The 247,500-nt window shown below is 43.6% G+C and overlaps 10 protein-coding genes, 2 long non-coding RNA genes and 2 pseudogenes across 25 annotated transcripts; 7 read left to right on the top strand and 7 right to left on the bottom strand.

Annotated features, from left to right (window-relative positions):
• LOC116353914 (tripartite motif-containing protein 2-like) overlaps window positions 1-15,913 on the top strand; it is a 36,696-nt pseudogene extending 20,783 nt beyond the window's left edge.
• A 24,075-nt stretch (window positions 15,914-39,988) lies between these two features.
• LOC109884249 (ladderlectin-like) lies at window positions 39,989-44,041 on the top strand. The gene is made up of 6 exons (XM_020476241.2): window positions 39,989-40,100; window positions 41,125-41,190; window positions 41,329-41,429; window positions 42,884-43,060; window positions 43,614-43,722; window positions 43,820-44,041. The coding sequence occupies exons 2-6, from the start codon at window positions 41,133-41,135 to the stop codon at window positions 43,909-43,911; spliced, it is 537 nt and encodes a 178-aa protein (XP_020331830.1). The 5' UTR covers window positions 39,989-40,100; window positions 41,125-41,132; the 3' UTR covers window positions 43,912-44,041.
• A 19,911-nt stretch (window positions 44,042-63,952) lies between these two features.
• LOC109885567 (ladderlectin-like) lies at window positions 63,953-67,710 on the top strand. Of its 2 annotated transcripts, none has more exons than XM_031791651.1 (6): window positions 63,953-64,071; window positions 65,668-65,733; window positions 65,874-65,974; window positions 66,398-66,574; window positions 67,283-67,391; window positions 67,489-67,710. In XM_031791651.1, the coding sequence occupies exons 2-6, from the start codon at window positions 65,676-65,678 to the stop codon at window positions 67,578-67,580; spliced, it is 537 nt and encodes a 178-aa protein (XP_031647511.1). In that variant the 5' UTR covers window positions 63,953-64,071; window positions 65,668-65,675; the 3' UTR covers window positions 67,581-67,710. The 2 variants fall into 2 exon arrangements, with proteins under 2 accessions (XP_031647511.1, XP_031647512.1); XM_031791652.1 differs by lacking the exon at window positions 63,953-64,071 and adding an exon at window positions 65,461-65,573.
• A 13,857-nt stretch (window positions 67,711-81,567) lies between these two features.
• Window positions 81,568-192,529, top strand: LOC109884535 (equistatin-like; annotated as a pseudogene).
• On the bottom strand, window positions 98,607-120,774 carry LOC109886222 (saxiphilin-like). Its single transcript, XM_031791655.1, has 6 exons — window positions 120,675-120,774; window positions 119,218-119,296; window positions 101,614-101,745; window positions 100,378-100,467; window positions 99,230-99,364; window positions 98,607-99,114 (listed from the first exon to the last, which is right to left on the bottom strand). The coding sequence occupies exons 2-6, from the start codon at window positions 119,285-119,287 to the stop codon at window positions 99,017-99,019; spliced, it is 525 nt and encodes a 174-aa protein (XP_031647515.1). The 5' UTR covers window positions 119,288-119,296; window positions 120,675-120,774; the 3' UTR covers window positions 98,607-99,016.
• LOC109884531 (ladderlectin-like) lies at window positions 114,033-146,657 on the top strand. Of its 3 annotated transcripts, XM_031791654.1 has the most exons (7): window positions 114,074-114,151; window positions 115,331-115,443; window positions 115,538-115,603; window positions 115,744-115,844; window positions 145,427-145,603; window positions 146,202-146,310; window positions 146,450-146,657. In XM_031791654.1, the coding sequence occupies exons 3-7, from the start codon at window positions 115,546-115,548 to the stop codon at window positions 146,539-146,541; spliced, it is 537 nt and encodes a 178-aa protein (XP_031647514.1). In that variant the 5' UTR covers window positions 114,074-114,151; window positions 115,331-115,443; window positions 115,538-115,545; the 3' UTR covers window positions 146,542-146,657. The 3 variants fall into 3 exon arrangements, 2 of the variants coding, with proteins under 2 accessions (XP_031647513.1, XP_031647514.1); XR_004203322.1 differs by lacking the exons at window positions 115,331-115,443; window positions 145,427-145,603; window positions 146,202-146,310; window positions 146,450-146,657 and adding exons at window positions 116,268-116,442; window positions 117,152-117,260; window positions 117,358-117,579 and having other exon boundaries at window positions 114,033-114,151; XM_031791653.1 differs by lacking the exon at window positions 115,331-115,443 and having other exon boundaries at window positions 114,033-114,151.
• Window positions 136,397-140,124, bottom strand: LOC109884533 (equistatin-like). Of its 2 annotated transcripts, none has more exons than XM_020476497.2 (7): window positions 139,845-140,124; window positions 139,524-139,587; window positions 137,572-137,706; window positions 137,365-137,454; window positions 136,824-136,955; window positions 136,596-136,681; window positions 136,397-136,524 (listed from the first exon to the last, which is right to left on the bottom strand). In XM_020476497.2, the coding sequence occupies exons 2-7, from the start codon at window positions 139,573-139,575 to the stop codon at window positions 136,498-136,500; spliced, it is 522 nt and encodes a 173-aa protein (XP_020332086.1). In that variant the 5' UTR covers window positions 139,576-139,587; window positions 139,845-140,124; the 3' UTR covers window positions 136,397-136,497. The 2 variants fall into 2 exon arrangements, with proteins under 2 accessions (XP_020332086.1, XP_020332087.1); XM_020476498.2 differs by having other exon boundaries at window positions 137,413-137,454.
• LOC109884530 (ladderlectin-like) lies at window positions 143,535-179,552 on the top strand. 4 transcript variants are annotated; one of them, XM_031791648.1, is made up of 6 exons: window positions 143,535-143,569; window positions 177,529-177,594; window positions 177,735-177,835; window positions 178,258-178,434; window positions 179,133-179,241; window positions 179,314-179,552. In XM_031791648.1, exons 2-6 carry the CDS (start codon window positions 177,537-177,539, stop codon window positions 179,415-179,417), a joined length of 549 nt encoding a protein of 182 aa, XP_031647508.1. In that variant the 5' UTR covers window positions 143,535-143,569; window positions 177,529-177,536; the 3' UTR covers window positions 179,418-179,552. The 4 variants fall into 4 exon arrangements, with proteins under 4 accessions (XP_031647508.1, XP_031647510.1, XP_031647507.1 ...); XM_031791650.1 differs by lacking the exon at window positions 143,535-143,569 and adding an exon at window positions 176,222-176,309 and having other exon boundaries at window positions 179,326-179,552; XM_031791647.1 differs by lacking the exon at window positions 143,535-143,569 and adding an exon at window positions 176,222-176,309.
• On the bottom strand, window positions 147,910-173,606 carry LOC116353916 (uncharacterized). 2 transcript variants are annotated; one of them, XR_004203324.1, is made up of 3 exons: window positions 173,547-173,606; window positions 151,923-152,001; window positions 147,910-148,035 (listed from the first exon to the last, which is right to left on the bottom strand). It is a non-coding gene; the product is annotated as an uncharacterized LOC116353916 (long non-coding RNA). The 2 variants fall into 2 exon arrangements; XR_004203325.1 differs by lacking the exon at window positions 173,547-173,606 and adding an exon at window positions 152,925-152,996.
• Window positions 167,454-171,572, bottom strand: LOC116353915 (uncharacterized). The gene is made up of 6 exons (XR_004203323.1): window positions 171,454-171,572; window positions 169,434-169,499; window positions 169,193-169,293; window positions 168,593-168,769; window positions 167,775-167,883; window positions 167,454-167,675 (listed from the first exon to the last, which is right to left on the bottom strand). It is a non-coding gene; the product is annotated as an uncharacterized LOC116353915 (long non-coding RNA).
• Window positions 188,335-192,783, bottom strand: LOC109884534 (equistatin-like). The gene is made up of 6 exons (XM_020476502.2): window positions 192,630-192,783; window positions 190,913-190,976; window positions 190,262-190,393; window positions 190,055-190,144; window positions 188,973-189,107; window positions 188,335-188,853 (listed from the first exon to the last, which is right to left on the bottom strand). The coding sequence occupies exons 2-6, from the start codon at window positions 190,962-190,964 to the stop codon at window positions 188,756-188,758; spliced, it is 507 nt and encodes a 168-aa protein (XP_020332091.1). The 5' UTR covers window positions 190,965-190,976; window positions 192,630-192,783; the 3' UTR covers window positions 188,335-188,755.
• Window positions 192,784-205,137: 12,354 nt separating this feature from the next.
• On the top strand, window positions 205,138-209,794 carry LOC109884537 (saxiphilin-like). Its single transcript, XM_031791644.1, has 5 exons — window positions 205,138-205,171; window positions 206,317-206,380; window positions 209,248-209,379; window positions 209,507-209,592; window positions 209,675-209,794. The coding sequence occupies exons 2-5, from the start codon at window positions 206,329-206,331 to the stop codon at window positions 209,699-209,701; spliced, it is 297 nt and encodes a 98-aa protein (XP_031647504.1). The 5' UTR covers window positions 205,138-205,171; window positions 206,317-206,328; the 3' UTR covers window positions 209,702-209,794.
• Window positions 209,795-218,258: 8,464 nt separating this feature from the next.
• Window positions 218,259-222,493, bottom strand: LOC109884532 (ladderlectin-like). 3 transcript variants are annotated; one of them, XM_031791643.1, is made up of 6 exons: window positions 222,382-222,493; window positions 220,240-220,305; window positions 219,999-220,099; window positions 219,400-219,576; window positions 218,583-218,691; window positions 218,259-218,510 (listed from the first exon to the last, which is right to left on the bottom strand). In XM_031791643.1, exons 2-6 carry the CDS (start codon window positions 220,295-220,297, stop codon window positions 218,455-218,457), a joined length of 501 nt encoding a protein of 166 aa, XP_031647503.1. In that variant the 5' UTR covers window positions 220,298-220,305; window positions 222,382-222,493; the 3' UTR covers window positions 218,259-218,454. The 3 variants fall into 3 exon arrangements, with proteins under 3 accessions (XP_031647503.1, XP_020332083.1, XP_020332084.1); XM_020476494.2 differs by having other exon boundaries at window positions 218,259-218,485; window positions 222,382-222,490; XM_020476495.2 differs by lacking the exon at window positions 222,382-222,493 and adding an exon at window positions 220,396-220,511 and having other exon boundaries at window positions 218,259-218,485.
• A 16,714-nt stretch (window positions 222,494-239,207) lies between these two features.
• On the bottom strand, window positions 239,208-242,534 carry LOC109885566 (ladderlectin-like). Of its 4 annotated transcripts, none has more exons than XM_031791639.1 (7): window positions 242,408-242,514; window positions 241,249-241,361; window positions 241,089-241,154; window positions 240,848-240,948; window positions 240,261-240,437; window positions 239,576-239,713; window positions 239,208-239,436 (listed from the first exon to the last, which is right to left on the bottom strand). In XM_031791639.1, exons 3-7 carry the CDS (start codon window positions 241,144-241,146, stop codon window positions 239,401-239,403), a joined length of 510 nt encoding a protein of 169 aa, XP_031647499.1. In that variant the 5' UTR covers window positions 241,147-241,154; window positions 241,249-241,361; window positions 242,408-242,514; the 3' UTR covers window positions 239,208-239,400. The 4 variants fall into 4 exon arrangements, with proteins under 4 accessions (XP_031647499.1, XP_031647500.1, XP_031647501.1 ...); XM_031791640.1 differs by having other exon boundaries at window positions 242,273-242,458; XM_031791641.1 differs by lacking the exon at window positions 241,249-241,361 and having other exon boundaries at window positions 242,408-242,534.
• Between the last annotated feature and the right edge of the window lie 4,966 nt (window positions 242,535-247,500).

The raw sequence follows: 247,500 nt of genomic DNA, 5'->3' as shown, positions 1-247,500 counted from the left end.
ACAGGTGACATACAGGCGACATACAGGCGACATACAGGAGACATACAGGCATATAGGCGACATACAGGCGACATACAGGAGACATACAGGAGACATACAGGCGACATACAGGAGACATACAGGCGACACACAGGCGACACACAGGCGACACACAGGCGACACACAGGCGACATACAGGCGACACACAGGCGACATACAGGCGACATACAGGCGACATACAGGCGACATACAGAGACATACAGGCGACATATAGGCGACATACAGGCGACATACAGGCGACATACAGGCATATAGGCGACATACAGGCGACATACAGGCGACATACAGGCGACATACAGGCGACATACAGGAGACATACAGGCGACATACAGGAGACATACAGGAGACATACAGGAGACATACAGGCATATAGGCGACATACAGGAGACATACAGGCGACATACAGGCGACATATAGGCGACATACAGGAGGCATACAGGCGACATACAGGAGACATACAGGCATATAGGCGACATATAGGCGACATACAGGCGACATACAGGCGACATACAGGCGACATACAGGTGACATACAGGCGACATACAGGAGACATACAGGCGACATACAGGCAGGCACGTGCACAGATAGAGGTCTAAGGGTACATACAGGCGACATACAGGCGACATACAGGCGACATACAGGCGACATACAGGCGACATACAGGCGACATACAGGCGACATACAGGCAGGCACGTGCACAGATAGAGGTCTAAGGGTACATACAGGAGACATACAGGCGACATACAGGCGACATACTGGCGACATACAGGCAGGCACGTGCACAGATAGAGGTCTAAGGGTACATACAGGAGACATACAGGCGACATACAGGCGACATACAGGCAGGCACGTGCACAGATAGAGGTCTAAGGGTACATACAGGAGACATACAGGCGACATACAGGCGACATACAGGCGACATACAGGCAGGCACGTGCACAGATAGAGGTCTAAGGGTACATACAGGCGACATACAGGCGACATACAGGCGACATACAGGCGACATACAGGCGACATACAGGCGACATACAGGCAGGCACGTGCACAGATAGAGGTCTAAGGGTACATACAGGCGACATACAGGCGACATACAGGAGACATACAGGCAGGCACGTGCACAGATAGAGGTCTAAGGGTACATACAGGCGACACACAGGCGACATACAGGCAGGCACGTGCACAGATAGAGGTCTAAGGGTACATACAGGAGACATACAGGCGACATACAGGCGACATACAGGCGACATACAGGCGACATACAGGCGACATACGGGCGACATACAGGCAGGCACGTGCACAGATAGAGGTCTAAGGGTACATACAGGCGACATACAGGCGACATACAGGCGACATACAGGCGACATACAGGCGACATACAGGCGACATACAGGCGACATACGGGCGACATACGGGCAGGCACGTGCACAGATAGAGGTCTAAGGGTACATACAGGCAGGCACGTGCACAGATAGAGGTCTAAGGGTACATACAGGCAGGCACGTGCACAGATAGAGGTCTAAGGGTACCTACAGGGTACCTACAGGCAGGCACGTGCACAGATAGAGGTCTAAGGGTACCTACAGGCAGGCACGTGCACAGATAGAGGTCTAAGGGTACCTACAGGCAGGCACGTGCACAGATAGAGGTCTAAGGGTACCTACAGGCAGGCACGTGCACAGATAGAGGTCTAAGGGTACCTACAGGCAGGCACGTGCACAGATAGAGGTCTAAGGGTACCTACAGGCAGGCACGTGCACAGATAGAGGTCTAAGGGTACCTACAGGCAGGCACGTGCACAGATAGAGGTCTAAGGGTACCTACAGGCAGGCACGTGCACAGATAGAGGTCTAAGGGTACCTACAGGCAGGCACGTGCACAGATAGAGGTCTAAGGGTACCTACAGGAGACATACAGGCGGGCACGTGCACAGATAGAGGTCTAAGGGTACCTACAGGCGGGCACGTGCACAGATAGAGGTCTAAGGGTACATACAGGCAGGCACGTGCACAGATAGAGGTCTAAGGGTACATACAGGCAGGCACGTGCACAGATAGAGGTCTAAGGGTACATACAGGCAGGCACGTGCACAGATAGAGGTCTAAGGGTACATACAGGGTACATACAGGCAGGCACGTGCACAGATAGAGGTCTAAGGGTACCTACAGGCAGGCACGTGCACAGATAGAGGTCTAAGGGTACCTACAGGCAGGCACGTGCACAGATAGAGGTCTAAGGGTACCTACAGGCAGGCACGTGCACAGATAGAGGTCTAAGGGGTCTAAGGGGACCTACAGGGTACCTGCAGGCAGGCACGTGCACAGATAGAGGTCTAAGGGTACATACAGGCAGGCACGTGCACAGATAGAGGTCTAAGGGTACCTACAGGAGACATACAGGCAGGCACGTGCACAGATAGAGGTCTAAGGGTACCTACAGGAGACATACAGGCAGGCACGTGCACAGATAGAGGTCTAAGGGTACATACAGGCAGGCACGTGCACAGATAGAGGTCTAAGGGTACCTACAGGAGACATACAGCACAGATAGAGGTCTAAGGGTACCTACAGGAGACATACAGCACAGATAGAGGTCTAAGGGTACCTACAGGAGACATACAGCACAGATAGAGGTCTAAGGGGACCTGAGCAGAAAAGCAAACTTTCAGATTGGTTTTTTAATAACATTTTAATGTCACTTTAAGTTGAACTTTCTTATGTTCTTTGGTCGCCCTCATAACGTCACATGGCGATCTTATTATAATGGGCAAACGATCTTTTATTCATCTGGTACGTCCATATGTAACCTCCTACATTAGAACAAGAGAGGGGGCTTCTTGTGTCAAAACACAGAAGTTAACTAGCTAACGTTACCGTGGGGACACTTGAATATTGACAGGTCTTTGGAGGAATCACATTTTCGAAAACATTTAATGCAACGTTACACAGCTTTTACCCTGAATTCATATGGCGCCATCGACGACACAGCGCTCAGTCAAGAAAGTCAGAGAAAGAAAGTTAATGCCGAGTGAGAATGATGTTTCGTTTTCAGTCTTCTGCCGTGAATGATTCATCCCATACACAGAGACTAATGTAATTGTCACAGTGGCTTTGATACATGTTCTCCTGTGTTCCAACACCGGAGGAGGTCGGTGCCGTTCAAGATGAGGGAGGACCATCATTATTTTCATCAGCATGACCTTATTTCTATTACAGCATACTGGATGATTCATATTCCATTCACCTCAATGTAACAGTGATGGGTTTAGGTTTAGGTTACTACAAATGTTCCCCATCATGAGGTTGCTACAACCTAAAGCTTAGGAATGAATGTTTACGACGTAGGTCGAGAGGATCTTGAGTAATCAAGGTGACAGAAAGTGTATACCGCCTTTAACCGCCAATACCGCCTTTAACATTATTGCCTGCATCTACCTGACATAGGTTGTAATCATTAGTCTAACAGTTTCAAGCGAGAGTTTCTATTGGACAAATTCAGGTATGTTTATTCTTTGCTTCCATTTAAGAAATATATTTTTTTAAGAATTGGCGCAATGAATACACCCCTGATCACACGCAAACACAGTTCACTGTCATAGCAGCCACATACAAACTGCATGATCCCTTTTATTGTTTTATAATTCCTTCTCCCATCATCCTCCACTCACATTTTCCCTTCGCTTGTGGACTTCACTGCACAACACATCAGCTCTCTGTGACCAGGCGAAAAAAAAAAACTTTTCCAAGCCAAACCTTCATACCGTAACCGCTAACCGCTACACACCGCCTACATCATTGTCACCATTATTAGCTAACGTCATAGTGAAAATAGCTACTGGAACCAACGCATTTAAGCACCAACTGTCAGAGCAGCTCACAGATTACTGCACCTGTACATAGCCCACCTATAATTTAGCCCAAACAACTACCTCTTTCCCAACTGTATTTAATTTTAATTTATTTATTTATTTTGCTCCTTTGCACCCCATTATTTTTTATTTCTACTTTGCACATTCTTCCATTGCAAAACTACCATTCTTGTATTTTACTTGCTATATTGTATTTACTTTGCCATCATGGCCTTTTTTGCCTTTACCTCCCTTCTCACCTCATTTGCTCACATTGTATATAGACTTGTTTATACTGCATTATTGACTGTATGTTTGTTTTTACTCCATGTGTAACTCTGTGTCGTTTTATCTGTCGAACTGCTTTGCTTTATCTTGGCCAGGTCGCAATTGTAAATGAGAACTTGTTCTCAACTTGCCTACCTGGTTAAATAAAGGTGTTCTCAACTAGTCTACCTGGTTAAATAAAGGTGTTCTCAACTAGTCTACCTGGTTAAATAAAGGTGTTCTCAACTAGTCTACCTGGTTAAATAAAGGTGTTCTCAACTTGCCTACCTGGTTAAATAAAGGTGTTCTCAACTAGTCTACCTGGTTAAATAAAGGTGTTCTCAACTAGCCTACCTGGTTAAATAAAGGTGTTCTCAACTAGCCTACCTGGTTAAATAAAGGTGTTCTCAACTAGTCTACCTGGTTAAATAAAGGTGTTCTCAACTAGTCTACCTGGTTAAATAAAGGTGTTCTCAACTAGCCTACCTGGTTAAATAAAGGTGTTCTCAACTAGCCTACCTGGTTAAATAAAGGTGTTCTCAACTAGCCTACCTGGTTAAATAAAGGTGTTCTCAACTAGCCTACCTGGTTAAATAAAGGTGTTCTCAACTAGCCTACCTGGTTAAATAAAGGTGTTCTCAACTAGCCTACCTGGTTAAATAAATGTGTTCTCAACTAGCCTACCTGGTTAAATAAAGGTGTTCTCAACTAGCCTACCTGGTTAAATAAAGGTGTTCTCAACTAGCCTACCTGGTTAAATAAAGGTGTTCTCAACTAGCCTACCTGGTTAAATAAAGGTGTTCTCAACTAGCCTACCTGGTTAAATAAAGGTGTTCTCTACTAGCCTACCTGGTTAAATAAAGGTGTTCTCAACTAGTCTACCTGGTTAAATAAAGGTGTTCTCAACTAGCCTACCTGGTTAAATAAAGGTAAAATAAAAAATAAAATAAATTAGAAAACCCGCTACGATCATGCAGTACAGCAAACAGTTTAGCAGTTACACGTGCAGGACCCGGTGGCAATACATTAATCAAACCAAAAGCTTACCTTGACTTAAAAGAGTTCCAGTGTTGGATAGCCATAGTCAGATAGCTAACGTAGCATCTCTCTCTGTTTGAGCCGGGTGTTTGAGCAGGCTAAATTAGCTAGCTGCATTTGCTAGCTAAGTAAGTGAATTTGAAAAAAAAAATACAACAACTACCGTTCAAAAGTTTGGGGTCACTTATAAATGTCCTTGTTTTTGAAAAGAAAAGCACATTTTTTTTGTCCGTTAAAATAACCTCAAAATGATCAGAAATCCAGTGTAGACATTGTTAATGTTGTAAATGACTATTGTAGCTGGAGACGGCAGATTTTTTAAAATGGAATATTTAGACAGGCGTACAGAGGCCCATTATCAGCAACCATCACTCCTGTGTTCCAATGGCACGTTGTGTTAGCTAATCCAAGTTTATCGTTTTAAAAGGCTAATTGATCATTAGAAAACCCTTTTGAAATTATGTTAGCACAGCTGAAAACTGTTGTTCTGATTAAAGAAGCAGTAAAACTGGGCTTCTTTAGACTAGTTGAATACTTGGAGCGTCAGCATTTGTGGGTTTGATTATAGGCTCAAAATGGCCAGAAACAAAGACCTTTCTTCTGAAACTCATCAGTCTATTCTTGTTCTGAGAAATGAAGGCTAGCAGGAAGAAATTGCGAGAAATTGCGAGACATTACTAGCTAGCTGACCAGAAGCTACATAACATTACTAGGTAGCTGACCAGAAGCTACATAACATTACTAGCTAGCTGACTGGATGCTGCATAATGTTACTAGCTGTTACTGACCTGTGGAGAATAACGGTATTCTGCCTGTAGTCTGACCTGTGGAGAATAACGGTATTCTGCCTGTAGTCTGCCCTGTGGAGAATAACGGTATTCTGCCTGTAGTCTGCCCTGTGGAGAATAACGGTATTCTGCCTGTAGTCTGCCCTGTGGAGAATAACGGTATTCTGCCTGTAGTCTGCCCTGTGGAGAATAACGGTATTCTGCCTGTAGTCTGCCCTGTGGAGAATAACGGTATTCTGCCTGTAGTCTGCCCTGTGGAGAATAACGGTATTCTGCCTGTAGTCTGCCCTGTGGAGAATAACGGTATTCTGCCTGTAGTCTGCCCTGTGGAGAATAACGGTATTCTGCCTGTAGTCTGCCCTGTGGAGAATAACGGTATTCTGCCTGTAGTCTGCCCTGTGGAGAATAACGGTGATCAGACCCCTTGACTTTTCCCACATTTTGTTACTTTACAGCCTTATCCCAAAATGGATGAAATAATTTTTTCCCCTCATCAAGCTACAATATCCTATAATGACAAAGCATAAACAGTAAAATATATATAAGGACATTCAAAGAATTTTCCGGAAGCCACTCCTGCATTGTCTTGGCAGTGTGCTTAGGGTTGTTGTCCTGATGGAAGGTGAACCTTCACCCCAGTCTGAGGTCCTGAGAGCTCTGTAGCAGGTTTTCTTTAAGGATCTCTCTGTACTTTGCTCTGTTCATTTCTCCCTTGATCCTGACTAGTCTCCCAGTCCCTGCCGCTGAAAAACATCCCCCCCGCATCATGCTGCCACCACCATGCTTCACCTTAGGGATGGTGCCAGGTTTCCTCCAGATGTTCAATATCGGTTGTCCTTCTGGAAGGTTCTCCCATCTCCACAGAGGAACACTAGAGCTCTGTTAGAGTGACCATCGGGTTCTTGGTCACCTCCCTGACAAAGGCCCGTCTCCCCCGATTGCTCAGTTTTGCCAGCGGCCATTTTAGAATAAGGAACATAACAAAATGGCACTTCTGTTCAGGCAATTTTTTTTTGGGGGGGGGATACTTTGAGCACAACAATCTACAGGTGACATATAAGTGACATAAAAGTGACATACAGGTAACTTTATTCTATTTTCAGACCAAGCTGTCCTCTGATTGGTTGTGTTAGCTGTATGTCAGGCCTACCTGTCCTCTGATTGGTTGTGTCATCTGTCTGTCTGTCAGGCCAAGCTGGGCTCTGGTAGGCTAATGGGACCAAAGGGCGTGTCAGTGGATCAGAACGGCCATGTGATCGTCGTTGACAACAAGGCATGCACCGTCTTCATCTTCCAGCCAACCGGCAAGCTCGTTTCTAAATTCGGTAGCCGCGGCAACGGAGACAAACAGTTTGCAGGTGTGTTGATGATGATGCTGAGGGTCATGATAGTGAAGATGATGGGAATGATAATGATGGTGATGATCATGATCCATCTCTCCACCTCCTCTCCTCCTCTCTCCATTTCCTCTTCATCTCTCCTCCTCTCTCCACCTCCTCTCTCCACCTCCTCTTCATTTGTCCTCTCCTCTCTCCACTTACTCCTTTCCTTCTCTCTCCACCTTGTTTCCTTCTCTCTCCACCTCGTTTCCTTCTCTCTCCACCTCCTTGCTTCCTCTCTCCTCTCTTCCGACCAGGTCCTCATTTTGCAGCCGTCAACAACAACAATGAGATCATAGTGACAGACTTTCACAACCACTCAGTCAAGGTAAGCAACTAACTTATCAGGACACTTCCACCCAATATTTACTAGGTCTGGTGGATCAACTAAACATTACCTTTGTTAATTAAACCAACAGAATGAATGGGAACAAGTCCTGGTTCAATTAAAAAAAGTCCCCATTTCCCTCCCTCCCTCCCAGGTGTTCACCCCAGAGGGAGAGCTGCTGTTGAAGTTTGGATCTAACGGAGAGGGCAACGGTCAGTTTAATGCTCCTACAGGTGTGGCCGTCGATGTGAATGGGAACATCATTGTAGCTGACTGGGGCAACAGCCGCATACAGGTATAGTTTAATATATATATACAGTGCCTTGCGAAAGTATTCGGCCCCCTTGAACTTTGCGACCTTTTGCCACATTTCAGGCTTCAAACATAAAGATATAAAACTGTATTTTTTTGTGAAGAATCAACAACAAGTGGGACACAATCATGAAGTGGAACGACATTTATTGGATATTTCAAACTTTTTTAACAAAACAAAAACTGAAAAATTGGGCGTGCAAAATTATTCAGCCCCCTTAAGTTAATACTTTGTAGCGCCACCATTTGCTGCGATTACAGCTGTAAGTCGCTTGGGGTATGTCTCTATCAGTTTTGCACATCGAGAGACTGACATTTTTTACCATTCCTCCTTGCAAAACAGCTCGAGCTCAGTGAGGTTGGATGGAGAGCATTTGTGAACAGCAGTTTTCAGTTCTTTCCACAGATTCTCGATTGGATTCAGGTCTGGACTTTGACTTGGCCATTCTAACACCTGGATATGTTTATTTTTGAACCATTCCATTGTAGATTTTGCTTTATGTTTTGGATCATTGTCTTGTTGGAAGACAAATCTCCGTCCCAGTCTCAGGTCTTTTGCAGACTCCATCAGGTTTTCTTCCAGAATGGTCCTGTATTTGGCTCCATCCATCTTCCCATCAATTTTAACCATCTTCCCTGTCTCTGCTGAAGAAAAGCAGGCCCAAACCATGATGCTGCCACCACCATGTTTGACAGTGGGGATGGTGTGGTCAGGGTGATGAGCTGTGTTGCTTTTACGCCAAACATAATGTTTTGCATTGTTGCCAAAAAGTTCAATTTTGGTTTCATCTGACCAGAGCACCTTCTTCCACATGTTTGGTGAGTCTCCCAGGTGGCTTGTGGTAAACTTTAAATGACACTTTTTATGGATATCTTTAAGAAATGGCTTTCTTCTTGCCACTCTTCCATAAAGGCCAGATTTGTGCAATATACGACTGATTGTTGTCCTATGGACAGAGTCTCCCACCTCAGCTGTAGATCTCTGCAGTTCATCCAGAGTGATCATGGGCCTCTTGGCTGCATCTCTGATCAGTCTTCTCCTTGTATGAGCTGAAAGTTTAGAGGGACGGCCAGGTCTTGGTAGATTTGCAGTGGTCTGATACTCCTTCCATTTCAATATTATCGCTTGCACAGTGCTCCTTGGGATGTTTAAAGCTTGGGAAATCCGGCTTTAAACTTCTTCACAACAGTATCTCGGACCTGCCTGGTGTGTTCCTTGTTCTTCATGATGCTCTCTGCGCTTTTAACGGACCTCTGAGACTATCACAGTGCAGGTGCATTTATACGGAGACTTGATTACACACAGGTGGATTGTATTTATCATCATTAGTCATTTAGGTCAACATTGGATCATTCAGAGATCCTCACTGAACTTCTGGAGAGAGTTTGCTGCACTGAAAGTAAAGGGGATGAATAATTTTGCACGCCCAATTTTTCAGTTTTCGATTTGTTAAAAAAGTTTGAAATATCCAGTAAATGTTGTTCCACTTCATGATTGTGTCCCACTTGTTGTTGATTCTTCACAAAAAAATACAGTTTTATATCTTTATGTTTGAAGCCTGAAATGTGGCAAAAGGTCGCAAAGTTCAAGGGGGCCGAATACTTTCGCAAGGCACTGTATATATATATACAGTACCAGTCATACAGGTATAGTTATATATATATATATATAGATATAGATATACAGCACCAGTCATACAGGTATAGTTTAATATATAGATATATATATATCTATATACAGTACCAGTCATACAGGTATAGTTTTATATATAGATATATATATATAGATATACAGTACCAGTCAAAGGTTTGGACACACCCACTCATTCAAGGGTTTTTCTTTTTACTGTTTTCTACATTGTAGAATAATAGCGAAGACATCAAAACTATGAAATAACACATACGGAATCATGTAGTAACCAAAAAAAAAGTGTTAAACAAATCAGTATATTGTTTAGATTTTAGATTCCTCAAAGTAGCCACCCTTTGCCTTGATGACAGCTTTGCACACTCTTTGCATTCTCTCAACCAGCTTCATGAGGTAAACACCTGGAAAGCATTTAAATTAACAGGTGTGCCTTTGCTGCAAAGAAACCACTACTAAAGGACACCAATAAGAAGAAGAGACTTGCTTGGGCCAAGAAACACGAGCAATGGACATTAGACCGGTGGCAATCTGTCCTTTGGTCTTGATGAGTCCAAATTTGAGATTTTTGATTCCAAACCCGCTGTGGCTTTGTGAGACCCAGAGTAGGTGACCGGATGATCTCCGCATGTCTGGTGTTCCCACCGTGAAGCATGGAGGAGGAGGTGTGATTGTGTGGCGGTGCTTTGCTGGTGACACTGTCAGTGATTTTTTTTTTAAACAGCATTTTTTTTTACCACAGCATTCTGGAGCGATATGCCATCCCATCTGGTTTGCACTTAGTGGGACTATCATTTGTTTTTCAACAGGACCCAACACACCCCCAGGCTGTGTAAGGGCTATTTGCCCAAAAAGGAGAGTGATGGAGTGCTGCAACAGATGACCTGGCCTCCACAATCACCGAACCTCAACACTCAACCCAATTGAGATGGTTTGGGATGAGTTGGACCGCAGAGTGAAGGAAAAACAGCCAACAAGTGCTCAGAATATGTGGGAACTTCTTCAAGACTGTTGGAAAAGCATTCCAGGTGAAGCTGGCTGAGAGAATGCCACATCCACAACAGCCACATATATAATATAGGTAATGTATTTAACCAGGCAAGTTAGTTATGAACAAATTCTAATTTACAATGACAGCCTACCCCGGACAATTGTGCTCTGCCCTATTGGACTCCCAATCACAGCTGGATGTGATACAGCCTGGATTTGAACCACTGTAGTGACTTCTCTTGCACTGAGATGCAGTGCCTTAGACCGCTGCGCCACTCAGTGCATTCAGAAAATGTTCATATCCTTTAAATGAATCCATAAATATATGTTTTTCCTCACCCATCTATACACAATACCCCATAATGACATCACAATACCCCATAATGACAAAGTGAAAACATAGTTTTAGAAATGTTTGCAAATTTACTGAAAATTAAGTACAGAAATAATTTATTGACATAATTATTCACACCCAGGAGTCAATACAGCGGTTACAGCTGTGAGTGTTTCTGGGTAATTCTCTAAGAGCTGTGAGTGTTTCTGGGTAATTCTCTAAGAGCTGTGAGTGTTTCTGGGTAAGTCTCTAAGAGCTGTGAGTGTTTCTGGGTAATTCTCAAAGAGCTGTGAGTGTTTCTGGGTAAGTCTCTAAGAGCTGTGAGTGTTTCTGGGTAAGTCTCTAAGAGCTGTGAGTCTTTCTGGGTAAGTCTCTAAGAGCTGTCTACAGCAATTTGTTGTGTTGGATTTGCCCCAAACATAACACTTTGTATTCAGGACAAAAAGTTAATTTCTTTATCACATTTTATGCCGTATTTACAGCCTTGTTGCAAACAGGATGAATGTTTGGGAATATTTATTATTCTGTACAGACTTCCTTCTTTTCACTCTGTCATTTGGGTTAGTATTGTGGAGTAACTACAATGCTGTTGATCCATCCTCAGTGTTCTCCTATCAAACTAATTAAACTATGTGACTGTTTTAAAGTCATCATTGGCCTCATGGTGAAATCCCTGAGCGGTTTCCTTCCTTTCCACCAACTGAGTTAAGAAGGAGGCCTGTATCTTTGTAGTGACTGGGTGTATTGATACATCATCCAAAGTGTAATGAATAACTTCACCCTGCTCAAAGGGGTATTCAATTTCTGCTTTGTATATATCTACCCATTGGTGCCCTTCTTTGCGAGGCATTGGAAAACCTCCATGTTTTTTTGTGGTTTAATCTGTGTTTGAAATGCACTGCTCGACTGAGGGACCTTACCATTATCTGTATGTGTGGGGTACAGAGATGACGTAGTCATTCAAAAATCATGTTAAATATGATTATTGCACACAGAGTGAGTCCATATAACATATTATGTCACCCCCCCCCCCCCCAAAAAAAAATGGGTTGACTCATTTCAGCTTTTCATTGTTAATGAATTTGTAAAAAAATAAAAATAAAAAGTGAAAAACATCCACTTTGACATTATGGGGTATTGTGTGATAAACATGTCATCCATTTTAAATTCAGGCTGTAACACAACAAAATGTGGGAAAAGTCAAACGTGTGAATACTTTCTGAAGACAGGTACACAAGTATTCAAATACAGGTACAACAGTATTGTTTTCAGTTACTTTAGAAAAAAGATAATTCATTCAGAATACTTTTTAAAAAATACTTTGAGAATACTTTATCTTCATAATTCTTACACAGATATCAACATTCAAAAAGTATTTTCATAATTCTATCCTCCCCCTCTCCTCTTCAGGTGTTAATTTACATAAGTATCCTCCCCCTCTCCTCTTCAGGTGTTTGACGGTAGTGGCTCCTTCCTGTCCTATATCAACACATCAGCTGACCCTCTCTACGGACCTCAGGGTCTGGCTCTCACCTCTGATGGACACGTGGTGGTGGCCGACTCTGGGAACCACTGTTTCAAGGTCTACAGATACCTACAGTAATAGAGGGAGGGAGGTATGGGAGAATGGATGGAGGGAGAAGAGAGATGGAGAGATGGATGGACAGAACCACTGTTTCAAGGTCTACAGATACCTACAGTAATAGAGGGAGTGAGAAGAGAGATGGAGAGATGGATGGACAGAACCACTGTTTCAAGGTCTACAGATACCTACAGTAATAGAGGGAGTGAGAAGAGAGATGGAGAGATGGATGGACAGAACCACTGTTTCAAGGTCTACAGATACCTACAGTAATAGAGGGAGGGAGGTATGGGAGAATGGATGGAGGGAGAAGAGAGATGGAGAGATTGATGGACAGAATCACCGTTTCATGGTCTACCACTTCCTGGTGTGAACTTAAATGACGACCAATCAAATCTGCTCCTCTCTGACGACACGTCACTCATCTGCCTTACTATTGGCCAGAGCTGCACAGTGAGAGCATTGGTCCTGAGACCTAGCTCTCGGCTTGCCAAAATGATGTCACAGCTCCCCATCCCACCGTGGAAACCTGTTAATCTGACTCAATATCAAACTAATCTCAACCTGTTTATCTGACTCAATATCAAACCAATCTCAACCTGTTTATCTGACTCAATATCAAACTAATCTCAACCTGTTAATCTGACTCAATATCAAACAAATCTCAACCTGTTTATCTGACTCAATATCAAACCAATCTCAACCTGTTAATCTGACTCAATATCAAACAAATCTCAACCTGTTTATCTGACTCAATATCAAACAAATCTCAACCTGTTTCTGACTTAATATCAAACAAATCTCGACCTGTTTATCTGTTCTTAAACCTATGGAGTCTACAGAACAATATATAAATTGTACGTATGGGTTCTAGAGAACGATACAACTTGTTCATATGGGTTCTAGAGAACGATACAACTTGTTCATATGGGTTCTAGAGAACGATACAAATTGTTCGTATGGGTTCTGGAGAACGATACAAATTGTTCGTATGGGTTCTAGAGAACGATACAAATTGTTCGTATGGGTTCTAGAGAACGATACAAATTGTTCGTATGGGTTCTAGAGAACGATACAAATTGTTCGTATGGGTTCTAGAGAACGATACAAATTGTTCGTATGGGTTCTAGAGAACGATACAAATTGTTCGTATGGGTTCTAGAGAACGATACAAATTGTTCGTATGGGTTCTAGAGAACGATACAAATTGTTCGTATGGGTTCTAGAGAACGATACAAATTGTTCGTATGGGTTCTAGAGAACGATACAAATTGTTCGTATGGGTTCTAGAGAACGATACAAATTGTTCGTATGGGTTCTAGAGAACGATACAAATTGTTCGTATGGGTTCTAGAGAACGATACAAATTGTTCGTATGGGTTCTAGAGAACGATACAAATTGTTCGTATGGGTTCTAGAGAACGATACAAATTGTTCGTATGGGTTCTAGAGAACGATACAAATTGTTCGTATGGGTTCTAGAGAACGATACAAATTGTTCGTATGGGTTCTAGAGAACGATACAAATTGTTCGTATGGGTTCTAGAGAACGATACAAATTGTTCGTATGGGTTCTAGAGAACGATACAAATTGTTCGTATGGGTTCTAGAGAACGATACAAATTGTTCGTATGGGTTCTAGAGAACGATACAAATTGTTCGTATGGGTTCTAGAGAACGATACAAATTGTTCGTATGGGTTCTAGAGAACGATACAAATTGTTCATATGGGTTCCAGAGAACGATACTGATAAATGTATGTTCTATAGAATAATAATATTTATGGTTCGTTCGAGGATCGTTGTCTGCAAAATCAATAAGGAATGCTCAGTAATGTTCAAGAACGTGGCTATGGTTATTCTAACACTCCACAGATATATTAATAAATCAATCAATTGATGATTGGTTGATTTGATTGATTGAGCTAAAAGGCAACTTGCGACTTTACACTTGGATGAGGTATTTATTCAACCATACAATTTTTCAGAAGAAAATAAAATACTGGGTGCTTTCCAAATTGCTTCCCTACGTAGTGCACTACTTAGGGAACAAAGTGCTATTTGGGAGACGGACACAGTTGAAAGATAACATGGAAGAGTATATATATATTTGGGAATTATCCTTATTATTAATACTGATCAATAACCATTTGCAAACTAACTCTCATCAATGCTGTTTTCACCCCCTCATTAGAAAAAAAACAAAAAAATATAAAATTTTAGAAGTAGGGCTCAGCACGATTTAAATTCAAAGGTCATTTCCGATTGAACCGTGAATGCAGTCTCCAGGAACGCGGGAACATTGCCTTTTTGAATTTCTATTACGCTATAGCGTAGATCTTCATGAATTGAGCCCTTAATATTTGATGAATAGTTTTCTTGCTAAGGATTCTAAATGACTTTCTTTATGATTACGTTTGCTGTTGATTGTCAGTACAGTAATATATCACTCATAACGGAATACCAGAGTATTCTAGAACAATTTCAGTGTTTTCTAGAAGAAGAAAAAACCTTGTATTCTAGAAGCATGCTTTTTGTTTTTAGTCACTGTATCAATAGATCTCAACGGAACTCAACCGAAACAATGGAATTGCCATGGAAACGGCCATGGGGGAAAGATCCTCTTCATTGCCCCCTAGCAAAATTAGCCTACATTTAGGCTATTGTTAACATTTGTATTTCACGGTATGTTGAGGTAAAAATCAGAGTATAATGCTTGTATGGATGTCAACCCCAACACGTCATCATTACCAATCAACCGCATTACGGTTAAAAAAAAACTTCCACCACCAATTTCTGTATGCTAACGATGCTAACCAGCTTATACGAACGGGAGTTCACATTTAGCAGTCATTTCTTAAATCTAAAAAGGGACTACTGCCATTATATCATGCAGCGAAAACAGACAAATATATCCAATTTGGACTTCAGTAACCACATTGTGGGCCTCTTACAATACATACATCATGATGGATTTGACAAATATCCTCTCGGTTACATCAGATTTGTTGAATGTGCGCCAATCTGGTTAACGGAACATCTGCGTTCCATTGACTGCTTTACCGCATCTATCTGTTATGATCCAACAGTGTTCTGTTAGAATCATATTCAGAGTTCCAAAATTCCGGGAAGTTCCCTAAAAATGCAATGCAGGTTTTCCAGAAATCTTGGTTGTAAGATTCCCGGAATCAGGAAGGAATATGCAGGAAATCCTAGAATTGTATAACTTAGATTTCTGGAAAGTCTGCATGGAAATATGGGAAAATTAAAAGCACTTTTCAAACCTGTATCCATACCATGGGGTAGCCTAGTGGTTAGAGCGTTGGACTAGTCATCGAAAGGTTGCAAAATCGAATCCCTGCGCTGACAAGGTAAAAATGTGTATGTTCTGCCCCTGAACAAGGCAGTTAACCCCAATGTTCCTAGGCCGTCATTGAAAATAAGAATTGGTTAAGAAATTAACTGACTTGCCTCGTTAAATAATGGTAAATAAATATAGAATACTGTAACATCTGTAGGCTAATGGGAAGGATTGGATGAGGAATCAGGGGGTTGTGTGCCAAATGGAACCCTGTTTCCCAGAGCCCTATGGACCTTGGTCGAAGTTAGGCACGACATTGGGTGCTATGTAGGATACTGACTATCAAACCAATGTCTACCCTACATTTCCAACACTTATAGGAAGTGACCCCAACAATACTGAAGAACATTTCGGTTCACATTCTGAATGTATTTATGTTATTATTTATTATTTGGGGTTATTTATTCCTGGGGCGCAGTACTACTATGGGCTGACCCTGTAAAACAACACATTACACTGCACCTATCATACTACTATGGGCTGACCCTGTAAAACAACACATTACACTGCACCTATCATACTACTATGGGCTGACCCTGTAAAACAACACATTACACTGCACCTATCATACTACTATGGGCTGACCCTGTAAAACAACACATTACACTGCACCTATCATACTACTATGGGCTGACCCTGTAAAACAACACATTACACTGCACCTATCATACTACTATGGGCTGACCCTGTAAAACAACACATTACACTGCACCTATCATACTACTATGGGCTGACCCTGTAAAACAACACATTACACTGCACCTATCATACTACTATGGGCTGACCCTGTAAAACAACACATTACACTGCACCTATCATACTACTATGGGCTGACCCTGTAAAACAACACATTACACTGCACCTATCATACTACTATGGGCTGACCCTGTAAAACAACACATTACACTGCACCTATCATACTACTATGGGCTGACCCTGTAAAACAACACATTACACTGCACCTATCATACTACTATGGGCTGACCCTGTAAAACAACACATTACACTGCACCTATCATACTACTATGGGCTGACCCTGTAAAACAACACATTACACTGCACCTATCATACTACTATGGGCTGACCCTGTAAAACAACACATTACACTGCACCTATCATACTACTATGGGCTGACCCTGTAAAACAACACATTACACTGCACCTATCATACTACTATGGGCTGACCCTGTAAAACAACACATTACACTGCACCTATCATACTACTATGGGCTGACCCTGTAAAACAACACATTACACTGCACCTATCATACTACTATGGGCTGACCCTGTAAAACAACACATTACACTGCACCTATCATACTACTATGGGCTGACCCTGTAAAACAACACATTACACTGCACCTATCATACTACTATGGGCTGACCCTGTAAAACAACACATTACACTGCACCTATCATACTACTATGGGCTGACCCTGTAAAACAACACATTACACTGCACCTATCATACTACTATGGGCTGACCCTGTAAAACAACACATTACACTGCACCTATCATACTACTATGGGCTGACCCTGTAAAACAACACATTACACTGCACCTATCATACTACTATGGGCTGACCCTGTAAAACAACACATTACACTGCACCTATCATACTACTATGGGCTGACCCTGTAAACAACACATTACACTGCACCTATCATACTACTATGGGCTGACCCTGTAAAACAACACATTACACTGCACCTATCATACTACTATGGGCTGACCCTGTAAAACAACACATTACACTGCACCTATCATACTACTATGGGCTGACCCTGTAAAACAACACATTACACTGCACCTATCATACTACTATGGGCTGACCCTGTAAAACAACACATTACACTGCACCTATCATACTACTATGGGCTGACCCTGTAAAACAACACATTACACTGCACCTATCATACTACTATGGGCTGACCCTGTAAAACAACACATTACACTGCACCTATCATACTACTATGGGCTGACCCTGTAAAACAACACATTACACTGCACCTATCATACTACTATGGGCTGACCCTGTAAAACAACACATTACACTGCACCTATCATACTACTATGGGCTGACCCTGTAAAACAACACATTACACTGCACCTATCATACTACTATGGGCTGACCCTGTAAAACAACACATTACACTGCACCTATCATACTACTATGGGCTGACCCTGTAAAACAACACATTACACTGCACCTATCATACTACTATGGGCTGACCCTGTAAAACAACACATTACACTGCACCTATCATACTACTATGGGCTGACCCTGTAAAAACAACACATTACACTGCACCTATCATACTACTATGGGCTGACCCTGTAAAACAACACATTACACTGCACCTATCATACTACTATGGGCTGACCCTGTAAAACAACACATTACACTGCACCTATCATACTACTATGGGCTGACCCTGTAAAACAACACATTACACTGCACCTATCATACTACTATGGGCTGACCCTGTAAAACAACACATTACACTGCACCTATCATACTACTATGGGCTGACCCTGTAAAACAACACATTACACTGCACCTATCATACTACTATGGGCTGACCCTGTAAAACAACACATTACACTGCACCTATCATACTACTATGGGCTGACCCTGTAAAACAACACATTACACTGCACCTATCATACTACTATGGGCTGACCCTGTAAAACAACACATTACACTGCACCTATCATACTACTATGGGCTGACCCTGTAAAACAACACATTACACTGCACCTATCATACTACTATGGGCTGACCCTGTAAAACAACACATTACACTGCACCTATCATACTACTATGGGCTGACCCTGTAAAACAACACATTACACTGCACCTATCATACTACTATGGGCTGACCCTGTAAAACAACACATTACACTGCACCTATCATACTACTATGGGCTGACCCTGTAAAACAACACATTACACTGCACCTATCATACTACTATGGGCTGACCCTGTAAAACAACACATTACACTGCACCTATCATACTACTATGGGCTGACCCTGTAAAACAACACATTACACTGCACCTATCATACTACTATGGGCTGACCCTGTAAAACAACACATTACACTGCACCTATCATACTACTATGGGCTGACCCTGTAAAACAACACATTACACTGCACCTATCATACTACTATGGGCTGACCCTGTAAAACAACACATTACACTGCACCTATCATACTACTATGGGCTGACCCTGTAAAACAACACATTACACTGCACCTATCATACTACTATGGGCTGACCCTGTAAAACAACACATTACACTGCACCTATCATACTACTATGGGCTGACCCTGTAAAACAACACATTACACTGCACCTATCATACTACTATGGGCTGACCCTGTAAAACAACACATTACACTGCACCTATCATACTACTATGGGCTGACCCTGTAAAACAACACATTACACTGCACCTATCATACTATGGGCTGACCCTGTAAAACAACACATTACACTGCACCTATCATACTACTATGGGCTGACCCTGTAAACAACACATTACACTGCACCTATCATACTACTATGGGCTGACCCTGTAAAACAACACATTACACTGCACCTATCATACTACTATGGGCTGACCCTGTAAAACAACACATTACACTGCACCTATCATACTACTATGGGCTGACCCTGTAAAACAACACATTACACTGCACCTATCATACTACTATGGGCTGACCCTGTAAAACAACGCATTACACTGCACCTATCATACTACTATGGGCTGACCCTGTAAAACAACACATTACACTGCACCTATCACTACTATGGGCTGACCCTGTAAAACAACACCTATCATACTACTATGGGCTGACCCTGTAAAACAACGCATTACACTGCACCTATCATACTACTATGGGCTGACCCTGTAAAACAACACATTACACTGCACCTATCATACTACTATGGGCTGACCCTGTAAAACAACACATTACACTGCACCTATCATACTACTATGGGCTGACCCTGTAAAACAACACATTACACTGCACCTATCATACTACTATGGGCTGACCCTGTAAAACAACGCATTACACTGCACCTATCATACTACTATGGGCTGACCCTGTAAAACAACACATTACACTGCACCTATCATACTACTATGGGCTGACCCTGTAAAACAACACATTACACTGCACCTATCATACTACTATGGGCTGACCCTGTAAAACAACACATTACACTGCACCTATCATACTACTATGGGCTGACCCTGTAAATCAACACATTACACTGCACCTATCATACTACTATGGGCTGACCCTGTAAAACAACACATTACACTGCACCTATCATACTACTATGGGCTGACCCTGTAAAACAACACATTACACTGCACCTATCATACTACTATGGGCTGACCCTGTAAAACAACACATTACACTGCACCTATCATACTACTATGGGCTGACCCTGTAAAACAACACATTACACTGCACCTATCATACTACTATGGGCTGACCCTGTAAAACAACACATTACACTGCACCTATCATACTACTATGGGCTGACCCTGTAAAACAACACATTACACTGCACCTATCATACTACTATGGGCTGACCCTGTAAAACAACGCATTACACTGCACCTATCATACTACTATGGGCTGACCCTGTAAAACAACACATTACACTGCACCTATCACTACTATGGGCTGACCCTGTAAAACAACACCTATCATACTACTATGGGCTGACCCTGTAAAACAACGCATTACACTGCACCTATCATACTACTATGGGCTGACCCTGTAAAACAACACATTACACTGCACCTATCATACTACTATGGGCTGACCCTGTAAAACAACACATTACACTGCACCTATCATACTACTATGGGCTGACCCTGTAAAACAACACATTACACTGCACCTATCATACTACTATGGGCTGACCCTGTAAAACAACGCATTACACTGCACCTATCATACTACTATGGGCTGACCCTGTAAAACAACACATTACACTGCACCTATCATACTACTATGGGCTGACCCTGTAAAACAACACATTACACTGCACCTATCATACTACTATGGGCTGACCCTGTAAAACAACACATTACACTGCACCTATCATACTACTATGGGCTGACCCTGTAAATCAACACATTACACTGCACCTATCATACTACTATGGGCTGACCCTGTAAAACAACACATTACACTGCACCTATCATACTACTATGGGCTGACCCTGTAAAACAACACATTACACTGCACCTATCATACTACTATGGGCTGACCCTGTAAAACAACACATTACACTGCACCTATCATACTACTATGGGCTGACCCTGTAAAACAACACATTACACTGCACCTATCATACTACTATGGGCTGACCCTGTAAAACAACACATTACACTGCACCTATCATACTACTATGGGCTGACCCTGTAAAACAACACATTACACTGCACCTATCATACTACTATGGGCTGACCCTGTAAAACAACACATTACACTGCACCTATCATACTACTATGGGCTGACCCTGTAAAACAACACATTACACTGCACCTATCATACTACTATGGGCTGACCCTGTAAAACAACACATTACACTGCACCTATCATACTACTATGGGCTGACCCTGTAAAACAACACATTACACTGCACCTATCATACTACTATGGGCTGACCCTGTAAAACAACACATTACACTGCACCTATCATACTACTATGGGCTGACCCTGTAAAACAACACTTTACACTGCACCTATCATACTACTATGGGCTGACCCTGTAAAACAACACATTACACTGCACCTATCATACTACTATGGGCTGACCCTGTAAAACAACACATTACACTGCACCTATCATACTACTATGGGCTGACCCTGTAAAACAACACATTACACTGCACCTATCATACTACTATGGGCTGACCCTGTAAAACAACACATTACACTGCACCTATCATACTACTATGGGCTGACCCTGTAAAACAACACATTACACTGCACCTATCATACTACTATGGGCTGACCCTGTAAAACAACACATTACACTGCACCTATCATACTACTATGGGCTGACCCTGTAAAACAACACATTACACTGCACCTATCATACTACTATGGGCTGACCCTGTAAAACAACACATTACACTGCACCTATCATACTACTATGGGCTGACCCTGTAAAACAACACATTACACTGCACCTATCATACTACTATGGGCTGACCCTGTAAAACAACACATTACACTGCACCTATCATACTACTATGGGCTGACCCTGTAAAACAACACATTACACTGCACCTATCATACTACTATGGGCTGACCCTGTAAAACAACACATTACACTGCACCTATCATACTACTATGGGCTGACCCTGTAAAACAACACATTACACTGCACCTATCATACTACTATGGGCTGACCCTGTAAAACAACACATTACACTGCACCTATCATACTACTATGGGCTGACCCTGTAAAACAACACATTACACTGCACCTATCATACTACTATGGGCTGACCCTGTAAAACAACACATTACACTGCACCTATCATACTACTATGGGCTGACCCTGTAAAACAACACATTACACTGCACCTATCATACTACTATGGGCTGACCCTGTAAAACAACACATTACACTGCACCTATCATACTACTATGGGCTGACCCTGTAAAACAACACATTACACTGCACCTATCATACTACTATGGGCTGACCCTGTAAAACAACACATTACACTGCACCTATCATACTACTATGGGCTGACCCTGTAAAACAACACATTACACTGCACCTATCATACTACTATGGGCTGACCCTGTAAAACAACACATTACACTGCACCTATCATACTACTATGGGCTGACCCTGTAAAACAACACATTACACTGCACCTATCATACTACTATGGGCTGACCCTGTAAAACAACACATTACACTGCACCTATCATACTACTATGGGCTGACCCTGTAAAACAACACATTACACTGCACCTATCATACTACTATGGGCTGACCCTGTAAAACAACACATTACACTGCACCTATCATACTACTATGGGCTGATCCTGTAAAACAACACATTACACTGCACCTATCATACTACTATGGGCTGACCCTGTAAAACAACACATTACACTGCACCTATCATACTACTATGGGCTGACCCTGTAAAACAACACATTACACTGCACCTATCATACTACTATGGGCTGACCCTGTAAAACAACACATTACACTGCACCTATCATACTACTATGGGCTGACCCTGTAAACAACACATTACACTGCACCTATCATACTACTATGGGCTGACCCTGTAAAACAACACATTACACTGCACCTATCATACTACTATGGGCTGACCCTGTAAAACAACACATTACACTGCACCTATCATACTACTATGGGCTGACCCTGTAAAACAACACATTACACTGCACCTATCATACTACTATGGGCTGACCCTGTAAAACAACACTTTACACTGCCACCTATCATACTACTATGGGCTGACCCTGTAAAACAACACATTACACTGCACCTATCATACTACTATGGGCTGACCCTGTAAAACAACACATTACACTGCACCTATCATACTACTATGGGCTGACCCTGTAAAACAACACATTACACTGCACCTATCATACTACTATGGGCTGACCCTGTAAAACAACACATTACACTGCACCTATCATACTACTATGGGCTGACCCTGTAAAACAACACATTACACTGCACCTATCATACTACTATGGGCTGACCCTGTAAAACAACACATTACACTGCACCTATCATACTACTATGGGCTGACCCTGTAAAACAACACATTACACTGCACCTATCATACTACTATGGGCTGACCCTGTAAAACAACACATTACACTGCACCTATCATACTACTATGGGCTGACCCTGTAAAACAACACATTACACTGCACCTATCATACTACTATGGGCTGACCCTGTAAAACAACACATTACACTGCACCTATCATACTACTATGGGCTGACCCTGTAAAACAACACATTACACTGCACCTATCATACTACTATGGGCTGACCCTGTAAAACAACACATTACACTGCACCTATCATACTACTATGGGATGACCCTGTAAAACAACACATTACACTGCACCTATCATACTACTATGGGCTGACCCTGTAAAACAACACATTACACTGCACCTATCACTACTATGGGCTGACCCTGTAAAACAACACATTACACTGCACCTATCACTACTATGGGCTGACCCTGTAAAACAACACCTATCATACTACTATGGGCTGACCCTGTAAAACAACACATTACACTGCACCTATCATACTACTATGGGCTGACCCTGTAAAACAACACATTACACTGCACCTATCATACTACTATGGGCTGACCCTGTAAAACAACACATTACACTGCACCTATCATACTACTATGGGCTGACCCTGTAAAACAACGCATTACACTGCACCTATCATACTACTATGGGCTGACCCTGTAAAACAACACCTATCATACTACTATGGGCTGACCCTGTAAAACAACACCTATCATACTACTATGGGCTGACCCTGTAAAACAACACATTACACTGCACCTATCATACTACTATGGGCTGACCCTGTAAAACAACACCTATCATACTACTATGGGCTGACCCTGTAAAACAACACATTACACTGCACCTATCATACTACTATGACTGACCCTGTAAAACAACACATTACATTGGACCTATCATACTACTATGTCTGACCCTGTAAAACAGCACAATACACTGGACCTATAATACTACTATGGTGTATGTAACAATAAAACATAATTTAAAACTAATAATTTTGGGGTGTTTATAAATGCTATTTATTTATTATGGAATAATGTATGTATATATGTATTTATGATTTCATGTAAATCATCTGAATACTACTATAGTACCCGTTGTACATGTTGATTTCATGTAAATCATCTGAATACTACTATAGTACCCATTGTACATGTTGTTTTCATGTAAATCATCTGAATACCACTATAGTACCCATTGTACATGTTGATTTCATGTAAATCATCTGAATACTATTATGGTACCTATTGTACATGTTGATTTCATGTAAATCATCTGAATACCACTATTGCACTCATTGTAGATGTTGTTCTTCTATTTATAGCCTAAATGCATTATCAAGTTTTCTATTTAATTTATATTCATTATGGTGTCATGTTCAAATCAAATTTTGCTCATCTGCGATGGACGACGTTTGTACTGATTGTTTTACGATTGTCTTTCGTGACGATATTTTGTTTCAGAGAACAGAATGCAGAGACGAAGGAATGAACCGACTTCTTCATCTCATTATTTGACACACACAGCCTTACTTTCATTCATGTTTCCATTAGTTACACAGCCTTACATTCATTCATGTTTTCATTAGTTACACAGCCTTACTTTCATTCATGTTTCCATTAGTTACACAGCCTTACTTTCATTCATGTTTCCATTAGTTACACAGCCTTACATTCATTCATGTTTCCATTAGTTACACAGCCTTACATTCATTCATGTTTCCATTAGTTACACAGCCTTACTTTCATTCATGTTTCCATTAGTTACACAGCCTTACATTCATTCATGTTTCCATTAGTTACACAGCCTTACATTCATTCATGTTTCCATTAGTTACACAGCCTTACTTTCATTCATGTTTCCATTAGTTACACAGCCTTACATTCATTCATGTTTCCATTAGTTACACAGCCTTTCATCCATGTTTTCATTAGTTACACAGCCTTACATTCATGTTTTCATTAGTTACACAGCCTTACATTCATGTTTTCATTAGTTACACAGCCTTACATTAATTCATGTTTCCATTAGTTACACAGCCTTTCATTCATGTTTTCATTAGTTACACAGCCTTAATTCATGTTTTCATTAGTTACACAGCCTTACTTTCATTCATGTTTCCATTAGTTACACAGCCTTACATTCAATCATGTTTCCATTAGTTACACAGCCTTACATTCATTCATGTTTCCAATAGTTACACAGCCTTACATTTATTCATGTTTCCATTAGTTACACAGCCTTACATTCATTCATGTTTCCATTAGTTACACAGCCTTACTTTCATTCATGTTTCCATTAGTTACACAGCCTTACTTTCATTCATGTTTCCATTAGTTACACAGCCTTACATTCATTCATGTTTTCATTAGTTACACAGCCTTTCATTCATGTTTTCATTAGTTACACAGCCTTACATTCATGTTTCATTAGTTACACAGCCTTACATTCATTCATGTTTTCATTAGTTACACAGCCTTACATTCATTCATGTTTTCATTAGTTACACAGCCTTACGTTCATTCATGTTTCCATTAGTTACACAGCCTTACGTTTATTCATGTTTTCATTAGTTACACAGCCTTACATTCATTCATGTTTTCATTAGTTACACAGCCTTACATTCATTCATGTTTTCATTAGTTACACAGCCTTTCATTCATGTTTTCATTAGTTACACAGCCTTACATTCATGTTTCATTAGTTACACAGCCTTACATTCATGTTTCCATTAGTTACACAGCCTTACTTTCATTCATGTTTTCATTAGTTACACAGCCTTACATTCATTCATGTTTCCATTAGTTACACAGCCTTACATTCATTCATGTTTCCATTAGTTACACAGCCTTACTTTCATTCATGTTTTCCATTAGTTACACAGCCTTACATTCATTCATGTTTTCATTAGTTACACAGCCTTACATTCATTCATGTTTTCATTAGTTACACAGCCTTACGTTCATTCATGTTTCCATTAGTTACACAGCCTTACGTTTATTCATGTTTTCATTAGTTACACAGCCTTACATTCATTCATGTTTTCATTAGTTACACAGCCTTACATTCATTCATGTTTCCATTAGTTACACAGCCTTTCATGTTTTCATTAGTTACACAGCCTTACATTCATGTTTTCATTAGTTACACAGCCTTACGTTCATTCATGTTTCCATTAGTTACACAGCCTTACATTTATTCATGTTTTCATTAGTTACACAGCCTTACATTCATTCATGTTTCCATTAGTTACAGCCTTTCATTCATGTTTTCATTAGTTACACAGCCTTACATTCATGTTTTCATTAGTTACACAGCCTTACTTTCATTCATGTTTCCATTAGTTACACAGCCTTAAATTCATTCATTTTTCCATTAGTTACACAGCCTTACATTAATTCATGTTTCCATTAGTTACACAGCCTTACATTAATTCATGTTTCCATTAGTTACACAGCCTTACATTCGTTCATGTTTTCATTAGTTACACAGCCTTACATTCATTCACGTTTTCATTAGTTACACAGCCTTCCATTCATTCATGTTTCGATTAGATACACAGCCTCCATTCATTCATGCTGCCATTTAACAGGAATGTTCTTTTCCCATTGTTGTCATGTTATTTTCTAATTGTTTTAACGATATAGTAGGTCACCTTCTCAGTTTAGGTCTTTAAGTTCTACTCTGTATCTCACTCTGTCTGCCCCTTACATAGCACCCTGTCCCCTACGTAGTGCACTAGTGTTGACCAAAGCCCTATGTAGAGCACTAATGTTGACCTATCCCTTCAGGAGTGCACTAGTGTTGACCTATACCCTATGTAGTGCACTACTGTTGACCAGAGCCCTATGTTGAAAGTTGTGCACTATATAGGGAATAGGGTGCCCTTTGGGAGACAAGCCTGTGTAACATTATTTATATATTTATATATATATATATATATCACTGTTCTTAATCCTGGTCCATGGGACCCAAATGGGGTGCAGGGATTAGTTCCAACCCAGCACTAACACACCCGTTAACAGCTATAGTCAAGGTTTGATGATTAGTTGATCAGCTGTAGCCAGTCCTGTTAGTTAGTGCTGGGATGGCACTAAACTCTGCACAGGACCAGGGTCGTCCACCAGTGACGACATCACTTCCTTGTTGACCTTGACCTTCAACCCTTGTTTTCTCGGTACTAATGTGACACAGAAATAAAGCAGTGATTCAAGACATTGAGTTGCGAGTGTCTACGCGTGTGATTTGACTGTTCATTCACAAACCATGCTGTTCACAACAATCACTAGATGGAAGCAGAGATGATGCAAAGAACCCTGAAACCTTGACATGACTGGGAAAGGGACAGGGGGGGATACCTGGTCAGTTACCTAGCCCATAGACGCTGATCTGGGGTCAGTTTTGAATTTCCCCCACTAATGGTTAAGGTTAGGATTGGGGGAGGGGAAGCCGATTCTAGATCTGTACGTTGGGGGGGGGGGGGACTTCACCATGGATAAATGTATAAGAATTTAATCAGATTCCTATATGTTCTACCTGGAGCATATCAAATACAAATGGCATCAAGTACACAGTTCATGTATTATCTGACTTATATGGGTCGCATTCAGACTTAACAGAAGTGTTGCATGTACTGTATAAAAAAAACACAAGAGACTTATGAACTCGGCCTTCTAAGATGTCCGATACAGACCGTGCACAGACCTTTTCAGGTGGCAGGTGCTCTGACCCCCCCCCCCCCCCCGCATTTCGTCACAATTGTTTTAATGATATAGTAGGTCACTTTCTCAGTTTAGGTCTTTAGGTTCTACTCTGTATATCACTCTGTCTGCCCCCTCTGCAAGCCTTCTAAAGACGTGATTGACACGGGGAAAAGAGGGTGGGCTATCAAATCAAATTTGGTCACAAACATGTGTTTAGCAGATGGAGTGAAATGCTTTTGTTTCTTGCTCCGACATCGCAGTAATACCTATATCAGCTGATCATTGATAACCTTCATTTTACAGCGTTCTGAATTTTGGATGAAAAGCGTGTCAAAAGTAAACTGCCTGCTACTCAGGCCCAGAACCTAGGATATGCATATAATTGGTTAAATGGGATAGAAAACACTCTAAAGTTTCCAAAACTGTTTGAATGATGTCTGTGAGTATAACAGAACTCATATGGCAGGAAAAAACCTGAGGAAAATCCTAAATCCAACCAGGATGTGGGAAATCTGAGGTTTGTAGGTTTTCAAGTCTTTGCCTATCCAATATACAGTGTCTATGGGGTCATATTGCACTTCCTAAGGCTTCCACTAGATGTCAACAGTCTTTAGAACCTTGTTTGATGCTTCTACTGTGAGGTGGGGGAGAATGAGAGCTGTTTGAGTCAGGTGTCTGGCAGAATGCCATGAGCTAAAACATGCGAGTGGCCGTGAGAGGTAGCTGCATCCCATTTTATTTTATTTATTTTATTTATTTTACCTTTATTTAACCAGGTAGGCAAGTTGAGAACAAGTTCTCATTTACAATTGCGACCTGGCCAAGATAAAGCAAAGCAGTTCGACAGATAAAACGACACAGAGTTACACATGGAGTAAAAACAAACATACAGTCAATAATGCAGTATAAACAAGTCTATATACAATGTGAGGTGAGAAGGGAGGTAAAGGCAAAAAAGGCCATGATGGCAAAGTAAATACAATATAGCAAGTAAAATACTGGAATGGTAGTTTTGCAATGGAAGAATGTGCAAAGTAGAAATAAAAAATAATGGGGTGCAAAGGAGCAAAATAAATAAATTAATTAAAATTAAATACAGTTGGGAAAGAGGTAGTTGTTTGGGCTAAATTATAGGTGGGCTATTTACAGGTGCAGTAATCTGTGAGCTGCTCTGACAGTTGGTGCTTAAAGCTAGTGAGGGAGATAAGTGTTTCCAGTTTCAGAGATTTTTGTAGTTCGTTCCAGTCATTGGCAGCAGAGAACTGGAAGGAGAGGCGGCCAAAGAAAGAATTGGTTTTGGGGGTGACTAGAGAGATATACCTGCTGGAGCGTGTGCTACAGGTGGGAGATGCTATGGTGACCAGCGAGCTGAGATAAGGGGGGACTTTACCTAGCAGGGTCTTGTAGATGACATGGAGCCAGTGGGTTTGGCGACGAGTATGAAGCGAGGGCCAGCCAACGAGAGCGTACAGGTCGCAATGGTGGGTAGTATATGGGGCTTTGGTGATAAAACGGATTGCACTGTGATAGACTGCATCCAATTTGTTGAGTAGGGTATTGGAGGCTATTTTGTAAATGACATCGCCAAAGTCGAGGATTGGTAGGATGGTCAGTTTTACAAGGGTATGTTTGGCAGCATGAGTGAAGGATGCTTTGTTGCGAAATAGGAAGCCAATTCTAGATTTAACTTTGGATTGGAGATGTTTGATATGGGTCTGGAAGGAGAGTTTACAGTCTAACCAGACACCTAAGTATTTGTAGTTGTCCACGTATTCTAAGTCAGAGCCGTCCAGAGTAGTGATGTTGGACAGGCGGGTAGGTGCAGGTAGCGATCGGTTGAAGAGCATGCATTTAGTTTTACTTGTATTTAAGAGCAATTGGAGGCCACGGAAGGAGAGTTGTATGGCATTGAAGCTTGCCTGGAGGGTTGTTAACACAGTGTCCAAAGAAGGGCCGGAAGTATACAGAATGGTGTCGTCTGCGTAGAGGTGGATCAGGGACTCACCAGCAGCAAGAGCGACCTCATTGATGTATACAGAGAAGAGAGTCGGTCCAAGAATTGAACCCTGTGGCACCCCCATAGAGACTGCCAGAGGTCCGGACAGCAGACCCTCCGATTTGACACACTGAACTCTATCAGAGAAGTAGTTGGTGAACCAGGCGAGGCAATCATTTGAGAAACCAAGGCTGTCGAGTCTGCCGATGAGGATATGGTGATTGACAGAGTCGAAAGCCTTGGCCAGATCAATGAATACGGCTGCACAGTAATGTTTCTTATCGATGGCGGTTAAGATATCGTTTAGGACCTTGAGCGTGGCTGAGGTGCACCCATGACCAGCTCTGAAACCGGATTGCATAGCAGAGAAGGTATGGTGAGATTCGAAATGGTCGGTAATCTGTTTGTCGACTTGGCTTTCGAAGACCTTAGAAAGGCACGGTAGGATGGATATAGGTCTGTAGCAGTTTGGGTCAAGAGTGTCCCCCCCTTTGAAGAGGGGGATGACCGCAGCTGCTTTCCAATCTTTGGGAATCTCAGACGACACGAAAGAGAGGTTGAACAGGCTAGTAATAGGGGTGGCAACAATTTCGGCAGATAATTTTAGGAAGAAAGGGTCCAGATTGTCTAGCCCGGCTGATTTGTAGGGGTCCAGATTTTGCAGCTCTTTCAGAACATCAGCTGAATGGATTTGGGAGAAGGAGAAATGGGGAAGGCTTGGGCGAGTTGCTGTTGGGGGTGCAGTGCTGTTGTCCGGGGTAGGAGTAGCCAGGTGGAAAGCATGGCCAGCCGTAGAAAAATGCTTATTGAAATTCTCAATTATGGTGGATTTATCAGTGGTGACAGTGTTTCCTATCTTCAGTGCAGTGGGCAGCTGGGAGGAGGTGTTCTTATTCTCCATGGACTTTACAGTGTCCCAGAACTTTTTTGAGTTAGTGTTGCAGGAAGCAAATTTCTGCTTGAAAAAGCTAGCCTTGGCTTTTCTAACTGCCTGTGTATAATGATTTCTAGCTTCCCTGAACAGCTGCATATCACGGGGGCTGTTCGATGCTAATGCAGAACGCCATAGGATGTTTTTGTGTTGGTTAAGGGCAGTCAATTTAATTTCTAAAGACAAAGGAATTGTCCGGTTGAAACATTCATGAAGATTTATGATAAAAACATCCTAAAGATTGATTCTATACATCGTTTGACTTGTTTATACGAACTGTAATATAACTTTTTAAACTTTTCGTTGGAACTAAGCGATCACGCATTGAGCATTTGGATTACTGGGCTAAGCGTGTGGGAAAAAAGGAGGGATTTGGACATAAATAAATTATGGACTTTATCAAACAAAACAAACATTTATTGTGGAACTGGGATTCCTGGGAGTGCATTTCCGATCAAGATCATCAAAGGTAAGTGAATATTTATAACGCTATTTCTGACTTTTCTGACACCTCTCCTTCTCTGGAAAATGGCTGTATGTTTTTCAGTGGCTAGGTGCTGACCTAACATAATCACAAGGTGTGCTTTCGCCATAAAGCCTTTTTGAAATCTGACACAGTGGTTGCATTAAGGAGAAGTTTATCTATAATTCCATGCATAACACTTGTATCTTTTATCTTCTTGACGCAACCCATCCCGTTAGCGGGATCCTTTTCATCAACAACCACTGAATTGCAGAGCGCCACATTCAAAAACAATTACTAAAATGATTTATATTCATGAAATCACAAGTGCAATATAGCAAAACACAGCTTATGTTTTTGTTAACTTGTTCACGCTACCACGATCCCCTAGGGCACCCCCCCCTCCACGCTCAACTCAAAAGATGGTGCACAGAATGCAACAATATTCTTAGAAATATTTAACCTCCACATATTAATTAACCCTTTCATGCGTGAGTTCCAAATATCTCTAACGGTCACCCCAGCATGAGTTTTTTTATGCACGTGATGTTAGAACGTTCTCTCCATTCCAGAATGTGATTGTTCGGTAACAGTACATTTAATCGGCGCTGCCCTCAAACCAAAGCACGCAGCCTGTTTTTATTTGTCAATTTTAAATTATTTATTAAATTAAATTAAATTAAATTAATTATTTTATTTCTAACAGTTTGAAATGAGGTGTGTTCCGCCTCATTCATTCACATACAAGTAGTCATTTTTACTTTTGCGGACCAATTAATTTTTTTGACATTTCTGACCCGGACAAAATTCCCCAAACACTTCTCAATTGTTTGTGCAGTTCAAGTCTGCAGACATTTGCTCATCTGCCGTCCTGCACACACGTGTTCGTGTTTTCCACCTGTCACCTGCATCAAAATCAAAGTTGTTTTCGTTACCAATAATAACTTTGGAAATGTGTGCGTTTCTATCAAAGTACCTTATTACGTTATAATAGTTTCTGCATGTCGTTTCTACTGTAGCATAATATTTTGGGTATATTCCTTATAACCGTGGACACGCAATGTAACGTTACTCATTTCATAACATTTATGGTGTTATACTCAATGATTAGGTAGCTAGCTACATTCTTCTATTAGCTCTGGAAAACAATGCTAATTGCGTCAGGGAAGTATTAGCATGTGTTGTATTTTGAAGCTACCCTGGCTTTATGACTCCCAAGTGGCACAGCGTCTCCGAGGCGTCACTACAGACACACATCTTCAAATCCAGACTGCATTTCTATCAAAGTAAGTGCCTTATTACGTTATAATAGTTTATGTGTGTCGTGTTATACTGTGTCTACTGTAGCTAACTGTGTGTATGGAGCGTAATATATTTGTGTATATTCCTTATAACCGCGGACACGCTAGGTAACGTTACTCACCTTTTATGGTGTTATATTCAATTGTGCTTATGTAGCTAGTTACATTCTTCTATTAGCTCTGTAAAACAATGCTAAATGCATCAGAAGATGTTGTATTTTAACGCTACCCTGGAAAAATTAAAAAATATCTTATACCACTTGGTCGTTTTCTGAGTGCATTCCACAAAGCTATTTATCATGTCGGCCTTATCCACTGCCCCCATTTTGAGGTTATAGTCAAGCACGCAGTCTGGTTTGATGTTTCTCTGTCTGGTTTGTTTCTCTCTCCCGTCAGGTGGTCCAACTTCCCTGTGGCTGACATGGTTGCTGTATGGACAGAGGAGAGGACATGGACGTCTCGTTTGTCATGGAACTTTACTGCCAGCTGTTAACATTTTTTATTTTGTATAATGGGTCATTTAGGATGGCAGTAGCGTTGTTGATGAAATGCAGTCATAGCAGCAGAACTAGAAAGCAGTCTTGGGAAAAGAGGGTGGCAAAGAAGGGAGTTGCAAACATAGGATCTCTGCCCCAGTATTCTCTTATGGAGTTCCTCTTTACGGTCACCAGAAATGTATACATTTCACTAATTGTGGCTGCCCCCCCACTCCAGACTGGGACTCATCAACACAAACAGCAGGGCCAGGAGGGGTGAAATGGCTGGCAGCCTTCCAGCTACCACAGAACTCCTGTACTATCGGTCTGCCTCCGTCACCACCAGCATCTTCGAAGGGAACTGTGACTTTGTCAGTCGACAAGGGGTCCTCTGTCACTGTCAGAACCTGATTCCTGACATTCAGACTCATTGTCAGAATTTTTAAAAAATCTCAATTTCTGCATTTCTGAGTTGTCTCCTTTTGAAAGACATTGCTAATGCTACAGCTTAGCTCATTAGCTACGTACATAACAACACCGAATGGCTCAGAGCGGGAGTGAGAGGTTACGTGATTGACTGCCTGCACGCGTCCTTTGTATCAATAAATCACTATCAAATGTTTTGTGAAGTGTTCCTATATTTACTATTTTATTCACGTTTTTCAATTACCGGTGATAAATCATGCATTCCGATTTTTGCATAGATTGTAAAGGGCACATAGTATGTGTGTAAAATAATGTTTTGAAGGTTGTACTGATTATGAGCTAAGCTAATTCCAGCTATGTGTGTGGAGCCATGTTTGTTGACATACAATGCATTCTGGGTTTCACTTGATCGTCTGTCGGACCAAAGATGCTATAGCAAAATGAGGTAAGAGTTCAATTTTTTTTGGAGGACTTCCGGAAATTAATGGTGGGATGTGAACGACGGTAGATGACACACCCCTTCAACATGCATACTATAAACAGACCAAACACATCTCGTCTTCTCTTATTATCTTCGGTTTCTGTGAGGAAAAAAATGCACGGCTGCGCGTTGAAACTAATCGTCGGATTACTTTCGATTTCTATAAAGTGTTTTACGTAGTTATTTCGATCAATGGTGAGCTCACCCGTGATGTGATTAATTATACATAGTAATTGCTACTAGCAAATTCATAATGTAGTTTATGTCAGCCTAGAGCTAGAAAATATGACAGCTTGTGTGGGGTCAATCTTTCCTCAGTTAGCGCTAGGACAACTGTAGCCTACATTTTTCCGGTTAGGATGATTGTGTTATGCTATATATACTGTACTTCTGTGAATATCTTAACATTGCATCCCAAAATCAACTGCTCACATTCTGGACATAACTTTGTAAGGACTGTGTTTGTGTAAATAGTTTCTGAAAAAAGTGTGGCCAGCTCAAACGCTGATTGTTGCGTCATTCGAAACTGGCCGTTCTAAACGAGCATTCTAAATGAGTGTTCTAATCACACAGGTGTGATCGTACGCTTCAGGGACCACTGTAGAACGATCACACCCGTGTGATGGTACATGTGAAAGGGTTAAACCTCTTCATCCTACCCCCCACTTTTTCGAACATTCTGTTAAAAATCGCGCAACATTTCAGCGCCCTGCTACTCATGCCAGGAATATAGTATATGCATATGATTAGTATGTGTGGATAGAAAACACTCTGACGTTTCTAAAACTGGTTAAATCACGGCTGTGACTTTAACAGAGCGTGTGTTTCAGCGAAAAGCGCAAGAAAATCTGGTCACTGAAAACTGAAAAAAGTATCAATCCGCCACTTGCACGTATTGTTGAATGGAAACTAAATTACATGCGACAGAGATTGCAATTCCTACAGCTTCCACACGATGTCGCCAGTCTCGTCATTTCCGGGGTCTTTATTTCTTGGTCAAACCTACCTGAGACTTTCCATCCGGTCTCCGACTGGAAGGTTTGGAAGAGAGATTTTGGAAGATGATTTGAAATCATGGAGCTATTGAATACACATCGCCCCGTGATCATTTTGATAGATTATTAACGTTTACTGATACCTAAAGTTGGATTACAAAAGTATTTCGAAGTGTTTTGTGAAAGTTTATCGTCGACTTGTTTTTTTCTGAAGCCATAGATGGCTATTTTGGGTAAAAATGGACCGATTTAATCGAAAAAAAGACCCAATAGTGATGTTTATGGGGCATATAGGAGTGCCAACAAAGAAGATCGTCAAAGGTAATGAAAGTTTTATATTTTATTTCTGCTATTTGTGTAGCGCCGGCTACGCTAAATCTTTTGTTTACATCGCATTCAGGTATTTCGGGGTGTTGCATGCTATCTTATAATAGCTTCTCATGCTTTCGCTGAAAAGCATATAAAAAATCTGACTAGTTGCCTGGATTCACAACGAGTGTAGCTTTAATTCAATACCCTGCATGTGTATTTTAATGAACGTTTGAGTTTTAACGAGTGCTATTAGCATTTAGCGTAGCGCATTTGCATTTCCAGATGTCTAGATGGGACGTTTTCATCTCAGGTAGGAGCAAGAGGTTTTAACAAGTCCAATAGCTCAAATGAAATATAAACACCTTGTTCATCTACCCAGCAAGTCAGATTTCTAAAATGTTTTACGGCGAAAACATAGCACATATTTACGTCAAACCACCACCAAAGACACAGCTAATATATATAGCCATTTTGTCAAACAAAAGATGCAATCACAAACGCAGGATTAAAGGAAAATAATTCACAAACCTTTTGAAAATCTTCATCAGATGACAGTAATAGGACATGTTACACAGTACATTTATGTTTTTTTCAATAATATGCTATTTATATCCATAAATCTCTGTTTACATTGACGGCATGTTCAAAAAATGCTAAAAAAATGTCAGGAGAAATTATGATAACTCCGCCAGATAACAGCAATACACATCATAAACTTTGACTAAATATACATGTTCTACATATAGTTAGAAAGATACACTGCTTCTTAATGCAATCACTTTGTCACATTTCTTTTTAACGTTACAGAAATCGTTCATTTTTCAATCATCTGAGACGGCGCTCAGACATAAGCAATATTTCTCCGCTATGTTGGAGTCAACAGAAACACAAAATTACAACATAAATATTCCCTTACCTTTGATGGTCTTCGATCATAATGTATTGGAAGAAGTCATACTTACCCAAAACATTGTTTGGTTTCAATTCGTGTGTCTTTCTATTATCAAACGCGACAAATTCCGGCTGAAATGCAGCCAAAATTTGAGGGGTTGTGCATCAAAACTTCAAAATTACATATTATATGTCGACTAAACTGGTCAAACTAAGTGCAGAATCAAGCTTTAGGATGTTCTAAATGTACAAAACTATTATCTAATCCCTCAGACGAACGTGCTTCCTGGCAGGCGATTTTGGAAACTTTAGAGTGTTTTCTATCCTAATATGTCAATTATATGCATATTCTAGCATCTGGGCCTGAGAAATAGGCTGTTTACTTTGGGAACGTTATTTTTCCAAACATAAAAATAGTGCCCCATATCTGAAAGAGGTTATCAATGTTTATCATGAGTATTTCTGTAATTTAATGTGGCTCTCTGCACTTTCACCGGATGTTTGTTTGAGACAATGCATTTCTGAACATAACACATCAATCTAAAATGAGATTTTTGGACATAAAGTTGAACTTTATTGAACAAAACACACATTTATTGTGTAACATGAAGTCCTGTGAGTGCCATCTGATGAAGATCATCATCATCATCAAAGTCAGAAATAGCGATAAAATTAATCACTTACCTTTGATGATCTTCATATGGTTGCACTCACAAGACTCCATGTTACACAATAAATGTTTGCTTGAAGGTACCACTTTCATCTGTACAAACAATAGTACGCAAGTATAAACACCATGGGACCACGCAGCCGTCATACCGCTAAGGAAGGAGACGCGTTCTGTCTCCTAGAGATGAACGTACTTTGGTGTGAAAAGTGCAAATCAATCCCAGAACAACAGCAAAGGACCTTGTGAAGAAGCTGGAGGAAATGGGTACAAAAGTATCTATTTCCACAGTAAAACAAGTCCTAAATCGACATAACCTGAAAGGCTGCTCAGCAAGGAAGAAGCCACTGCACCAATACTGCTATAAAAAAGCCAGACTATGGTTTGCAACTGCACATGGGGAGAAATATCATACTTTTTGGAGAAATGTCCTCTGGTCTGATGAAACAAAAATAGAACTGTTTGGCCATAATGACCATTGTTATGTTTGGAGGAAAAGGGGGACGCTTGCAAGCTGAAAAACACCACCCCAACCGTGAAGCCCTGGGGTGGCAGCATCATGGGGCGGCAGGGTAGCCTAGTGGTTAGAGCGTTGGACTAGTAAACGGAAGGTTGCAAGTTCAAATCCCTGAGCTGACAAGGTACAAATCTGTTCTGCCCCTGAACAGGCAGTTAAGACACTGTTCCTAGACTGTCATTGAAAATAAGAATTTGTTCTTAAACTGACTTGCCTATTTAAATAAAGGTAAAATAATTACATGTTGTGGGGGTGCTTTGCTGCAATTGGGACTGGTGCACTTCACAAACTAGATGGCATCATGAGGAAAGAAAATTATGTGGATATATAAGCAAAATCTCCAGACATCAGTCAGGAAGTTAAAGCTTGTTTACAAATGCGTCGTCCAAATGGAAGAAAAAAAGCTTGTGGAAGAAAAGTTTGATCCAAGTAAACAATTTAAAGGCAATGCTACCAAATACTAATTGAGTAATGATGTAAACTTCTGACCACAGGGAATGTAATGAAAGGTGTAAAAGCTGAAATCATTCTACCTACTATTATTCTGACATTTCACATTCTTAACATAAAGTGGTCATCCTCACTGTTTTTACTAGAATTAAATGTCAGGAATTGTGAAAAACTGAGTGTAAATGAATTTGGCTAAGGCGTATGTAAACTTCCGACTTCAACTGTATGTGGACAATAACTTGTCCAATGATTTTTTTGTTGTTGTCGACATTTAGAATGTTTGCATAGAAAATAGATGTAACAATTGTCTGCTACAGTGAGATTCCGTTGAACTGTTCTGTCGATAAAAACAACTGGACGTCCTAACTTCACCCCCCCCCCAACAAAAACGAAATGTACCTAGAGTGTAGAATAAACTAATTGTCCATACCAAGGTATCACCATGGTCTGCACCAAGGTATCATCATGGTCCGTGCAAAGGTATCGCCATGGTCTGCACCAAGGTATCATCATGGTATGCACCAAGGTATCATCATGTTCCATGCCAAGGTATCATCATGGTCTGCACCAAGGTATAAAAAATGAAAACAACTGGACATAATAACTTCACCCCCCCCAACAAAAACAAAATGTACCTAGAGTGTCGAATTAACAAGTGGTCTGTGCCAACGTACAGCCGTAGTGTGTGCCAAGGTATCACCATGGTCTGCACCAAGGTATCATCATGGTCTGTGCCAAGGTATAGTCATGGTCTGCACCAAGGTATCATCATGGTCTGCGCCAAGGTATCACCAACGTTCTTGAAAGTCACGATCGTCCTTGTCCTGCAATTTGATTTTTTATAGTTGATTATTTAAAAAATTGCATGCAATGGGCATACTAAAAGTACAAATAAAACACTATGCTTTTAAAATTAAAGGATTGAACCTTTATAGTTACGTGATGACATCTCGTACCCCAACAAACAATGATTAATCAGACTCATTTTCCACAACAATTTTAACCCTTTTTTGTTTCATTCTTGGACTTCACTGTTCTCCACTCATCTTTCTCGCTAACTGTACTCAACCTGCTTTCAACTTCACATGACACTTTTGCTTCCGCCATCTCCACCAACCTCCTCACAAAACTCGAGAGTGAGGGGTCTGACTGGTTCTGTCCATAAAAAGGAGAAGAGGGAGAGGTAGAACTCAATCTCAGCCAAAGGGAGAGGTAGAACTCAATCTCAGTCAAAGGGAGAGGTAGAACTCAATCTCAGCCAAAGGGAGAGGTAGAACTCAATCTCATCCAAAGGGAGAGGTAGAACTCAATATCAGCCAAAGGGAGAGGTAGAACTCAACTCACAGGCAGGACTTCAGAAAGTGAGATTTCAACATCTGTTCATCTAATTCTGTATGTGAATGTATCCCAAATAGCCCTCTATTCCCTATGAAGTGCCCTACTTTTTACCAGAGCCCATAGTGAATATGTTGCCCTGGACACATGTAGTACACTTGTTTTGAAGGATAATGCTAATTCCACAAACTGTCAATTATACCCTGACACGCCCCTCTCCTGCTAACTCACCACACCTGAACTCACTCTGCTAATCACCAATTCCTCTTCCATTCTTCTGGTATATAAGCAGCTTGTTCGACTTGGGTTTGTTCAGCATTTGTGGTGTCCCAGTTCCTTTATTGTTCCTGTTGTTGATTGGCTAAAGTAAGTGCCTGCTATGGTAACTTTTCAGGGTTTTAACTTCCTGCATTGGGGTGTAATATCCTGTTCATCCTAGCATGTGTATTGTTATGGTGTAGCTGGCCCAGTATTAGACCTTTAATTTAACTGTAAGGGAAGTGTTACAGCTTGTGAGATGAGATATGGTATAATGATGGTTCTTGCTAGCAGAATGTGTCTTACATCTATAATCCTGTAGACTGTTCTGATTGGTTGCCTTTTGTACTGTCTCATTGAACAATAAACTATGAAATCCAGTAGTGTTACAAGCCACTAAGCCTTACCTACTGGTGTTACAAGCCACTAAGCCTTACCTACTGGTGTTACAAGCCACTAAGCCTTACCTGCTGGTGTTACAAGCCACTAAGCCTTACCTGCTGGTGTTACAAGCCACTAAGCCTTACCTGCTGGTGTTACAAGCCACTAAGCCTTACCTGCTGGTGTTACAAGCCACTGAGCCTTACCTGCTGGTGTTACAAGCCACTGAGCCTTACCTGCTGGTGTTACAAGCCACTGAGCCTTACCTGCTGGTGTTACAAGCCACTGAGCCTTACCTGCTGGTGTTACAAGCCACTAAGCCTTACCTGCTGGTGTTACAAGCCACTAAGCCTTACCTGCTGGTGTTACAAGCCACTAAGCCTTACCTGCTGGTGTTACAAGCCACTAAGCCTTACCTACTGGTGTTACAAGCCACTAAGCCTTACCTGCCAGCCTTTTGTACTGTGCTTTAATTTTTTGTTGGATAATAAAATTACCAGAAATGAATATGGTTCAACCATAATGCCTGATTTCTGACACCTTTGTCAATAGCCAAAGTTGCAGGGCATTTCTACATTTGGTAACTAGGCCTCTACTCCTGTCTGAGTGGAGAGAAATACCTGCCCAGAAATTATCCTCAGCCCTGCTTAGGGGATAGGTTGGCATTTAGGAAAGCAGACATAATCCTGTTCTAATCTAAATGTATGTGGAGATGACTGTCTTTGATGGCTTCACTCTTTGTTTCTCTCAGGAGACTCCATGACCATGTTGACCAGTCTTTTGCTTCTCAGTGCTGCCTTTGCTCTGGGAGATGCAAGTAAGAGTCCGTGTCTTGACTCGTTCTGTATTTTTCTTGTAGCAGAGATGACTGACTGAACAACACATAATATTGTAGCTGTGATTTGTACAACTGTCTCCATTTGCCTTAAAAGCCACATGTTACTTCTCCTTACAGATTCACTTGTAGAAGAAGACTTATGTCCTTCCGGTTGGACCAAATATGGATCACGCTGCTTAATGTTTGTAAAGACTATGAGGAGCTGGCCTGAAGCAGAGGTATCACCGTTACCATCTACTGTGACTTTAAAGGGGAAGTGTAGTTGATATTAGCTCTTTGACATTACCGTAAAGGTGCTACTTTCTTAAACGACAACACATGACTGATGTGAAAACACTGAACTTCCCTTTAAGATGTGGGTTTGGGAGTCAGAAGCATGCGGGAGCGTAATCTTCGCCTGAATCTAATTAGCATGACGCAACGGACATAAATATCCCTAGAAAATATTCCTATTCATGAAAATCACAAATGAAATGTATTGAGAGACAGTTTAGCCTTTTGTTAATCACCCTGTCATCTCAGATTTTCAAAATATGCTTTACAGCCAAAGCTAGACAAGCATTTGTAAGTTTTTCGATAGCCTAGCATAGCATTTTGTCCAGCTAGCAGCAGGTAACTTGGTCACGGAAATCAGAAAAGCAATCAAATTAAATCGTTTACCTTTGATGAGCTTCGGATGTTTTCACTCACGAGACGCCCAGGTAGATAGCCAAAGTTAATATTTTGGGAAAAAAATATTTTTGTAGGCGAAACAGCTCCGTTTGTTCTTCACGTTTGGCTAAGAAATCGCCTCGAAATTGAAGTCACAAACGGTGGAAAATATTCCAAATTAGCTCCATAATATCGACAAACATGGCAAACTTTGTTTATAATCAATCCTCAAGGGATTTATCTAATATCTATTTGATAATATATCTGTCGGGACAATTCGTTTTTCAGTAGGACCGATTGGAGTAATGGCTACCTCTGTATTTTACGCGAGAGTCACCCTGGGAGCCATGTGACCACTTACGCAATACAGCCGCCTACGGCTATTCTTCAACATAAATGCGTAGAACTACGTCACAGTGCTGTAGACGTCTTGGGGAATACGTAGAAAGCGTAAGCTCGTTAATAGGACATTCACAGCTCAATAGGGACTCATTGGAACGCAGCGCTTTCAAAATATGGGGCACTTCCGGATTGGCTTTTTCTCAGGTGTTCGCCTGCAACATCAGTTCTGTTATACTCAGACAATATCTTTACAGTTTAGGAAGCGTTAGTGTTTTCTATCCTAAGATGTCAATTATATGCATATTCTAGCATCTTCTCCTGACAAAATATCCCGTTTAAAACGGGAACGTTTTTTTCCAGAAAATGTAAATACTGCCCTTAGAGTCGCAACAGGTTTAAGATGTGAATTTTCTATATTAATTTTGAATATTTAATATGGAGTTGTGCCTCCTGTATATTGGAACAGGACATGGAGACTGAGATAAACTAGTATCTTTAAGAGTTTAAAAAAGGAATTAGTTGCGCTGGTCAATATTTGGTTGAGAGTCCAGAAGACAAATTCTCAGCAAGACTGACTAATACATGAAATGTCTTTGTTCCCATCTACTGCTTGGCTGTCATTGTAGATAATAATTTTCTTAACTGACTTGCCTAGATAAATAAATACTTTCTTCTCTAGCGGTACTGTGTGTCCCTTGGTGATCAACTGGTGTCTGTACCCAACGTTGTGAAGTACCTTGGCGCAAACCTGGCATCTGTGCACAGCTCTGAAGAGGACCAGTTTCTACAGGCGTTGGTCTTGGTCAAGACTGTTGGTTTCCCTCCTACTTGGATTGGTGGACTTTATTCTGTTAAGGTGGGACCATTAACCCTACAGTGTTAAATAGAGCCATTATTGCAAGGAACTCCGTTCCATCTCAACTTGCTCAAGTGAACAGCAAACCTGGTTAAAAAAAGTGTGTGGTGGCATTTAGGCTACCTATAATTAATGTAGGTCTGTCTGAGTTGTCATTTTGTGTGGACCCCAGGAAGCGTCGCTGCTGCTATTTAACAGCTACTGTAATACGTTCCTAATAAAATATCAAGATACCCAGGCGACAGGTAGCCTAGCCGTTGAGACCATGGGGCCAATAAAGGCAAGGCTGCTAGTTTGAATCCCAGAGCTCACTACGTGAAATCTGACGTGCCTTTGAGCAACGCCCTTAACCTAATTGATCCTGTAAGTCATTCTAGATGAATCTACTAAATTACTTCAAAGTATTTCTACTTCAGTAGGAGGCTTTTATACACATGTAAAAGCTGGTGGGTTTTGAAGTAGTGGAGTAGTGGCTTTAACGGTTTGGTTGCAGGTGGTAGAGGAAGGACTACATTTAGTTTATATTCTCAAACCCCACTTTTCCCCCCCTCAGGACAGGCGGTGGTTCTGGAGTGATGGCTCCAACTTTGATCACCAGAACTGGGCTAAAGGAAGGCCTGGTGCTGGTGCCAGAGAGTCTTGTGTTCATATCAACTTTGGAGGTACAGTAAACTCAGTATCAGTCATCAAATTAAACTTATTCCTAGTTAATTTAACTTTCCTACTGTGTACAGCTGAATATTCTGGTTTTGTCTTCAGGTCAACAGCGCTGGGACAATGCATTATGTGAAAGGAGCTTGCCCTCTGTGTGCTCCCTGAGGCTCCTGCCGCTTCGCCAGAGTATCCATTAAAAGCAGCAATGCTATTCCGTAGTGTCTTTGTCCTTAATACTTCATGGGAAGCTTTGTTGCTGTTAAATGAAGTCTCAGTTACTACACAAATGTTGAGGAATTGTTTGCAGCCAATAAAATGTGGACGCTATTTTTTTTGTCATGAGTTATTGACTATGAATCATACTGCTGAAATTGTCCCATGTTTTGAGAGCTTTCTAAAACGTACATTAGCATCCCAAAATGTATTTGTCAAACACATATTAAGTACAAAACCTGTGTCAAATTGGCACTAAGTACAACCTGTAACACTTCACCTGAAACTCTGCATCATAACACATGTAGTTGGTACTCTGTCTTCCCCTGTGGGACTCAAACCCACAACCGTTATGTTGAAGTGCCACCAGGCCATAACTGTCATTGTGCCTAACTTTGTAAATGTAGACCTGTGAAATGACACAGTATGTTGAGGATACTGAAGGTGCAAAAGACATGTTTAACTTATGGCTGCAGGGGGCAGTATTGAGTAGCTTGGATGAAAAGGTGCCCATTGTGAAAGGCCAGCTCCTCAGTCTCAGTTGCTAATATATGCATATTAGTATTGGATAGTAAACATTCAAGTTTCCAAAACTGTCAAAATAGTGTCTGTGTATAACACAACTGATATTGCAGGTGAAACCCTGAGTAATATCAAACCAGGAAGTGGCTTCTATTTTGACTCCATGTTCCATAGCCTCCCTTTGTGCCATTTTAAAGGGATATCAACCAGCTTCCTTTTTCCTATCGCTTCCTCAAGTTGTCAACAGTCTTAAACCAGTTCCAGGGTTTTATTTTGAAAAGTGAGCCAGAACAATAACACCCGTCAAGTGTTCGCATGAGTACTGCTCGCGCAACAGAGTTTGGGGAGCGTTTATTGTGTAACTGGGAGTCTCGTGAGTGAACATCTGATCGAAGGTAAACGATTAATTTGACAGGTTCATAGAAATTGTTCAGCATATCACACCAAGAAAAATCAAGTTTAATCTCTGGATATCTTTTATTTGTATGGAAAGTGAATTAGTTCCTGTAGTACAGCAAAGACAACTGTCAAGTCTTCGTTCCAACGCTTTTCATCTACGTCATCTACAATTACAGACAAAACAACATAAACATGAACAACATCCAGAACCAGCTGCAAAGAAATAAGAATTAGTGAGTGTTTTTGTGTGTGTATATACCTTGGTGGAACAGTTGCTAGCAGTTGCTAGCAGAGCCTGGTGGAGTCTCAGTACCCGGGATCTTCTGTCCAGTACTGGTCACACACCAACAGTAACCTACCAGAAAGACATGTTAATAACCTGTTAAATATATATTTACACATTTTACTGTAACACATTGAATTGGAGAATTTACTGTGTGCTTCTGTGTGTGTGCATGTTAACCTGTAGAGCCTGAACATTGCTCAGGGGTGTATTGTCCATCGTCGTCACAAGTGGGGATGAAGGATCCAATTGGGCCATGTGTCGCGGCATCTCTAGCACGCTCACAGCGGGTCTTGAGGTGGAAGATGCCATCTTGATAGACCGGTAACATACATTGTAATGTGGACATGACATAACATTGCTGGACAATGTATGGACATATGATACATTTCTGGACATACATTTTGGAAGCTTGGGCTGTCAATCTCAGTCTTATACATCAACATACATCTCTGGAATAAGAGGAGTCTCAGGTAGCCTAGCGGTTAGAGAGTTGGGCCAGTAACACAAAGGTTGCTAGTTTGAATCCCTGAGATGAGAAGTTGAAATATCTGTCTATGCCCTTGAGCCCTTGGGCACAACCTTAATTTATCTGGTGTCATGGCTGACCTTTTGAACCTGTCTCTTCTCTCTAGGGAGGTTCCCATTGCTTGGAAGACATCCACGGTTCGTCCTTTTTAATTCTTCTTCTTATTTTTTTTTTGCATTTTCCAATTAAGAACATTCAAAACAAAAGTGAAAAGATATTAGACAACGATAGGACAAAGTGACAGTAACAGACGAGCGTAACAAAAATAAAAAATAATTATAATTATATAAACAAACACACAATAAGAAAATAAAAAAATAAAAAAAATAACGAGACATTGGATCACCTGCCGTAGGCTACATATTATACGTTACGTGTGAAACATTATGTGAGGATTATATAGAGATTCAATCAATGAGATGTGGGGGGAGATTCTCCATATAGTCAATAAAAGGTTGCCATATTCTGTAAAATGTCTTTAACTTATTCCTCAAGCAGTAAGTGATTTTCTCCAAAGGGATACAACTATTAACTTCCGATAGCCACATTGCAACTGGCAGGGAGGAATCCAATTTCCATTTCAAGGCGATACATTTCTTGGCAATCGCTAGCAATATTTATGTTAGCTTTATAGTATGGCTTTGCCTAAGATTGGTGTTAGTAAAGTTACCCAGTAGACAGACCTCCGGGTCTAAAGGGAATGCAACCCCGTGAATTGAGGATATGGTATCTCATACCCCTTGCCAGAAACCGTGTAGTTTTGAACACTGCCAAGTGGAATGGAGGAATGTTCCTTCATCTGAGCCACATCTAAAACATAGGGAGGAGATATCTGGGTTGAACTTATGCAGTCTAGATGGGGTGATATAGAGCTGATGGAGGAAATTAAACTGGATCAGTCTGTATCTGGAGTTCAATGTGGATGTAACACCATCCCTGCATAGGTCACTCCATAGATCCTCATCAAGATCAATACCCAGATCTTTTTCCCATCTAAGTCGGGGTTTATCTAGCCCAGGCAGTGTTAGTCCTGACATAAGAGCATCGTATACACGGGAAATGGTCTTGAACAGTTGTTGGTCTGCGTGGCAGTGTTGTTCAATAGGTGACATCTTAGGTAGGTTCCATTGTCCATTGAGAGTCACCCTAATAAAGTTTCGTAGTTGTAGGTAGCTAAAGAAGTCCCTGTTAGGCAAGTGTTATTTCTGTTTCAGCTGATCAAAAGACATAAGAACTCCCTCCTCGTAACAATGTTCGAGAAGAGTGATCCCCTTATCAGACCATGGTCTAAAGTAACTATTCTGGAAAAACATAGGGATCAATCTATTGTTCCATAAAGGGGTTTTAGGGGAAAGGAATCCCCCTCGTCTGAACAGCTCATGCAGTTTGCACCATGTCAGGACAGAATGTATGATTAAAGGGTTGTCTGTGATGGTTTTTATAGATTTTCTGTCCCATTTGTAAAACAAATCTGCCCCAGTGTCATCATTTACCTAAAGCTTTTCAATGTTCAACCATGAGGGAGAGGGACCATTGTCAAACCTCTGAGCCAGAAACCTAGACTGTGCAGCCCAGTAGTACATTCTAAAATTGGGGAGGTTTAAGCCCCCTTGACTGTAATCAAGGGTCAGTTTATCCAGGCCAACCCTAGGGGTTTTGCCGTGCCAGATAAACCGTCTGGTCAGCTTGTCGAGAGAGGAAAAAAAAGCTGCGGGAACAGGGATAGGGAGAGATTGAAACAGATATAGAAACCTGGGCAGGACATTCATTTGAATTACATTGATTCTACCCAGTAGAGTGAGAGGTAAGTCCATCCATTTACAAAGGTCAACCTCCACCTTTTGCAACAAACTGGCCAGATTGAGTTTATAGAGGTTGTTCAGATTACCATCCACCATTATGCCCAAATATGTGAAGCCCATAGGCGACCATCTAAAAGGAAACTTGTGCTTGATGGTATGATGGTCAAAGACAGACAACGGTAAGATTTCGCTTTTATCAAAATTGACCTTATATCCAGAGAAAGAACTATAACACTGTAGTAGGATCTGCAAGTGAGAGAGGGAGTGTTCTGGGTTTGTTAGAAATAAGATAAGGTCGTCCGCAAAGAGTGATAATTTATGGGTATGGGGGCCCACCTCAAAGCCATGTATGTCAGGGCACGTTCCAATAGCCTCAGCCAACGGTTCGATGGCGAGGGCAAAGAGGTGGGGGCTAATTGGGCAACCTTTTCTGTTCCCCTTATAAAGAGGGAAAGAGGAGGAAGTAATCCCATTGGTAGCAATTCTAGCTTTAGGAGATTTGTAGAGTGATTTTATCAAATTTACAAACACGGTACCTAAACCAATCTTTTCCAAGACGCGAAAGAGGTATGACCATTCAACCCTATCAAAGGCCTTTTCAGCATCGAGGGAGACTGCGACACTAGGTATTTTGTTTTTGTTAGCAAGGTGAATTATATCAAAGAACCTTCTGAGATTATTGGAGGACAATCTATTAATTATGAAGCCAGTCTGATCTGGGTTGACCAACAGGGGAAGACATGACTCTAGTCTCTTAGATAGCATCTTGGTGACCAGTTTACAATCTGTGTTAAGGAGATTGGTCTATAGGAGGTGCACTTTAGCGGGTTTTTCCCTTTCTTGTGGATTACAGTAATCACTGCTTGAGAGAAGGACTCTGGAAAGCAGTTGTCTTCTCTGGCTTTTTTAAGTACCTCCATAAGGTAGGGGACCAACAGCTCCCTAAATTCTTCATAGAACTCTGGAGGGAAGCCATCCTCCCCAGGAGATTTATTAGAAGGTAAGGATTTAATGGCCTCCAACAATTCAGGAACTGAGAAGTGTTCACTCAGGCGCTCACTGTCTTCCCCTGACAGGCATGGGAGGTTGAGAGAGGAGAGAAAGGAGTTGATCTCTGATAGATCATCGCTTCATTGGGAAGTGTAGAGGTCTTCATAGTATTTCTTAAAAGTATCATTAATTTCAGTAGGGTCGAAAGATATCTCATTAGTAAGAGTTTCTATGGCATTAATTGTCCTCTTACTTTCCTCTGCTTTCAGTTGCCATGCCAATACTTTGTGAGCTTTCTCTCCAAGCTCATAATAACGCTGTTTTGATTTAGTGATGGCCCTCTCAGCTTGATATGTGTTCAGAATATTATATTGAAGTTTTTTATTTACCAAAAGCCTGTATAGATCTTTAGTCGGGCCTCTTTGGTAGGTTTTCTCTAGCTCGGAGATTTCAGATTCAAGGGCACTCAGTTCCGCACCGTGTTTTCTCTTCAGCCCTTTAGTATAGGAAATAATCTGTCCCCTCAGATAGGCCTTCAATGTGTCCCAAAGAATGAAGCTGTCAGGAGCAGAGGGTTTGTTTGTCAAAGTAAAAATATTGATCTGCTCAAAATTCAGGTTGCTTTAGGAGTGTAGAATTTAGTCTCCATCTATATGCTCCATTTACCTTGGTAGGAATGGAGATTGATAATACCAGAGGAGAACGGTCACTAAGAAATCTGGGGAGATACTCGACATCTAACACTCTATGAAACAGTTGTGTTGAAAGTAAAAAGTTATCTATGCGTGTGTGTGTCTTGTGTGGGTGTGAATAAAAAGAGTAGTCCCTATCCTGTGGGTGCAACTGTCTCCAGATGTATAGTAAATTGAGATCTTTCAAGACTGTCATGGTGAGCTTGCCGGCTTTGGTAAGAAGTGAGGGTTTATCAGAAGACCTATCAAGAACTGTATCTAAGCAAAAATTTAAATCTCCTCCAACCAGTAGCCATCCTGGTGGTGCTTGAGCAACCTGAAGGAAGACATTCTGAATAAACATATGGTCATCGAAGTTAGGAGCATAAATATTCAATAGGGTCCAAGACTCTGAAAACATATGCCCCTGCACCAAAACAAACCTGCCAGAGGGATCAGAGATGGTGTTGTTGACGCAGAAGGGGATGTGTCTACTTATCAAAACAAACCTGCCAGAGGGATCAGAGATGGTGTTGTTGACTCTGAAAACATATGCCCCTGCACCAAAACAAACCTGCCAGAGGGATCAGAGATGGTGTTGTTGACTCTGAAAACATATGCCCCTGCACCAAAACAAACCTGCCAGAGGGATCAGAGATGGTGTTGTTGATGCAGAAGGGGATGTGTCTACTTATCAAAATAAACCTGCCAGTGGGATCAGAGATGGTGTTGTTGACGCAGAAGGGGATGTGTCTACTTATCAAAACAAACCTGCCAGTGGGATCAGAGATGGTGTTGTTGATGCAGAAGGGGATGTGTCTACTTATCAAAACAAACCTGCCAGTGGGATCAGAGATGGTGTTGTTGACGCAGAAGGGGATGTGTCTACTTATCAAAACAAACCTGCCAGTGGGATCAGAGATGGTGTTGTTGACGCAGAAGGGGATGTGTCTACTTATCAAAACAAACCTGCCAGAGGGATCAGAGATGGTGTTGTTGACGCAGAAGGGGATGTGTCTACTTATCAAAACAAACCTGCCAGTGGGATCAGAGATGGTGTTGTTGATGCAGAAGGGGATGTGTCTACTTATCAAAACAAACCTGCCAGAGGGATCAGAGATGGTGTTGTTGACGCAGAAGGGGGATGTGTCTACTTATCAAAACAAACCTGCCAGAGGGATCAGAGATGGTGTTGTTGATGCAGAAGGGGATGTTTCTACTTATCAAAATTGCAGTTCCTCTTGCTTTGGAGTTAAAAGAGGATGCAAAAACTTCCCTCTTCAATTTCCTGTGTTCACTGGCTGTAAGATGTGTTTCTTGTAAAAACACAATGTCAGCCTTTAATTTCTTAAGGTATGTATAGACTCTTTTCCTTTTAATCGGGCTGTTAAGACCTTTTACGTTGAATGTGACATATTTTAGTGGATTAAGCATAGGTTGGGTTTCAAATATGTAACTGAATAGAAATCTCTCATATGCAGATAATTAGGAAATGTTTCAACTTTGGTTTGAGCACAAAAGTGACCTGTGTGTCTCTTTAGGAAGGAAACAATACACATAGAAAAAAGGATGAAAAAAATCATAAAAATCCCACCCACCCCGATAGACTAAAACCACAATCCCAACAATCAAACATGAATACACTTGTAGAGAAACGTTGCTGCTCGCTTTCCATCTTGCTCTTACTAGCTAAACCTTGGCGGAAACTAAAACCTGCGAGCTCTCTAAGTTGAAAACAAACGTTGTGAATAGATATTTATGGCTGAATATCTACTGCCCACGGTAAAGGGCTGCTTGAGTCTCTCAACATACATGAGGGGGAAAGCAGTGGGCCTAAGCCCACTTATTGCTTCGCCCAGTGGATATGGACTAAACCAAAATATACTCTCCTGTAAATGTAATAGAACTCACCCCGGAAAGATACGGTTAGTTGAAAATGTACAAATCAATTATAGTGACCGGGAGATACCAGCAGTTCAATCCGGATAAGAGAAAACAAACTAACTGCATTTTAACCCCCAGAGAGACCGTCGTGGCTCAGACGTTGCATCTTATCCCCCAGAGAGACCGTCCTGGCTCAGACGTTGCTCAGTTCTTTGAGAAAAGTGTGCACTTCTCCCGGTGTGTTGAAGAGATGGCTTCGGCCTTTGTACTGAACTTTCATCCGCGCAGGGTGGATGAGGTAGCCGGTGATGTTCTTCTCCTTCAGTGCTTTGGCGGCAGGTCTGAACTGCTTGCGGCGTCTGGCGAGATCCGCGCTCATATCTGGGAAAAGGCTGACCCTCTTTCCATCGATGGTGATGTCCCCTTTGGCTCTTGCGAGTTGCAGTATCTTCTCTCTGTCTTGGAAACGGAGGAACCTGATCAGGACAGGTCGTGGGGGCTCATCTGGCCGGGGTTCCGGCGCTGATGTTCTGTGGGCGCGTTAGATTTCCAGCGGCTTGGTGAAGTTGATTATGCCTAGGACCTCCGGGATCCATTGAGTGAAGAAACGGACCGGGTCACGGCCCTCGCTGTCCTCTTTCAATCCCACCACACGGATATTACTACGTCTACTCTACTCAGATGGTTCTCCATCTGATCTACCTTGTTTTTGAGGTAGGCATTGTCGTTTTGCAGTTGTATCAAGACCTGGTCGTGTCTAGCGATAGTATCTTCAACTATGCTAATGCGCAACTCTGCCTCAGTCGTTCTCAAAAGGAGATCATTCATGGAGGATTTCAGGTCGTCAATGGAAGAATGGAGTTCAGCCGATTTCTTATCAATTTTCAGAGAAAGACCTCTGTTACCATCCTGAATTTCCCGGAGGAGAGTAGCCAGCATGTCGGGCAGGCTCGCAATAGGCTGCTGAGAGCAACAGTCTGGAACTGTCGTCTGAGTTATGAGGGATAATGCTAATCTTGCTAGCTGTAGTGTTATCGTTTTCTTGGGAATAAACAACATTTTGGTCAGAGGTCCATGGCTCTTTGGGAAGGTAAGTACTTGACAATTTATCAGCCGATGTTAGAATATTGTTTCAACGTTGTTATTTAGGTAAAAATAGAATAACTTTGAAGAGCTCGGTTTGTCAACGTCTGCTCAGCTCCGCGGCATCACGTGCTCCCTTCTCGTCCTTTTTTTAAAGGGGGAGATCAAGCTGATCCTAACTGTTATAGGCCTATTTCTATTTTGCCCTGTTTATCAAAAGTTTTGAAAAACTTGTCAATAATCAACAGACTGGCTCTCTTGATGTCTATAGTGTTCTCTCTGGTATGCAGTCTGGTTTCCGCTCAGGTTATGCATGTGTCACTGCAACCTTAAAGGTCCTCAATAATGTCACCATTGCCCTTGATTCTAAGCAATACTGTGCTGATAGTTTTATTGACCTGGCCAAAGCTTTTGATACAGTACACCATTCCATTCTTGTGGGCCGGTGAAGGAGTATTGGTGTCTCTGAGGTGTCGTTGGCCTGGTTTGCTAACTACCTCTCTCAAAGAGTGCAGTGTATAATGTCAGAACATCTGCTGTGTCAGCCACTGCCTGTCACCAAGGGTGTACCCCAAGGCTCGATCCTAGGCCCCACACTCTTCTCAATTTACCTCAAACAACATAGCTCAGGCAGTAGGAAGCTCTCATCCATATATATGCAGATGATAGAGTCTTATACTCAGCTGGCCCCTCCCTGGATTTTGTGTTAAGTCACATTCTGTTAAAGGTCCCCAAAGCACACACATCCTTGGGTCGCTCGTCTTTTCAGTTTGTTGTCTCTCTTGTGTGTTTTGTCCTATATTGTTTATTTTGAATCCCTTTTGGTAGGAAATCATTGTAAATAAGAATTTGTTCTTCACTAAAGGTTAAACAGAGGCTGTCCTCTCTGAGGGTGTCCCAAGGAGAATGAGATGTACGAAGAAACATATTTCCTAATCACACCTGGGTATTAATACTTGTACTTGTGGGACAGATAAACACCCAGTAATGTTTATATTTATACAATTGTTGACTTAGTACAGTTGAAGTGGGAAGTTTACATACACCTTAGACAAATACATTTACACTCAGTTTTTCACAATTCCTGACATTTAATCAGAGTAAACATTCCCTGTTTTAGGTCAGTTAGGATCACCACTTTATTTTAAGAATGTAAAATGTCAGAATAATAGTAGAGAGAATGATTTATTTCAGCTTTTATTTCATCACATTCCCAGTGGGTCAGAAGTTTACATACACTCAATTAATATTTGGTAGCATTGCCTTTACATTGTTTAACTTGGGTCAAACGTTTCGGGTCGCCTTCTACAAGCTTCACACAATAAGTTGGGTGAATTTTGGCCCATTCCTCCTGACAGAGCTGTGGTAACTGAGTCAGGTTTGTAGGCCTCCTTGCTCGAACATGCTTTTTCAGTTCTGCCCACACATTTTCTATAGGATTGAGGTCAGGGCTTTGTGATGGCCACTCCAATACCTTGACTTTGTCCTTAAGCCATTTTGCCACAACTTTGGAAGTCTGCTTGGGGTCATTGTCCATTTGGAAGACCCATTTTCGACCAAGCTTTAACTTCCTGAATGATGTCTTGAGATGTTGCTTCAATATATGCACATCATTTTCCAACCTCATGCCATCTATTTTGTGAAGTACACCAGTCCTTCCTGCAGCAAAGCACCCCCACACATGATGCTGCCACCCCCGTGCTTCACGGTCGGGATGGTGTTCTCGGCTTGCAAGCCTCCCCCTTTTTCCTCCAAACATAACGATGGTCATTATGGCCAAACAGTTCTATTTTTGTTTCATCAGACCAGAGGACATTTCTCCAAAAAGTACAGTATTTGTCCCCATGCGCAGTTGCAAACCGTAGTCTGGCTTTTTAATGGTGGTTTTTGGAGCAGTGGCTTCTTCCTTGCTGAGCGGCCTTTCAGGTTATGTTGATAGAGGACTCGTTTTACTGTGGATATAGATACTTTTGTACCCGTTTCCTCCAGCATCTTCACAAGGTCCTTTGCTGTTGTTCTGGGATTGATTTGCACTTTTCGCACCAAAGTACTTTCATCTCTAGGAGACAGAACGTGTCTCCTTCCTGAGCATTATGATGGCTGCGTGGTCCCATGGTGTTTATACTTGCGTACTATTGTTTGTACAGATGAACCTGGTACCTTCAGGCATTTTGAAATTGCTCCCAAGGATGAACCAGACTTGTCTTGGCTGATTCATTTTGATTTTCCCATGATGTCAAGCAAAGAGGCACTGAGTTTGAAGGTAGGCATTGAAATACATCCACAGGTACACCTCCAATTGACTCAAATGATGCCAATGAGCCCATCAGAAGCTTCTAAAGCCATGACATCATTTTCTGGAATTTTCCAAGCTGTTTAAAGGCACAGTCAACGTAGTGTATGTAAATTTCTGACCCACTGGAATTGTGATACAGTGGATTATAAGTGAAATAATCTGTCTGTTAACAATTGTTGGAAAAATGACCTGTGTCATGCACAAAGTAGATGTCCTAACCGACCTGCCAAAACGCTAGTTTGTTAACAATACATTTGTGGAGTGGTTGAAAAACGTATGTAACTGTCTGTAAACTTCAGACTTCAACTGTCAGTGTGAGGTGTGTCACTCTTACCTATGGGAACAAAGGTGTCTCCCAGAGCAAAAGCAGTGCTGACAAGCAGAATGATGGTCAATGTCACCATGGTGATAGTCTGGAGAGAGAGAGATGAGCATTTTAATCAGCTGTGATTGTACTGGATTACTCCAAATCACTGGGATGGCTGGGGTACTAGAGGAGAGGATAGGAGACCCTGTGTTAAGTACATAACCTACTGTATAGCTGGGGGTACTAGAGGAGAGGAGACCCTGTGTTAAGTACATAACCAACTGTATAGCTGGGGGTACTAGAGGAGAGGAGACCCTGTGTTAAGTACATAACCTACTGTATAGCTGGGGGTACTACATAACCTACTGTATAGCTGGGGGTACTAGAGGAGAGGAGACCCTGTGTTAAGTACATAACCTACTGTATAGCTGGGGGTACTGGAGGAGAGGAGACCCTGTGTTAAGTACATAACCTACTGTATGGCTGGGGGTACTGGAGGAGAGGAGAGGAGACCCTGTGTTAAGTACATAACCTACTGTATAGCTGGGGGTACTGGAGGAGAGGAGACCCTGTGTTAAGTACATAACCTACTGTATAGCTGGGGGTACTGGAGGAGAGGAGACCCTGTGTTAAGTACATAACCTACTGTATAGCTGGGGGTACTGGAGGAGAGGAGAGGAGACCCTGTGTTAAGTACATAACCTACAGAATAGCTGGGGGTACTGGAGGAGAGGAGACCCTGTGTTAAGTACATAACCTACTGTATAGCTGGGGGTACTAGAGGATATGAAACCCTGTGTTAAGTACATAACCTACTGTATAGCTGGGGGTACTGGAGGATAGGAGACCCTGTGTTAAGTACATAACCTACTGTATAGCTGGGGGTACTGGAGGAGAGTGTCACATTGTTATAAAGGAGACAGGAATGCGTAATAGGGTTTTTTATTTTCCCAAATTACAGTGTGCCATGTAAAGGCACGGGGGGACGAAGACCAAGCAAACACATATACAAAACACAGGGCTGAAACCCATTCAAAAGAGCCAGGAGTACCTCGAATAAATGCACAGGACGAGACCCGAAAACACAAGCACACAATGATACAACACGGGACGAGACCCCTAATCATCTATGCACAATACAAGTGGCAAGAAAGCCAAAACAACAAGGCACAGGTACTCACACGACCAACGGACATTGGAACATGGATGCTTCCCAAATGGCTTCTTATCCCCTATGTAGTGCACTACTTTGGAACAGGGCCCACAGTGAACTAAATAGAGAATAGCTCATGGCCACAAAGGTAATATGGACCCTTGTCTAAAGTAGGTCACTACGTAGGGAATGGGAGGTCAGTTGGGACATAGACAGGTATTAGATGAACAGATGTTGAATTCTCACCTTCTGAAGTCTTCAGTTGTAGCTTCACTTCTTCAAAGGTCTTCACTGGGTCTCTCTCTGTCCTGCCTGTGAGTTGAGTTCTACCTCTCTATCAACTCCTTTTTAAGGACCCGTCCAGTCAGACCCCTCCCTCTATTTTGTCAAAATTTCTCTCCCTCGCTCTCTCTCTCTACCTCTCTCTCTCTCTCTCTCTCTCTCCCTCGCTCTCTCTCTCTACCTCTCTCTCTCTCTCTCTCTCTCTACCTCTCTCTCTCTCTCTCTCTCTCTCTCTCTCTCTACCTCTCTCTCCCTCTCGCTCTCTCTACCTCTCTCTACCTCTCTCTTTCTCTCTCTACCTCTCTCCCTCTCGCTCTCTCTACCTCTCTCTCTCTCTCTCTCGCTCTCTCTCTCTCTCTCTCTCTCTCTACCTCTCTCTACCTCTCTCTCTCTCTCTCTCTCTCTCTCTACCTCTCTCTCTCTCTCTCTCTCTCTATCTCTCTCTCTCTCTCTCTCTACCTCTCTCTACCTCTCTCTACCTCTCTCTCTCTCATCCTTCAACCCTCCACATACTTTCTGTCCAGCCCAAACCCTGCTGGACCTGTCTGACATCTACCTGTTTGACAGGGTTGGGGTCAATTCAAAGTGAAGGTATTCAACTTGGGTCACAATATTGTTATGAAGAGACTTAATTCTACCTAATTGAAGCTGATGAAGATGTAGTCTGAAGTGCATTACAATGTCTTGGAAACAAAATGCTATTTCAGAAGGACATAAATAATGAGCAGGAAAACCTTTTGTCATCGTTGTGATGTCACCAGATAGACTTTAGATGCAGCATCACTTTAACTATAAGTTCTGGAATGTTAAATTCATTTGAATTAACTGCTGTCTGTCTAATTGATATTTTGCCCCAGAATGTTGGGCAACTGATCGTAGCAACTGACGTAGCAACTGTCGTCAAGTCCAACACCTTGGACAAGCTCATGAAACATGAAATCCATTGAAAGGATTACAAAAAAGGTAGAGTTTTCATTAAAAAACGAATAGTTTAAATTGCTAAATATTTTAACAGTGCACCAGGGATACTTGCTACTGTGATTCCTGTGATTCCTTCCTGGAGTTTTTTCAAATACAAAATTATTATTTTGTTATATTGTTTGCTGGTTCAGCTGGTTAGCGAGCTCTGTCTCATTGACAAACCAATGTTGCTAATGGCCAGCTATCTATCCTGTTAATATAACTTGTTTTGTTAGCTAGGTAATGTTAGCTAGGTATGTTAGCCATGTTATGAGCACCAGCTAGTTAGCTCCAAAAGTGGTTGGTAACTTTTGGCTGCATGCCGACAGTGCATTCAGAGCCATTCATTTAAATAATCGACTTTTATTTTTTTCCAGAGTTTCCTGGTCTTTGCATTAACAAGATATTCATTTCCAGCATCTTTCAGACCATTGAAAATGCAAAAAAAAGATAGGAGGACAGGCACAGCCTGCCCCACCGCTACCAATGATTCTCAGCTAGCGGTGGCTAATGTTAGCAGAAGTTTGTAGTGGGTTTTTACATAATCGTAGTGCAAAAGTATTGCACAAAAAATACCATAAACCACATAATCTCAGTGTGAGTTAATTTAAAACAGTCTGCAAGATGAGAGGAGAGGTGATAGATCAATGTCTTAAGGCTAAAGTATTGGAAGAGAGATATGCCGTAGGACCAGCAGCATTCCTTTGTGAGGAGGGGAGAGGGTGGGAGAGGGTAAATAGCTAGCGTGCCTTTTCTTTGCGAGGGTCAAGCCTCTCTTTCACCAAACCTTGTCATCAAGGTGACTTTCTGTATTTCTGGAAGAACAGGACAATGGAATAGATGGATGGGGTATGTCCCAAATAGAACCCTGTTCCTTACATAGTGGACAAGTTGTGACCCAATAGGCCCTGGTCAAAAGCAGTGTACTATGTTGGGAATGTCTTGAAATAGGTTTATGTGTAAGATGGTTCTTATGGTACCCCTGTAGCAAAATATGTTGTCTTAAAAAGTGTGTGTATCTTGGTGAAACAGTTGATCTTGGTGGAGTATTAGTACCCCAGATCTTCTGTCCAGTACTGGCCATGGCAGAATACTGACATTCCTGTATTGCAGGAAATCACACTCGTTCTGTGCAGTATGGCTGGTGGCTTTGTCAAGCTGGAGGGTAGTTAGGATGAGCCTGCAGGAAGGGTACTACATGAGGGAGGAGGATGTTCTCCCTGTTCTTCCACTTTAAGATGACATATTATCACCATGGTCTGCACCAAGGTATCACTATGGTCTGCACCAAGGTATCATCATGGTCTGCACCAAGGTATCATCATGGTCTGCACCAAGTTATCATCATGGTCTGCACCAAGGTATCATCATGGTCTGCACCAAGGTATCATCATGGTCTGCACCAAGGTATCATCATGGTCTGCACCAAGTTATCATCATGGTCTGCACCAAGGTATCATCATGGTCTGCACCAAGGTATCATCATGGTCTGCACCAAGGTATAAACATGGTCTGCACCAAGGTATAATCATGGTCTGCACCAAGGTATCACCATGGTCTGCACCAAGGTATCACCATGTAAGGGAATACCCCCCTGAATTGGACAAAAATGAATGGAAAGTCATTGGCATCGGACAAACCATATACACATTGTCCAATAGCACCCAATTCGGCGTTGATTCATCCAAAGTGTATTGCAAATGCCATATGGCAATTGCCAGTTGTAACACTTTAAAAATCCAACAGGTGGCGAATCCGCTCCACCTTGGTTTTTCATATTGGAAATGTAACCCAAGTCAACATCCAAAAGCTTTTTTTTGTAAAAATCGTATCACCCCTTAAAAAAGTGCTTTCTGGACCGTTTTTCGAAATTCTTTCGAATTTTGTGTCAATTACACACGTATAAGAACTGTATCAACATACTTTAGTCGTATTTTATTATCATTTTTTTATTTTTTTATTATTTTACTTGTGCATAAGGCATATGTTTTGTCCATTTACAATATGATTTCATATGAGGTCAAAAGTCGAAAATGTGAACTTTAAAAAAAAAACTTATCACCCTCGTAAAAAAGTGCTTTCTGGACCGTTTTTCGAAATTGTTTTGATTTTATGTCAATTAATCATGTGTAAGAACTGTATGAATATGCTTTTGTAAAATTGTATTATCATAATTTTTTTTTCTTGTGCATAAGTAATATGATTTGTCCATTTGCAATATGATTTCATAGGAAGTCAAAAGTCAAAGTCAAAAGTCACTTTTTTGGGGGCCAAATGCCATAAGAAATTTGACATGCTCAAAAATCCTGCAGAAATGCAAAATTGACTGGCGGGCAGTGATAGTTGTTCCTTTCCATCACTCGTTGTGTTGATTTCATCATGTCCATTTGGTGATGTTTTTTTCACTATAGAATCATATTGCAAATGCACGTGCATTTGCAATATGTTTCAATGGGCATTTACCATCACGAATTTGGCATGCTCAAAAATCCTGCAGAAATGCAAAATTGACTGGCCAGATGAACTCGGGATGGCCGGGCAGTGATAGTTGTTCCTTTCCATCACTTGTTGTGTTGATTTCATCATGTCCATTTGGTGATGTTTTTTTCACTATAGAATCATATTGCAAATGCACGTGCATTTGCAATATGTTTCAATGGGCATTTACCATCACGAATTTGGCATGCTCAAAAATCCTGCAGAAATGCAAAATTGACTGGCCAGATGAACTCGGGATGGCCGGGCAGTGATAGTTGTTCCTTTCCATCACTCGTTGTGTTAACTTCATCATGTCCATTTGGTGATGTTGTTTCACTATAGAATCATATTGCAAATGCACGTGCATTTGCAATATGTTTCAATGGGCATTTACCATAAGAAATTTGACATGCTCAAAAATCCTGCAGAAATGCAAAATTGACTGGCCAGATGAACACAGGATGGCCTGGCAGTGATAGTTGTTCCTTTCCATCACTCGTTGTGTTGATTTCATCATGTCCATTTGTTTATGTTTTCTCACTTTAGCAAAGTCACTGTGCATTTGCAATATGGTTCAATGGGCATGTACCATCACGAATTTGTCATGCTATAAAATCCTGCAGGAATGCAAAATTGACTGGCCAGATGAACACAGGATGGCCTGGCAGTGATAGTTGTTCCTTTCCATCACTCGTTGTGTTGATTTCATCATGTCCATTTGGTGATGTTTTTTTCACTATAGAATCATATTGCAAATGCACGTGCATTGTTGTGCAACTGGTGATTGAAAATAGGCACCTGGTAACCCAAAAATAAAAAAATATGGTTGTAAATGCATTTACCGGGACTCCTATTGTCCGTGCCCGCTATGGGAGTACCCTACTACGGCCCTCTATCTATGGGGGCCGTCCTGAGTGCATTATGGACCGTTTAAAATATTCTGATGGATACGCATTGTTGTGCAACTGGTGATCGAAAATAGGCACCTGGTAACCCAAAAATAAAGATATGGTTGTAAATGCATTTACCTGTCATTCTGATATTAATGCCCGCTATTGGAACACAGGATGGCCGGGCAGTGACAGTTGTTCCTTTCCATCACTCGTTGTGTTGATTTCATCATGTCCATTTGGTGATGTTTTTTCACTATAGAATCATATTGCAAGTGCACGTGCATTTGCAATATGGTTCAATGGGCATTTACCTTAAGAAATTTGACATGCTCAAAAAACCTGCAGAAATGCAAAATTGACTGGCCAGATGAACTCGGGATGGCCTGGCAGTGATAGTTGCTCCTTTCCATCGCTCGTTGTGTTGACTTCATCATGCCCATTTTGTGATGTTTTTTCACTGTTGAATCATATTGCAAGTGCACATGCATTTGCAATATGGTTCAATGGGCATTTACCATAAGAAATTTGACATGCTCAAAAATCCTGCAGAAATGCAAAATTGACTGGCCAGATGAACTCGGGATGGCCGGGCATTGATAGTGGATCTTCTCCATCGCTCGTTGTGTTGATTTCATTATGTCCATTTGTTTACGTTTTCTCACTTTTGCAAAGTCACTGTGCATTTGCAATATGGTTCAATGGGCATTTACCATCACGATTTTGTCATGCTATAAAAATCCTGTAGGAATGCGAAATTGACTGGCCCGATGAACTCGGGATGGCTGGGCAGTGATTCTGGTTCATCTCAATCGCTCGTTAGGGTTGATTTCAGAATGTCACTTAGATATCATTCTGACACCAAACTGATACAAACTGACACCAAACCCACTTTTTCCAACTCGTTTAGTAGCCAACTATCACATACTTCAGAGCTGGCCCAAAATTCACAACGCCTTTGGTTCAAACCATAAAAAAAACATAAAACACGTAGTTACATTCTAGCTGCGGGTCCATTTCTTATGTTATGTATAGGCCTAGCTGAGGCGACCCCGAATCCCAAGTTTCGTCTCGATCGGTCATTTGGTGTCCGAGCAAAACCCTAATTGGTGCTGAAAATCCACTTTTTTCCATGACTTGCTATGGGGTCCTTAAATGAGCTATCGGACAGAAACGTTGGGGTCTGTATATATGGGCCGAGACGGTCGCAATGCACCTAGTCTTGCGACTCTGGAACATTTCTAAATGTCGTCATTTTCGTGATGCAAAAATGAATTGAAGTCATTGCAAATGTACGAGGCTGTTTCTCGGTCCGAGAACCTTGTAGAGCCACGTAACTCACCATGCACCATCGACCTGAGGTCTAGAACAGGTTTCTAAAGTTTCGGAACTCTAGGTCTGACGGTTCTTTTTTAGCTCGAACAAAGCTAACTATTGCAGGCACTGTCTGTCTCTACGCACCCCAATACGTCCCTCCTTCCAAGTTGTGTGTCTGTGTGATTTAGTTTTCCTTTGAAATTGTATGGGAAAAATGACTGATTTACAGTTCATGGGGGTTGCCTAATCACATATATGGAGTTTTGGAAAGATCTGACTTTTTTAACCCCTCGAAACAGCCATTGAGACACCAATTATGGCACTTCCGGTTGGCACAGGAAGCTATAAGTCAACACACATCCTCATTGGGGTATGCTTTTACAGAATCCTGAGTTTTAAGTCTTTACGTTAAGAACTGACTGATTTACACAGGGTTGAATGCACTATTTCTATCAAACTGCAGGCAGGGTATGGATATACACTTTTAGGGGGATTTTAACCACTTCCGGTTGGTCCAGGAAGCTTAGAATCAACACAGGTAGACCTCATAGTGGCCTGATGGACTGTTACCGAATACAGGATCATACGGCATTCATAACCCATATAGGCTTCAGGTTGAATTTAGGGGTGCAGGCAATGTATTCCTATGGGGAGAAAAGTCAATGCAAACTGTTTGATGTAAACACCTTATTTTAACTGTTAAGGGTTAATGCCACACGGTCAAGGTTAGGCTTGCACGGATCGGAAGGACCTTAGGAACGTACCTGAGGTCAAATTGTGCTTCTCACCCTAACGGTTCTCTCACTGTCACCCAAAAGCAAATGACATTGTGGGGCAGGCTTCATTTTGGGCCTACTTTTCTTATGGTCGCTGCACTTAGACCGAGCAAGCTACGGTCAAGCGGGATATCTCGTTGAACTCGGCACGGCATAGGGATTATGGTAATGCCATTGCCTGCTCTCTGTGTCTTTAAGCACCGCACTTTGTCACCCCATCCTTGCTGTGTGTGTGTGTGAGAGCTTTTCTTTGACATCTGTTGGGAGAAATGACTGACTTACAGTTTATGGGGGTTGCCTAATCACACATATGAAGTTTTGAAAAGATCTGACCTTTTTAACCCTTGGAAAATGCCACTGTGACACCATTTAAGGCACTTCCGGTTGGCACAGGAAGCTATAAATAAACTCATATCCTGATTGGGGTATGCCTTTACAGAATCCTGAGTTTTAAGACTTCACGTTAAGAACTGAGTTATTTACGGAGGGTTTAGTGAGTGTGTGTTATTTCAGAAAATCATAGAAAATCACAGAAATCTCGCAGAGCTCCGCAGCACACTTTAAAAAGATTTGTATGAACACCCTGCAACTGGATCTGTAACTGTTGAAAAAAAAATACTATATTTGAACATCATCAATCTGTCATTGTACGATTTCTCTTAAATGACGATAGATAAATGGCTGGTTCTTTTTTTATTGACACCGGAGGCTCCTTGACTTTGACGTAAAGTGGAAAAATAATTTCTCTATTTTCATTTTGGACCTTTAATCCCAAAGAAATGGCCATAACTCAAAAACCGTTGAGGCCTAGACGCCTGCTACCAAGGTATCACCATGGTCTGCACCAAGGTATCACCATGGTCTGCACCAAGGTATCATCATGGTCTGCACCAAGGTATCACCATGGTCTGCACCAAGGTATCACCATGGTCTGCACCAAGGTATCATCATGGTCTGCACCAAGGTATCATCATGGTCTGCACCAAGGTATCATCATGGTCTGCACCAAGGTATCATCATGGTCTGCCACCAAGGTATCATCATGGTCTGCACCAAGGCATCACCATGGTCTGCACCAAGGTATCATCATGGTCTGCACCAAGGTATCATCATGGTCTGCACCAAGGTATCATCATGGTCTGCACCAAGGTATCATCATGGTCCGTGCCATGGTGGAACTGCATTGTATGTCTGAAATAATTGGATGGTGAAACTTGCATCGAGCCTACCAGAAGAGCAAGGTGAAGCATTTCCGGCATTTTTGAAAGTCAAAATAAACCTTGTCCTGCAAAACAACTATTTGTATATGATTATTAAAAAAATGCATTCAGTGGGCATAATTGAACTCCCAATTACGTTCTGGACACGCCCCTTTCCTGCTAACTCACCACACCTGAACTCACTCTGCTAATCATCAATTCCTCTTCCATTCTTCTGGTATATAAGCACCTTGTTCTACTTGGGTTTGTTCAGCATTTGTGGTGTCCCAGTTCCTTTATTGTTCCTGTTGTTATTGGCTAAAGTAAGTGCCTGCTATTGTATCTTTTCTAGGGTTTTAACTTCCTGCACTGGGGTGTAATATCCTGTTCATCCTAGCATGTGTATTGTTATGGTGTAGCTGGCCCAGTATTAGACCTTTAATTTAACTGTAAGGGAAGTGTTACAGCTAGTGAGATGAGACATGGTATAATGATGGTTCCTGCCTGCAGAATGTGTCTTACTTCTATAATCCTGTAGACTGTTCTGATTGGTTGCACTGCGTCTCAGTGAACAAGAAACTATGAAATGCTGTTTTTACTTCCCCCACTCCCCATCAACTTTAAATGGATTCCATGTTGTGCTCAGCTGTTTAGCTAATCACCCTCTCAATATGGGCACCATGCTGGGCCAGACTGGAAGTAGGGGAAACATGGACGTGCAAGGCCAGAACAAAACATTGGCCGCCATATTTGGATGGGCCTTGTCTAAACTAGATTTAGTTATTGATCAGTGCTGTAAATGGTGCTTTATCAGAACCATCTAGTGTATTATGGCTGGATCTTCAGAGGTGGGACCCCATGCTGCTAGCAGGTACCTTATTGAACCATGTCATCTACTAGCAAGCTTTTGCTGTGGAATGTCCTTAGACCTTGCTTCATTAATTAATAGGTCTAATATTGGGCTGTGGTGTATTCCCTCCAGCACGACAACATCCTATCACAGCCTTTCCTGGTGGCCATTTAACCTTGTTACAAGCCACTACTCCTTACCTGCCGGTGTTACAAGCCACTGAGCCTTACCTGCTGGTGTTACAAGCCACTAAGCCTTACCTACTGGTGTTACAAGCCACTGAGCCTTACCTGCTGGTGTTACAAGCCACTGAGCCTTACCTACTGGTGTTACAAGCCACTGAGCCTTACCTGCTGGTGTTACAAGCCACTGAGCCTTACCTGCTGGTGTTACAAGCCACTGAGCCTTACCTGCTGGTGTTACAAGCCACTGAGCCTTACCTGCTGGTGTTACTAGCCACTGAGCCTTACCTGCTGGTGTTACAAGCCACTGAGCCTTACCTACTGGTGTTACAAGCCACTGAGCCTTACCTACTGGTGTTACAAGCCACTGAGCCTTACCTGCTGGTGTTACAAGCCACTGAGCCTTACCTGCTGGTGTTACAAGCCACTGAGCCTTACCTGCTGGTGTTACAAGCCACTGAGCCTTACCTACTGGTGTTACAAGCCACTGAGCCTTACCTGCTGGTGTTACAAGCCACTGAGCCTTACCTGCTGGTGTTACAAGCCACTGAGCCTTACCTGCTGGTGTTACAAGCCACTGAGCCTTACCTGCCAGCATTTATACTTTGCTTTTATTTTTGTTGGAAAGTAAAAGAAGCAGAATTGAACTTTGTTCAATCATAATGTTTGTTTTCTGACAGATTTGGCCATAACCAAACATGAGTGACACTTCTACATTTGGGAATTATTACTTCTGTCTGAGTGGAGAGAAATACCTGCCCAGAAATTCTCCTCAGCCCTGTTTAGGGAATAGGTTGGCATTTAGGAAAGCAGACATATTCCTGTTCTAATCTACTGTATGTGGAGTTGAATCTGTGGTTTTGATGGCTTCACTCTGTTTCTCTCAGGAGACTCCATGACCATGTTGACCAGTCTTCTGCTTCTCAGTGCTGCCTTTGCTCTGGGAGATGCACGTAAGAGTCCACTTTTCTTGACTCGTTCTGTATTTTTCTCGTAGCAGACATTACTGATTGACCTACAAACAATATTGTAGCTGTGATTTGTAGTTCTCTCTCCACTAGCCTTTAAAGCCACATGTAACTTCTCCTTACAGAGTCATTGATGGAAGAAGACTTATGTCCTTCCGGTTGGACCAAATATGGATCACGCTGCTTAATGTTTGTAAAGACTACAAGGAGCTGGCCTGAAGCAGAGGTATCACCCTTACCATCTACTGTGAATTTGAAGGGGGAAGTGTAGTTGAAATTAGCTCTTTGACATTACCTTAAAGGTGATACTTTCTTAAACTGTAACACATGACTGATGTGAAATACTGAACTTCCCTTTAAGATGGGAATTTTCTATACATTTTGAATATTTAATGTGGAGTCGTGCCTCCTGTATACTGGAACCCACAGGACATGGCTTAAGACTGAGATAAACTAGTATCTTTAAGAGTTTAAAAAGGAATTAGTTGCGCTGGTCAATATTTGGTTGAGAGTCCAGAAGACAAATTCTCAGCAAGGCTGACTGACTAATACATGAAATGTCTTTGTTCCCATCTACTGCTTGGCTGTTACTGTAGATAATAATTTTCTTAACTGACTTGCCTAGTTAAATTAATACTTTCTTCTCTAGCGGTACTGTGTGTCCCTTGGTGATCAACTGGTGTCTGTACCCAACGTTGTGAAGTACCTTGGCGCAAACCTGGCATCTGTGCACAGCTCCGAGGAGGACCAGTTTCTACAGGCGTTGGTCTTGGTCAAGACTGTTGATTTCCCTCCTACCTGGATTGGAGGATGTTATTCGGTTGAGGTGGGACCATTAAGCCTACAGTGATATATAGAGCCATTATTGCAAGGAACGCCGTTCCATCGCGTATTGCTCAAGTGAACAGCAAATCTGGTTAAAAACGGGAGATGTGGCATGTAGGCTACCTGTAATTTGTTCATGTAGTTCTGTCTAATGTTCTAATGTCATTTTGTGTGGACCCCAGGAAGAGGAGCTGCTGCTTTTTAACAGCTATTGTAATGGTTTCCATATAAAATATAAAGAGTTGCCAGGCAACGGGTAGCCTCGCAGTTGGCCAATAAAGGCTTGTTTGAATCCCAGAGCTCACTCCGTGAAATCTGATGTGCCCTTGAGCAACGCCCTTAATCCTAATTGACCCTGTAGGTCATTCTAGATGAATCTGCTAAATTATTTTACTGTCAACTTCCGGAGGCCTTTATACTCATGTAAAATGTTTCTAGGTAAGTATAAATTTGATCAAAGTAATCTCTTCCATTCAGTCTTGTAACCATGTGTATGGGGTTTCTAGCTTCAAAAGTTGTAGACTTACTATAGTCTTTGAAAGGCATCGGTATGACTGCAAATGTGAGGAGTAGACTGTAGGTTCTTTACACAAGCAACAGTCCCAGTCAGTGGGTTTTGAAGTAGTGGTAGCTTAAACTGTTTGGTTGCAGGTGGTAGAGGAAGGACTACATTTAGTCTATATTCTCAAACCCCACTTCCCCCCCTCAGGACAGGCGGTGGTTCTGGAGTGATGGCTCCGACTTTGATCACCAGAACTGGGCTAAAGGAAGGCCTGGTGCTGGTGCCAGAGAGTCTTGTGTTCATATCAACTTTGGAGGTACAGTAAACTCAGTATCAGTCATCAAATTAAACTTATTCCTAGTTAATTTAACTTTCCTGCTGTGTACAGCTGAATATTCTGGTTTTGTCTTCAGGTCAACAGCGCTGGGACAATGCATTATGTGAAAGGAGCTTGCCCTCTGTGTGCTCCCTGAGGCTCCTGCCGCTTCGCCAGAGTATCCATTAAAAGCAGCAATGCTATTCCGTAGTGTCTTTGTCCTTAATGCTTCATGGGAAGCTCTGTTGCTGTTAAATGAAGTCTCAGTTACTACACAAATGTTGAGGAATTGTTTGCAGCCAATAAAATGTGGACAATATTTTTTGTCTCATGAGTTATTGACTATGAATCATATTGCCAAAGTTGTCCCATGTTTTGAGATCTTTCTAAAAGGTATTTGTCAAATAGACATTTAAGTACAAAACCGGTGTTAACACTTCACCTGAAACTCTGCATCATAACACATGTTGTAGTTGGTACTCTTTCTTCCCCTGTGGGACTCAAACCCACAACCTTTATGTTGCAAGTGCCATGCTGGACTGTGCCACCAGGACATAACTGTCATTGTGCTATACTTTATGTAAATGTAGACCTGTGAAGTGACGCAGTATGTTTAGGATACTGAAGACATGTTTAACTTCTAATGCCTGCAGGGGCAGTATTGAGTAGCTTGGATGAAAAGGAGCCCATTGTAAACAGCCAGCTTCTCAGTCTCAGCTGCTAATATATGCATATTAGTATTGGATAGAAAACATTCAAGTTCCCAAAACTGTCAAAATATTGTCTGTGTATAACAACTGATATTGCAGGTGAAACCCTGAGGAATATCAAACCAGGAAGTGGCTTCTATTTTATCTGCATGTTCCATAGCCTCCCTTTGCGCCACTTAAAGGGATATCAACCAGATTCCTTTTCCTATCGCTTCCTCAAGTTGTCAAGTCTTCAACCAGTTTCAGGGTTTTATTTTGAGGAATGAGCCAGAACAATAACATCTGTCAAGTGTTCGCATGAGTTCTGCTCGCGCAACAGATTTTTGCGAAGCCATTGCCGTTCCTTCTCCTACTGAACAAGACCGTTGCGGTTGATATTATCGATTTATATATTTTATCCTGAGGAGTGATTATAAATGTTTCTATGGCCAAACAGTTCTATATCATCAGACCAGAGGACATTTCTCCAAAAAGTACAGTATTTGTCCCCATGTGCAGTTGCAAACCGTAGTCTGGCTTTTTTATGGCCGTTTTTGGAGCCGTGGCTTCTTCCTTGCTGAGCAGCCTTTCATGTTATGTCGATGTAGGACTCGTTTTACTGTGGATATAGATACTTTTGTACCCCGTTTCCTCCAGCATCTTCACAATGTCCTTTGCTGTTGTTCTGGGATTGATTTGCACTTTTCGCACCAAAGTACTTTCATCTCTAGGAGACAACGTGTCTCCTTCCTGAGCATTATGATGGCTGCGTGGTCCCATGGTGTTTATACTTGCGTACTATTGTTTGTACAGATGAACCTGGTACCTTCAGGCATTTTGAAATTGCTCCCAAGGATGAACCAGACTTGTCTTGGCTGATTTAATTTGATTTTCCCATGATGTCAAGCAAAGAGGCACTGAGTTTGAAGGTAGGCCTTGAAATACATCCACAGGTACACCTCCAATTGACTCAAATGATGCCAATGAGCCCATCAGAAGCTTCTAAAGCCATGACATCATTTTCTGGAATTTTCCAAGCTGTTTAAAGGCACTGGAATTGTGATACAGTGGATTATAAGTGAAATAATCTGTCTGTTAACAATTGTTGGAAAAATGACCTGTGTCATGCACAAAGTAGATGTCCTAACCGACTTGCCAAAACGATAGTTTGTTAACAATACATTTGTGGAGTGGTTGAAAAACGTATGTAACTGTCTGTAAACTTCATACTTCAACTGTCAGTGTGAGGTGTGTCACTCTTACCTATGGGAACAAAGGTGTCTCCCAGAGCAAAAGCTGTGCTGACAAGCAGAATGATGGTCAATGTCACCATGGTGATAGTCTGGAGAGAGAGAGATGAGCATTTTAATCAGCTGTGATTGTACTGGATTACTCCAAATCACTGGGATGGCTGGGGGTCCTAGAGGAGAGGAGACCCTGTGTTAAGTACATAACCTACTGTATAGCTGGGGGTACTAGAGGAGAGGAGACCCTGTGTTAAGTACATAACCTACTGTATAGCTGGGGGTACTGGAGGAGAGGAGACCCTGTGTTAAGTACATAACCTACTGTATAGCTGGAGGTACTAGAGGAGAGGAGACCCTGTGTTAAGTACATAACCTACTGTATAGCTGGGGGTACTGGAGGAGAGGAGACCCTGTTATAAAGGAGACAGGAATGTGTAATAGGGTTTTTTATTTTCCCAAATTACAGTGTGCCATGTAAAGGCACGGGGACGAAGACCAAGCAAACACATATACAAAACACAGGGCTGAAACCCATTCAAAAGAGCCAGGAGTACCTCGAATAAATACACAGGAGGAGACCCGAAAACACTAGCACACAATGATACAACACGGGACGAGACCCCTAATCATCTATGCACAATACAAGAGGCACGAAAGCCAAAACAACAAGGCACAGGTACTCACACGACCAACGGACATTGGAACATGGATGCTTCCCAAATGACTTCTTATCCCCTATGTAGTGCACTACTTTGGACCAGGGCCCACAGTGAACTAAATAGAGAATAGCTCATGTCCACAATGGTAATATGGACCATTGTCTAAAGTAGCTCACTACATAGGGAATGGGAGGTCAGTTCAGACATAGACAAGTATTAGATGAACAGATGTTGAAATCTCACCTTCTGATGTCTTCAGTTGTAGCTTCACTTCTTCAAAGGTCTTCACTGGGTCTCTCTCTGTCCTGCCTGTGAGTTGAGTTCTACCTCTCTCTCAACTCCTTTTTAAGGACCCGTCCAGTCAGACACCTCCCTCTATTTTGTCAAAAATCTCTGTGTCTCTGTCTCTCTGTCTCCCTCTCTCTCTCTCTCTCTGTGTCTCTCTCTCTCTCTGTGTCTCTCTGTCTCTCTATCTCTCTGTCTCTCTCTCTCTGTGTCTCTCTCTCTCTCCCCTCTCTCTCTCTCTCTCTCTCTCTCTAACTCTCTCTACCTCTCTCTCTCTCTCTACCTCTCTCTCTCTCGCTCTCTCTCTACCTCTCTCTCTCTCTCTCTCTCTCTCTCTCTACCGCTCTCTCTCTCTCTCTCTACCGCTCTCTCTCTCTCTCTCTCTCTCTCGCTATCATCCTTCAATTCTCCATACTTTCTGACATCTACCTGTTTGACAGGGTTGGGGTCAATTCAAAGTGAAGGTATTCAACTTCTGGCTCAGCTGGTTAGCGAGCTCTGTCTCATTGACAACCCAATGTTGCTAATGGCCAGCTAGTAAGAATTCCATTTGGGAGCACCAGCTAGTTAGCTAGGTAATGTTAGTCATGTTATGAGCACCAGCTCGTTAGCTAGGTAATGTTAGCCATGTTATGAGCACCAGCTAGTTAGCTAGGTAATGTTAGCCATGTTATGGGCACCAGCTAGTTAGCTAGGTAATGTTAGCCATGTTATGAGCACCAGCTAGTTAGCTAGGTAATGTTAGCCATGTTATGAGTACCAGCTAGTTAGTGAGGTAATGTTAGCCATGTTATGAGCACCAGCTCGTTAGCTAGGTAATGTTAGCCATGTTATGAGCACCAGCTAGTTAGCTAGGTATGTTAGCCATGTTATGAGCACCAGCTAGTTAGCTAGGTATGTTAGCCATGTTATGAGCACCAGCTAGTTAGCTAGGCAATGTTAGCCATGTTATGATCACCAGCTAGTTAGCTCCAAAAGTGGTTGATAACGTTTGGATGCATGCCGACAGTGCATTCAGAGCCATTCATTTAAATAATCGACTTGTATTTTTTTCCAGAGTTTCCTGGTCTTTGCATTAACAAGATATTCATTTCCAGCATCTTTCAGACCATTGAAAATGCAAAAAAAAGATAGGAGGACAGGCACAGCCTGCCCCACCGCTACCAATGATTCTCAGCTAGCGGTGGCCAATGTTAGCAGAAGTTTGTAGTGGGATTTACATAATAGTAGTGCAAAAGTATTTGCACAAAAAATACCATAAACCACATAATCTCAGTGTGATTTAATTTAAAACAGTCTGCAAGATGAGAGGAGAGGTGATAGATCAATGTCTTAAGGCTAAAGTATTGGAAGAGAGATATGCCGTAGGACCAGCAGCATTCCTTTGTGAGGAGGAGAGAAGGTGGGAGAGGGTAAATAGCTAGCGTGCCATTTCTTTGCGAGGGTCAAGCCTCTCTTTCACCAAACCTTGTCATCAAGGTGACTTTCTGTATTTCTGGAAGAACAGGACAATGGAATAGATGGATGAGGTATGTCCCAAATAGAACCTTATTCCTTACATAGTGGACTAGTTGTGACCCTATAGGCCCTGGTCAAAAGCAGTGTACTATGTTGGGAATGTCTTGAAATAGTTTTATTGTGTAAGATGTTTCTTATGGTACCCCTGTAGCAAAATATGTTGTCTTAAAAAGTTCATTTAACCCTCCCGTGGTCCTGGGGTCAGGGTGACTCAGGTCCTGTGTGTGGAGGGCTCCCCTTTCTGTGCTCTGCGCTCGCAGGTCAGAGCGACCCAGGCCCTGTATTTCCAGGGCTCCCGCTCTGCGCTGGCGGGGTCAGAGTGACCGTGCCAGCCACTGAGCGTAGTAGAGAGTCTGCGAGTGTGGCGAGTGTGGCGAGACTGTGCCCGGCTCCCCGCTCTGCGCTCTGGGCTCGCAGCTCTGCGCTCTTGGGTCAGAGCACCTCAGCCAGACGCTGCACAGGTCCGGACGTGCCTCACTGTGTGCTAGAGAGCAGCCGAGTGTTAGAGTCGCTCTCGTGGCTCAGAGCGACCCTGCCAGCCACTGGCGAGGCGTGTGCCCTGGAGCGTAGTAGAGAGTCTGCGAGTGTGGCGAGGTCGTGCGCTCGTGGGTCAGAGCGACCCTGCCAGCCGCTACACAGGTCCGGACATGCCCCGCTGTGTGCTAGAGAGCAGCCGAGTGTTCTTGTTGTGCTCTGCGCTCTGCGGGTCAGAGCGACCCAGCCAGCCGCTGCACAGAGACATAAACTGAACAAGTTCCACAGACATGTAACTAACAGAAATGGAATAATGTGTACCTGAACAAAGGGGGGGTGGGGTCAAAGTCAAAAGTAACAGTCAGTATCTGGTGTGGCCACCAGCTGCATTAAGTACTGCAGTGCATCTCCTCCTCATGGACTGCACCAGATTGGCCAGTTCTTGCTGTGAGATGTTACCCCACTCTTCCACCAAGGCACCTGCAAGATCCCAGAAATTTCTGGGAGGAATGGCCAGGCGTGCTCAATGGGATTGAGATCCGGGCTCCTCATTGGCCATGGCAGAATACTGACATTCCTGTATTGCAGGAAATCACACTCGTTCTGTGCAGTATTGGAGGTGGCTTTGTCAAGCTGGAGGGTAGTTAGGATGAGGCTGCAGGAAGGGTAATACATGAGGGAGGAGGATGTCTTCCCTGTTCTTCCACTTTAAGATGACATATTATCATCATTGACAAAAAGATCATTGACAAAAAAAATCTGTTATTCCATTCAGTTATTCCCCTCCTCCTCTCATACCCGAACCTCTCCCCTCCTCCTCTCATACCCTAACCTCTCCCCTCTCCCATATCCCTCTCCCCTCCTCCTCTCATACCCTAACCTCTCCTTTCTCCCATATCCCTCTCCCCTCCTCCTCTCATACCCTAACCTCTCCCCTCTCCCATATCCCTCTCCCCTCCTCCTCTCATACCCTAACCTCTCCCCTCCTCCTCTCATACCCTAACCTCTCCTTTCTCCCATACCTCTCTCCCCTCCTCCTCTCATACCCGAACCTCTCCCCTCTCCCATACCTCTCTCCCCCCCTCCTCTCAGACCCTATACCTCTCCTCTCTCCTATACCTCTACTCTCTCCTATACCTCTCTCCCCTACACCTCTCCTCCCCTAACCTCTCCTCTCAACTACCCCTCTTGTCCCCTAAACTCTCCAATGATGGTCTGCACCAAGGTATCATGATGATACCTTGGTGCAGACCATGATGATACCTTGGTACAGAACATGATGATACCTTGGTGCAGACCATGGTGATACCTTGGTACAGAACATGATGATACCTTGGTGCAGACCATGATGATACCTTGGTGCAGACCATGATGATACCTTGGTGCAGACCATGATGATACCTTGGTGCAGACCATGGTGATACCTTGGTGCAGACCATGGTGGTACCTTGGTGCAGACCATGGTGATACCTTGGTGCATACCATGGTGATATCTTGCTGCATACCATGATGATACCTTGGTGCAGACCATGGTGATACCTTGCTGCATACCATGATGATACCTTGGTGCAGACCATGATGATACCTTGGTACAGAACATGATGATACCTTGGTGCAGACCATGGTGATACCTTGGTACAGAACATGATGATACCTTGGTGCAGACCATGATGATACCTTGGTGCAGACCATGATGATACCTTGGTGCAGACCATGGTGGTACCTTGGTGCAGACCATGGTGATACCTTGGTGCATACCATGGTGATACCTTGCTGCATACCATGATGATACCTTGGTGCAGACCATGGTGATACCTTGGTGCAGACCATGATGATACCTTGGTGCAGACCATGGTGATACCTTGGTGCAGACCATTATAATACCTTGGTGCAGACCATGGTGATACCTTGGTGCAGACCATGATGATACCTTGGTGCAGACCATTATAATACCTTGGTGCAGACCATGGTGATACCTTGGTGCAGACCATTATAATACCTTGGTGCAGACCATGATGAGACCTTGGTGCAGATCATGGTGATACCTTGGTGCAGACCATGATGATACCTTGGTGCAGACCATGATGATACCTTGGTGCAGACCATGATGATACCTTGGTGCAGACCATGGTGATACCTTGGTGCAGACCATTATAATACCTTGGTGCAGACCATGGTGATACCTTGGTGCAGACCATGATGATACCTTGGTGCAGACCATGATGATACCTTGGTGCAGACCATTATAATACCTTGGTGCAGACCATGGTGATACCTTGGTGCATACCATTATAATACCTTGGTGCAGACCATGATGAGACCTTGGTGCAGATCATGGTGATACCTTGGTGCAGACCATGATGATACCTTGGTGCAGACCATGGTGATACCTTGGTGCAGACCATGATGATACCTTGGTGCAGACCATTATAATACCTTGGTGCAGACCATGATGAGACCTTGGTGCAGACCATGATGATACCTTGGTGCAGACCATGATGATACCTTGGTGCAGACCACGATGATACCTTAGTGCAGACCATGGTGAAACCTTGGTGCAGACCATGATGATACCTTGGTGCAGACCATGGTGATACCTTGGTGCAGACCATTATAATACCTTGGTGCAGACCATGGCAGTACGTTAGGTTTTTTTTGAGGGGTAAAGTTTTTTACCTCCAGTTGTTTTTGACCGACACACGACAGTTCAACGGAATCTCACTGGAGCAGACAATTGTTACATCTATTTCCATTGCAGACTTTCTAAATGGCGACAACAACAAGGAGAGAGGAGAGGTATAGGAGAGAGGAGAGGTTTAGGCGAGAGGAGAGGAGGAGGGGAGAGAGGAGAGGTATGGGAGAGAGGAGAGGTATGGAAGAGAGGAGAGGTATAGGAGAGGTATAGGAGAGGTATATGAGAGAGGAGAGGTATAGGAGAGATGAGAGGTATAGGAGAGAGGAGAGGTATAGGCGAGAGGAGAGGAGGAGGGGAGAGAGGTATAGGAGAGAGGAGAGGTATAGGAGAGAAGAGAGGAGAGGAGGAGGGGAGAGAGGAGAGGTATGGGAGAGAGGAGAGGTATAGGAGAGAGGTATAGGAGAGAGGAGAGGTGTAGGGAAGAGAGGAGAGTTATGGGAAAGAGGAGAGGTATAGGAGAGAGGAGAGGTATAGGAGAGAGGAGAGGAGGAGGGGAGAGAGGTATAGGAGAGAGGAGAGGAGGAGGGGAGAGAGGTATAGGCAGGAGGAGGGGAGAGAGTTATAGGAGAGAGGAGAGGTTTAGGCGAGAGGAGAGGATGAGGGGAGAGAGGAGAGGTATGGGAGAGAGGAGAGGTTTAGGCGAGAGGAGAGGAGGAGGGGAGAGAGGAGAGGTATGGGAGAGAGGAGAGGTATAGGAGAGGTATAGGAGAGGTATAGGAGAGGTATAGGAGAGGTATAGGAGAGAGGAGAGGTATAGGAGAGAGGAGAGGTATAGGAGAGAGGAAAGGTATAGGCGAGAGGAGAGGTATAGGAGGGGAGAGAGGTATAGGAGAGAGGAGAGGTGTAGGAGAGAGGAGAGGGTATAGGAGAGAGGAGAGGTAAAGGAGAGAGGAGAGGTAAAGGAGAGAGGAGAGGAGGAGGGGAGAGAGGAGAGGTATGGGAGAGAGGAGAGGTATGGGAGAGGTATAGGAGAGAGGAGAGGTGTAGTGAAGAGAGGAGAGTTATGGGAAAGAGGAGATGTATAGGAGAGAGGAGAGGTATAGGAGAGAGGAGAGGTATAGGAGAGAGGAGAGGAGGAGGGGAGAGAGGTAGAGGCGAGAGGAGAGGAGGAGGGGAGAGAGGTATAGGAGAGAGGAGAGGAGGAGGGGAGAGAGGTATAGGCAAGAGGAGGAGGGGAGAGAGGTATAGGAGAGAGGAGAGGTATAGGAGAGAGGAGAGGTATAGGAGAGAGGAGAGGAGGAGGGGAGAGAGGTATAGGAGAGAGGAGAGAGGTATAGGAGAGAGGAGAGGTATAGGAGAGAGGAGAGGTATATGTTATGAGAGGAGGAGGGGAGAGAAGTATGGGAGAGGGTGAGAGCTTAGGGTATGAGAGGAGGAGGGGAGAGGTTAGGGTATGAGAGGACGAGGGGAGAAAGGTATGGGAGAAGGGAGAGGTTAGGGTATGAGAGGAGGGGGAGAGGTTAGGGGAGGAGGGGAGAGTTAAGGGGACAAGAGGGATAGGAGAGAGGAGAGGTTAGGGGAGGAGAGGTGTAGGGGAGAGAGGTATAGGAGAGAGTAGAGGTATAGGGTATGAGAGGAGGGGTGGAGAGAGGTATGGGAGAGGGGAGAGGTTTGGGTATGAGAGGAGGAGGGGAGAGGGGTGTGAGAGGAGGAGGGGAGAGAGGTATGGGAGAGGGGAGAGGTTAGGGTATGAGAGGAGGAGGGGAGAGAGGTATGGGAGAAAGGAGAGGTTAGGGTATGAGAGGAGGAGGGGAGAGAGGTATGGGAGAAAGGAGAGGTTAGGGTATGAGAGGAGGAGGGGAGAGGGATATGGGAGAGGGGAGAGGTTCGGGTATGAGAGGAGGAGGGGAGAGAGGTATGGGAGAAAAGGAGAGGTTAGGGTATGAGAGGAGGAGGGGAGAGGTTAGGGTATGAGAGGAGGAGGGGAGAGGGATATGGGAGAGGGGAGAGGTTAGGGTATGAGAGGAGGAGGGGAGAGGTTAGGGTATGAGAGGAGGAGGGGAGAGGGATATGGGAGAGGGGAGAGGTTCGGGTATGAGAGGAGGAGGGGAATAACTGAATGGAATAACAGATTTTTTTGTCAATGATCTTTTTGTCAATGATGATATGTTATCTTAAAGTGGAAGAACAGGGAAGACATCCTCCTCCCTCATGTAGTACCCTTCCTGCAGGCTCATCCTAACTACCCTCCAGCTTGACAAAGCCACCTGCCATACTGCACAGAACAAGTGTGATTTCCTGCAATACAGGAATGTCAGTATTCTGCCATGGCCAACGAGGAGCCCGGATCTCAATCCCATTGAGCACGCCTGGGACCCGTTGGATCGGAGGGTAAGGGCTAGGGCCATTCCTCCCAGAAATTTCTGGGAACTTGCAGGTGCCTTGTGGAAGAGTGGGGTAACATCTCACAGCAAGAACGGGCAATCTGGTGCAGTCCATGAGGAGGAGATGCACTGCAGTACTAAATGCAGCTGGTGGCCACACCAGATACTGACTGTTACTTTTGACTTTGACTCCCCCCCCCCCCCCCTTTGTTCGAGGGCACGACCTCGCCACACTCGCAGACACTCTACTACGCTCCAGGGCACACGCCTCGCCAGTGGCTGACAGGGTCACTCTGACTCGCAGAGCGCGGAGCGCAGAGCGCCAGCCCTGGAAACACAGGGCCTGGGTCACACTGACCCACGAGCTCAGAGCGCGAGCCCTGGAAACACAGGGCCTGGGTCGCACTGACCCACGAGCTCAGAGCGTGAGCCCTGGAAACACAGGGCCTGGGTTGCACTGACCCACGAGCGCAGAGCTCAGAGCCCTGGAAACACAGGGCCTGGGTCGCACTGACCCACGAGCGCAGAGCGTGAGCCCTGAAAACACAGGGCCTGGGTTGCACTGACCCACGAGCGCAGAGCTCAGAGCCCTGGAAACACAGGGCCTGGGTCGCACTGACCCACAAGCTCAGAGCGCGAGCCCTGGAAACACAGGGCCTGGGTCGCACTGACCCACGAGCTCAGAGCGCGAGCCCTGGAAACACAGGGCCTGGGTTGCACTGACCCACGAGCGCAGAGCTCAGAGCCCTGGAAACACAGGGCCTGGGTCGCACTGACCCACGAGCGCAGAGCGCGAGCCCTGGAAACACAGGGCCTGGGTTGCACTGACCCACGAGCGCAGAGCTCAGAGCCCTGGAAACACAGGGCCTGGGTCGCACTGACCCACGAGCGCAGAGCGCAGAGCCCTGGAAACACAGGGCCTGGGTCGCTTTTACCCACGAGCGCAGAGGGCAGAGCCCTGGAAACACAGGGCCTGGGTCGCTCTGACCCACGAGCGCGAGCCCTGGAAACACAGGGCCTGGGTCGCACTGAACCACGAGCGCAGAGCACAACAAGAACACTCGGCTGATCTCTAGCCCACAGCGGGGCATGTCCGGGCCTGTGTAGCGGCTGGCAGGGTCGCTCTGACCCACGAGCGCTCGACCTCGCCACACTCGCAGACTCTCTACTACGCTCCAGGGCACACGCCTCGCCAGTGGCTGGCAGGGTCGCTCTGAGCCACGAGCGCGACTCTAACACTCGGCTGCTCTCTAGCACACAGCGAGGCACGTCCGGACCTGTGCAGCGTCTGGCTGAGGTGCTCTGACCCAAGAGCGCAGAGCTGCGAGCCCAGAGTGCAGAGCGGGGAGCCGGGCACAGCCTCGCCACACTCGCCACAGTCGCAGACTCTCTACTACGCTCCGTGGCACACGCCTCGCCAGTGGCTGACAGGGTCGCTCTGAGCGCAGAGCGAAGAGAGCAGAGCGCAGAGCGGGGCACACGCCTCGCCACACTCGCAGACTCTCTACTACGCTCAAAGGCACACACCTCGCCAGTGGCTGGCACGGTCACTCTGACCCCGCCAGCGCAGAGCGGGAGCCCTGGAAACACAGGGCCTGGGTCGCTCTGACCCGCGAGCACAGAACACAGAAAGGGGAGGACGGGACCTGGGTCACAATGACCCCAGGACCACGGGAGGGTTAAATGAACTTTTTAAGACAACATATTTTGCTACAGGGGTACCATAAGAACCATCTTACACAATAAAACTATTTCAAGACATTCCCAACATAGTACACTGCTTTTGACCAGGGCCTATAGGGTGACAACTAGTCCACTATGTAAGGAATAGGGTTCTATTTGGGACATACCTCATCCATCTATTCCATTGTCCTGTTCTTCCAGAAATACAGAAAGTCACCTTGATGACAAGGTTTGGTGAAAGAGAGGCTTGACCCTCGCAAAGAAAAGGCATGCTAGCTATTTACCCTCTCCCACCTTCTCTCCTCCTCACAAAGGAATGCTGCTGGTCCTACGGCATATCTCTCTTCCAATACTTTAGCCTTAAGACATTGATCTTTCACCTTTCCTCTCATCTTGCAGTATGTTTCAAATTAAATCACACTGAGATTATGTGGTTTATGGTATTTTTGATTATTTAAATGAATGGCTCTGAAAGCACTGTCGGCATGCAGCCAAACGTTACCAACCACTTTTGGAGCTAACTAGCTGGTGCTCATAACATGGCTAACATTACTTTAGCTAACTAGCTGGTGATCATAACATGGCTAACATTACCTAGCTAACATTACCTAGCTAACATTACCTGGCTAACATTACCTCGCTGACATTACCTAGCTAACATTACCTAGCTAACTAGCTGGTGCTCATAACATGGCTAACATACCTAGCTAACATTGCCTCGCTAACTAGCTGGTGCTCATAACATGGCTAACATACCTAGCGAACATTACCTAGCTAACTAGCTGGTGCTAATAACATGGCTAACATTACCTAGCTAACTAGCTGGTGCTCATAACATGGCTAACATTACCTAGCTAACTAGCTGGTGCTCATAACATGGCTAACATTACCTAGCTAACTAGCTGGTGCTCATAACATGGCTAATTACCTAGCAAACTATCTGGTGCTCATAACATGGCTAACATTACCTAGCTAACGAGCTGGTGCTCATAACATGGCTAACATTACCTAACTAACTAGCTGGTGCTCATAACATGGCTAACATTACCTAGCTAACGAGCTGGTGCTCATAACATGGCTAACATTACCTAGCTAACTAGCTGGTGCTCATAACATGGCTAACATTACCTAGCTAACTAGCTGGTGCTCATAACATGGCTAACATTACCTAGCTAACGAGCTGGTGCTCATAACTTGGCTAACATTACCTAGCTAACGAGCTGGTGCTCATAACATGGCTAACATTACCTAGCTAACTAGCTGTTGCTCATAACATGGCTAACATACCTAGCTAACATATCCTAGCTAACTAGCTGGTGCTCATAACATGGCTAACATACCTAGCTAACATTACCTAGCTAACTAGCTGGTGCTCATAACATGGCTAACACTACCTAGCTAACTAGCTGGTGCTCATAACATGGCTAACATTACCTAGCAAACTAGCTGGTGCTCATAACATGGCTAACATTACCTAGCTAACGAGCTGGTGCTCATAACATGGCTAACATTACCTAACTAACTAGCTGGTGCTCATAACATGGCTAACATTACCTAGCTAACGAGCTGGTGCTCATAACATGGCTAACATTACCTAGCTAACTAGCTGGTGCTCATAACATGGCTAACATTACCTAGCTAACGAGCTGGTGCTCATAACATGGCTAACATTACCTAGCTAACTAGCTGGTGCTCATAACATGGGTAACATTACCTAGCTAACGAGCTGGTGCTCATAACATGGCTAACATTACCTAGCTAACTAGCTGGTGCTCATAACATGGCTAACATTACCTAGCTAACTAGCTGGTGCTCCCAAATGGAATTCTTATGTCGACAACAGATGAGAGTTGTGATCATAACATTTCTAACATACCTAGCTAACATTACCTAGCTAACAAAACAAGTTATATTAACAGGATAGATAGCTGGCCATTAGCAACATTGGGTTGTCAATGAGACAGAGCTCGCTAACCAGCTGAGCCAGAAGTTGAATACCTTCACTTTGAATTGACCCCAACCCTGTCAAACAGGTAGATGTCAGAAAGTATGGAGAATTGAAGGATGAGAGCGAGAGAGAGAGAGAGAGAGAGAGAGCGGTAGAGAGAGAGAGAGAGAGAGGTAGAGAGAGGTAGAGAGAGAGCGAGAGGTAGAGAGAGAGCGAGAGGTAGAGAGAGAGCGAGAGAGAGAGAGAGAGAGAGAGAGAGAGCGGTAGAGAGAGAGCGAGAGAGAGCGGTAGAGAGAGGTAGAGAGAGAGAGAGAGAGAGAGAGGTAGAGAGGTAGAGAGAGGTAGAGAGAGAGCGAGAGGTAGAGAGAGAGCGAGAGAGAGAGAGAGAGAGAGAGAGAGAGAGAGCGGTAGAGAGAGAGCGAGAGAGAGAGCGAGAGAGAGCGGTAGAGAGAGGTAGAGAGAGAGAGAGAGAGAGAGAGAGAGAGAGAGAGAGGTAGAGAGAGAGCAAGAGGGAGAGAGAGGTAGAGAGAGAGCGAGAGAGAGGTAGAGAGAAAGAGAGAGAGAGAGAGAGAGAGAGAGAGAGAGAGAGAGAGCGAGGGAGAGAAATTTTGACAAAATAGAGGGAGGTGTCTGACTGGACGGGTCCTTAAAAAGGAGTTGAGAGAGAGGTAGAACTCAACTCACAGGCAGGAGAGACCCAGTGAAGACCTTTGAAGAAGTGAAGCTACAACTGAAGACATCAGAAGGTGAGATTTCAACATCTGTTCATCTAATACTTGTCTATGTCTGAACTGACCTCCCATTCCCTATGTAGTGAGCTACTTTAGACAAGGGTCCATATTACCTTTGTGGCCATGAGCTATTCTCTATTTAGTTCACTGTGGGCCCTGGTCCAAAGTAGTGCACTACATAGGGGATAAGAAGCCATTTGGGAAGCATCCATGTTCCAATGTCCGTTGGTCGTGTGAGTACCTGTGCCTGGTTGTTTTGGCTTTCGTGCCTCTTGTATTGTGCATAGATGATTAGGGGTCTCGTCCCGTGTTGTATCATTGTGTGCTAGTGTTTTCGGGTCTCCTCCTGTGTATTTATTCGAGGTACTCCTGGCTCTTTTGAATGGGTTTCAGCCCTGTGTTTTGTATATGTGTTTGCTTGGTCTTCGTCCCCGTGCCTTTACATGGCACACTGTAATTTGGGAAAATAAAAAACCCTATTACGCATTCCCGTCTCCTTTATAACAACATGACACTCTCCTCCAGTACCCCCAGCTATACAGTAGGTTATGTACTTAAAGGGATATTGCAATATTTTGGCAAATTAACTGCCAAATTGTGCAGTCAGCAAAACTCATAAAAAGCATTATAAATCTTCACTTACCTTTGCTGATCTTCGTCGGAATGCACTCCCAGGACTCCCACAAGAAATGTATGTTTTGTTCGGTAATGTCCATCATTTATGACCAAGTAGCTACTTTTGTTAGCGCGTTAGCATGAAGCGCGTTCACTAAATGCTGACGAAATGTCCAAAAGTTCCGTAACAGTCAGTAGAAACATGTCAAACGATGTATTGAATCAATCTTTAGAATGTTTTTAACATAAATCTCAAATGAATTTCCAATCGTGGGTATTACATGGACTTAAGGTGAGCGATGGAAGAGAGCTCCCTCTCATGTGAACGCACATGGTCAGTTCATGGCAGACCTGACTAATTCTCCTCTCATTTGCCCCCCCTTTACAGTAGAGGCATCAGACAAAGATCTACAGACTGTTGACATCTAGTGGAAGCCGTAGGAAGTGCAAACTCATCCATATCTCGCTGTGATTTCAATAGGATTTTGGTTGAAAATCTTCTCAGGTTTTTGCCTGCCATATGAGTTATGTTATTCTCACAGACATCATTCAAACGGTTTTAGAAACTTCAAAGTGTTTTCTATCCAATGTGAATAATCATATGCATATATTAGCAACTGGGACTGAGAAGCAGGCAGTTTAATATGGGCACCTCTGTGCACCTTTCATCCAAGCAACTCACTGCCCCTTAAGAAGTTAAGCACCTGCTACTGTCCTTTCAAATCTAAATGTTTGTTGGGCAGGTAGGTTCCTGCAAGAACCCCCACCAGCTAAGGAGGTTCCTTGATGACCCCCATCTTCTACGGGGTTCTTAGAAGAACCTTTTAAGGGCAATTTTCAGTTCCAAGAACTGTATGGTTTTATAGAACAGAACTTTAGAACTCCAGTTGAACCCCACATTTTTAGAGCGTACTTGGACTAGGATTCAAGAGGCACTCTCACATCTGAGCTATCTTTGTTGCAGGTGCATGGTTACAGTTGAGTAAGATGAAGAACACTGTTCTTGCTAGTCTCACTGCTCTAAAGCTGTACGTATCAGCCTCAAAGCCTTCGTCAGAGCTTTCAGTGTTCACAACCTGCACCTCTATGTAGACATTGCTCCACCCACATCCGTTCAATGCATCCAATGGGGTTGGAGTATGAGAGAAAAAGGTGTTACCAAAAATAACTGTGCATTTCATAAGTATTCTAATAAAGTGTGTAGGTGATGTGTCAAACAAGACACAAATCACACAGAGGACATCAACCTATCAAGTAAGTTCTCATAAATCATTGGGTTCCGTACAAGAATAAAACAAGAGGAGTCTGAAGTGGCAGCGTTAATTCATGTTCACATTTACAACATAAATAGGCATTTCATACCTTAAGGGAACATTTTGACATTCGCCATATGGTTAGTGAGAAAGTCCATATCGCAAATGTACAGTCCCTTACTAGACGTCCGAAAACATTTGTAAATTTTGAGGACGGCGTCGGGCCGTGCGGCAGGGCCGGATCTACCGGGAAGGCATCAAACTCTCTCTCTCTGACATTAATTTTCCGTTTTATAAAATAATCACATTTTGGTCATTTTCCGCTGTCCCGATAAATCCCACAACAGGGCGAATGGAATCATATTGCAAATGTACAAAACATCACGAATCACGACGTGGCTTTATATCCAAAACGTAAAAGACTTTGAAGACGAAACTTGGTGAGCGTAGGTTTGGCATAATGGGCAGTTGGCCCCGAACAAGATGGCGTCTAGGCCTTAACGGTTTTTGAGTTATTGCCATTTTTCTGCGATTAAAAGGTCAAAAATTTAAATAGAGCAATAATTTTTCCACTTCACGTCAAAGTCAAGGAGCCTCCGGTGTCAATAAAAAAAGAACCAGCCATTTATCTATCGTCATTTAAGAGAAATCATGCAATGTCAAATTGGTGATGTTCAAAAATAGTTTTTTTTTTAAACAGTTACAGATCCAGTTGAAGATCCAGATCCAGTTGACCGTAGCTTGCTCTGAATGCAGCGACCGTGAGCCTGGCCCTAAATGTCATTTGCTTTTGGGTGACAGTGAGAGAACCGTTAGGGTGAGAAGCACAATTCGACCTCAGGTACGTTCCTGAGGTTCTCCCGATCTGTGCAAGCCTAACCTTGACCGTGTGGCATTAACCCTTAACAGTAAAACAGGGTTTTTTGATCTCACAGATTACAATGACATCTCTCCCCATAGGAATACATTACCTGCTCCTCTAAAGTAAACCTGAAGCCTATGTGGGTTATGAATGCCTTATGAACCTGTCTTCAATGACAGTCCATCAGGACACTATGAGGTCTACCTGTGTCGATTAAGCTTCCTGAAGCAACCGGAAGTGGTTAAAAATCACCCTAAACGTGTTTTTCCATACCCAATCAGCAGTTTGATAGACATAGTGCATTCAACCCTGTGTAAATCGGTCAGTTCTTAACGTAAACACTTAAAACTCAGGATTCTGTAAAGGCATACCTCAATGAGGATATGTGTTTACCTATAGCTTTCTGTGCCAACCGGAAGTGCCATAATTGGTGTCTCAGGGGCTGTTTCGAGGGGTTAAAATAGTCAAATCTTTCCAAAACGTCATAAGTGTGATTACGCAACCACCATGAACTGTAAATCAGTCATTTTTCCCATAAAATTTCAAAGGAAAACTAAATCACACACTCACAGCTTGGAAGGAGGGACACATTGGGGTGCGTAGAGAAATATACTGCCTGCATTCGTTAACCTTGTTGGAACTTTTAAAGAAACTTTAGAATCCTGTTCTAGACCTCAGGTCGATAGTGCGTGGTGAGTTACGTGGCTCTAGAAGGTTCTCGGACCGAGAAACAGCCTCGTACATTTGCAATGACTTCAATTCATTTTTGCATCATGAAAATGACGACATTTAGAAATGTCCCAGAGTCACAAGACTAGGTGCATTGCGACCGTCTCGGCCCATAAAGACGGAACCCAACGTTTCTGTCCGATAGCACATTCAAGGACCCCGTAGCAAGTCTTGGAAAAAAATGGATTTTCAGCATCTATTAGGGTTTTGCCCGGACACCAAATTACCTATCAAGCCAAAACTTGGGATTCGGGGTCGCCTCAGCTAGGCCTACACATGACATCTGAACTGGACCCGCAGCTGGAATGTAACTACGTGTTTTACGTTTTTATTATGGTTTGAATAGAATGCGTTGTGAATTTTGGGCCATCTCTGTAGTATGTGATAGTTGGCTACTAAACGAGTTGGAAAAAGTGGGTTTGGTGTCAGTTTGTATCAGTTTGGTGTCAGAATGATATCTAATTGACTGATGGACGGTGACTTGCTGGTGACTCTTGTCCATTTGCAATATGTTTAAACAGTGAGGTACCATCACCAAAGTGACATTCTGAAATCAACCCTAACGAGCGATGGAGAGGTACCAGAATCACTGCCCAGCCATCCCAAGTTCATCGGGCCAGTCAATTTCGCATTCCTGCACAATTTTTATAGCATGACAAATGTGTGATGGTAAATGCCCATTGAACCATATTGCAAATGCACAGTGACTTTGCAAAAGTGAGAAAACATAAACAAATGGACATAATGAAATCAACACAACGAGCGATGGAAAGGAGCAACTATCACTGCCCGGCCATCCTGTGTTCGTCAGGCCATTCAATTTAGCATTTCTGCAGTATTTTTGAGCATGTCAACTTTCTTATGGCATTTGGCCCCAAAAAGAGTGACTTTTGACTTTGACTTTTGCCTTCCTATGAATTCATATTGCAAATGGACAAAACATATGCCTTATGCACAAGTAAAGAAATATATAAAAAATTATGATAATAAAATACGACTAAAGTATGTTGATACAGTTCTTATACATGTGTATTGACACAAAATTCGAAAGAATTTCGAAAAATGGTCCAGAAAGCACTTTTTTAAGGGTGTGGTGAAGTTTTTTATAAAATGTTGCTATTTTTGACTTTTGACTTCCTATGAAATCATATTGCAAATGGAGAAAACATATGCGTTATGCACAAGTAAAAAAAAATTATGATAATAATATATGACGAAAGTATGTTGATACAGTTCTTATACATGTGTAATTGACACAAAAATCGAAAGAATTTTGAAAAACAGTCCAGAAAGCACTTTTTTAAGGGTGTGGTGAAGTTTTTTATAAAATTTTGCTATTTTTGACTTTTGACTTCCTATGAAATCATATTGCAAATGGACAAAACATATGCCAAAACATATGCTTTTGGATTTTGCTTTTGGATGTTGACTTGTGTTGCATTTGCAATATGAAAAACCACGGTGGAGCACGCTCGCTGTTGGATTTTCAAAGTGTTACACCTGGCATTTGCCATATGCCATTTGCAATCAACTTTACACGAATTGGACACCGTGTATATAGTTTGTCCAATGCCAATGACTTCCCATTCATTTTTGTCCATTTCAGGGGGGTATTCCCTTACTGTAGTACAGTAAAGACAACTGTCAGTCTTCTACATCTTACTTCCAACGCCTTTCATATACAATTACAGACAACAACAAAATATACACATCAAGAATCAGCTGAAAAGTAGTAACATTTAGTGAATGAGTATGTATATACACACACCTTGATGGAACAGTTGATTCTAGCAGTGCCTGGTGGAGTCTCAGTACCCTGGATCTTCTGTCCAGAACTGTTCACACACCAACAGTAACCTTCCAGAAATAGACATGTTGCATGTACAATCAATACACATTGAATTGTCACATTCAACTGAATTGAGAATTTTGTGCGTCAGTGTTAACCTGTAGAGCCCCAACATTGCTCGGGGGTGTATTGTCCATTGTCGTCACACGTGGGGGATGTAGGCTCCAATTGAGCCATTTATAGTGGTGTCTCTAGCATCCTCACATGGGGTCTTGGGTCGTATCATAGTATCTGGACACAGGTAACATGCATTGTAATGTGGACATAACATTTCAGGACAATATACATTTCTGGACGCTGTTTGAGAGTTGGGCCAGTAGTTCAAATCAGAGCTTCCTGGCTAAATATTGAAGTTGTTTAAAAGCCCTGTGCAGTCAATTCTGGTTCTGTGTTTTGTAGAAGAGCTGATGAAACTAAGACTGGAAATTGTATCATTGTTATTTCCTGATAGTTGCTAGACAATCCAATCATACATCCAGTTGAATGATCAAACCATTCATATCAGAATACCTCAGTCCAGCATCTAGACACAAATATACATATCTGGTACTGTCTCCCAGTACCATTTTTGTGAAGTGGCCCCCTGATTTTAAGAGCGTAGACTAATAGTTACCTTTGCAGTAAATGGGTAGTCTCTGACTATCTATAATGCTTCCCATTCCCTATGTAGTGCATTGTAGGCCCTTGTCAAAGGTAGTTCACTACACAAGGAGTGAGGAGGCATTTGGTAAGGATACATATTCCTGTGTGCCAGGCTAATCTATTGTATGTGGTTGAAGAAGTGATACCTGAGTTACATCAGAAGACTAGTAGCACCGTGTTGCCCATAATTCTTCTTGGGGTCCTCAGGACTGGGTTTAGAAAATGCTGCTTTGGCTGTTATTTCAGTTTTGTACCTAATAGTGGGTTTCCTTAACCTCTTCTCTAGTACCCACAGCCATTCCAGATCCTTTAAAATGCTCAACTAATCTCTCTTTCTCTCTTTCAGGAGACTATCACCATGGCGATATTGACTATCATTCTGCTTGTCAGCACGGCTTTTGCTACGGGAGGTAAGCGGGACATACCTCACACCAACTCACCAACATCTTAATTAAACATACCACACCTACTTAACACACACTCGTAGGTGTTAATACACAGGTGTGATTTGGAAATGTGTTTCTATTCATTACCGGTTCTCCATGGGACACCCTCTGAGAGGTCTGCCATTATCAACCTTGACACTGGAGAAATGAAGGTTGCGCCTTGCTTAAGGGCACATAGATGGATATATCAACTTGTCAGCTCACTGATTTGAACTACTGGCCCAACTCTCTAACTGCAGGATACCTGCCACTCCTCTAGTACCAGAGATGTATATTGGTGTCTAGATGCTGGACTGAGGTATTCTGATATGAATGGTTTGATCATTCAACTGGATGTATCATTGGATTGTCTAGCAACTATCAGGAAATAACACAGATTAAATTTCCAGTCTTAGTTTCATCAGCTCTTCTACGAAACTGGAATTTGACTCCACAGGCGTTTTAAACAAGTAGCAGAATTTGACCAGGGCCCTTCGGGAACAGGGTCCTATATAGGATGCAGTCTCCTGACCAGGGCCCAAAGTGAAACAGGGTCCCATATAGGATGCAGTCTCCTGACCAGGGCCCTTCGGGAACAGGGTCCCATATAGGATGCAGGCTCCTTACAAGGGCCAATAGGGGAACATGGTCCAATATAGGATGCAGTCTCCTGACCAGGGCCCTTCGGGGAACAGGGTCCCATATAGGATGCAGTGTCCTGACCAGGGCCATTCGGGGAACAGGGTCCCATATAGGATGCAGTGTCCTGACCAGGGCCCTTCGGGAACAGGGTCCCATATAGGATGCAGTCTCCTGACCAGGGCCATTCGGGGAACAGGGTCCCATATAGGATGCAGTCTCCTGACCAGGGCCCAAAGGGGAAAAGGGTCCCTTATAAAACACAGTCCATGATTCCAGAATGTATATCCATCATTGTTATGTCCACATTACAATGTATGTTGCCTGTGTGTCCAGCTGGTGCGATACGACCCAAGACCCCATGTGAGGATGCTAGAGATGCCGTGCCACATGGCAAAGTTGGAGCCTACATCCCCACGTGTGACGCCGCTGGACAATACACCCCTGAGCAATGTTGGGGCTCTACAGGTTAAAACACACACACACACTATAAATGCTCCAATTTAGTTGAACGTGACAGTTCAATATGTCACAGTAAAATGTGTAAATATTATATATTTAACAGGTTATTAATATGGCTGCAGTCTTTGTACAGGGATCAATATCAGGGGAAATTTCAGAGTGACAAGTAATAGTACTCGATAATTCTCAAACTTTCATTAAAACACACATGCAGGGTACTCAATTAAAGCTACACTCGTTGTGAATCTAGCCAACATGTTAGATTTTTAAAATGCTTTTCGGCGAAAGCATGAGAAGCTATTATCTGATAGCATGCAACCCCCCGAAATACACTAAGGGGACGTAAACAAAATAATTTGCGTAGCCGGCACTACACAAAACGCAGAAATAAAATATAAAACATTCATTACCTTTGACAAGCTTCTTTGTTGGCACTCCTATATGTCCCATAAACATCACAATTGGGTCTTTTTTTTTTCGATTAAATCGGTCCATGTATACCCAAAATGTCCATTTATGAAGACCGTCAGATCCAGGAAAAAACTGTTTCAAAACGCAACGTAATTTTTTTTTATTAAAAAAGTTGCCTATAAACTTTGACAAATCACTTCAAACTACTTTTGTAATCCAACTTTAGGTATTAGTAAACGTTAATAATCGATCAAATTGATCACGGAGCGATCTGTATTCAATAGCAGCAAGTCAATAAATCATGGACGATTTTCTCTCTTCCATAACTTTCTGTTGTGTACTCGATGACAGGAAGTGCCTATTTCTCATTCAACCAAGGATGAACTTAAACTCAATTCCCAACACTGGCGGCATCGTGCGGAAGCTGTAGGAACTGTAAACTGGACCCTATCTATTTTCTCTTGCCATAGACAATACAGAGACTGGCGGAGTGATATTTTTTGTGTGTTTTTTGTGAACAGATTTCCTTGGGGTTTTGACTACAACAGACGTTCTGTTATAGTCACAGACATGATTTAACCAGTTTTAGAAACTTCAGAGTGTTTTCTATCCGCACATACTAATCATATGCATATACTATATTCCCGGCATGAGTAGCAGGACGTTGAAATTGTGCGCGATTTTTAACAAAAAGCGGAAAAAAGTCACACTCTCCTTAACTTAACATGTCTTTCTGGTAGGTTACTGTTGGTGTGTGACCAGTTCTGGACAGAATATCCCGGGTACTGCGACTCCACCAGGCATTGGTCCAATCATATGTTCCACCCAGAGTAAGTGAGGCCCTGTGGTCTCATCCAACACTATCACCACTTTAAACTCCAACCTATCACTACTCTTGCTTCCTAAATTGGACCTCTTTATGCTTTCTTGACAAGATGCTAAACTGATTTCTGTATCATGATCTCTCTTCTTCCTGTGTCATTATCTCTTTTCTTACGGTATTATTATCTCTTCTTCCTGTGTAATTATCTCTCTTCTTTCTGTGTCATGATCTCTCATCTTCCTGTGTTTTTCCACTTCCGACCATTAAGGTCATTAACCCTCATCCTCCCGCTACATACCATCAGAATTGACAGCCATATTGTTGTCATTCCAGCAAAGCTGTTGCTTCACCAACTAGTTCTGAATTTCCTGCATTTTTTTCTTTACTACTCGCCGCCATTTCGAACCTCCAACTCTCCGTGCGGGGTTCCAGAGGGAGGGTTCTGACTGGACGGGTCCTTAAAATGGAGAGGGAGAATTTAACTCACAGGGGGAGAGACCCAGTGAAGATCTCTGAAGGAGTGAAGCAACAACTGAATATTTCAGAAATGTACATCTGAAATAGCTTCCTATTCCGTATAGGGCACTTCTCCTGACCAGGGCCCTTCGGGGAACAGGGTCCCATATAGGATGCAGTCTACTGACCAGGGCCCTTCGGGGAACATGGTCCCATATAGGATGCAGTCTCCTGACCAGGGCCCTTCGGGGAACAGGGTCCCATATAGGATGCAGTCTCCTGACCAGGGCCCTTCGGGGAACAGGGTCCTATATAGGATGCAGTCTCCTGACCAGGGCCCATAGGTGAACAGGGTCCCATAGGTGAACAGGGTCCCATAGGTGAACAGGGGCCCATAGGGGAACAGGGGCCCATAGGTGAACAGGGGCCCATAGGTGAACAGGGGCCCATAGGGGACGCAACCCAAGATTCCAGATGCAGCCAGAGCTTCCAGGATGTTTGTCCAGCAATGTATGTTATACTATGTAATGTCATTGTTACAAAGAATGTTATCTATGTGTTTAGATGGTATGATACGACCCAAGACTCCCTGTGAGATTGCTAGAGAAAATGCTTTGAAAAAAGTCAGGCCTGGAGTCGACGTCCCCACGTGTGACAACGATGGACAATACAAACCTGAGCAATGTTCAGGCTCTACAGGTTACCACACACACCATAAGTTCTCCAATTGAGTTGAACGTGACAATTCAATATGTTACAGTAAAATGTGTAAATATTATATATTTAACAGGTTATTAACATGTCTTTCTGGTAGGTTACTGTTGGTGTGTGAATAGTTCTGGACAGAAGATCCCGGGTACTGAGACTCCACCAGGCACTGCTAGAATCAACTGTTCCACCAAGTGGAAATAAGGCCCTGTGGTCTCATCCAACACCATCACCACTTTAAACCCCAACACATCACTACTCTTGATTCCTACATTGGCACTGTTTATGCTTTCTTTACAAGAATCTCCAATGATTTCAGTGTCATGATCTATCTTCTTCCTGTGTCCCTCTGTCACGACATCTCTTCATCTCTTCTAATTTAATTCTAATTATGGCAGCTGTGGTCCTCCAAAGATATCAAAATGATATACAGGAGTTCAGCAGAGTCCAGAATCAGAACCATGCTACTCTGAGTCTGAAGAATTGTTCCAGACCACAGAGGGATGAAAGACCCCTTTACTGAGTCTACATCATCACATTTCACTAAATCATTCCCTTGTTTGCTTCATGCATTATATCATCCTTTAAAATAAAGTACATGCTCTTCATCTTTACATGAGTAAATGTTGTATTAGAACTTGTACACTATGCATTCGGGCAGGTCACATTCTCTAAACAGATGTCAAAGAAAAGCTCTCACACACACACACAGCAAGGATGGAGTGACACAGTGTGGTGCTTTAAAGACACAGAGCCGGTAATGGCATTACCATAATCTCTAGGCTGTGCCGAGTTCAACGAGATGCCATGCTAGACCGTAGCTCGCTCGGTGTGAGCGCAGCGACCGTGAATAAAAGTAGAGAGAGAACCGTTAGTGTTAGAAGCACAATTCGACCTCAGGTACGTTCCTGAGGTCCTCCCGATCTGTGCAAGCCTAGCCTTGACCATGTGGCATTAACCCTTAACCCTTTTTTTCATCTCCCAGTTTACATTGACATCTATCCCCATAGGAATACATTGCCTTTTCTTCTAAATTCAACCTGAAGCCTATGTGGGTTATGAATGCCTTATGAACCTGTCTTATTCTGATTATGCAACCATCATGAACTGTAAATCAGTCATTCATCCCATCAGATTTCCCAGAAAAGCTCTCACACACACACACACACACACACAGCAAGGATGGAGTGACACAGTGTGGGGCTCTGATACACACAGAGCCTGCAATAGTTACCTTTGTTCAAACTATCAAAGAACAGTCACACCTAGAGCTCTGAAAATTTAGAAACCTGTTATAGAGCTCAAGTCGATAGTGCATGATGAGTTATGTGGCTCTAGAACGTTCTCAGATTGAGAAACAGCCTCGTACATTTGCAATAACTTCAATTCATTTTGACCATTACAAAAAATGATGACATTTAGAAAAGTCCCAGAGTCACAAGACGAGGTGCATTAAGATTCCAGATGCAGCCAGCCAGAGCCCATAAAGACGGACCCCAACGTTTGCGTCCGATAGCTCATTCAGGGACCCCGTAGCAACTCCCGGAAAATGTGTATTATCAGCACCAATTAAGGTCGCTGCTCGGGCTCCAAATTACCTATTGAGCCGAAACTTGGGATTCGAGGTCGCCTCAGCTAGGCCTACACATAATGTCAGAACTGGACCCGCAGCTAGATAATAACTACGTGTTATATGCTTTTATTATGGTTTAATGTCTATGGATTTGGGTCCACTTCATGTTCATACCAGTATTTGGAGGCGGGGAGGAAACTTGCCAGAAGATGAACGTCGTCAGTAGAGTATTAGCTAGCTAGAATGTGTGGTTGATACACATCATTGCTCTGTGTGAACAGGACATCGAAGTTAAATTAATAACTTTATTGGGGTAAGTAAATGTTCAGCCTGTAATTTTAGAACTAAAACACACCACATGACAAAGTATGTGGTCACCTGCTCATTAAAAATACCTACTTTTCTTTTTTTAAACTGGTCTACCTTCAGATGAGGCTTGTTGGTGCAGCAAAACAACCGCCATATTGTCTATTGATGGTGGGGTCAAATTAGTGTATATTGATGGTGGGGTCATATTTGTGTATTGATGGTGGGGTCATATTAGTGTCTTATGGTGGGGTCATATTAGTGTATTGATGGTGTGGTCAAATTAGTGTCTTCTGATATATTTTTTAGATGTATCCACCTTCTATGTGGTTTTGGAAGAACCTTTTTGGGGGCCATTTTCAAGAACCTTAAGGTTCTGTATTTGATGTTTGAAGCGGCAGGAGTCTCAGGGAGAACACAGAGGGCTCCTTCCACATAATGCATTGTTCCAACGCTTTTGACCTGAAAACAAAACACACAACCAAAATATTCAGCAATACAGACAAAAGTAGGAAAGTCTACATGAGAGATTAAATAGTGAAATGTGTCGTATCAGAATTAGTTAGGTAATATAGATAAGATGGTTTATTTCATTTGCAGAATATCAGAAAGGGAGAAGGCCTCTGTCTGTACGCTAGTCACTCCCCTTTTTTCCATTTGGGGGAGGATTATGGCAGTGTCTGGAATCATTGTATTACCCCTCTGTGTTCAACGTATCTTTCACAGTATATGACCTAGAATATCACTCCCCTTAGTGAGCTTCTCCAGGAGTGGGGAGAAGAGGGTGTATTTGGGATGGGAGTATCTAGAATTGACAATGATATATGCCATTGGACGAGGTAAAGTTTTGGTCTTCAGTGGTACCAAGAATAAGATTAGAATCTCGTTTTAGGTGACCAAACTGAATTATGATTTATAGCTAATGCTATCTGGATGGGATACTCCTCTTTCAAGTAAAAGGTTATTTGTAATGTTCCTGAGATCTGTTTTTCGTCATGTAAGATGAGCGGTGTATCTTTTCTATAAAAGATACTAAGAATTGTTTTGTAAGGAGAATTCATTTATAGACACTGAATTGATCTGAGTGTCAAAGGGGCTATGGTGAAGCCATGGACTTTATAATACAACTCTGACTTGTGTGTGGTTTGCTCTCTCATCACATAGTAATACAGGAAATTACCACGACAAATGAACGAAGAATAAGTTTAATTTGATGACTGGATCAGTGAATGATACTGGGTTTACTGAACCTCAAGTTGATATGAATACGAGTCTCTGGCACCAGCACCAGGCCTTCCTTTAGCCCAGTTCTGGTGATCAAAGTCAGAGCCATCGCTCCAGAGCTACAGCCTGTCCTGAGGGGGGGACAGTGGGGTTTCAGAATACAAACTCAAATGTATAGTCCTTCCTCTACCACCTGAAACAGTTAAAGCTACCACAACTTCAAAACCCTCCGACTAGGAACTGTTGCTTGTGTAAAGAACATGGAGCCTAATCCTCACATTTGCAATGCATTTCAAAGACCATAACTAGTCTAAAACTGTTAAAGCTAAAAAACCCATACACATGTTTACAAGAAGACTGTCTGGAACAGATCACTTTGATCACATTTATACTCAACCTCTCTAGGGGACGTGAGACGTTAGCATCCCACCTCTTCAACAGCCAGTGAAACTGCAGGGCATCAAATTCAAAACAGAAATCCCATCATTAAAATTCCTCAAACATACATGTATTTTACACCATTTTAAAGATACCCTTGTTGTAAATCCAGCCACAGTGTCAGATTTCAAAAAGGCGTTACAACGAAAGCAAACCAAACAATTATGTTAGGTGAGTGGCTATTCACAGAATAACACAGCCATTTTTTTCAGCCAAAGAGAGGATTCACAAAAAGCAGAAATATAGATACAATTAACTTCTTGAGGGCAGGGGGCAGCATTTTCACTTTTGGATAATTAGCATGCCAAAATTCAACTGCCCGCTACTCATCCCCAGAATATAAGATCTGCATATGATTAGTATATTTGGGTAGGAAACACTCTGAAGTTTCTAAAACTGTTTGAATCATGTCTGTGAGAATAACAGAACTTATGTAGCAGGCAAAACCCCGAGGACAAACCATTCAGATTTCTTTTTTTTGATGTCACTGTCTTTTCAATGAGCTTAGAGACACCAGATTTCTAAGGGACTTGCTTGCAGTTCCTACCGCTTCCACTGGATGTCACCAGTCCTTGGAAATCGGTTGAGGTTATTCCTTTGTGTAATGAAGAAGTAGGGCTATCGTAAATGAGGGTCACATGAAGTAAATTTTTTGAGAGAGGCACGTTATGAAAAAAGTTGTTTTCTTTTTGTATTGAACACAGATCATCCCGTCTTCAAATTGATCGATTATTAACGTTTAAAAATACCTTACGTTGTATTACAAAAGTAGTTTGAAATGTTTTGGTAAAGTTGCGAAATTTGGAAGCTGTGTTTCTCTGGATGAAACGGTCCAAATAAATGTACATTTTGTATTTAGTAGTGTCGCGCCTTTTATTTATCTTACTGTAATAGCCGAGCCTACCTAATATTTAGTACCAACCTACGCCATGGCATTCAATACGAGGCCCACAAGACCAAGGTATTTTCCGACACTAAATAACTGATATAGCCTACCGCGTAATAACTGATATAGCCTACCGCGTAATAACTGATATAGCCTACCGCGTAATAACTGATATAGCCTACCGCGTAATAACTGATATAGCCTACCGCGTAATAACTGTTATAGCCTACCGCGTAATAACTGATAAAGCCTACCGCGTAATAACTGATATAGCCTACCGCGTAATAACTGTTATAGCCTACCGCGTAATAACTGTTATAGCCTACCGCGTAATAACTGTTACAGCCTACCGCGTAATAACTGATAAAGCCTACCACGTAATAACTGATATATATGAATATCGACGGAATTAACCGAACAAAAGGACCATTTGTGATGTTTATGGGACATATTGGAGTGCCAACAAAATAATTTTGTCAAAGGCATGATTTATATTTTATTTCTACGTTTTGTGTTGTGCCAGCAGTGTTGAAATATGCTACTCTCTTTGTTTACTGTTGTGCTATCATCAGATAATAGCATCTTATGCTTTCGCGGAAAAGCCTTTTTGATATCTGACATGTTGGCTGGATTCACAACGAGTGTAGCTTTAATTTGGTATCTTACATGTGTGATTTAATGAAAGTTTGATTTTTAAATCATTTTATTTGAATATGACTATTTTCTCTGGCTATTGGCTGGTGGGACGATTCAAATTATGCTTTACAGCCAAAGCTAGACAAACATTTGTAAGTTTATCGATAGCCTAGCATAGCATTTTGTCCAGGTAGCAGCAGGTAACTTGGTCACGGAAATCAGAAAAGCAATCAAAATAAATCGTTTACCTTTGATGAGCTTCGGATGTTTTCACTCACGAGACTCCCAGTTAGATAGCCGATGTTCTTTTTTTCCAAAAATATTATTTTTGTAGGCGAAATAGCTCCGTTTGTTCACGAAAATGCCGAAAAATATTCTAAATTAGCTCCATAATATCGACAGAAACATGGCAAACGTTTATAATCAATCCTCAAGGTGTTTTTCAAATATCTATTCGATAATATATCCACCGGGACAATTGGTTTTTCAGTAGGACCGATTGGAATAATGGCTACCTCTTACGCGAGAATCAGGTGACCACTTGCACAATGTAGCCGCTTACGGGTATTCTTCAACATAAATGCGTAATACTACGTCACAGTGCTGTAGACACCTTGGGGAATACAGAGAAAAAGTAATCTGGTTGATAGCCCATTCACTGCTCAATAGGGAACCATTGGAACGCAGAGCTTTCAAAAGATGAGTCACTTCCGGATTGGATTTTTCTCAGGCTTTCGCCTGCAATATCAGTTCTGTTATACTCACAGGCAATATTTTTACAGTTTTGGAAACTTTAGACTGTTTACTATCCTAAGCTGTCAATTATATGCATATTCTAGCATCTTGTCCTGACAAAATATCCCGTTTACTACGGGAACGTTATTTTTCCAAAAATGAAAATACTGCCACCTAGTCACAAAAGGTTAAACCATAATAAAAGCATATAACACGTAGTTATTATCTAGCTGCGGGTCCAGTTCTGACATTATGTGTAGGCCTAGCTGAGGCGATCTCGAATCCCAAGTTTCGGCTCAATAGGTCATTTGGAGCCCGGGCAGCGACCTTAATTGGTGCTGATAATACACATTTTCCGGGAGTTGCTACGGGGTCCCTGAATGAGCTATCGGACGCAAACGTTGGGGTCCGTCTTTATGGGCCGAGGCGGTTTTAATGCACCTCGTCTTGTGACTCTGGGACTTTTCTAAATGTCGTCATTTTTTGTAATGGTCTAAATTAATTGAAGTTATTGCAAATGTACGAGGCTGTTTCTCAATCTGAGAACGTTCTAGAGCCACATAACTCATCATGCACTATCGACTTCAGCTCTATAACAGGTTTCTAAATTTTCAGAGCTCTAGGTGTGACTGTTCTTTGATAGTTTGAACAAAGGTAACTATTGCAGGCTCTGTGTGTATCAGAGCCCCACACTGTGTCACTCCATCCTTGCTGTGTGTGTGTGTGTGTGTGTGTGTGAGAGCTTTTCTGGGAAATCTGATGGGATGAATGACTGATTTACAGTTCATGATGGTTGCATAATCAGAATAAGACAGGTTCATAAGGCATTCATAACCCACATAGGCTTCAGGTTGAATTTAGAAGAAAAGGCTATGTATTCCTATGGGGAGAGATGTCAATGTAAACTGGGAGATGAAAAAAAAAAAGTTTTCACTGTTATTAAGGGTTAATGCCACATGGTCAAGGTTAGGCTTGCACAGATCGGGAGGACCTCAGGAACGTACCTGAGGTCGAATTGTGCTTCTAACACTAACGGTTCTCTCTCTACTTTTATTCACGGTCGCTGCGCTCACACCGAGCGAGCTACGGTCTAGCATGGCATCTCGTTGAACTCGGCACAGCCTAGAGATTATGGTAATGCCATTACCGGCTCTGTGTCTTTAAAGCACCACACTGTGTCACTCCATCCTTGCTGTGTGTGTGTGTGAGAGCTTTTCTTTGACATCTGTTTAGAGAATGCGACCTGCCCGAATGCATAGTGTACAAGTTCTAATACAACATTTACTCATGTAAAGATGAAGAGCATGTACTTTATTTTAAAGGATGATATAATGCATGAAGCAAACAAGGGAATGATTTAGTGAAATGTGATGATGTAGACTCAGTAAAGGGGTCTTTCATCCCTCTGTGGTCTGGAACAATTCTTCAGACTCAGAGTAGCATGGTTCTGATTCTGGACTCTGCTGAACTCCTGTATATCATTTTGATATCTTTGGAGGACCACAGCTGCCATAATTAGAATTAAATTAGAAGAGATGAAGAGATGTCGTGACAGAGGGACACAGGAAGAAGATAGATCATGACACTGAAATCATTGGAGATTCTTGTAAAGAAAGCATAAACAGTGCCAATGTAGGAATCAAGAGTAGTGATGTGTTGGGGTTTAAAGTGGTGATGGTGTTGGATGAGACCACAGGGCCTTATTTCCACTTGGTGGAACAGTTGATTCTAGCAGTGCCTGGTGGAGTCTCAGTACCCGGGATCTTCTGTCCAGAACTATTCACACACCAACAGTAACCTACCAGAAAGACATGTTAATAACCTGTTAAATATATAATATTTACACATTTTACTGTAACATATTGAATTGTCACGTTCAACTCAATTGGAGAACTTATGGTGTGTGTGGTAACCTGTAGAGCCTGAACATTGCTCAGGTTTGTATTGTCCATCGTTGTCACACGTGGGGACGTCGACTCCAGGCCTGACTTTTTTCAAAGCATTTTCTCTAGCAATCTCACAGGGAGTCTTGGGTCGTATCATACCATCTAAACACATAGATAACATTCTTTGTAACAATGACATTACATAGTATAACATACATTGCTGGACAAACATCCTGGAAGCTCTGGCTGCATCTGGAATCTTGGGTTGCGTCCCCTATGGGCCCCTGTTCACCTATGGGCCCCTGTTCACCTATGGGCCCCTGTTCCCCTATGGGCCCCTGTTCACCTATGGGACCCTGTTCACCTATGGGACCCTGTTCACCTATGGGCCCTGGTCAGGAGACTGCATCCTATATAGGACCCTGTTCCCCGAAGGGCCCTGGTCAGGAGACTGCATCCTATATGGGACCCTGTTCCCCGAAGGGCCCTGGTCAGGAGACTGCATCCTATATGGGACCATGTTCCCCGAAGGGCCCTGGTCAGTAGACTGCATCCTATATGGGACCCTGTTCCCCGAAGGGCCCTGGTCAGGAGAAGTGCCCTATACGGAATAGGAAGCTATTTCAGATGTACATTTCTGAAATATTCAGTTGTTGCTTCACTCCTTCAGAGATCTTCACTGGGTCTCTCCCCCTGTGAGTTAAATTCTCCCTCTCCATTTTAAGGACCCGTCCAGTCAGAACCCTCCCTCTGGAACCCCGCACGGAGAGTTGGAGGTTCGAAATGGCGGCGAGTAGTAAAGAAAAAAATGCAGGAAATTCAGAACTAGTTGGTGAAGCAACAGCTTTGCTGGAATGACAACAATATGGCTGTCAATTCTGATGGTATGTAGCGGGAGGATGAGGGTTAATGACCTTAATGGTCGGAAGTGGAAAAACACAGGAAGATGAGAGATCATGACACAGAAAGAAGAGAGATAATTACACAGGAAGAAGAGATAATAATACCGTAAGAAAAGAGATAATGACACAGGAAGAAGAGAGATCATGATACAGAAATCAGTTTAGCATCTTGTCAAGAAAGCATAAAGAGGTCCAATTTAGGAAGCAAGAGTAGTGATAGGTTGGAGTTTAAAGTGGTGATAGTGTTGGATGAGACCACAGGGCCTCACTTACTCTGGGTGGAACATATGATTGGACCAATGCCTGGTGGAGTCGCAGTACCCGGGATATTCTGTCCAGAACTGGTCACACACCAACAGTAACCTACCAGAAAGACATGTTAAGTTAAGGAGAGTGTGACTTTTTTCCGCTTTTTGTTAAAAATCGCGCACAATTTCAACGTCCTGCTACTCATGCCGGGAATATAGTATATGCATATGATTAGTATGTGCGGATAGAAAACACTCTGAAGTTTCTAAAACTGGTTAAATCATGTCTGTGACTATAACAGAACGTCTGTTGTAGTCAAAACCCCAAGGAAATCTGTTCACAAAAAACACACAAAAAATATCACTCCGCCAGTCTCTGTATTGTCTATGGCAAGAGAAAATAGATAGGGTCCAGTTTACAGTTCCTACAGCTTCCGCACGATGCCGCCAGTGTTGGGAATTGAGTTTAAGTTCATCCTTGGTTGAATGAGAAATAGGCACTTCCTGTCATCGAGTACACAACAGAAAGTTATGGAAGAGAGAAAATCGTCCATGATTTATTGACTTGCTGCTATTGAATACAGATCGCTCCGTGATCAATTTGATCGATTATTAACGTTTACTAATACCTAAAGTTGGATTACAAAAGTAGTTTGAAGTGATTTGTCAAAGTTTATAGGCAACTTTTTTAATAAAAAAAAATTACGTTGCGTTTTGAAACAGTTTTTTCCTGGATCTGACGGTCTTCATAAATGGACATTTTGGGTATACATGGACCGATTTAATCGAGAAAAAAAAAGACCCAATTGTGATGTTTATGGGACATATAGGAGTGCCAACAAAGAAGCTTGTCAAAGGTAATGAATGTTTTATATTTTATTTCTGCGTTTTGTGTAGTGCCGGCTACGCAAATTATTTTGTTTACGTCCCCTTAGTGTATTTCGGGGGGTTGCATGCTATCAGATAATAGCTTCTCATGCTTTCGCCGAAAAGCATTTTAAAAATCTAACATGTTGGCTAGATTCACAACGAGTGTAGCTTTAATTGAGTACCCTGCATGTGTGTTTTAATGAAAGTTTGAGAATTATCGAGTACTATTACTTGTCACTCTGAAATTTCCCCTGATATTGATCCCTGTACAAAGACTGCAGCCATATTAATAACCTGTTAAATATATAATATTTACACATTTTACTGTGACATATTGAACTGTCACGTTCAACTAAATTGGAGCATTTATAGTGTGTGTGTGTGTTTTAACCTGTAGAGCCCCAACATTGCTCAGGGGTGTATTGTCCAGCGGCGTCACACGTGGGGATGTAGGCTCCAACTTTGCCATGTGGCACGGCATCTCTAGCATCCTCACATGGGGTCTTGGGTCGTATCGCACCAGCTGGACACACAGGCAACATACATTGTAATGTGGACATAACAATGATGGATATACATTCTGGAATCATGGACTGTGTTTTATAAGGGACCCTTTTCCCCTTTGGGCCCTGGTCAGGAGACTGCATCCTATATGGGACCCTGTTCCCCGAATGGCCCTGGTCAACTTTTCAGCTGATTCTTGATGTGTATATTTTGTTGTTGTCTGTAATTGTATATGAAAGGCGTTGGAAGTAAGATGTAGAAGAATGACAGTTGTCTTTACTGTACTACAGTAAGGGAATACCCCCCTGAAATGGACAAAAATGAATGGGAAGTCATTGACATTGGACAAACTATATACACGGTGTCCAATTCGTGTAAAGTTGATTGCAAATGGCATATGGCAAATGCCAGGTGTAACACTTTGAAAATCCAACAGCGAGCGTGCTCCACCGTGGTTTTTCATATTGCAAATGCAACACAAGTCAACATCCAAAAGCAAAATCCAAAAGCATATGTTTTGGCATATGTTTTGTCCATTTGCAATATGATTTCATAGGAAGTCAAAAGTCAAAAATAGCAAAATTTTATAAAAAACTTCACCACACCCTTAAAAAAGTGCTTTCTGGACTGTTTTTCAAAATTCTTTCGATTTTTGTGTCAATTACACATGTATAAGAACTGTATCAACATACTTTCGTCATATATTATTATCATAATATTTTTTTACTTGTGCATAATGCATATGTTTTCTCCATTTGCAATATGATTTCATAGGAAGTCAAAAGTCAAAAATAGCAACATTTTATAAAAAACTTCACACACTCAAAGTGCTTTCTGGACCATTTTTCGAAATTCTTTCGAATTTTGTGTCAATACACATGTATAAGAACTGTATCAACATACTTTAGTCGTATTTTATTATCATAATTTTTTATATATTTCTTTACTTGTGCATAAGGCATATGTTTTGTCCATTTGCAATATGAATTCATAGGAAGGCAAAAGTCAAAGTCAAAAGTCACTCTTTTTGGGGCCAAATGCCATAAGAAAGTTGACATGCTCAAAAATACTGCAGAAATGCTAAATTGAATGGCCTGACGAACACAGGATGGCCGGGCAGTGATAGTTGCTCCTTTCCATCGCTCGTTGTGTTGATTTCATTATGTCCATTTGTTTATGTTTTCTCACTTTTGCAAAGTCACTGTGCATTTGCAATATGGTTCAATGGGCATTTACCATCACAAATTTGTCATGCTATAAAAATTGTGCAGGAATGCGAAATTGACTGGCCCGATGAACTTGGGATGGCTGGGCAGTGATTCTGGTACCTCTCCATCGCTCGTTAGGGTTGATTTCAGAATGTCACTTTGGTGATGGTACCTCACTGTTTAAACATATTGCAAATGGACAAGAGTCACCAGCAAGTCACCGTCCATCAGTCAATTAGATATCATTCTGACACCAAACTGATACAAACTGACACCAAACCCACTTTTTCCAACTCGTTTAGTAGCCAACTATCACATACTACAGAGATGGCCCAAAATTCACAACGCATTCTATTCAAACCATAATAAAAACGTAAAACACGTAGTTACGTTCCAGCTGCGGGTCCAGTTCAGATGTCATGTGTAGGCCTAGCTGAGGCGACCCCGAATCCCAAGTTTTGGCTTGATAGGTAATTTGGTGTCCGGGCAAAACCCTAATTGATGCTGAAAATCCATTTTTTTCCAAGACTTGCTACGGGGTCCTTGAATGTGCTATCGGACAGAAACGTTGGGTTCCGTCTTTATGGGCCGAGACGGTCGCAATGCACCTAGTCTTGTGACTCTGGGACATTTCTAAATGTCGTCATTTTCATGATGCAAAAATGAATTGAAGTCATTGCAAATGTACGAGGCTGTTTCTCGGTCCGAGAACCTTCTAGAGCCACGTAACTCACCACGCACTATCGACCTGAGGTCTAGAACAGGATTCTAAAGTTTCTTTAAAAGTTCCAACAAGGTTAACGAATGCAGGCAGTATATTTCTCTACGCACCCCAATGTGTCCCTCCTTCCAAGCTGTGAGTGTGTGATTTAGTTTTCCTTTGAAATTTTATGGGAAAAATGACTGATTTACAGTTCATGGTGGTTGCGTAATCACACTTATGACGTTTTGGAAAGATTTGACTATTTTAACCCCTCGAAACAGCCCCTGAGACACCAATTATGGCACTTCCGGTTGGCACAGGAAGCTATAGGTAAACACATATCCTCATTGAGGTATGCCTTTACAGAATCCTGAGTTTTAAGTGTTTACGTTAAGAACTGACCGATTTACACAGGGTTGAATGCACTATGTCTATCAAACTGCTGATTGGGTATGGAAAAACACGTTTAGGGTGATTTTTAACCACTTCCGGTTGCTTCAGGAAGCTTAATCGACACAGGTAGACCTCATAGTGTCCTGATGGACTGTCATTGAAGACAGGTTCATAAGGCATTCATAACCCACATAGGCTTCAGGTTTACTTTAGAGGAGCAGGTAATGTATTCCTATGGGGAGAGATGTCATTGTAATCTTTGAGATCAAAAAACCCTGTTTTACTGTTAAGGGTTAATGCCACACGGTCAAGGTTTGCACAGATCGGGAGAACCTCAGGAACGTACCTGAGGTCGAATTGTGCTTCTCACCCTAACGGTTCTCTCACTGTCACCCAAAAGCAAATGACATTTAGGGCCAGGCTCACGGTCGCTGCATTCAGAGCAAGCTACGGTCAACTGGATCTGGATCTTCAACTGGATCTGTAACTGTTTAAAAAAAAAACAATTTTTGAACATCACCAATTTGACATTGCATGATTTCTCTTAAATGACGATAGATAAATGGCTGGTTCTTTTTTTATTGACACCGGAGGCTCCTTGACTTTGACGTGAAGTGGAAAAATTATTGCTCTATTTAAATTTTTGACCTTTTAATCGCAGAAAAATGGCAATAACTCAAAAACCGTTAAGGCCTAGACGCCATCTTGTTCGGGGCCAACTGCCCATTATGCCAAACCTACGCTCACCAAGTTTCGTCTTCAAAGTCTTTTACGTTTTGGATATAAAGCCACGTCGTGATTCGTGATGTTTTGTACATTTGCAATATGATTCCATTCGCCCTGTTGTGGGATTTATCGGGACAGCGGAAAAATGACCAAAATGTGATTATTTTATAAAACGGAAAATTAATGTCCGAGAGAGAGAGTTTGATGCCTTCCCGGTAGATCCGGCCCTGCCGCACGGCCCGACGCCGTCCTCAAAATTTACAAATGTTTTCGGACGTCTAGTAAGGGACTGTACATTTGCGATATGGACTTTCTCACTAACCATATGGCGAATGTCAAAATGTTCCCTTAAGGTATGAAATGCCTATTTATGTTGTAAATGTGAACATGAATTAACGCTGCCACTTCAGACTCCTCTTGTTTTATTCTTGTACGGAACCCAATGATTTATGAGAACTTACTTGATAGGTTGATGTCCTCTGTGTGATTTGTGTCTTGTTTGACACATCACCTACACACTTTATTAGAATACTTATGAAATGCACAGTTATTTTTGGTAACACCTTTTTCTCTCATACTCCAACCCCATTGGATGCATTGAACGGATGTGGGTGGAGCAATGTCTACATAGAGGTGCAGGTTGTGAACACTGAAAGCTCTGACGAAGGCTTTGAGGCTGATACGTACAGCTTTAGAGCAGTGAGACTAGCAAGAACAGTGTTCTTCATCTTACTCAACTGTAACCATGCACCTGCAACAAAGATAGCTCAGATGTGAGAGTGCCTCTTGAATCCTAGTCCAAGTACGCTCTAAAAATGTGGGGTTCAACTGGAGTTCTAAAGTTCTGTTCTATAAAACCATACAGTTCTTGGAACTGAAAATGGCCCTTAAAAGGTTCTTCTAAGAATCCCGTAGAAGATGGGGGTCATCAAGGAACCTCCTTAGCTGGTGGGGGTTCTTGCAGGAACCTACCTGCCCAACAAACATTTAGATTTGAAAGGACAGTAGCAGGTGCTTAACTTCTTAAGGGGCAGTGAGTTGCTTGGATGAAAGGTGCACAGAGGTGCCCATATTAAACTGCCTGCTTCTCAGTCCCAGTTGCTAATATATGCATATGATTATTCACATTGGATAGAAAACACTTTGAAGTTTCTAAAACCGTTTGAATGATGTCTGTGAGAATAACATAACTCATATGGCAGGCAAAAACCTGAGAAGATTTTCAACCAAAATCCTATTGAAATCACAGCGAGATATGGATGAGTTTGCACTTCCTACGGCTTCCACTAGATGTCAACAGTCTGTAGATCTTTGTCTGATGCCTCTACTGTAAAGGGGGGGCAAATGAGAGGAGAATTAGTCAGGTCTGCCATGAACTGACCATGTGCGTTCACATGAGAGGGAGCTCTCTTCCATCGCTCACCTTAAGTCCATGTAATACCCACGATTGGAAATTCATTTGAGATTTATGTTAAAAACATTCTAAAGATTGATTCAATACATCGTTTGACATGTTTCTACTGACTGTTACGGAACTTTTGGACATTTCGTCAGCATTTAGTGAACGCGCTTCATGCTAACGCGCTAACAAAAGTAGCTACTTGGTCATAAATGATGGACATTACCGAACAAAACATACATTTCTTGTGGGAGTCCTGGGAGTGCATTCCGACGAAGATCAGCAAAGGTAAGTGAAGATTTATAATGCTTTTTATGAGTTTTGCTGACTGCACAATTTGGCAGTTAATTTGCCAAAATATTGCAATATCCCTTTAAGTACATAACCTACTGTATAGCTGGGGGTACTGGAGGAGAGTGTCATGTTGTTATAAAGGAGACGGGAATGCGTAATAGGGTTTTTTATTTTCCCAAATTACAGTGTGCCATGTAAAGGCACGGGGACGAAGACCAAGCAAACACATATACAAAACACAGGGCTGAAACCCATTCAAAAGAGCCAGGAGTACCTCGAATAAATACACAGGAGGAGACCCGAAAACACAAGCACACAATGATACAACACGGGACGAGACCCCTAATCATCTATGCACAATACAAGAGGCACGAAAGCCAAAACAACCAGGCACAGGTACTCACACGACCAACGGACATTGGAACATGGATGCTTCCCAAATGGCTTCTTATCCCCTATGTAGTGCACTACTTTGGACCAGGGCCCACAGTGAACTAAATAGAGAATAGCTCATGGCCACAAAGGTAATATGGACCCTTGTCTAAAGTAGCTCACTACATAGGGAATGGGAGGTCAGTTCAGACATAGACAAGTATTAGATGAACAGATGTTGAAATCTCACCTTCTGATGTCTTCAGTTGTAGCTTCACTTCTTCAAAGGTCTTCACTGGGTCTCTATCTGTCCTGCCTGTGAGTTGAGTTCTACCTCTCTCTCAACTCCTTTTTAAGGACCCGTCCAGTCAGACACCTCCCTCTATTTTGTCAAAATTTCTCTCCCTCGCTCTCTCTCTCTCTCTCTCTCTCTCTCTCTCTTTCTCTCTACCTCTCTCTCTCTACCTCTCTCTCGCTCTCTCTCTACCTCTCTCTCCCTCTTGCTCTCTCTCTACCTCTCTCTCTCTCTCTCTCTCTCTACCTCTCTCTCGCTCTCTCTCGCTCTCTCTCTCGCTCTCTCTCTCGCTCTCTCTCTACCGCTCTCTCTCTCTCTCTCTCTCTCTCTCTCGCTCTCTCTCTACCTCTCTCTCTCTCTCGCTCTCTCTCTACCTCTCTCTCTCTCTCTCTCTACCGCTCTCTCTCTCTCTCTCTCTCGCTCTCATCCTTCAATTCTCCATACTTTCTGACATCTACCTGTTTGACAGGGTTGGGGTCAATTCAAAGTGAAGGTATTCAACTTCTGGCTCAGCTGGTTAGCGAGCTCTGTCTCATTGACAACCCAATGTTGCTAATGGCCAGCTATCTATCCTGTTAATATAACTTGTTTTGTTAGCTAGGTAATGTTAGCTAGGTATGTTAGAAATGTTATGATAACAACTCTCATCTGTTGTCGACATAAGAATTCCATTTGGGAGCACCAGCTAGTTAGCTAGGTAATGTTAGCCATGTTATGAGCACCAGCTAGTTAGCTAGGTAATGTTAGCCATGTTATGAGCACCAGCTAGTTAGCTAGGTAATGTTAGCCATGTTATGAGCACCAGCTAGTTAGCTAGGTAATGTTAGCCATGTTATGAGCACCAGCTAGTTAGCTAGGTAATGTTAGCCCTGTTATGAGCACCAGCTAGTTAGCTAGGTAATGTTAGCCATGTTATGAGCACCAGCTAGTTAGCTAGGTAATGTTAGCCATGTTATGAGCACCAGCTAGTTAGCTAGGTAATGTTAGCCATGTTATGAGCACCAGCTCGTTAGCTAGGTAATGTTAGCCATGTTATGAGCACCAGCTCGTTAGCTAGGTAATGTTAGTCATGTTATGAGCACCAGCTAGTTTGCTAGGTAATGTTAGCCATGCTATGAGCACTAGCTAGTTAGCTAGGTAATGTTAGCCATGTTATGAGCACCAGCCAGTTAGCTAGGTAATGTTAGCTAGGTATGTTAGCCATGTTATGAGCACCAGCTAGTTAGCTAGGTAATGTTAGCCATGTTATGAGCACCAGCTAGTTAGCTAGGTAATGTTAGCCATGTTATGTGCACCAGCTAGTTAGCTAGGTAATGTTAGCCATGTTATGAGCACCAGCTAGTTAGCTAGGTAATGTTAGCCATGTTATGAGCACCAGCTAGTTAGCTAGGTAATGTTAGCCATGTTATGAGCACCAGCTAGTTAGCTAGGTAATGTGAGCAGGTTGGTGGAGATGGCGGAAGCAAAAGTGTCATTTGAAGTTGAAAGCAAGTTGAGTACAGTTAGCGAGAAAGATGAGTGGAGAACAGAGAAGTCCAAGAATGGAACAAAAAAGGGTTAAAATTGTTGTGGATAATTAGTCTGATTAATCGTTGTTTGTTGGGGTACGAGATGTCATCACGTAACTATAAATCTTCAATCCTTTAATTATAAAAGCAAAGTGATTAATTTAGACTTTTATTATGCCCACTGCATGCAATAAAAAAAAATCAAATATAAACATAGTTTTTTGCATGACAGGGATTCTCGTGACTTTCAAGAATGCCGGAATTGCTTCACCTTGCTCTTCTGGTAGGCTCGATGCAGGATTCACCATACAATTATTTCAGACATAAAATGCATTTCCACCATGGCACGGACCATGATGATACCTTGGTGCAGAGAGGTATAGGCGAGAGGAGAGGAGGAGGGGCGAGAGGTATAGGCGAGAGGAGGGGAGAGAGGTATAGGAGAGAGGAGAGCTGGAGGGGAGAGAGGTATAGGAGAGAGGAGAGGTATAGGGTATGAGAGGAGGAGGGGGAGAGGTATGGGAGAGGGGAGAGCTTAGGGTATGAGAGGAGGAGGGGGAGAGGTATGGGAGAGGGGAGAGCTTAGGGTATGAGAGGAGGAGGGAAGAGGTTAGGGTATGAGAGGAGGAGGGGAGAGGTTAGGGGACAAGAGGGATAGGAGAGAGGAGAGGTTAGGGGAGGAGAGGTGTAGGGGAGAGAGGTATTAGGAGAGAGTAGAGGTATAGGAGAGAGTAGAGGTATAGGAGAGAGGAGAGGTATATTGTCTGAGAGGAGGGGGGAGAGAGGTATGGGAGAGGGGAGAGGTTTGGGTATGAGAGGAGGAGGGGAGAGAGGTATGGGAGAAAGGAGAGGTTAGGGTATGAGAGGAGGAGGGGAGAGGTTAGGGTATGAGAGGAGGAGGGGAGAGGGATATGGGAGAGGGGAGAGGTTAGGGTATGAGAGGAGGAGGGGAGAGGGATATGGGAGAAAGGAGAGGTTAGGGTATGAGAGGAGGAGGGGAGAGGGATATGGGAGAGGGGAGAGGTTAGGGTATGAGAGGAGGAGGGGAGAGGTTAGGGTATGAGAGGAGGAGGGGAATAACTGAATGGAATAACTGATTTGATAAATGATGATGATAATATGTCATCTTAAAGTGGAAGAACAGGGAAGACATCCTCCTCCCTCATGTATTACCCTTCCTGCAGGCTCATCCTAACTACCCTCCAGCTTGACAAAGCCACCTGCCATACTGCACAGAACGAGTGTGATTTCCTGCAATACAGGAATGTCAGTATTCTGCCATGGCCAATGAGGAGCCCGGATCTCAATCCCATTGAGCACGCCTGGGACCCGTTGGATCGGAGGGTAAGGGCTAGGGCCATTCCTACCAGAAATTTCTGGGATCTTGCAGGTGCCTTGGTGGAAGAGTGGGGTAACATCTCACAGCAAGAACGGGCAAATCTGGTGCAGTCCATGAGGAGGAGATGCACTGCAGTACTTAATGCAGCTGGTGGCCACACCAGATACTGACTGTTACTTTTGACTTTGACCCCCCCCCCCCCCCCCCTTTGTTCCGGTACACGTTATTCCATTTCTGTTAGTTACGTGTCTGTGGAACTTGTTCAGTTTATGTCTCTGTGCAGCGGCTGGCTGGGTCGCTCTGACCCGCAGAGCGCAGAGCACAACAAGAACACTCGGCTGCTCTCTAGCACACAGCGGGGCATGTCCGGACCTGTGTAGCGGCTGGCAGGGTCGCTCTGACCCACGAGCGCACGACCTCGCCACACACCTCACCAGTGGCTGGCAGGGTCGCTCTGAGCAACGAGCGCGACTCTAACACTCGGCTGCTCTCTAGCACCCAGCGAGGCACGTCCGGACCTGTGCAGCGTCTGGCTGAGGTGCTCTGACCCAAGAGCGCAGAGCTGCGAGCCCAGAGCGCAGAGCGGGGAGCCGGGCACAGCCTCGCCACACTCGCCACACTCGCAGACTCTCTACTACGCTCCGCGGCACACGCCTCGCCAGTGGCTGACAGGGTCGCTCTGAGCGCAGAGCTGCGAGCCCAGAGCGCAGAGCGGGGAGCCGGGCACAGCCTCGCCACACTCGCCACACTCGCAGACTCTCTACTACGCTCAAAGGCACACACCTCGCCAGTGGCTGGCACGGTCACGCTGACCCCGCCAGCGCAGAGCGGGAGCCCTGGAAACACAGGGCCTGGGTCGCTCTGACCTGCGAGCGCAGAGCACAGAAAGGGGAGCCCTCCACACACAGGACCTGGGTCACCCTGACCCCAGGACCACGGGAGGGTTAAATGAACCTTTTAAGACAACATATTTTGCTACAGGGGTACCATAAGAACCATCTTACACAATAAAACTATTTCAAGACATTCCCAACATAGTACACTGCTTTTGACCAAGGCCTATAGGGTCACAACTAGTCCACTATGTAAGGAATAGGGTTCTATTTGGGACATACCTCATCCATCTATTCCATTGTCCTGTTCTTCCAGAAATACAGAAAGTCACCTTGATGACAAGGTTTGGTGAAAGAGAGGCTTGACCCTCGCAAAGAAAAGGCATGCTAGCTATTTACCCTCTCCCACCTTCTCTCCTCCTCACAAAGGAATGCTTTAGCCTTAAGACATTGATCTATCACCTCTCCTCTCATCTTGCAGACTGTTTTAAATTAAATCACAATGAGATTATGTGGTTTATGGTATTTTTTGTGCAATACATTTGCACTACGATTATGTAAAAACCCACTACAAACTTCTGCTAACATTAGCCACCGCTAGCTGAGAATAATTGGTAGCGGTGGGGCAGGCTGTGCCTGTCCTCCTATCTTTTTTTTGCATTTTCAATGGTCTGAAAGATGCTGGAAATGAATATCTTGTTAATGCAAAGACCAGGAAACTCTGGAAAAAAATAAAAGTCGATTATTTAAATGAATGGCTCTGAATGCACTGTCGGCATGCATCCAAACGTTATCAACCACTTTTGGAGCTAACTAGCTGGTGCTCATAACATGGCTAACATTGCCTAGCTAACTAGCTAGTGCTCATAACATGGCTAACATACCTAGCTAACATTACCTAGCTAACTAGCTGGTGCTCATAACATGGCTAACATTATCTAGCTAACTAGCTGGTGCTCATAACATGGCTAACATTACCTAGCTAACGAGCTGGTGCTCATAACATGACTAACATTACCTAGCTAACTAGCTGGTGCTCATAACATGGCTAACATTACCTAGCTAACTAGCTGGTGCTCCCAAATGGAATTCTTATGTCGACAACAGATGAGAGTTGTGATCATAACATTTCTAACATTACCTAGCTAACAAAACAAGTTATATTAACAGGATAGATAGCTGGCCATTAGCAACATTGGGTTGTCAATGAGACAGAGCACGCTAACCAGCTGAGCCAGAAGTTGAATACCTTCACTTTGAATTGACCCCAACCCTGTCAAACAGGTAGATGTCAGAAAGTATGGAGAATTGAAGGATGAGAGCGAGAGAGAGGTAGAGAGAGAGAGCGGTAGAGAGAGAGAGAGAGAGAGAGAGAGAGAGAGAGAGGTAGAGAGAGAGCGAGAGAGAGAGAGAGAGAGAGAGAGAGAGAGAGAGAGAGAGAGAGGGAGCGGTAGAGAGAGAGCGAGAGAGAGAGGTAGAGAGCGAGAGAGAGAGAGGTAGAGAGAGAGAGAGAGAGGTAGAGCAAGAGGGAGAGAGAGGTAGAGAGAGAGCGAGAGAGCGAGAGGTAGAGAGAGAGCGAGAGAGAGGTAGAGAGAGAGGTAGAGAGAAAGAGAGAGAGAGAGAGAGAGCGAGGGAGAGAAATTTTGACAAAATAGAGGGAGGTGTCTGACTGGACGGGTCCTTAAAAAGGAGTTGAGGGAGAGGTAGAACTCAACTCACAGTCAGGACAGAGAGAGACCCAGTGAAGACCTTTGAAGAAGTGAAGCTACAACTGAAGACTTCAGAAGGTGAGATTTCAACATCTGTTCATCTAATATCTGTCCCAACTGACATCCCATTCCCTTTGTAGTGACCTACTTTAGACAAGGGTCCATATTACCTTTGTGGCCATGAGCTATTCTCTATTTAGTTCACTGTGGGTCCTGGTACAAAGTAGTGCACTACATAGGGGATAAGAAGCCATTTGGGAATCATCCATGTTCCAATGTCCGTTGGTCGTGTGAGTACCTGTGCCTTGTTGTTTTGGCTTTCGTGCCTCTTGTATTGTGCATAGATGATTAGGGGTCTCGTCCCGTGTTGTATCATTGTGTGCTAGTGTTTTCGGGTCTCCTCCTGTGTATTTATTCGAGGTACTCCTGGCTCTTTTGAATGGGTTTCAGCCCTGTGTTTTGTATATGTGTTTGCTTGGTCTTCGTCCCCATGCCTTTACATGGCACACTGTAATTTGGGAAAATAAAAAACCCTATTACGCATTCCTGTCTCCTTTATAACAATGTGACACTCTCCTCCAGTACCCCCAGCTATACAGTAGGTTATGTACTTAACACAGGGTCTCCTATCCTCCAGTACCCCCAGCTATACAGTAGATTATGTACTTAACACAGGGTTTCATATCCTCTAGTACCCCCAGCTATACAGTAGGTTATGTACTTAACACAGGGTCTCCTCTCCTCCAGTACCCCCAGCTATACTGTAGGTTATGTACTTAACACAGGGTCTCCTCTCCTCTCCTCCAGTACCCCCAGCTATACAGTAGGTTATGTAGTTAACACAGGGTCTCCTCTCCTCCAGTACCCCCAGCTATACAGTAGGTTATGTACTTAACACAGGGTCTCCTCTCCTCTAGTACCCCCAGCTATACAGTAGGTTATGTACTTAACACAGGGTCTCCTCTCCTCTAGTACCCCCAGCTATACAGTAGGTTATGTACTTAACACAGGGTCTCCTCTCCTCCAGTACCCCCAGCTATACAGTAGGTATACATATGCACAAAGGTATCATTATGGTCTGCTACCAAGGTATCACCATGGTCTGCACCAAGGTATCACCATGGTCTGCACCAAGGTATCATCATGGTCTGCACCAAGGTATCATCATGGTCTGCACCAAGTTATCATCATGGTCTGCACCAAGGTATCATCATGGTCTGCACCAAGGTATCATCATGGTCTGCACCAAGGTATCATCATGGTCTGCACCAAGGTATCATCATGGTCCGTGCCATGGTGGAACTGCATTGTATGTCTGAAATAATTGGATGGTGAAACTTGCATCGAGCCTACCAGAAGAGCAAGGTGAAGCAATTCCGGCATTTTTGAAAGTCAAAATAAACCTTGTCCTGCAAAACAACTATTTGTATATGATCATTAAAAAAATGCATTCAGTGGGCATAATTGAACTCCCAATTACGTTCTGGACACGCCCCTTTCCTGCTAACTCACCACACCTGAACTCACTCTGCTAATCATCAATTCCTCTTCCATTCTTCTGGTATATAAGCACCTTGTTCTACTTGGGTTTGTTCAGCATTTGTGGTGTCCCAGTTCCTTTATTGTTCCTGTTGTTATTGGCTAAAGTAAGTGCCTGCTATTGTATCTTTTCTAGGGTTTTAACTTCCTGCACTGGGGTGTAATATCCTGTTCATCCTAGCATGTGTATTGTTATGGTGTAGCTGGCCCAGTATTAGACCTTTAATTTAACTGTAAGGGTAGTGTTACAGCTAGTGAGATGAGACATGGTATAATGATGGTTCCTGCCTGCAGAATGTGTCTTACTTCTATAATCCTGTAGACTGTTCTGATTGGTTGCACTGCGTCTCAGTGAACAAGAAACTATGAAATGCTGTTTTTACTTCCCCCACTCCCCATCAACTTTAAATGGATTCCATGTTGTGCTCAGCTGTTTAGCTAATCACCCTCTCAATATGGGCACCATGCTGGGCCAGACTGGAAGTAGGGGAAACATGGACGTGCAAGGCCAGAACAAAACATTGGCCGCCATATTTGGATGGGCCTTGTCTAAACTAGATTTAGTTATTGATCAGTGCTGTAAATGGTGCTTTATCAGAACCATCTAGTGTATTATGGCTGGATCTTCAGAGGTGGGACCCCATGCTGCTAGCAGGTACCTTATTGAACCATGTCATCTACTAGCAAGCTTTTGCTGTGGAATGTCCTTAGACCTTGCTTCATTAATTAATAGGTCTAATATTGGGCTGTGGTGTATTCCCTCCAGCACGACAACATCCTATCACAGCCTTTCCTGGTGGCCATTTAACCTTGTTACAAGCCACTACTCCTTACCTGCCGGTGTTACAAGCCACTGAGCCTTACCTGCTGGTGTTACAAGCCACTAAGCCTTACCTACTGGTGTTACAAGCCACTGAGCCTTACCTGCTGGTGTTACAAGCCACTGAGCCTTACCTGCTGGTGTTACAAGCCACTGAGCCTTACCTGCTGGTGTTACAAGCCACTGAGCCTTACCTGCTGGTGTTACAAGCCACTGAGCCTTACCTGCTGGTGTTACAAGCCACTGAGCCTTACCTGCTGGTGTTACTAGCCACTGAGCCTTACCTGCTGGTGTTACAAGCCACTGAGCCTTACCTGCTGGTGTTACAAGCCACTGAGCCTTACCTACTGGTGTTACAAGCCACTGAGCCTTACCTGCCAGCATTTATACTTTGCTTTTATTTTTGTTGGAAAGTAAAAGAAGCAGAATTGAACTTTGTTCAATCATAATGTTTGTTTTCTGACAGATTTGGCCATAACCAAACATGAGTGACACTTCTACATTTGGGAATTATTACTTCTGTCTGAGTGGAGAGAAATACCTGCCCAGAAATTCTCCTCAGCCCTGTTTAGGGAATAGGTTGGCATTTAGGAAAGCAGACATATTCCTGTTCTAATCTACTGTATGTGGAGTTGAATCTGTGGTTTTGATGGCTTCACTCTGTTTCTCTCAGGAGACTCCATGACCATGTTGACCAGTCTTCTGCTTCTCAGTGCTGCCTTTGCTCTGGGAGATGCACGTAAGAGTCCACTTTTCTTGACTCGTTCTGTATTTTTCTCGTAGCAGACATTACTGATTGACCTACAAACAATATTGTAGCTGTGATTTGTAGTTCTCTCTCCACTAGCCTTTAAAGCCACATGTAACTTCTCCTTACAGAGTCATTGATGGAAGAAGACTTATGTCCTTCCGGTTGGACCAAATATGGATCACGCTGCTTAATGTTTGTAAAGACTACAAGGAGCTGGCCTGAAGCAGAGGTATCACCCTTACCATCTACTGTGAATTTGAAGGGGGAAGTGTAGTTGAAATTAGCTATTGGACATTACCTTAAAGGTGATACTTTCTTAAACTGTAACACATGACTGATGTGAAATACTGAACTTCCCTTTAAGATGGGAATTTTCTATACATTTTGAATATTTAATGTGGAGTCGTGCCTCCTGTATACTGGAACCCACAGGACATGGCTTAAGACTGAGATAAACTAGTATCTTTAAGAGTTTAAAAAGAAATTAGTTGCGCTGGTCAATATTTGGTTGAGAGTCCAGAAGACAAATTCTCAGCAAGGCTGACTGACTAATACATGAAATGTCTTTGTTCCCATCTACTGCTTGGCTGTTACTGTAGATAATAATTTTCTTAACTGACTTGCCTAGTTAAATTAATACTTTCTTCTCTAGCGGTACTGTGTCCCTTGGTGATCAACTGGTGTCTGTACCCAACGTTGTGAAGTACCTTGGCGCAAACCTGGCATCTGTGCACAGCTCCGAGGAGGACCAGTTTCTACAGGCGTTGGTCTTGGTCAAGACTGTTGATTTCCCTCCTACCTGGATTGGAGGATGTTATTCGGTTGAGGTGGGACCATTAAGCCTACAGTGATATATAGAGCCATTATTGCAAGGAACGCCGTTCCATCGCGTATTGCTCAAGTGAACAGCAAATCTGGTTAAAAACGGGAGATGTGGCATGTAGGCTACCTGTAATTTGTTCATGTAGTTCTGTCTAATGTTCTAATGTCATTTTGTGTGGACCCCAGGAAGAGGAGCTGCTGCTTTTTAACAGCTATTGTAATGGTTTCCATATAAAATATAAAGAGTTGCCAGGCAACGGGTAGCCTCGCAGTTGGCCAATAAAGGCTTGTTTGAATCCCAGAGCTCACTCCGTGAAATCTGATGTGCCCTTGAGCAACGCCCTTAATCCTAATTGACCCTGTAGGTCATTCTAGATGAATCTGCTAAATTATTTTACTGTCAACTTCCGGAGGCCTTTATACTCATGTAAAATGTTTCTAGGTAAGTATAAATTTGATCAAAGTAATCTCTTCCATTCAGTCTTGTAACCATGTGTATGGGGTTTCTAGCTTCAAAAGTTGTAGACTTGTTATAGTCTTTGAAAGGCATCGGTATGACTGCAAATGTGAGGAGTAGACTGTAGGTTCTTTACACAAGCAACAGTCCCAGTCAGTGGGTTTTGAAGTAGTGGTAGCTTAAACTGTTTGGTTGCAGGTGGTAGAGGAAGGACTACATTTAGTCTATATTCTCAAACCCCACTTTCCCCCCCTCAGGACAGGCGGTGGTTCTGGAGTGATGGCTCCGACTTTGATCACCAGAACTGGGCTAAAGGAAGGCCTGGTGCTGGTGCCAGAGAGTCTTGTGTTCATATCAACTTTGGAGGTACAGTAAACTCAGTATCAGTCATCAAATTAAACTTATTCCTAGTTAATTTAACTTTCCTGCTGTGTACAGCTGAATATTCTGGTTTTGTCTTCAGGTCAACAGCGCTGGGACAATGCATTATGTGAAAGGAGCTTGCCCTCTGTGTGCTCCCTGAGGCTCCTGCCGCTTCGCCAGAGTATCCATTAAAAGCAGCAATGCTATTCCGTAGTGTCTTTGTCCTTAATGCTTCATGGGAAGCTCTGTTGCTGTTAAATGAAGTCTCAGTTACTACACAAATGTTGAGGAATTGTTTGCAGCCAATAAAATGTGGACAATATTTTTTGTCTCATGAGTTATTGACTATGAATCATATTGCCAAAGTTGTCCCATGTTTTGATCTTTCTAAAAGGTATTTGTCAAATAGACATTTAAGTACAAAACCGGTGTTAACACTTCACCTGAAACTCTGCATCATAACACATGTTGTAGTTGGTACTCTTTCTTCCCCTGTGGGACTCAAACCCACAACCTTTGTTGCAAGTGCCATGCTGGACTGTGCCACCAGGACATAACTGTCATTGTGCTATACTTTATGTAAATGTAGACCTGTGAAGTGACTCAGTATGTTTAGGATACTGAAGGTTCAAAAGACATGTTTAACTTCTAATGCCTGCAGGGGCAGTATTGAGTAGCTTGGATGAAAAGGAGCCCATTGTAAACAGCCAGCTTCTCAGTCTCAGCTGCTAATATATGCATATTAGTATTGGATAGAAAACATTCAAGTTTCCAAAACTGTCAAAATATTGTCTGTGTATAACAACTGATATTGCAGGTGAAACCCTGAGGAATATCAAACCAGGAAGTGGCTTCTATTTTATCTGCATGTTCCATAGCCTCCCTTTGCGCCACTTAAAGGGATATCAACCAGATTCCTTTTCCTATCGCTTCCTCAAGTTGTCAAGTCTTCAACCAGTTTCAGGGTTTTATTTTGAGGAATGAGCCAGAACAATAACATCTGTCAAGTGTTCGCATGAGTTCTGCTCGCGCAACAGATTTTGGGAAGCCATTGCCGTTCCTTCTCCTACTGAACAAGACCGTTGCGGTTGACATTATCGATTATATATTTTATCCTGAGGAGTGATTATAAATGTTTCTATGGCCAAACAGTTCTATTGTTTCATCAGACCAGAGGACATTTCTCCAAAAAGTACAGTATTTGTCCCCATGTGCAGTTGCAAACCGTAGTCTGGCTTTTTTATGGCCGTTTTTGGAGCCGTGGCTTCTTCCTTGCTGAGCAGCCTTTCATGTTATGTCGATGTAGGACTCGTTTTACTGTGGATATAGATACTTTTGTACCCCGTTTCCTCCAGCATCTTCACAAGGTCCTTTGCTGTTCTGGGATTGATTTGCACTTTTTGCACCAAAGTACTTTCATCTCTAGGAGACAGAACGTGTCTCCTTCCTGAGCATTATGATGGCTGCGTGGTCCCATGGTGTTTATACTTGCGTACTATTGTTTGTACAGATGAACCTGGTACCTTCAGGCATTTTGAAATTGCTCCCAAGGATGAACCAGACTTGTCTTGGCTGATTTATTTTGATTTTCCCATGATGTCAAGCAAAGAGGCACTGAGTTTGAAGGTAGGCCTTGAAATACATCCACAGGTACACCTCCAATTGACTCAAATGATGCCAATGAGCCCATCAGAAGCTTCTAAAGCCATGACATCATTTTCTGGAATTTTCCAAGCTGTTTAAAGGCACTGGAATTGTGATACAGTGGATTATAAGTGAAATAATCTGTCTGTTAACAATTGTTGGAAAAATGACCTGTGTCATGCACAAAGTAGATGTCCTAACCGACTTGCCAAAACGATAGTTTGTTAACAATACATTTGTGGAGTGGTTGAAAAACGTATGTAACTGTCTGTAAACTTCATACTTCAACTGTCAGTGTGAGGTGTGTCACTCTTACCTTTGGGAACAAAGGTGTCTCCCAGAGCAAAAGCTGTGCTGACAAGCAGAATGATGGTCAATGTCACCATGGTGATAGTCTGGAGAGAGAGAGATGAGCATTTTAATCAGCTGTGATTGTACTGGATTACTCCAAATCACTGGGATGGCTGGGGGTACTAGAGGAGAGGAGACCCTGTGTTAAGTACATAACCTACTGTATAGCTGGGGGTACTGGAGGAGAGGAGACCCTGTGTTAAGTACATAACCTACTGTATAGCTGGGGGTACTAGAGGAGAGGAGAGGAGACCCTGTGTTAAGTACATAACCTACTGTATAGCTGGGGGTACTAGAGGAGAGGAGAGGAGACCCTGTGTTAAGTACATAACCTACTGTATAGCTGGGGGTACTAGAGGAGAGGAGACCCTGTGTTAAGTACATAACCTACTGTATAGCTGGGGGTACTAGAGGAGAGGAGACCCTGTGTTAAGTACATAACCTACTGTATAGCTGGGGGTACTGGAGGAGAGGAGACCCTGTGTTAAGTACATAACCTACTGTATAGCTGGGGGTACTGGAGGAGAGGAGAGGAGACCCTGTGTTAAGTACATAACCTACTGTATAGCTGGGGGTACTGGAGGAGAGGAGACCCTGTGTTAAGTACATAACCTACTGTATAGCTGGGGGTACTGGAGGAGAGGAGACCCTGTGTTAAGTACATAACCTACTGTATAGCTGGGGGTACTGGAGGAGAGGAGAGGAGACCCTGTGTTAAGTACATAACCTACAGTATAGCTGGGGGTACTGGAGGAGAGGAGAACCTGTGTTAAGTACATAACCTACTGTATAGCTGGGGGTACTAGAGGATATGAAACCCTGTGTTAAGTACATAACCTACTGTATAGCTGGGGGTACTGGAGGATAGGAGACCCTGTGTTAAGTACATAACCTACTGTATAGCTGGGGGTACTGGAGGAGAGTGTCACATATTTATAAAGGAGACAGGAATGCGTAATAGGGTTTTTTATTTTCCCAAATTACAGTGTGCCATGTAAAGGCACGGGGACGAAGACCAAGCAAACACATATACAAAACACAGGGCTGAAACCCATTCAAAAGAGCCAGGAGTACCTCGAATAAATGCACAGGACGAGACCCGAAAACACAAGCACACAATGATACAACACGGGACGAGACCCCTAATCATCTATGCACAATACAAGTGGCACGAAAGCCAAAACAACAAGGCACAGGTACTCACACGATCAACGGACATTGGAACATGGATGCTTCCCAAATGGCTTCTTATCCCCTATGTAGTGCACTACTTTGGACCAGGGCCCACAGTGAACTAAATAGAGAATAGCTCATGTCCACAAAGGTAATATGGACCCTTGTCTAAAGTAGCTCACTACATAGGGAATGGGAGGTCAGTTCAGACATAGACAAGTATTAGATGAACAGATGTTGAAATCTCACCTTCTGATGTCTTCAGTTGTAGCTTCACTTCTTCAAAGGTCTTCACTGGGTCTCTCTCTGTCCTGCCTGTGAGTTGAGTTCTACCTCTCTCTCAACTCCCGTCCAGTCAGACACCTCCCTCTATTTTGTCAAAATTTCTCTCTCTCTCTCTCGCTCTCTCGCTCTCTCGCTCTCTCGCTCTCATCCTTCAATACTCCATACTTTCTGACATCCAGGGTTGGGGTCAATTCAAAGTGAAGGTATTCAACTTCTGGCTCAGCTGGTTAGCGAGCTCTGTCTCATTGAAAACTCAATGTTGCTAATGGCCAGCTATCTATCCTGTTAATATAACTTGTTTTGTTAGCTAGGTAATGTTAGAAATGTTATGATCACAACTCTCATCTGTTGTCGACATAAGAATTCCATTTGGGAGCACCAGCTAGTTAGCTAGGTAATGTTAGCCATGTTATGAGCACCAGCTAGTTAGCTAGGTAATGTTAGTCATGTTATGAGCACCAGCTCGTTAGCTAGGTAATGTTAGCCATGTTATGAGCACCAGCTAGTTAGCTAGGTAATGTTAGCCATGTTATGAGCACCAACTAGTTAGCTAGGTAATGTTAGCCATGTTATGAGCACCAGCTAGTTAGCTAGGTAATGTTAGCCATGTTATGAGCACCAGCTAGTTAGCTAGGTAATGGTAGCCATGTTATGAGCACCAGCTAGTTAGCTAGGTAATGTTAGCCATGTTATGAGCACCAGCTAGTTAGCTAGGTAATGTTAGCCATGTTATGAGCATCAGCTAGTTAGCTAGGTAATGTTAGCCATGTTATGAGCACCAGCTAGTTAGTGAGGTAATGTTAGCCATGTTATGAGCACCAGCTCGTTTGCTAGGTAATGTTAGCCATGTTATGAGCACCAGCTAGTTAGCTAGGTATGTTAGCCATGTTATGAGCACCAGCTAGTTAGCTAGGTAATGTTAGCTAGGTATGTTAGCCATGTTATGAGCACCAGCTAGTTAGCTAGGCAATGTTAGCCATGTTATGATCACCAGCTAGTTAGCTCCAAAAGTGGTTGATAACGTTTGGATGCATGCCGACAGTGCATTCAGAGCCATTCATTTAAATAATCGACTTGTATTTTTTTCCAGAGTTTCCTGGTCTTTGCATTAACAAGATATTCATTTCCAGCATCTTTCAGACCATTGAAAATGCAAAAAAAAGATAGGAGGACAGGCACAGCCTGCCCCACCGCTACCAATGATTCTCAGCTAGCGGTGGCCAATGTTAGCAGAAGTTTGTAGTGGGATTTACATAATAGTAGTGCAAAAGTATTGCACAAAAAATACCATAAACCACAATCTCAGTGTGATTTAATTTAAAACAGTCTGCAAGATGAGAGGAGAGGTGATAGATCAATGTCTTAAGGCTAAAGTATTGGAAGAGAGATATGCCGTAGGACCAGCAGCATTCCTTTGTGAGGAGGAGAGAAGGTGGGAGAGGGTAAATAGCTAGCGTGCCTTTTCTTTGCGAGGGTCAAGCCTCTCTTTCACCAAACCTTGTCATCAAGGTGACTTTCTGTATTTCTGGAAGAACAGGACAATGGAATAGATGGATGAGGTATGTCCCAAATAGAACCTTATTCCTTACATAGTGGACTAGTTGTGACCCTATAGGCCCTGGTCAAAAGCAGTGTACTATGTTGGGAATGTCTTGAAATAGTTTTATTGTGTAAGATGTTTCTTATGGTACCCCTGTAGCAAAATATGTTGTCTTAAAAAGTTCATTTAACCCTCCCGTGGTCCTGGGGTCAGGGTGACTCAGGTCCTGTGTGTGGAGGGCTCCCCTTTCTGTGCTCTGCGCTCGCAGGTCAGAGCGACCCAGGCCCTGTATTTACAGGGCTCCCGCTCTGCGCTGGCGGGGTCAGAGTGACCGTGCCAGCCACTGAGCGTAGTAGAGAGTCTGCGAGTGTGGCGAGTGTGGCGAGGCTGTGCCCGGCTCCCCGCTCTGCGCTCTGGGCTCGCAGCTCTGCGCTCTTGGGTCAGAGCACCTCAGCCAGACGCTGCACAGGTCCGGACGTGCCTCGCTGTGTGCTAGAGAGCAGCCGAGTGTTAGAGTCGCGCTCGTGGCTCAGAGCGACCCTGCCAGCCACTGGCGAGGCGTGTGCCCTGGAGCGTAGTAGAGAGTCTGCGAGTGTGGCGAGGTCGTGCGCTCGTGGGTCAGAGCGACCCTGCCAGCCGCTACACAGGTCCGGACATGCCCCGCTGTGTGCTAGAGAGCAGCCGAGTGTTCTTGTTGTGCTCTGCGCTCTGCGGGTCAGAGCGACCCAGCCAGGTTCGGGTATGAGAGGAGGAGTGGAATAACTGAATGAAATAACAGATTTTTTTTTGTCAATGATCTTTTTGTCAATGATGATAATATGTTATCTTAAAGTGGAAGAACAGGGAAGACATCCTCCTCCCTCATGTAGTACCCTTCCTGCAGGCTCATCCTAACTACCCTCCAGCTTGACAAAGCCACCTGCCATACTGCACAGAACAAGTGTGATTTCCTGCAATACAGGAATGTCAGTATTCTGCCATGGCCAACGAGGAGCCCGGATCTCAATCCCATTGAGCACGCCTGGGACCCGTTGGATCGGAGGGTAAGGGCTAGGGCCATTCCTCCCAGAAATTTCTGGGATCTTGCAGGTGCCTTGGTGGAAGAGTGGGGTAACATCTCACAGCAAGAACGGGCAAATCTGGTGCAGTCCATGAGGAGGAGATGCACTGCAGTACTAAATGCAGCTGGTGGCCACACCAGATACTGACTGTTACTTTTGACTTTGACTCCCCCCCCCCCTTTGTTCGAGGGCACGACCTCGCCACACTCGCAGACACTCTACTACGCTCCAGGGCACACGCCTCGCCAGTGGCTGACAGGGTCACTCTGACTCGCAGAGTGCGGAGCGCAGAGCGCCAGCCCTGGAAACAGAGGGCCTTGGTCGCACTGACCCACGAGCTCAGAGCGCGAGCCCTGGAAACACAGGGCCTGGGTTGCACTGACCCACGAGCGCAGAGCTCAGAGCCCTGGAAACACAGGGCCTGGGTCGCTTTTACCCACGAGCGCAGAGCGCAGAGCCCTGGAAACACAGGGCCTGGGTCGCTCTGACCCACGAGCGCAGAGCCCTGGAAACACAGGGCCTGGGTCGCACTGACCCACGAGCGCAGAGCGCGAGCCCTGGAAACACAGGGCCTGGGTTGCACTGACCCACGAGCGCAGAGCTCAGAGCCCTGGAAACACAGGGCCTGGGTCGCTTTTACCCACGAGCGCAGAGCGCAGAGCCCTGGAAACACAGGGCCTGGGTCGCACTGACCCACGAGCTCAGAGCCCTGGAAACACAGGGCCTGGGTCGCACTGACCCACGAGCGCAGAGCGCGAGCCCTGGAAACACAGGGCCTGGGTCGCTCTGACCCACGAGCGCAGAGCCCTGGAAACACAGGGCCTGGGTCGCACTGACCCACGAGCGCAGAGCGCGAGCCCTGGAAACACAGGGCCTGGGTCGCTTTTACCCACGAGCGCAGAGCGCAGAGCCCTGGAAACACAGGGCCTGGGTCGCTCTGACCCACGAGCGCAGAGCCCTGGAAACACAGGGCCTGGGTCGCACTGACCCACGAGCACAGAGCGCGAGCCCTGGAAACACAGGGCCTGGGTCGCATTGACCCACGAGCGCAGAGCTCAGAGCCCTGGAAACACAGGGCCTGGGTCGCACTGAACCACGAGCGCAGAGCACAACAAGAACACTCGGCTGCTCTCTAGCCCACAGCGGGGCATGTCCGGACCTGTGTAGCGGCTGGCAGGGTCGCTCTGACCCACGAGCGCACGACCTCGCCACACTCGCAGACTCTCTACTACGCTCCAGGGCACACGCCTCGCCAGTGGCTGACAGGGTCGCTCTGAGCGCAGAGCGAAGAGAGCAGAGCGCAGAGCGGGGCACACGCCTCGCCACACTCGCAGACTCTCTACTACGCTCAAAGGCACACACCTCGCCAGTGGCTGGCACGGTCACTCTGACCCGGCCAGCGCAGAGGGGGAGCCCTGGAAACACAGGGCCTGGGTCGCTCTGACCCGCGAGCACAGAATACAGAAAGGGGAGGACGGGACCTGGGTCACCCTGACCCCAGGACCACGGGAGGGTTAAATGAACTTTTTAAGACAACATATTTTGCTACAGGGGTACCATAAGAACCATCTTACACAATAAAACTATTTCAAGACATTCCCAACATAGTACACTGCTTTTGACCAGGGCCTATAGGGTGACAACTAGTCCACTATGTAAGGAATAGGGTTCTATTTGGGACATACCTCATCCATCTATTCCATTGTCCTGTTCTTCCAGAAATACAGAAAGTCACCTTGATGACAAGGTTTGGTGAAAGAGAGGCTTGACCCTCGCAAAGAAAAGGCATGCTAGCTATTTACCCTCTCCCACCTTCTCTCCTCCTCACAAAGGAATGCTGCTGGTCCTACGGCATATCTCTCTTCCAATACTTTAGCCTTAAGACATTGATCTATCACCTTTCCTCTCATCTTGCAGACTGTTTTAAATTAAATCACACTGAGATTATGTGGTTTATGGTATTTTTGATTATTTAAATGAATGGCTCTGAAAGCACTGTCGGCATGCAGCCAAACGTTACCAACCACTTTTGGAGCTAACTAGCTGGTGCTCATAACATGGCTAACATTACCTAGCTAACTAGCTGGTGCTCATAACATGGTAAACATTACCTAGCTAACATTACCTCACTAACATTACCTAGCTAACATTACCTAGCTAACATTACCTCGCTGACATTACCTAGCTAACATTACCTAGCTAACTAGCTGGTGCTCATAACATGGCTAACATACCTAGCTAACATTGCCTCGCTAACTAGCTGGTGCTCATAACATGGCTAACATACCTAGCTAACATTAACTAGCTAACTAGCTGGTGCTCATAACATGGCTAACATTACCTAGCTAACTAGCTGGTGCTCATAACATGGCTAATTACCTAGCAAACTAGCTGGTGCTCATAACATGGCTAACATTACCTAGCTAACGAGCTGGTGCTCATAACATGGCTAACATTACCTAACTAACTAGCTGGTGCTCATAACATGGCTAACATTACCTAGCTAACGAGCTGGTGCTCATAACATGGCTAACATTACCTAGCTAACGAGCTGGTGCTCATAACATGGCTAACATTACCTAGCTAACTAGCTGGTGCTCATAACACTGCTAACATTACCTAGCTAACGAGCTGGTGCTCATAACATGGCTAACATTACCTAGCTAACGAGCTGGTGCTCATAAGATGGCTAACATTACCTAGCTAACTAGCTGGTGCTCATAACATGGCTAACATTACCTAGCTAACTAGCTGGTGCTCATAACATGGCTAACATTACCTAGCTAACGAGCTGGTGCTCATAACATGGCTAACATTACCTAGCTAACTAGCTGGTGCTCATAACATGGCTAACATTACCTAGCTAACTAGCTGGTGCTCATAACATGGCTAACATTACCTAGCTAACGAGCTGGTGCTCATAACATGGCTAACATTACCTAGCTAACTAGCCGGTGCTCATAACATGGCTAACATTACCTAGCTAACATTACCCCACTAACATTACCTAGCTAACATTACCTAGCTGACATTACCTAGCTAACATTACCTAGCTAACTAGCTGGTGCTCATAACATGGCTAACATACCTAGCTAACATTGCCTCGATAACTAGCTGGTGCTCATAACATGGCTAACATACCTAGCTAACATTACCTAGCTAACTAGCTGGTGCTCATAACATGGCTAACATACCTAGCTAACATTACCTAGCTAACTAGCTGGTGCTCATAACATGGCTAACATTACCTAGCTAACTAGCTGGTGCTCATAACATGGCTAACATTACCTAGCTAACTAGCTGGTGCTCATAACATGGCTAACATTACCTAGCTAACTAGCTGGTGCTCATAACATGGCTAACATTACCTAGCTAACTAGCTGGTGCTCATAACATGGCTAACATACCTAGCTAACATTACCTAGCTAACTAGCTGGTGCTCATAACATGGCTAACATTACCTAGCTAACTAGCTGGTGCTCATAACATGGCTAACATTACCTAGCAAACTAGCTGGTGCTCATAACATGGCTAACATTACCTAGCTAACGAGCTGGTGCTCATAACATGGCTAACATTACCTAACTAACTAGCTGGTGCTCATAACATGGCTAACATTACCTAGCTAACGAGCTGGTGCTCATAACATGGCTAACATTACCTAGCTAACTAGCTGGTGCTCATAACATGGCTAACATTACCTAGCTAACTAGCTGGTGCTCATAACATGGCTAACATTACCTAGCTAACTATCTGGTGCTCATAACATGGCTAACATTACCTAGCTAACTAGCTGGTGCTCATAACATGGCTAACATTACCTAGCTAACTAGCTGGTGCTCATAACATGGCTAACATAACCTAGCTAACTAGCTGGTACTCATAACATGGCTAACATTACCTAACTAACTAGCTGGTGCTCATAACATGGCTAACATTACCTAGCTAACTAGCTGGTGCTCATAACATGGCTAACATTACCTAGCTAACTAGCTGGTGCTCATAACATGGCTAACATTACCTAGCTAACTAGCTGGTGCTCATAACATGGCTAACATTACCTAGCTAACTAGCTGGTGCTCCCAAATGGAATTCTTATGTCGACAACAGATGAGAGTTGTGATCATAACATTTCTAACATACCTAGCTAACATTACCTAGCTAACAAAACAAGTTTTATTAACAGGATAGATAGCTGGCCATTAGCAACATTGGGTTGTCAATGAGACAGAGCTCACTAACCAGCTGAGCCAGAAGTTGAATACCTTCACTTTGAATTGACCCCAACCCTGTCAAACAGGTAGATGTCAGAAAGTATGGAGAATTGAAGGATGAGAGAGAGAGCGGTATAGAGAGAGAGAGAGAGCGGTAGAGAGAGAGAGAGAGAGCGGTAGAGAGAGAGAGAGCGGTAGAGAGAGAGAGCGGTAGAGAGAGAGAGAGAGAGAGAGAGAGAGAGAGAGAGAGAGAGAGAGAGAGAGAGAGAGAGAGAGAGAGAGAGAGAGAGAGAGAGAGAGAGAGAGAGAGAGAGAGAGAGAGAGAGAGAGAGAGAGAGAGAGAGAGAAATTTTGACAAAATAGAGGGAGGTGTCTGACTGGACGGGTCCTTAAAAAGGAGTTGAGAGAGAGGTAGAACTCAACTCACAGGCAGGACAGAGAGAGACCCAGTGAAGACCTTTGAAGAAGTGAAGCTACAACTGAAGACTTCAGAAGGTGAGATTTCAACATCTGTTCATCTAATACCTGTCTATGTCCCAACTGACCTCCCATTCCCTACGTAATGACCTACTTTAGACAAGGGTCCATATTACCTTTGTGGCCATGAGCTATTCTCTATTTAGTTCACTGTGGGCCCTGGTCCAAAGTAGTGCACTACATAGGGGATAAGAAGCCATTTGGGAAGCATCCATGTTCCAATGTCCGTTGGTCGTGTGAGTACCTGTGCCTGGTTGTTTTGGCTTTCGTGCCTCTTGTATTGTGCATAGATGATTAGGGGTCTCGTCCCGTGTTGTATCATTGTGTGCTAGTGTTTTTGGGTCTCCTCCTGTGTATTTATTCGAGGTACTCCTGGCTCTTTTGAATGGGTTTCAGCCCTGTGTTTTGTATATGTGTTTGCTTGGTCTTCGTCCCCGTGCCTTTACATGGCACACTGTAATTTGGGAAAATAAAAAACCCTATTACGCATTCCCGTCTCCTTTATAACAACATGACACTCTCCTCCAGTACCCCCAGCTATACAGTAGGTTATGTACTTAAAGGGATATTGCAATATTTTGGCAAATTAACTGCCAAATTGTGCAGTCAGCAAAACTCATAAAAAGCATTATAAATCTTCACTTACCTTTGCTGATCTTCGTCGGAATGCACTCCCAGGACTCCCACAAGAAATGTATGTTTTGTTCGGTAATGTCCATCATTTATGACCAAGTAGCTACTTTTGTTAGCGCGTTAGCACGAAGCGCGTTCACTAAAGGCTGACGAAATGTCCAAAAGTTCCGTAACAGTCAGTAGAAACATGTCAAACAATGTATTGAATCAATCTTTAGAATGTTTTTAACATAAATCTCAAATGAATTTCCAATCGTGGGTATTACATGGACTTAAGGTGAGCGATGGAAGAGAGCTCCCTCTCATGTGAACGCACATGGTCAGTTCATGGCAGACCTGACTAATTGTCCTCTCATTTGGCCCCCCTTTACAGTAGAGGCATCAGACAAAGTTCTACAGACTGTTGACATCTAGTGGAAGCCGTATGAAGTGCAAACTCATCCATATCTCGCTGTGATTTCAATAGGATTTTGGTTGAAAATCTTCTCAGGTTTTTGCCTGCCATATGAGTTATGTTATACTCACAAACCTCATTCAAACGGTTTTAGAAACTTCAAAGTGTTTTCTATCCAATGTGAATAATCATATGCATATATTAGCAACTGGGACTGAGAAGCAGGCAGTTTAATATGGGCACCTCTGTGCACCTTTCATCCAAGCAACTCACTGCCCCTTAAGAAGTTAAGCACCTGCTACTGTCCTTTCAAATCTAAATGTTTGTTGGGCAGGTAGGTTCCTGCAAGAACCCCCACCAGCTAAGGAGGTTCCTTGATGACCCCCATCTTCTACGGGGTTCTTAGAAGAACCTTTTAAGGGCCATTTTCAGTTCCAAGAACTGTATGGTTTTAAAGAACAGAACTTTAGAACTCCAGTTGAACCCCACATTTTTAGAGCGTACTTGGACTAGGATTCAAGAGGCACTCTCACATCTGAGCTATCTTTGTTGCAGGTGCATGGTTACAGTTGAGTAAGATGAAGAACACTGTTCTTGCTAGTCTCACTGCTCTAAAGCTATACGTATCAGCCACAAAGCCTTCGTCAGAGCTTTCAGTGTTCACAACCTGCACCTCTATGTAGACATTGCTCCACCCACATCCGTTCAATGCATCCAATGGGGTTGGAGTATGAGAGAAAAAGGTGTTACCAAAAATAACTGTGAATTTCATAAGTATTCTAATAAAGTGTGTAGGTGATGTGTCAAACAAGACACAAATCACACAGAGGACATCAACCTATCAAGTAAGTTCTCATAAATCATTTGGTTCCGTACAAGAATAAAACAAGAGGAGTCTGAAGTGGCAGCGTTAATTCATGTTCACATTTACAACATAAATAGGCATTTCATACCTTAAGGGAACATTTTGACATTCGCCATATGGTTAGTGAGAAAGTCCATATCGCAAATGTACAGTCCCTTACTAGACGTCCGAAAACATTTGTAAATTTTGAGGACGGCGTCGGGCCGTGCGGCAGGGCCGGATCTACCGGGAAGGCATCAAACGAACTCTCTCGGACATTAATTTTCCGTTTTATAAAATAATCACATTTTGGTCATTTTTCCGCTGTCCCGATAAATCCCACAAGAGGGCGAATGGAATCATTTTGCAAATGTACAAAACATCACGAATCACGACGTGGCTTTATCTCCAAAACGTAAAAGACTTTGAAGACGAAACTTGGTGAGCGTAGGTTTGGCATAATGGGCAGTTGGCCCCGAACAAGATGGCGTCTAGGCCTTAAGGTTTTTGAGTTATTGCCATTTATCTGCGATTAAAAGGTCAAAAATTTAAATAGAGCAATAATTTTTCCACTTCACGTCAAAGTCAAGGAGCCTCCGGTGTCAATAAAAAAAGAACCAGCCATTTATCTATCGTCATTTAAGAGAAATCATGCAATGTCAAATTGGTGATGTTCAAAAATAGTTTTTTTTTAAAACAGTTACAGATCCAGTTGAAGATCCAGATCCAGTTGACCGTAGCTTGCTCTGAATGCAGCGACCGTGAGCCTGGCCCTAAATGTCATTTGCTTTTGGGTGACAGTGAGAGAACCGTTAGGGTGAGAAGCACAATTCGACCTCAGGTACGTTCCTGAGGTTCTCCCGATCTGTGCAAGCCTAACCTTGACCGTGTGGCATTAACCCTTAACAGTAAAACAGGGTTTTTTGATCTCACAGATTACAATGACATCTCTCCCCATAGGAATACATTACCTGCTCCTCTAAAGTAAACCTGAAGCCTATGTGGGTTATGAATGCCTTATGAACCTGTCTTCAATGACAGTCCATCAGGACACTATGAGGTCTACCTGTGTCGATTAAGCTTCCTGAAGCAACCGGAAGTGGTAAAAAATCACCCTAAACGTGTTTTTCCATACCCAATCAGCAGTTTGTGATAAATAGTGCATTCAACCCTGTGTAAATTGGTCAGTTCTTAACGTAAACACTTAAAACTCAGGATTCTGTAAAGGCATACCTCAATGAGGATATGTGTTTACCTATAGCTTCCTGTGCCAACCGGAAGTGCCATAATTGGTGTCTCAGGGGCTGTTTCGAGGGGTTAAAATAGTCAAATCTTTCCAAAACGTCATAAGTGTGATTACGCAACCACCATGAACTGTAAATCAGTCATTTTTCAAAGGAAAACTAAATCACACACTCACAGCTTGGAAGGAGGGACACATTGGGGTGCGTAGAGAAATATACTGCCTGCATTCGTTAACCTTGTTGGAACTTTTAAAGAAACTTTAGAATCCTGTTCTAGACCTCAGGTCGATAGTGCGTGGTGAGTTACGAGGCTCTAGAAGGTTCTCGGACCGAGAAACAGCCTCGTACATTTGCAATGACTTCAATTCATTTTTGCATCATGAAAATGACGACATTTAGAAATGTCCCAGAGTCACAAGACTAGGTGCATTGCGACCGTCTCGGCCCATAAAGACGGAACCCAACGTTTCTGTCCGATAGCACATTCAAGGACCCCGTAGCAAGTCTTGGAAAAAAATGGATTTTCAGCATCAATTAGGGTTTTGCCCGGACACCAAATTACCTATCAAGCCAAAACTTGGGATTCGGGGTCGCCTCAGCTAGGCCTACACATGACATCTGAACTGGACCCGCAGCTGGAACGTAACTACGTGTTTTACGTTTTTGTTATGGTTTGAATAGAATGCGTTGTGAATTTTGGGCCATCTCTGTAGTATGTGATAGTTGGCTACTAAACGAGTTGGAAAAAGTGGGTTTGGTGTCAGTTTGTATCAGTTTGGTGTCAGAATGATATCTAATTGACTGAAAGCATGACAAATTCGTGATGGTACCTGCCCATTGAACCATATTGCAAATGCACAGTGACTTTGCAAAAGTAAGAAAACATAAACAAATGGACATAATGAAATCACCATATTTTTATTTTTGGGTTACCAGTTGCACAACAATGCACGTGCATTTGTAATATGATTCAACAGTGAAAAAACATCACCAAATGGACATGATGAAATCAACACAACGAGTGATGGAAAGGTACAACTATCACTGCTCGGCCATCCTGTGTTCATCAGGCCAGTCAATTTAGCATTTTTGAGCATGTCAAATTTCTTATGGTAAATGCCCATTGAACCATATTGCAAATGTACATGCCCTTGCAATATGATTCTATAGTGAAAAAACATCACCAAATGGATATGATGAAATCAACACAACGAGTGATGGAAAGGAACAACTATCACTGCCCGGCCATCCCGAGTTCATCAGGCCAGTCAATTTTGCATTTCTGCAGGATTTTTGAGCGTGTCAAATTTCTTATGGTATTTGGCCCCAAAAAAAGTGACTTTTGACTTCCTATGAAATCATATTGCAAATGGACAAATCATATTCCTTATGCACAAGTAAAAAAAAATATGATAATACAATTTTACAAATGTATATTCATATAGTTCTTACACATGATGAATTTACATAAAATCGAAACAATTTCGAAAAACGGTCCAGAAAGCACTTTTTTACGAGGGTGATAAGTTTTTTAAAAAGTTCACATTTTCGACATTTGACTTCCTATGAAATCATATTGCAAATGGAAAAAACATGCCTTTTATGCACAAGTAAAAAATAATAATAAAATATGACTAAAGTATGTTGATACAGTTCTTATACATGTGTAATTGACACAAAAATGGAAAGAATTTCGAAAAAACGGTCCAGAAAGCACTTTAAGGGGTGATAAGTTTGACAAATAAATCTTTTTTTCAAAATTTTGCTTTTGGATGTTGACTTGAGGTCCATTTCCAATATGAAAAACCACGGTGGAGCGCACTCGCCCCCTGTTGGATTTTTGAATGTTAGAACTGGCAATTGCCATATGGCATTTAAAATAAACTTTGCATGAATCAACGCCGAATTGGGCGGTATTGGACAATGTGTATATGGTTTGTCCGATGCCAATGATTTGCCATTCATTTTTGTCCATTTCAGGGGGGACTTCCCTTACATCAGGGGTGTCAAACTCAAATACCCAGTGGGCCAAAATGTAAAACCTGAACAAAGTCACGGGCCAACATTGAACAAATTAACCTTTTAATATAGACCCAAACAAGTTTTGCTTTAACATTGAATATGGAACAAGCATCGCTTATTACCATACAATATATAATTTAATAGTGGAGACATGCAAAATCGAATTTCAAATGAAAGAACATCAATGGCATTCATTTATTAAATAAATAAAATGTAAATAAAAATTGTATGCCTCTTTTCTATTTGCAGCCTTCTGATTTAAATACCAAAATAAACTTTTTCCACTGGCTAATAATTTTACAAATAAAATGATAATAAATCAATCAACCATTCAAGCCCATGCCTTGTAGCAAGAAAAAGTGCATAAAGAAAACGTTAATTATTGCACACTGGTCTAATCTGATGTGCCCAAGCCAGATACCTGGCATCTCTTCTTGGATGCTAGTTCATCAATGTCTGGGCTCAAGCTCTGAGCTGAAGAAATCCTCAGTATCGAGCGAAGATGTTCATCAGTCAGACGTCTCCTGTGAGTTGTTTTGGTCATCTTCATCGAGGAGAAAAGTTGCTCGCATAGATAAGTGCTGCCGAACATTTAGAGCATCTGAGCAGCTTGGGTGCGGAGCTGAGGCATTGTGTCAGGGATGAACCGTGGAAACTGTGCGGCCCACAGCATCATACTTTGACTTCAGCGTGTCGTTGCACTGGAGTTCAATCAGCTCCATTTGGATGTTGGTTGGTGCATTTTCCACATCAACTGCGAAGGGATTACTAAGCAGTTCAAACTTGCATTTCTGGGAATCGAAGTTGGCAAATCGCCGGCTAAACTCAGCGGCGAGAACACTGAGTTTTTCAGCAAACTGTGCGCATGGGAACACGGTGGTAGAGATCTGCGCTTTTATGGATTGGCAGCAGGGAAAATGGCAAGGGTTTCCTTGCAGCATCTGATTCTCCCACAGGCACAGTTTAGTTTTGAAGGCCCTCACTGCAGCGTACATGTCTGTGATGATGCGCCCCGCCCCTGAAGCTGCAGGTTCAGCGCATCGAGATGGCTCGAGATGTCACAGAGAAAGGCCAGCTCACACAGGAACTTTTGCTCCCGGAGCTCTGCTGTATCCTTCCCTTTGGTTTCCAGGAATTGACATATTTCCTCACGCAGCTCGAAACATCTGTTCAGTACTTTTCCTCTGCTTAGCCATCTCACCTCTGTGTGATACGGCACGTCTGCGTATTCCGAACCACACTCCTCCAGAAAAGATTTAAACTGGCGGTGATTTAGACCTTTGGCTCTTATAAAGGTAACTACCTGTGTTACTGTGGTCATAACATGTTCCATCTTTAGGGCTTTGGCACACAGTGCTTCCTGATGTATGATGCAGTGGTAAACAGTTAGCTCACCTGCACAGTTCTCTTCCCGCATCTTCTCCCGAACCATGCCCACCAGTCCACTCTTTTTACTGCACATCGCTGGCGCACCATCTGTCGTTAATCCAACGAGTTTATCCCACGGCAGCTTTATTTCAGTTACACATTTGGAAACCTCCTCAAAGATTTCTTTTCCTGTGGTTGTGCCATGCATTGATTTGAATCCTAATAGCTCCTCCGTAACACACAGATTTGAGTCCACTCTACGGATGAAGACTGACAGCTGAGCAGTATCAGATGCGTCGCAGCTCTCATCCACAGCGAGGGAGAACGCAACAAAATCTTTTCCCTTTTCCATCAGCTGGTCATACAGATTGGTGGCAAGATCACATGTGCGATCAGCTACTGTGTTCCTGCTCAGGCTCACGTTTGAAAATGCTTGTTTTTTCTCTGGGCATACGAGGTCACAAACCTTCATCATGCACTTTTTCATGAACTCTCCCTCATTAAAGGGCCGGGCTGATTTTGCGATCTCTGCTGCCACTATATAACTAGCCTTTACAGCAGCCTCGCTTTGTGATGTGGCTTTTTTAAAAATATTCTGTTGTGAAACCAAACTTATTTTCATCTCCTCTACTTTCTGGCTCCTTTGAGTCATGTCCAAGTCCTTGTATTTGTCATGGTGTTTCGTTTCATAGTGGCGTCTAATGTTGTACTCCTTACTTACAGCCACGTTGACTCCACAAACAAGACAAACAGGTTTGTCTTTTACATATGTAAACAGATATTCTGCCTCCCACTTGTCCAGAAAGCTCCTGTTTTCTGCCTTTCTTTTTGCCATTTTTTGGGAAGGGTTAGCTCGCTGACAGTTGTAGCGTCTATGTTGCTATGACTACTGTCACAGAGGAGAGAGCGTTTCTGGGTCCTGTCCTGATTGGCGTGCGAAAACAGCAGAGCATTATGGGATTCGTAGTATTAGTGGTGAATGCGCTGTATAATACCGGCGGGCCAGCTCTAGTAGTAATTTGGTATTGTCTCGCTGGCCAAATATAATTACCCCGCGGGCCAAATTTGGCCCACGGGCCAGAGTTTGACACCCATGCCTTACATCATTAAGACCTTTTGGGAATAATGAGGGTGAAAATCCCAGAACATTCAATAGTCACAAATATGACCCCACCATGAACACACTGATAAGACCCCACCATCAATACACAAATATGACCCCACCATCAGACAATATGGCGGTTGTTTTGCTGCACCAACAGGCCTCACAAGACTCATCTGAAGGTAAACCAGTTTTAAAAAAGAAAAGTAGGTATTTTTGATGAGCAGGTGACCACTTTGTCATGTGGTGTGTTTAAGTTATAAAATTACCTAGTTAGGAAATTATAGGCTGAACATTTACTTACCCCACTAAAGTTATTAATTTAACTTCTTGGATGTCCTGTTCACACAGAGTAATGATGTGTATCACCCACACATTCTAGCTAGCTAATACTGTACTGACGACGTTCATTTTCTGGCAAGTTTCCTCCCTGCCTCCAAATATTGGTATGAACATGAAGTGGACCCAAATCCATAGGCATTAAGGCCTTGCCTGTGCACGTGACGAAACATCGCAACTCCCTTCTCAGCTGTCCATCTTTCTGATTTCCACCAATCGGAGTTGATGTCAGCGTGATTAGAGGGACAATAGTGCTCAGTACCAGGCAGTCTACCAAGTGTGGTAGACTACTAATGGCCATCACCAGAGCTTGGAGAAGCCTAACATGGTCACGTGGCATTTGACTGTCTTCATTTCCTGTAACAGTCACCATAACAGTCCAACTCCTTCCTCCATTTCCCAGAAATGAACCAGTTCAGATACATTGTTCAACATATCACACCAACAATAACGTAAGTACAACACTTTAATCTCTGGATTCCTTCATGTATTTATTTGTATGGGATGTGAATCCCTTCCTGTAGTTCAGTAAAGACAACTGGCCGTCTTCTACATCTTACTTCCAACACCTTTCATCTACAATTAGAAAGAAATACACATCAATAACTAGCTGCAAACATTTAGTGAATGAATATGTATATACACACCTTGGTGGAACAGTTGATAGCAGTGCCTGGTGGAGTCTCAGTACCCTGGATCTTCTGTCCAGAACTGTTCACACACCAACAGTAACCTACCAGAAAGAGACATGTTAATAACCTGTCACATAATACAATATTTACACAAATATACATTTTACTGTAACACATTGAATTGTCACGTTAAACTGAATTGGAGCATTTATAGTGTGTGTGTGTGTTTGCGTGCGTTTTAACCTGTAGAGCCCGAACATTGCTCAGGGGTGTATCGTCCAGCGGCGTCACACGTGGGGATGTAGGCTCCAATTGGGTCATGTGTCGCGGCATCTCTAGCATCCTCACATGGGGTCTTGGGTCGTATTGTACCATCTGGACACAGGCAACATACATTGTAATGTGGACATAACATAAATGATGGATGTACATTCTGGAATCATGGACTGTGTTCTATATGGGCCCCTGTTCCCATATGAGACCCTGTCCAGAAGTAGGACGAAATGCAGGAAATTAAGAAAGACTCGGTGAAGATAAAGATGTGCTGGAATGAGAACAATATGGCTGTCAGATCTGATGGTGTGTATGATAATGATACCGTAAGAAAAGAGATAATGACACAGGAAGAAGAGAGATCATGACACAGGAAGAAGAGAGATCATGATACAGAAATCAGTTTAGCATCTTGTAAAGAAAGCATAAAGAGGTCCAAGGTAGGAAGCAAGAGTAGTGATGTGTTGCAGTTGAAAGTGGTGTTGTGTTGGATGAGACCACAGGGCCTCACTCTGGGTGGAACATATGACTGGAGCAGTGCCTGGTGGAGTCTCAGTACCCTGGATCTTCTGTCCCGTACTGGTCACACACCAACAGTAACCTACCAGAAAGAGACATGTTAATAACCTGTCACATATACAATATTTACACATTTTACTGTAACATATTGAATTGTCACGTTCAACTGAATTGGAGCATTTATAGTGTGTGTGGTAACCTGTAGAGCCTGAACATTGCTCAGGTTTGTATTGTCCATCGTTGTCACACATGGGGACGTAGACCCCAGGCCTGACGTTTTTCATCGCAGTATCTCTAGCAATCTCACAGGGGGTCTTGGGTCGTATCATACCATCTAAACACAGATAACAGTCTTTATAACGATGACATTACATAGTAGAACATACATTGCTGGACAAACATCCTGGAAGCTCTGGCTGGATCTGGAATCTTGGGTTGCGTCCCCTATGGGACCCAGGTCAGGACACTGCATCCTACATGGGACCCTGTTCCCCTATGGGTCCCTGTTCCCCTATGGGCCCCTGTTCCCCTATGGGCCCTGGTCAGGAGTCTGCATCCTATATGAGACCCTGTTCCCTTATTGGCCCTGGTCAGGAGACTGCATCCTATATGGGACCCTGTTGCCCGAAGGGCCCTTATTCAGAAGTAGTTTATACGGAATAGGGTTCCATTTTAGATGGTACCTAGGTACTTCCTGGCTAAATATTCATTCTGCTACTTGTTTAAAACGCCTGTGGAGTCAAATTCCAGTTTTGTGGAAGAGCTGATGAAACTAAGACTGTAAATTGTATCAGTGTTATTGCTAGACAATCCAATCATACATCCAGTTGAATGATCAAACCATTCATATCAGAATACCTGAGTCCAGCATCTAGATATACATCTCTGGAACTAGAGGAGTGGCAGGTAGCCTGCGGTTAGAGAGTTGGGCCAGTAGTTCAAATCAGTGAGCTGACAAGTTGACATATCCGTCTATGTGCCTTTAATAAATCCTCTTGGTGCTAGGGGCAGTATTTTCATTTTTGGAGAAAAACCATTCCCGTTTTAAACCGGATATTTGGTCAGGAGAAGAGTCTAGAATATGCATATAATTGACAGCTTTGGATAGAAAACAGTCTAACGCTTCCAAAACCGTAAAGATATTGTCTGAGTACAACAGAACTGATTTATAAAAATCCAATCCGGAAGTGCCCCAGGTTTTGAAAGCGCTGCGTTCCAATGACTCCCTATTCAGCTGTGTATGTAACATCAACGAGCTTACGCTTTCTACGTATTCCCCAAGATGTCTACAGCACTGACGTAGTTTTACGCATTTCTGTTGAAGAATAGCCGTAGGCGGCCACACTGCGCAAGTGGTCACATGGTGGCTCCGAGAGAGATTCTCCCGCAAAATACAGAGGTAGCCATTAATCCAATCGGTCCTCCTGAAAAATGTATTGTCCCGACGGATATATTAACGAATGGATATTAGAGAACACCTTGAGGATTGATTATAAACAACGTTTGTCAATATTATGGAGCTAATTTGGAATATTTTTCAGTGTTGTGGTGACCGCAATTTGCGATTTCTCAGCCAAACTTGAACAAACAGAGCTATTTCGCCCTCAAAAATGAACTTTGGCTGTCTACCTGGGAGTCTCGTGAGTGAAAACATCCAAAGTTCAAAGGTAAACGATTTAATTTGATTGCTTTTCTGATTTCCGTGACAAGGTTGCCTGCTGCTAGCAAGGCATAATGCTATGCTAGGCTATGATAAACTTACAAATGCTTGTCTAGCGTTGGCTGTAAAGCATATTTTGAAAATCTGAGATGACAAGGTGATTAACACTGGGCTAAACTGTGTTCCAATATATTTCACTTGTGATTTGTGAATAGGAATATTTGTCCGTTGCGTTACGTTAATTCGTGTCAGGCGATGATTACACTCCCAGATCCGGGTTTGAGAGTCACTAGAAGTTAATTAAGCAAGGCAAAACCTTCATTTCTTCAGTGTCAATGTTGATAATGGCTGACCTCTCAGAGGGTGTCCCATGGAGAACCGGTTATGAACAGAAACCCATTTCCAATTCACACCTGCATATTAATATCTATGTGTGTGTGTTATGTTTATTTAAGATGTTGGTGAGTAGATGTGACGTATGTCACGCTTACCTCCCAGAGCAAAAGCTGTGCTGACAAGCAGAATGATGGTCAAGATCGCCATGGTGGTAGTCTCCTGAGAGAGAGAAAGAGATTAGTTGAGCATTTTAAAGGATCTGGAATGGCTGTGGGTACTAGGAGAGGTTAAGGAAACCCACTATTAGGTACAAAACTGAAATAACAGCCAAAGCAGCATTTTCTAAACCCAGTCCTGAGGACCCAAAGAAGAAGTATGGGCAACACAGTGCTACTAGTCTTCTGATGTAACTCAGGTATCACTTCTTCAACCACATACAATAGATTAGCCTGGCACACAGGAATATGTATCCTTACCAAATGCCTCCTCACTCCTTGTGTAGTGAACTACCTTTGACAAGGCACAATGCACTACATAGGGATTGGGAAGCATTATAGATAGTCAGAGACTACCCATTTACTGCAAAAGTAAATAGTAGTCTACGCTCTTAAATTCAGGGGGTCACTCCACAAAAATGGCACAACTACATAGTGCACTATGTTTGACAAGGGCACATAACATTTAGGTAACATTTGAGATGCAGATAGTCTATTAAATAATGATGCACTCTTCCAAGGGATTCACTGGGTGTCTCCCTCTCTGTTGTCTGTAAGTTATGGTCTATCTCTTCCACCTCTCCTTTTAAAGGACCTGTCACAGGTGTGACTAGTTTTCTCATTAATCCAACGAGAGATCCCGATGGCGGACATCAGTTAGTGATGTAAAGTACTAAAGTGAAAATATTTGAAAGTACTACTCATGTCGTTTTTGGGGAGTATCTTTACTTTACTATTAATATGTTTGACAACTTTCACTCACTACATTCCTAAAGAAAATAATGCACCTTTTACTCCATACATTTTCCGTGTTGGAGTATGCCCTTGGCCATCCGTAATTATATTTTAAAAATAAAATGGTGCCGTCTGGTTTGCTTAATGTTAGGAATTTGAAATGATTACTGTAAAAGTGTTACATGGTGTGATGAACGATAGTGTCCCGTTCTCCCAGGCTGCCGGCCTGCTGTAGGATCAGATTGGGCCAAGTAGTGGAGGTATATGAGAGAGGCGAGGTTAGGGGTAGTTAACCTCGGGATCAGTGTATCCCCTGCGGGATGGTTGAGCTAATGTGCGCTAATGTGATTAGCATGAGGTTGTAAGTAACAAGAACATTTCCCAGGACATAGACATGTCTTATTCGGGCAGAAAGCTTAACTTCTTGTTAATCAAACTGCACTGTCCAATTTACAGTAGCTGTTACAGTGATAAATGCCATTGATTGTTTGAGGAGAGTTTACAGTCATTTACTTGAAAATGTATATACTGACCAGTTAGGTACATTTGGGCACTGTTGATACAACATTTTGAACAGAAATTAAATGGTTCATTGGATCAGCGTAAAACTTTGCACATACACTGCTCCCATCTAGCCAAAATCTAAATTCACCTGAGCTGGAATAATACATCATGGCCCCTGTTTCGAGACTGATGCATGTTAATTGACAATTCTAAATCAAAACAATTTTCACACATTTAGTACATGTAAAGACCAGATTAAATCAAGAATAGTCTGATGGATGACAATATTACTCTATAACTTGTGAATGATATATTATCACTTCTGCATGATGCCCAGTGTAATTCGAGAAACTGCTCATACCTTTTTTTGTCTACTTTTTCAAATCAGTGTCACACCTCATGTAGCTGAGCCCATAGGCCTGTATTTTAATTTAGTTTATTTTACCTTTATTTAACTAGGCAAGTCAGGTAAGAACAAACTCTTATTTTCATGGACTCACTCTGTGTTCAATAATAATGTTTGACATTATTTTTGAATGACATCATCTCTGTACCCCACACATATAATTATCTGTAAGGTCCCTCAGTCAAGCAGTGAATTTCAAACACAGATTCAACCACAAAGACTAGGGAGCTTTCCAATGCCTTGCAACGAAGGGCACCTATTGATAGATGGGTAAAAATTTACCAAAGCAGACATTGAATATCTCTTTGAGATTGGTATTAATTACATGTTGGATATCAATACACCCAGTCACTACACAGATACAGGCGTCCTTTCTGTCCGGAGACTGAGATGGACATTGCAACATGTTGTTTTTGTGGTCATTTAACCATTTCATTGTGGATTTTGATGTGTGCTCTGGGTTTTTGTCTTGCTTGAAGATCCACTTGCGGCCAATGTCAGCAGAGATAATTAGTTTTTTTGGAACTATAATGACCTGGTACTTGGTAAAGTTTATGATGCCGTTGAACTGAAAAAGGACCACAGAACCAAAACACCTTCATAACGTTAAAGATGCAGAACCATATTTCACTGTAGGTATGAGGTACTTCTCTGCAAATGCTTCTGTTTTTCCACACCAAAACCACCACTGAAGATCATGACTAAAGAGCTCTATTTTCATGTCATCTGACCATTGCACCGCCTGGAGTTTGATAAATGGCACTTGGATTGGAACCGGTGCTATTTCCTCCTTAAAGGGATATTGCAATATTTTGGCAAATTAAAACCCTTTTCTTCTTACCCAGAGTCAGATTTTGCCTCTGCATGCCATTTGAAGGACTTTGAAGGGAGTTTTTCCAGCGATCGCTAACTAGCGTCAGCGCAATGACTGGAAGTCTTTGGCATCTGCTCTCATAGTTAGCAATTGTGTTGAAGCTATAGTAGTTCATTTCAAAACTTCCTTCAAAACTAATGAAAGAGGGCTAAATTGCCAAAATCGCACAACATCCCTTTAACACCTTGATTCATCATCTTTCCTCCTCTCTTCTCATCACCTAACCTTTCCTCTCTCATATACCTCTCTCCCATCCTCCTTTCCTCACCTCTCCCATATTCCTCTCTCCCCTCATCCTCTCCTCACCTCTCCTCTCCCATATACCTCTCTCCCCTCATCCTCTCCTCTCTCATATTCCTCTCTCCCCTCATCCTGTCTTCCCCTAACCTCTCCTCTCTCCCTTCCTCCTCTCTCCCCTCCTCCTTTCCTCACCTCTCCCATATACCTCTCTCCCCTCATCCTCTCCTCTCTCATATTCCTCTCTCCCCTCATCCTGTCTTCCCCTAACCTCTCCTCTCTCCCTTCCTCCTCTCTCCCTTCCTCATCTCCTCACCAAACCTCTCCCCTCTCCCATACCTCTCTCCCAACAACACAAACCCTGGTTCTACTTTCACTCTCTCTCCTCCAGACCTTCAGCTTTAATTTTTTTGTCGACATTTAGAAAGTTTGCATAGACAATAGATGTAAGAATTGCCTGCTACAGTGAGATTCCGTTGAACTGTTGTGTCGATAAAAACAACTGGACGTAATAACTTCACCCCCCCAACAAAAACAAAATGTACCTAGAGTGTAGAATAAACAAATTGTCCGTGCCAAGGTATCACCATGGTCTGCACCAAGGTATCATCATGGTCCGTGCAAAGGTATCATCATGGTCTGCACCAAGGTATCATCATGGTCTGCACCAAGGTATCATCATGGTCTGCACCAAGGTATCATCATGTTCCGTGCCAAGGTATCATCATGGTCTGCACCAAGGTATCACCATGGTCTGCACCAAGGTATCATCATGGTCTGCACCAAGGTATCACCATGGTCTGCACCAAGGTATCATCATGGTCTGCACCAAGGTATCACCATTGTCTGTGCCAAGGTATCATCATGGTCCGTGCCATGGTGCAACTGCATTGTATGTCTGAAATAATTGGATGGTGAAACTTGCATCGAGCCTACCAGAAGAGCAAGGTGAAGCAATTCCGGCATTCTTGAAAGTCACAATAAACCTTGTCCTGCAAAACAACTATTTGTATATGATCAATAAAAAAATGCATTCAGTGGGCATAATTGAACTCCCAATTACGTTCTGGACACGCCCCTTTCCTGCTAACTCACCACACCTGAACTCACTCTGCTAATCACCAATTCCTCTTCCATTCTTCTGGTATATAAGCAGCTTGTTCTATTTGGATTTGTTCAGCATTTGTGGTGTCCCAGTTCCTTTATAGCTCCTGTTGTTGATTGGCTAAAGTAAGTGACTGCTATTGTAACTTTTCTAGGGTTTTAACTTCCTGCATTGGGGTGCAATATCCTGTTCATCCTAGCATGTGTATTGTTATGGTGTAGCTGGCCCAGTATTAGACCTTTAATTTAACTGTAAGGAAGTGTTACAGCTTGTGAGATGAGACATGGTATAATGATGTTCCTGCTAGCAGAATGTGTCTTACATCTATAATCCTGTAGACTCTTCTGATTGGTTGCACTGCGTCTCAGTGAACAAGAAACTATGAAATGCTGGTTTTACTTCCCCCCCTCCCCATCAACTTTAAATGGATTCCATGTTGTGCTCAGCTGTTTAGCTAATCACCCTCACAATATGAGCACCATGCTGGGCCAGACTGGAAGTAGGGGAAACATGGACGTGCAAAGCCAGAACAAAACATCGGCCGCCATATTTGGATGGGCCTTGTCTAAACTAAATGTAGTTATTGATCACTGCTCAGTGCTGTAAATGGTGCTTTATCAGAACCATCTAGTGTATTATGGCTGGATCTTCAGAGGTGGGACCCCATACTGCTAGCAGGTACCTTATTGAATCATGTCATCTACTAGCAAGCTTTTGCTGTGGAATGTCCTTCGACCTTGCTTCATTAATTAATAGGTCTAATATTGGGCTGTGGTGTATTCCCTCCAGCACGACAACATCCTATCACAGCCTTTCCTGGTGGCCATTTCACCTGGTTACAAGCCACTACTCCTTACCTGCCGGTGTTACAAGCCACTAATTCTTACCTACTGGTGTTACAAGCCACTAAGCCTTACCGGCTGGTGTTACAAGCCACTGAGCCTTACCGGCTGGTGTTACAAGCCACTGAGCCTTACCGGCTGGTGTTAAAAGCCACTGAGCCTTACCGGCTGGTGTTACAAGCCACTAAGCCTTACCGGCTGGTGTTACAAGCCACTAAGCCTTACCGGCTGGTGTTACAAGCCACTAAGCCTTACCTGCCAGCATTTATACTTTGGGAATTATTACTTCTGTCTGAGTGGAGAGAAATACCTGCCCAGAAATTCTCAGCCCTGTTTAGGGAATAGGTTGGCATTTAGGAAAGCAGACATATTCCTGTTCTAATCTACTGTATGTGGAGTTGAATCTGTGGTTTTGATGGCTTCACTCTGTTTCTCTCAGGAGACTCCATGACCATGTTGACCAGTCTTCTGCTTCTCAGTGCTGCCTTTGCTCTGGGAGATGCACGTAAGAGTCTCCTTTTCTTGACTCGTTCTGTATATTTATTGTAGCAGAGGTGACTGACTGATCAACAAATAATATTGTAGCTCTGGTTTGAAGATCTTTCTCCACTAGCCTTTAAAGCCACATGTAACTTCTCCTTACAGATTCACTTGTAGAAGAAGACTTATGTCCTTCCGGTTGGACCAAATATGGATCACGCTGTTTAATGTTTGTAAAGACTACAAGTAGCTGGCCTGAAGCAGAGGTATCACCCTTACCATCTACTGTGAATTTGAAGGGGGAAGTGTTGTTGGAATTAGCTCTTTGATATTACCTTAAAGGTGATACTTTCTTAAATGGCAACACATGACTGATGTGAAATACTAAACTTCCCTTTAAGATGGGAATTTTCTAAACATTTTGAATTTGTTGTGCCTCCTGTATACTGGAACCCACAGGACATGGCTTAAGATGGAGATGAACTAGTATCTTTAAGAGTTTTAAAAAGGAATTAGTTGCGATGGTAAATATTTGGTTGAGAGTCCAGAAGACAAATTCTCAGCAAGGCTGACTGACTAATACATTAAATGTCTTTGTTCCCATCTACTGCTTGGCTGTCATTGTAGATAACAATTTTCTTAACTGACTTTCTTCTCTAGCGGTACTGTGTGTCCCTTGGTGATCAACTGGTGTCTGTACCCAACGTTGTGAAGTACCTTGGCGCAAACCTGGCATCTGTGCACAGCTCTGAGGAGGACCAGTTTCTACAGGCGTTGGTCTTGGTCAAGACTGTTAGTTTCCCTCCTACCTGGATTGGTGGATTTTATTCTGTTAAGGTGGGACCATTAACCCTACTGTGTTATATAGAGCCATTATTGCAAGGAACTCCGTTCCATCTCATCTTGCTCAAGTGAACAGCAAACCTGGTTAAAAAAAGTGTGTTGTGGCATTTAGGCTACCTGTTATTAATGTAGTTCTGGTAGAGTTGTCTATTTTGTGTGGACCCCAATAAAGTCAAGGCTGCTAGTTTGAATCCCAGAGCTCACAGAGAAATCTGACGTGCCCTTGAGAAAAACCCTTAACCTAATTGATCCTGAAGGTCATGCTAGATGAATCTACTAAATAACTTCAATGTATTTAATTGTCAACTTCCGAGGGATGCTTTTATACATATGTAAAATGGTTCTAGTTAAGTATAGATGTAATCTATTCCAGACAGTCTGCTTGTAAACATGTGTATGGGGTTTCTAGCATCAAGTTGTAGACTAGTTATGGTCTTTGACATGCATTGGATGATTGCAAATGTGAGGAGTAGGCTTCATGTTCTTTACACAAGCAATAGTCCCAGTAGGAGGGGTTTTGGAGTAGCTTTGCCTGTTTCAGGTGTTAGAGGAAAGGCTATACATTGAGTTTATTCTGACCCCCCCCCTGCAGGGCAGGCGGTGGTTCTGGAGTGATGGCTCCGACTTTGATCACCAGAACTGGGCTGAAGGAAGGCCTGGTGCTGATGCCAGAGAGACTTGTATTCACATCAACGTTGGAGGTACAGTAAACCCAGTATCATTCACTGATTCACTCATCAAATTCAACTTACTCCTAGTGAATTTAACTAATGAATGTCTCCTGTGGACTTTCCTACTGTCTGTACAGCTGAGTATATCTGTTCTGTGTTTCATCTTCAGGTCAGAAGCGCTGGAACAATGCTTTATGTGGAATGAGCTTGCCCTCTGTGTGCTCCCTGAGACTCCTGCCTCTCCGCCAGACTATACATTAGAAGCAGCAATGCTATTCCGTAGTGTCTGCACCGTTAATACTTAGTTGCTGTTAAATGAAGTCTGTTTCTACACAAATGTTGAGGAATTGTTTGCAGCCAATAAAATGTGGACGCTATTTTTTTTTTTGTCATGAGTTATTGACTATGAATCATACTGCTGAAATTGTCCCATGTTTTGATAGCTTTCTAAAACGTACATTAGCATCCCAAAATGTATTTGTCAAACAGCTATTAAGTACAAAACCTGTGTCAAATTGGCACTAAGTACAACCTGTAACACTTCACCTGAAACTCTGCATCATAACACATGTTGTAGTTGGTACTCTTTCTTCCCCTGTGGGACTCAAACCCACAACCGTTATGTTGAAGTGCCATAACTGTCATTGTGCCTAACTTTGTAAATGTAGACCTGTGTAATGACACAGTATGTTGAGGATACTGAAGGTGCAAAAGACATGTTTAACTTATGGCTGCAGGGGGCAGTATTGAGTAGCTTGGATGAAAAGGTGCCCATTGTGAAAGGCCAGCTCCTCAGTCTCAGTTGCTAATATATGCATATTAGTATTGGATAGAAAACATTCAAGTTTCCAAAACTGTCAAAATAGTGTCTGTGTATAACACAACTGATATTGCAGGTGAAACCCTGAGTAATATCAAACCAGGAAGTGGCTTCTATTTTGACTCCATGTTCCATAGCCTCCCTTTGTGCCATTTTAAAGGGATATCAACCAGCTTCCTTTTTCCTATCGCTTCCTCAAGTTGTCAACAGTCTTAAACCAGTTCCAGGGTTTTATTTTGAAAAGTGAGCCAGAACAATAACACCCGTCAAGTGTTCGCATGAGTACTGCTCGCGCAACAGAGTTTGGGGAGCGTTTATTGTGTAACTGGGAGTCTCGTGAGTGAACATCTGATCGAAGGTAAACGATTAATTTGACAGGTTCATAGAAATTGTTCAGCATATCACACCAAGAAAAATCAAGTTTAATCTCTGGATATCTTTTATTTGTATGGAAAGTGAATTAGTTCCTGTAGTACAGCAAAGACAACTGTCAAGTCTTCGTTCCAACGCTTTTCATCTACGTTCACATCTACAATTACAGACAAAACATGAACAACATCCAGAACCAGCTGCAAAGAAATAAGATTTAGTGAGTGTTTTTGTGTGTGTATATACCTTGGTGGAACAGTTGCTAGCAGTGGCGTCTCAGTACCCGGGATCTTCTGTTCACACACCAACAGTAACCTACCAGAAAGACATGTTAATAACCTGTTAAATATATTTACACATTTTACTGTAACACATTGAATTTGTCACGTTCAACTCAATTGGAGAATTTACTGTGTGCTTCTGTGCATGTTAACCTGTAGAGCCCCAACATTGCTCAGGGGTGTATTGTCCATTGTTGTCACAAGTGGGGAAGAAGCCTCTATCTGGGCCATGTGTCGCGGCATCTCTAGCAAGCTCACAGCGGGCCTTGATGATATCTTGATAGACTGTGGACATGACATAACATTGCTGGACAATGTTTGGACATATTATACATTTCTGGACATACATTCTGGAAACTTGGGCTGTCAATCTCAATCTTATACATCAACATACATCTCTGGAACAAGAGGAGTCTCAGGTAGCCTAGTGGTTAGAGAGTTGGGCCAGTAACACAAAGGTTGCTAGTTTAAATCCCTGAGATGAGAAGTTGAAATATCTGTCTATGCCCTTGAGCCCTTGGGCACAACCTTAATTTATCTGGTGTCACGGCTGACCTTTTGAACCTGTCTCTTCTCTCTAGGGAGGTTCCCATTGCTTGGAAGACATCCACGGTTCGTCCTTTATTTAAAGGTAGAGATCAAGCTGATCCTAACTGTTATAGGCCTATTTCTATTTTGCCCTGTTAATCAAACGTTTTGAAAAACGTGTCAATAATCAACTGACTGGCTCTCTTGATGTCTATAGTGTTCTCTCTGGTATGCAGTCTGGTTTCCGCTCAGGTTATGCATGTGTCACTGCAACCTTAAAGGTCCTCAATGATGTCACCATTGCCCTTGATTCTAAGCAATACTGTGCTGATAGTTTTATTGACCTGGCCAAAGCTTTTGATACAGTACACCATTCCATTCTTGTGGGCCGGTGAAGGAGTATTGGTGTCTCTGAGGTGTCGTTGGCCTGGTTTGCTAACTACCTCTCTCAAAGAGTGCAGTGTATAAAGTCAGAACATCTGCTGTCTCAGCCGCTGCCTGTCACCAAGGGTGTACCCCAAGGCTCAATCCTAGGCTCCACGCTCTTCTGAATTTACCTCAACGACAAAGCTCTCATCCATTGTTATGCAGATGATACAGTCTTATACTCAGCTGGCCCCTCTCTGGATTTTGTGTTAAATGCTCTACAACAAAGCTTTCAGTGTCCAACAAGCTTTCTCTGCCCTTAACCTTGTTCTGAACACCTCCAAAACAAAGGTCATGTGTTTTGGTAAGAAGAATGCCCCTCTCCCCACAGGTGTGATTACTACCTCTGAGGGTTTAGAGCTTGAGGTAGTCACCTCATACAAGTACTTGGGAGTTTGGCTAGACTATACACTGTCCTTCTCTCAGCACATATCAAAGCTGTAGGCTTAAGTTAAATCTGGACTTGGTTTGCTATATCGTAATCGCTCCCTCTTTCACCCCAGCTTCCAAACTAACCCTGATTCAGATGACCCTCCTACCCATGCTAGATTACGGAGACATAATTTATAGATCGGCAGGTAAGGGTGCTCTCGAGCGGCTAGATGTTCTTTACCAATTGGCCATCAGATTTGCCACCAATGCTCCTTATAGGACACATCACTGCACTCTATACTCCTCTGTAAACTGGTAATCTCTGTATACCCGTTGCAAGACCCACTGGTTGATGCTTATTTATTTACCCTCTTAGGCCTCACTCCCCCTATCTGAGATATCAACTGCAGCCCTCATCCTCCACATACAACACCTGTTCTGCAAGTCACATTCTGTTAAAGGTCCCCAAAGCACACACATCCCTGGGTCACTCTTCTTTTCAGTTTGCTGAAACTAGTGACTGGAACAAATACTCAAACTGGACAGTTTTATCTCAATCTCTTCATTCAAATACTCAATCATGGACACTCTTACTGACAGTTGTGGCTGCTTCGCCTGATGTATTGTTGTCTCTACCTTCTTGCCCTTTGTGCGGTTGTCTGTGCCCAATAATGCTTGTACCATGTGTTGTGCTGCTGCCTAGTTGTGCTGCTACCATGTGGTTGTCATGATGTTCTGCTACCATGTTGTGCTGCTGCCATGTTGTGCTGCTACCATGTTGTTTTCATGATGTGTTGCTGCCATGCTGTGTTGTCATGTGTTGTTGCCATGCTGTTGTCATGTTGTGTTGTTGCCATGCTGTGTTGTCATGTGTTGCTGCCATGCTGTGTTGTCATGTGTTGCTGCCATGCTGTGTTGTCATGTGTTGCTGCCATGCTGTGTTGTCATGTGTTGTTGCCATGCTGTGTTGTCATGTGTTGCTGCCATGCTGTGTTGTCATGTGTTGTTGCCATGCTGTGTTGTCATGTGATGCTGCCATGCTGTGTTGTCATGTGTTGTTGCCATGCTGTGTTGTCATGTGATGCTGCCATGCTGTGTTGTCATGTGTTGTTGCCATGCTGTGTTGTCATGTGTTGTTGTTTTAGAGCTCTCTTTATGTAGTGTAGCGTTGTCTCTCTTGTGTGTTTTGTCCTATATTGTTTATTTTGAATCCCTTTTGGTAGGCCATCATTGTAAATAAGAATTTGTTCTTCACTAAAGGTTAAATAGAGGCTGTCCTCTCTGAGGGTGTCCCAAGGAGAATGAGATGTACAAAGAAACCTATTTCCTAATCACACCTGGGTATTAATACTTGTACTTGTGGGACAGATAAACACCCAGTAATGTTTATATTTATACAATTGTTGACTTAGTACAGTTGAAGTGGGAAGTTTACATACACCTTAGACAAATACATTTACACTCAGTTTTTCACAATTTCTGACATTTAATCAGAGTAAACATTCCCTGTTTTAGGTCAGTTAGGATCACCACTTTATTTTAAGAATGTAAAATGTCAGAATAATAGTAGATAGAATGATTTATTTCAGCTTTTATTTATTTCATCACATTCCCAGTGGGTCAGAAGTTTACATACACTTAATTAATATTTGGTAGCATTGCCTTTAAATTGTTTAACTTGGGTCAAACGTTTCGGGTCGCCTTCTACAAGCTTCACACAATAAGTTGGGTGAATTTTGGCCCATTCCTCCTGACAGAGCTGTGGTAACTGAGTCAGGTTTGTAGGCCTCCTTGCTCGAACATGCTTTTGCAGTTCTGCCCACAGAACTGCAGGATTGAGGTCAGGGCTTTGTGATGGCCACTCCAATACCTTGACTTTGTTGTCCTTAAGCCATTTTGCCACAACTTTGGAAGTCTGCTTGGGGTCATTGTCCATTTGGAAGACCCATTTGCGACCAAGCTTTAACTTCCTGAATGATGTCTTGAGATGTTGCTTCAATATATGCACATCATTTTCCATCCTCATGATGCCATCTATTTTGTGAAGTGCACCAGTCCTTCCTTCAGCAAAGCACCCCCACAACATGATGCTGCCACCCCCGTGCTTCATGGTTGGGATGGTGTTCTAGGCTTGCAAGCCTCCCCCTTTTTCCTCCAAACATATCGATGGTCATTATGGCCAAACAGTTCTGTTTATGTTTTATCAGACCAGAGGACATTTCTCCAAAAAGTACAGTATTTGTCCCCATGTGCAGTTGCAAACCGTAGTCTGGCATTTTTATGGCCGTTTTTGGAGCAGTGGCTTCTTCCTTGCTGAACGGCCTTTCAGGTTATGTCGATGTAGGACTCGTTTTACTGTGGATATAGATACTTTTGTACCCGTTTCCTCCAGCATCTTCACAAGGTCCTTTGCTGTTGTTCTGGGATTGATTTGCACTTTTCGCACCAAAGTACGTTCATCTCTAGGAGACAGAACGCTTCTCCTTCCTGAGCGTTATGATGGCTGCGTGGTCCCATGGTGTTTATACTTGCGTACTATTGTTTGTACAGATGAACCTGGTACCTTCAGGCATTTTGAATTTTCCAAGCTGTTTAAAGGCACGGTAAACTTAGTGTATGTAAACTTCTGACCCACTGGAATTGTGATACAGTGGATTATAAGTGAAATAATCTGTCTGTTAACAATTGTTGGAAAAATGACCTGTGTCATGCACAAAGTAGATGTCCTAACCGACTTGCCAAAACGATAGTTTGTTAACAATACATTTGTGGAGTGGTTGAAAAACGTATGTAACTGTCTGTAAACTTCAGACTTCAACTGTCAGTGTGAGGTGTGTCACTCTTACCTATGGGAACAAAGGTGTCTCCCAGAGCAAAAGCTGTGCTGACAAGCAGAATGATGGTCAATGTCACCATGGTGATAGTCTGGAGAGAGAGAGATGAGCATTTTAATCAGCTGTGATTGTACTGGATTACTCCAAATCACTGGGATGGCTTGGGGTACTAGAGGAGAGGAGACCCTGTGTTAAGTACATAACCTACTGTATAGCTGGGGGTACTAGAGGAGAGGATAGGAGACCCTGTGTTAAGTACATAACCTACTGTATAGCTGGAGGTACTAGAGGAGAGGAGACCCTGTGTTAAGTACATAACCTACTGTATAGCTGGGGGTACTAGAGGAGAGGAGACCCTGTGTTAAGTACATAACCTACTGTATAGCTGGGGGTACTAGAGGAGAGGAGACCCTGTGTTAAGTACATAACCTACTGTATAGCTGGGGGTACTGGAGGAGAGGAGACCCTGTGTTAAGTACATAACCTACTGTATAGCTGGGGGTACTGGAGGAGAGTGTCACATTGTTATAAAGGAGACAGGAATGCGTAATAGGGTTTTTTATTTTCCCAAATTACAGTGTGCCATGTAAAGGCACGGGGACGAAGACCAAGCAAACACATATACAAAACACAGGGCTGAAACCCATTCAAAAGAGCCAGGAGTACCTCGAATAAATACACAGGAGGAGACCCGAAAACACTAGCACACAATGATACAACACGGGACGAGACCCCTAATCATCTATGCACAATACAAGAGGCACGAAAGCCAAAACAACAAGGCACAGGTACTCACACGACCAACGGACATTGGAACATGGATGCTTCCCAAATGACTTCTTATCCCCTATGTAGTGCACTACTTTGGACCAGGGCCCACAGTGAACTAAATAGAGAATAGCTCATGTCCACAATGGTAATATGGACCATTGTCTAAAGTAGCTCACTACATAGGGAATGGGAGGTCAGTTCAGACATAGACAAGTATTAGATGAACAGATGTTGAAATCTCACCTTCTGATGTCTTCAGTTGTAGCTTCACTTCTTCAAAGGTCTTCACTGTCCTGCCTGTGAGTTGAGTTATACCTCTCTCTCAACTCCTTTTTAAGGACCCGTCCAGTCAGACACCTCCCTCTATTTTGTCAAAAATTCTCTCTCTCTCTCGCTCTCTCTCTCTCTCTCTCTCTCTCTCTCTCTCTCGCTCTCTCGCTCTCTCGCTCTCATCCTTCAATTCTCCATACTTTCTCACATCCAGGGTTGGGGTCAATTCAAAGTGAAGGTATTCAACTTCTGGCTCAGCTGGTTAGCGAGCTCTGTCTCATTGACAACCCAATGTTGCTAATGGCCAGCTATCTATCCTGTTAATATAACTTGTTTTGTTAGCTAGGTAATGTTAGCTAGGTATGTTAGAAATGTTATGATCACAACTCTCATCTGATGTCGACATAAGAATTCCATTTGGGAGCACCAGCTAGTTAGCTAGGTAATGTTAGCCATGTTATGAGCACCAGCTAGTTAGCTAGGTAATGTTAGCCATGTTATGAGCACCAGCTAGTTAGCTAGGTAATGTTAGCCATGTTATGAGCACCAGCTAGTTAGCTAGGTAATGTTAGCCATGTTATGAGCACCAGCTAGTTTGTTAGGTAATGTTAGCCATGTTATGAGCACCAGCTCGTTAGCTAGGTAATGTTAGCCATGTTATGAGCACCAGCTAGTTTGCTAGGAAATGTTAGCCATGTTATGAGCACCAGCTAGTTAGCTAGGTAATGTTAGCCATGTTATGAGCACCAGCTAGTTAGCTAGGTAATGTTAGCCATGTTATGAGCACCAGCTAGTTAGCTAGGTAATGTTAGCTAGGTATGTTAGCCATGTTATGAGCACCAGCTAGTTAGCTAGGATATGTTAGCCATGTTATGAGCACCAGCTAGTTAGCTAGGTAATATTAGCCATGTTATGAGCACCAGCTAGTTAGCTAGGTAATGTTAGCCATGTTATGAGCACCAGCTAGTTAGCTAGGTAATGTTAGCTAGGTATGTTAGCCATGTTATGAGCACCAGCTAGTTATCGAGGCAATGTTAGCTAGGTATGTTAGCCATGTTATGAGCAACAGCTAGTTAGCTAGGTAATGTTAGCCATGTTATGAGCACCAGCTCGTTAGCTAGGTAATGTTAGCCAAGTTATGAGCACCAGCTCGTTAGCTAGGTAATGTTAGCCATGTTATGAGCACCAGCTAGATAGCTAGGTAATGTTAGCCATGTTATGAGCACCAGCTAGTTAGCTAGGTAATGTTAGCCATGTTATGAGCACCAGCTCGTTAGCTAGGTAATGTTAGCCATGTTATGAGCACCAGCTCGTTAGCTAGGTAATGTTAGCCATGTTATGATCACCAGCTAGTTAGCTAGGTAATGTTAGCCATGTTATGAGCACCAGCTAGTTAGCTAGGTAATGTTAGCTAGGTATGTTAGCCATGTTATGAGCACCAGCTAGTTAGCTAGGATATGTTAGCCATGTTATGAGCACCAGCTAGTTAGCTAGGTAATATTAGCCATGTTATGAGCACCAGCTAGTTAGCTAGGTAATGTTAGCCATGTTATGAGCACCAGCTAGTTAGCTAGGTAATGTTAGCTAGGTATGTTAGCCATGTTATGAGCACCAGCTAGTTAGCTAGGTAATGTTAGCTAGGTATGTTAGCCATGTTATGAGAACCAGCTAGTTATCGAGGCAATGTTAGCTAGGTATGTTAGCCATGTTATGAGCAACAGCTAGTTAGCTAGGTAATGTTAGCCATGTTATGAGCACCAGCTCGTTAGCTAGGTAATGTTAGCCAAGTTATGAGCACCAGCTCGTTAGCTAGGTAATGTTAGCCATGTTATGAGCACCAGCTAGTTAGCTAGGTAATGTTAGCCATGTTATGAGCACCAGCTAGTTAGCTAGGTAATGTTAGCCATGTTATGAGCACCAGCTCGTTAGCTAGGTAATGTTAGCCATGTTATGAGCACCAGCTCGTTAGCTAGGTAATGTTAGCCATGTTATGAGCACCAGCTAGTTTGCTAGGTAATTAGCCATGTTATGAGCACCAGCTAGTTAGCTAGGTAATGTTAGCCATGTTATGAGCACCAGCTAGTTAGCTAGGTAATGTTAGCCATGTTATGAGCACCAGCTAGTTAGCTAGGTAATGTTAGCCATGTTATGAGCACCAGCTAGTTAGCTAGGTAATGTTAGCTAGGTATGTTAGCCATGTTATGAGCACCAGCTAGTTAGCGAGGCAATGTTAGCTAGGTATGTTAGCCATGTTATGAGCACCAGCTAGTTAGCTAGGTAATGTTAGCTAGGTAATGTCAGCGAGGTAATGTCAGCGAGGTAATGTTAGCCAGGTAATGTTAGCTAGGTAATGTTAGTGAGGTAATGTTAGCTAGGTAATGTTAGCCATGTTATGAGCACCAGCTAGTTAGCTAGGTAATGTTAGCCATGTTATGAGCACCAGCTAGTTAGCTCCAAAAGTGGTTGGTAACGTTTGGCTGCATGCCGACAATGCTTTCAGAGCCATTCATTTAAATAATCAAAAATACCATAAACCACATAATCTCAGTGTGATTTTATTTGAAACAGTCTGCAAGATGAGAGGAAAGGTGATAGATCAATGTCTTAAGGCTAAAGTATTGGAAGAGAGATATGCCGTAGGACCAGCAGCATTCCTTTGTGAGGAGGAGAGAAGGTGGGAGAGGGTAAATAGCTAGCATGCCTTTTCTTTGCGAGGGTCAAGCCTCTCTTTCACCAAACCTTGTCATCAAGGTGACTTTCTGTATTTCTGGAAGAACAGGACAATGGAATAGATGGATGAGGTATGTCCCAAATAGAACCCTATTCCTTACATAGTGGACTAGTTGTCACCCTATAGGCCCTGGTCAAAAGCAGTGTACTATGTTGGGAATGTCTTGAAATAGTTTTATTGTGTAAGATGGTTCTTATGGTACCCCTGTAGCAAAATATGTTGTCTTAAAAAGTTCATTTAACCCTCCCGTGGTCCTGGGGTCATTGTGACCCAGGTCCCTTTCTCCCCTTTCTGTGTTCTGTGCTCGCGGGTCAGAGCGACCCAGGCCCTGTGTTTCCAGGGCTCCCGCTCTGCGCTGGCGGGGTCAGAGTGACCCTGCCAGCCACTGGCGAGGTGTGTGCCTTTGAGCGTAGTAGAGAGTCTGCGAGTGTGGCGAGTGTGGCGAGGCGTGTGCCCCGCTCTGCGCTCTGCTCTCTTCGCTCTGCGCTCAGAGCGACCCTGTCAGCCACTGGCGAGGCGTGTGCCACGGAGCGTAGTAGAGAGTCTGCGACTGTGGCGAGTGTGGCGAGGCTGTGCCCGGCTCCCCGCTCTGCGCTCTGGGCTCGCAGCTCTGCGCTCTTGGTTCAGAGCACCTCAGCCAGACGCTGCACAGGTCCGGACGTGCCTCGCTGTGTGCTAGAGAGCAGCCGAGTGTTAGAGTCGCGCTCGTGGCTTAGAGCGACCCTGCCAGCCACTGGCGAGGCGTGTGCCCTGGAGCGTAGTAGAGAGTCTGCGAGTGTGGCGAGGTCGTGCGCTCGTGGGTCAGAGCGACCCTGCCAGCCGCTACACAGGTCCGGACATGCCCCGCTGTGGGCTAGAGAGCAGCCGAGTGTTCTTGTTGTGCTCTGCGCTCGTGGTTCAGTGCGACCCAGGCCCTGTGTTTCCAGGGCTCGCGCTCTGCGCTCGTGGGTCAGTGCGACCCAGGCCCTGTGTTTCCAGGGCTCTGCGCTCTGAGCTCGTGGGTCAGTGCGACCCAGGCCCTGTGTTTCCAGGGCTCGCGCTCTGAGCTCGTGGGTCAGTGCGACCCAGGCCCTGTGTTTCCAGGGCTCTGAGCTCTGCGCTCGTGGGTCAGTGCAACCCAGGCCCTGTGTTTCCAGGGCTCGCGCTCTGAGCTCGTGGGTCAGTGCGATCCAGGCCCTGTGTTTCCAGGGCTGGCGCTCTGCACTCCGCGCTCTGCGAGTCAGAGTGACCCTGTCAGCCACTGGCGAGGCGTGTGCCCTGGAGCGTAGTAGAGTGTCTGCGAGTGTGGCGAGGTCGTGCCCTCGAACAAAGGGGGGGGGGGGGGGGGAGTCAAAGTCAAAAGTAACAGTCAGTATCTGGTGTGGCCACCAGCTGCATTAAGTACTGCAGTGCATCTCCTCCTCATGGACTGCACCAGATTTGCCCGTTCTTGCTGTGAGATGTTACCCCACTCTTCCACCAAGGCACCTGCAAGATCCCAGAAATGTCTGGGAGGAATGGCCCTAGCCCTCACCCTCCGATCCAACAGGTCCCAGACGTGCTCAATGGGATTGAGATCCGGGCTCCTCGTTGGCCATGGCAGAATACTGACATTCCTGTATTGCAGGAAATCACACTTGTTCTGTGCAGTATGGCAGGTGGCTTTGTCAAGCTGGAGGGTAGTTAGGATGAGCCTGCAGGAAGGGTACTACATGAGGGAGGAGGATGTCTTCCCTGTTCTTCCACTTTAAGATAACATATTATCATCATTGACAAAAAGATCATTGACAAAAAAATCAGTTATTCCATTCAGTTATTCCACTCCTCCTCTCATACCCGAACCTCTCCCCTCTCCCATATCCCTCTCCCCTCCTCCTCTCATACCCTAACCTCTCCCCTCCTCCTCTCATACCCTAACCTCTCCCCTCTCCCATATCCCTCTCCCCTCCTCCTCTCATACCCTAACCTCTCCCCTCCTCCTCTCATACCCTAACCTCTCCTTTCTCCCATACCTCTCTCCCCTCCTCCTCTCATACCCGAACCTCTCCCCTCTCCCATATCCCTCTGCCCTCCTCCTCTCATACCCTAACCTCTCCTTTCTCCCATACCTCTCTCCCCTCCTCCTCTCATACCCTAACCTCTCCCCTCTCCCATACCTCTCTCCCCTCCTCCTCTCATACCCCTCTCCCCTCCTCCTCTCATACCCAAACCTCTCCCCTCTCCCATACCTCTCTCCACCCCTCCTCTCATACCCTATACCTCTAATCTCTCCTATACCTCTCTCCCCTACACCTCTCCTCCCCTAACCTCTCCTCTCTCCTATCCCTCTTGTCCCCTTAACTCTCCCCTCCTCCCCTAACCTCTCCCCTCCTCCTCTCATACCCTAACCTCTCCCTTCTCCCATACCTTTCTCCCCTCGTCCTCTCATACCCTAACCTCTCCCCTCCTCCTCTCATACCCTAAGCTCTCTCATAACATATACCTCTCCTCTCTCCTATACCTCTCCTCTCTCCTATACCTCTCTCCTCTCTCCTATACCTCTCTCCCCTCCTCCTCTCCTCTCTCCTATACCTCTCCTCTCTCCTATACCTCTCCTCTCTCCTATACCTCTCTTCCCTCCTCCTCTTGCCTATACCTCTCTCCCCTCCTCCTCTCCTCTCTCCTTTACCTCTCCTCTCTCCTATACCTCTCCTCTCTCCTCTACCTCTCTCCCCTCCTCCTCTCCTCTCGCCTATACCTCTCCTCTCTCCTATACCTCTCCTCTCTCCTATACCTCTCCTCTCTCCTATACCTCTCCTATACCTCTCCTATACCTCTCCTCTCTTCCATACCTCTCCTCTCTCCCATACCTCTCCTCTCTCCCCTCCTCCTCTCCTCTCGCCTAAACCTCTCCTCTCTCCCATACCTCTCCTCTCTCCCCTCCTCCTCTCCTCTCGCCTAAACCTCTCCTCTCTCCTATACCTCTCCTCTCTCCTATAACTCTCTCCCCTCCTCCTGCCTATAACTCTCTCCCCTCCTCCTCTCCTCTCTCCTATACCTCTCTCCCCTCCTCCTCTCCTCTCGCCTCTACCTCTCTCCCCTCCTCCTCTCCTCTCTCCTATACCTCTCCTCTCTCCTATACCTCTCCTCTCTACTATACATCTCCTCTTTCCCATAACTCTCCTCTCTTCCCTACACCTCTCCTCTCTCCTATACCTCTCTCCCATACCTCTCCTCTCTCCCATACCTCTCCTCTCTCCCCTCCTCCTCTCCTCTCTCCTTTACCTCTCCTCTCTCCTTTACCTCTCCTCTCTCCTTTACCTCTCCTCTCTCCTATACCTCTCCTCTCTCCTATACCTCTCCTCTCTCCTATACCTCTCTCCCCTCCTCCTCTCCTCTCTCCTATACCTCTCCTCTCTCCTATACCTCTCCTATACCTCTCCTCTCTCCCATACCTCTCCTCTCTCCCATACCTCTCCTCTCTCCCCTCCTCCTCTCCTCTCGCCTAAACCTCTCCTCTCTCCCATACCTCTCCTCTCTCCCCTCCTCCTCTCCTCTCGCCTAAACCTCTCCTCTCTCCTATAACTCTCTCCCCTCCTCCTGCCTATACCTCTCTCCCCTCCTCCTCTCCTCTCTCCTATACCTCTCCTCTCTCCCCTCCTCCTCTCCCTCTCCTCTCTCCTATACCTCTCATCTCTCCTATACCTCTCCTCTCTCCTATACCTCTCTCCCCTCCTCCTCTCCTCTCGCCTATACCTCTCCTCTCTCCCATACCTCTCCTCTCTCCTATACGTCTCCTCTCTCCTATACCTCTACTCTCTCCTATACCTCTCTCCCCTAACCTCTCCTCTCTCCCCTCCTCCACTCCTCCCTCCTATACCCCTCTTCCCTACCCCTCTCCTCCCCTAACCTCTCCCCTCCTCCTCTTGTCCCCTAACCTCTCCCCTCCTCTCATTTCTCCCATACCTCTCTCTCCTCCTCTTGTCCTAAAACAAACCCTCTCCTCCTGACCTTCAGCTTTAATACAGTAACTATGTACCCATTAACTTGATTTTTTTGTTGTTGTCGCCATTTAGAAAGTCTGCAATGGAAATAGATGTAACAATTGTCTGCTCCAGTGAGATTCCGTTGAACTGTCGTGTGTCGGTCAAAAGCAACTGGAGGTAAAAAACTTTACCCCTCAAAAAAACCTAACGTACTGCCATGGTCTGCACCAAGGTATTATAATGGTCTGCACCGAGGTATCACCATGGTCTGCACCAAGGTATCATCATGGTCTGCACCAAGGTTTCACCATGGTCTGCACTAAGGTATCATCGTGGTCTGCACCAAGGTATCATCATGGTCTGCACCAAGGTATCACCATGGTCTGCACCAAGGTCTCATCATGGTCTGCACCAAGGTATTATAATGGTCTGCACCAAGGTATCACCATGGTCTGCACCAAGGTATCACCATGGTCTGCACCAAGGTATCATCATGGTCTGCACCAAGGTATCACCATGATCTGCACCAAGGTCTCATCATGGTCTGCACCAAGGTCTTATAATGGTATGCAAAAAGGTATCACCATGGTCTGCACCAAGGTATTATAATGGTCTGCACCAAGGTATCATCATGGTCTGCACCAAGGTATCATCATGGTCTGCACCAAGGTATCACCATGGTCTGCACCAAGGTATTATAATGGTCTGCACCAAGGTATCACCATGGTCTGCACCAAGGTATCATCATGGTCTGCACCAAGGTATCATCATGGTCTGCACCAAGGTATCATCATGGTCTGCACCAAGGTATCACCATGATCTGCACCAAGGTCTCATCATGGTCTGCACCAAGGTATTATAATGGTCTGCACCAAGGTATCACCATGGTCTGCACCAAGGTATTATAATGGTCTGCACCAAGGTATCATCATGGTCTGCACCAAGGTATCATCATGGTCTGCACCAAGGTATCACCATGGTCTGCACCAAGGTATTATAATGGTCTGCACCAAGGTATCACCATGGTCTGCACCAAGGTATCATCATGGTCTGCACCAAGGTATCATCATGGTCTGCACCAAGGTATCATCATGGTATGCACCAATGTATCACCATGGTCTGCACCAAGGTATCATCATGGTATGCAGCAAGGTATCACCATGGTATGCACCAAGGTATCACCATGGTCTGCACCAAGGTATCACCATGGTCTGCACCAAGGTATCATCATGGTCTGCACCAAGGTATCATCATGGTCTTCACCAAGGTATCATCATGGTCTGCACCAAGGTATCATCATGTTCTGTACCAAGGTATCACCATGGTCTGCACCAAGGTATCATCATGTTCTGTACCAAGGTATCATCATGGGCTGCACCATGGTATCATCATGGTATGCAGAAAGGTATCACCATGGTCTGCACCAAGGTATCATCATGGTATGCAGCAAGGTATCACCATGGTATGCACCAAGGTATCACCATGGTCTGCACCAAGGTATCATCATGTTCTGTACCAAGGTATCACCATGGTCTGCACCAAGGTATCATCATGTTCTGTACCAAGGTATCATCATGGTCTGCACCAAGGTATCATCATGGTCTGCACCAAGGTATCATCATGATACCTTGGTGCAGACCATCATTGGAGAGTTTAGGGGACAAGAGGGGTAGGAGAGAGGAGAGGTTAGGGGAGGAGAGGTGTAGGGGAGAGAGGTATAGGAGAGAGTAGAGGTATAGGAGAGAGGAGAGGTATAGGGTCTGAGAGGAGGGGGGGAGAGAGGTATGGGAGAGGGGAGAGGTTCGGGTATGAGAGGAGGAGGGGAGAGAGGTATGGGAGAAAGGAGAGGTTAGGGTATGAGAGGAGGAGGGGAGAGGTTAGGGTATGAGAGGAGGAGGGGAGAGGGATATGGGAGAGGGGAGAGGTTAGGGTATGAGAGGAGGAGGGGAGAGGGATATGGGAGAAAGGAGAGGTTAGGGTATGAGAGGAGGAGGGGAGAGGTTCGGGTATGAGAGGAGGAGGGGAATAACTGAATGGAATAACTGATTTTTTTTGTCAATTATCTTTTTGTCAATGATGATAATATGTCATCTTAAAGTGGAAGAACAGGGAAGACATCCTCCTCCCTCATGTAGTACCCTTCCTGCAGGCTCATCCTAACTACCCTCCAGCTTGACAAAGCCACCTGCCATACTGCACAGAACGAGTGTGATTTCCTGCAATACAGGAATGTCAGTATTCTGCCATGGCCAACGAGGAGCCCGGATCTCAATCCCATTGAGCACGCCTGGGACCCGTTGGATCGGAGGGTAAGGGCTAGGGCCATTCCTCCCAGAAATTTCTGGGATCTTGCAGGTGCCTTGGTGGAAGAGTGGGGTAACATCTCAGAGCAAGAACGGGCAAATCTGGTGCAGTCCATGAGGAGGAGATGCACTGCAGTACTTAATGCAGCTGGTGGCCACACCAGATACTGACTGTTACTTTTGACCCCACCCCCCCTTTGTTCAGGTACACATTATTCCATTTCTGTTAGTTACATGTCTGTGGAACTTGTTCAGTTTATGTCTCTGTGCAGCGGCTGGCTGGGTCGCTCTGACCCGCAGAGCGCAGAGCACAACAAGAACACTCGGCTGCTCTCTAGCACACAGCGGGGCATGTCCGGACCTGTGTAGCGGCTGGCAGGGTCGCTCTGACCCACGAGCGCACGACCTCGCCACACTCGCAGACTCTCTACTACGCTCCAGGGCACACGCCTCGCCAGTGGCTGGCAGGGTCGCTCTGAGCCACGAGAGCGACTCTAACACTCGGCTGCTCTCTAGCACACAGTGAGGCACGTCCGGACCTGTGCAGCGTCTGGCTGAGGTGCTCTGACCCAAGAGCGCAGAGCTGCGAGCCCAGAGCGCAGAGCGGGGAGCCGGGCACAGTCTCGCCACACTCGCCACACTCGCAGACTCTCTACTACGCTCAGTGGCTGGCACGGTCACTCTGACCCCGCCAGCGCAGAGCGGGAGCCCTGGAAATACAGGGCCTGGGTCGCTCTGACCTGCGAGCGCAGAGCACAGAAAGGGGAGCCCTCCACACACAGGACCTGAGTCACCCTGACCCCAGGACCACGGGAGGGTTAAATGAACTTTTTAAGACAACATATTTTGCTACAGGGGTACCATAAGAAACATCTTACACAATAAAACTATTTCAAGACATTCCCAACATAGTACACTGCTTTTGACCAGGGCCTATAGGGTCACAACTAGTCCACTATGTAAGGAATAAGGTTCTATTTGGGACATACCTCATCCATCTATTCCATTGTCCTGTTCTTCCAGAAATACAGAAAGTCACCTTGATGACAAGGTTTGGTGAAAGAGAGGCTTGACCCTCGCAAAGAAATGGCACGCTAGCTATTTACCCTCTCCCACCTTCTCTCCTCCTCACAAAGGAATGCTGCTGGTCCTACGGCATATCTCTCTTCCAATACTTTAGCCTTAAGACATTGATCTATCACCTCTCCTCTCATCTTGCAGACTGTTTTAAATTAAATCACACTGAGATTATGTGGTTAATGGTATTTTTTGTGCAAATACTTTTGCACTACTATTATGTAAATCCCACTACAAACTTCTGCTAACATTGGCCACCGCTAGCTGAGAATCATTGGTAGCGGTGGGGCAGGCTGTGCCTGTCCTCCTATCTTTTTTTTGCATTTTCAATGGTCTGAAAGATGCTGGAAATGAATATCTTGTTAATGCAAAGACCAGGAAACTCTGGAAAAAAATACAAGTCGATTATTTAAATGAATGGCTCTGAATGCACTGTCGGCATGCATCCAAACGTTATCAACCACTTTTGGAGCTAACTAGCTGGTGATCATAACATGGCTAACATTGCCTAGCTAACTAGCTGGTGCTCATAACATGGCTAACATACCTAGCTAACTAGCTGGTGCTCATAACATGGCTAACATACCTAGCTAACTAGCTGGTGCTCATAACATGGCTAACATTACCTAGCTAACGAGCTGGTGCTCATAACATGGCTAACATTACCTCACTAACTAGCTGGTACTCATAACATGGCTAACATTACCTAGCTAACTAGCTGGTGCTCATAACATGGCTAACATTACCTAGCTAACTAGCTGGTGCCCATAACATGGCTAACATTACCTAGCTAACTAGCTGGTGCTCATAACATGGCTAACATTACCTAGCTAACGAGCTGGTGCTCATAACATGACTAACATTACCTAGCTAACTAGCTGGTGCTCATAACATGGCTAACATTACCTAGCTAACTAGCTGGTGCTCCCAAATGGAATTCTTACTAGCTGGCCATTAGCAACATTGGGTTGTCAATGAGACAGAGCTCGCTAACCAGCTGAGCCAGAAGTTGAATACCTTCACTTTGAATTGACCCCAACCCTGTCAAACAGGTAGATGTCAGAAAGTATGGAGTTGAAGGATGATAGCGAGAGAGAGAGAGAGAGAGAGCGGTAGAGAGAGAGAGAGAGAGAGAGAGGTAGAGAGAGAGCGAGAGAGAGAGAGGTAGAGAGAGAGAGAGAGAGAGGTAGAGAGAGAGAGAGAGAGCGAGAGAGAGAGAGAGAGGTAGAGAGAGTTAGAGAGAGAGAGACACAGAGAGAGAGAGACAGAGAGATAGAGAGACAGAGAGACACAGAGAGAGAGAGAGACACAGAGAGAGAGAGAGAGAGAGAGACAGAGAGACAGAGACACAGAGATTTTTGACAAAATAGAGGGAGGTGTCTGACTGGACGGGTCCTTAAAAAGGAGTTGAGAGAGAGGTAGAACTCAACTCACAGGCAGGACAGAGAGAGACCCAGTGAAGACCTTTGAAGAAGTGAAGCTACAACTGAAGACATCAGAAGGTGAGATTTCAACATCTGTTCATCTAATACTTGTCTATGTCTGAACTGACCTCCCATTCCCTATGTAGTGAGCTACTTTAGACAATGGTCCATATTACCATTGTGGACATGAGCTATTCTCTATTTAGTTCACTGTGGGCCCTGGTCCAAAGTAGTGCACTACATAGGGGATAAGAAGTCATTTGGGAAGCATCCATGTTCCAATGTCCGTTGGTCGTGTGAGTACCTGTGCCTTGTTGTTTTGGCTTTCGTGCCTCTTGTATTGTGCATAGATGATTAGGGGTCTCGTCCCGTGTTGTATCATTGTGTGCTTGTGTTTTCGGGTCTCCTCCTGTGTATTTATTCGAGGTACTCCTGGCTCTTTTGAATGGGTTTCAGCCCTGTGTTTTGTATATGTGTTTGCTTGGTCTTCGTCACCGTGCCTTTACATGGCACACTGTAATTTGGAAAAATAAAAAACCCTATTACACATTCCTGTCTCCTTTATAACAGGGTCTCCTCTCCTCCAGTACCCCCAGCTATACAGTAGGTTATGTACTTAACACAGGGTCTCCTCTCCTCTAGTACCTCCAGCTATACAGTAGGTTATGTACTTAACACAGGGTCTCCTCTCCTCTAGTACCCCCAGCTATACAGTAGGTTATGTACTTAACACAGGGTCTCCTCTCCTCTAGTACCTCCAGCTATACAGTAGGTTATGTACTTAACACAGGGTCTCCTCTCCTCCAGTACCCCCAGCTATACAGTAGGTTATGTACTTAACACAGGGTCTCCTCTCCTCTAGTACCCCCAGCTATACAGTAGGTTATGTACTTAACACAGGGTCTCCTCTCCTCTAGTACCTCCAGCTATACAGTAGGTTATGTACTTAACACAGGGTCTCCTCTCCTCTAGTACCCCCAGCTATACAGTAGGTTATGTACTTAACACAGGGTCTCCTCTCCTCTAGTACCTCCAGCTATACAGTAGGTTATGTACTTAACACAGGGTCTCCTCTCCTCCAGTACCCCCAGCTATACAGTAGGTTATGTACTTAACACAGGGTCTCCTCTCCTCTAGTACCCCCAGCTATACAGTAGGTTATGTACTTAACACAGGGTCTCCTATCCTCTCCTCTAGTACCCCAAGCCATCCCAGTGATTTGGAGTAATCCAGTACAATCACAGCTGATTAAAATGCTCATCTCTCTCTCTCCAGACTATCACCATGGTGACATTGACCATCATTCTGCTTGTCAGCACAGCTTTTGCTCTGGGAGACACCTTTGTTCCCATAGGTAAGAGTGACACACCTCACACTGACAGTTGAAGTCTGAAGTTTACAGACAGTTACATACGTTTTTCAACCACTCCACAAATGTATTGTTAACAAACTATCGTTTTGGCAAGTCGGTTAGGACATCTACTTTGTGCATGACACAGGTCATTTTTCCAACAATTGTTAATAAACAGACAGATTATTTCACTTGTAATCCACTGTATCACAATTCCAGTGGGTCAGAAGTTTCCATACTAAGTTGACTGTGCCTTTAAACAGATTGGAAAATTCCAGAAAATGTTGTCATGGCTTTAGAAGCTTCTGATGGGCTCATTGGCATCATTTGAGTCAATTGGAGGTGTACCTGTGGATGTATTTCAAGGCCTACCTTCAAACTCAGTGCCTCTTTGCTTGACATCATGGGAAAATCAAAATAAATCAGCCAAGACAAGTCTGGTTCATCCTTGGGAGCAATTTCAAAATGCCTGAAGGTACCAGGTTCATCTGTACAAACAATAGTACGCAAGTATAAACACCATGGGACCACGCAGCCAAGATAACGCTCAGGAAGGAGACATGTTCTGTCTCCTAGAGATGAAAGTACTTTGGTGCGAAAAGTGCAAATCAATCCCAGAACAACAGCAAAGGACATTGTGAAGATACTGGAGGAAACGGGGTACAAAAGTATCTATATCCACAGTAAAACGAGTCCTACATCGACATAACATGAAAGGCTGCTCAGCAAGGAAGAAGCCACGGCTCCAAAAACGGCCATAAAAAAGCCAGACTACGGTTTGCAACTGCACATGGGGACAAATACTGTACTTTTTGGAGAAATGTCCTCTGGTCTGATGAAACAATAGAACTGTTTGGCCATAGAAACATTTAATCACTCCTCAGGATAAAATATATAATCGATAATGTCAACCGCAACGGTCTTGTTCAGTAGGAGAAGGAACGGCAATGGCTTCCCAAAATCTGTTGCGCGAGCAGAACTCATGCGAACACTTGACAGATGTTATTGTTCTGGCTCATTCCTCAAAAAAAAAAACTGAAACTGGTTGAAGACTTGACAACTTGAGGAAGCGATAGGAAAAGGAATCTGGTTGATATCCCTTTAAGTGGCGCAAAGGGAGGCTATGGAACATGCAGATAAAATAGAAGCCACTTCCTGGTTTGATATTCCTCAGGGTTTCACCTGCAATATCAGTTGTTATACACAGACAATATTTTGACAGTTTTGGGAACTTGAATGTTTTCTATCCAATACTAATATGCATATATTAGCAGCTGAGACTGAGAAGCTGGCTGTTTACAATGGGCTCCTTTTCATCCAAGCTACTCAATACTGCCCCTGCAGGCATTAGAAGTTAAACATGTCTTCAGTATCCTAAACATACTGAGTCACTTCACAGGTCTACATTTACATAAAGTATAGCACAATGACAGTTATGTCCTGGTGGCACAGTCCAGCATGGCACTTGCAACATAAAGGTTGTGGGTTTGAGTCCCACAGGGGAAGAAAGAGTACCAACTACAACATGTGTTATGATGCAGAGTTTCAGGTGAAGTGTTAACACCGGTTTTGTACTTAAATGTCTATTTGACAAATACCTTTTAGAAAGATCTCAAAACATGGGACAACTTTGGCAATATGATTCATAGTCAATAACTCATGAGACAAAAAATATTGTCCACATTTTATTGGCTGCAAACAATTCCTCAACATTTGTGTAGTAACTGAGACTTCATTTAACAGCAACAGAGCTTCCCATGAAGCATTAAGGACAAAGACACTACGGAATAGCATTGCTGCTTTTAATGGATACTCTGGCGAAGCGGCAGGAGCCTCAGGGAGCACACAGAGGGCAAGCTCCTTTCACATAATGCATTGTCCCAGCGCTGTTGACCTGAAGACAAAACCAGAATATTCAGCTGTACACACAGTAGGAAAGTTAAATTAACTAGGAATAAGTTTAATTTGATGACTGATACTGAGTTTACTGTACCTCCAAAGTTGATATGAACACAAGACTCTCTGGCACCAGCACCAGGCCTTCCTTTAGCCCAGTTCTGGTGATCAAAGTCGGAGCCATCACTCCAGAACCACCGCCTGTCCTGAGGGGGGGAAAATGGGGTTTGAGAATAAAGACTAAATGTAGTCCTTCCTCTACCACCTGCAACCAAACAGTTTAAGCTACCACTACTTCAAAACCCACTGACTGGGACTGTTGCTTGTGTAAAGAACCTACAGTCTACTCCTCACATTTGCAATCATCCCGATGCCTTTCAAAGACTATAACAAGTCTACAACTTTTGAAGCTAGAAACCCCATACACATGGTTACAAGACTGAATGGAAGAGATTACTTTGATCAAATTTATACTTACCTAGAAACATTTTACATGAGTATAAAGGCCTCCGGAAGTTGACAGTAAAATAATTTAGCAGATTCATCTAGAATGACCTACAGGGTCAATTAGGATTAAGGGCGTTGCTCAAGGGCACATCAGATTTCACGGAGTGAGCTCTGGGATTCAAACAAGCCTTTATTGGCCAACTGCGAGGCTACCCGTTGCCTGGCAACTCTTTATATTTTATATGGAAACCATTACAATAGCTGTTAAAAAGCAGCAGCTCCTCTTCCTGGGGTCCACACAAAATGACATTAGAACATTAGACAGAACTACATGAACAAATTACAGGTAGCCTACATGCCACATCTCCCGTTTTTAACCAGATTTGCTGTTCACTTGAGCAATACGCGATGGAACGGTGTTCCTTGCAATAATGGCTCTATATATCACTGTAGGCTTAATGGTCCCACCTCAACCGAATAACATCCTCCAATCCAGGTAGGAGGGAAATCAACAGTCTTGACCAAGACCAACGCCTGTAGAAACTGGTCCTCCTCGGAGCTGTGCACAGATGCCAGGTTTGCGCCAAGGTACTTCACAACGTTGGGTACAGACACCAGTTGATCACCAAGGGACACACAGTACCGCTAGAGAAGAAAGTATTAATTTAACTAGGCAAGTCAGTTAAGAAAATTATTATCTACAGTAACAGCCAAGCAGTAGATGGGAACAAAGACATTTCATGTATTAGTCAGTCAGCCTTGCTGAGAATTTGTCTTCTGGACTCTCAACCAAATATTGACCAGCGCAACTAATTCCTTTTTAAACTCTTAAAGATACTAGTTTATCTCAGTCTTAAGCCATGTCCTGTGGGTTCCAGTATACAGGAGGCACGACTCCACATTAAATATTCAAAATGTATAGAAAATTCCCATCTTAAAGGGAAGTTCAGTATTTCACATCAGTCATGTGTTACAGTTTAAGAAAGTATCACCTTTAAGGTAATGTCAAAGAGCTAATTTCAACTACACTTCCCCCTTCAAATTCACAGTAGATGGTAAGGGTGATACCTATGCTTCAGGCCAGCTCCTTGTAGTCTTTACAAACATTAAGCAGCGTGATCCATATTTGGTCCAACCGGAAGGACATAAGTCTTCTTCCATCAATGACTCTGTAAGGAGAAGTTACATGTGGCTTTAAAGGCTAGTGGAGAGAGAACTACAAATCACAGCTACAATATTGTTTGTAGGTCAATCAGTAATGTCTGCTACGAGAAAAATACAGAACGAGTCAAGAAAAGTGGACTCTTACGTGCATCTCCCAGAGCAAAGGCAGCACTGAGAAGCAGAAGACTGGTCAACATGGTCATGGAGTCTCCTGAGAGAAACAGAGTGAAGCCATCAAAACCACAGATTCAACTCCACATACAGTAGATTAGAACAGGAATATGTCTGCTTTCCTAAATGCCAACCTATTCCCTAAACAGGGCTGAGGAGAATTTCTGGGCAGGTATTTCTCTCCACTCAGACAGAAGTAATAATTCCCAAATGTAGAAGTGTCACTCATGTTTGGTTATGGCCAAATCTGTCAGAAAACAAACATTATGATTGAACAAAGTTCAATTCTGCTTCTTTTACTTTCCAACAAAAATAAAAGCAAAGTATAAATGCTGGCAGGTAAGGCTCAGTGGCTTGTAACACCAGCAGGTAAGGCTTAGTGGCTTGTAACACCAGCAGGTAAGACTCAGTGGCTTGTAACACCAGCAGGTAAGGCTTAGTGGCTTGTAACACCAGCAGGTAAGGCTCAGTGGCTTGTAACACCAGTAGGTAAGGCTCAGTGGCTTGTAACACCAGCAGGTAAGGCTTAGTGGCTTGTAACACCAGCAGGTAAGGCTCAGTGGCTTGTAACACCAGTAGGTAAGGCTCAGTGGCTTGTAACACCAGCAGGTAAGGCTTAGTGGCTTGTAACACCAGCAGGTAAGGCTTAGTGGCTTGTAACACCAGCAGGTAAGGCTCAGTGGCTTGTAACACCAGTAGGTAAGGCTCAGTGGCTTGTAACACCAGTAGGTAAGGCTCAGTGGCTTGTAACACCAGCAGGTAAGGCTTAGTGGCTTGTAACACCAGTAGGTAAGGCTCAGTGGCTTGTAACACCAGCAGGTAAGGCTCAGTGGCTTGTAACACCAGCAGGTAAGGCTCAGTGGCTTGTAACACCAGCAGGTAAGGCTCAGTGGCTTGTAACACCAGCAGGTAAGGCTCAGTGGCTTGTAACACCAGCAGGTAAGGCTCAGTGGCTTGTAACACCAGCAGGTAAGGCTCAGTGGCTTGTAACACCAGCAGGTAAGGCTCAGTGGCTTGTAACACCAGCAGGTAAGGCTCAGTGGCTTGTAACACCAGCAGGTAAGGCTCAGTGGCTTGTAACACCAGTAGGTAAGGCTTAGTGGCTTGTAACACCAGTAGGTAAGGCTCAGTGGCTTGTAACACCAGCCGGTAAGGCTTAGTGGCTTGTAACACCAGCAGGTAAGGCTCAGTGGCTTGTAACACCAGCAGGTAAGGCTCAGTGGCTTGTAACACCAGCAGGTAAGGCTCAGTGGCTTGTAACACCAGCAGGTAAGGCTCAGTGGCTTGTAACACCAGCAGGTAAGGCTCAGTGGCTTGTAACACCAGCAGGTAAGGCTCAGTGGCTTGTAACACCAGCAGGTAAGGCTCAGTGGCTTGTAACACCAGCAGGTAAGGCTCAGTGGCTTGTAACACCGGCAGGTAAGGAGTAGTGGCTTGTAACAAGGTTAAATGGCCACCAGGAAAGATCCAGCCATAATACACTAGATGGTTCTGATAAAGCACCATTTACAGCACTGAGCAGTGATCAATAACTACATCTAGTTTAGACAAGGCCCATCCAAATATGGCGGCCAATGTTTTGTTCTGGCTTTGCACGTCCATGTTTCCCCTACTTCCAGTCTGGCCCAGCATGGTGCTCATATTGTGAGGGTGATTAGCTAAACAGCTGAGCACAACATGGAATCCATTTAAAGTTGATGGGGAGGGGGGGGGGGAAGTAAAAAACAGCATTTCATAGTTTCTTGTTCACTGAGACGCAGTGCAACCAATCAGAACAGTCTACAGGATTATAGAAGTAAGACACATTCTGCAGGCAGGAACCATCATTATACCATGTCTCATCTCACTAGCTGTAACACTTCCCTTACAGTTAAATTAAAGGTCTAATACTGGGCCAGCTACACCATAACAATACACATGCTAGGATGAACAGGATATTACACCCCAGTGCAGGAAGTTAAAACCCTAGAAAAGATACAATAGCAGGCACTTACTTTAGCCAATAACAACAGGAACAATAAAGGAACTGGGACACCACAAATGCTGAACAAACCCAAGTAGAACAAGGTGCTTATATACCAGAAGAATGGAAGAGGAATTGATGATTAGCAGAGTGAGTTCAGGTGTGGTGAGTTAGCAGGAAAGGGAACGTAATTGGGAGTTCAATTATGCCCACTGAATGCATTTTTTTAATGATCATATACAAATAGTTGTTTTGCAGGACAAGGTTTATTTTGACTTTCAAAAATGCCGGAATTGCTTCACCTTGCTCTTCTGGTAGGCTCGATGCAAGTTTCACCATCCAATTATTTCAGACATACAATGCAGTTCCACCATGGCACGGACCATGATGATACCTTGGTGCAGACCATGATGATACCTTGGTGCAGACCATGATGATACCTTGGTGCAGACCATGATGATACCTTGGTGCAGACCATGGTGATGCCTTGGTGCAGACCATGATGATACCTTGGTGGCAGACCATGATGATACCTTGGTGCAGACCATGATGATACCTTGGTGCAGACCATGATGATACCTTGGTGCAGACCATGATGATACCTTGGTGCAGACCATGGTGATACCTTGGTGCAGACCATGGTGATACCTTGGTGCAGACCATGATGATACCTTGGTGCAGACCATGGTGATACCTTGGTGCAGACCATGGTGATACCTTGGTAGCAGACCATGATGATACCTTTGTGCATATGTATACCTACTGTATAGCTGGGGGTACTAGAGGAGAGGAGACCCTGTGTTAAGTACAAAACCTACTGTATAGCTGGGGGTACTTGAGGATATGAAACCCTGTGTTAAGTACATAACCTACTGTATAGCTGGGGGTACTAGAGGAGAGGAGACCCTGTGTTAAGTACATAACCTACTGTATAGCTGGGGGTACTAGAGGAGAGGATAGGAGACCCTGTGTTAAGTACATAACCTAATGTAAGCTGGGGGTACTACATAACCTACTGTATAGCTGGGGGTACTGGAGGAGAGGAGACCCTGTGTTAAGTACATCACCTACTGTATAGCTGGGGGTACTAGAGGAGAGGAGACCCTGTGTTAAGTACATAACCTACTGTATTGCTGGGGTACTAGAGGAGAGGAGACCCTGTGTTAAGTACATAACCTACTGTATAGCTGGGGGTACTAGAGGAGAGGATAGGAGACCCTGTGTTAAGTACATAACCTACTGTATAGCTGGGGGTACTACATAACCTACTGTATCGCTGGGGTACTAGAGGATATGAAAACCTGTGTTAAGTACATAACCTACTGTATAGCTGGGGGTACTGGAGGATATGAAACCCTGTGTTAAGTACATAACCTACTGTATAGCTGGGGGTGCTAGAGGATATGAAACCCTGTGTTAAGTACATACCCTACTGTATAGCTGGGGGTACTGGAGGATATGAAACCCTGTGTTAAGTACATAACCTACTGTATAGCTGGGGGTACTGGAGGATATGAAACCCTGTGTTAAGTACATAACCTACTGTATAGCTGGGGGTACTGGAGGAGAGGATACCCTGTGTTAAGTACATAACCTACTGTATAGCTGGGGGTACTGGAGGAGAGTGTCACGTTGTTATAAAGGAGACAGGAATGCGTAATAGGGATTTTTATTTTCCCAAATTACAGTGTGCCATGTAAAGGCACGGGGACGAAGACCAAGCAAACACATATACAAAACACAGGGCTGAAACCCATTCAAAAGAGCCAGTTGTACCTCGAATAAATACACAGGAGGAGACCCGAAAACACTAGCACACAATGATACAACACGGGACGAGACCCCTAATCATCTATGCACAATACAAGAGGCACGAAAGCCAAAACAACAAGGCACAGGTACTCACACGACCAACGGACATTGGAACATGGATGCTTCCCAAATGGCTTCTTATCCCCTATGTAGTGCACTACTTTGGACCAGGGCCCACAGTGAACTAAATAGAGAATAGCTCATGGCCACAAAGGTAATATGGACCCTTGTCTAAAGTAGGTCATTACGTAGGGAATGGGAGGTCAGTTGGGACATAGACAGGTATTAGATGAACAGATGTTGAAATCTCACCTTCTGAAGTCTTCAGTTGTAGCTTCACTTCTTCAAAGGTCTTCACTGGGTCTCTCTCTCTCTGTCCTGCCTGTGAGTTGAGTTCTACCTCTCTCTCAACTCCTTTTTAAGGACCCGTCCAGTCAGACCCCTCCCTCTATTTTTCAAAATGTCTCTCTCTCTCTCTCTCTCTCTCTCTCTCTACCTCTATCTACCTCTCTCTCTCTCTCTCTCTCTCTCTCTCTCTCTCTCATCCTTCAACCCTACACATACTTTCTGTCCAGCCCAAACCCTGCTGGACCTGTCTGACATCTACCTGTTTGACAGGGTTGGGGTCAATTCAAAGTGAAGGTATTCAACTTGGGTCACAATATTGTTATGAAGAGACTTAATTCTACCTAATTGAAGCTGATGAAGATGTAGTCTGAAGTGCATTACAATGTCTTGGAAACACAATGCTATTTCAGAAGGAGATAAATAATGAGCAGGAAAACCTTTTGTCCTCATTGTGATGTCACCAGATAGACTTTAGATGCAGCATCACTTTAACTATAAGTTCTGGAATGTTAAATTCATTTGAATTAACTGCTGTCTGTCTAATTGATCTTTTGCCCCAGAATGTTGGGCAACTGATCGTAGCAACTGACGTAGCAACTGTCGTCAAGTCCAACACCTTGGACAAGCTCATGAAACATGAAATCCATTGAGAGGATTACAAAAAAGGTAGAGTTTTCATTAAAAAACTAATAGTTTAAATCGCTAAATATTTTAACAGTGCACCAGGGATACTTGCTACTGTGATTCCTGTGATTCCTTCCTGGAGTTTTTTCAAATACAAAATTATTATTTTGTTATATTGTTTGCTGGCTCAGCTGGTTAGCGAGCTCTGTCTCATTGACAACCCAATGCTGCTAATGGCCAGCTATCTATCCTGTTAATATAACTTGTTTTGTTAGCTAGGTAATGTTAGCTAGGTATGTTAGCCATGTTATGAGCACCAGCTAGTTAGCTCCAAAAGTGGTTGGTAACTTTTGGCTGCATGCCGACAGTGCATTCATTTAAATTATAGACTTTTTATTTTTTTCAGAGTTTCCTGGTCTTTGCATTAACAAGATATTCATTTCCAGCATCTTTCAGACCATTGAAAATGCAAAAAAAGATAGGAGGACAGGCACAGCCTGCCCCACCGCTACCAATGATTCTCAGCTAGCGGTGGCTAATGTTAGCAGAAGTTTGTAGTGGGTTTTTACATAATCGTAGTGCAAAAGTATTGCACAAAAAATACCATAAACCACATAATCTCAGTGTGATTTAATTTAAAACAGTCTGCAAGATGAGAGGAGAGGTGATAGATCAATGTCTTAAGGCTAAAGTATTGGAAGAGAGATATGCCGTAGGACCAGCAGCATTCCTTTGTGAGGAGGAGAGAAGGTGGGAGAGGGTAAATAGCTAGCGTGCCTTTTCTTTGCGAGGGTCAAGCCTCTCTTTCACCAAACCTTGTCATCAAGGTGACTTTCTGTATTTCTGGAAGAACAGGACAAAGGAATAGATGGATGAGGTATGTCCCAAATAGAACCCTGTTCCTTACATAGTGGACAAGTTGTGACCCAATAGGCCCTGGTCAAAAGCAGTGTACTATGTTGGGAATGTTTTGAAATAGGTTTATTGTGTAAGATGGTTCTTATGGTACCCCTTTAGCAAAATATGTTGTCTTAAAAAGTTCATTTAAAAGAGTCCAACTCCTTCCTCCATCTCCCAGAAATGGACAGGTTCAGATGAATTGTTCAGCATATCAAAACGACAATAAAGAAAGTCAAATTGACAGTTTAATCTCTGGATTTCTTCATTTATTTTTAATGGAACGTGAATCAGTTCCTGTTGTACAGTAAAGACAACTGTGTCTTTTCAACATCTTTGTTCCAACTGCTTTCTTCTCCAATTACAGACAAAAACAACATTCAGAATCAGTAGAATCATTTAGTGAATGAGTGAGTGTGTACCTTGGTGAAACAGTTGATCTTGGTGGAGTATTAGTACCCCAGATCTTCTGTCCAGTACTGGCCATGGCAGAATACTGACATTCCTGTATTGCAGGAAATCACACTCGTTCTGTGCAGTATGGCTGGTGGCTTTGTCAAGCTGGAGGGTAGTTAGGATGAGCCTGCAGGAAGGGTACTACATGAGGGAGGAGGATGTCTTCCCTGTTCTTCCACTTTAAGATGACATATTATCACCATGGTCTGCACCAAGGTATCACCATGGTCTGCACCAAGGTATCATCATGGTCTGCACCAAGGTATCATCATGGTCTGCACCAAGGTATCATCATGGTCTGCACCAAGGTATCATCATGGTCTGCACCAAGGTATCATCATGGTCTGCACCAAGGTATCATCATGGTCTGCACCAAGGTATCATCATGGTCCGTGCCATGGTGGAACTGCATTGTATGTCTGAAATAATTGGATGGTGAAACTTGCATCGAGCCTACCAGAAGAGCAAGATGAAGCAATTCCGGCATTTTTGAAAGTCAAAATAAACCTTGTCCTGCAAAACAACTATTTGTATATGATCATTAAAAAAATGCATTCAGTGGGCATAATTGAACTCCCAATTACGTTCTGGACACGCCCCTTTCCTGCTAACTCACCACACCTGAACTCACTCTGCTAATCATCAAATCCTCTTCCATTCTTCTGGTATATAAGCACCTTGTTCTACTTGGGTTTGTTCAGCATTTGTGGTGTCCCAGTTCCTTTATTGTTCCTGTTGTTATTGGCTAAAGTAAGTGCCTGCTATTGTATCTTTTCTAGGGTTTTAACTTCCTGCACTGGGGTGTAATATCCTGTTCATCCTAGCATGTGTATTGTTATGGTGTAGCTGGCCCAGTATTAGACCTTTAATTTAACTGTAAGGGAAGTGTTACAGCTAGTGAGATGAGACATGGTATAATGATGGTTCCTGCCTGCAGAATGTGTCTTACTTCTATAATCCTGTAGACTGTTCTGATTGGTTGCACTGCGTCTCAGTGAACAAGAAACTATGAAATGCTGTTTTTACTTCCCCCCCCCCCCCCTCCCCATCAACTTTAAATGGATTCCATGTTGTGCTCAGCTGTTTAGCTAATCACCCTCTCAATATGGGCACCATGCTGTGCCAGACTGGAAGTAGGGGAAACATGGACGTGCAAGGCCAGAACAAAACATTGGCCGCCATATTTGGATGGGCCTTGTCTAAACTAGATTTAGTTATTGATCAGTGCTGTAAATGGTGCTTTATCAGAACCATCTAGTGTATTATGGCTGGATCTTCAGAGGTGGGACCCCATGCTGCTAGCAGGTACCTTATTGAACCATGTCATCTACTAGCAAGCTTTTGCTGTGGAATGTCCTTAGACCTTGCTTCATTAATTAATAGGTCTAATATTGGGCTGTGGTGTATTCCCTCCAGCACGACAACATCCTATCACAGCCTTTCCTGGTGGCCATTTCACCTTACCTACTGGTGTCACAAGCCTCTAAGCCTTACCGACTGGTGTCACAAGCCACTGAGCCTTACCGACTGGTGTTACAAGCCACTGAGCCTTACCTGCTGGTGTTACAAGCCACTGAGCCTTACCTGCTGGTGTTACAAGCCACTGAGCCTTACCTGCTGGTGTTACAAGCCACTGAGCCTTACCTGCTGGTGTTACAAGCCACTGAGCCTTACCTGCCAGCATTTATACTTTGCTTTTATTTTTGTTGGAAAGTAAAAGAAGCAGAATTGAACTTTGTTCAATCATAATGCTTGTTTTCTGACAGATTTGGCCATAACCAAACATGAATGACATTTCTACATTTGGGAATTATTACTTCTGTCTGAGTGGAGAGAAATACCTGCCCAGAAATTCTCCTCAGCCCTGTTTAGGGAATAGGTTGGCATTTATGAAAGCAGACATATTCCTGTTCTAATCTACTGTATGTGGAGTTGACTGTCTTTGATGGCTTCACTCTGTTTCTCTCAGGAGACTCCATGACCATGTTGACCAGTCTTCTGCTTCTCAGTGCTGCCTTTGCTCTGGGAGATGCAAGTAAGAGTCTACTTTTCTTGACTCGTTCGGTATATTTATTGTAGCAGAGGTGACTGACTGATCAACACATAATATTGTAGCTCTGTTTTGTCGATCTTTCTCCACCAGCCTTTAAAGCCACATGTAACTTCTCCTTACAGATTCATTGCTAGAAGAAGACTTGTGTCCTTCCGGTTGGACCAAATATGGATCACGCTGTTTAATGTTTGTAAAGACTACAAGGAGCTGGCCTGAAGCAGAGGTATCACCCTTACCATCTACTGTGAATTTGAAGGGGAAGTGTAGTTGAAATTAGCTCTTTGATATTACCTTAAAGGTGATACTTTCTTAAACTGCAACACATGACTGATGTGAAATACTGAACTTCCCTTTAAGATGGGAATTTTCTATACATTTTGAATATTTAATGTGGAATCGTGCCTCCTGTATACTGGAACCCACAGGACATGGCTTAAGACTGAGATAAACTAGTATCTTTAAGAGTTTAAAAAGGAATTAGTTGCGCTGGTCAATACTTTGTTGAGATTCCAGAAGACAAATTCTCAGCAAGGCTGACTGACTAATACATGAAATGTCTTTGTTACCATTTACTGCTTGGCTGTTACTGTAGATAATAATTTTCTTAACTGACTTGCCTAGTTAAATTAATACTTTCTTCTCTAGCGGTACTGTGTGTCCCTTGGTGATCAACTGGTGTCTGTACCCAACGTTGTGAAGTACCTTGGCGCAAACCTGGCATCTGTGCACAGCTCTGAGGAGGACCAGTTTCTACAGGCGTTGGTCTTGGTCAAGACTGTTGGTTTCCCTCCTACCTGGACTGGAGGATTTTATTCGGTTAAGGTGGGACCATTAAGCCTACAGTGATATATAGAGCCATTATTGCAAGGAACGTCGTTCCATCTCGTTTTGCTCAAGTGAACAGCAAACCTGGTTAAAAACGGGGCATGTAGGCTACCTGTAATTTGTTCATGTAGTTCTGTCTGAGTTGTCTAATGTCATTTTGTGTGGACCCCAGGAAGATGAGCTGCTGCTTTAACAGCTATTGTAATGGTTTCTATATAAAATATCAAGTTGCCATGCGACAGGTAGCCTCGCAGTTGGCCAATAATGGCTTGTTTGAATCCCAGAGCTCACTCCGTGAAATCTGATGTGCCCTTGAGCAATGCCCTTAATCCTAATTGACCCTGTAGGTCATTCTAGATGAGTCTGCTAAATTATTTTACTGTCAACTTCAGGAGGCCTTTATACTCATGTAAAATGTTTCTAGGTAAGTATACATTTGATCAAAGTAATCTCTTCCATTCAGTCTTGTAACCACGTGTATGGGGTTTCTAGCTTCAAAAGTTGTATACTTGTTTTCGTCTTTGAAAGGCATCGGGATGACTGCAAATGTGAGGAGTAGACTGTAGGTTCTTTACACAAGCAACAGTCCCAGTCGGTGGGTTTTGAAGTAGTGGTAGCTTAAACTGTTTGGTTGCAGGTGGTAGAGGAAGGACTACATTTTGTCTTTATTCTCAAACCCCACTTTCCCCCCCCAGGACAGGCGGTGGTTCTGGAGTGATGGCTCCGACTTTGATCACCAGAACTGGGCTAAAGGAAGGCCTGGTGCTGGTGCCAGAGAGTCTTGTGTTCATATCAACTTTGGAGGTACAGTAAACTCAGTATCAGTCATCAAATTAAACTTATTCCTAGTTAATTTAACTTTCCTACTGTGTACAGCTGAATCTTCAGGTCAACAGCGCTGGGACAATGCATTATGTGAAAGGAGCTTGCCCTCTGTGTGCTCCCTGAGGCTCCTGCCGCTTCGCCAGAGTATCCATTAAAAGCAGCAATGCTATTCCGTAGTGTCTGCACCCTTAATACTTCATGGTAACGTCAAAATACTTAGTTGTTGTTAAATGAAGTCTGTTTCTACACATGTTGAGGAATTGTTTGCAGCCAATAAAATGTGGACACTATTTTGTCTCATGAGTTATTGAACATTGTAGTTAGTACTTTTTCTTACTGGTCCTCTGTGGGTCTCAAACCCACAACCCTAATGTTATATGTAGGACCAGGACGGTCATCGTGCTTAACGTTTGGTAGATGCACACCTGTGACATGATGCAGTATGTTTAACTTCGTCAGGACAGGGGGGCAGTATTGAGTAGCTTGGATAAAAATGTGCCCAGAGTAAACTACCTGCTACTCAGTCCTTAAAGCTAGAATATGCATATAATTAGTAGCTTTGGATAGGAAACACTCTCAAGTTTCTAAACCTGTTTGAATGATGTCTGAGTATAACAAAACTCATATAGCAGGCAGGCAGCAACCTGAGAGAATCACACCAGGAAGTGGGAATTGAGGTTTGTAGGTTAAGATTCTTTGCCTAGCCAGGATACAGTGGCAATTGGGTCATATTGAAATTCCCAACGCTTCCACTGTGGTCTTAAGAACCTTGTTTGATGCTTCTACTGTGGAGGGGTGGAATAAGTCGGCGGTCTGCCAGTGGCATGAGCTGATCACGTGAGGTAGCTGCGTTCCATCGCTTTTCTACAGACCAAGGAATTCTCCGGTTGAACAGCGAACATTTGACATGTTTCTACAAACTGTAATGACTTCATCTGGACTTTGGCCTGGACTTGCCCGTGAGTTTGGATTGTGTACTAAATGCGCAAACATAGGTATTTGGACGTAAATGATGGACTTGATCAAACATGACACCTTTATTGTGGAACTATGATTCCTGGGAGTGCAAAGGTAAGTGATAATGTATTTCTGACTGACTCCACATGGTGGATATCTGTATGGCTTGCTTTGTCTGAGCGCTGTACTCAGATTATTGCATGGTGTGCTTTTTCGGTTAAGCTTTTATATCTGACAACGGTTGCATTAAGGAAGTGGATCTAAAATTCCATGCATGACAATTTGTATCTTAGCATTGTTTGAGCATTTATTTAAATTGTTGTGGCTCTGCAAAATCACCGGATGTTTTGGAACTACTGACCGTAACGTGCCAATGTAACTACAGGGAACCCCTATGTTCAGAGAACCCCTTGTAAGTGATCCTTGAAGATAAAATAAAATCACGAGGTGAAATGCCAGCAGAGCTTCAAGCCCAATGTTTAATATCTGGGGTGTTGATGATCTCTATCCACAGCCAGAATGCTCACCATGCACTGCAACATCAAACAGGATTCCAGTTAGTCATCAGCGGTGTAGGGAGGAATGAAATCTGGTCCTTGAACATCTTAATTATAGAGATTTACAAAACATTTCATACCTTGGTTTTTGTGCTGACAACTTTTGGTAAGAGTTTTAATACTTTGTCCATAACGTAGAGGCCCAGGTGGTAGTAAAGGAGGTGGATGGTCAATGTGATCTGCATAACATACCAATTGACATGCCTCGTCTGTATACCTGCATACAAGAGAGCAGTTCAGTCTTCTGCACGCAGTACAGCTAACCTTATCGTACATCATGATTATCCATTGAATTGTGAATATTTTCTGTTAAGATTGTGAAAATAGATGATATCAAACAATATTTAGATCTTCGAAAGGAACAAACCTCACCGTGATCTTTCCATTTTTCAGTTAAAATGTCTTATGGCTGAAATCCCGGTAACGTGATCGATATGACAACAGCCAGTGAAAGTGCAGGGCGCCAAATTCAAACATCTCACAATTAAAATTCCTCCAACATACATGTGTCTCACACCATTTTAAAGGTAATCTTGTTAATCTGTTAATCCCACTAAAGTGTGCGATTTCAAATTGGCTTTTCAGCGAAATCACCACAAACGATTGTTAGGTCACCGCAAAATCAGTCACAAAAAGCAGAAAGGGATCAAATTAATCACTAACCTTTGATCTTCATCAGATGGCACTCATAGGACTTCATGTTACACAATACATAAATGTTTTGTTCGATAAAGTTAATATTTATAAACAAAAACCTCAGTTTACATTGGCACCATGTTCAGAAATTCCTCCAAAATATCCAGAGAAATAGCAGAGAACCAAGTCAAATAACATAACAATAGTCATCAACTTTGATGAAAGATACATGCTTTACATAACTAAAGATACACTTGTTCTTAATGCAACTGCTTTGTCAGATTTCAAAAAGCTTTACAGCAAAACACAATATTAAATCATCTGAAAACAGGGTTCAGCCACAAAAGGAAGCCATACAGTTCACTGCCAAATTGTGCAGTCCACCCACATCTGTTCAGTGCATCCAATGGGGTTGGAGTATGAGAGAAAAGTGTTACCAAAAATAACTTTCATATCTATTCCAATAAAGTGTGTAGGTGATGTGTCAAACAAGACACAAATCACACAGAGGACATCAACCTATCAAGTAAGTTCTCATAAATCATTCGGTTCCGTACAAGAATAAAACAAGAGGTTAAAGTGGCAGCGTTAATTCATGTTCACATTTACAACATAAATAGGCATTTCATACCATAAGGGAACATTTTGCCATTTGCCATATGGTTAGTGAGAAAGTCCATATTGCAAATGTACGGTCCCTCACTAGACGTCCGAAAACGTTTGTAAAATTCGCGGACGGCGTCGGGCCGTGCGGCAGGGGCGGATCTACCGGGAAGGCATCAAACGAACTCTCTCGGACATTCGGTTTCCGTTATATTATAAAATAATCAAATTTTTGTCATTTTTCCGCTGTCCCGATAAATCCCAAAAGAGGGCGAATGGAATCATATTGCAAATGTACAAAACATCACGAATCACGACGTGGCTTTATCTCCAAAACGTAAAAGACTTTGAAGACGAAACTTGGTGAGTGTAGGTTTGGCATAATGGGTAGTTGGCCCCGAACAAGATGGCATCTAGGCCTTAATGGTTTTTGATTTATGGCCATTTTTCTGCAATTAAAAGGTCCAAAATGAAAATAGAGCAATCATTTTTCTGCTTCAGGTCAAAGTCAAGGAGCCTCCGGTGTCAATAAAAAAAAGAACCAGCCATTTATCTATCGTCATTTAAGAGAAATCGTACAATGTCAAATTGGTGATGTTTTTTGTTTTTTTTAACAGTTACAGATCCAGTTGAAGTGTGTTCATACTGTGAGATTTCTGTGATTTTCTGTGATTTTCTGAAATAACACACTCACTAAACACTCCCTAAATAAGTCAGTTATTAACATGAAGACTTAAAATTCTATAATTGCCTACCCCAAGGAGGATATGTGTTCACTTTCAGCTTCCTGTGTAAACCAGAAGTGCCTTAAAATTGTGTCATAGGTGCAGTTTCCAAGGGTTAAAAAAGTCAGATCGTTTCAAAACTTCATATGTGTGATTAGGCAACCCCCATGAACTGTAAGTCAGTCACTTCTCCCAACAGATGTCAAAGAAAAGCTCTCTCTCTCACACACACACACACACACACACACACACACACACACACACACACACACACACACACACACACACACACACACACACACACACACACACACACACACACACACACACACACACAGCAAGGATGGAGTGACAATGCGGTGCTTAAAGACACAGAGCCTGCAATGGCATTTCCATATTCTCTAGGCCGTGCCAAGTTCAACGAGATGCCCCGCTTGACCGTAGCTCGCTCTGAATGCAGCTACCGTGAGCCTGGCCCTAAATGTCATTTGCTTTTGGGTGACAGTGAGAGAACCGTTAGGGTGAGAAGCACAATTCGACCTCAGGTACGTTCCTGAGGTCCTCCCGATCTGTGCAAGCCTAACCTTGACCGTGTGGCATTAACCCTTAACATTAAAAGAGGGTTTTTTGATCTCACAGATTACAATGACATCTCTCCCCATAGGAATACATGACCTGCTCCTCTAAAGTCAACCTGAAGCCTATGAACCTGTCTTCAATGACAGTCCATCAGGTCACGATGAGGTCTACCTGTGTCGATTCTAAGCTTCCCGAAGCAACCGGAAGTAGTTAAAAACCCTAAATGTGTTTTTCCATACCCAACCAGCAGTTTGTGATAAATAGTGCATTCAACCCTGTGTAAATCGATCAGTTCTTACGTAAACACTTAAAACTCAGGATTCTGTAAAGGCATACCCCAATGAGGATATGTGTTTACCTATAGCTTCCTGTGCCAACCGCAAGTGCCATAATTGGTGTCACAGGGGCTGTTTCGAAGGGTTAAAAAAGTCAGATCTTTCCAAAACTTCATATGTGTGATTAGGCAACCACCATGAACTGTAAATCAGTCATTTTTCCCATAAAAATACAAAGAAAAACTAAATCACACAGCTTGGAAGCAGGGACGTATTGGGATGCCTAGAGACAGACAGTGCCTGCAATAGTCAGCTGTGTTAGAGCTAAAAAAGAATCGTCAGACCTAGTTCTGAAACCTGTTCTAGACCTCAGGTCGAGAGCCACGTAACTCACCACGCACTAGAAGGTTCTCGGACCGAGAAACATCCTAGCACATTTGCAATAACTTCAATAAATTTTTTGCATCACAAAAAATGACGACATTTAGAAATGTCCCAGAGTCGCAAGACTAGGTGCATTGCGACCGACTCGGCCCATATAGACGGACCCCAACGTTTCTGTCCGATAGCTCATTCAAGGACCCCGTAGCAAGTCATGGAAAAAGGGGATTTTCGGCACCAATTACGGTCTTGCTCGGGCACCAAATGACCTATCGAGCCAAAACTTGGGATTCGGGGGTCGCCTCAGCTAGGCCTACACATATCAGAACTGGACCCGCAGCTAGACTGTAACTACGTGTTTTACGTTTTTGTTATGGTTTGAACAGAAGGCGTCGTGAATTTCGGGCCAGCTCTGAAATATGTGATAGTTGGCTACTAAACGAGTTCGAAAAAGTGGGTTTGGTGTCAGTTTGGTGTCAGAATGATATCTAATTGACTGATGGACGGTGACTTGCTGTTCACTATTGTCCATTTGCAACATGTTTAAACAGTGAGGTACCATCACCAAAGTGACATTCTGAAATCAACCCTAACGAGCGATGGAAAGGAACAACTATCACTGCCCTGCCATCCCGAGTTCATCGGGCCAGTCAATTTCGCTTTCCTGCAGTATTTTTGAGCATGCCAACTTCGTGATGGTGAATGGACAAAATATGCCTTATGCGCAAGTAATAAAAAAAATATAATGATAATAAAATTGGACAAACGTATACTCATACAGTTCTTGTAATTGACAACAAAAAAAAAAGATTTTTGAAAAAAAGTCCAGAAAGCACTTTAGGGGGGTGATAAAAATCTAAATTTTGCTTTTGGATGTTGACTTGTTGCATTTGCAATATGAAAACCATGGTGGGTTTTCCCCATAGGAATACATGATAGCTCGCCACCTGTTGGATATTTAAAGTTTTACACCTGGCATTTGCCATATGGCATTTGCAATCAACTTTGAACGAAACGACGCCGAAATGAGTGGTATTGGACACCGTTTATATGGTTTGTCCGGTGCCAATGATTTCCCATTCATTTTTGAATTTTCCCTTACATCGTTAAGACCTTTTTGGGAATGAGGGTGAAAATCCCAGAACATTCAATAGACACAAATATGACCCCACCATCAATACACTGATATGACCCCATCATCAATACACACTGATATGACCCCACCATCAGACAATATGGCGGTTGTTTTGCTGCACCAACAGGCCTCACAAGACTCGTCTGAATGTAAAGAAATTTTTAAAAAGAAAAGTAGGTATTTTTGATGAGCAGGTGACCACATACTTTGTCATATGGTGTGTTTTAGTTATAAAATTACCTAGTTAGGAAATTATAGGCTGAACATTTACTTACCCCACTAAAGTTATTAATTTAACTTCTTGGATGTCCTGTTCACACAGAGCAATGATGTGTATCACCCACACATTCTAGCTAGCTAATACTGTACTGACGACGTTCATTTTCTGGCAAGATTCCTCCCCGCCTCCAAATATTGGTATGAACATGAAGTGGACCCAAAGCCATAGGCATTAAGGCCTTGCCTTAATGAGAAATCACCCGGAAATTGCAGTCACGAAAATGCCGAAAAATATTTCAAATTAGCTCCATAATATCGACAGAAACATAGCAAACGTTGTTTATAATCAATCCTCAAGGTGTTTTTCAAATATCTATTCGATAATATATCCACCGTGACAATTGGTTTTTCAGTAGGACCGATTGGAATAATGGCTACCTCTGTGTTTTACGTGAGAATCCCTCTGAGAGCCATCAGGTGACCACTTGCGCAATGTAGCCGCTTACGGGTATTCTTCAACATAAATGCGTAAAACTACGTCACAATGCAAGTAATCTGGTTGATAGCCCATGCACTGCTCAATAGGGAACCATTGGAACGCAGAGCTTTCAAAAGATGAGTGACTTCCGGATTGGATTTTTCTCAGGCTTTCACCTGCAATATCAGTTCTGTTATACTCACAGACAATATTTTACAGTTTTGGAAACTTTAGAGTGTTTTCTATCCTAAGCTGTCAATTATATGCATATTCTAGCATCTTGTCCTGACAAAATATCCCGTTTACTACGGGAACGTTATTTTTCCAAAAATGAAAATACTGCCACCTAGTCACAAAAGGTTAAACCATAATAAAAGCATAAAACACGTAGTTATTATCTAGCTGCGGGTCTAGTTCTGACATTATGCGTAGGCCTAGCTGAGGCGACCTCGAATCCCAAGTTTCGGCTCAATAGGTAATTTGGAGCCCGAGCAGCGACCTTAATTGGTGCTGATAATCCACATTTTCCGGGAGTTGCTACGGGGTCCCTGAATGAGCTATCGGACACAAATGTTGGGGTCCGTCGTTATGGGCCGAGGCGGTTTTAATGCACCTAGTCTTGTGGCTTTGGGACTTTTCTAAATTTCGTCATTTTCGTAATGGTCAAAATGAATTGAAGTTATTGCAAATGTACGAGGCTGTTTCTCAATCTGAGAACGTTCTAGAGCCACATAACTCATCATGCACTATCGACTTGAGCTCTATAAAAGGTTTCTAAATTTTCAGAGCTCTAGGTGTGACTGTTCTTTGATAGTTTGAACAAAGGTCAATATTGCAGGCTCTGTGTGTCTCTGAGCCCCACACTGTGTCACTCCATCCTTGCTGTGTGTGTGAGTTTTTCTTGGAAATCTGATGGGATGAATGACTGATTTACAGTTCATGATGGTTGCATAATCAGAAATTTGCATTTTTGGAAAGATCAGACTTTTTTAACATTCGAAACAGCCCCTTTGACGCCAATTATGGCACTTCCGGTTGGCACATGAAGCTAAAAGTAAACCCATATCCTCATTGGGGTAGGCTTTTACAGAATCCTGAGTTTTAAGTCTTTACATTAAAAACTGACTGAATTACACAGGTTTGCAATATTTCTCGCAAACTGCAGGTTGGGTTTGGCAAAAAACTTTTAGGGTGATTTTAACCAGGAACCTTCAGGAAGCTTAGAATCAACTCAAGGAGACCTCATAGTGGCCTGATGGATTTTCATTGAAGAAAGGTTCATAAAGCATTCATAACCCACATAGGCTTCAGGTTGAATTTAGAAGAAAAGGCAATGTATTCCTATGGGGATAGATGTCAATGTAAACTGGGAGATGAAAAAAAAAATGTTTTCACTGTTAAGGGTTAATGCCACATGGTCAAGGTTAGGCTTGCACAGTTAGGCAATTGTGCTTCTAACACTAACGGTTCTCTCGCTACTTTTTTTCACGGTCGCTGCGCTCAGACCGAGCGAGCTACGGTCTAGCGGGGCATCTCGTTGAACTCGGCACAGCCTGGAGATTATGGTAATGCCATTGCCGGCTCTGTGTCTTTAAAGGACCACACTGTGTCACTCCATCCTTGCTGTGTGTGTGAGAGCTTTTCTTTGACGTCTGTTTGGAGAAATGCCAGGAGAATGCGACCTGCCCAAATGCATAGTGCCAAATAAAGTTTGCTGGCGGAGGAATAATGGTCTGGTACCGTTGTTAATGGTTCGGGCCCCTTAATTCCAGTGAAGGCAAATCTTAACCCTACTGCATACAATGACATTGTAGACTGTTCTGTGCTTCCAACTTTGAGTTTGGGGAAGGCCGTTTCCTGTTTCAGCATGACAATCCCCCCAGTGCAGGTTTATACATAAATTGTTTTTTGAGATTGGTGTGGAAGAACTTGACTGGCCTGCACAGAGCCCTGACCTCAACCCCATCAAATTATTTTGGGATGAATTGGAACGCCAACTACGAGCCAGGCCTAATCGCCTAAAATCAGTGCCCGACCTCACTAATGCTGTTGTGGCTGAATGGAAGCACATCCCCCACAGCAATGTTCTGACATCTAGTGCAAGGCCTTCCCAGAAGACTTGAGGCAGTTATAACAAAGGGGGGACCAACTCCATGATTTTGGAATGAGATGTTTGACGAGCAGGTGACCACACACTTGGTCATGTGTGTTTTAGTTATAAAATTAACTAGTTAGCAAATTATAGGCTGAACATTTACTTACCCCACTAAAGTTATTCATTTCACTTCTTGGATGTCCTGTTCACAGAGGGCAATGATGTGAATCACCCACACATTCTAGCTAGCTAATACTGTACTGACCATGTTCAGCCAAGTTTCCTCCCTGCCTCCAAATATTGGTATGAATATGAAGTACCCTAACCATTAATAGATCAGTCTGGCCCTAAAAGATCAGATGGCATCAACATGTAACAAAACCAGGGAATATGAATCATCTTTCATCCTACAAGTTCTAATACAACATTTACTCATGTAAAGATGAAGAGCATGTACTTTATTTTAAAGGATGATATAATGCATGAAGCAAACAAGGGAATGATTTAGTGAAATGTGATGATGTAGACTCAGTCAAGGGGTCTTTCATCCCTCTGTGGCCTGGAACAATTCTTCAGACTCAGAGTAGCATGTTTCTGATTCTGGACTCTGCTGAACTCCTGTATATATTGGAATGACATTTCGATGTCTTTGGAGGATCACAGCTGCCATAATTAGAATTAAATTAGAAGAGATGAAGAGATGTCATGACAGAGGGACACAGGAAGAAGAGAGATCATGACACTGAAATCATTGGAGCATCTTGTAAAGAAAGCATAAAGAGGTCCAAGGTAGGAAGCAAGAGTAGTGATGTGTTGGAGTTGAAAGTGGGGCCTCATTTACCACCACAGGGCCTCATTTAGACTTAGTGGAACAGTTGATTCTAGCAGTGCCTGGTGGAGTCTCAGTACCCTGGATCTTCTGTCCAGAACTGTTCACACACCAACAGTAACCTACCAGAAAGAGACATGTTAACCTGTCACATAATACAATATTTACACATTTTACTGTAACACATTGAATTGTCACGTACAACTGAATTGGAGCATTTATAGTGTGTGTGTGTTTTAACCTGTAGAGCCTGAACATTGCTCAGGGGTGTATCGTCCAGCGGCGTCACACGTGGGGATGTAGGCTCCAACTTGGCCATGTGGCACGGCAGCATTTCTAGCATCCTCACATGGGGTCTTGGGTCGTATCGCACCATCTGGACACACAGGCAACATACATTGTAATGTGGACATAACATAACAATGATGGATATACATTCTGGAATCATGGACTGTGTTTTATAAGGGACCCTTTTCCCCTTTGGGCCCTGGTCAGGAGACTGCATCCTATATGGGACCCTGTTCCCCGAATGGCCCTGGTCAGGAGACTGCATCCTATATGGGACCCTGTTCCCCGTTGGGCCCTGGTCAGGAGACTGCATCCTATATTGGATCCTGTTTCCCGTTGGGCCCTGGTCAGGAGACTGCATCCTATATTGGACCCTGTTTCCCGTTGGGCCCTGGTCAGGAGACTGCATCCTATATTGGATCCTGTTTCCCTTTGGGCCCTGGCCAGGAGACTGCATCCTATATGGGACCCTGTTCCCCTTTGGGCCCTGGTCAGGAGAAGTGCCCTATATGGAATAGGAAGCCATTTCAGATGTACATTTCTGAAATATTCAGTTGTTGCTTCACTCCTTCAGAGATCTTCAAAGGTCTTCACTGGGTCTCTCTCTCTCTCTGTCCTGCCTGTGAGTTAAATTCTCCCTCTCCTTTTTAAGGACCCGTCCAGTCAGAACGCTCCCTCTGGAACCCCGCCCGGAGAGTTGAATGTCCGAAATGGCGGCGAGTAGTGAAGAAAAAAACTGCAGGAAATTAAGAAGTAGTTGTTTTGGCAACAGCTGTGCTGGATTGAGAACAATATGGCTGTCAGTTCTGATGGTATGTAGCAGGAGGATGAGGGTTAATGACCTGAATGGTCGATAGTGGAAAGACCCAGGAAGAAGAGAGATCATGACCCAGGAAGAAGAGAGATAATGATACAGAAATCAGTTTAGCATCTTGTAAAGAAAGCATAAAGAGGTCCAAGGTAGGAAGTAAGAGTAGTGATGTGTTGGAGTTGAAAGTGGTGTTGTGTTGGATGAGACCACAGGGCCTCACTTACTCTGGGTGGAACATATGACTGGAGCAGTGCCTGGTGGAGTCTCAGTACCCGGGATCTTCTGTCCAGAACTGGTCACACACCAACAGTAACCTACCAGAAAGAGACATGTTAATAACCTGTCACATACACAATATTTACACATTTTACTGTAACATAATGAATTGTCACGTTCAACTCAATTGGAGCATTTATAGTGTGTGTGGTAACCTGTAGAGCCTGAACATTGCTCAGGGGTGTATCGTCCAGCGGCATCACACGTGGGGATGTAGGCTCCAACTAGGCCATATGGCACGGCATCTCTAGCATCCTCACATGGGGTCTTGGGTCGTATCATAGTATCTGGAAACGGGTAACATTAACTGTAATGTGGACATAATATTGCAGGACAATATACATTTCTGGACATACATTCTGGAATCTTGGGGTGCGTCCCATATGGTCCCTATTCAGAAGTAGTTTATACGGAATAGGGTTCCATTTCAGATGATACCTAGGTACTTCCTGGCTAAATATTCATTCTGCTACTTGTTTAAAATGCCTGTGGAGTCAAATTCCAGTTTCGTAGAAGAGCTGATGAAACTAAGACTGGAAATTGTATTAGTGTTATTGCCTGATAGTTGCTAGACAATCCAATCATACATCCAGTTGAATGATCAAACCATTCATATCAGAATACCTCAGTCCAGCATCTAGATATACATCTCGGCTGACCTCTCAGAAGGTGTCCCATGGAGAACCGGTAATGAATAGACACACATTTCCAAATCACACCTGTGTATTAACACCTACATGTGTGAAGTAGGTGCGTTATGTTTAATTAAGATGTTGGTGAGTTGGTGTGAGGTATGTCCCGCTTACCTCCCAGAGCAAAAGCCGTGCTGACAAGCAGAATGATGGTCAATATCGCCATGGTGATAGTCTCCTGAGAGAGAGAAAGAGAGATTAGTTGAGCATTTTAAAGCATCTGGAATGGCTGTGGGTACTAGAGGAGAGGTTAAGGAAACCCACTACTAGGTAAAAAACTGAAATAACAGCCAAAGCAGCATTTTCTAAACCCAGTCCTGAGGACCCCAAGAAGAAGTATGGGCAACACGGTGCTACTAGTCTTCTGATGTAACTCAGGTATCACTTCTTCAACCACATACAATAGATTAGCCTGGCACACAGGAATATGTATCCTCACTCCTTGTGTAGTGAACTACCTTTGACGAGGGCCTACAATGCACTACATAGGGAATGGGAAGCATTATAGATAGTCAGAGACTACCCATTTACTGCAAAAGTAACTAGTAGTCTACGCTCTTAAATTCAGGGGGTCACTCCACAAAAATGGCACAACTACATAGTGCACTACATTTGACAAGGGCATATAACATTTAGGTAACATTGGAGATGCAGATAGTCTATTAAATAATGATGCACTCTCACCTTCTGCACTCTTCTAAGGGATTCACTGGGTGTCTCCCAGTACCATTTTTGTGAAGTGGCCCCCTGAATTTAAGAGCGTACTGTGAAGTGAGTTTTAATATTAATAATTAATACGCAGGTGTGATTTGGAAATGTGTTTCTATTCATTATCGGTTCTCCATGGGACACCTTCTGAGAGGTCAGCCATTATCAACATTGACACTGGAGAAATGAAGGTTGTGCCTTGCTTAAGGGCACATAGATGGATATTTCAACTTGTCACCTCACTGATTTGAGCTACTGGCCCAACTCTCTAACCGCAGGCTACCTGCCACTCCTCTAGTTCCAGAGATGTATATCTAGATGCTGGACTCAGGTATTCTGATATGAATGGTTTGATCATTCAACTGGATGTATGATTGGATTGTCTAGCAACTATCAGGAAATAACACTGATACAATTTCCAGTCTTAGTTTCATCAGCTCTTCTACAAAACACAGAACCAGAATTGACTGCAGAAGGCTTTTAAACAAGTTAAATATTTGAACTACTGGCCCAACTCTCAAAAAGCATCCAGTAATGTATATTGTCCTGAAATGTTATGTCCACATTACAATGCATGTTACCTGTGTCCAGATGCTATGATACGACCGAAGACCCCATGTGAGGATGCTAGAGATGCCACTTTAAATGGCTCAATTGGAGCCTACATCCCCCACGTGTGACGACAATGGACAATACACCCCTGAGCAATGTTGGGGCTCTACAGGTTAACACGGACGCACATGCAGACACTAAATCCTCCAATTCAGTTGAATGTGACAATTCAATGTGTATATGCAACATGTCTATTTCTGGTAGGTTACTGTTGGTGTGTGACCACTACTGGACAGAAGATCCAGGGTACTGAGACTCCACCAGGCTCTGCTATCACCTGCTAGCAACTGTTCCACCAAGGTGTGTGTGTACATACTCATTCACTAAATGTTATTTCTTTGCAGCGGATTCTTGATGTGTATTTTTCTTGTTTTCTAATTGTAGATGAAAGGCGTTGGAAGTAAGATGTAGAAGACTGCCAGTTGTCTTTACTGAACTACAGGAAGGGATTCACATCCCATACAAATAAATACATGAAGGAATCCAGAGATTAAAGTGTTGATTTACTTACTTTATTGTTGGTGTGATTTTTCTGAACCAGTCCAATTCTGGGAAATGGAGGAAGGACGAGGACCTTTATGGTGACTGTATTACCACACCCACCGGAAGTTACAGAACATGAAGGCAGTCAAATGCCACGTGACCATGTAGTAATTAGGCTTCTCCAAGCTCTGATGCTGGTGATGGTCATTAGTAGTCTACCACACATGCTAACTGCCTGGTACTCAGCACTCTATTGTCCCTCTAATCACTCTGACGTCATCTTAAATAAACATCTTAAATAAACACAACACACCTACTTCACACACACGTATATTTCTATTAAATTTCCAATGGCAAAGACAATATAGGGAAGAGATGGGGGAGAAAAAAAATGTCTGAACAGTTAGTCCTTGGGGTTTTGCCTGCTACATAAGTTCTGTTATACTCACAGACATGATTCAGAGGGTTTTCTATCCAAATCTATGAATAATATGCATATCTTATATTCTTGGCATGAGTAGCAGGAAGTTGAAATTGGGCACGCTATTTATCCAAAAGTGAAAATGCTGCCCCCTAGCTTTAAGGGGATTTATGCAAGGAACAACCTTCATTTCTCCAGTGTCAATGTTGATAATGGCTGACCTCTCAGAGGGTGTCCCATGGAGAACAGGTTATGAATAAAAACGAATTTCCAAATCACACCTGCATATTAATAAGGGCACATAGATGGATATATCAACTTTTCATCTCACTGATTTGAACTACTGGCCCAACTCTCTAACCGCAGGCTACCTGCCACCCCTCTAGTTCCAGAGATATATATCTAGATGCTGGACTGAGGTATTCTGATATGAATGGTTTGATCATTCAACTGGATGTATGATTGGATTGTCTAGCAACTATCAGGAAATAACACTGATACAATTTACCCTCACTTTCAGTCTTAGTTTCATCAGCTTTTATACAAAAGACAGAAACTGTATTTTGACTGCACAGGGCTTTTAAACAAGCAGTGGCATTTCCATATTAATCCAGGAAGTACATAGGTATCATCTGAAATGGAACCCTATTCCGTATAAACTACTTCTGAATAGGGCCCATAAGGGGACGTAACCCAAGATTCCAGAATGTATGTCCAGAAATGTATATTGTCCTGCAATGTTATGTCCACATTACAATGAATGTTACCCGTTTCCAGATACTATGATATGACCCAAGACCCCATGTGAGGATGCTAGAGACACCGCTATAAATGGCTCAATTGGAGCCTACATCCCCCACGTGTGACGACAATGGACAATACACCCCCGAGCAATGTTGGGGCTCTACAGGTTAACACTGACGCACGAAATTCTCAATTCAGTTGAATGTGACAGTTCAATGTGTATTGATTGTACATGCAACATGTCTATTTCTGGAAGGTTACTGTTGGTGTGTGAACAGTTCTGGACAGAAGATCCAGGGTACTGAGACTCCACCAGGCACTGCTAGAATCAACTGTTCCATCAAGGTGTGTGTGTATACATACTCATTCACTAAATGTTACTACTTTTCAGCTGATTCTTGATGTGTATATTTTGTTGTCTGTCATTGTAGATGAAAGGCGTTGGAAGTAAGATGTAGAAGACGGACAGTTGTCTTTACTGTACTACAGGAACGGATTCACATCCCATACAAATAAATACCTGAAGGAATCCAGAGATTAAAGTGTTGATTTACTTACGTTATTGTTGGTGTGATATGTTGAACAATGTATCTGAACCGGTTCATTTCTGGGAAATGGAGGAAGGAGTTGGACTGTTATGGTGACTGTTACAGGAAATTAAGAGAGTCAAATGCCACGTGACCATGTTAGGCTTCTCCAAGCTCTGGTGATGGTCATTAGTAGTCTACCACACTTGCTAACTGCTTGGTACTCAGCACTATTGTCCCTCTAATCACTCTGACAGCAGCAGCTTTCCAATCTTTGGGAATCTCAGACGATACGAAAAAGAGGTTGAACAGGCTAGTAATAGGGGTTGCAACAATTTCGGCAGATAATTTTACAAAGAGAGGGTCCAGATTGTCTAGCCCGGCTGATTTGTAGGGGTCCAGATTTTGCAGCTCTTTCAGAACATCAGCTATCTGGATTTGGGTAAAGGAGAAATGGTGGGGGCTTTGGCGGGTTGCTGTGGAGGGTGCCGGGCAGTTGACCGGGGTAGGGGTAGCCGTGTGGAAAGCATGGCCAGCCGTAGAGAAATGCTTATTGAAATTCTTAATTATAGTGGATTTATCGGTGGTGACAGTGTTTCCTAGCCTCAGAGCAGTGGGCAGCTGGGAGGAGGTGCTGTTATTCTCCATGGACTTTAGTGTCCCAGAACTTTTTTGAGTTAGTACTACAGGATGCAAATAACTGCCTGTGTATATTTGTTCTTATCTTCCCTGAAAAGTTGCATATCAAGGGGGCTATTCGATGCTAATGCAGAACGCAACAGGATATTTTTGTGCTGGTCAACGGCAGACAGGTCTGGAGTGAACCAAGGACTATATCTGTTCCTAGTTCTACATTTTGAGAGGGGCATACTTATTTAAGATGGTGAGGAAGGCACTTTTAAAGAATAGCCAGGCATCATCTACTGACGGGATGAGGTCAATGTCATTCCAGGATACCCCGGCCAGGTGGATTAGAAAGGCCTGCTCGCAGAAATGTTTCAGGGAGCGTTTGACAGTGATGAGGGGTGGTCGTTTGGTCGCAGACCCATTACGGATGCAGGCAATGAGGCAGTGATTGCTGAGATCTTGATTGAAAACAGCAGAGGGTTATTTGGAGGGCGAGTTAGGTTGACATCTATGAGGGTGCCCGAGGGCACAGCTGGGGACAGAGGGAGGTCTATAGCAAGCGGCAACAGTGAGAGACTTGTTTCTGGAAAGGTGCATTTTTAGAAGTAGAAGCTCGAATTGTTTGGGTACAGACTTATTCTGCAGAGTTCTGTATTACTATCTATCTTTGCAGTAGATTGAAACACCGCCCCCTTTGGCAGTTCTATCTTGGCGGAAAATGTTATAGTTGGCGATGGAGATTTCAGGGTTTTGGTGGTTTTCCTGAGCCAGGATTCAGACACTGCTAAGACATCTGGGTTGGCAGAGTGCGCTAACGCAGCGAGTAAAACACACTTAGTGAGTAGCCTTCTAATTTTAACATGAATGAAACCAAGGCTTTTATGGTTACAGAAGTGAACAAATGTGAGCACCTGGGGAGTGGGAGTGGAGCTAGGCACTGCAGGACCTGGATTAACCTCCACATCACCAGAGGAACAGAGGAGAAGTAGGATAAGGGTACGGCTAAAGGCTATACGAACTGGCCGTCTAGCACGTTCGGAACAGTAAAAGGAGCAAGTTTCTGGGCACGATAGTATAGATTCAAGGCATGGTGTATGGTACAAAGGTAAGGTAGGATGAGAGTACATTGGAGGTAAATCTAGGCATTGAGTAATGATGAGAGAGATGTTTAAACCAGGTGATGTCATCGCATATGTAGGAGGTGGAACAACATGGTTGGTTAAGGCATATTGAGCAGGGCTAGAGGCTCTACAGTGAAATAGACAGTAATCACTAACCAGGATAGTAATGAATGAGGCATATTGATATTAGAGAGAGGCATGTGTAGCCAAGTGAACATATGGATCCAGTGAGTGGTTGGGCTGACTGGGGACACAGCGATTCAGACAGTTAGCAGGCCGATGCTAACAGTTAGTAGGCCGGGGCTAAACAAGCTAGCAGTTAGCAAGCCGGGTTAGCAAGCAAGCAGTTAGCAGGGGCTAGCAGTTACAGACCGGGCAGGCAAGCTAGCAGTTAGCAGGCTGGGGCAGGAAACCTAGCAGTTAGCAGGCCGGGGTCTGGAAGCTAGCAGTTAGTCGACAGGGGCAAGCTAGCAGTTCGCAGGCCGGGTTAGCAAGCAGTTAGCAGACTGGGTTAGCTAGCAGTTAGCAGGGGCTAGCAGTTAGCAGACCGGGCAAGCTAGCAGTTAGCAGACCGGGGCCGGCAAGCTAGCAATTAGCAGACCGGGTTAGCCAGCAAGCAGATAGCAGGGGCTAGCAAGTTAGCCTTTGGGGGACGTCGCAATGGGGGTACGTCTGTTTTAGCCTCTTCATGCGGTGACGTCGATAGACCAGTCGTGGAATTACTTGGGTTCCAAGTAGCTCTAGGTAGTTAGCTCGGGCTCGAGCTCGAGTCCTCGGGCAGATTATGTCGATATTCAAGTCGTAGGGGATCTGCGGGGTTCCGTGCCCCGTACCGGCTGTAGAAGGGGTCCGGATATTGTAGCCCAGGAGTATACTTCGGTGGTAGCACAGGATCCCTGACCGGGCTAGCTTCAAGCTAATTGGTGCTTGGTCTGGGATGGAAATGCTAGCCAGGAGTAGTGATCCGGGTTTGCAGTTAGCTAGTTGTGAAGATCCAGATGAAAATGTTCAGTTTGTGGTAGGAATCAGGGGATAAAAGTAATAGGTGCGTTATGCTCTGTTTAGTCACGTTGTTGGAACTGGCGAGAGCTTTCCGAGCTAAAGGTTAGGTGATGTCCGCTGACAATGGTTTGCTGACTGATAGCTGGTAGTTAGCTGGCTAGCTTCAGTTGAGGGATTCCAGATCCGAAGTAAATATAAATACATTAGAAAAAAAAGGCAGATCCACACCTCATTGGATGAGGTGGGTTGCAGGAGAGAATTTAGAAGTTGAGGTTTAGCAAATTATTTTAAATGATAGATATGCGAAAAAAAACAATATATGCAAGAGACACAACAGGACAATGACATCTGACTGCTACGCCATCTTGGATTCAAAGGGTCTGAGCCGTATCTCTATATAACAGGGTCTGAGCCATATCTCTAACAGGGTCTGAGCCATATCTCCATATAACAGAGTCTGAGCCATATCTCTATATAACAGGGTCTGAGCCATATCTCTAACAGGGTCTGAGCCATATCTCCATATAACAGGGTCTGAGCCATATCTCCATATAACAGGGTCTGAGCCGTATCTCCATATAACAGGGTCTGAGCCGTATCTCTATATAACAGGGTCTGAGCCGTATCTCTATATAACAGGGTCTGAGCCGTATCTCTATATAACAGGGTCTGAGCCGTATCTCTATATAACAGGGTCTGAGCCGTATCTCCATATAACAGGGTCTGAGCCGTATCTCCATATAACAGGGTCTGAGCCATATCTCCATATAACAGGGTCTGAGCCATATCTCTATATAACAGGGTCTGAGCCATATCTCTATATAACAGGGTCTGAGCCATATCTCTATATAACAGGGTCTGAGCCATATCTCTATATAACAGGGTCTGAGCCATATCTCTATATAACAGGGTCTGAGCCATATCTCTATATAACAGGGTCTGAGCCATATCTCTATATAACAGGGTCTGAGCCATATCTCTATCTAACAGGGTCTGAGCCATATCTCTACATAACAGGGTCTGAGCCATATCTCTATATAACAGGGTCTGAGCCATATCTCCATCTAACAGGGTCTGAGCCATATCTCAAATAAGAACAAATTCTTATTTTCAATGATGGCCTAGGAACAGTGGGTTAAGTGGATTGTTCAGGGGCAGAACAACAGATTTTTACCTTGTCAGCAAAGAGATTCAATCTTTCAACCTTTTGGTTACTAGTCCAACGCTCTAGCCACTAGGCTACCTGCCACCCGTATATATCAGGGTCTGAGCCATGTCTCTGTATAACAGGGTCTGCGCAAAATCAAATACAATTGTATTGGTCACATACACATGGTTAACTCGATCAGTGCGATCAACATTGTAACCACCTATACAAATATCCTTATCAAAAACAGACTTGCTGAGCCAGGTTTCAGAAAACACAATTACATCGGCATCAGTTGATTTTAGCCAGGCTGCATACATTTAAATGCAAAATACCAAAGAAAGATCTAGAATTAAAACTAATATAACCCCACCATCAATAGACACTAATATGACCCCACCATCAATAGACACTAATATGACCCCACCATCAATAGACACTAATATGACCCCACCATCAATAGACACTAATATGACCCCACCATCAATAGACACTAATATGACCCCACCATCAATACACACTAATATGACCCCACCATCAATACACTAATATGACCCCACCATCAATACACTAATATGACCCCACCATCAATAGACACTAATATGACCCCACCATCAATACACTAATATGACCCCACCATCAATAGACACTAATATGACCCCACCATCAATAGACACTAATATGACCCCACCATCAATACACTAATATGACCCCACCATCAATACACTAATATGACCCCACCATCAATAGACACTAATATGACCCCACCATCAATAGACACTAATATGACCCCACCATCAATACACTAATATGACCCCACCATCAAAAGACACTAATTTGACCCCACCATCAAAACACTGATATGACCCCACCATCAATATACACTAATATGACCCCACCATCAAAACACTAATATGACCCCACCATCAATACACTAATATGACCCCACCATCAATAGACACTAATATGACCCCACCATCAATAGACACTAATATGACCCCACCATCAATACACTAATATGACCCCACCATCAAAAGACACTAATTTGACCCCACCATCAAAACACTAATATGACCCCACCATCAATATACACTAATATGACCCCACCATCAAAACACTGATATGACCCCACCATCAATATACACGAATATGACCCCACCATCAATACACACTAATATGACCCCACCATCAATATACACTAATTTGACCCCACCATCAATATACACTAATTTGACCCCACCATCAATATACACTAATTTGACCCCACCATCAATATACACTAATATGACCCCACCATCAATATACACTAATTTCACCCCACCATCAATATACACTAATTTGACCCCACCATCAATATACACTAATTTGACCCCACCATCAATATACACTAATTTGACCCCACCATCAATATACACTAATATGACCCCACCATCAAAACACTAATATGACCCCACCATCAATATACACTAATATCACCCCACCATCAATACACTAATATGAGCCCACCATCAATATACACGAATATGACCCCACCATCAATATACACTAATATGACCCCACCATCAATACACTAATATGACCCCACCATCAATATACACTAATATGACCCCACCATCAATATACACTAATATCACCCCACCATCAGTACACACTAATATGACCCCACCATCAATATACACTAATATGACCCCACCATCAATACACACTAATATGACCCCACCATCAATACACTAATATGACCCCACCATCAATACACACTAATATGACCCCACCATCAATACACACTAATATGACCCCACCATCAATATACACTAATATGACCCCACCATCAATATACACTAATATGACCCCACCATCAATACACACTAATATGACCCCACCATCAATACACACTAATATGACCCCCACCATCAATACACACTAATATGACCCCCACCATCAATAGACACTAATATGACCCCACCATCAATAGACACTAATATGACCCCACCATCAAGACACTAATATGACCCCACCATCAATACACTAATATGACCCCACCATCAATAGACACTAATATGACCCCACCATCAATAGACACTAATATGACCCCACCATCAATATACACAAATATGACCCCACCATCAGTACACTGATATGACCCCACCATCAATAGACACTAATATGACCCCACCATCAATAGACACTAATATGACCCCACCATCAATATACACAAATATGACCCCACCATCAGTACACTGATATGACCCCACCATCAATAGACACTAATATGACCCCACCATCAATAGACACTAATATGACCCCACCATCAAGACACTAATATGACCCCACCATCAATATACACTAATATGACCCCACCATCAAGACCCTAATTTGACCCCAACATCAATAGACAGTATGGCTGTATTGCTTTTCACACAAAACTCGTCTGAAGGTAGACCAGTTTGAAAAATGAATAGATCTATACAGTTTATTAGGTACACCCATCTAGTTCTGGGTTGGACCCTGCCATTGCCTCCAGAAAAGCCTGAATTCTTCAGGGCTTGGAAACATTGCTCAATTGGTATCAAGGGACCTAACGTGTTCCTGGGAAACATCATTACACCTCCTCCACCAGCCTGTACCGTTGACACCAGGCAGGATGTGGCCGTGGACTGATGCAGCTTCCACCAAATCCTGACTCTGCCATCAGCATGATGCAACAGGAACCGGGATTCATCAGGCCAGGCAATGTTTTCCACTCAATTGTCCAGCTTGCATGATACCTGCCATTCTCTTTCGACCTTTCATCAATGAGCTGTTTTCGCCCTAAAGACACGCCACTGACTGGAAGATTTTTGTTTGTCGCACCATTCCCCTTGCTGACAGGTGTATAAAATCGAGCACGCAGCCATGCAATCTCCATAGACAACCATTGGCAGTAGAATTGCCTTACACAAGAGTTCAGTGACCTTCAATGTGGCACCATTGTAGGAAACCACCTTTTCAACAAGTCAGTGTGTAAAAAGTCTGCCAGGAGAACGCTAACTGCCCGAATGCATCGTGCCAACTGTAAAGTTTGGTGGAGGAATAATGGTCAGGGGCTGTTCATGGTTCGGGCCCTTAGTTTCAGTGAAGGCCAATCTTAATGCTACTGAGTACAATGACATTGTAGACAATTCTGTGCTTCCAACTTTGTGGCATCAGTTTGGGGAAGGCCCTTTCCTGTTTCAGCATGACAATTCCCCCGTGCAGGTTTAAACAGAAATGGTTTGAGATTGGTGTGGAAGAACTTGAATGGCCTACACAGAGCCCTGACGTCAACTCCATCTAATACCTTGAATTAATTGAAACACCAACTACGAACCAGGCCTAATCACCTTAAATCGGTGCCCGACGTCTCTAATGCTGTTGTTGCTGAATGGAAGCACGTCCCCCACAGCAATGTTCCAACATCTAGTGTAAGCCTTCCCAGAAGAGTGGAGGCTGTTATAGCAAAGGGGGGGGGGGGGACCAACTCCATGATTTTGGAATGAGATGTTTGACAAGCAGGTGTTCACATACTTTGTCATGTGGTGTGTGTTTTAGTTATAAAATTAACTGGTTAGCAAATTTTGGGCTGAACATTTACTTACACCCTTAAAGTTATTAATTTCACTTCTTTGATTTCCTGTGAATCACCCATACATTCTAGCTCGCTAATACTGAACTGACCATGTTCATTTTCTGACAAGTTTCCTCCAAATATTGTTATGAATATGAAGTACCCTAACCATTAATAGATCAGATGGCCCTAAAAGATCAGATGGCATCAACATGGAATATGAATCATCTTTCATCCTACAAGTTCTAGTACAACATTTACTCATGTAAAGATGAAGAGCATGTACTTTATTTTAAAGGATGATATAATGCATGAAGCAAACAAGGGAATGATTTAGTGAAATGTGACGATGTAGACTCAGTAAAGGGGTCTTTCATCCCTCTGTGGCCTGGAACAATTCTTCAGACTCAGAGTAGCATGTTTCTGATTGTGGACTCTGCTGAACTCCTGTATATATTGGAATGACATGTCGATGTCTATGGAGGACCAAAGCTGTAATAATTAGTATATAAAGAGAAATCCACACAAAGGAAATACTGGCAAATTTGATTCCAGAGTCCAAGTCCTGCAATCAGAGTTAGGATGCTAATATTTTGTAAACTCTTTCAGTTGTGTTCTGTGGTTGTCACTGAGTAGGCTGATGCCCCACATCATGGACCCAAGAGCCCTAAGCATTAAAAAGGCCTTGCCTGTGCACATGACACAACCCCCTTCTGAGCTGTCCATCTTTCTGATTTCCACCAATCAGAGTTGATGTCAGAGTGATTAGAGGGACAATAGAGTGCTGAGTACCAGGCAGTTAGCATGTGTGGTAGACTACTAATGACCATCACCAGCATCAAAGCTTGGAGAAGCCTAACTACTACATGGTCATGTGGCATTTGACTGCCTTCATGTTCTGTAACTGCCGGTGTGGTGGTAATACAGTCACCATAACAGTCCTACTCCTTCCTCTATTTCCCAGAAATGAACCGGTTCAGATACATTGTTCAACATATCACACCAACAATAACGTAAGTACAACACTTTAATCTCTGGATTCCTTCATGTATTTATTTGTATGGGATGTGAATCCGTTCCTGTAGTACAGTAAAGACAACTGGCCGTCTTCTACATCTTACTTCCAACGCCTTTCATCTACAATTAGAAAACTAAATATATACTCATCAAGAATCAGCTGCAAACAAGTTACATTTAGTGAATAAATATATATACACTGCTCAAAAAAAGGGAACACTAAAATAACACATCCTAGATCTGAATGAATGAAATATTCTTATGAAATAGTTTTTTCTTTACATAGTTGAATGTGCTGACAACAAAATCACACAAAAATTATCAATGGAAATCAAATGTATCAACCCATGGAGGTCTTTGGATTTGGAGTCACACTCAAAATTAAAGTGGAAAACCACACTACAGGCTGATCCAACTTTGATGTAATGTCCTTAAAACAAGTCAAAATGAGGCTAAGTAGTGTGTGTGGCCTCCACGTGCCTGTATGACCTCCCTACAACATCTGGGTGTTCTCTGGAAAATGCCAAACGTCCTGCACGGTGTTGGGCTGTAAGCACAACCCCCACCTGTGGACGTCGGGCCCTCATACCACCCTCATGGAGTCTGTTTCTGACCGTTTGAGCAGACACATGCACATTTGTGGCCTGATGGAGGTCCTTTTGCAGGGCTCTGGCAGTGCTCCTCCTGCTCCTCCTTGCACAAAGGCGGTCCTGCTGCTGGGTTGTTGCCCTTCTACGGCCTCCTCCACATCTCCTGATGTCTCCTGGTAGCGCCTCCATGCTCTTGAAACTACGCTGACAGACACAGCAAACCTTCTTGCCACAGCTCGCATTGATGTGCCATCCTGGATGAGCTGCACTACCTGAGCCACTTGTGTGGGTGGTAGACTCCGTCTCATGCTACCACTAGAGTGAAAGCACCGCCAGCATTCAAAAGTGACCAAAACATCAGCCAGGAAGCAAAGGAACTGAGAAGTTGTCTGTGGTCACCACCTGCAGAACCACTCCTTAATTTGGGGGTGTCTTGTTAATTGCCTATAATTTCCACCTGTTGTCTATTCCATTTGCACAACAGCATGTGAAATGTATTGTCAATCAGTGTTGCTTCCTAAGTGGACCATTTGATTTCACAGAAGTGTGATTGACTTGGAGTTACATTGTGTTGTTTAAGTGTTCTCTTTATTTCTTTTGAATAGTATATATATATATATATATACACTCACTCACCTTGGTGGAACAGTTGCTAGCAGTGGCTGGTGGAGTCTCAGTCCCCTGGATCTTCTGTCCAGTACTGGTCACACACCAACAGTAACCTACCAAAAAGATCTGTTGCATATACAATATATACACATTGAATTGTCACATTCAACTGAATTGATAATTGTGCCTGCGTGTGCGCCAGTGTTAACCTGTAGAGCCCCAACATTGCTCAGGGGTGTATTGTCCATTGTCGTCACACGTGGGGGATATAGGCTCCAATTGAGCCATTTAAAGTGGCATCTCTAGCATCCTCACATGGGGTCTTTGGTTGTATCATAGCATCTGGACACAGGTAACATGCATTGTAATGTGGACATAACATTTCAGGACAATATACATTTCTGGACGCTGTTTGAGAGTTGGGCCAGTAGTTCAAATCAGAGCTTCCTGGCTAAATATTGAAGTTGTTTAAAAGCCCTGTGCAGACAATTCTGGTTCTGTGTTTTGTAGAAGAGCTGATGAAACTATGACTGGAAATTGCATCAGTGTTATTTCCTGATAGTTGCTAGACAATCCAATCACAGTTGAATGATCAAACAATTCATATCAGAATATCAGAGTCCAGCATCTAGACAACAATATACTTCTCTGGAACTAGAGGAGTGGCAGGTGGCCTGCTGATTGAGAGTTGGACCAGTAGCTCAAATCAGTGAGCTTGCAAGTTGAAATATCCATCTATCAACCAGTGTCAATGTTGATAATGGCTGACCTCTCAGAGGGTGTCCCATGGAGAACCGGTTATGAACAGAAACACATTTCCAAATCACACCTGCGTATTAATTATTATTAGTGCACTACGTTTGACAAGGGCCATTTGTCAAGGTACTATTTGAGATGCATATGAGATTTTACAGCAGAAGTCAAGATACCCCAAAAAACGACTTTAGTAGTACTTAAAGTATTTCTACTTAACTTCTTTACCAAACAAACTAATGGCCCGACATCGGGATCTCTCATTGGGTTAATGAGGCAACTAGTCACACCTGTGACAGGTCCTTTAAAAGGAGAGGTGGAAGAAGTCATCCATAACTCACAGACAACAGAGAGAGACACACACCCACCCACCCACCCACCCACCCACCCACCCACCCACCCAGTGAATCCCTTGGAAGAGTGCAGAAGGTGAGAGTGCATCATTATTTCATAGACTATCTGCATCTCAAATGGTACCTTAATGTTATGTTTATTTATTTATCCATTATTTTACCAGGTAATTTGACTGAGAACATGTTCTCATTTACAGCAACGACCTGGGGAATAGTTACAGGGGGGAGGAGGTGGATTAGACAACGACCTGGGGAATAGTTACAGGGGGGAGGAGGTGGATTAGACAACGACCTGGGGAATAGTTACAGGGGAGAGGAGGGGGATTAGACAACGACCTGGGGAATAGTTACAGGGGAGAGGAGGGGGATTAGACAACGACCTGGGGAATAGTTACAGGAGAGAGGAGGGGGATGAATGAGCCAACTTTAAACTGGAGATTATTAGGTGATCGTTTGAGGGCCAGATTGGGAATTTAGCCAGGACACTGGGGTTTAACACCCCTACTCTGACGGTAAGTGCCATGGGATGTTTAATGACCACCAGGCACCCGTGTAACGTCCCATCCGAAAGACTGCACCCTACACACCCTAATCACTGCCCTGGGGCATTGGGATATTTTTTTTAGACCAGAGGAAAGAGTTCCTCCTACTGGCCCTCCAACACTTCCAGTAGCATCTGGTCTCCCATCCAGGAACTGACCAGGACCAACCCTGCTTAGCTTAGCTTCAGAAGCAAGCCAGCCGTGGTATGCAGGGTGGTATGCAGGGTGGTATGCTGCTGGCAGATGGCCCTAGTCAAATGTAGTGCACAATATAGTTTTTGTGAAGTGGCCCCCTGAATTTAAGAGCGTAGACTACTAGTTACCTTTGCAGTAAATGGGTAGTCTCTGACTGTCTAAAATGCTTCCCATTCCCTATGTAGTGCATTGTAGGCCCTTGTCAAAGGTAGTTCACTACACAAGGAGTGAGGATACATATTCCTGTGTGCCAGGCTAATCTATTGTATGTGGTTGAAGAAGTGATACCTGAGTTACATCAGAAGACTAGTAGCACCGTGTTGCCCATACTTCTTCTTGGGGTCCTCAGGACTGGGTTTAGAAAATGCTGCTTTGGCTGTTATTTCAGTTTTGTACCTAATAGTGGGTTTCCTTAACCTCTCCTAGTACCCACAGCCATTCCAGATCCTTTAAAATGCTCAACTAATCTCTTTCTCTCTCTCAGGAGACTATCACCATGGCGATATTGACCATCATTCTGCTTGTCAGCACGGCTTTTGCTCTGGGAGGTAAGCGTGACATACCTCACACCTACATCTTAATTAAACATAACACACCTACTGCACACACACTTGTAGGTGTTATTTGGAAATGTGTGTCTATTCATTACCGGTTCTCCATGGGACACCCTCTGAGACGTCAGCCATTATCAACATTGACACTGGAGAAATTAAGGTTGTGCCTTGCTTAAAACTACTTGGCACCACACGTCCCGCTAGGGCACCTCCCAACTGACACAGTAGCACACAGAACGCAAAAAATATTCTTAGAAATATTTAACCTCCACACATTAACAAGTCCAATAGCTCAAATGAAAGATAAACACCTTGTTCATCTAGCCACCAAGTCAGATTTCTAAAATGTTTTACGGCGAAAACATAGCACATATTTATGTCAAACCACCACCAAAGATAGGCTAATTTACATAGCCATTTTGTAGAACAATAGATGCAATCACAAAAGCAGGATTAAAAGTAAAATAATTCACTAACCTTTTGAAAATCTTCATCAGATGACAGGAATAGGACATGTTATACAGTACATTTATGTTTTTTTCAATAATAAGCTAATTATATCCATAAATCACGGTTTACATAGAAGGTCATGGCTAAAAAATGCTACAACAATGCCTGGAGAAATTATGGTAACTCTGCCAGATAACAGAAATACACATCATAAACGTTGACTAAATATACATGTTCTACATATACTTAGAAAGATACACTTCTTCTTAATAAAACAGCTGTGTTACATTTATTTTTAACTTTACAGATTTCGTTCACTAGGCTATAATGTGAGTCGGCGCTCAGGAATTAGCATTTTGGCTCCTCTATCTCGGAGTCCACAGAAACCCAAATTTAACACATAAATGTTCCCTTACCTTTGCTGTTCTTTCATCAGAAGACCTGGAAGGGTTTATACTTACCAAAAACAGCTTTAGTTTTGAAGTCTGTGTCTTTAGGTTATCAAACACGACATATTTTGGTTGAAATGCAGCCAAAAAGTAAAGTTAGTTCGCACCAAAACGTCGAAATTACATATTATATGTCGACTAAACTTGTCAAACTTGGTTCAGAACACAGCGTTAGCATGCTATATAGCTTCACCGCAATTCTCAGGACAAAGAGAAACACACGCATCGTTTAATCAATCTTGAAAGAAAGACACCACAGGCGCAGAATGCGCGTGAGAGTAACCTGTTTTCTCGCGCGACCGAAAGGATTCGGCCCGTCATTAATCTCGTGAGCGCGCGATTCACACAATGAGAAGCCCCATTGAAAGCGGACACCGCGCTGAAGGCATAGGATCTGTTCCCAGGACTGTAGGTGCTTGGGAAGGGTGGGGGCGATGACGTCAAAGTTGGGCCAACTTTTTGGATGACAAGAGAGAGTTTGGGAGAATGAGTGCCCTGAGAGTTCTGCTTTACGTACAGACATAATTTAAACGGTTTTAGATGCTTTAGAGTGTTTTCTATTCAATAATATTTATTATATGCATATATTAGCAATGTAAAATTTTTTGGGGGGTCAGTTTACTATGGGCACGCATTTCACCAACGGGGGCAGTATTCTGCCCTAGCCTTAACAGGTTTTAAGGGCACATAGATGGATATATCAACTTGTCAGCTCACTGATTTGAATTACTGGCCCAACTCTCTAACCACAGGGTACCTGCCACTCCTCTAGTTCCAGAGATGTGTATTGGTGTCTAGATGCTGGACTGAGGTATTCTGAGATGAATGGTTTGATCATTCAACTGGATGTATGATTGGATTGTCTAGCAACTATCAGGCAATAACACTGATACAATTTCCAGTCTTAGTTTCATCAGCTCTTCTACGAAACTGGAATTTGACTCCACAGGCATTTTAAACAAGTAGCAGAATTAATATTTAGCCAGGAAGTACCTAGGTATCATCTGAAATGGAACCCTATTCCGTATAAACTACTTCTGAATAGGACGCACTGCTCCAATCAACTGTTCCACCCAGAGTAAGTGAGGCCCTGTGGTCTCATCCAACACCATCACTACTCTTACTTCCTACCTTGGATCTCTTTATGCTTTCTTTACAAGATGCTCCACTGATTTCAGAATCATGATCTCTCTTCTAATTGTCTTCCTGTGTCAATATCTCTCTTCTTCCTGGGTCTTTCCACTTCCGACCATTCAGGTCATTAACCCGCATCCTCCCGCTACATACCATCAGAACTGAAAGCCATATTGTTCTCATTCCAGCACAGCTGTTGCTTCACCAACTATTTCTGAATTTCCTGAATTTTTTCTACACTACTCGCCGCCATTTCGGACATCCAACTCTCCGTGCGGGGTTCCAGAGGGAGGGTTCTGACTGGACGGGTCCTTAAAAAGGAGAGGAGGGAGGTAGAATTTAACTCACAGGCAGGACAGAGAGAGACCCAGTGAAGACCTTTGAAGATCTCTGAAGGAGTGAAGCAACAACTGAATATTTCAGAAATGTACATCTGAAATGGCTTCCTATTCCGTATAGGGCACTTCTCCTGACCAGGGCCCTTCGGGGAACAGGGTCCCATATAGGATGCAGTCTCCTGACCAGGGCCCTTCGGGGAACAGGGTCCCATATAGGATGCAGTCTCCTGACCAGGGCCATTCGGGGAACAGGGTCCCATATAGGATGCAGTCTCCTGACCAGGGCCCAAAGGGGAACAGGGTCCCATATAGGATGCAGTCTCCTGACCAGGGCCCTTCGGGGAACAGGGTCCCATATAGGATGCAGTCTCCTGACCAGGGCCCAAAGGGGAAAAGGGTCCCTTATAAAACACAGTCCATGATTCCAGAATGTATATCCATCATTGTTATGTTATTTCCACATTACAATGTATGTTACCTGTGTGTCCAGATGGTACGAAAGGACCCAAGACCCCATGTGAGGATGCTAGAGATGCCGTAACACATGGCCCAATTGGAGCCTACACCCCCACGTGTGACGCCGCAGGACGATACACACCTGAGCAATGTTCGGGTTCTACAGGTTAAAACGCACGCACGCAAACACACACACTATAAATGCTCCAATTCAGTTTAACGTGACAATTAAATGTATATTTGTGTAAATATTGTATTATGTGACAGGTTATTAACATGTCCATTTCTGGTAGGTTACTGTTGGTGTGTGAACAGTTCTGGACAGAAGATCCAGGGTACTGAGACTCCACCAGGCACTGTTATCAACTGTTCCACCAAGGTGTGTGTGTTTATACATATTCATTCACTAAATGTTACTACTTTGCAGCTAGTTATTGATGTGTATTTCTTTCTAATTGTAGATGAAAGGCGTTGGAAGTAAGATGTAGAAGACGGCCAGTTGTCTTTACTGTACTACAGGAACGGATTCACATCCCATACAAATAAATACATGAAGGAATCCAGAGATTAAAGTGTTGATTTACTTACGTTATTGTTGGTGTGATATGTTGAACAATGTATCTGAACCGGTTAATTTCTGGGAAATGGAGGAAGGAGTTGGACTGTTATGGTGACTGTTACAGGAAATGAAGACAGTCAAATGCCACGTGACCATGTTAGGCTTCTCCAAGGTCTGGTGATGGTCATTAGTAGTCTACCACACTTGGTAGACTGCCTGGTACTGAGCACTATTGTCCCTCTAATAACGCTGACATCAACTCCGATTGGTGGAAATCAGAAAGATGGACAGCTGAGAAGGGAGTTGCGAGGTTTCGTCACGTGCACAGGCAAGGCCTTAATGCCTATGGATTTGGGTCCACTTCATGTTCATACCAATATTTGGAGGCAGAGAGGAAACTTGCCAGAAAATGAACGTCGTCAGTACAGTATTAGCTAGCTAGAATGTGTGGGTGATACACATCATTGCTCTGTGTGAACAGGACATCCAAGAAGTTAAATTAATAACTTTAGTGGGGTAAGTAAATGTTCAGCCTATAATTTTATAACTAAAACACACCACATGACAAAGTATGGTCACCTGCTCATCAAAAATACCTACTTTTCTTTTTTTAAACTGGTTTACCTTCAGATGAGTCTTGTGAGGCCTTTTGGTGCAGCAAAACAACCGCCATATTGTCTGATGGTGGGGTCATATCAGTGTGTATTGATGGTGGGGTCATATCAGTGTGTATTGATGGTGGGGTCATATTTGTGTCTGAATGTTCTATGATTTTCACCCTCATTTTCCCAAAAGGTCTTAACGATGTAAGGGAACACCCCCCTGAAATGGACAAAAATGAATGGGAAATCATTGGCAATGGACAAACCATATACACGGTGTCCAATACCACTCAATTCGGTGTTGTTTCATTCAAAGTTGATTGCAAATGGCAAATGCCAGGTGTAACACTTTAGAAATCCAACAGGTGGCGAGCGCGCTCCACCATGGTTTTTCATACTGCAAATGCAACAAGTCAACATCAAAAAGCAAAATTTAGATTTTTATCACCCCCTTAAAACCTCTTAGGGATAAGTGAGACGTCTGCGTCCCACCTAGCCAACAGGAAATGGAAATGCGCAACGCCAATAGCATGCAACACCCCGAAATACCTGAAGGGGACATAAACAAAATAATTAGCATAGCCGGCGCTACACGAGAGAAATAAAACATTACCTTTGACGAGCTTCTTTGTTTACGGGACATAGGAGTGCCAACATCACAATTGGGTCTTTTTCCCGATTTAAATCTGTCCATGTATACCAAAATGTCCATTTATGAAGCCCGTCTGATCCAGAACTTTTTTACATAACACAACGTCATTTTTTAAAAATAAACAAAGTTGCCTATAAACTTTGACAAAACACTTCAAACTACTTTTGTAATCCAACTTTAGGTATTAGTAAACGTTAATAATCGATCAAATTGATCGCGGGGCGATGTGTATGCAATAGCTCCACGTCTTGAAATGATGGTCGATAATTCTCTCTTCCAAAACATCCTGTCGTGTACCGGATGAAATCAAGTGTCTCTTCTTCGTTTGACCAAGGAACAACTTCAAGTATATTGCCAAGACTGGCGACATCGTGTGGAAGCTGTAGGACTTGTAAACTGGGAGGTATATATTTTCACAGGCCATAGACAATACAGCCAACTGGCGGATTAATCTTTTTTTGGGGGGGTGAACAGTATTCCTTGGAGTTTCGCATGTTAAACACGTCCTGTTATAGTCACAGACATGGTTTAACCAGTTTTAGAAACTTCAGAGTTTTCTATCCACACATACTAATCATATACTATATTCTTAGCATGAGTAGCAGGACTTTGAAATTTTGTGCGATTGTTGAAAAAATAGTCCCGAGCTCTAAGAGGTTTTAAAGTGCTTTCTGGACAGTTTTTCGATTTATTTTTTATTAAAAAAAATTTGTCAATTACACGTAAGAACTGTGAGTTTACTTTTGACCAATTTTATTTATTTTTTTACTTGCGCATAAGGCATGTTTTGTCCATTTGCAATGATTTCATAGGAAGTCAAGTCACGTTTTTGGGCCAAATGCAATATGAAAGATTTGAAAATGCCAAATCAGGATGTTATGTCCATTTACCATCACGAATTTGGCATGCTCAAAAATACTGCAGGAAAGCGAAATTGACTGGCCCGATGAACTCGGGATGGCAGGGCAGTGATAGTTGTTCCTTTCCATCGCTCGTTAGGGTTGATTTCAGAATGTCACTTTGGTGATGGTACCTCACTGTTTAAACATATTGCAAATGGACAATAGTCACCAGCAAGTCACCGTCCATCAGTCAATTAGATATCATTCTGACACCAAACTGACACCAAACCCACTTTTTCCAACTCGTTTAGTAGCCAACTATTACATACTTCAGAGCTGGCCCGAAATTCACGATGCCTTCTGTTCAAACCATAACAAAAACGTAAAACATGTAGTTACAGTCTAGCTACGGGTCCAATTCTGATGTGTAGGCCTAGCTGAGGGGACCCCCGAATCCCAAATTTCGGCTCGATAGGTCATTTGGTGCCCGAGCAAGACCCTAATTGTGCTGAAAATCCACAACTTGCTACGGGGTCCTTGAATGAGCTATCGGACAGAAACGTTGGGGTCCGTCTATATGGGCCGAGGCGGTCGCAATGCACCTAGTCTTGCGACTCTGGGACATTTCTAAATGTCGTCATCTTCGTGATGCAAAAATGAATTGAAGTTATTGCAAATGTGCGAGGCTGTTTCTCGGTCCGAGAACCTTCTAGTGTGTGGTGAGTTACGTGGCTCTATCGACCTGAGGTCTAGAACAGGTTTCAGAACTCTAGGTCTGACGATTCTTTTTTAGGTCTAACAAAGCTGACTATTGCAGGCACTGTCTGTCTCTAGGCACCCCAATACGTCCCTCCTTCCAAACTGTGTGTGTGATTTAGTTTTTCTTAGAAATGTTATGAGAAAAATGACTGATTTACAGTTCATGGGGGTTGCCTAATCACACATATGAAGTTTTGGAAAGATCTGACTTTTTTAACCCTTCGAAAAAGCCCCTGTGACACCAATTATGGCACATGCGGTTGGCACAGGAAGCTATAGGTAAACACATATCCTCATTGGGGTATGCCTTTACAGAATCCTGAGTTTGAAGTGTTTACGTTAACTGACCGATTTACACAGGGTTGAATGCACTATTTATCACAAACTGCTGGTTGGGTATGGAAAAACACGTTTAGGGTGATTTTTAACCACTTCCGGTTGCTTCAGGAAGCTTAGAATCGACACAGGTAGACCTCATAGTGACCTGATGGATTGTCATTGAAGACAGGTTCATAAGGCATTCATAACCCATATAGGCTTCAGGTTGACTTTAGAGGAGCAGGTAATGTATTCCTATGGGGAGAGACGTCATTGTAATCTGTGAGATCAAAAAAAAACTGTTTTACTGTTAAGGGTTAATGCCACACGGTCAAGGTTAGGCTTGCACAGATCGGGAGGACCTCAGGAACGTACCTGAGGTCGAATTGTGCTTCTCACCCTAACGGTTCTCTCACTGTCACCCAAAAGCAAATGACATTTAGGGCCAGGCTCACGGTCGCTGCGTTCAGAGCGAGCTACGGTCAAGCGGGGCATCTCGTTGAACTTGGTACGGCCTAGAGAATATGGAAATGCCATTGCAGGCTCTGTGTGTCTTTAACTTGTTCATGCTACCACGTTCCCCTAGGGCACCCCCCCCGACGCTCAACTCAAAAGTGGCGCACAGAATGCAAAAATATTCTTAGAAATATTTAACCTCCACACATTAACAAGTCCAATAGCTCAAATGAAAGATAAACATCATCATCTACCCAGCGAGTCAGATTTCTAAAATGTTTTATGGCGAAAACATGGCACATATTTATATCAAACCACCACAAAGACACAGACAATATGTAGCCATTTTGTCGAACAAAAGATGCAATCACAAACGCAGGATTAAAAGAAAAATAATTCACTAACCTTTTGAAAATCTTCATCAGATGACAGTAATAGGACATGTTACACAGTAAATGTGCTTTTTTTCAATAATATGCCATTTATATCCATATCTCTGTTTACATTGACGCCAATGGTCAAAAAATGCTTTATTTTTTTTCGATAACTCCGCCAGATAACAGCAATACACATCATAAACTTTGACTAAATATACATGTTCTACATATAGTTAGAAAGATACACTGCTTCTTAATGCAATCGCTTTGTCACATTTATTTTTAACGTTACAGAAATCTTTTTTTTCAATAATCTGAGACGGCGCTGAGACGGAGTCAACAGAAACACAAAATTACAACATAAATATTCCCTTACCTTTGATGGTCTTCGATCAGAAGTAGTGGAAGGACTCATACTTACCCAAAACAGCGTTTGGTTTAAAGTCGTGTGTCTTTGTGTTATCAAACGCGACTTATTCCGGCTGAAATGCAGCCAAAATTCGAAGGGTTGCGCATCAAAACTTCAAAATTACATATTATACGTCGACTAAACTGGTCAAACTAAGTGCAGAATCAAGCTTTAGGATGTTCTAAACGTAGAAAACAATTCTCAACTGACCATCAAACTGACATCGTCTCGTGCTTCAAGGAACAAAGGACACTCCGAGCGCAACGCGCGCAGGACAGTGCATGTATTTTCTCGCGACACCAAGTATTTTGCTTGGCAAAGGGTCAAAGCCCGCGGGATTTTCACAATGAAACGCTCTATTGAAAGAAGACATCTCGCAGAAGACCTAGAAACTGATCCCAGATCCATAGCTGGTTGGGAAGGGTGGGGGCGATGACGTCAAAGTTGGCCCAACTTTCCCGATGAGAGAAAAAGTTTGGAAGATTGGCTGCCCTGTGAGTTCTGCTATACTTACAGACATAATTGAAACGGTTTTAGAAGCTTTAGAGTGTTTTCTATCCAATAATTATTATTATATGCATATATTAGCAATTTTGGACAGATTTCTTTTGTTTACTATGGGCACGCAATTCATCCAAAGGGGGCAGTATTCTGCCCTAGCCCTAACAGGGGGAAGTATTCTGCCCTAGCCCTATCAGGGGGCAGTATTCTGCCCTAGCCCTAACAGGGGGCAGTATTCTGCCCTAGCCCTAACAGGGGGCAGTATTCTGCCCTAGCCCTAACAGGGGGCAGTATTCTGCCCCAGCCCTAACAGGGGGCAGTATTCTGCCCTAGCCCTAACAGGGGGCAGTATTCTGCCCTAGCCCTAACAGGGGGCAGTATTCTGCCCTAGCCCTAACAGGGGGCAGTATTCTGCCCCAGCCCTAACAGGGGGCAGTATTCTGCCCTAGCCCTAACAGGGGGCAGTATTCTGCCCCAGCCCTAACAGGGGGCAGTATTCTGCCCTAGCCCTAACAGGGGGCAGTATTCTGCCCTAGCCCTAACAGGGGGCAGTATTCTGCCCTAGCCCTAACAGGGGGCAGTATTCTGCCCCAGCCCTAACAGGGGGCAGTATTCTGCCCTAGCCCTAACAGGGGGCAGTATTCTGCCCCAGCCCTAACAGGGGGCAGTATTCTGCCCTAGCCCTAACAGGGGGCAGTATTCTGCCCTAGCCCTAACAGGGGGCAGTATTCTGCCCTAGCCCTAACAGGGGGCAGTATTCTGCCCCAGCCCTAACAGGGGGCAGTATTCTGCCCTAGCCCTAACAGGGGGCAGTATTCTGCCCTAGCCCTAACAGGGGGCAGTATTCTGCCCTAGCCCTAACAGGGGGCAGTATTCTGCCCTAGCCCTAACAGGGGGCAGTATTCTGCCCTAGCCCTAACAGGGGGCAGTATTCTGCCCTAGCCCTAACAGGGGGCAGTATTCTGCCCTAGCCCTAACAGGGGGCAGTATTCTGCCCCAGCCCTAACAGGGGGCAGTATTCTGCCCTAGCCCTAACAGGGGGCAGTATTCTGCCCTAGCCCTAACAGGGGGCAGTATTCTGCCCTAGCCCTAACAGGTTTTAAGCACTGCATTTTATCATTCCATCCTTGCTGTGTGTGTGTGAGAGCTTTTCTTTGACATCTGTTGGGAGAAATGACTGACTTACAGTTCATGGGGGTTTCCTAATCACACATATGAAGTTTTGAAAAGATCTGACCTTTTTAACCCTTGGAAACAGCTCCTATGACACAATTTTAAGGCACTTCTGGTTTACACAGGAAGCTGAAAGTGAACACATATCCTCCTTGGGGTAGGCAATTATAGAATTTTGAGTTAAGTCTTTATGTTAAGAACTGACTTATTTAGGGAGTGTTTAGTGAGTGTGTGTTATTTCAGAAAATCACAGAAATCTCGCAGAGCTCCGAAGCACACTTTAAAAAGATTCGTATGAACACGCTTCAACTGAATCTGTAACTGTTTACATCACTTGAACATCACCAATTTGACATTGTACGATTTCTCTTAAATGACGATAGATAAATGGCTGGTTCTTTTTTTATTGACACCGGAGGCTCCTTGACTTTGACGTGAAGCGGAAAAATTATTGCTCTATTTTCATTTTGGACCTTTTAATCGCAGAGAAATGGCCATAACTCAAAAACCGTTAAGGCCTAGACGCCATCTTGTTCGGGGCCAACTGCCCATTATGCCAAACCTACGCTCACCAAGTTTCGTCTTCAAAGTCTTTTACGTTTGGATTATTTTATAAAACGGAAACTGAATGTCCGAGAGAGAGAGAGTTTGATGCCTTCCCGGTAGATCCGGCCCTGCCGCACGGCCCGACGCCGTCCGCGACTCACTGGCCCTTAAGAAGTTAAGCACCTGCTACTGTCCTTTGAAATCTAAATGTTTGTTGGGCAGGTAGGTTCCTGCAAGAACCCCCACCAGCTAAGGAGGTTCCTTGATGACCCCCACCTTCTACGGGGTTCTTAGAAGAACCTTTCACAATTCAATGGATAATCATGAGGTACGATAAGGTTAGCTGTACTGCGTGCAGAAGACTGAACTGCTCTCTTGTATGCAGGTATATAGACGAGGCATGTCAATTGGTATGTTATGCAGATCACATTTACCATCCACCTCCTTTACCTCAATTACTACCACCTGGGCCTCTACGTTATGGACAAAGTATTAAAACTCTTAGCAAAAGTTATCACCACAAAAACCAAGGTATGAAATCTGAGCTTGTTTTGTAAATCTCTATAATTAAAATGTTCAAGGACCAGATTTCATTCCTCCCTACACCGCTGATGACTAACTGGAATCCTGTTTGATGTTGCAGTGCACGGTGAGCATTCTGGCTGTGGATAGAGATCATCAACACCCCAGATATTAAACATTGGGCTTGAAGCTCTGCTGGCATTTCACCTCGTGATTTTATTTTATCTTCAAGGATCACTTACAAGGGGTTCTCTGAACATAGGGGTTCCCTGTAGTTACATTGGCACGTTACGGTCAGTAGTTCCAAAACATCCGGTGATTTTGCAGAGCCACATCAATTTAAATAAATGCTCAAACAATGCTAAGACACAAATTGTCATGCATGGAATTTTAGATCCACTTCCTTAATGCAACCGCTGTCAGATATAAAAGCTTAACCGAAAAAGCACACCATGCAATAATCTGAGTACAGCGCTCAGACAAAGCAAGCCATACAGATATCCACCATGTGGAGTCAGTCAGATATACATGATCACTTACCTTTGATGATCGTCATCAGAATGCACTCCCAGGAATCATAGTTCCACAATAAAGGTGTCATGTTTGATCAAGTCCATCATTTACGTCCAAATACTTATGTTTGCGCATTTAGTACACAAGCCAAACTCACGGACAAGTCCAGGCCAAAGTCCAGATGAAGTCATTACAGTTTGTAGAAACATGTCAAATGTTCGATGTTCAACCGGAGAATTCCTTGGTCTGTAGAAATGCGATGGAACGCAGCTACCTCACGTGATCAGCTCATGCCACTCTGGCAGACCGCCGACTTATTCCACCCCTCCACAGTAGAAGCATCAAACAAGGTTCTTAAGACCACAGTGGAAGCGTTAGGAATTTCAATTTGACCCAATTGCCACTGTATCCTGGCTAGGCAAAGAATTTTAACCTACAAACCTCAATTCCCACTTCCTGGTGTGATTCTCTCAGGTTGCTGCCTGCCATATGAGTTTTGTTATACTCAGACTTCAAACAGGTTTAGAAACTTGTGTTTCCTAGCCAAAGCTACTAATTATATGCATATTCTAGCTTTAAGGACTGAGTAGCAGGTAGTTTACTCTGGGCACATTTTTATCCAAGCTACTCAATACTGCCCCCCTGTCCTGACGAAGTTAAACATACTGCATCATGTCACGGGTGTGCATCTACCAAACGTTAAGCACGATGACCGTCCTGGTCCTACATATAACATTAGGGTTGTGGGTTTGAGACCCACAGAGGACCAGTAAGAAAAAGTACTAACTACAATGTTCAATAACTCATGAGACAAAATAGTGTCCACATTTTATTGGCTGCAAACAATTCCTCAACATGTGTAGAAACAGACTTCATTTAACAGCAACTAAGTATTTTGACGTTACCATGAAGTATTAAGGGTGCAGACACTACGGAATAGCATTGCTGCTTTTAATGGATACTCTGGCGAAGCGGCAGGAGCCTCAGGGAGCACACAGAGGGCAAGCTCCTTTCACATAATGCATTGTCCCAGCGCTGTTGACCTGAAGACAAACCCAGAATGTTCACCTGTACACAGTAGGAAAGTTAAATTAACTAGGAATAAGTTTAATTTGATGACTGATACTGAGTTTACGGTACCTCCAAAGTTGATATGAACACAAGACTCTCTGGCACCAGCACCAGGCCTTCCTTTAGCCCAGTTCTGGTGATCAAAGTCGGAGCCATCACTCCAGAACCACCGCCTGTCCTGAGGGGGGGAAAGTGGGGTTTGAGAATTAAGACTAAATGTAGTCCTTCCTCTACCACCTGCAACCAAACAGTTTAAGCTACCACTACTTCAATACCCACCGACTGGGACTGTTGCTTGTGTAAAGAACCTACAGTCTACTCCTCACATTTGCAGTCATCCCAATGCCTTTCAAAGACGAAAACAAGTATACAACTTTTGAAGCTAGAAACCCCATACACGTGGTTACAAGACTGAATGGAAGAGATTACTTTGATCAAATTTATACTTACCTAGAAACATTTTACATGAGTATAAAGGCCTCCGGAAGTTGACAGTAAAATAATTTAGCAGACTCATCTAGAATGACCTACAGGGTCAATTAGGATTAAGGGCATTGCTCAAGGGCACATCAGATTTCACGGAGTGAGCTATGGGATTCAAACAAGCCATTATTGGCCAACTGCGAGGCTACCTGTCGCATGGCAACTTGATATTTTATATGGAAACCATTACAATAGCTGTTAAAGCAGCAGCTCATCTTCCTGGGGTCCACACAAAATGACATTAGACAACTCAGACAGAACTACATGAACAAATTACAGGTAGCCTACATGCCACATGTCCCGTTTTTAACCAGGTTTGCTGTTCACTTGAGCAATACGAGATGGAACGACGTTCCTTGCAATAATGGCTCTATATATATCACTGTAGGCTTAATGGTCCCACCTTAACCGAATAAAATCCTCCAGTCCAGGTAGGAGGGAAACCAACAGTCTTGACCAAGACCAACGCCTGTAGAAACTGGTCCTCCTCGGAGCTGTGCACAGATGCCAGGTTTGCGCCAAGGTACTTCACAACGTTGGGTACAGACACCAGTTGATCACCAAGGGACACACAGTACCGCTAGAGAAGAAAGTATTAATTTAACTAGGCAAGTCAGTTAAGAAAATTATTATCTACAGTAACAGCCAAGCAGTAGATGGTAACAAAGACATTTCATGTATTAGTCAGTCAGCCTTGCTGAGAATTTGTCTTCTGGAATCTCAACAAAATATTGACCAGCGCAACTAATTCCTTTTTAAACTCTTAAAGATACTAGTTTATCTCAGTCTTAAGCCATGTCCGGTGGGTTCCAGTATACAGGAGGCACGATTCCACATTAAATATTCAAAATGTATAGAAAATTCCCATCTTAAAGGGAAGTTCAGTATTTCACATCAGTCATGTGTTGCAGTTTAAGAAAGTATCACCTTTAAGGTAATATCAAAGAGCTAATTTCAACTACACTTCCCCTTCAAATTCACAGTAGATGGTAAGGGTGATACCTCTGCTTCAGGCCAGCTCCTTGTAGTCTTTACAAACATTAAACAGCGTGATCCATATTTGGTCCAACCGGAAGGACACAAGTCTTCTTCTAGCAATGAATCTGTAAGGAGAAGTTACATGTGGCTTTAAAGGCTGGTGGAGAAAGATCGACATAACAGAGCTACAATATTATGTGTTGATCAGTCAGTCACCTCTGCTACAATAAATATACCGAACGAGTCAAGAAAAGTAGACTCTTACTTGCATCTCCCAGAGCAAAGGCAGCACTGAGAAGCAGAAGACTGGTCAACATGGTCATGGAGTCTCCTGAGAGAAACAGAGTGAAGCCATCAAAGACAGTCAACTCCACATACAGTAGATTAGAACAGGAATATGTCTGCTTTCCTAAATGCCAACCTATTCCCTAAACAGGGCTGAGGAGAATTTCTGGGCAGGTATTTCTCTCCACTCAGACAGAAGTAATAATTCCCAAATGTAGAAATGTCATTCATGTTTGGTTATGGCCAAATCTGTCAGAAAACAAGCATTATGATTGAACAAAGTTCAATTCTGCTTCTTTTACTTTCCAACAAAAATAAAAGCAAAGTATAAATGCTGGCAGGTAAGACTCAGTGGCTTGTAACACCAGCAGGTAAGGCTCAGTGGCTTGTAACACCAGCAGGTAAGGCTTAGTGGCTTGTAACACCAGCAGGTAAGGCTCAGTGGCTTGTAACACCAGCAGGTAAGGCTTAGTGGCTTGTAACACCAGCAGGTAAGGCTCAGTGGCTTGTAACACCAGCAGGTAAGGCTCAGTGGCTTGTAACACCAGTAGGTAAGGCTCAGTGGCTTGTAACACCAGTAGGTAAGGCTCAGTGGCTTGTAACACCAGTAGGTAAGGCTCAGTGGCTTGTAACACCAGTAGGTAAGGCTCAGTGGCTTGTAACACCAGTAGGTAAGGCTCAGTGGCTTGTAACACCAGTAGGTAAGGCTCAGTGGCTTGTAACACCAGTAGGTAAGGCTCAGTGGCTTGTAACACCAGTAGGTAAGGCTCAGTGGCTTGTAACACCAGTAGGTAAGGCTCAGTGGCTTGTAACACCAGTAGGTAAGGCTCAGTGGCTTGTAACACCAGTAGGTAAGGCTCAGTGGCTTGTAACACCAGTAGGTAAGGCTCAGTGGCTTGTAACACCAGTAGGTAAGGCTCAGTGGCTTGTAACACCAGTAGGTAAGGCTCAGTGGCTTGTAACACCAGTAGGTAAGGCTCAGTGGCTTGTAACACCAGCAGGTAAGGCTCAGTGGCTTGTAACACCAGCAGGTAAGGCTCAGTGGCTTGTAACACCAGCAGGTAAGGCTTAGTGGCTTGTAACACCAGCAGGTAAGGCTCAGTGGCTTGTAACACCAGCAGGTAAGGCTTAGTGGCTTGTAACACCAGCAGGTAAGGCTCAGTGGCTTGTAACACCAGCAGGTAAGGCTCAGTGGCTTGTAACACCAGCAGGTAAGGCTCAGTGGCTTGTAACACCAGCAGGTAAGGCTTAGTGGCTTGTGACACCAGCAGGTGAGGCTTAGTGGCTTGTGACACCAGTAGGTAAGGCTTAGTGGCTTGTGACACCAGTCGGTAAGGCTTAGTGGCTTGTGACACCAGTCGGTAAGGCTTAGTGGCTTGTGACACCAGTCGGTAAGGCTTGTAACACCAGTAGGTAAGGTGAAATGGCCACCAGGAAAGGCTGTGATAGGATGTTGTCGTGCTGGAGGGAATACACCACAGCCCAATAGACCTATTAATTAATGAAGCAAGGTCGAAGGACATTCCACAGCAAAAGCTTGCTAGTAGATGACATGGTTCAATAAGGTACCTGCTAGCAGCATGGGGTCCCACCTCTGAAGATCCAGCCATAATACACTAGATGGTTCTGATAAAGCACCATTTACAGCACTGAGCAGTGATCAATAACTAAATCTAGTTTAGACAAGGCCCATCCAAATATGGCGGCCAATGTTTTGTTCTGGCCTTGCACGTCCATGTTTCCCCTACTTCCAGTCTGGCCCAGCATGGTGCTCATATTGTGAGGGTGATTAGCTAAACAGCTGAGCACAACATGGAATCCATTTAAAGTTGATATGGGGGGGATAAAGTAAAAACAGCATTTCATAGTTTCTTGTTCACTGAGACGCAGTGCAACCAATCAGAACAGTCTACAGGATTCTAGATGTAAGACACATTCTGCAGGCAGGAGCATCATTATACCATGTCTCATCTCACAAGCTGTAACACTTCCTTACAGTTAAATTAAAGGTCTAATACTGGGCCAGCTGCACCATAACAATACACATGCTAGGATGAACAGGATATTACACCCCAATGCAGGAAGTTAAAACCCTAGAAAAGTTACAATAGCAGGAACTTACTTTAGCCAATCAACAACAGGAACTATAAAGGAACTGGGACACCACAAATGCTGAACAAACCCAACTAGAACAAGCTTCTTATATACCAGAAGAATGGAAGAGGAATTGGTGATTAGCAGAGTGAGTTCAGGTGTGGTGAGTTAGCAGGAAAGGGGCGTGTCCAGAACGTAATTGGGAGTTCAATTATGCCCACTGAATGCATTTTTTTAATGATCATATTCAAATAGTTGTTTTGCAGGACAAGGTTTATTGTGACTTTCAAGAATGCCGGAATATCTTCACCTTGCTCTTCTGGTAGGCTCGATGCAAGTTTCACCATCCAATTATTTCAGACATACAATGCAGTTCCACCATGGCACGGACCATGATGATACCTTGGTGCAGACCATGATGATACCTTGGTGCAGACCATGATGATACCTTGGCACTGAACATGATGATACCTTGGTGCAGACCATGATGATACCTTGGTGCAGACCATGATGAAAGCTGAAGGTCTGGAGGAGAGAGAGTGAAAGTAGAACCAGGGTTTTTTTGTTGGGAGAGAGGTAATGGAGAGGGGAGATGTTTGGTGAGGAGATGAGGAAGGGAGAAATGAGGAAGGGAGAGAGGAGGAAGGGAGAGAGGAGAGGTTAGGGGAAGACAGGATGAGGGGAGAGAGGAATATGAGAGAGGAGAGGATGCGGGGAGAGAGGTATATGTGAGAGGAGAGGTGAGGAGAGGATGAGGGGAGAGAGGAATATGGGAGAGGTGAGGAAAGGAGGAGGGGAGAGAGGTATATGAGAGAGGAGAGGTAGGTGAGGAAAAGAGAGGAGGAAAGATGATGGATCAAGGTGTTCAAATCAAAATCAAATCAAATGTATTCATATAGCCCTTCGTACATCAGCTGATATCTCAAAGTGCTGTACAGAAACCCAGCCTAAAACCCCAAACAGCAAGCAATGCAGGTGTAGAAGCACGGTGGCTAGGAAAAACTCCCTAGAAAGGCCAAAACCTAGGAAGAAACCTAGAGAGGAACCAGGCTATGTGGGGTGGCCAGTCCTCTTCTGGCTGTGCTGGGTCGAGATTATTTTTATTTTATTTTTTTATTTCACCTTTATTTAACCAGGTAGGCTAGTTGAGAACAAGTTCTCATTTGCAACTGCGACCTGGCCAAGATAAAGCACAGCAGTGTGAACAGACAACACAGAGTTACACATGGAGTAAACAATTAACAAGTCAATAACACAGTATAAAACAAAGGGGGAGTCTATATACAATGTGTGCAAAAGGCATGAGGAGGTAGGTGAACTGTTACCTTTGACTTTGACCCCCCCCCCCCCCCCCCCTTTGTTCAGGTACACATTATTCAATTTCTGTTAGTTACATGTCTGTGGAACTTGTTCAGTTTATGTCTCTGTGAAGCGGCTGGCTGGGTCGCTCTGACCCGCAGAGCACAACAAGAACACTCGGCTGCTCTCTAGCACACAGCGGGGCATGTCCGGACCTGTGTAACGGCTGGCAGGGTCGCTCTGACCCACGAGCGCACGACCTCGCCACACTCGCAGACACTCTATTACGCTCCAGGGCACACGCCTCGCCAGTGGCTGGCAGGGTCGCTCTGAGCCACGAGCGCGACTCTAACACTCAGCTGCTCTCTAGCACACAGCGAGACACGTCCGGACCTGTGCAGCGTCTGGCTGAGTCGTTCTGACCCAAGAGCTCAGAGCTGCGAGCCCAGAGCGCAGAGCGGGGAGCCGGGCACAGCCTCGCCACACTCGCCACACTCACCACAGTCGCAGACTCTCTACTACGCTCCGCGGCACACGCCTCGCCAGTGGCTGACAGGGTCGCTCTGAGCGCAGAGCGAAGAGAGCAGAGCGCAGAGCGGGCACACGACTCGCCACACTCGCACACTCTCTATTAAGCTCAAAGGCACACACCTCGCCAGTGGCTGGCACGGTCACTCTGACCCCGCCAGCGCAGAGCGGGAGCCCTGGAAACACAGGGCCTGGGTCGCTCTGACCTGCGAGCGCAGAGCACAGAAAGGGGAGCCCTCCACACACAGGACCTGGGTCACCCTGACCCCAGGACCACGGGAGGGTTAAATGAACTTTTTAAGACAACATATTTTGCTACAGGGGTACCATAAGAACCATCTTACACAATAAAACTATTTCAAGACATTCCCAACATAGTACACTGCTTTTGACCATTGCCTATAGGGTCAGAACTAGTCCACTATGTAAGGAATAGGGTTCTATTTGGGACATACCTCATCCATCTATTCCATTGTCCTGTTCTTCCAGAAATACAGAAAGTCACCTTGATGACAAGGTTTGGTGAAAGAGAGGCTTGACCCTCACAAAGAAAAGGCACGCTAGCTATTTACCCTCTCCCACCTTCTCCCCTCCTCACAGAATGCTGCTGGTCCTACGGCATATCTCTCTTCCAATACTTTAGCCTTAAGACATTGATCTATCACCTCTCCTCTCATCTTGCAGACTGTTTTAAATTAAATCACACTGCGATTATGTGGTTTATCGTATTTTTTGTGCAATACTTTTGCACTACTATTATGTAAAAACCCACTACAAACTTCTGGTAACATTAGCCACCGCTAGCTGAGAATCATTGGTAGCGGTGGGGCAGGCTGTGCCTGTCCTCCTCTCTTTTTTTTGCATTTTCAATGGTCTGAAAGATGCTGGAAATGAATATCTTGTTAATGCAAAGACCAGGAAACTCTGGAAAAAAATAAAAGTCGATTATTTAAATGAATGAACTGTCGGCATGCAGCCAAAAGTTACCAACCACTTTTGGAGCTAACTAGCATAACATGGCTAACATTACCTAGCTAACTAGCTGGTGCTCATAACATGGCTAACATTACCTAGCTAACTAGCTGGTGCTCATAACATGGCTAACATTACCTAGCTAACGAGCTGGTGCTCATAACATGACTAACATTACCTAGCTAACTAGCTGGTGCTCATAACATGGCTAACATTACCTAGCTAACTAGCTGGTGCTCCCAAATGGAATTCTTATGTCGATAACAGATGAGAGTTGTGATCATAACATTTCTAACATTACCTAGCTAACAAAACAAGTTATATTAACAGGATAGATAGCTGGCCATTAGCAACATTGGGTTGTCAATGAGACAGAGCTCGCTAACCAGCTGAGCCAGAAGTTGAATACCTTCACTTTGAATTGACCCCAACCCTGTCAAACAGGTAGATGTCAGAAAGTATGGGGAATTGAAGGATGAGAGCGAGAGAGAGAGAGAGAGAGCGGTAGAGAGAGAGAGAGAGAGAGAGAGAGAGAGAGCGGTAGAGAGAGAGCACGAGAGAGAGAGAGGTAGAGAGAGAGCGAGAGAGAGAGAGAGAGAGAGAGAGAGCGGTAGAGAGAGAGGTAGAGAGAGAGCGAGAGAGAGAAAGGTAGAGAGAGAGAGAGAGAGAGAGAGAGAGAGAGAGAGAGGGAGATACATTTTGACAAAATAGAGGGAGGTGTCTGACTGGACAGGTCCTTAAAAAGGAGTTGAGGGAGAGGTAGAACTCAACTCACAGTCAGGACAGAGAGAGACCCAGTGAAGACCTTTGAAGAAGTGAAGCTACAACTGAAGACTTCAGAAGGTGAGATTTCAACATCTGTTCATCTAATATCTGTCCCAACTGACCTCCCATTCCCTTTGTAGTGACCTACTTTAGACAAGGGTCCATATTACCTTTGTGGCCATGAGCTATTCTCTATTTAGTTCACTGTGGGTCCTGGTTCAAAGATGTGCACTACATAGGGGATAAGAAGCCATTTGGGAATCATCCATGTTCCAATGTCCGTTGGTCGTGTGAGTACCTGTGCCTTGTTGTTTTGGCTTTCGTGCCTCTTGTATTGTGCATAGATGATTAGGGGTCTCGTCCCGTGTTGTATCATTGTGTGCTAGTGTTTTCGGGTCTCGTCCTGTGCATTTATTCGAGGTACAACTGGCTCTTTTGAATGGGTTTCAGCCCTGTGTTTTGTATATGTGTTTGCTTGGTCTTCGTCCCCGTGCCTTTACATGGCACACTGTAATTTGGGAAAATAAAAAACCCTATTACGCATTCCTGTCTCCTTTATAACAATGTGACACTCTCCTCCAGTACCCCCAGCTATACAGTAGGTTATGTACTTAACACAGGGTCTCCTCTCCTCTAGTACCCCAAGCTATACAGTAGGTTATGTACTTAACACAGGGTCTCCTCTCCTCCAGTACCCCCAGCTATACAGTAGGTTATGTACTTAACAAAGGGTTTCATATCCTCTAGTACCCCCAGCTATACAGTAGGTTATGTACTTAACACAGGGTCTCCTCTCCTCCAGTCCCCTCAGCTATACAGTAGGTTATGTACTTAACACAGGGTTTCATATCTTCTAGTACCCCCAGCTATACAGTAGGTTATGTACTTAACACAGGGTCTCCTCTCCTCCAGTACCCCCAGCTATACAGTAGGTTATGTACTTAACACAGGGTTTCATATCCTCTAGTACACCCAGCTATACAGTAGGTTATGTACTTAACACAGGGTTTCATATCCTCTAGTAACCCCAGCTATAGAGTAGGTTATGTACTTAACACAGGGTCTCCTCTCCTCCAGTACCCCCAGCTATACAGTAGGTTATGTACTTAACACAGGGTTTCATATCCTCTAGTACACCCAGCTATACAGTAGGTTATGTACTTAATTAACACAGGGTTTCATATCCTCTAGTACCCCCAGCTATACAGTAGGTTATGTACTTAATTAACACAGGGTTTCATATCCTCTAGTACCCCCAGCTATACAGTAGGTTATGTACCTAACACAGGGTCTCCTCTCCTCCAGTACCCCCAGCTATACAGTAGGTTATGTACTTAACACAGGGTTTCATATCCTCTAGTAACCCCAGCTATAGAGTAGGTTATGTACTTAACACAGGGTCTCCTCTCCTCCAGTACCCCCAGCTATACAGTAGGTTATGTACTTAACACAGGGTCTCCTCTCCTCTAGTACCCCCAGCTATACAGTAGGTTATGTACTTAACACAGGGTCTCCTCTCCTCTAGTACCCCCAGCTATACAGTAGGTTATGTACTTAACACAGGGTCTCCTATCCTCTCCTCTAGTACCCCCAGCCATCCCAGTGATTTGGAGTAATCCAGTACAATCACAGCTGATTAAAATGCTCATCTCTCTCTCTCCAGACTATCACCATGGTGACATTGACCATCATTCTGCTTGTCAGCACAGCTTTTGCTCTGGGAGACACCTTTGTTCCCATAGGTAAGAGTGACACACCTCACACTGACAGTTGAAGTATGAAGTTTACAGACAGTTACATACGTTTTTCAACCACTCCACAAATGTATTGTTAACAAACTATCGTTTTGGCAAGTCGGTTAGGACATCTACTTTGTGCATGACACAGGTCATTTTTCCAACAATTGTTAACAGACAGATTATTTCACTTATAATCCACTGTATCACAATTCCAGTGGGTCAGAATTTATTTAACCTTTAGTGAAGAACAAATTCTTATTTACAATGAGGGCCTACCAAAAGGGATTCAAAATAAACAATATAGGACAAAACACACAAGAGAGACAACGCTACACTACATAAAGAGAGCTCTAAAACAACAAAACAGCATGGCAGCAACACATGACAACACAGCATGGCAGCAACACATGACAACACAGCATGGCAACAACACATGACAACACAGCATGGCAACAACACATGACAACACAGCATGGCAACAACACATGACAACACAGCATGGCAGCAACACATGACAACACAGCATGGCAGCAACACATGACAACACAGCATGGCAGCAACACATGACAACACAGCATGGCAGCAACACATGACAACACAGCATGGCAGCAACACATGACAACACAGCATGGCAACAACACATGACAACACAGCATGGCAGCAACACATGACAACACAGCATGGCAGCAACACATGACAACACAGCATGGCAACAGCACAACATGACAACAGCATGGCAACAACACATGACAACACATCATGGCAGCAACACATGACAACACAGCATGGCAGCAACACATGACAACACAGCATGGCAACAACACAACATGACAACAGCATGGCAACAATACATGACAACACAGCATGGCAACAACACAACATGACAACAGCATGGCAACAACACATGCCAACACAGCATGGCAGCAACACATGACAACACATCATGGCAACAACACATGACAACACAGCATGGCAACAACACAACATGACAACAGCATGGCAACAACACATGACAACACAGCATGGCAGCAACACATCATGAAAACAACATGGTAGCAGCACAACATGGCAGCAGCACAACATGGTAGCAGAACATCATGACAACAACATGGTAGCAGCACAACTAGGCAGCAGCACAACACATGGTACAAGCATTATTGGGCACAGACAACAGCACAAAGGGCAAGAAGGTAGAGACAACAATACATCAGGCGAAGCAGCCACAACTGTCAGTAAGAGTGTCCATGATTGAGTATTTGAATGAAGAGATTGAGATAAAACTGTCCAGTTTGAGTTTCAGCAAACTGAAAAGAAGAGTGACCCAGGGATGTGTGTGCTTTGGGGACCTTTAACAGAATGTGACTTGCAGAACAGGTGTTGTATGTGGAGGATGAGGGCTGCAGTTGATATCTCAGATAGGGGGAGTGAGGCCTAAGAGGGTAAATAAATAAGCATCAACCAGTGGGTCTTGCAACGGGTATACAGAGATTACCAGTTTACAGAGGAGTATAGAGTGCAGTGATGTGTCCTATAAGGAGCATTGGTGGCAAATCTGATGGCCAAATCGAGAGCACCCTTACCTGCCGATCTATAAATTATGTCTCCGTAATCTAGCATGGGTAGGAGGGTCATCTGAATCAGGGTTAGTTTGGCAGCTGGGGTGAAAGAGGAGCGATTACGATATAGCAAACCAAGTCCAGATTTAACTTAAGCCTACAGCTTTGATATGTGCTGAGAGAAGGACAGTGTATAGTCTAGCCAAACTCCCAAGTACTTGTATGAGGTGACTACCTCTAGCTCTAAACTCTCAGAGATGTGTAATCACACCTGTGGGGAGAGGGGCATTCTTCTTACCAAACCACATGACCTTTGTTTTGGAGGTGTTCAGAACAAGGTTAAGGGCAGAGAAAGCTTGTTGGACACTGAAAGCTTTGTTGTAGAGCATTTAACACAAAATCCAGAGAGGGGCCAGCTGAGTATAAGACTGTATCATCTGCATATCAATGGATGAGAGCTTTGTCGTTGAGGTAAATTCAGAAGAGCGTGGAGCCTAGGATTGAGCCTTGGGGTACACCCTTGGTGACAGGCTGAGCGTCTGAGACAGCAGATGTTCTGACTTTATACACTGCACTCTTTGAGAGAGGTAGTTAGCAAACCAGGCCAACAACACCTCAGAGACACCAATACTCCTTCACCGGCCCACAAGAATGGAATGGTGTACTGTATCAAAAGCTTTGGCCAGGTCAATAAAAATATCAGCACAGTATTGCTTAGAATCAAGGGCAATGGTGACATCATTGAGGACCTTTAAGGTTGCAGTGACACATGCATAACCTGAGCGGAAACCAGACTGCATACCAGAGAGAACACTATAGACATCAAGAGAGCCAGTCAGTTGATTATTGACACGTTTTTCAAAACGTTTGATTAACAGGGCAAAATAGAAATAGGCCTATAACAGTTAGGATCAGCTTGATCTCCCCCTTTAAATAAAGGACGAACCGTGGATGTCTACCAAGCAATGGGAACCTCCCTAGAGAGAAGAGACAGGTTCAAAAGGTCAGCCGTGACACCAGATAAATTAAGGTTGTGCCCAAGGGCTCAAGGGCATAGACAGATATTTCAACTTCTCATCTCAGGGATTCAAACTAGCAACCTTTGTGTTACTGGCCCAACTCTCTAACCACTAGGCTACCTGAGACTCCTCTTGTTCCAGAGATGTATGTTGATTTATAAGATTGAGATTGACAGCCCAAGCTTCCAGAATGTATGTCCAGAAATGTATAATATGTCCAAACATTGTCCAGCAATGTTATGTCATGTCCACAGTCTATCAAGATAGCATCAAGACCCGCTGTGAGCTTGCTAGAGATGCCGCGACACATGGCCCAATTGGAGGCTTCATCCCCACTTGTGACTACAATGGACAATACACCCCTGAGCAATGTTGGGGCTCTACAGGTTAACATGCACAGAAGCACACAGTAAATTCTCCAATTGAGTTGAACGTGACAAATTCAATGTGTTACAGTAAAATGTGTAAATATATTTAACAGGTTATAAACATGTCTTTCTGGTAGGTTACTGTTGGTGTGTGAACAGTTCTGGACAGAAGATCCCGGGTACTGAGACTCCACCAGGCACTGCTAGCAACTGCTAGCAACTGTTCCACCAAGGTTTATACACACACACTCACTAAATCTTATTTCTTTGCAGCTGGTTCTGGATGTTGTTCATGTTTTGTCTGTAATTGTAGATATGGACGTAGATGAAAAGCGTTGGAACGAAGACGTTGAAGACTTGACAGTTGTCTTTGCTGTACTACAGGAACTAATTCACTTTCCATACAAATCAAATAAATCCAGAGATTAAATTAATGATTTCTTTGGTGTGATATGCTGAACAATTTCTATGAACCTGTCAAATTAATCGTTTACCTTCGATCAGATGTTCACTCACGAGACTCCCAGTTACACAATAAACGCTCCCCAAACTCTGTTGCGCGAGCAGTACTCATGCGAACACTTGACGGGTGTTATTGTTCTGGCTCACTTTTCAAAATAAAACCCTGGAACTGGTTTAAGACTGTTGACAACTTGAGGAAGCGATAGGAAAAGGAAGCTGGTTGATATCCCTTTAAAATGGCACAAAGGGAGGCTATGGAACATGGAGTCAAAATAGAAGCCACTTCCTGGTTTGATATTCCTCAGGGTTTCACCTGCAATATCAGTTGTGTTATACACAGACAATATTTTGACAGTTTTGGAAACTTGAATGTTTACTATCCAATACTAATATGCATATATTAGCAACTGAGACTGAGGAGCTGGCCTTTCACAATGGGCACCTTTTCAGCCAAGCTACTCAATACTGCCCCCTGCAGCCATAAGTTAAACATGTCTTTTGCACCTTCAGTATCCTCAACATACTGTGTCATTTCACAGGTCTACATTTACAAAGTTAGGCACAATGACAGTTATGTCCTGGTGGCACAGTCAAGCATGGCACTTGCAACATAACGGTAAGGTACTACAACATGTGTTATTTATATATATATTTTTTATTTAACCAGAAGAGAGGGACAGGTATCAGAGGGACAGGTATCAGAGGGACAGGTATCAGAGGGACAGGTATCAGAGGGACAGGTATCAGAGGGACAGGTATCAGAGGGACAGGTATCAGAGGGACAGGTATCAGAGGGACAGGTATCAGTGGGACAGGTATCAGAGGGACAGGTATCAGAGGGACAGGTATCAGAGGGACAGGTATCAGTGGGACAGGTATCAGTGGGACAGGTATCAGAGGGACAGGTATCAGAGGGACAGGTATCAGAGGGACAGGTATCAGAGGGACAGGTATCAGAGGGACAGGTATCAGAGGGACAGGTGTCCGTTTTATTTTATTTATTTTATTTATTTCACCTTTATTTAACCAGGTTGGCCAGTTGAGAACACCTTTATTTAACCAGGTAGGCTAGTTGAGAACACCTTTATTTAACCAGGTAGGCTAGTTGAGAACACCTTTATTTAACCAGGTAGGCTAGTTGAGAACACCTTTATTTAACCGGGTAGGCTAGTTGAGAACACCTTTATTTAACCAGGTAGGCTAGTTGAGAACACCTTTATTTAACCAGGTAGGCTAGTTGAGAACACCTTTATTTAACCAGGTAGGCTAGTTGAGAACACCTTTATTTAACCAGGTAGGCTAGTTAAGAACACCTTTATTTAACCAGGTAGGCTAGTTGAGAACACCTTTATTTAACCAGGTAGGCTAGTTGAGAACACCTTTATTTAACCAGGTAGGCTAGTTGAGAACACCTTTATTTAACCAGGTAGGCTAGTTGAGAACACCTTTATTTAACCAGGTAGGCTAGTTGAGAACACCTTTATTTAACCAGGTAGGCTAGTTGAGAACACCTTTATTTAACCAGGTAGGCTAGTTGAGAACACCTTTATTTAACCAGGTAGGCTAGTTGAGAACACCTTTATTTAACCAGGTAGGCTAGTTGAGAACACCTTTATTTAACCAGGTAGGCTAGTTGAGAACACCTTTATTTAACCAGGTAGGCTAGTTGAGAACACCTTTATTTAACCAGGTAGGCTAGTTGAGAACACCTTTATTTAACCAGGTAGGCTAGTTGAGAACACCTTTATTTAACCAGGTAGGCTAGTTGAGAACACCTTTATTTAACCAGGTAGGCTAGTTGAGAACACCTTTATTTAACCAGGTAGGCTAGTTGAGAACACCTTTATTTAACCAGGTAGGCTAGTTGAGAACACCTTTATTTAACCAGGTAGGCTAGTTGAGAACACCTTTATTTAACCAGGTAGGCTAGTTGAGAACACCTTTATTTAACCAGGTAGGCTAGTTGAGAACACCTTTATTTAACCAGGTAGGCTAGTTGAGAACACCTTTATTTAACCAGGTAGGCTAGTTGAGAACACCTTTATTTAACCAGGTAGGCTAGTTGAGAACACCTTTATTTAACCAGGTAGGCTAGTTGAGAACACCTTTATTTAACCAGGTAGGCTAGTTGAGAACACCTTTATTTAACCAGGTAGGCTAGTTGAGAACACCTTTATTTAACCAGGTAGGCTAGTTGAGAACACCTTTATTTAACCAGGTAGGCTAGTTGAGAACACCTTTATTTAACCAGGTAGGCTAGTTGAGAACACCTTTATTTAACCAGGTAGGCTAGTTGAGAACACCTTTATTTAACCAGGTAGGCTAGTTGAGAACACCTTTATTTAACCAGGTAGGCTAGTTGAGAACACCTTTATTTAACCAGGTAGGCTAGTTGAGAACACCTTTATTTAACCAGGTAGGCTAGTTGAGAACACCTTTATTTAACCAGGTAGGCTAGTTGAGAACACCTTTATTTAACCAGGTAGGCTAGTTGAGAACACCTTTATTTAACCAGGTAGGCTAGTTGAGAACACCTTTATTTAACCAGGTAGGCTAGTTGAGAACACCTTTATTTAACCAGGTAGGCTAGTTGAGAACACCTTTATTTAACCAGGTAGGCTAGTTGAGAACACCTTTATTTAACCAGGTAGGCTAGTTGAGAACACCTTTATTTAACCAGGTAGGCTAGTTGAGAACACCTTTATTTAACCAGGTAGGCTAGTTGAGAACACCTTTATTTAACCAGGTAGGCTAGTTGAGAACACCTTTATTTAACCAGGTAGGCTAGTTGAGAACACCTTTATTTAACCAGGTAGGCTAGTTGAGAACACCTTTATTTAACCAGGTAGGCTAGTTGAGAACACCTTTATTTAACCAGGTAGGCTAGTTGAGAACACCTTTATTTAACCAGGTAGGCTAGTTGAGAACACCTTTATTTAACCAGGTAGGCTAGTTGAGAACACCTTTATTTAACCAGGTAGGCTAGTTGAGAACACCTTTATTTAACCAGGTAGGCTAGTTGAGAACACCTTTATTTAACCAGGTAGGCTAGTTGAGAACACCTTTATTTAACCAGGTAGGCTAGTTGAGAACACCTTTATTTAACCAGGTAGGCTAGTTGAGAACACCTTTATTTAACCAGGTAGGCTAGTTGAGAACACCTTTATTTAACCAGGTAGGCTAGTTGAGAACACCTTATTTAACCAGGTAGGCTAGTTGAGAACACCTTTATTTAACCAGGTAGGCTAGTTGAGAACACCTTTATTTAACCAGGTAGGCTAGTTGAGAACACCTTTATTTAACCAGGTAGGCTAGTTGAGAACACCTTTATTTAACCAGGTAGGCTAGTTGAGAACACCTTTATTTAACCAGGTAGGCTAGTTGAGAACACCTTTATTTAACCAGGTAGGCTAGTTGAGAACACCTTTATTTAACCAGGTAGGCTAGTTGAGAACACCTTTATTTAACCAGGTAGGCTAGTTGAGAACACCTTTATTTAACCAGGTAGGCTAGTTGAGAACACCTTTATTTAACCAGGTAGGCTAGTTGAGAACACCTTTATTTAACCAGGTAGGCTAGTTGAGAACACCTTTATTTAACCAGGTAGGCTAGTTGAGAACACCTTTATTTAACCAGGTAGGCTAGTTGAGAACACCTTTATTTAACCAGGTAGGATAGTTGAGAACACCTTTATTTAACCAGGTAGGCTAGTAGAGAACACCTTTATTTAACCAGGTAGGCTAGTTGAGAACACCTTTATTTAACCAGGTAGGTTAGTTGAGAACAAGTTCTCATTTGCAACTGCGACCTGGCCAAGAAAGCACAGCAGTGTGAGCAGACAACAAAGAGTTACACATGGAGTAAACAATTAACAAGTCAATAACACAGTAGAAAACAAAGGGGGAGTATATATACAATGTGTGCAAAAGGCATGAGGAGGTAGGCAAATAATTTCAATTTTGCAGATTAACACTGGAGTGATGAATGATCAGATGGTCATGTACAGGTGGAGATATTGGTGTGCAAAAGAGCAGAAAAGTAAATAAATAAAAACAGTATGGGGATGAGGTAGGTGAAAAAGGGTGGGCTATTTACCAATAGACTATGTACAGCTGCAGCGATCGGTTAGCTGCTCAGATAGCTGATGTTTGAAGTTGGTGAGGGAGAAAAAAGTCTCCAACTTCAGCGATTTTTGCAATTCTGTCCAGTCACAGGCAGCAGAGTACTGGAACGAAAGGCGGCCAAATGAGGTGTTGGCTTTAGGGATGATCAGTGAGATACACCTTCTGGAGCGCGTGCTACGGATGGGTGTTGCCATCGTGACCAGTGAGCTGAGATAAGGCGGAGCTTTACCTAGCATGGACTTGTAGATGACCTGGAGCCAGTGGGTCTGTCGACGAATATGTAGCGAGGGCCAGCCGACTAAAGCATACAAGTCGCAGTGGTGGGTGGTATAAGGTGCTTTAGTGACAAAACGGATGGCACTGTGATAAACTGCATCCAGTTTGCTGAGTAGAGTGTTGGAAGCCATTTTGTAGATGACATCGCCGAAGTCGAGGATCGGTAGGATAGTCAGTTTTACTAGGGTAAGCTTGGCGGCGTGAGTGAAGGAGGCTTTGTTGCGGAATAGAAAGCCGACTCTTGATTTGATTTTCGATTGGAGATGTTTGATATGAGTCTGGAAGGAGAGTTTGCAGTCTAGCCAGACACCTAGGTACTTATAGACGTCCACATACTCTAGGTCGGAACCATCCAGGGTGGTGATGCTAGTCGGGCATGCGGGTGCAGGCAGCGACCGTTTGAAAAGCATGCATTTGGTTTTACTAGCGTTTAAGAGCAGTTGGAGGCCACGGAAGGAGTGTTGTATGGCATTGAAGCTTGTTTGGAGGTTAGATAGCACAGTGTCCAAAGACGGGCCGAAAGTATATAGAATGGTGTCGTCTGCGTAGAGGTGGATCAGGGAATCGCCCGCAGCAAGAGCAACATCATTGATATACACAGAGAAAAGAGTCGGCCCGAGAATTGAACCCTGTGGCACCCCCATAGAGACTGCCAGAGGACCAGACAGCATGCCCTCCGATTTGACGCACTGAACTCTGTCTGCAAAGTAATTGGTGAACCAGGCAAGGCAGTCATCCGAAAAACCGAGGCTCCTGAGTCTGCCGATAAGAATATGGTGATTGACAGAGTCGAAAGCCTTGGCAAGGTCGATGAAGACGGCTGCACAGTACTGTCTTTTATCGATGGCGGTTATGATATCGTTGAGTACCTTGAGTGTGGCTGAGGTGCACCCGTGACCGGCTCGGAAACCAGATTGCACAGCGGAGAAGGTGCGGTGGGATTCGAGATGGTCAGTGACCTGTTTGTTGACTTGGCTTTCGAAGACCTTGGATAGGCAGGGCAGGATGGATATAGGTCTGTAACAGTTTGGGTCCAGGGTGTCTCCCCCTTTGAAGAGGGGGATGACTGCGGCAGCTTTCCAATCCTTGGGGATCTCAGACGATATGAAAGAGAGGTTGAACAGGCTGGTAATAGGGGTTGCGACAATGGTGGCAGATAGTTTCAGAAATAGAGGGTCCAGATTGTCAAGCCCAGCTGATTTGTACGGGTCCAGGTTTTGCAGCTCTTTCAGAACATCTGCTATCTGGATTTGGTTAAAGGAGAACCTGGAGAGGCTTGGGCGAGGAGCTGCGGGGGGGGGGCGGAGCTGTTGGCCGAGGTTGAAGTAGCCAGGGGGAAGGCATGGCCAGCCGTTGAGAAATGCTTATTGAAGTTTTCGATAATCATGGATTTATCAGTGGTGACCGTGTTACCTAGCCTCAGTGCAGTGGGCAGCTGGGAGGAGGTGCTCTTGTTCTCCATGGACTTCACGGTGTCCCAGAACTTTTTGGAGTTGGAGCTACAGGATGCAAACTTCTGCCTGAAGAAGCTGGCCTTAGCTTTCCTGACTGACTGCGTGTATTGGTTCCGGACTTCCCTGAACAGTTGCATATCACGGGGACTATTCGATGCTATTGCAGTCCGCCACAGGATGTTTTTGTGCTGGTCGAGGGCAGTCAGGTCTGGGGTGAACCAAGGGCTGTATCTGTTCTTAGTTATGCATTTTTTGAACGGAGCATGCTTATCTAAAATGGTGAGGAAGTTACTTTTAAAGAATGACCAGGCATCCTCAACTGACGGGATGAGGTCAATGTCCTTCCAGGATACCCGGGCCAGGTCGATTAGAAAGGCCTGCTCACAGAAGTGTTTTAGGGAGCGTTTGACAGTGATGAGGGGTGGTCGTTTGACTGCGGCTCCGTAGCGGATACAGGCAATGAGGCAGTGATCCCTGAGATCCTGGTTGAAGACAGCGGAGGTGTATTTGGAGGGCCAGTTGGTCAGGATGACGTCTATGAGGGTGCCCTTGTTTACAGAGTTAGGGTTGTACCTGGTGGGTTCCTTGATGATTTGTGTGAGATTGAGGGCATCTAGCTTAGATTGTAGGACTGGCGGGGTGTTAAGCACCACAGCAGAGGTAAGCCCAGGCACTGGGTGATGATGAGAGAGGTTGTATCTCTGGACATGCTGGTGGTAATGGGTGAGGTCACCGCATGTGTGGGAGGTGGGACAAAGGAGTTATCAGGGGCATGAAGTGGAACTAGGGGCTCCATTGTGAACTAAAACAATGATAACTAACCTGAACAACAGTATACAAGGCATATTGACATTTGAGAGAAACATACAGCGAGGCATGCAGTAATCACAGGTGTTGAATTGGGAAAGCTAGCTAAAACAGTAGGTGAGACAACAGCTAATCAGCTAGCACAACAACAGGTAAAATGGCGTAGACTAGGCAACGGGGCCAACAGATAAAACAAGCAGAATGGAGTATCGTGATTAATGGGCAGTCCAGCGTGCATCAGCTATGTAGCCAAGAGATCAGTGTCCAGGGGGCAGCGGTGGATGGGGCAGGGAAGCTGGACTGGCGAGTGTTATCCAGGTTAAAAAAAACTAACAATGACTAAATAGCTTGTAGCTAGTTAGCTTCTGGAGGTTCTTGAGTGTGTTCTAAAAATAAAAAAATAATAGCGATTCCGTATCACATTGGGTGAGGCAGGTTTCCGGAAGGTATAAACAAATTAAAAGTCAAAAGAGATAGAAAGTAAATATGGGTCCGGTGAGCGTTTGGGACGTGGCGATTCAGGCGGTTAGCAGGCCTGTGCTAACAAGCTAACAGTTTGTAGGCCCGGGCTAGACAAGGTAGCAGTTAGCAGGCAGAATTAGCAAGCAGGGAGATAGTGAGGGCTAGAGAGTTAGCCTTTGGGGGACGTCGCGATGGGGTGAGTCTGTTTATTCCTCTTCATGCGATGACATCGATAGCCCGGTCGTGGGCCCGGGTATTGTAGCTCAGGAGTATGCTACGGTGGTAGCACAGGTGCTACGGCCGGGCTAGCTTCAAGCTAAGTGGGTGGAAACGCTAGCCAGGAGTAATCCGGGGTTGCGGTTTAGCTAGATAGCTAGTTGCTGAAAAATCCAGCTGAAAGATGTTCCGTTTGCGGTGGGAATCCGGGGATGAAAAATAAATAGGTCCGTTATGCTCTGGTTAGAGTCGCGTTGTACGAACAGGCGAGAGCTTTCCGAACTACAGGTTAGCAGATGACCGGTTAGCTGAAGACCGCTAGCATACCCGCTGGTTAGCTTCAGTTGTGGGGTCCCGAAGTAAATATAAATACTTTAGGAAAAATGGCTACATTGGGTGAGTCGGGTTGCAGGAGAGTATTTGGAAGCTTAGGGTTTAGCAAAATGTTTTCAAAGAGATATGTGGAGAAAATATGTAAAAAAAACTAAAGAAACGATAAATACAGGGACAGGACGACTTACTGCTACGCCTTCTTGGAATGATGTAGAGTTTCAGGTGAAGTGTTACAGGTTGTACTTAGTGCCAATTTGACACAGGTTTTGTACTTAACATCTGTTTGACAAATACATTTTGGGATGCTAGTGTACTTTTTACATGTGCCAGACACACACACACACAGGCACATACACGTGCACACACACAGTCGGGTTATGGGAGAGAGAGGATGTCTGGAGTAATCTCATGCTCTCAAAACATGGGACAATTTCAGCAGTATGATTCATAGTCAATAACTCATGACAAAAAAAATTGCATCCACATTTTATTGGCTGCAAACAATTCCTCAACATTTGTGTAGAAACAGACTTCATTTAACAGCAACTAAGTATTTTGACGTTACCATGAAGTATTAAGGGTGCAGACACTATGGAATAGCATTGCTGCTTCTAATGTATAGTCTGGCGGAGAGGCAGGAGTCTCAGGGAGCACACAGAGGGCAAGCTCATTCCACATAAAGCATTGTTCCAGCGCTTCTGACCTGAAGATGAAACACAGAACAGATATACTCAGCTGTACAGACAGTAGGAAAGTCCACAGGAGACATTCATTAGTTAAATTCACTAGGAGTAAGTTGAATTTGATGAGTGAATCAGTGAATGATACTGGGTTTACTGTACCTCCAAAATGGATGTGAATACAAGTCTCTCTGGCACCCGCACCAGGCCTTCCTTTAGCCCAGTTCTGGTGATCAAAGTCGGAGCCATCACTCCAGAACCATCGCCTGTCCTGAAGGCGATGGTTCTTTCCTCTAACACCTGAAACAGTTAAAGCTACTTCAAAACCCCTCCTACTGGGACTATTGCTTGTGTAAAGAACATGAAGCCTACTCCTCACATTTGCAATCATCAAATGCATGTCAAAGACCATAACTAGTCTACAACTTGATGCTAGAAACCCCATACACATGTTTACAAGCAGACTGTCTGGAATAGATTACATCTATACTTAACTAGAACCATTTTACATATGTATAAAAGCATCCCTCGGAAGTTGACAATTAAATACATTGAAGTTGTTTAGTAGATTCATCTAGCATGACCTTCAGGATCAATTAGGTTAAGGGTTTTGATCAAGGGCACGTCAGATTTCTCTCAGTGAGCTCTGGGATTCAAACTAGCAGCCTTGACTTTATTGGGGTCCACACAAAATAGACAACTCAGACAGAACTACATTAATAACAGGTAGCCTAAATGCAAAACACCATTTTTTAACCAGGTTTGCTGTTCACTTGAGCAAGATGAGATGGAACGGAGTTCCTTGCAATAATGGCTATATATAACACTGTAGGGTTAATGGTCCCACCTTAACAGAATAAAATCCTCCAATCCAGGTAGGAGGGAAACTAACAGTCTTGACCAAGACCAATGCCTGTAGAAACTGGTCCTCCTCAGAGCTGTGCACAGATGCCAGGTTTGTGCCAAGGTACTTCACAACGTTGGGTACAGACACCAGTTGATCACCAAGGGACACACAGTACCGCTAGAGAAGAAAGTATTTATTTAACAAGGCAAGTCAGTTAAGAAAATTGTTATCTACAATGACAGCCAAGCAGTAGATGGGAACAAAGACATTTCCTGTATTAGTCAGTCAGCCTTGATGAGAATTTGTCTTCTGGACTCACCCAAATTGACCGTCACAACTAATTCCTTTTTAAAACATTCTTAAAGATACTAGTTTCTCAGTCTTAAGCCATGTCCTGTGGGTTCCAATATACAGGAGGCACAACAAATTCAAAATGTTTAGAAAATTCCCATCTTAAAGGGAAGTTTAGTATTTCACATCAGTCATGTGTTGCCATTTAAGAAAGTATCACCTTTAAGGTAATATCAAAGAGCTAATTCCAACAACACTTCCCCCTTCAAATTCACAGTAGATGGTAAGGGTGATACCTCTGCTTCAGGCCAGCTCCTTGTAGTCTTTACAAACATTAAACAGCGTGATCCATATTTGATCCAACCGGAAGGACACACGTCTTCTTCTACAAGTGAATCTGTAAGGAGAAGTTACATGTGGCTTTAAAGGCTTGTGGAGAAAGATCTACAAAACAGAGCTACAATATTATTTGTAGATCAATCAGTAATGTCTGCTACGAGAAAAATACAGAACGAGTCAAGAAAAGTGGACTCTTACGTGCATCTCCCAGAGCAAAGGCAGCACTGAGAAGCAGAAGACTGGTCAACATGGTCATGGAGTCTCCTGAGAGAAACAGAGTGAAGCCATCAAAACCACAGATTCAACTCCACATACAGTAGATTAGAACAGGAATATGTCTGCTTTCCTAAATGCCAACCTATTCCCTAAACAGGGCTGAGGAGAATTTCTGGGCAGGTATTTCTCTCCACTCAGACAGAAGTAATAATTCCCAAATGTAGAAGTGTCACTCATGTTTGGTTACGGCCAAATCTGTCAGAAAACAAACATTATGATTGAACAAAGTGCAATTCTGCTTCTTTTACTTTCCAACAAAAATAAAAGCAAAGTATAAATGCTGGCAGGTAAGACTCAGTGGCTTGTAACACCAGCAGGTAAGACTCAGTGGCTTGTAACACCAGCAGGTAAGGCTTAGTGGCTTGTAACACCAGCAGGTAAGGCTTGGTGGCTTGTAACACCAGCAGGTAAGGCTCAGTGGCTTGTAACACCAGTAGGTAAGGCTCAGTGGCTTGTAACACCAGTAGGTAAGGCTCAGTGGCTTGTAACACCAGCAGGTAAGGCTTAGTGGCTTGTAACACCAGCAGGTAAGGCTCAGTGGCTTGTAACACCAGCAGGTAAGGCTCAGTGGCTTGTAACACCAGCAGGTAAGGCTTAGTGGCTTGTAACACCAGCAGGTAAGGCTTAGTGGCTTGTAACACCAGTCGGTAAGGCTTGGTGGCTTGTAACACCAGTCAGTAAGGCTTGGTGGCTTGTAACACCAGCAGGTAAGGCTTGGTGGCTTGTAACACCAGCAGGTAAGGCTTAGTGGCTTGTAACACCAGCAGGTAAGGCTTAGTGGCTTGTAACACCAGCAGGTAAGGCTTAGTGGCTTGTAACACCAGTCGGTAAGGCTTGGTGGCTTGTAACACCAGTCAGTAAGGCTTGGTGGCTTGTAACACCAGCAGGTAAGGCTTGGTGGCTTGTAACACCAGCAGGTAAGGCTTGGTGGCTTGTAACACCAGTAGGTAAGGTGAAATGGCCACCAGGAATGCCTGTGATCGGATGTTGTCGTGCTGGAGGGAATACACCACAGCCCAATATTAGACCTATTAATTAATGAAGCAAGGTCTAAGGACATTCCACTGCAAAAGCTTGCTAGTAGATGACATGGTTCAATAAGGTACCTGCTAGCAGTATGTGGTCCCACCTCTGAAGATCCAGCCATAATACACTAGATGGTTCTGATAAAGCACCATTTACAGCACTGAGCAGTGATCAATAACTAAATCTAGTTTAGACACAAAATAGCAGGAACTTACTTTAGCCAATTAACAACAGGAACTATAAAAGAACTGGGACACCACAGATGCTGCCCAAACCCAGGTAGAACAAGCTGCTTATATACCAGAAGAATGGAAGAGGAATTGGTGATTAGCAGAGTGAGTTCAGGTGTGGTGAGTTAGCAGGAAAGGGGCGTGTCCAGGGGGTAACTGGGAGTTTGTGGTCCTGGGTGTTGATAGCTAAGTCTGGCTCACACTAGCTCTGGTCCTGGGTGTAGCTAGGCTCTGGCTCACACTAGCTCTGGTCCTGGGTGTAGCTAGGCTCTGGCTCACACTAGCTCTGGTCCTGGGTGTAGCTAGGTCTGGCTCACACTAGCTCTGGTCCTGGGTGTAGCTAGGGTCTGGCTCACACTAGCTCTGGTCCTGGGTGTAGCTAGGTCTGGCTCACACTAGCTCTGGTCCTGGGTGTAGCTAGGGTCTGGCTCACACTAGCTCTGGTCCTGGGTGTAGCCAGGGCCTGGCTCACACTAGCTCTGGTCCTGGGTGTAGCTAGGGTCTGGCTCACACTAGCTCTGGACCTGGGTGTAGCTACACTAGCTCTTGTCCTGGGTGTAGCTAGGTCTGGCTCACACTAGCTCTGGTCCTGGGTGTAGCTAGGTCTGGCTCACACTAGCTCTGGTCCTGGGTGTAGCTAGTGTCTGGCTCACACTAGCTCTGGTCCTGGGTGTAGCTAGGCTCTGGCTCACACTAGCTCTGGTCCTGGGTGTAGCTAGGCTCTGGCTCACACTAGCTCTGGTCCTGGGTGTAGCTAGGGTCTGGCTCACACTAGCTCTGGTCCTGGGTGTAGCTAGGGTCTGGCTCACACTAGCTCTGGTCCTGGGTGTAGCTAGGTCTGGCTCACACTAGCTCTGGTCCTGGGTGTAGCTAGGGTCTGGCTCACACTAGCTCTGGTCCTGGGTGTAGCTAGGGTCTGGCTCACACTAGCTCTGGTCCTGGGTGTAGCTAGGTCTGGCTCACACTAGCTCTGGTCCTGGGTGTAGCTAGGGTCTGGCTCACACTAGCTCTGGTCCTGGGTGTAGCCAGGGCCTGGCTCACACTAGCTCTGGTCCTGGGTGTAGCTAGGGTCTGGCTCACACTAGCTCTGGTCCTGGGTGTAGCTACACTAGCTCTTGTCCTGGGTGTAGCTAGGCTCTGGCTCACACTAGCTCTGGTCCTGGGTGTAGCTAGGCTCTGGCTCACACTAGCTCTGGTCCTGGGTGTAGCTAGGGTCTGGCTCACACTAGCTCTGGTCCTGGGGGGTAGCTAGGCTCTGGCTCACACTAGCTCTGGTCCTGGGTGTAGCTAGGCTCTGGCTCACACTAGCTCTGGTCCTGGGTGTAGCTAGGGTCTGGCTCACACTAGCTCTGGTCCTGGGGGGTAGCTAGGGTCTAGCTCACACTAGCTCTGGTCCTGGGTGTAGCTAGGCTCTGGCTCACACTAGCTCTGGTCCTGGGTGTAGCTAGGGTCTGGCTCACACTAGCTCTGGTCCTGGGGGGTAGCTAGGGTCTGGCTCACACTAGCTCTGGTCCTGGGTATAGCTAGTGTCTGGCTCACACTAGCTCTGGTCCTGGGGGGTAGCTAGGGTCTGACTCACACTAGCTCTGGTCCTGGGTGTAGCCAGGGCCTGGCTAACACTAGCTCTGGTCCTGGGTGTAGCTAGGGTCTGGCTCACACTAGCTCTGGTCCTGGGTGTAGCTACACTAGCTCTTGTCCTGGGTGTAGCTAGGCTCTGGCTCACACTAGCTCTGGTCCTGGGTGTAGCTAGGCTCTGGCTCACACTAGCTCTGGTCCTGGGTGTAGCTAGGCTCTGGCTCACACTAGCTCTGGTCCTGGGTGTAGCTAGGGTCTGGCTCACACTAGCTCTGGTCCTGGGGGGTAGCTAGGCTCTGGCTCACACTAGCTCTGGTCCTGGGTGTAGCTAGGCTCTGGCTCACACTAGCTCTGGTCCTGGGTGTAGCTAGGGTCTGGCTCACACTAGCTCTGGTCCTGGGGGGTAGCTAGGGTCTGGCTCACACTAGCTCTGGTCCTGGGTGTAGCTAGGTCTGGCTCACACTAGCTCTGGTCCTGGGTGTAGCTAGGCTCTGGCTCACACTAGCTCTGGTCCTGGGTGTAGCTAGGCTCTGGCTCACACTAGCTCTGGTCCTGGGTGTAGCTAGGGTCTGGCTCACACTAGCTCTGGTCCTGGGTGTAGCTAGGCTCTGGCTCACACTAGCTCTGGTCCTGGGTGTAGCTAGGGTCTGGCTCACACTAGCTCTGGTCCTGGGGGGTAGCTAGGGTCTGACTCACACTAGCTCTGGTCCTGGGGGGTAGCTAGGGTCTGGCTCACACTAGCTCTGGTCCTGGGGGGTAGCTAGGGTCTGGCTCACACTAGCTCTGGTCCTGGGGGGTAGCTAGGGTCTGGCTCACACTAGCTCTGGTCCTGGGGGGTAGCTAGGGTCTGGCTCACACTAGCTCTGGTCCTGGGGGGTAGCTAGGGTCTGGCTCACACTAGCTCTGGTCCTGGGGGGTAGCTAGGGTCTGGCTCACACTAGCTCTGGTCCTGGGTGTAGCTAGGGTCTGGCTCACACTAGCTCTGGTCCTGGGGGGTAGCTAGGGTCTGGCTCACACTAGCTCTGGTCCTGGGTGTAGCTAGGGTCTGGCTCACACTAGCTCTGGTCCTGGGGGGTAGCTAGGGTCTGGCTCACACTAGCTCTGGTCCTGGGTGTAGCTAGGTCTGGCTCACACTAGCTCTGGTCCTGGGTGTAGCTAGGCTCTGGCTCACACTAGCTCTGGTCCTGGGGGGTAGCTAGGGTCTGGCTCACACTAGCTCTGGTCCTGGGTGTAGCTAGGTCTGGCTCACACTAGCTCTGGTCCTGGGTGTAGCTAGGGTCTGGCTCACACTAGCTCTGGTCCTGGGGGGTAGCTAGGGTCTGGCTCACACTAGCTCTGGTCCTGGGGGGTAGCTAGGGTCTGGCTCACACTAGCTCTGGTCCTGGGGGGTAGCTAGGGTCTGGCTCACACTAGCTCTGGTCCTGGGGGGTAGCTAGGGTCTGGCTCACACTAGCTCTATATAATACCCATCAAAAATAATTATTTGCTCCGACAGTGCATGATGTCAAAGTTGTTTTCTGTTCATTATTTGTCTATGTTAGTAATGTCATTGTATTGCCACTATAGTCAACATTTCACAAAACAGTGTATTGTTATTATTAGGCCGTCATTGTAAATAAGAATTGGTTCTTAAACTGACGTGCCCAGGTAAATAAAGCTTAAATAAAACACATGAATAAAATATGTCGATATATACTTGACACCAAGTCAATACCAGTTTAAACCAGGGGGGGGGGGGGGACATGACATCATCTTGGAATTTATTCTCTTCATAATGACAATATAATAATAATATAACATAATATAGTATAATATATAATATAATATTTTGATGGACTTCATAAAGTTACATGGTCCTGCTACACTTCCAACTATTATATGATGCTACAATATCGTACCCTCCACTCTAACAAGGATTTTTTGTATCAAGAAAGACCATCTACTTTGGGGGGGGGGGGGTGAAACAACTGTCACTATTTACAAATGGAGTCAATCGATCAATCAGTCAATCGATATCGAGTCTGATGAGCATTAGAGATATTTCTGTCAATCTGTCAATGTCATTGGTGTGAAAATACAGGGCCCTCCAGCAGAGGGCAGTGCTCTGTTCCATTCTAATGTTCTGATTCTAATGTTCTGATCCAGGTTGACCCATAGAGTTCCATTCTAATGTTCTGATCCAGGTTGACCCATAGAGTTCCATTCTAATGTTCTGATCCAGGTTGACCCATAGAGTTCCATTCTAATGTTCTGATTCTAATGTTCTGATCCAGGTTGACCCATAGTGTTCCATTCTAATGTTCTGATTCTAATGTTCTGATCCAGGTTGACCCATAGAGTTCCATTCTAATGTTCTGATCCAGGTTGACCCATAGAGTTCCATTCTAATGTTCTGATTCTAATGTTCTGATCCAGGTTGACCCATAGAGTTCCATTCTAATGTTCTGATTCTAATGTTCTGATCCAGGTTGACCCATAGAGTTCTATTCTAATGTTCTGATTCTAATGTTCTGATCCAGGTTGACCCATAGAGTTCTATTCTAATGTTCTGATTCTAATGTTCTGATCCAGGTTGACCCATAGAGTTCCATTCTAATGTTCTGATCCAGGTTGACCCATAGAGTTCCATTCTAATGTTCTGATCCAGGTTGACCCATATAGTTCTATTCTAATGTTCTGATCCAGGTTGACCCATATAGTTCTATTCTAATGTTCTGATCCAGGTTGACCCATAGAGTTCTATTCTAATGTTCTGATCCAGGTTGACCCATAGAGTTCTATTCTAATGTTCTGATCCAGGTTGACCCATAGAGTTCCATTCTAATGTTCTGATCCAGGTTGACCCATAGAGTTCTATTCTAATGTTCTGATCCAGGTTGACCCATAGAGTTCTATACTAATGTTCTGATTCTAATGTTCTGATCCAGGTTGACCCATAGAGTTCTATTCTAATGTTCTGATTCTAATGTTCTGATCCAGGTTGACCCATAGAGTTCCATTTCTATTTCTGTCCTATAGCAGAATATCTCCTTTAGCTTCCGCCTTGAAGAATGACGCAGGCTGCTAATGGACATTAACGAATTGGTGGTGATTTCCCACATGGAGTGGAGGGATAACAAGTAGATCCTAGATGTCGTCACAGGGGAAGTGAAATGATAGGCTTTAATGACTTTGTTTATGATGCACACACCCAGTCAGGCAGAGAAACTGTCAGGCAGAGAAACAGGCAAACCAACCAATCAACCATCCTTACATATAGACCTTGATGTTTTTTTGTCTGCGGTGATTGTACAGGTGAAGATCACTGATTCGCTGACTGCACCGCCCGTCGGACACGCTGGAAGTTATAACCAGTAGTGTATTAGTGTGTATTAGTGTGTATTACTTCTGGCCCAAAGGTGTTTATATTGGCACCCTGTTGAATCAAATCAAATCAAATGTATTTATATAGCCCTTCGTACATCAGCTGAGATAGATACATGTTAGAGACACGGGGTGGGGGA

Source organism: Oncorhynchus kisutch, linkage group LG16 (assembly GCF_002021735.2).
Source record: "Oncorhynchus kisutch isolate 150728-3 linkage group LG16, Okis_V2, whole genome shotgun sequence".
In the NCBI taxonomy this organism is placed as follows: domain Eukaryota; kingdom Metazoa; phylum Chordata; class Actinopteri; order Salmoniformes; family Salmonidae; genus Oncorhynchus; species Oncorhynchus kisutch.
The sequence above is the reverse complement of the archived record's forward strand: the minus strand, read 5'-3'. Positions and strand labels throughout refer to the sequence as shown.

Excerpts from the sequence above, each read along its gene's own strand:
- LOC109884249 (XM_020476241.2), top strand. The coding sequence starts at position 41,133 with ATGACCATGTTGACCAGTCTTTTGCTTCTCAGTGCTGCCTTTGCTCTG. Across the intron at positions 41,191-41,328 it reads CTTTGCTCTGGGAGATGCAA|ATTCACTTGTAGAAGAAGAC; the intron begins GTAAGAGTCCGT and ends TTCTCCTTACAG. Across the intron at positions 41,430-42,883 it reads GGAGCTGGCCTGAAGCAGAG|CGGTACTGTGTGTCCCTTGG; the intron begins GTATCACCGTTA and ends TTTCTTCTCTAG.
- LOC109885567 (XM_031791651.1), top strand. The coding sequence starts at position 65,676 with ATGACCATGTTGACCAGTCTTCTGCTTCTCAGTGCTGCCTTTGCTCTG. Across the intron at positions 65,734-65,873 it reads CTTTGCTCTGGGAGATGCAC|AGTCATTGATGGAAGAAGAC; the intron begins GTAAGAGTCCAC and ends TTCTCCTTACAG. Across the intron at positions 67,392-67,488 it reads TGTTCATATCAACTTTGGAG|GTCAACAGCGCTGGGACAAT; the intron begins GTACAGTAAACT and ends TTTTGTCTTCAG.
- LOC109884531 (XM_031791653.1), top strand. The coding sequence starts at position 115,546 with ATGACCATGTTGACCAGTCTTCTGCTTCTCAGTGCTGCCTTTGCTCTG. Across the intron at positions 115,604-115,743 it reads CTTTGCTCTGGGAGATGCAC|AGTCATTGATGGAAGAAGAC; the intron begins GTAAGAGTCCAC and ends TTCTCCTTACAG. Across the intron at positions 145,604-146,201 it reads GTGGATTTTATTCTGTTAAG|GGCAGGCGGTGGTTCTGGAG; the intron begins GTGGGACCATTA and ends CCCCCCCTGCAG.
- LOC109886222 (XM_031791655.1), bottom strand. The coding sequence starts at position 119,287 with ATGGTGACATTGACCATCATTCTGCTTGTCAGCACAGCTTTTGCTCTG. Across the intron at positions 100,468-101,613 it reads GCAATGTTGGGGCTCTACAG|GTTACTGTTGGTGTGTGACC; the intron begins GTTAAAACACAC and ends TCTTTCTGGTAG. Across the intron at positions 99,115-99,229 it reads GCAATGTTCAGGCTCTACAG|GTTACTGTTGGTGTGTGAAT; the intron begins GTTACCACACAC and ends TCTTTCTGGTAG.
- LOC109884533 (XM_020476497.2), bottom strand. The coding sequence starts at position 139,575 with ATGGCGATCTTGACCATCATTCTGCTTGTCAGCACAGCTTTTGCTCTG. Across the intron at positions 137,455-137,571 it reads GCAATGTTCAGGCTCTACAG|GTTACTGTTGGTGTGTGACC; the intron begins GTTACCACACAC and ends TCTTTCTGGTAG. Across the intron at positions 136,682-136,823 it reads GCAATGTTCGGGCTCTACAG|GTTACTGTTGGTGTGTGAAC; the intron begins GTTAAAACGCAC and ends TCTTTCTGGTAG.
- LOC109884530 (XM_031791648.1), top strand. The coding sequence starts at position 177,537 with ATGACCATGTTGACCAGTCTTCTGCTTCTCAGTGCTGCCTTTGCTCTG. Across the intron at positions 177,836-178,257 it reads GGAGCTGGCCTGAAGCAGAG|CGGTACTGTGTGTCCCTTGG; the intron begins GTATCACCCTTA and ends TTTCTTCTCTAG. Across the intron at positions 179,242-179,313 it reads TGTTCATATCAACTTTGGAG|CTGAATCTTCAGGTCAACAG; the intron begins GTACAGTAAACT and ends TACTGTGTACAG.
- LOC109884534 (XM_020476502.2), bottom strand. The coding sequence starts at position 190,964 with ATGGCGATATTGACCATCATTCTGCTTGTCAGCACGGCTTTTGCTCTG. Across the intron at positions 190,145-190,261 it reads GCAATGTTCAGGCTCTACAG|GTTACTGTTGGTGTGTGACC; the intron begins GTTACCACACAC and ends TCTTTCTGGTAG. Across the intron at positions 188,854-188,972 it reads GCAATGTTCAGGCTCTACAG|GTTACTGTTGGTGTGTGAAC; the intron begins GTTAAAACACAC and ends TCTTTCTGGTAG.
- LOC109884537 (XM_031791644.1), top strand. The coding sequence starts at position 206,329 with ATGGCGATATTGACCATCATTCTGCTTGTCAGCACGGCTTTTGCTCTG. Across the intron at positions 209,380-209,506 it reads GCAATGTTCGGGTTCTACAG|GTTACTGTTGGTGTGTGAAC; the intron begins GTTAAAACGCAC and ends CATTTCTGGTAG. Across the intron at positions 209,593-209,674 it reads TTATCAACTGTTCCACCAAG|ATGAAAGGCGTTGGAAGTAA; the intron begins GTGTGTGTGTTT and ends TTCTAATTGTAG.
- LOC109884532 (XM_020476494.2), bottom strand. The coding sequence starts at position 220,297 with ATGACCATGTTGACCAGTCTTCTGCTTCTCAGTGCTGCCTTTGCTCTG. Across the intron at positions 220,100-220,239 it reads CTTTGCTCTGGGAGATGCAA|ATTCATTGCTAGAAGAAGAC; the intron begins GTAAGAGTCTAC and ends TTCTCCTTACAG. Across the intron at positions 219,577-219,998 it reads GGAGCTGGCCTGAAGCAGAG|CGGTACTGTGTGTCCCTTGG; the intron begins GTATCACCCTTA and ends TTTCTTCTCTAG.
- LOC109885566 (XM_031791641.1), bottom strand. The coding sequence starts at position 241,146 with ATGACCATGTTGACCAGTCTTCTGCTTCTCAGTGCTGCCTTTGCTCTG. Across the intron at positions 240,949-241,088 it reads CTTTGCTCTGGGAGATGCAC|ATTCACTTGTAGAAGAAGAC; the intron begins GTAAGAGTCCAC and ends TTCTCCTTACAG. Across the intron at positions 239,714-240,260 it reads GAGGATTTTATTCTGTTAAG|GTGTTAGAGGAAAGAACCAT; the intron begins GTGGGACCATTA and ends TAACTGTTTCAG.